Source organism: Raphanus sativus, chromosome 8, assembly GCF_000801105.2.
Source record: "Raphanus sativus cultivar WK10039 chromosome 8, ASM80110v3, whole genome shotgun sequence".
Classification (NCBI taxonomy): Eukaryota; Viridiplantae; Streptophyta; class Magnoliopsida; order Brassicales; family Brassicaceae; genus Raphanus; species Raphanus sativus.
The window spans coordinates 3,293,789-3,564,781 of NC_079518.1; the positions used below are offsets into that span (position 1 = coordinate 3,293,789).

A 270,993-nucleotide genomic window follows, 5' to 3' on the forward strand; every position below is an offset into this window, starting at 1 on the left:
TCCACAGCGTCACAGATCTCCGTGAATTTTAGGTCGCGGTGCTGTTAGCGTCTATTCTATAAACACTGAAAAGGAGGATTCATTCACAATAAAAGTCGTGTCCTTTGTATTTTCTTCGACGTCGGAAGCTGCGGCAGCGTCGACCAAAAGAACACGGCTACTAGCTAATGCTATATCACCTTGTTATTTTTTTTTCTTTCATTTCTTATTTATGTTTGTTGCAATAATATAATAAGTAGCAACAAAAATAAGAGGTTTCTTCACTAAATCAAACTTCAGTCCTAACATCTAAACGTTTAATAATTAGTGTGAATACACTTACATATTTGCATGTACATTTTAAATTTCTAGTTTTCCATATCTAAAAATAATTAAAATTTTGTGTGTACAAATTGATGTTGTTTGAGTTATTAGTATGATAATATATAGTTATAATATTTTTTCCAAAAATTGTTCATTTGTATGCACATTTTAAATTTCAGATTATATCCCATTAACTGTTGCTTTTTAATGTTTATACAAAAATGATAGATAAGATAATCCTATTTACCCTAATTAACAAAACATAAGGTCTTCCACAAGTACAATTTATAATTATTAATAATATTTAACAAATCATGTGTATCTCATGAAAATAAAACAAATATTATTTAACTTTTGTAAATACATCAATGAAAATATATCCACATTCGGGTCAACGTTTAGTGTCAAATTCATTTCAAATCTTTGCATCCCTAATGTCAATGTAATTGCATGTTGTTTATCCAAGTCTAATCATGTCAAAAGAGTTCAACTAGAAGTCCATGATGGAGATTATCTCAGTATTTGATCTACCAAAAAAAATGTATATCAGTTTCTACATAAATCAGATTTAAATGAGCTGTAATGGTAAAATAATAAAGAATTCTTAGAATTAAAATAAATGGAATGATAAGAATATTATACAGTAAAAAATGAATAAAGCTAAGTTGATGAATGTTTCCATTAACTTTTATTTTTAAATTTTAGATTTTGGTTTCAAATTTAAATTTTTAAATTTTTGTTTTTGATTTTCAACTTTTGGTCTGGCTTTATAGTTTTTAGATTTTGGTTTTGCTGTATTTTAAGTTATTTTATAAAATAATCAATATATTATTTTAACATAATAAAATAATTAGCATATAAAATATTTTAAAATTGCCGTTAAAATCATCGCCTAAATGTAACTACTAACGCACGTTCTCCAGTTCGAGTGGAATAAACCAGTAATTAAAAACTAAACACGTCTAATGAAATCTCCACTAATATCTCCCCCACTCCTCAAAAATCAACCGTCCCCTCTAAAACGTTACAAAACAAAGTCATCAAATTCGAAATCCCAAACCTCTCTTCTCTCTATCTCTTTGATATCCGAGTCCATTCGTTAGACAGAAAAAAAACACAAAATGTTTCGAGTAAGCAACTTCGTTGTGGGTCTAGCCAACACGTTGGTAATGCTAGTGGGCGCATCAGCCATTGGTTACTCCATTTACATGTTCGTTCATCAAGACGTGACTGACTGTGAATCAGCCATTCGTGCACCACTCCTCACTACAGGGATCATCCTCTTAGTGGTGTCTTTAATCGGAGTGATAGGATCTTGCTTCAAGGAGAATGTCGCAATGGTCTCGTACTTGGTCATACTCTTTGCGGGCATTGCTGCGTTAATGGCTTTCTCTATATTTCTCTTCTTTGTTACGAATAAAGGAGCCGGTCATGTGGTCTCTGGTCGAGGCTATAGAGAGTACCATACGGTGGATTTCTCCACTTGGCTTAACGGTTTTGTTGGTGGGAAGAGATGGGTTGGTATAAGGTCTTGTCTGGCTGAGGCTAGCGTTTGCGATGAACTGAGTGATGGTCGTGTTAGTCAGATCGCTGACGCGTTTTATCACAAGAACTTGTCTCCAATCCAGGTATTTTCATTCCTTGCATATAATTGATAGACTTAAGATAATATTATCTCCTGTATATTCTCTAATGTTGTTTAGATCAGTTAGCATTGTTGAGGGAGATCCCTGATATTTCGTATTATATATTTGAAGTGCATACAACTACTAAATATAACCAAGTTCTAAACCGGTCACAAGCAAAAATTATTTTTCTAAAATGATTTTTAAAATAGACAGCACCTAAGCGCAAGTTTATTCAGCAATACTTTAAAAAATAATTAATTACTATGATTTATTTTTTTGTAAAATGCGTCCAAAGTATTTGTTTTTATCGTTTTATTTTTAAGTTTATTTTAATTTTGTATTTTATTTATCGGTTTTTTTTTTTTTGCAAATAAATTTATCGGTTTATTGTGAGATAATTTTATATTTTTGTATTATGTTGAGCAGTCAGGTTGTTGTAAGCCCCCGTCGGACTGCAACTTCCAGTTCAAAAACGCGACGTTTTGGATGCCGCCGGGGAAAAATGCAACGAAGGTTACGACGGAGAACGGCGATTGCGACGCGTGGAGTAACGTGCAAACGGAGTTATGTTTTAACTGCAACGCATGCAAAGCGGGTGTGTTAGCCAACATAAGAGAGAAGTGGAGGCATCTTCTTGTTTTCAACATATGTCTCCTCATACTGATCATCGCCGTCTGTTCCTGCGGTTGCCGTGCTCGTCGTAACAATCTCACGGCTACGGAAAGTGACCGTGCCTGATCACACTAATGTTTTAAGTTGTGTCTTTTTTTTTCCTTTGTTGGTTTAGTTTCTAGTTAATTATCTTTTGTTTTCTTAGGATTGTCATGTTTGTTTCGAACCAATCATAACTCCTTTTATTGTATAATTATCCAAACATTTTAGTGACTTGTCAGTTACAAGTGATCATGCACGATCATTTGTTAGTTGGTTTCGTTTTAATGATTTTTAGTTGTCACATTTCTAATCATACTTACGTTCGCTTCGTTTTTTTTTTGGACAACGTCATGTTTGCTACACAAGTAACATAACAATCGTTATGTCGTACCACGTACAATACGTATACAATCTGATTATCTTATCTTGTTTATAACAAACGGTAATGGTGTTATAAGCCTTGGTGAATCTGCTTCAATTATGGCTAAATCTGCTTGTTGATTAATGCGGTTTGAAAATCAATCGATGACTAAGATTCATTGTCTCATTGATAGAACGTTGATATATAAATCAGAGAAAATAGTGTATTTTTTTAAGATCCAGGGACAAAAACTCTCAGGGGAAAACAGATGTTGTTGAAACATGAAGGGAAACAAAACGATAAGATGATGAAATCTAGAAGACAAGCTCATGTGGTTTCATTCCTTGTGACAGAGAGAACCTGGCGCCGAGGTAAGTCTTGAGCTCTGGGACTGCTTCAATGGATTTGATCAGAGCTGCGTCTACGGTTTTCTGGTCTTCCTTCTTCTCTTGAGGGATCTCTTTCTTCACCTAAAGGCACCAAGAATATGAAATGATTCAGTAATGATAATCAGATGATTATGTTATATAGATAAAGGGTATGTATGTATGTACCTCTTTGTCAGCTTCAAAGAACTCGCCTTCTCCTTTCTTCGTCTTCTTCTCAGCAACCTTTCCGAAGTACTTGTCATCGAATTTCTCAGTGTTGACTCCAGAAATGTCAACCTTCGTGGAGGTTCCAATCACGTACGACTGGTTAACACGTCTCAACGGAACACCGTTGATCTTGAATGGTCCTGAAACAAAACACAAGAACGTATTAACACAACAAACAAAACACTTATTAACGAGGTGTGAAGAGAGCAGAGACGACAATAACTCACCAGTTATCAAAAGCAAACCAGAAGTGAGTTGCTTGAGAAAGACAACTCTCTTGCCCTTGAATCTACCAGCAAGGATGATCAACACAGTTCCTGGAGTAATGCTTGCTCTACAATACACACATAATAACAGACACAAACATAAACTCATCTTCCTGTAATAATAAACATGCAAATCTCTAATGAATCTAGCATTTCAGACACAAAAACACTACTGATTCCAACAACTTATCTAAAACCTATTATGTTACGTAACCTACACGCACAAATCTATTTTCAGCTTAAAATTAAATTAAATTAAACACCAATAGAAGAAAATGGATTTACTTAAGCTTGGTAGGCTTAGGCTTGCGCCTGTTGGCGAGCGGCTTCTTAACGTCTTCCGCCGGGTAGAACTTGGCCGGCTTCTCAACCGGAGCTTCGACCTTGGACTTAGCGTCGTGACGGGGGAAAACGCCGCCGTTTTTGGCCTTGATTGCCCACAACCCCCTCTTGTGGTACATTTGGGAGCGAGAGTATTTTCCGACGCCCCTGATCAGATCGGGGTTCCGGCTTACTTTAGGGGTCCTCTGCTTAGCCGCCGGCATTTTCTCTGTTCTCTCTGTGTTCTCTGCGATGAACTTCTCAGTGGCGTGCGTAAACCCTAGATTGGAGTTAGCCGCGTTTAAATATAAGGATGATAAGCAGCGGATAAAAAACCTAATGGGCCCTAACATGTGTTTAATGTCATGAGGCTTATATAAGGCCCATATTATCCAAACATGACAAATGGTCCAAGTAAGAGGGCCTTTGTCTCTCTGTAGTTTACTTCTATGGTTTTCAATTGGGAAGGAACAAGTCTTATCTTTGGTTTGTTGAATGAGTACACAAAGCTGGGTCATAGCAAAATGTTCAACACACATCTCTATTATATTAATTGAAAAGGTTGGCTTTTTCTTTTAACATGTTCCATTTACAGAGTTCATCTAGACTTTGATCGGTAATCTTACGGATGACGGAATCGCAAATATTTTACCAATCAAAAAAAGTTATAGAATGATAAAAAACGTAAAAACATAAAAATACATGTTTGCGTTTTTGATAACAGAAATATAAAAAAAATCATTAAGTGGAAAAGTGAGTGTTAATAGATTACGGTGGAAAAAACTATAAATTCAACATTTTCGTATTACTAAATTATATGCTAATATCATTTAAAATTTTTGAGTAGATTAGCAATATGTTTATGATAAATAGTTATGTTAAAAATAAAATTATATTATAGTTCATTAGTTTGTTTTATAATATTTTGAAATGTCAATCTATTATTAAATCATATTAAAAGATAAACTAAATATTTATAACAAGAGCTAAAGTAATTCTAATAAATATTAGTTATTTTCATATTGTGTAATAATTAATTTTATTATTGAAATTTATTTTTATTATAAAAAGTGAATACCATATAAAATATTTTGATCAATTAAACATTATTCTATCATTCCATAAATTTTATATTTTTCTTCATTTTAATTAATATTTACCACAATTTAATTTTTTTTTCACAATTCCACGATTAAATGATGATTACCAATGAGAGCTTTAGTAAATTAAAATTGTGACTTTTAAGGTTTAGACAAGATCGACATAAAATAAAGTATGATTTTTGTCGTCTTCTTTTAGCACGAATTGTTATGTAACAAAAAAAAGAGCTGTTCCGATTAGGTTTCAATGTTCTATAATCTGGTTAATTAGAATAAAAATAAAAATATGGACAGATTAAAGACAGGATGTAGCCACCATTATGATTAATGAAAATTCACCAGATTGGTGGTGACACTAGGCCAACTCTTTTACAAATGCTCATGGATAAGACCATAAGGTAGCCGTCGATCTTAACTTAATTAATCGCGCATCTAAAGTCGCTGGAAGACAAAAACACAAAGCTAAGTGTTGACTAGTCGAAATAAAAAGAGTGGAAACTAATTGTACGAAATCTAAAAGCCATCATCTTTCTTCGGTCCCTAAGTAGTTTTTCTTGGTATGATCGATTTCGATATGTCCAAGTCCAGTGTTTGAGTGACCAAGTTGTTGCTTAGTTTATCGAATTCAAACCTGACCACTTCCGTATACTTACCTTCCTCGAATTTTCAATTATGTGTTTCGTTTGCCTATTGTTTTTTTTTTCTTGTCGACGCCTATTGTTTATTTAATAGCTTGTCGTCTGATGTTCTTTCTAAAAAAAATATATATTTTGAAATTTAACAAAAAAAAATGTGAAGATTTCAGTCATACTTAGAAAAGTCCGCACTCCATCGTTTACGATTGAATACGTTCTGACAAAGACCATGTTTTTCTTTATATGTGTTATTTCAGTCATATTAGAATTGAACATATTATTCCAAAGTTCTATGGTTCCTCTATTCCATAAAGTTTGTGATATGTATCTTTATCTCCGTTGTTTTGAAGTTTACCATATTTCCAATTTCTATACAAATTTAGATGTATTAGTTTCGCTATAATAATATAATATAATGAACATTTATTATTTTTCTTTGTTTTTCAATTTGGTAAAGTTTTTTTTCTTTTGGTAAGGTTGATTTTTTCCACTAAATTTAAAATAATTTATATTGGGTAAAAATGTATTGTTTAGTACTTGGACCGACCTAATTAGTCAACACAAATATCTTCCAAAAATCTGAAAGAATATTCAACATACTGTAATTTAAGAGTAATTTAATTGGTGTTCCAAATGCTGCGGCGCTATATTGTATTTGAAAAAGATGTCTTGCATAATTTGAAGAAATGTGATTTTGGCATGAACATAATATTAATAACTATAAGCAATTCGATTTCGATTTTGCAAATAATTGGGTAGCTTTCATTCTTCTAATGTTAATATTACTTTCATATATTCTTCTTTTTTGCTTACTTCAAATTCACTATATATATCCCTTCAATTAATAAAAAATTGAAGAAAAATTAATAGAAATGTTATTTCATCCTTTTAGAAATTTTCACACCTTTGAATTACTTGCTTGTAATCTCGTTCTATAAGCTAAAAAACGAAAGTACTATTTTTTGTAAAACAGAAAAACGGTCTTTAAAATCTAACTAAAAAGGAGGACACATGATACCTCAGGTGGCGGTCTTATGCATGAGATATTACTTTATTTGTTTTAAAATATTTTAAGTTTTAGGCTAGGGGACTTAAAATTAAAATTATTTAAATGTTTACAAAATAAACAACAAAATATCATTAGTTACATAATTTTGATAATTTATAAATTAGGAATTATATTATAATATAAAACATCATCTATTTTGAAACATCAATTTTTTAAAAAATATTATTTATTTTTAAACAGGTGTACCAAAGAAGAAAAATATATAAAATGAATCATTAATGTTATGGGAACAATCAGACGTTCATCTCGAAATTCCACTTTAAAAGTTAGCATGATTTTTTAATAAATACAAAAGAAAATCTTGAGTAAGGAATCAAAACGTACCACGTGTCAATATCGTGCAAAAACGACGCTGTTGGGGAATCCACACGTACAGCTTCAAGCAGCATAAATAAAGATGGTGCCTCATCCTCAAAGTTGCTCACTTCGCAAGTGAACCCAACAACTCGTAGAAAAAAATAAACTAAAGCTTCTCTCTCTCTCTCTCTCTCTCTCTCTCTCTCTCTCTCTCTCTCTCTCTCTCTCTCTCTATTTGTGGTAAGAAAACAGAACAAGTGAAGATCTCTTCCTCTCCATCGCTCTTTGTGTTCTTCTTAGTATCACAAAAGAGCAAACAAGATGTCTATAAGAAGAATCTACCGATGTCTGAACTCTTTAATTAAAAGATCATGTGCTCAGTCTTTATGATCACACGTCCCGTTTCACACTTTGTTTCAAACTCTTAGGTTTTTTTCAGTTTTGTTCTCTTTCACTTGAGAGCAACCCCTTCGACCGTTTGTCAAAAAAAAAACAACCCCTTCGACCTCGATCAAGATAATCACTGAACAAGAAAGCTGATATTCTTTGAAGAATCAAGAAATCAAGAACTCCAGAATGGTGCGTACACCATGTTGCAAAGCTGAACTAGGGTTAAAGAAAGGAGCATGGACTCCCGAGGAAGATCAGAAGCTTGTCTCCTACGTCAACCGTCACGGTGAAGGTGGATGGCGAACTCTCCCCGAAAAAGCTGGTATTTATTTTTCTTTTTTTTTATTCCGCCATATTTGAATATTCAGTGTTTGGTCTTTTTGGTCATTAATCAATGATTTTTAATATAAAACAATTCTTTAAATGATATAGGACTCAAGAGATGTGGCAAAAGCTGCAGACTGAGATGGGCTAATTATCTGAGACCTGACATCAAAAGAGGAGAGTTCACTGAAGATGAAGAACGTTCTATCATCTCTCTTCACGCCCTTCATGGCAACAAGTTAGTGTTTCTATCTCTGTCTACTTTTTCTTTTGTATATTTGTCCCATTGTTTTGTCCATTTTGTCTGCAATATTACTTAATGGCTGTATTTTAACCACAAAAGAACACATTTTAGAATTATCCAATATTTTTATAAAATTTGTAAGTAAGGGGAGGAAAATCTTTGTTTGTGTTTATAATTTTTTTGTAGTATGTACCAAAAAGAAAGAAACTATGAGTGTTCTTTTTTCAATAAAACAACATATTTCAACTATCCAGCAAAGAAAAATGATCAAAAAGAAAAAATATTGGGTTTGAAAATTCATATGTTATATATATATAGCTTTTAGAACAATTCATATGTTATATTTTTGCATATGACTTGATCATCATGACTAATATATGTTATAATCTTATGGTGTTTTATCAGATGGGCTGCGATAGCTCGTGGATTACCAGGAAGGACCGATAACGAAATCAAGAACCACTGGAACACTCATATCAAAAAACGTTTGATCAAGAAAGGTGTCGATCCGGTTACACACAAATCAGTAAACCTCCCGGAGATTCCAGAGAAACAAAACGTTATTCCGACAATTATAACGAGCGATGTTGATCTTGATAACGAGAAAATGAAGAATAACAACAAGAAGCCTGGTTTATCATCGGCTAAGTTCTTGAACAGAGTAGCTAATAGGTTCGGAAAAAGAATCAATCAAAGTGTTCTGTCTGACATTATCGGAAGCGGTGGCCCAGTTACTACTATTACTACAAGTCACACTGCTGCTACTACTACAAGTGTCACCGTCAATTCCGAATCAGATAAGTCAACTAGCTCTTCCTTTACACCAGCTTCAAGTCTTCCATGCCAGATGACCGTTAATGGTAACGCTACATCATCTCCGTCCACATTCTCTGATGCATCCGTTAATGATCATTTAATGCACTGTGATAACGAGGATAATATTGAGTTCTCAAGATTTCTGAATGATGAAGATTTCATGATGTTTGAAGAGTCTTGTGTTGACAACACTGAATTCATGAAAGAACTTACGAGGTTTCTTGAGGAGGATGTGAACGACGACCTCGAGGTGATGCCCGTCTATGAACATCAAGAAAAGTTTGAAGAGATTGATAACTATTTTGCATAAGGGAATCTTCTGGTGAATCATACATGATCATTTCAATATGATCATGTTTATATCCCGTCAATCGATATGTTAAGCTGATGATAATAATGAATAATTATAATTATAATGACGATGCCGAACTATGCTTGTACGTAGCTTGAATTGTCATATCAGTGTTTTTTCTTTCTACTCTTTTGTATGTTTCCCCTCAAGTGTGTTTCATATTAAGTGAATAAATTTACGGTGATGTAGTAATAAGTTAACGAGTGTATTAATAGTATATTCATAAGTCGCGAACAGGCAAAACAAGTACTAGTAATCGTAGAATGTCGATTTGTAACGATCCGAAAGTGTTTAACCCTTTTTAAAAAATGTTTTAACCTTATTTTGGAATCAAACCAAAAAAGTGAAAATCTATCCGAACACGAGCATTATGAGGCTAGGCACGAATACTCGTTAATTGCTTTAGACACGTTACTTTTTTTTTTTTTACTCTAAATTTCCGTTTTATTCCAAAGAGAAAAATACAAACTAAAGTTTATTGCAAAAAAGAAACAGGGAGAGGATTTGGTCACAACCGACCATTCAAGAGAGTAAACAGTATGAATCAAGGGAAGAGATTAAACCAAGTTGTCAAAAGCGAGACTGTGGAAGGGAGGTTCCTTTGCTGTCTGGCTAGAATAGAGAGCTTGCCTCTAATAACCAGTTTGATCTCAGTCACTAATGAGGAAACTGGGCGAGTAACATTTGAGTGAATTCTAGCGTTCCTCTTCTTTCATATGGTATAGATGGAGGCTTGGTAGGCCAGCTTGGTAATGAGATTGACATTCTTATCTCGAGTAGGAGCTTTCAACCAACGATAAGCGTCATCCAGAGAAGTGGGAGAGACCAAATGAAGCTTGATCTGCGTTCGTCTCCATTTTTAAAATTATTGTCAAGTCAAATATCAAATCATTACATTTTGTTACTTGCAAATATAATATAAATATCAAGTATTGTAAAAAAGTCATAGACTTGGTTTGATATTATTCATTACTTTTTTTTTTTGCTAAAAGATTTATTCATTACTTTTTCTACAACCGAAAAAAATGATAATTAGACAAAAACGAAAGCTTAAAAAAATATTTATTTGTCGTAAGAATAAGCTTGCATACGAAATGATATGTTTTTGTTCCTTCTTCTTTATGATAAGTGTAATATTTTATTTGAAATAATTTTCATGTTTTTTCAAACGAGTAAACAAAAAAAACTTATATCATCTTCTCTGATATATATAATTTAGTAAATATATAATTCTTTCAAACTTCGAAATTTATCCAAATAATTTATAAATACTTACGAGCAGTAAATAATCGAATGAGATAAATACATTGTAATTACATATTTTGGATAAGTATTTGAAATAAAAAATATCCATTTTCGACTAAAGCCAAAAATTATTAACCGTTAAGATAAATAAAATGTTATTCAAATGTGAATTTTTTAAAATATTTTAAAATCTAATGTTATCTAATTTGTCATTCCATAAAACACTTATTGTTCCGGAACAAAATTCAAGTTATTAAGTTTAGAGTGCGTTAATTGTTTTTAGAGTATTTAAAGTGTTTGAAAACAATTTTTTAGTTATAAAAATAAAAATAAAAAATCTCATTGTTTTAATGAAATTTTAGATTTGTTTAAACAAAACCTCCAATTCTCAGATATCTAAAATCATTTAAAAACTCATTATACAATATCTATAATTAAATTTGTTTCAAGGACACAAATATGTCATATCTCTAATCAGATATGTGACCAACAGAAAGCAAGTGGACATTCTTTGAACATTCCTTGGACTAAAGAGGAGAAGAATTGCATTATCGTTACATCCTTTTCAAAGCACTATGCATAAACAAAAGTAAAAGCTGAGATTTGTTTCAATAATATTGTTTTTTGCTTAACTGTTTCAATAATATTGTTTGAAAAAGTTGAATGATTTTGTTTTCCAAAGTGTCTTCTCTATATATGAAGTGATATGAGAAATTATTAACACTAAAATATATCTCCAGAAACAGGATATGTTAATAAAATAATAGCAATTTATCATTAAAATATCCATTATAATCAGTACCTGTTACAAGTTTGTTAAGACCAGAAGCTGGAAAGAAAGAAAAAAAGAAAAAATGGAAGACTAATCTGGAACATTTAACCAATGTGCTTTTGCCACAAGACTAAATAAAATTTGCAATTTGAAGATCGGTTTTGTTTGATAATATTAACGACCAAAGACCATGTTTCCCTGGCTTTCTATTAGGGTCGGCCTGATTATTAATTACTTTTCATGCCAGAAGAAACATATTTGCTTAAGCTTGTTAGATAAAAATCAGTCTTTCTTAAGCGGTTCAATCACTGTTAGTTTTGTATAAGTGCAATAATTATAAGAGGGTTTAACCCTTTCCAGTTTCAAAAAAACAATAATTATAAGAGCAATTTTAGTGTTTTGAACGGGCCTTGCGGTTAAGTGGCAGTGGACGGGCCTGGGACGCTAACACGTTTCAGGTTTGATCCTCCTGCTATGCGAAACTAAGTCACATTGTTCTGTTCACCTAACGCGGATATGGGTCCATGCTTTAGGACCCATTTGAATGCCCAGGAGAAGGAGTCCATCCGCGGGCTTGCGACTCCCCCGGGGGTTAGGTCTGGTTCCAATAGTGACCCGGGTTTAATCCTTTCCAGTTTCAAAAAAAAGCAATAATTATAAGAGCAATTTTAGTGTTATTATACTTTTTCTCTAAAACAGTAAAGAACAAAATATTTAATTTTATTATACTTTAAAATATGATAAGAATATTTTTTAAAAAAATTATATATGTGTATATATATATATATATATTTATTATTCTACTTTAAGTCGTCATTCATTTGAAAAGACATACAAATTAAAAATTAAATTTTTTACTATAATACTTTTCTATTTTTTGATAAAAAATTAGAGATCTTATACCTAATTACATAAAATTTGGTCCCAGTTTTCCACTAGTCAACTCCTAAGTGGAAACTATAAGGATAAATTTTTAAAATGAGGTTTGCTGGTTTAAATGTTAAATTTATTATAAAATTTAGGTCTATGAACGATAAATCTGTGTAGTTCAAAAAATCTAAAAGTATAATGAGGGCAGCTTCCGCGAATGGACGACATAAATCTGTTCAACAAGTTGTATTTTATGATCAACAAGTTGTATTATTATTATCAAAAAAAAAAGTTGTACTTTATGATCATGTACACTACGTAATCAACCGGGCCATCTAATTTTTTTTTCTTTTGCTCCTTAAAAAAGAAAATCGCTTTTTCATTAAAAATCACAAGGCATGCAGTGACTTGTGAGGGCCATCTAATTTCTTTTGCTCCTTTAATTCTCAACTTCTTATCTGATTCGCTTTTTTATTAAAAATCGCTACTACTATGAAAAATGCAAGAGCATGTGGTGGGTCGTCACAAGTCACTGCATGCCACTCGTGGCAGTTGGCACTCTATGGCAGTGCCAGATTCTTGCACCCGACTCTTGACATTTCAAAGGACCATATGAGGTAACACTAATATTGCCACCAAACAAACTATAACAAAATACCAGTGAAGTAACCATGCATGTTAGTATTATTTTATTTATCAAATTATAGTTTTTCAAGCCTGGCTCCTTTTCACTTGACATTAATTATTTCTTGTTCAAACTTCAACGTACATAGGAAAAAGAAACAATAATTAAATAAAATATGCTCGATACTACAGAATAATGCTCCCAAGATGCTCGTGATGTTTCCGTGGACTTAGTGACCAGCTTGAACATATTTACATAACCATATAACCAAAATTCTTTATCCCAAGATATAAACCTATATGTGGATTTAATGGAAACTGTCTTCAATGTTTTATTCTCTTTTATTTGGCAATCGCTTGAAGTTTATAGTTTTCTATTTTCCTTTGATTTAGCGCACTTCCATCCCCAAATATGTAAGACTTCTAAGTCATTCAAAAAGAAAGAAAAGTTGTGAGAAAAGTTCAAAAAAATTGAGAGTTAGGAGAGAAGCACAAAAATTTGTGGAAGTTTTGTTCTATGGGTTCACTCCACGTTAAAAAAGGATTAAGCATCCGGTTTTTGTCTCTTGCTTCGGATAAGTCAGGGTTTTATGGTCCAAATGAATGTGATCAGAATCATCAACAAAAAAAAAGAAACTTCATTTTAGATATTGCATGAGAAGGCTCTTATATATCTAATCATAATTTTATTAAGTTAACTATGTCATTTTTTCTTTGAAACCGAACTTTATTTGTTTTTAACTCTGCAAGAGATCATAGCCATGCTGTGAATTCCAAGAGGAAGTTGTGTTTGCCTGTTCTCTTATGAGTCAGGGTTCCTTCCTTATCATGAGTGACGTTATTTTATTGTGTTAGGATTAGGAAAACATCTAACGTCCAAATAATCTGTTTGGCTGATTCATAGAAAACATAACATATACATGATAGTAGGTAGTATGTATTATAATAACTTTTCTATTCGATTACCCTTTCCCTGATTGCACTGAAAAGTCGCTTAATTGATTGGTGCTGCCTGCATGTTACCTAAATAATTTTGTTAGGCATATAGAAGAATATGCGATTTGATGAAAAGGTGCAATCACCATCTTGTTTTAAAAAAGTTTCCTGCTTCTATTCTTTTGATAGTAACACGCATTATCCGAATAGAGTTAACAACGTTACTTTTTGTTTCCATGATGATGACTTCTGTATTGAGTTTTGCTTGACTGCTGGTAGTTGTAACACGAATCATGTTGCCACTTGTCAAGCAAAACGTTAAGTTTTTCTCCACATGGGCCATTTTGATTCCATATATGGAAAGAAAAGCCCAAAGTTCGAGTTGCGAGTTCATGAGAAGAAAAGGGGACAACGAGATGGGACAACTGGCCCATTTTTTTACCTTCAGACAGAACGACAGCGTTTAGAAACGATGAAAGAGCTGGGAAAGAAAGACACGTAACAACACACCGACTGTCTGAGTGAAGGGGGTGGTAATAGACAAATCTATCAAGTTCCGGTCTAATTTGGAAACAGAATATTTAAAAGACAGGTCATTCATTTTAGTAGCCAATTAAATTAAATAAAAATCAGATCTGGAAATAAATTACATATTTATTTTTCTTTCGGGACAGCGAAGAAAAATCATTCGAAAGCAAAGCGAAAGGCAGATCACACAATCACAAAAACTCACTTCTTCTTCACTCTCTTGCAGATCACTTCCTCTGTCGGCACGAATTCATTAGGGCTCAAGCTCGAATCTGGGTTTAGTGTAATAAAATCGATTTCAGTAAGAAGAATCTGGTGAGAGGCCGTGGAGGATTGGTAGGGGAGAGATGAGGAGGCGGAGGGTAGCTAGAAGGAGATTATTGAGTTGGATATGGCTTCTCCTTGCTTCTTTCTCTGTTGCTGGATTGGTTCTCTTCATCGTTCAGCATCATCATCAACAACAACAAGATCCATCTCAGCTAACTCTTGTATGTCTTTCTCTCTTTGATTTCAAAGCTTTGTTTTTTTATTAAGAAGCAAATGTATTGATTGCTGAGATTTGGTTTTTTTTTTCTGGCTCCAATGATCATCCTCTCATTAATAAAGTGTGGATCTTTCTTGTTTGTAGCTGAGAATAATGGTTATTAGGTTGGTCTCTGTATCTATGGAATCAGTGCAAAGTTGAACTCTTTTCAAAACGGGCATGACCAAATCTTAGTGTAGTTTCTTATTCACATTTTTTTGTTGGTTTTATTTGTGTTACTTAGTCTATGAGTGCAAAAAACTTCATAAAAACAGAGCATTTCTCTATTCATGACTTGATAATGTTTTTTTTGTCTTTGGAGAATTTACTCTGATCTTTTTTTTTTTGTTCTTTGATAGGAAAGAGACACAAGAACCGAGGAGTACGTATCTCCTCCTCGTTTAAACTTCACCGAAGAGGTGACGAGTGCTTCCTCGTTCGCTAGGCAGCTAGCCGAGCAAATGACCCTCGCCAAGGCCTATGTTTTCATAGCCAAAGAGCACAACAATCTCCATCTAGCTTGGGAGCTGAGCTCCAAGATCAGAACCTGCCAGCTTCTCCTCTCGAAATCAGCGATGAGAGGCCAGCCCATTTCCTTAGACGAGGCCAAACCGGTCGTTACCGGCTTATCAGCTCTTATCTACAAGGCGCAAGACGCGCATTACGACATAGCCACGACGATGATGACTATGAAGTCTCACATCCAAGCCCTCGAAGAGCGCGCAAACGCAGCCACCGTTCAAACCACGGTGTTCGGGCAATCTGTTGCCGAGGCGGTTCCTAAGAGCCTCCACTGTTTGATGATCAAGCTAACATCAGACTGGTTAACCGAGCAGCCGTCACGCCGTGAAGCAGCGGCGGCAGATGAGAACAGGAACTCGCCTAGACTCGTTGACAACAACCTCTACCATTTTTGTATCTTCACTGACAACGTGGTAGCTGCTTCTGTTGTTGTGAACTCATCAGTCTCCAACGCTGATCACCCGAAGCAGCTTGTTTTCCACATAGTGACGAACCGAGTGAGCTACAAAGCTATGCAGGCTTGGTTTCTTGGTAATGACTTCAAGGGGTCAGCGATAGAGATCCAGAGCGTTGAAGAGTTCTCTTGGCTGAATGCTTCGTACTCTCCTGTCGTTAAGCAACTGCTGGATGATGCAGATTCGAGAGCTTACTACTTCGGTGACCAAGAGACAAACTCTGAGCCAAAAGTCAGGAACCCGAAGTACTTGTCGTTACTGAACCATCTCAGATTCTACATCCCCGAGATCTATCCTCAGCTAGAAAAGATCGTTTTCCTAGACGACGACGTTGTTGTTCAGAAAGATCTGACTCCGCTCTTCTCGTTAGACCTTCACGGAAACGTCAACGGAGCTGTGGAGACGTGTCTTGAAGCCTTTCACCGTTATTACAAGTACCTAAACTTTTCTGACCCGCTCATCAGCTCGAAGTTTGATCCGCAAGCGTGCGGATGGGCCTTTGGTATGAACGTTTTCGATCTCATCGCTTGGAGGAAAGCGAACGTGACTGGTAGGTACCATTACTGGCAAGAGAAGAACAGAGAGAGAACTCTCTGGAAGCTAGGGACGCTTCCTCCGGGGCTGTTGGCTTTCTATGGTCTCACTGAGCCGCTAGACAGAAGATGGCATGTCTTAGGGTTAGGTTACGATGTGAACATTGATAACCGTCTGATAGAAACCGCGGCTGTGGTTCACTATAACGGCAACATGAAGCCTTGGCTAAAGATTGGTATTGGTAGGTATAAACCGTTTTGGTTGAAGTTCTTGAACTCGAGCCATCCTTATTTACAAGATTGTGTCACAGCTTAGAAGCAAAAGACTTTTTTTTTGGAGGGGAGTTGAGACTGGTCCCATATCGGAAGATTCTTGATTTCTTATACACTTTGAAGATTTTTTTTGTCGTTTTTTTTTTTTGGAATGTTTTGTAGAGTTTGTCAGATTTCAGATATTCTCTGAAGACTATTGTTCTCTTCTTATGGTCTGAAGAGCAATTTATAATCACACATTAGAATGATGTACTTATGGTTTAATAGATTACAGGATACTTATTTTTTGTTTGTTATATTTATTTTTATCTCTAAAGGATGGATGGATAATTTATTCCTTTTGTTTTCAAGCTGTAGTCTATGTATTTAAAATGATTTTTTTTTCAAATAAAAACAACAATCTTTCTCATACCTTGAAATTTTTGATTCTTGAGTTATATTTTCCCAAGTCAACTCTCGACCCCTTCATTGGTTCTATTTCAACATGAATTTGACACAAGAACAAGTTAATAACATGGTAACATGGTATTTGTTGGATACACGTGAGAATAACTTGAAAAGGGTACGATTTGTTGGAGCAGTGAATGCTATACATGTTCATGAACCCAACAGCTACTCTAATACTTTAAAATTTCTTTTTGCTAAACTTTAAATATCATAAATGATGAGAAGAGTTTACAAAGTAACATCTTTGGTTTGATCCATCAAGGCAAAAAGAAAGTAAAAAACAAGATGGTTCACAAGAGTTTGATTGAAGACTAGTGACCTATGATAGCCACATAGCCATAAGCCTGTTGAAGTTCTTCTTCTTCCTCCTGGAAGATATGACATTCTTCAGCTCTTTGTCGATCATTCTGAAAACAGTTAACGCCGGTAGTGAAACCTGGTTATGAAGCAAATTATTCCTCTGTTTCCATATATGAAAAACTACAGTTTGTGTCGCCAGCTTCCTGAGCAGAGAAAGTCTTTTAGAGCTAGGGGATCGCATCCAAGAAAGTAGCTCTGCCAAAGCAGTGCAGGTGGCCTACACCGAGTGAAGACCTTCTTCCAAACCTCGCATGTGTAGCTGCAGGAAAGAAACAAATGCTCCCTGATTTCTACTGCGTTTGAGCAAAAAGAACAGAGAGGCGAAAGTTTGAAGCACACTCTGTCTCAGTCATCATGTCATATCATCTCAAAGCCAAACGAAACTCGCTCTCGCTCCTCTTCATCTTTAAGGGAATCTTCTTCATAGTTGACTGAAGACTTTTTAAAAGGATAAACATATAATAATGTATTACACACGTATCTTCAGAGGCCGAGATGTGGTTTAAATCGTTTATACAAACGCAAGGCACCAAAAGAAAAGGACCGGTTTATGCTTTTAAACAGAACCATGCACGATTTGGTTTAGTTCGTAATGAAAGCCCTAGATAGGTCTCAAAACACTAATATTAATATTACAGATTACCTACAATGATTTGCATTCACCTCTCTCTCTCAGAGTCTATTCATATGATGAATTCAATCCCTCTTGAACTTTTTCACGAGATATTCTCTAGATTGCCTGGCAAGTCAATAGCGACGTGTCGTTGCGTGTCGGAGCAATGGAGGTCCGTACTTTGCAGTGCAGATTTTACCGAGCTGTTCTTAACCAAGTCTTCCACTCGTCCTAGTCTCTTACTCGCCATGGAAAAATCTACAGACAACGAGTTTCTCTTCTTTTCGTCTCCTCCTCGGCTCGATAGTGATCAGAATGAGGAGTCGTCGTCCTTAGCCGCCTATGTTCAGTTGAAGTTATCTAAAGACATGGCGCTGGAACTTTGTGGTCACGCCTCTGGCTTGTTCTGTTTACGTCGTATGCCAACAATCTCAACGGAGGAGAAGGATAAGAAGGAGGAGTATACGGATCATGTGGTATGTCACCCTAGCACAGGACAGTATGGGTTCTTGCCTACCGTGAAGACGGGCAGTAAGAGCTTTTTAGGGTTTGATCCGATCGACAAGATATTCAAGGTAGTCTCATCCAGTTCTATCTATTCATCTCGGACCAATGTTGTTAATGTTTTTACATTAAGACCCGGAGAAGAATTTAAATGGAGGAAGATCAAATCTCCCTTAGCCCATCATCCTTTTCCTAGTTCCAAGGGGATATGCATCAATGGAGCTTTATATTACGTGGCTCGAGGAAACAACATTACAAATTACTACATAGTTTGCTTTGATGTTCGGTCTGAGAAATTCAAGTTTGTGCCCGCAAGACTCGAACATGTTTTTTCTACAAGAATGGTTAACTACGAAGGTAAATTAGGTATGATTACTCGGAAATTTCGTGAAAGCGTGATCATGTGGGTTCTAGAGGATATCGAGAAACATGAGTGGTCGGAACATCTATTCACCGTTCCTGGTGATAAATTCAGTGGCCTTCGCTATGTTAACGTAGTTGGAGTAACCGCTACAGGTGAAATTGTTTTGATGGAGGACACCAACCCGTTTTACGTTTTCTACTTCCATCCCCAAAGGAACACTGTCAAACGCCTTGAAGTCCAAGGTTTCGAGAACCGTGGTAATACGAGAGTTTACGCCTTTTTAGACCATGTAGACGATCTCACGTTTGATATGAAATCCTGGCAGCTGCCTGCATCATGATGACGATCTCACGTTTGATAGTCTTTTAGATGATGCATGGATTTTACAGGTGCGAAAAAACTGATCCTTCTCCCAGTTGGCTAAATTGCTTTGTTTTTTTTATAATAAAAAGGTGTATTCAGTATGATACTGAACCGTTTGACCTGACCTTGCTCGGTTCTGGTCATCTTAGAGAAGAGATCTTTCTTCAAATGATTTACAAACTTTGAGATTTTACTGAGGCTCACAAGTAGTAACAGATATCCAGACAAACATGGTCTGTCTTTTGTGTTGCTGAACCTAACCGTAGTCTAACCTTAAGACTACTGATCCACTTTTGGTAGGCCGCAAATCTCAGCTTCAAAATTATGTGTGTTTTAATTGGAGTAGTTGAAAATGCATGATATATAGGAAAGTAATTTTCAATATCATGTCAAATACATAAAAAATACAAAATAAAACATGTAGTGATTACATATCTATTAAACTTTTTTTTTGAACCTCTAAAGCTACTGCATAAACCATCAGATATTAGTAATCACAAACAGAAAAATCAGCGCACAATCGATGCTAGAAATTCGTAGGCACTGATTGTTAAAGCATATCTAATAGAGTAACTTCCCCGTTTTCCTAGACGACGATGTTGTTGTTCAGAAAGATTTGACTCCACTCTTCTCCTTGGACCTCCACGGAAACGTCAACGGCGCTGTGGAGACGTGTCTTGAAGCCTTTCACCGTTATTACAAGTATCTAAACTTCTCTGACCCGCCCATCAGCTCCAAGTTTGATCCGCAAGCGTGCGGATGGGCCTTTGGTATGAACGTTTTCGAACTTATAGCGTGGAGGAAAGCGAACGTGACTGGTAGGTACCATTACTGGCAAGAGAAGAATAGAGAGAGGACGCTTTGGAAGCTAGGGACTCTTCCTCCGGGGCTGTTGGCTTTCTACGGTCTCACCGAGCCGCTAGACAGAAGATGGCATGTCTTAGGGTTAGGTTACGATGTGAACATTGATAACCGTCTGATCGAAACGGCGGCTGTGGTTCATTACAGTGGCAACAAGAAGCCTTGGCTAAAGATTGGTATTGGTAGGTATAAACCGTTTTGGTTGAAGTTTTTGAACTCCAGCCATCCTTATTTACAAGATTGTGTCACAGCTTAGAAGCAAAAGACTTTTTTTTGGGAGAGTTGAGACTGATCCCCTATCCGAAAATTCTTGATTTCTTATACACTCTGAAGATTCTTTTTGTCTTTTGTTTTTGTCTTGGATTATTGTAGAGCTCAGAAAAGTTTGTCAGATTTCAGATATTCTCTGAAGACTGTTAATGGTCTCTTCCTATGGTCTGAAGAGCAATTTATAATTCACACATTAGAGGGTCCATGATGTACTTATGGTTTGATAGATTACAGGGATACTTATTTATTTTTTGTGAGTTTTTGTTATATTTATTTTTCTCAAAGGAGATGGATAATTTATTTATCTCCTTTTGTTTTCAAGCTGTAATGTTCTCTGTATTTAGTGGTTTTTTTCATCCAGATAATCAACAATCTCTCCCAAGTTAACTCGCGACCCCTTAATGTAACAAGTTAACATGTATTTTGACACAACAAGAAGTTAGCATGTTTTTGTATTATCCTTTAATAATCAAACAATTTTTTTGACGTAACAACAAGTTAACATGTATTTGTTGGAGCAGTGAATGCCATCATGGTGCTAGACATATTCAAGCACCCAACAGCTACTCTAAATACTTATAAATTTATTATTCCAGCTCCTAGCAATGTTGCTAATTGTAAGTTTGAAGCACACTGACTCAATCATCATGTCAGCTTTAAACTTCTCATCTCAAGCCAACTAAACTCGCTCCCTCTTCATATTTAAGAGAATGTTCCTCATAGGCAAAAGACTTTTAAAGGATAAAAGAGGTATATTACACGTCTCTTCAGAGGCCGAGATGGAAAGTGGAAACACCAGGCCAATTGTTATCAAAGGTAAGGCATCGACCGGTTTATGCCTTTAAACCGAAATCGAACTAAATTAACCGAACCACGCACGATTTGGCTTGGTTCGTAATGAAACCCTAGGTCTCGAACACTAGTATTAATATTAAAGATTACCTACAATGATTTGCACTCACCTCTCCCTCTTATCTTTCTCTCTCTTTCTTTCAGTGTTTGATCATGATGAATTCAATCCCTCTTGAACTTCTGCACGAGATATTCTCTAGATTGCCTGTCAAGTCAATAGCGAGATGTCGTTGCGTGTCGGAGCAATGGAGGTCCATACTTTGCAGTGCAGAATTTACCGAGCTCTTCTTAACCAAGTCTTCCACTCGTCCTAGTCTCTTTTTCGTCATGAGAAGATCTAGAAACAACGAGTTTCTCTTCTTTTCGTTTCCTCAGCTTGATAGTACTGAAGATGACAAGTCGTCCGTAGCCGCCTGCGTTCAGTTCGAGTTCTGGAAAGACTTCCCGGTTGAACTTTGTGGTTATGCCTCTGGTTTGTTCTTGTTACGTCGAGTGCCAATCTCGAAGGAGGAGAAGTATACGGAGCATCTGATATGTAACCCTAGCACAGGACAGTATGAGTTCTTACCTACAGTGAAGACGGGTTGTGTGAGCTCCTTAGGGTTTGATCCCATTGACAAGGTGTTCAAGGTAGTGTCATCCAATGCAAGTTATACATCTTGTGCCGATGTTTATAATATTTTTACACTAGGAACCAGAGAAAAAAAATGGAGGAAGGTAAAATCTCCCTTACCCCATAGACCTTGGTCCGCTGGGATATGCATCAATGGAGCTTTATATTACTTGGCTCCAGGGTCCTATGCAACTCGGTATATAGTTTGCTTTGATGTTCGGTCTGAGAAATTCAATTTTGTGCACCCAGGACTCCCTCGTGTTTATACTACAACATTTGTCAACTACAAGGGTAAATTAGGTGTGATAAGATGGACATGTCGTGAAAGTATGACTATTTGGGTTCTAGAGGATGCCGAGAAAAATGATTGGTCGGAACATCGATTCACTCTTCCTGGTGATATATTCAGTGGCACTGGCTCTGTTAACGCAGTTAGAGTAACCGCTACAGGTGAAATTGTTTTGATGGAGAACTATTATCAGTCCAAGCCGTTTAATGTTTTCTACTTCCATCCCGAAAGGAACACTGTCAAACGCCATGAAGTCCAAGGTTTCGAGAACCGTGGATTAATTCACCCCTTTGTAGACCATGTAGATGATCTCACGTTAAATATGAAATCTTGGCAGCTGCATCAAGATGTAGCTAGGTTTGAAAACTTTAACAAATTTAGTGCTCTTTGTTTTTCTCCCAGTTGGCTAAAAGCCAGGGCTGTCTTCGTTTATTTATGGACTCTGTTCAAAAAAATATTAATGGTATAATTAATAATGTAGTAAAATAGTTTTAAAAGTTTATAGTTTTATTTATATATATTTGGCATCTTCTTTTGAAATTATCAGCTATAAATTTAGTATTATGTTTAAAAGTTTAAAGTTTTATATCATAACTTATATATTTATCTCAAAAATTCTTAACATTTTTTAATTTTTTAATTTGGACCCTGTTCGACCGCTCCACTTGCACATGCCGTTAGACGGCCCTGCTAAAAGCTCTCTGTTTTTAATAAAAGGTGTATTCAGTATGATATTTGAACCATTTGACCTAACCTTGCTCGGTACTACTGGTCATCTTAGAGAAGATATATTTCTTCAAATGATTTAGCAACTTTGAGATTTTACTGTGGCACACAATATTAATAGATTCCAGACAAACTTGGTTCCAGTTCCCAGCAATGTTGCTTGTAAGTTTGAAGCACGCTGACTCGATCATCATGTCAGCTTTAAGCTTCTCATCTCAAGCCAACTAAACTCGCTCCCTCTTCGTCTTTAAGGAAATCCTCACAGGCAAAAGACTTTTGAAGGATAAAAGAGGTATATAAACACGTCTCTTCGGAGGCCGAGATGGTTTAAATGGTTTAAATCGTTTATACAAAAAACTTTTAAAGGATAAAAGAGGTATATTAACAAGTTTCGTGCTCTTAGTCTTTTAGATGATGTATGAATTTTACAGGTGCGAAAAACCTATGTGTTTAGTAAAATGTGTATTCAATATGATACTGGACCTTTTGCCCTGACGACCTTGCTTGGTTCTGGTCATCTCAGAGAAAGAGATATCTTACTTCAAATGATTTAGCAACTTTGATATTTTACTGTGTCTCACAATATTAATAGATTCCGGACAAATTTGGTCTGTCTTTTGTGTTGCTGGAACCTAACCTCAAGACTGATCTACTTTTGGAACAGCAAATCGTAGCTTCAAAACTAACTGTGTTTTAACTTTTAACTGGAGTAATTAAAGTTGAATTATATACCGGAAAGTAATTTTTAATAACAACGTGAAATACACAAAAATACAAAGAAGAAACATGTGGTGATTACAGAACTAATAAACACATTTTTGAACCTCTAAAATTAATACATCAACCGACCATCAGACAAATAGAAAAATCAGCGCACGAGAATAGATTGTAGAATTTGCTAGCAGTAAGAATTAAAACGTTACAAAAAATTTGTGATTAACCAAAAGTAAGTTGAAAATCAATTATAACACTCTTATCATATATTGACCAAATCAATTATATTATTACTAATTTTTAAACATTTTAAAAAATAATTAATCGTAAATATCATCCGTAAGTATATAATGTATAGATTTATTTTAAAGCTAACTACGTATTTTGTCTGCACATGCATACATAAACGTTTTATAGCTACTTATTAATACATGCATCTAAAAAAATATTATGATAAATTATTCTTTATATTTTTTTTTTGAAATTTCTTTACATATTATAATTTTTTGAAAATTTATTTATACACTATATATGTTCATTATATAAAAATAAATCTTAAAAATCACTTAATATTTGTTTGATCATAAAAATTAAGAATCTTATTTGATTAATGTTTAGTCATGTGTTTTTCTGTTTAATTATCGTTTTATTTAAAATATAGATTACACAAAACTGTTTAAAAATAACAAAGAAGATCCTTGTAACGTATATCCTTGAGCCTCGGGGACCCATATTTGACTATTTTAGGAGACTATAACCAACCAATAGTTCATTGACACGTCACAAACACATGCCATGTAAATACGAAAAAAACTAAAGAAGCTTGCGGTTTGTCACTAATCTTTTTTTTTATTTAACTTTTTCCGATAACCTAAAGCAAAAAAAAGGAAGCACCTTTATCATTCTGTTCTGTAAATGTAATCGCCAGAAGAAATTATTTTTTGATTTCGGATTCCTCCTCTTCATTCTTCTCCTTTAACAACAAAAACTCTTTTTCATTTTCCCGCACTTTCTCATCCAAAAGGAAAGGAAGTAGCTTTCTCCCTCCCCCGGAGAATGAGGTGGGAAAGGGTCCGACAACAACAATTGGGTCTCGGTGAGTCTTCTTCTTCTTCCGGGCCCGGGAAGAGGTGGGGACATACTTGTAACGCCGTTAAAGGAGGTACCTTTCTCTACGTTTTCGGTGGCTACGGCTCGGATAATCGCCAAACCAATCAAGTCCATGTCTTCGACGCTGGTTAGTCTCTCTTCTTGTCGGAACCTATCTATGTTGTTTTGTTCTGTCAATAAGAGGGAACTTTGTTCAGCCCTGCCTGCATGTTGTTCTTCATTGTATGCACAAAATAATCTACAGTAGAAAGTTTTGTCCTTTTTAATCCATTACATTGTATCTTACTTGATTGATTACAGTCTGACCCTTTTGGTATTAATATGATTTAGAGTTGGTCTATTGTGTTTTATTTATTTGATCTCACTGTGTTGATGCAGCAAAGCAGATATGGACTCAGCCGATGGTCAGTGGCACGCCTCCTCCTCCTAGGGACAGTCACAGCTGTACAACAGTCGGCGACAACCTTATTGTGTTTGGTGGTACTGATGGAATCAAATCTCTCAATGATTTGTACATTCTTGACACTTGTAAGCTTCTTTTTATGTGTGATAATTTCTTAGTTTCTACTTCTTCCTGTTTTAAGAAGTTAATTCTGAATTGGGTTTGTTTGTTTCCATTTGTGGTTAATAGCTTCACATACTTGGAAGTGTCAGAGTGTTAGGGGTGAAGGACCTGCGCCAAGAGAAGGTCATAGCGCAACACTCGTTGGTAAAAGGCTTTTTGTTTTTGGTGGCTGTGGGAAATCTCCTCATGTTAATGACGAAATCTATTATAATGACCTTTACATACTTAACACAGGTAATCTATATTCCATAGCGTCATCATCTCCAATGCGTTGATTATACATCTTTAGTAGTAAGTAAAGGGGGCTTTACGCTTGTGTAGAGACTTATGTGTGGAAACGTGCTGCTACGATTGGATGTCCACCATCTGCGCGAGATAGCCACACTTGCTCATCGTGGAAGAACAAAATCCTTGTCATAGGTGGTGAAGATGGTCACGACTATTATCTGTCTGATGTTCATATCCTTGATACAGGTTCCTAAAATTCCATCTTCTTTTTCAACCTTACGAGTCTAGTATGTATGTCTTCTATCTGAAAAGGTTAATGTGAGTTTCATTTTGACTTGTTAGATACATTCATATGGAAGGAGCTGGATACTTCGGGGCAGTTACTGACACCTCGAGCTGGTCATGTTACTGTTTCACTTGGGAGGAACTTGTATGTGTTTGGAGGGTTTACGGATGCTCAGAATCTTTACGATGATCTCTATGTGCTTGATCTTGGTACGTTTAAAACTGAGACGATCATTTGATACCAGTCTTTGTGAGGCAGATTGGCTTCTGTGTCTTGGAGCTCGATAGCATAATCACATTGTTTTTTTTTGTGCTCACGTGTAGATACGTGTGTATGGTCAAAGGTTCTCACCATAGGAGAAGGTCCGTCTGCGAGGTTCTCTTCTGCAGGGGCTTGTTTAGATCCTCACAAATCCGGATTTCTTGTCTTTCTTGGTGGCTGCAATAAAAATCTTGAGGCACTGGATGATATGTTCTACTTACACACAGGTCTCCACTGATCTCTCTTCTCTCTCTCTTCAAAATTGCTAGTTGGTCATTTCCTTTCTAATCGTTTTTTAACATTTTTTGTTTAAATAGGACTTGGATATGATGCAAGGCTTGATCAAAATGTAGGGAGCATGTCTCTAAAGAAGCAACTGAAGTTGAAATGCCAAGAACAAACTCACGCTAGTTCCTTTGGAATCAATATGGATCATCAAGGTGTCTTTAATAAGCAAACTAGTCAATGTTAGATTGAAAAATTTATGTCTGTAGCAGGATATCACCATCCGGATTATGATTTGCTTTTATTGCAGGAAGAGGGAGTTTTGGGTTGAACAATGGCCAATTTGATCAGGGAAAAATGATGTTCCAAGCCAAGGTAACCGAGAGGTTCCCTGTTGGTTACAGTATAGAAACAATGATAGGTGGGAAAGTGCTTCGTGGCGTTTTGTTTTCAACCAAGCAGAGCTCCGCTCTGGCGACTGATCATCAAAGCCTGAGTAGGCGAGTGCTTACATTAGTTTCTTATTTTCGGATTTTTTCTCTTCTGCTGGTTGCATTGTTTTGTGAACAATTTTTGTTTGTTGTTGTACAGAAAGAGGCCAGCTATGTCCAACGGTGACCATGATAACAGTTTAAAGATACCAAAAAGTTTGAGCAAGGATCAAACTGATGCTACCGAATCCAAAGATTCTCCATCAATGGGAATGGAGGGTGGTGGTGGTAGTGGTCTCATCAGCAACCCTCTGGATGTTAACATAAACACAGTGGAAGTGGCAGTGGCACCTCAGCTTGATGTGGTAATTTTAATAATAATATATCCGCAAAAACGCTTCTTTATGCAATTTCCTTATGGGAAAAAATCTGTTGTGTGTTGTAGGGGGGCAATGTGAATACAGCAGCAGCTCAATCTTCATCAGTTCCTGAGACAGAGGAAGCTTCTTTAGAATCTAGAAATGCGGTGTCGATTGATGTTGGAGCTACTAATAAGACCGGACCTGGAGAGTCATCATCATAGCTAACAGAAAAACAAAGGTGATTGAACCACTAGATGACACAACAAGAGGTGAAGCATTTGTGTCTAACTCTGTTCTCTTGAACAACTGATTTGAACAAACTTTTTTTTTGCAGATGAGAGATTCAGCAAGATAGGATGAAGAGAAGGATATGTTTAGTTTTAGAATCTTAAGTTAGGTTTTTGTTGGTGACTTGATGAGGATGATATCAAAAGCTAACTCTGATTAGGTTTTTATTTTTTCTTTTCTTCTGCTTTAATTATTCAACTTTGCAAAGCAATGTAATGCTTCTTCCTCTCACTCACAGTTCAGAACAAAAGAATATTCAAAAGAAATGGGTTACTAATCTGATTAACAGAAGTTTAAGGGGGTTAATACGTAATTCCATAATCGGTTCACAGAAATTGGATACTTTTCTGTAAACCGGTTTGGTTATTGATAATGTTATGGTTTACAAATAAAACCGAAACCAAGTAGTTAAGACAACAGACGCAACTACATCGTTAGGTTTTTCTTTTCCTCTCTTCCTCTCGATTTCCGCCGCGCCGATCGCGCTTCTCTGGAGGGGAACGTTCAGTCTTTTCTCAGAGACACACTCTTTGCCGTTTGAGTTGCCCTAAAACCAATCTCCTTGGAGAACACAAAGGTTGATAATTCACCTTAAATTTCTGAATGTAGTGTTTTTACATCTCTGTTTATTTATTGTGTCAGTATCTTTGGCTTCATTGAATTGGGTATTGCTCGAATCTGAGTTACTTTATGGTTAGTGGGTTTTGCTAAAGTCATTGTCTTTTGGTGTTATAAGGGATTAACGACACTGTCCATCATGTTTTTCAAAGTAGAATGGTATTAGAATGTCCGTGTTTCGTATATGATAACTTGCTTCTCTTGTTTGTCAAGTATTTGGTTTGGGTTGTCTGTTGAGACAGCTTAGTTACATTGTTTTTTTTTTGTCTTCTCATAGATTTTTCTTTTTAGTGTGAATTATAATTACTTATACTAATCTTTAAGTAACGTTTTCCTGGGGCAGTTTTGTGTCTGCAGATTATTTTGAAGGCAATATCTGAGTAAAAAAACAAAGGAATCATGGATACTACTGTTTCATTGGTAGCAGTTCCAGAAACTGGTGTTACACTTCATATAGACCCAACAGAAGAAGAAGAAGATTCACCACCACATGAAAATATGAGTGGTTCCAGTAGAAAAAAATCAAAAAGAAGAAAGAAGAAGAAGAAGAAGAAGAAGATAGAGGAAGCTTTGTGTGAAGAAGAGAAGACGTTGGATGTTTCAGTAAAAAACACCGAGGAAGATCAACTGCATCTACCCAAGAATCCTTTGTCCAACATTACAATGCAAGAAGATTCGTGCCAACAAGCCAAAGATTCATGTGAAAAGCCTGAAGATTCACAGTCAGGTGCTGTTGATATGACTTCTTCTGAGAGAAAGAAGAAACGAAGAAAGAGAAAAAAAGACACTGATATAAATGCGCCGAGGGAAAATGGTGTTGATACCGATTCGGAGGTTGCTACTAAACGCGATGCCAGGCACAGTTCTGAAGCTCAAGGATCGACATTGAATACAGAAGAAAAAATTGTTGAGAGTACTGTGGTAAACGGCTGTCTGAAATCCAAGGATGATACAGTGGATCAACAAGAGGGCGCAGATGCCAAAGCTGATGATACTGTGTCCGAAACTCAGAATCCTAGAGCCAAGAAAAAGAAGAGGAGAAAAACCAAAACAACGGAGGTCTGCGACGCATTAGAAAAGACTCTAGCAACCACCATGGAAAGTGGGCCAGTGGAGTGTATGGAAACTTCTGCTGGTGTACGTGAAGTAAAGACTAAAAAACGGAAGAGAAAGAAGAAGAAAACGTCACATGAAGATATGGAGGTCTGTGATCCATCAGACAATACTTTACTAGCCACCATAGAGAGTGAACCAGTAGAGTGTTCGTTGGATCATCCAAACAAAGAAGGTTTGGAAAATTGTGATAAGAATGCTGGAACAGTTGAAGAAAAGACAGAAGATGAAAATGGTGAACCCAAACAAAAGAGGAGGAAGAAGAAGAAGAAAAAGTCTTGTGAAGATCATGATACTGATGCGAAGAAAGATGATGTTTCTGTACCTAGGAGTGAGGGAGAACTAGAATGTAAGGGGGGAAAGCCTGATACGCATTTGTCAAGTTATGGGGGAAAGATTGATACGCATTTGTCAAGTTCTGTCTTAATACACGATAATATCATGACTCAAGGAGTTGCCTCACAGGAAACTGGAGATCTACCTAGATGCTCATGCAAAGGTCAAAGTACCAGAAAGCTTGTTGTGTTTGATTTGAATGGAATCCTTGCAGATATTGCTCGTGGGCATACAGGTGAATTCGTTCCAGATGGTAAAATATCTTTCAGATCAGGTAAGAAAGAATCAATCTCAATGTGTGGACATTTGTGAGTTCTTACATACTTCTTGACTCTTGAGTAATTTTTCTGTGTTATTCTGTACAGTTTTCAAGAGACCCTTTGTTGATACCTTTCTTGACTTCTGCTTTGAAAGATTTGATGTTGGGATATGGTCTTCTAGACGCATGTAAATATCTTCACCTGATCCAATATTCAAAATGCGTTTTTCTTAATACATGTTAGATTAATCCTTCTACTAACTCTCTCTTTCCGTATACTCTTACAGTGGATTGAATTATATGACAGACATCGTCATGGGAAATCATGCGAAAAATTTACTATTTAGTTTCGTAAGTGATCTCTAAAACATCTATGAGAACTCTTATTGTGGATTGGATTATATGACAAGACATTCTTTCTTCTGTATGTACGTAAACAGGATCAAAATATATGCATTACAACAGACTTCAAAACTCTGGAGAATACTACTAAACCTCTGTTCCTTAAAGATCTAAGAACAGTCTGGGATCGTTTTGGGACATGTCTTAGTTGTGGAAAACGAAAGTACGATGAGTCAAACACTTTGCTTGTCGACGATTCACCGGACAAGGCCTTGTGTAATCCTGTAAGTACTCCAACACTTGCAATCAGAGGCATATGTATTCATTTTCTGCAATCTCACGTTTTTTTGAAACCTTAACATTGGTTTGGTTATTGTTCTTACTCTATTTCAGCCACACACTGGAATCTTTCCTTTCCCGTACCAGTACACAGACCGTGAAGATTGTGCATTGGGTAAGTCTTTTCTCATTTTAAACCTTAGCAGCATCCAAGTTTTGCAACATCAAGCAGAAAGTATTAATGGAGATGCATATTGTTCGTTGACATTATTTCTTATCTTGAGAACAGGACCTGATGGTGAGCTAAGAAAGTACATGGAAAGGTTAGTGGATGCGGAGAACGTTCAGAAGTTTGTGGAGGAGAATCCTATTGGTCAATCTGCAATAACGGAGACGCATGAATCATGGAGTTTCTACTCTAGGGTCATCAAGGCTCATAAAAACTAAAATCAATCCAGGGGATTTTTAACTGAGTAACTCCTCACTGTTTATTTGCTTCTTGAGAGCTCACAACAAGTAAGTGTTTCAAGGTTCATGCAGAGATAGATTTAAGTTAGTTCTGGTGAAATGTTATCTTTAGAAATGTACTTTTAGCTCATCAGACTCTTACTATTCCTGTTAATCTCTGTATTTTTCAACAAAGACTAAGAATCTCTTCAGTTAATGGTTATGCATAATTATTTTCTCCTAATAGTAAGAAACAAAAGAAGCTAATCATGCATAATGGCAGTGGAGCTAGAAAAACTGTCTGATACAAAATTAGATGTGGGGGGAGATAACGTAGAAGAAAAGTCAAACTCTTCCTAGTTGGTGACCTAACCACTAAAGCATGCTTTTCCATTTACAACCATTTTCTTTGTTTATTTAGCATGTGATTCTGTTCTAAAACTTAAATCTTATATTTAATGTCTACCTAAACCAATTTGATTACTGAAATGATAAAAAAAATACATAACTTTAATAATTTTCATTTAATTCACTGAGATAGATTAAATATAAGAAAATCGTTATAGGAAAAAGAAGAAGATAATAATGTGGATATGTGAAGTCTCAAGGAGAGGACAGAAGTCACATGCAGAGGGAGACATCTGAAGAACAGAGTTTTAACAAATCATATCCACTTGCCACAATCTCTCTCTCTCTCTCATCTAACATCATTTATAATTCTATTATTCATCAGAGAAATGTTTTGTATTGTTCTCTGAGCAGAAACAGAGAGGTAAAAAAAACCAGAGTAGCACTTGTCAGAGATTCCTTTGTTCCCTCTGCCTCTTCGTCTTCTTCTTGGCTTCATCAGTTTCTCAGTATCTAAATACTTTCCGTCTTGTTTTCTTGGGTGTTTCTGAGATTCTTTAAAGTACATTTTCTAAATCTTCTTCTACTGTTGGTGGATTCTTACACAAAGACCCTCCTTTGTTCTGTAATAGCCAGAGCTTTTTAGTGTCAATTAGATAGTTCACGACAATACGTTTTGAGTTTCTTTTTTTATTTGTCGTTGATCTGGAACTTAAGCTGGAGAGCAATGGCGTTCACATTGAGTTTTTTTCTGTGCCAATTTTATTGGGATCTAAACTGATAAAAGAAGCTAAATATTTTTTTTTGGAATTATATGAAAATATAGAAGAATGCGTCACTTTCGTTATGGTTACAAAGGTGGTTGCTGTTGATGGAGAAATAACAAAAGAAGTTAAGTACAACACACACACACACACTGTCAAGTTCAGATTCTCTTCCTCACTAAACTTGTTCAACTAATCACATGGCTGCAAAGCTTCTCCATACATTGGCAGATGAAAACTCTGATCTGCAGAAGAAGATTGGATGTATGAATGGGATTTTCCAACTCTTTGATCGCCACCATGTTCGTAAAAGTCTTACTTTAGGTAAATATCATAATAACTCTTTTTAACAAATAATACTTGTGCCCTTCTTAGATCGTGTCTCTTAGTCGTTGACCTGTACGTGGTCATATGCTATAAGCTGTATGTTTCTTTTTCTGCATGTTCTTATCTTCTTAATGCTCCTGTTTCTTCATGAAGAAACTTTCTTTGTGCTTTCTCTGCTGAATTGCTCTAGTTTATGTGTTTGATCTTATGTGCCGTTATTGTTGCAGGTAATGCACATGTCAATAGTATCACCTTTGGACGAGACTCTGCGTTTCAGTTTCAAGACTCCAACGTTATTAATGCTACGAGCGAGAAACTAACAGAATCTTCTTCAAGGGTTTCTTTCTCATCCTCGTCGTGTTCATCATCTTCCCTGTTGTCATCAGAGCTCAACAGAGAAGAAACTCAACCAGAAATATCACCCTATGACCGGGTCATTTACTCAGAATCTCCCACTACTGATCCAGTGATGACCCGAGGAAAAGGTTTTGCTGCGCATATGGGACTTGATCTTAGAGATGTTGTTAGAGACTCTATGTACAGAGAAGTCAGAGGAGGGCTTTCTGAAGTTTGTAGACACAAGAGAAGAGAGGAGGATTCTCCAAGACCTTGTGGTTTCAATGATTCATGCAAGGCTCTAGCCCAACTCAGGACAACATCTCACCGTTGTTACTACAACGAGGTTGACATTAAAGATTCATCTCACAATAAGTTGAAATCCGGGAAGAAGGATGTGAAGGAGTCTCCTAGGCTTTCGCTGGAGAGTATAGACCACGTTGATCTCAAATCAGGTAATGGTAATAAGCTTTCTTCTGAGAGTTTCAGTAGAAGCACTAGCATGAACAAACAGCCACCTAGTGTTGTTGCAAAGCTAATGGGTTTGGAGACATTACCTGGTTCTCCATTGGGGAGAGACAAGATCAAAAACATGTTTGATGGTAACATTGATCCATTCTCAAGGTCACCAAGATGGAGAAGCTCTGAGTTTGTTATGAAACCCTTGTCAAGTTTGAGATTCCCCACTGAGCCAGCTCCATGGAAGCAAACTGATAGAAGAAGAAGCCTTATCAAGCACAAGCCTCTTCTGTCGCAGTCATTGGAGAGAAGGTTTAAAGGTGTTGAGTTTAAGCATTCAGGAAAGGAGGATCTCAGAGCTCTTAATGTGATGATGTTAGAGGCAACGCAGAGAAAAAGTGTGTTTGGTTCTCGAAAGCAACCACAATGCTCAAACTCAAGAGGTCTAGAGAACCAGGTGATGAGGCCACACGCTATGAGAGGACCGATTGTGATTATAAAACCTGCAAGACTTGTTGAGAGATCTGGTATCCCTTCATCATCTCTGATTCCCATTCACAGTCTAAATAGAGAAGAAGGATCTGTGCATGTTAAAAGAAACTCAACTAGTAAGAAGGTGGCAAAAGAACTTAGTACCAGTTCTGTTGATAGCAATTCTAGTAGAAGAAACGTACTGTCTTCTCAGGTTTCCAAAGGAAGCACTCTAAAGAATTCAGAATCTGCAAGTCCAAGATTGCGTCAGGTGAAGAATCATGAGGATGAAAAGTGTTCTCGGCCACCAACCACTTCATCTGATTCAAGCAAGTCAAGAAAGCAAACAAACAGACTACTGGAAGGTTCTACTACTTCTCCTGGTGGTAGGCGTAGACCCAGAGCTCAGATGAGCTTGCAGCAAAATAATGACCAACAATGTAGCACTGAAACAGAAGCCACCATGATAACCAGACAAGCTACTGAAGCAGGTGATGGAAAGAGTCCAACTGTAATAGAGGCAACCAAAGAAAACCAGTGGAATCCAGCTTACAGCTTCTCAGAGACCGCAACTAGCTTTTCACCAGAGATAAACTGGAAGAAGCTTCGGAACGTTGAGCACTTGGTTCAAAAGCTGAAAAGACTAAACTCTAACCACGACGAAACCAGCCAGGACTACATTGCATCGCTATGCGAGAACAACGACCCCACCAACACCGATCAAAGATACATATCCGAGATTCTGTTAGCCTCAGGTCTTCTCCTCAGAGACCTAGGCTCAGAGTTAACAACGTTTCAGCTCCACGCTTCAGGCCATCCTATCAACCCTGAGCTATTCCTGGTTCTCGAGCAAACTAAAGGAAGCAGCAGCAGCAGCAGGAGTAATGAGAAGCTCAACCGCAAACTTGTGTTTGATGCAGTTAATGAAACGCTCTTGAAGAAGTTAGTTTTTGAAGATCCTTGGACGAAGCTATGTAAAGCGATGAAGAGGAAGGTGTTAAGCGCGCAACAGCTATTGAAAGAAGTATGTTCAGAGATAGAAACAGTGAAAAAGCAAGCCGAGAAACGATCAGAGATAGAAGAAGAAGACTTCTTGAAATGTATACTGGATGAAGATGTAGCGACTCGATCTGAGAAATGGACAGACTTTGATGATGATGATGTAGTACCGTGTTTAGTGCTGGACTTAGAGAGGCTTCTCTTCAAGGACTTGGTGAGCGAAGTTGTGCATGGTGAGATTGATTCGGCTGCAGCTGCAAGCAACTTCATGCAGACGACTAGTTAGTGATTTATAAGCTCTGTATTCAAAAGCCATATATATAAATAATACAAAGTCAAATGTCATGAAAACATTACAACTTTGAATATAAAGGATCCGCTTCTAGTTTTGCTGTGTATCTTTAGCATAAAATTTTAACATTTACACCATTTAACCAAAAGAAAAAACTTCAATATAAAGGCTATATACAACTTCGTCGCCGATCAGCTAAATCAACGGTCACGATTAACGCAATTACTAATCAACGGACGTGATCGTCCCGTGACGAATCGGAGTGTACAATAAAAGTGAGGGTTTTTCTCAATCGTTAAGCTGAAACTGAAAGACGTTGGAGTTAGCGACCGCTTGTAGAGATTATCATCTTCCACAGAGAAACCCCAAAAGGTTTGTGAAGTCATTTGCTATCTTTCTCTCGAATCCTCGTTTTGTGTTCTATCTTTGAATTGATTTGGAGCCGACATGTGTTCTGTCTGTGTTTCGTTTCCCTGTCCTGAGTGATGCAGTAATATGGATTCGTTAGGAAATGGGTTATTGAGTTAAAGTTGTGAACTTTGACTTGATTCTTGTAGATACTGACTGCCCCTTGTGGTTCTAGCCGGAACTCAAAAATGTTGGCAACTTCAGATCTATACATGAGTTTTTTGACCTTGTGAACTGATGATCACCAATCTATCTACATTCTGATGTTTTTTTCTCTTTTGATCTTTGTTTGTCTGGAAATTTTGCTAACAGATTGAAGGAAGATGCATTACATGGGTTTGTTTAGTAAAGCTGGAAACATCTTCAGGCAGCCTAGAGCAATGCAGGCCGCCAACGCAATGTTACAGGGCAATCTTTCTTTGACTCCATCCAAACTCTTTGTTGGAGGTTAGACACACAAAAACTTTTATAATAATAATCAAAACTCACTCTTTGATTGTCTTACTATTAATCACATTCCTGTTATTATATTCTCTGGTTCTTTTGCAGGTCTCTCACCAACTACTGATGTAGATATCTTGAAACAAGTTTTTGGCAAATTTGGCAAAATCGTTGATGGTATAGTAGCTATCTTTTCATTTTTGCAGCTGATTCGTTTCTCCATTGGTTTGTTTGTCTTCCTCTTTGCTGACAAGTATGTACTTTTTGTTTGTCACAGTGGTAGTGGTTTCAGACCGTGAAACTGGTGTATCGAAGGGGTTTGGTTTCGTAACATATGATTCCATCGATGCTGCTAATAAGGCAATGCAACAGATGAATGATCAGGTGACACCAGTTTTTTCCAGTTTCTGTTGGTTACTAAATATCAATGTCTTGAATCTAAATTTCTTTCTCGCGTTGTGAAGCTACATAAGTTTCTTGTACACTAGTTTGTGTCTTATGTTTAGTATAGTGCCTTGGTGTGCTTCAGACACTGATGCGTTTGTTCATTCTTTGCTTTGGTTGACAAAAAAACTTGACATTTTATAGAGTTTCTTGCTTGAACAGGAACTTGATGGGCGAATAATTGGAGTGAACCCGGCTGATTCAGGAGGCGGTGGAGGTGGTTTTGGAAGAAGGGGAGGCTATGGTGGTGGCCGTGGTGGATTCGGTCGAGGTGGGTTTGGACGTGGTGGATTCGGACGTGGTGGCTATAACTTTGTTCGTTAACTTGGTGGTATCTAGGAATGCATTCCACCGAGATTGATTAGTCTGCTTGTTTGAATTTTCTCTTTCACAGAGAAGAGACCAATATTTTTGTTATAACGTTCACTGAAGCTTTGAATAAACAGATGAAACAACAGCTATAGTTGCCAAACAAATGTATCGGTTCAGTGGAATTTCACACTTCAAAGGAGAATACAAAATTTGAGATATGAATAATGAGTTAAGATCAATGGAACTGATCAGTTTTGGTCCAACAAGTTTATGAGAGGTTCTAAATATGTCTGGTTCAACCATCAAGTACTATTTATTTGTTCTTTTCTAAAATAAAACTTGTCACAATTCTTTCATTTTCATAAAAGCAATTAACTTCATAAGCGAGTTTCCATTTCGAGCATTTATTTGCTAAAATAAAAAGGAAGACAGAATATTCATATATTCTTTTTTCTCATTCGTCAAACTAACTGGAAAAGCATACGGAAGGAGATTCATATAACAGGACAAAATCTTTTTATGAAATAAAATAAAATCTTAACGAGAGTATACATATTTTTGGAAAAAGAGAGTACAAACTCGAATGTTTATGTTTTAAAATACAGAAAGGTAAGATTTAGATATTAGATAACTATAGACATTCTAAATTGGATATTGTAGTCAAGGCCTGATTTTCAAAATATAAGTATATGTATCTAAATTTCCCCTTCTTTTAATGTCTTGAAAAAAGAAAAAAAAGTTGATATAATCTTCAAAAGTAAAATTGAAGGATCATAGATTGTGTACAGCACTTTGCATGTATCCAAATCAAGGTGAGTCGATTCCTATGCGACATATGCGACTCTGTTTAATCGTAGTAAGATTCACCTGTGTATAGTAGTATACCAATAACAATGAGAATTACTATTAATTTTATTCAGGTATGTCGTAGTAAGTAAGATCTTGTACCTTGTGTCCAAACAGCTCACGGATGTTGCCAATTTCGTATAAAATCATTGTTGGTCTGTTTAGGAAGCAAAACCAGAGAGAATCATCAACGGAAGATACACGTTTGAGAGACTCTGACCGCTCCTACCTGCCACCAGCTTACGACATGTTTTGTCAAAGAATATACTCAAGTTATAGTTATTCTTATATTCGTATTTATCCGGAAGAGTTCCTTGGATAAACAAAGTTCAACCTACGCTCGCTAAGGAACAATTCGCTACCTACTCTTTCATCGACCAGGATGGATGGCTCTCTAATATCCCAAAATGGGTTCTTAGTCAATATTTAAATATTAAAATTAAGTTCATGTCAAAAAAACACCTAATTTTAGTCTCCAATGGTAGTTTCTTAGATTAAGGGTTCTTAAAAAAATTTATTAAACATTGTGTTGTTGAAGATAAAATTTATAACTAATCATATATGAATAATGAGTTAAGCTGAATGGAACTAATCAGTGTAGAGAGGTTTTTTAGTCCAAGGAGTTTATGAGAGGTTCAAAACTGAAGATAAGCCAATCTGCTTGTGCTGCAACAGCTTCACGAAGCTGAACTCCAGCATAGCATATGAACAAGTCCGCCCCACCAGGTTGACGTGCCTGCAAGTGAGTGAATAGTTTAGTTTGTTTGCTCATCTGAGATCGATCTCTTTGTTATATGTTAAAAAAAAAAAAAAAGCTTACTTCGAGATCAGTAGCTCCGTCTCCAATCATGGCCATAGTCTTGTAGAGACGACCCTGAAAAGAACCAAAAGTCTCATATTGATATTCAACAGGAGATATTGAGTTTACAAAGTTTGATGAACCTTTCGTATTTGCTGCACTGCCTTGGCTTTGCCTCCACTTCTTGAAGTAGGTTCCTTGTCATCAAAGCCCACAAACTCACCGGATTTTCCAAATAGAAGATTGTTGGCAAAGATGTTCTCCCGAGGGATGCCAAGAATCGACGCTACAGGCTACAGACAGAAAAGATACTTTATCACCACTATTCTAGTAGTCTCTGCCCATAATAAAGAAGACAGAAGAAACAAGTGAAATGGATAGAGAGTACATTGATCATCTGTCGAAAGCCTCCAGATATCAAATAGACATCAATTTTATTGGCTCTGAGCTTCTTGACCAACTCTTCAATGCCAGGGGATAGCCTACACAAACCACACTAAAATGAAACATTCCAGAAAGTAACGTGAACATGGATTGTTCCCACTAAGCAGAGAATCAAGCAAATTGGTTGTTAACCTCTGCTTGGTCAGTGGATCAGTACTAAAAGACCCATTCTATCAACAAATGCAAGGAGGTAGACAAAATCAGAGTACCTCGGGGGTGTCTTTTGGAGATATTCATCAACTTTGGAAAGACAAGGCTTGAACAAAGAAAGTCTTGCGGCTAAAGCTTCTTCAAATGGAACAGATCCACCCATTGCTCTAAGATAGCAATCAGTACTGAGTAAGTAGTATGGACAAAGGTCAAAAAATATCAAGAGCGCTCTATCTAGTATTATAAATTATTTCCACAAACCTGGCAGTCCATTCAGCAACAGCCTTTCCAGCTCCACAGAACTCAGCAAGTTCATCAATACCTTCATCCACACAAACCGTGCTATCCACATCGAAGCACACAGCTTCAACATTTCTCCAAATATCGAGAACCTCTAAGCAATCCATAACAAGAAAATTCAAAAGCTTTAAACAATTGCACAACTATGTAACCAGATGTTGTTACTCTCTAAACCCAAAGTAAAAAGTAGTAACCTTTAGAAGGAAAAGTGTTGCCTTCACGCCCCAAAGCTGATAGCTCCTGCGGCTGAACAGAAGCAGTCACTGGACGGAGCAATCTGGAATGATGGTTCATGATCGAGACACTGCCTCTTCTACAAGGATATCTCCTTAACGATAAATCAGCAGAAAAAGATGAGAGCTTTCTACAGGGAAGTTGAACAGGAATAATCCTTGAAGTAATGAACGCTTCCATTAAACTTGAAGCTGCAAACCACCAAAAAAAAAAAAAAACACAACAGTTCAATTGTCTAAGATCAGAAACCAAGAAGACATTTTTTTCTGATTCAGCACGAAAAGACCAGGTGGAAATCTAACAGAACATCACACTCTAACTCATTATACACCAAACTCATAGAGATCTTCATCAACAAAAGCGAGACGTAGAAGAGCTAAAATGTGTGCAGATTTTAACATGATTCCATGTGCGATCTACAGTAGAGATTGAGGATGAGATCAGAGATCTTCACCGAAAGGAGGAGGAAGAAGAAGAGACAAGAAAAGCTGCCAAACCGGAAAAATCGCCGGCGGTAGTAGTAGATTGGTTAAAAAAAGTAACTGAGAAAGAGTGTTTTGGTTGGTGTAATAAGAACCGACAGAATGACAATTTTACCCCTAAATTAATTAAGAGTGAACTTTTTAAATGACACTTTTATCCTCTATTATATAAATACTTTTTTGGATGGCAAGTAACTAATTCCGGTGAAAGATATATAGCCTTGAATATTTGTCGTCTCCTTTCCTTGAAAAGATCAAAATGTACAATTCTTCTTTTTTTTTTCTGAAAGCGAAGTGGATAACAGCTAGGGAAAATAACAGACAAGGATTGAACAAAACAAGTCTATCTCACAAAAGATTCCATTAGTGAGAGAGAGAGACCCACATTGGCACATTCACATGATCCGCAACAGTCCAACTTAGTTGTCGTTCACTACTAGATCAACAAGTAGAAGAGCATGAAGAATCCAGATAAAAAATAAAGTTGGGTTTTGGAGTTTGAGTCCAAAGGAATAGGATGGATCTGTGTAGTCTGGATTGAAACCACCGGCTGGAATCCCCAAACCTCCTCCTGTTGGGGGTGTGACTGTGTAGGGTCTTGTATTAGTTGTCGTAGGGACTCTTGTCGATGGTGTTGTCGTCACTGGTGTCATTGTCCCACTTCCACTACATCAACAACAACAAAAGAGAAAGTCTATTAAGCCCATATCCTCAAGATCAAAGCCAGTTCTTGTTCCAAAACACTAAAACATAAGTGGTGAAGAAAGATAAGTTGTGTGTTTACCTGGCACTTGCAGGAAAAGCACAAGAAGTGTAGCCTATATATAATCATAAAGACCACAAGAAACAAGAGTTACTAATAAAATATATATCTTCTAAAATCTGTGTAGAGAATCTCGAGTTGTTATTATAATATATAGTTTTTATCTCGACCATCATTCACATTGAAACATGTGAAGTTTAGATTTGGTAAATACTATCCTCTCTGATTTGCTTTTCAAGTTGAGTTTCATTTTTTTACTCATAACTAAATAAATACTCTTCTGAACTGTTTGGTTTTGAAAGATGGTGTCCACACATTGTTTTGTACTTAATATAATGAATGAAAGTAGAGAGGTAGGTAAAGGTTGGTGGGGGGAGAGATACTCACTGGGATCAGAGGCTGAGACTGTGGCTGTGCCGGCAAAATCACAAGTTCCCTGAGACTGACCTTTCTTCTGAAAGAAGCTGTTGACGGCGTAGGAGCAGTGAGACTTGACGGTGTTTGGGTTGAAGCAAGGTCCGTTCTGGTGAATAGGTCCACAGTCAGCTCCTGCGCCACATGCGTAGTCTAGTGTCTTCTGCAGCATTGCTTCGCTTAGTCCTTCTCTGCATACACACCATGTCCCACCTACACACACACACACACACTTTCATGACCATTGACTACACATAGTTCTTCAACTTTCATTCACCAACTTATGTGTGAGATGAAACCTAAATGTGTAAATTCAAGAAGGAACAAGGTTGTGGTTCTCACACATATTAAAAAAGGCAACACCTTTTTACGAAAAAAAGTATGAGCTAATCAAGAAAGGGTCCTTCTTTTTAGGAAATTTCATTCAAACTATGAAAAGCTAAGAAATTTGAGACTGTGTTCTGTACTAAAACAGAGTTGGTTAAAGGGAGCATTTGAGTTAAAAAAAAGGTTTTAAATAAATAAAGAAAATATTTCTCCCAACAAAAGAAGAAAATCCATGTGACGTGAGACAGAGAAGCGTTATTTTTATTTAAACTTTGCAGGATTTAATCAGAGAAGAGTGTCTTACTTGAGTGACCAACCATAGCCAACAAAATCACAGCAAGAACAACAACAGCCATGGTTTTGCACTAGAACTAGGCACAGGATTTAGATGCAGCTTATAGAGAGAGAGAATGGAAGAGAGAAGAGAAGGTTTTGAAGCTAACAAAGAGTTGTGGGTAAAGAGAGAGAGAGAAATAGAGTCACTGCATTGAAGACAGTGAAAATAGAGAGGGCTTTTTGCTTAGATCCTGCAGAACAATGATATTACACACACTCTCTCTCTACTCCTAAATATAGTAGTAGTATAATATTAGTATATATAATAATATATATCACAGGGAAAATGAGAACAGAAATGGGCTAGGACTCAACTATTAATATGAGAGAAATGGATTATTTATCTTTATTTTGAAAATAGCTTTACATTGTTATTAGTAGTTCCATAGCCACAAAAACCTGTTTTTGGAGACATTTTTCATCTACAGAAAAGAAAAATAAATAATGTTTTAATTGATGTTTATATGGAAACTAAAAATTTTATGATGCCAACTACCCAATTCCTATATTGCCATTGGATGATTACTACACATATAGTACCAAAGCTTTTAAAAATGAGGCTTAACACAACTTTGAATCTCATCAATTATATTTTTCCTCATTTTTGCATTTTATGGAAAGAAGCTGAAGCTTGTAGCTCAAGTTATCAATCTCTTTCCGCACCTACAGAACAGCAACAAAAACAAAAAGCTCGTAACTAAACTTACACCAATAGGAAAAAAAACATCTACATGCAGACTTAGACAATGTAGAAAGAACATAAAAGCGAATAAGGAAGTGCTAAGTAAATTAGCTCCACCAAGACGAACGTCAATTTGCTTTATGCTTCTTCTTTTGGACGGCATGAGAAGTTCTATCTCTAGCTGCATTCTCTTCTTTTAAGGTTATATTCTTCAGGTTGACTATGAAGCTAGCTAGAGTCTTACATTTTCACAAGCCTCATCAACCAAATTGATTGCCTTATCTTTGGTAAACGTCGACCTAAACACGTACACTCATGTCCAAGGCAATGAGTCATATCATGTAATTGTATCTTGCCCAGTTATGGATTACAAATATTATACTGAAGTAATTGTATATTTGCAGTGACACTGAATACTATTAGTATACACAAAATAACTTTCCAGAGGAGTATGCTGAAAGGAAATTAGAGCAAGACACTTTGCAATGAAAGCATGCCTCTTTTTTTTGTCGTGGATGTGTTCATCCCCTGTCAGAAGTTATCTCTTCACATATCTGAACCAATATATTGACTAACGGTGAGTTAATTTCATTTCTGTTTTACGGTTCTATACAGTTTTAGGACTTAGGTGTAAAACTTGGTTTCTGGCTTGCTTTCGCAAAATTTGTAAATGAGCTTATTATGTAAAAGTTGTTGTGAAGTCTTCCTAAATACCAATGAAGACTCTAGGGAAAGAAGTAACCCAAGAAACTTAGATGTGGACAAGACTAAGGGGGTCTCTACATAAGCGCCGCTAATAGATTGAAACTTATACAATCACTCTAGCTTGCAGCAGTATTGTTATTTGTATTTAGGTAAAGCTTTCTCGTAGTGTTCTGATCGTTTCCAAATCTTTATTCTTCCTGTTTTTTTTCTTTACATAGTCTCTGTATTCGTGTTAGAGTGTGATATATACATGTTCCTACATCGCATATCTTCATTTTTTTCGACATGTCACATGTGTGAAAATCAAATATTAGATCCGCATGCAAACATGGTTTGATGGTTGTTTAGTATCTTACACATGCCGCTTAGTATCTTACATATGTAAAGCCTGAACCTGAAGAGAACATAGTCACATACGTTCACTTACGTGTATTAAAAGTGTGAATCATATGATTCAGGGACCAAGAGAGAGACTCCAAATTAAACTTAATAAGTGGTGGGATGAGCCGAGCCATGCAGTAGTGCATCACATGGACGACTCATGAAAATCCAGATAGCAAGCTATCTTAATGGATCTTCTCTCTTAAAAAATAGAATTAATATCGTGTGACCCGATGGGCCACATATCAGATATTAAACTGATAAGAACAGATACTACACTTGATCTTAGCCAAAAGGCCGAGAAAGGTATGAATTGCTAAATTGCTTGGCCTCATCTTTTATACTGCTTCTCATGCCTCCCATATTTGTTTAGTTACCGATGTGGGACGTTTAAAAGAGTTAGACAAAACAAAACACTCTCTTGTTTTAGCTGGCTTGTAACCGACGATAGTCTTAAACCAGGAAAAGATATGAAACACTTCTAATTGTTGAGACTATGATACCTACACCTGAAGATCCCGAGCGCTTCAGTTTCTGGGTAATGTTGTTCATTTTGCAAAGCGCTCTCTAAAGGTGGGACACACAACTCTTGCCGTATATATTTGTTTTAAATTGCTGCTCAGTTTGTTTTGGGCGTCAGCTTGAGGCATTGAGAGATCGGAGACCTTCAGAGAGATTAGAACTACTTTGGCTTCAAGATACTGGAGAGGGGTACTTGAATATCGACTAGTCTAGATTGCTCACTGTGAGATTTTATCGGTCTATTAGTAGAACGTGGATGCAGAATGCAATGAACAGTCACCATATACCTGATCACAATTGCAAGAGATAAAAAAACAAAACAATGTAAGAGATCGTTGTAGGATCATTATCATCCTTGGTCGAGACATTGTTTTAGAGTTTGCTTGTAAGAATATATTGTAACCAAATTACCATAACGATGATGAATGATGCAACTGCAGAAAACTATAGGATACCTCTGTGGATGCTTTTTTTTTGTTTATTTGGCGGAATGGGATAACGTCACATCCTGATGACACACTATCATAATACAACATGCCTCACAGGCTCAAATACACCATGTCACGAGATATCATTAAAATCCACAATGTCACGAGATATCATTAAAATCCCCATAACACATCACCATCACCGTCTTGAAATGAGAGGGTCCCAATATTGGAATATATAAAATATTTTTTTTTTGACAAATATCCACAAGAATTTTCTATATATTTAAATGTTATGATGATATGGAACTGCGATAACTCTATACGTATGATGGAAAATCATAAATTCCGCAGAGATATTAAGTTACATCAACAACAAAAAAGCTTCATGGCTTTGATCTTGCTATCATTGTGTCTCTTAGACCATCAGTAGTCTTTTGAGTTCTTGGAGATCTCTCGATAATCCACTTGGGAAGCTTTTGACACACACAAATTTATACAATTCATTTCCCTTGTTTTTTACCTGCAATTCAAAAATCCATACACTTGTTGTAGCTCATTACTTTTTAAGATCTTTAGTTTCATAGCATACAACGTATAAAAAAAATACAAAAGGATGAGTCAGATGTTTCTTGTTATTTAGTAGCATAATGTTTTACCTTTCTGGAACAAAGATTTTCGAACTAACTGGCGAATCTTGCGTTCTTGACGTTCCAATAGCTCATCAACTCCATAAGATTGAGATAACAGGGGGCCTGAGAATTCTATTTTGCCATCATCGTCTTCGTAACCCTGTCCAAAGTCTTAGCTCATTAGCATCATTGAATATGTTTTTCAACATGTCCTAAAAGAAAGACAAGCAAATCATGCTTGTTCTGCTTTTTCCTCTCAAGATTTGGAGTGAATATAAAACAATGGGAAAGAGACAAAAGAACTTTAAGCAATAAAGCTACTACACTCGGTCAAAAATAGCAATCTGGAATCTCTTTCTACTCATTTTCATGATCTCACATATCAATATCAAGCTTTGAAAATCAATAGCTTTACTAGTGCATGAGAAAACATAACTTTGAATTTTATATAAGTTGAGGTTGGCATAAGCCACTTGGTGTGTACTATATCAACTAGAATTTGGATACTATGGACAAAACAAGTAGATGCTATTGCTAGCTTTCTGTAATCTACTGACATACCAAGTGATTCAGTTTTGTTGCCTTCTCTTCTCTCTGATAAAGTGCCAACGATAGTTCCTGCGAATGATACTCATCTGAAGCATCAAAAGAATCAGGACGTTCAAGTTGTCTCCACTTCTTCAGCATCGAAAGCTTCAACATTTCATATGCCTCACGGTCTTGGGAATCTTTTTCTTCCTTTTCATTCTCATTGATCTTAGACTCAACGTCAGTGCTCTCACTAAAAGCAGGAGAAGGTCCCAACAGGTTAGGAATGTGAACTCTTGAGAGAGATCTATTATGTGATCTTCTACGTTTTGCCCATGCAAAACCGCTTGATACAGAGACTTGCAAAGGCCCTGAGAAAGGTACATCTCCTTGTGATGCGTGCTTCACATGACAAGCTTCTTCTTCTTCTTCTTTCTCATGTTCTGATGGGTTTTGGAGTTTCCCATATAAACTGGCGTCGCTGTCGATTGAGTTGTGAACTGAATGACCATAACGTTTCTGAAACGTCTGTGAAGGGCGTCGTGCGTCCTGCACGCAGTTAGGTGGTGGAAGTTTAGCAAATGCAGGTGGCTTTCTTGTTGGCTTCCTCAGTTCTGTACCATGTCTGCCATTACCACTAATCTTTTTCCTGAAATTTCCAAAATAGCATATTGAGGATAATGAACTTCAAGACCTGGGCACTTGAGAGTTAAGACCAAAGAATGATAGTGGGAAGACTCTCACCTTGTTGCATGTTCACGATGCTTTGCATCAATCTCTTTGCTAGGAGAGTATACAGGCAAGCTTGAGGGATCACAAGCAAAAGGCTCTGAAGTAAAATACTGTAAAAAAAAAAAACTAAGGTAAAGTCTATTGAAAAGATGTGACAAGACAAACTAAACAACTGTCTTTATTCAAACTTGATGTTGTCATAGTGTGGTTACCTGAGAAACAAGAGCAGTAGACGCAGTCCCACGTTTGTGTGGCTCTACAGAAAGAAGAGTTTCTATAAGAGCGATGTCAGCTTCAGACAAATCTTTCAAGGTCTCTCGGAGACAACCATCATAATGCTGCTGTGGTTTAAAAAGCATTGCATGAGGAAGTTTGGATTTTTTCCAGTAATCAGCAGGTGGAGATCCACATAGTTTGAATATCTTGTGCAACTGTTCAACCTGTATAGCATACATACAATTTCAAGAAACAACACACTTTTTGAGTTATATATCAAGACAGCAGTTTGGTTTTACCTCAGTTCTTCCTTGCAGAACAGGTTTCTTGAGAAGAAGCTCGGCGAAAACACAGCCAACACTCCACAAATCAACAGAAGCTCCGTACTCAGTTGCACCAAGCAAAAGCTCAGGTGGTCGGTACCATAGAGTCACAACTCTACTTGTAAGAGGTTGCTGCTGCTTATCCGCAGAAGCATTGCAAAAGTTTGCTAGCCCAAAGTCAGCCACCTTTAAGACTCCTTCGTTATTCACCAGAAGATTCGAACCCTTGATGTCACGGTGCATCACACCTCGTGCGTGACAGTGATCAAGTCCAGACAACAGTTGTTTCATATAACACTTAATCTGCAAAAGGCCAAAAGCAACAGTCATTCTTTGTAGTACAAAAAAAAAATCTCAGTACAAGAGAATGTAATCAAAACTGACCTGTGGAGTTGTGAAGTTGACGTCAGGGCTAGAGAGAAGACCAGTGAGGTCATGCTCCATGTACTCGAAGACGAGATGTATGTTGCAAGAGAGTTTAGAAGTAACCAAGCCTTGTAGTTTGATAACGTTGGGATGATTGAGTCTCCTGAGTATCAGAATCTCTCTTGCCATGAACCTAACACTCTCTGGCTCAAAATTGTCGAACTTTACCTTCTTTAAAGCCACTATCCTCCCTGTTTCAGTCTCTCGTGCTCGGAACACGCTACTGTACGTTCCTTGACCAATCTTTAAAAATCACCAGAAACAAATAAAAACCAGAGCAATTTTTTTATAAGGAAAAACAGAGCAAAGCAGAGTAAAACAGAGCAAAGCAGAGTAAAACAGAGTAAAACAGAGGAATGTGAAAGTGTTAACCTTTTCAAGCTTTTCAAAGGCGTCGGATCGGAACGGGACCCAGCCGTGAATAGCTTCGCCGGCGACGTTGCTCAGCCAGGAAGGCCAGCCGGCGGCGACCTGCTCGGCTTCCAAGTACTTGCTCAAGTTACCGAGACGGAAACTCAAAGACTCGCTCCTGCAATTCGAACTGGCTCGGCGGCCAGACTCGGTCCCCAGCTCGCTGCCGCCGCCGCTCTTCTTGCTGCTGCTCTTCTTGCCGCTCTTGCTCCTCCAAGAAACGAGCTTCTTCTCCGCCACCGCCGGAGAAGTTTCCTCGGCGTCAATTCGACCCGACCCGGAACAAGCATTGTTGTTGTCCCTGAACACTCCCGAGTGATCGACGGCTGGCGTTACGGAGACGGTCTGCTTCGAGCTGACACAACCCATACCAAGAATCTTGGCTCCTCCCTCCGCGTTGCGTCACCACATGTATTATGTGCTCTCTCTCTCTCTCTCTCTCTCTCCGGATCCGGTATTTGAATGAATCTCAAGAACAAAAAGTAGTGAGTGAGAAACTATAACAGTTTCATTGCTGTTATACAGAGAGAAAAGAGAATGTTTTTTTTTCTCTGCCTATTTTTTTCACTTTCTTTAATTTCTGGCGTGAATTACGGAAGTCGACGTTTCTTTTCTCTATTTAATTTAGCAAATTATAAAGAGAAATTAGGATAGATATACACATTTCAAACTAATATTAAGAAACTACCCCATCCATGTTTTGTCACTGTGCAATTTTTGTTAATACCATTTTACCCCTATCCACTAGTGAAGCTACAAAATCCTATCAAAAGATACGATTTTATCTCAAGTACCTGTATACTGAAAAAAAAAATAGTAAAAGAGAAAAATATGGGAGACAGTGAAGAGAGAGATACGAGAGAAAAAACAAATGAAAGAAGGAAGAAAGAAAGAAGAAGTAGATAAGAAAGAAGATGGTATGAGCGGAGGTGAGGTGAGGGTGGGCGCGGCGGTGACAGTATACTCGGACGCGATGGTAAGCGCCACAGGCGGCAGAGCAATACGCTTCCAACGGTGACTCCTTCACTTCCTTTACAATCACCATCTCTGGCAACATGAACCCAAGATAACTTCATCAAGTTCCCGCACTGCATCAGATACATTTCTTGTCTTCTTCACGTTTGATGCAACCGTCACCGGAAGGTAAAGAACCCTGGCCTTTTGATTCAAATTACTTATTTAATGATTAATATCTTTGTGACTCATATCCTGCATTGTATTCAATGTTGATATCTTTTTCAAACGGGTGTTAACTGCTAATCATAGATTATGTATGTTAAGAAAATACTCTCGGCGTTAACAGTTTTTATTAGATGGCAAGTTGTATTGTAACAGTTAAAATTGTTACTAGGTGGCAACTGGTATTGTAACATGTTAACTTGTTTTATTATCTGGGAAGTTGTACTTTAACAGCTACGATTTCTACTTAGAGTTTAACCATGATATATATATATATATATATATATATACTGTTACATGTCCTATCGTGAAGGTGATGTAGAAATAAGTTTAGTAGAAATCATCACTTTGTCACTCTTCATCCTGCCTTTGTCACATGCATTCCTTGGTTTTATCAAAGTGAAGCTTCAAAGGTAAAAATCTCTCCGCCTGAAAATAGTCATCTATATGAACCCACGTGAATTATGTTTGTGTTATGTTATGTCCATGGAAGTATGTATTTTTGTGGACTTGTGCAGGAGGAAGAATAAAGAGAATGTGGGTGGACAAAATCACAACTATGCACGCATTTCCTAGTTAATAAAGAGGAAGAATATAAGTTATCGTTTATGACTGATGCTGGGATCATACTCGCTGGCGGAAAGAATGATTTGTTGAAAGCTACATCGGAAGAACATGGATGTCTCGCTAAGACACTAGATATACATGTGATTATCTGCTAAGTTTTATATTAGACACATTACTTATTTGTTATCCTTTAACATGTAATCATTTATAAAATACATTTCTCTAACACATATCTTAATGATTACTGTAACACTTAGTGGTGCTACAAAATGTTAACTACGAAATAAACTATTTGTTAAATTGTATATTTAGTCCCCATCAGTCATACGTAACTTCAGAAGAATAACTCCCAACAATACACAGACTCTAATGTTTGATGATATAATCAATGTTAGTGGTCTAAATATACTAGTAACCGTTAACAATATAAGTAAGCATATATTATCTTTTATTTGATATATTCTTATGTATGACCAAAGGCAACTGATATACCATATGTTAAATGATATATTTTCAGGTTAACACTTTGTAGTGTTTACTAAGTGATGTAGTAGTCACTAAAAAATGTGTTAGGAACAATTATTTTGTAAGGGAATCACATGTAAAGGAAATAACAAATAAATAGTGTGTACAATATAACTTAGCAAATAATAACATGAATAAGTTTACAAAAAAAAATAATAATAATAACATGAATACATGATTAACTCTAAGGTTACCCAGATGCTTGCAGTCCACTTATGTTCTTAACATTCTAGTACATGTACCCCGTAAAATTTTAAGTTGCATTTTATCATATAGAGTTACTTTGCTACATGAAATGTGTAACTCCTTTCATATAATACACCTTAAGGAATCATGTTATCAGTTACATCCCGCCATATATACTATAACAAGCGGATATTCTTGTAGATTTTGACATCATATTATTGCCAGATTTCTCTCTGCTGACTAGCGCGAAATCCAATACAAATATGTGGAGGAGAAAACCTATGCACAGAGCTAGAAAAATAGTAGTCTGTGATAGTACAAGCAATCTTTTGGTGAATCTGAAATTGATCGAAAATGATCATACGTGTAACTAAATGAAGGGCAAACATGGTAGGACAGTATAAATTATCTACAGTATTTTTAAGTTTTAGAGCGTGTGGGGTATTTTGCCAATTTTGCATTCGATTTGGTATTTCCAACTAATTGTCTCAATTATAAATGTCATAAAAAAATCAAAATGGAGAAATAGTATATTTAAGCGACATCCACGGGAAAGACTTTTTTTTTTGGATCGACAATGAATTATGACTGATGATGAGGTTTTTGATCTAGTATCACTCTTTGTTATTTTTGCTCTTTTTCTTTTGTTATCTCCTTTTTAGGATTTCGTAAATTTTATTAGTATTATCCAATTTTTCTCGATACAAAACATTTTTTTCTTTATGTTTTTGCTTTTTCTAACTGAAAATACTTGATACTAGTATGAACCTCTTTTACACATTATTTTTTGTTTTTGTACATTTTATTTGGTTTCACATTGTTTAGTTCGTTATTTCTATGGATAGTGCATAGCCGATATACTATTATTATGCAAATGGAACTAGTTTGACTAGTGTTCAGTGTGTTAGATTGAGCTAATACGGCCAAAAACGGTGGTGGGTCGTTGTTGACTTGTTTTGCCATTTTTATACTATTTTCAAGCCGCATAGTTTTTGTATACATTTAACACTGCGCTTGTCGACGACTTGATAATCAATCACGCGGTAACACATTTTGTAGTCTTTTTGTATTTGTATTCGTTTATTAGTCGTAAACACATGCGGATCATTTAAGAATCCTTTTTCTCTAGTAACCTCCCTTGTGTTATTAAAACGCGTATTGAGATTTAAATGCTACTGATTTTTAAGTAAGATATCTCCTCGGCATTTGAGCTTCGGTAATCAATATACTTCCATTTCTCATTAAATTTTTGAACTATTGTTGGACCATGTGAGGTTAGGTTACAAAACCTTCAACCATCCTAAGCAATTTAAAACCTCCAGAGATAAATTAATTGCGTTTCATACGTGTATGTGGGAGCAGCATTAATGGTACAGAGCCGAAATTCGAATCCACCACACTTTTTGAAATATTGTGTAGGTTCTTATTTAGTGAAAGCTTCTTGGTTGAAAATTGAATTCCACTATACTACTTATATTAAAAAAATGTATGATCTTTTGATCAAAATCACACAAAGAAAATAAAAAAATTATATCTAAAAATATGATTATAACGTGAAATTAAAACAAGTTAACGAATTAATATATAATTAATCACATTTTTAATAAAATATAAAAATATTAATCATCTAAGCACTTAAATAAAGAGAGTAAAAAAAAAACCAAATAAAAAAAGTAAAAGGGCTATCTAATCTATTAATTTAGGGATTATCTACTATTTGAAATTCTCGTTTAAATTTTGGACTCTTTCATAGTTGGTGCTACAATATATCATGCCTCCTATACAATGCAACCTACCAACTTAAATTAAACCAAATCTTAACCAACATAGATTAGTTAAACCTAACCAGTAACACTTTTATAATATTTTTGGTTAATCTCTTAATATAATTAGATCATATAAAACTGAACCACTCTTAAATAACGAGTTCCATATCATTCCAAACATAAGAGAAAAAATATATGATTTATTTACAACGTAAGCATACAAAGACCGTCTATGCTTATGCTCATTGATCTTTCAAAACTAAATAATTGTGGCATAGACCAACATAGGCTCATGTTCGTATCACTAACTTTACTTCCATATATTTACTTTTTACCTACATCATATCACAACATACACAGTTATGCAAGAACATGATTTTTTTTTGTTCAAACAACCAAATAATGGTGGCATATAGTCAGTAGATTTTTTAAATATGTTTTTTATATATTACATTTTACGAGACTATGTGTATAAGTTTTTTTTTTGAAAAAGAGCATAACTATGTGTATAAGTTAAAAGGTAAAAAATGTGAGAAGGCAAATTATTATACTAAAAATGAAAGAAGATTAAATACAAACTAATAACAAGTACAACACAAATTATAGCACTATTAAATTCTATATATATTTAATAAAATATTATATATGTCTAATATGTATATATATATATATATATATATATAAATATTACACAAAATATATATAATATTATATACACATATTATATATACCATATATTATTAATTGAAATTTGACAAATCAATTTCCGCAATTTCCGACCTTTAGGGCGGGTCCTAATCTAGTTTGTGTTCACTTTAACTTTTCGGCTGACATCTTTCACTAGCTCACATAATTGCGCACCTTTCCCGTTTTTTGATATTTCATGTCTCCATGACCCAACCATAAAATCTATTGTAACAGTCACTATTAGTACTCCGAAATTAGGTGGTCGATATATACTAACAATCACTACTGCATAGGACTTGGCAAAATATCCGTTACATTTGATCTGATTTGTTATTCGTTTTGATTTTTGATCCGAAAATTTTGGATATCTATAAAGTTTTGAATCAAAACAAGTAGCAAAATACGATATCCGTAAAAATCGAAATAAATCACAAATATTATTTTTTGAAAAATTAAATATCCGATCCCATTATATATATTTATAGATAGTTATTTTTATTTTATGTTTTTTTCAAATTTTTGTTTTGGTTATTGCATATCCATTTTAATTTTTATATTGAATCAGATGTTAACATATGAGTTTTCATATTAGACTTTTTAATATTGAATTGTACTTTACAATTTCTGGTAAAAATGTTAGTTTGATAGAATGATATTATTGTTTTATATTAAATTGATAAAAAAAATAATTTAGTGTTATATATTATTTTTTATTTTTATATTTTTAATATAATTTACTGATCGAGTCGAATAATCCGTAAATATTTAAAAAAAAATCTGGATTGAAGCAAATTATATATATAAATATTCGTATGAGATGAAATGGATCACTGATACTACAAAAATTTTAGATATCCACTCTGTGCCCCGGCTTACCACTACCCTCAGAAGAGAATGGTTTGGACTGTGGGTTTCCCAATGAGTAAAAGATTTCAGATGGATCCAAAGTCTAAGCATAAGAGTTGAATAAAAGCATTAACTACAGAGACATATATGGTACGTAGATTCAATTTTTTATGATGGTAAAACGCATTCTTTTCCAGGTCGTAACACGTCTCCTAAACCGCCATTTCGATCACATCGAGCTCCTTGACTGTATGTTTACATCAAAAGAAATCTCAAGAAAGTGAAACCAAATAGGCAGAAAAACTAACAATTCATGTCACTGCTTTTGCGTTTAAAGAAGATTCCAAGTAGCTCAAGTACAATTCTTGATATGGCAAAGAAATAAAGATCTAAAGCAAAAGCAGCTCCCACTTGTATATGAGATTGGCATAAATTCTATTAAACATGCTATTCAATAGAGAATACAACACTTTATGAAGACAAGGATTGAAAAGCCATTGCGCAAGTGATGTTATCTAGTAGAACATACTGTAAAATATACCCTTCATGATTGTACAATCTACCTTGATTTCAAGTATGAAAATCACATTCAATCTCTGCCCCATGTATGATTCATCACATCCACATGTGAACATACCCATTGTAGAGTTTTAACCTAGGATTACTTAAGGTTCAAGGTATCCTTTACCTAGATCTAAAACTTGAAAGTAAATGCACAATTAAGAGAATCAAACAACTTAGCTGCAAGAGAATACAGCAACCTTCTTATGATCAAATAGACTTAGGCATAAGCTATTTATCTTTGTTGATGTCTCCATTCTTTTGCCCTTTAACGTGATCTGATTGCTTGCCAAATACCTTGTGCTTGTTTCCTTATGTTTCTTAACCTAATCATACATACTAATCTCCTTATATATGCATGCATGACGAGGTACTCCATCTTGGATGGGCTTAGGGTTGACTTTGGCCCAAACAGCACCAAGAGGAGAAGGCCCTACGGGGTTGGGCTCAGACAAAACCATTCAGACCCGTGAATTGCAGGGCGCATGAGTAAACCTTAAGCGTGGTTTGCATCCACGTTTTCTTGAGATGACTTTAACCTGTTCACGAGACCTCACCTGTTCACTCTAGTTTGAAGAATCTGACAATTTTCCGGGCGTCGGCTCTCCACCTATGCCAAAGAAAACTAAGAGAATCTAACCTTTGAAGCAAGGAACAATGTGACAGCCGCTGCAATTTCCGAACCGTTTGCAGACGATCTTGATGAGGCTTATTTGTTTAAATGTTAACTTGAAGGCTTTCATTGAATTAGATAAAACGTTAAGAGGGTTATTTTAGATATTCCGGCTAAAAGAAATTAATGCGTTTACTTAAACGTGAAACACACTTCGGCAAAAGAAATTAAGATGCGTTTACTTTAACGTGAGACACACTTCGGCAAAAACAAATTAACCGCGTAGCGACGCAGTCAAGAGGTGCTTCAAGAGCATGGAGATTCGGAGAGGGCTTCAGTATTGAAGATAATCAAGTGCTCGAGCTGTATGGTACTAGCCACAGGGGATTGTTGAGCCCCAAAGATTAAGAGAACTAGAAACGAGACAGTTTCTCCGTTGTAAACAAGTTTGATATCTGGAGAACCAAACCATAGAGCTAGGAAAACCAAGGAGTGAATCATACACAGCTTGATGACTAGATTTGAGGAAAGGTATATGTAACAAAACAACAGTCACTAACGCAAAAACAAATATGCTAAGTTGTTGTTTGTTTGTTTGTTCTTAGTTATGAGTTGCTGTTTATTTGTTCTTACTCGTGGGCAATGTACCAAAGATAATTTAGTAAAAAACTTTAGTAAATCCTTTTTTCTGTTACCAATTTGGAGGCTTGTCTATGTATACTAAATCTTAAGCAGTTGGGACATCAAAGCTATAATGTTTCATTCGGACATCAAAGCCGTCTTAATTTTTTTTTGCCTTAGGCGAAATATAAAATATTTTTTTTTATAAGAAAATTTCAACTATTATTTATTGTATTTCTTTAAATTAAAGCAAAAAGTCGTAGTGTTCAAAGAAAAAATTGAAAAATGAGTTTTTGTGTGTAAATTAGATTTTGTTAATGAAAAATTGAGAATAATAAAAGATATTTTTTTTGTTTTTATAGTATTTTAATTAGGTTTAGTTAATCATATAATTTTTATTATAATTTCATCAACTAATTGATAATTTAACAAACAAAATAGATTTTTTAATTAATAAAGTAATACTAGAAAAAAATTGGATCCATGGATCCGCGGCAATTGTCTATGTTGCCATGGGTTAGACTAGCCCTGCGATCAATTTAAGTATGCAATTGATTTTTCAGAACCAACATGTATTCCCGACTGTGGTAGTAGAATTACAATGAGACTTGATTACTAACTGCTAGCGCAAAAGCTTCTTCTAGCTTTACTTTTCTCAGTCACCAAGCATTTGCAATATGCTAATGATAGAGGGAATTCTCTTTGGCAGCCAAAGTTTGGCCTCATTTCTAAAACAATTCAGCTTACTGTTAGTTCATGTAGGCTAGCGTATTCGCATCTTCTGGTTTTATTCGTTATCTAGCTTTCGTTTTGTATCCGATTTAGTTACTATTTCGCATTTTCGTTAAAACCTTTTTAACCATGCCTAATTCATGATTGTTTGTTAAATTTGGTTGTACCAGATAAATCAAACCATACACAAAAAATTACAATGAAAATTAAGTCCATATATATATATATGTATATATATATTGCGAGCTTTCATTTGTAATACTTTGAATTCTCAATTTAATAAACGAGAAGTTAGCCCTTTCTCAAAAAAAAAAAATTAACCAGAAGTTTTAAGGAAATCTTATTGGATCAAGTATCTGAATTCTTGTTACAATAAACTATAAACTCTGAACCATCAATTTTTTTTTTTGAAAAAAAAACTGAACTGTCCATTTTACATTTATCAAAACTCTCATTCGAAATTTCGGATATAATAACAGTCTCGTGCAAGCTAAATCTTGTTAATTTTTCGTATATTAAAGATTAACCTTACTCTTCCAAAGTTGTTTTGCCATTTTCACTTCGCCGCATGCATATACGTTAATGATCTGTTTTTACACTGATCAAGTGTATTTTTCCCTAACTAATCAAACTTAGAATTTTTATTTCTAAAGTGAAACTAACAAATCAAATATATTCAAAATAATATTTAAGAAATGATTTTATTTTAAGAATCAATTATATTTTAAAATATTTGAATATATGTGAGTCTTAATCTAATAAATTATACCACTTTTACTTTTAAAAAATTCTTTTTGAAAAAGTCCTTTTCAAGACCCATTCTAAAAAAGAAAATGTTTTCCAAGTTTTTATCCAAAAATGTCATCATATTCTTCTCTGTTGATAAGAAAGTTTTAATCTTTGCATCTTTTTTGTTTGCCACTACCCGACTAGAGCACAACTTATTATTATGAAAAAGGTTTGCAGAAACTTGAAAAGAGCTGCAGATTAAGGTGGCTTAATTAAATAAGGCCTGGGATTAGATAGGTTGACAATGTGATGTGCATTCTCATTTACCAGATTACTCTGTATACCTGTTTATTTCTATCAAAATCAAAATGAATTTGGATTAGAGATTAGTCCCGTCTGAAGTATTTTTGTTGGTTGGGTCATTGTATTGATTTTTTAATAAAATATCAACCAGACAAAACTGGAACGGGAACAAGACCTCCGGTTTGGTCATCGTTAGTAATCCATTAAATCTTTAATTAGTTAAATAAAAATTAATTAAATTTGATATTGAATCACAATCCAACATATATATAATTTGATCTATCTAACCGTCCAAAACCTAAAGCCAATCAATTATCACGAGATTTTTTCAGTGTGAGCGGTTCAGCAAAGTTATTATCACAGAAGTGTCAAGACCTAACAAATATATAAGAGCCAACATACTATTCATTAACTTTGCTAAATGTTTCTAAACTAGAACCCAAAATTTTTAATTTATAAACATAAATTTGGCTCGTCTAAAGTTGGATTTTTTTTTTAATTCTGCATGGTAATTTTTTTCTTTTTGATAAAAGTAGGTAATTATTTTTATTGTTGTGCACGCATGGATTTGGTAGTTTATTCGAACTATTTGATCTTCGCTTTCCGTCCATATTCTATACTCCCTCTGTTTTTTAAAGATCCATGTTCTAGGAAAAAAATTTGTTTTAAAAAGATATACTTTTTACTTTTTCAATGTATTATTTAATGAAAATCTGTTAACTTCAAGAAAATTAATTGTGTTTATTGGATTTTTATTAGTTAAAGATTATGGAAAATTATTATTCACAAAAATCAATGTATTTTTAATGTGATTTCTTAATATATGTGAAAAGTCTAGAATATGTATCTTTAAAAAACAGAGGGAGTACAAATAAACTTACGCACCTCATAATTACTCAGACTGACAGGCACCCCAAAGCACGAGTCGCAAACAATGTAGTCACCAATCCACCACTGATTTTAGAAAAAAACTTGGTGATACACAAACAATGTGTATTTTAATATTTTGATAGCTAAAATAATTGTATTATAAACAAAGATATTGTGGTAATAAATTACAAAACTTTTCTAACTCAATGATTTGATTTTTTGAAGGTGTTACGTAATTGATGTTTTATTGTTCCCCTAAAAACTTTACTCTTGATTTTGTACGCATACGTTTTCGCAGGATTTGGTACCTTTGTAGAAAATTTGTACTTCTACAAAAACTTTTCAAAAATGTTATAAAATCGTTAAATCTAGCGGCAAGGTTAAAAATCCCACGATGGAAATATAGTAAAACCAAAAATATAGGTGTTATATATAACTGTATATCCCTTATACACAATCCCACTGCTCACCCTCTCTAGACCATTTCACTTTAACTAAAAAAGAAGAGAGAGAGACTCACTTCCAAATACACTATATCTATCTTATTCTAATACTGTCTTATCTGTGAATGTGGCATCTATAGGATTGCTCGGCCTGAGAAAAAATGGGGAGGAAGACGTGGTTTGACGACGACGGGATGAAGAAAGGAGAGTGGACAGCGGAGGAAGACGAAAAGCTCATCGCTTACATCAATGAGCATGGCATGTGTGATTGGCGTTCAATCCCCAAAAGAGCTGGTATATATATCGGATACACATATACTTTCACCATGTCCATATATATACCAAAAATTCATAAACATTTTTATGATATAGATATTTCATTAACATATAATATTTTATGCGTCTCTTTTTCCTGCTTTTGTTCAACTAAATTATTGGAACAAGGGGTTTATAAAGTAAGTCTAGCTAGATCAGTTCTAGATTTTTCTTATGAACTAAATTATTATTATTGTTATTATTATTTTGTAACTTACGAACTAAAGTATTCCTTTGTTTAAATCAAACAACCAAATTTTCCTCTTGTTTTAGTTTCTTTCTGGCATAGAATAACTCTAGAGCTGGTTCTTTTTCTTGTTATTAATTACAATTCCTCTTCATCTAAATGAAATAGAAAATCATATGTAGTGAAATACTTGGATTTCAATACTTCACATCTTCCTGAATTAAAACTATTCTTAGAAATTACTTGCCTATAGTTTTTACATTTCCCCATTTGTTGTTGTCTTGCTGAAATTTCTCATAATTAGTATTACAATAGTTTTTTGGGATATGAATTTTGGTTTATACTGTATGTAGAAGAGTATCTTCTACATTCGGAAGTAATAGCAGAATCCATGTTCTTTGGAGGGGGCAAACTCAATTATAAAATCTTCATGAAATCCTAGCTAGCGAAATCATTTTTGTAACCAAACCAGTAATAGAAAGTGAAAGTGCATTTTGACCGATCAAAGAAAAGAAAGTGAAAGTACATACACATGTCATATTGTATATTATAATGTTGTAGCGAGAGTACATGAATGATTGCTAAATTTCAATATAATATACTGTATAATGATTTTGTTCCGGAATCTATATAATTCAAACTTATATCCATATGATATTATAAAAACCGATTGCAATTTATTAACGGACCCTATATGCTTTGCTCACATTTATACACAATTGTATGTTTGAAAATCCTCAATCTTTAATCGTTACCTTTTAATCTGGTTCAAAAATCTTTTTATTTGCAAACGCCGCAAGCCGCAAGCCAGCAGGATTTTCACACCCCTCGTCCGCCTCTTCCTTAGTCGTTGTGAGCTGGAACTGCTGTGATATTGGGAACCCACAGACAGTCCAAAGGCTCATGGATCTGAACTCTAAGTGTTCCCCTGATATCATTTTCCTCTCAGAAACAAGAAACATCGACTCCACGGTTCTGACAGAAGTGCAACCGCTCCATATGGACTCCCATTTTCTGGTCTCCCCATCACCAACTAATGGAGGTGGCCTTGCAATCCTCTGGAAACAGGGAATCGACATTCAGATTCTAGCATCATCTCAAAACTTCATCGACACCTTGATTACCTTCAAGAACGTCTCCTTCAATAGTACATTCGTGTATGGAGCTCCTGAGATACCTAACAGACAAGCAGTATGGGATCAACTATCTGGTATTGCAACATCACGCGATAGTCCCTGGTTTCTAACAGGGGATTTTAATGAAATTACCAATAGTGATGAGAAATCAGGGGGTAAGATGAGACCGGAGAGCTCTTTCACGGCCTTCAGAACCTTCCTTTCATCTTGCGACTTGTTTGATCTGAAGCACTCCGGGAACTTTCTGTCCTGGAGGGGGAAGCGGCACAACCACCTGGTGCACTGTCGCCTGGATCGAGCTATGGCAAATAGCACTTGGATGGATTTATTCCCAAACGGTCGATCTCATTATCTTCCTTTCGAGGGCTCGGACCATAGACCAATCCTCTCCACCTTTGACAGCAAAAAAAAGAAACCGCAGAAATTATTCAGGTATGATCGGAGATTGCGTGATAATGAAGAAATAAAGGAGATCGTTGACCGAACCTGGAATGAGAATCCAAACCTCTCGGTAGCGCAGAGGATCAGCAACTGCAGAGGAGAAATAGCGGCGTGGAGTAAGAAAAATTATTTAAACAGCAGAAAAGAGATAGAGGAATTGCGCAAAAAGCTAGATAAGGCCATGTCTGACATGATAGCAGATGATCTCCTGATTTCTCAAATCAATCAGAGACTCCTCCACTCCTATAAGGCGGAGGAGGAATTCTGGAAGCAACGGAGCCGACAGTTGTGGCTCACCCTTGGGGACAAAAACACGGGGTTTTTCCATGCCTCCACCAAGAGTAGACGTGCTCGTAACAAGCTCACCGTCATAGAAGACCCCTCGGGCACACCTGTCTTCGAGGAGGAGCAGATAGTAAAGGTGATCTCAGACTACTTTCAACATATCTTCGATTCCACATCTCCTTCAGCTACGGTGGTAGTGAACAGAGCCTTAACTCCGTGTATTAGCACGTCGACAAATGAGGCGTTGATAGCTATACCTTCCTCAGCCGAAATAAAAACTGCACTCTTTGGAATCCATCCAGATAAAGCTCCGGGGCCCGATGGTTTCTCTGCCAGTTTTTTCCAATCCAATTGGAATGCTATAGGACCTGCAGTGACAAAAGAGATTCAGTACTTCTTTTCTACGGGCTCTCTACCTTGCACTATCAACAATACACATATCAGACTGATCCCTAAGATCCAGAGCCCAAAGCAAGTCTCAGATTACAGGCCTATAGCTCTATGCAACGTCTACTACAAAATAATCTCTAAGCTTCTATCTCTCCGGTTAAAGCCAGTTTTACAGGATATTGTTTCAGAGAACCAGTCTGCCTTTATACCTGATCGTGCTATCTCTGACAATGTCCTCATCACGCATGAGATGCTGCACTATCTTAAAAACTCAGCTGCTACCGTCCACTGCTCCATGGCTGTGAAAACAGACATTAGTAAAGCCTATGATAGGCTTGAGTGGTCCTTTATACAAGCAGTTATGAAACGTTTGGGATTTGATCATACCTGGATTCAACTGATCATGCAGTGTATCACCACGGTCTCCTATTCCTTCCTGATCAATAACACAGTGGCAGGATGTGTTACACCTCAACGAGGGATCCGCCAGGGAGACCCCTTGTCCCCCTACATCTTCATTTTGTGCGGAGAAGTCCTCTCCGGTCTCTGCAAGAAAGCACAAATCAATGGAACGATGGCGGGACTGAGAGTTGCAAGAAAGAGTCCAAGACTAAACCACCTTCTTTTTGCCGACGATACCATGTTCTTCACGAAGACGGATCCACAGAGCTGCTCCACTCTCATGGAAATTCTAAATGGATATGAGTCTGCCTCAGGACAAATGATAAATGTGGCGAAGTCATCTATCTCTTTCTCTGCAAAAACACCACCGGAGGTAAAAATGAGGGTTAAACTACACCTTAAAATCGAAAAGGAAGGTGGAGTGGGTAAGTACCTGGGTCTGCCGGAGCATTTTGGTAGAAAGAAGAAGGATCTCTTCTCGTCAATCGTCGATAGGATGCTGCAGAGAGCTCTAAACTACTCTTCTCGCTTCCTCTCCAAGGCAGGAAAAGCTACCATGCTCCAAGCGGTCCTCTCCGCTATCCCAACCTTTGCAATGACCTGCTTTGAGATCCCTATTAGTCTGTGTAAACGTATTCAATCCGTCCTCACCAGATTTTGGTGGGATTCTGAGCATGGAGTAAATAAAATAGCTTGGGTTGCTTGGGATACGTTAACTTTACCTAAAGGGTTGGGAGGTCTCGGCTTCCGTGACATCCAAGCTTTTAACCTTGCGCTCTTGGGGAAGATCGCGTGAAGACTCATCACAAAGCAAGACTGTCTCCTCTCACGCATCTTGATAGGCAAGTACTACACTACCACCTCTTTTCTCAAAGTTGAGGCCGCCAAAGCTTCTTCACATGGTTGGAAGGGGATCCTGAAGGGCAGAGATCTTCTCCTAACCCACTTGGGTAAAGTAATTGGAGATGGAGAGACTACAAGCGTCTGGAAAGATGCTTGGATAAGCCCCACTTCTGCTCTGAAACCTGCGGGACCTGTTTTAGAAGGCGACCAAGATTTGTTAGTATCCGATTTGCTATCACGAGAGACAAAAGAATGGAACAAAGCCAGAGTAAACAATCTTCTCCCGGAACTAACCTCTCAAATCTTAGCCATACGACCTAGCACTCATGGAGCTCCTGATACACATGTATGGACCTTCCATGCGTCTGGTGAGTACTCCGCTAAGTCCGGTTACCTATCTCTCCAATCTGCAAAGGTTCAGTCGACATCAATACTCTTGAACGCTGTAAACAACTATTGGAACTGGAACAAGCTTATTTGGTCAGTACAAATGCTACCTAAAATCAAGTTCTTCCTATGGCAAGTTTGTCAAAGAGCCTTACCTACAGGGGAAAACCTCCAAAAGCGGGGCCTTCTGGTCCCCCCTCTCTGCTGCAGATGCGGTGAACAGGAGACTACTCTGCACCTTCTGTTCCACTGCCCCTTCGCCAAGGAGGTGTGGAGTTTAGGCCCCTGGAATCACTCTTTCGATTCCTCACAGATTTCTTCAATCAAAGAAGCTCTCATCCTGTCGAACTCTTGGATCACGTTACCTCCTTTTGGTTTCTCTATCAACATAGTGCCGTGGATATGCTGGTTCTTATGGATCTCTAGAAACAAACTCACTTTTGAGAAGAAACCTTCAACTGCGGTAGAAGTCATCACAACCTCAATCGTCGCCACCAGGGAATGGGAGAGAGCTCAACCTCTGAAAACAAAGCGAACAGCGAGTCAACCGACCTCCCGACAGCCTACTATCCACCAACCGTCTCCACCGAGCACGCTCTTCTGTAATACCGATGCAGCGTGGAGAGCCGATACAGGGAAAGCGGGATTGGCTTGGATCTTCACCACCCTCCAAGGACAAGAATTGAATCGGGGTTCTCTCTTTCAGGATCATGTCTCCTCGGCTTGCATGGCGGAAGCTCTGGCGATTAAAAACGCACTCCTCCACGCGATCGACCTCAACTACAATCACATCTGGTTAAGATCAGATTCTCAAGTGCTCATCGGAGCAATCTCAACAGGACGCCATCCGACCGAGCTCTACGGAGTACTCTCGGACATCGCCTCGCTCTCCTCTTCTTTCTCGTTTTGTCGTTTCTCTTTCATCAAAAGAGAGCTTAATGGGTCTGCGGACTTACATGCTAAGGCCCGCTTACATTCTGGCCCAGACCCAAGCCTTTCTTCCTATTGTAGCATCTGAAAACCTTATTTGATAATCTAAATTTTACAAAAAAAAAAAAAAAAAAAAAAAATCTTTTTATATGGTCGAAATGTTTAAAAAAAATTGCAACTAATATATTATGTTTTTTAGTCCTCCATAATTGAGGAAAAGTTTAATTCTACACAGCTTCTTTTGTTTGCCACTACAAAAGTATAATTAAACTGCTTTTGACTACTAAAATTGGCATTTCAATAATTTATCATGAAAAAGTAGGTTTGCGGAGGTGTGGAAAGAGCTGCAGATTAAGGTGGCTTAATTACCTAAGGCCTGGGATTAAAAGAGGCAAATTCACTCCTCAGGAAGAAGAAAAGATCATCAAACTTCATGCTGTTCTCGGAAACCGGTTGGTTTCTTCTCTTGATTAATAACTATTGCTCTGTCTTTTATTTAAGAAAAAAACTACTGCTCTGTCAGAAGTCAAAACCTACAATTCGGATTAACATGAGATAGGGATGTTAACTATGTATAATGTAATATTTGGTTTAAACAATTTTGAATGGTAAGAATATCCGATCGACTTCTATGACTTTGAGATTAGTTAGTCTTGGTTTTGAGCAGGATATAATTATATTTTGAAAAAATATACTAAATTTGTTAAAATTGAAGGTGGGCATCCATTGCGAAGCACATGGAGAATCGAACCGACAACGACATCAAGAACCACTGGAACTCCTGTCTCAAGAAAAAACTGTCGAGGAACGGAATTGACCCGATGACCCATGAGCCCATCAACAATAACCTCACCGTCACGACCACTTACGTAGAATGTGGTAGCTCTTCTACGACTACGGGGCCAACAACGGAAAGCAGTCCCGTCTTAAATTTTTTTTTTGCCTTAGGCAAAATATAAAATAAAGACCCTTTTATAAAAAAAATTCAACTTTTATTTATTGTATTTCTTTTAATTAAAACAAAAAAATTGTGGTGTTCAAATATTTTTTGAAAAATGAGTTTTTGTGTGTAAATTAGGTTTTGTTAATGAAAAAAATGAGAAAAGTGAAAGGTAATTTTTTTTTTGTTTTATTGTATTTCAGTTAGATTTAGTTAATCATGGACCTTTTAATTATAATTTTACCAACTCATAGATAATTTAACAAACAAAATAGACCTAGTAAAATAATACAAAAAAAATTTGGACCCATGGACCCATGGCAATTGCCCATATTGCCATGGGGTAGAGCCGGGCCTGACGGAAAGCCATTGTTCCTCCGCACCTTCCGGCTCGGCTTGTCTCCTGAACAAGCTCGCCGCAGGTATCTCATCTAGACAATACGATCTCAACATGATTAAGAACATCTTGTTTGACCCGAGAACCACAAGCAATTATCAAGGTGATAAAGAAGAGGCAAAGAGGGATCAGAAGATTGGTGGTTGTGAAGAAGAAGGCGATTTTCTGATATGGGACGACGAAGAAGTTAGGCGTCAGGGCCGTCTTTTAGCACGTGCAAGTGGAGCGGTCGAATAGGGTCCAAAATTTTAGAGGGTCCATAATTTTTTTTATTTTTTTACTAATAGTTATAAATTTAAAATCATATTTTTATAAAATCAGAATGACTATTTTTATTTAGTTTTCGTATTTATAACCAATAAATATAAACTACAATTTTTTTTTTATATAACCAACTAAAAATGCAATAAATTATGAAGTAATTATTATTTATATCAATTATATATTATGGAAAGTAATAAATAGTTGGTGTGTGTTAGAATATTCAGTGGTAGTATTAAAAGTCAATATTCTAATTGATTATGATTAGGAAACAATGATCAATTAGTGACTATAAATACGGAGAACAAAATATATTTCCTTCACCATTTTTAATTAAAAATAGCAAACACGAAGAAAATAAAGCTAGCTTGACAAGAAAAAAAAGTGACTTGTTCAATCAAGAGTATATAGCTTACTATTCTGATTTTTTACTTTATTATATTTATAGATTATGATTTCTGATCGTGAATATAATAAACGTAAAAAACTGAAAAAGTTAGAAAAATGATCAAATTTGATGATTTGATCGATGATTTTGCATTAAAAATGCTAAATAATCAAATTTAGTGATTTGATCAATGATTTTGCATTAATAACAAAAAAATTAGTGTTATTTAGATTATAAATAATTAAATTAATTAGTGTTATTTAGATTAAAAATAATTAAATTAATGTATTTATTTTATATTATAATAGTATTTTGTAAAAAAACAAAATTATTTCAGATTATTAAAAGAGGTCTTATTTTCTTTTTGAACAGGGTCTGTGAAAAGTTTGAGACGGCCCTGTTAGGCGTTATATGGAGACTGACGAAATGGAGTACGAGACGACGCCGTACGTGTCCCTCTTGTACTAGAGTACTCGCATCTTCTGACTCGGTCCTCTTGTACGCCGTACGTGTGTTGTATGTATTGTTGCAACGAAGAAAAATAATGTGGACCACTTTAACCAAAGAGAATGACAGTGAAACGAAAAATGCAAAATAGCAGTACAAAATGAATTTACGAAAATAAGTCGACGCCAATGAAGATTGTTTAGTTTGGGTAATTAACATGAAATTTTCATGTTGCTGTTGATTCAAAAGTCACACTACCAAACTTTTTCCCATTTTCGGAATTTCTACTCTTAACCATATAACTACTACTTCGTCAGAATCCAAATAATCACAATATATAATCTCTATAAATATATGTCTGCGCTATTTTATAGAATTAAAAATACAAGTGAAAAAGAAGAATTCATTAAATATATTTGCCATGAATACATATATTTTGTTATTCTTTCTGTTTCTTTATTAACTGATTAAAAAATTATTTGTTTCAATTTTTTTCCAAATTTTGATGTAAGATTTATTAAGTTTTTATATTTATGATTGTTCATATTCTATAATTTATTTTACTACTGAATAAAATATTAAATAATTAATAATTATTTGCTTCGAAAAAGCAAATATTTTTCATCTCCGTGTCTAATCATAAAACAACAAATAATAAAAATAGAAAACAATATAATTAGTAATTTTATGTGAATTTCCCTTCAAGTAAGAGGACCGTGATATTGTCTCCGTCAGGGCAGGTCGTAGTGTCTACCACAACTCAAACTGATATCCATATGGGCTCTTAAAATGACGTTAATGGGGGTTTGCTTAAACAGTGAAAACACTTAATCTTGGTCAGGGAGGTTATCATCATGTCATGCGTGTGCCTGTGTCTAGCTTTGACTCTTAAAGCCCACCTTGCCCGAAACTTTTTTTTTTTTTTTTTTTTTTTTTTTTTTTTTTTTTTTGATAACCGTGGGGGTCCCAGGCTTCGCCCAGACTAATCCCACGAGGCCGACGGCAACCCACGTATTCTTGCGATTTAACGCTAGCCCCGGTGGCCACCGCATGTCGAACCCAGGGCGCTTACCACTGGTCCCACCTTGCCCGAAACTTGATGATCTATTTTGAATCCAAAACCAAGTTGGACTTTGTTATGATCTAGATACAGTTGAGTTTATCATTTATTACAACCCAAACTAAACTGCAATTTCGTACTATACCGAACCTACTTTCTTGGGTTCTATGACATTGTGTCACCGTTGAGTTTGATTCTTTCATATACTGTATGGTTAGGTTAGGTCAAGTTCACTTCACGTGAACTTTTCCTTATTCTTCGTTTATCTCATAGAATATTGTTCAATTTGATTCATACATGCGATATTTTGTTTGTTCGTTAAAGAAAATTGGTATCAGTTGTTTTTTATTGACAAACGTTTAGTTAGATTTTAGATTTATAAGATTTTGTTCGTTTTATACGTTCATCTCTTTTTTTTCTATAAAAAAATATGCGATGACAAAAAAAAATCCGAACACATGTAAAAGAGAAATTTGAAAGTCCACAAAAATACAATCGGCGCTCTGTTTTTCATCATGTTTAGGATGAAAATTACATTTAAGAAAATAACTGTTTGCTAAACAACAAAATTGCCTATTTGTTCAAGAAAATGAACTTATATTACATTTCGGTCCCATCATGCTTCTCCACATGTGACAATCTCCTTCTAATTGGTCTACGAGGTTAAGGTCTCTAGAGGCTGACAACAACAACAACCTTATCATCTTGTTTTTTACTTTGTTTTTCAATCACAACCACATACCTAAAGAAGGGCTTCTTTGCTAAATAACTAGAAAAAAGTAATTAGATTTGGGAGAGAGAGTAAAGAGAGATAGGAAAAGAAAGTAGGAGAGAATGTGAGTTTTTGATAGTTAGTGAATTATAGTTTTTTTTTATTATTACACTTAATTTCCCTAAAGAAAACTTTCTGGCGATTTTTTTTTAAGTTGGCGGAATATATATAAAGTACATTATATTATCGACGCAAATCTTATTGCTTCTCTCTCGATTCACATAATTAAATAAACGAAAACAACAATTAATTTGCATTGCATGGATTCTACATACGTGCGAAATGTTAATCTCAGTTTTTCTATAAGTGGGGCAGATTATATTCTTTTTTTTTTTGCTAAAATGTAAATATCATAGATGAAATGAGACTTATACAAAGATCTAGAGTCTGAAACCAACTTGGCAAAAAAGAAAATAAAAAACAAGTTGGATCAAGTGAGAGAACATAAACAAGAAACACACAACTCAGCTCAGCCACATAACCATAAGGGAGCCGAATCCCTTTATATGTTTCCTAGCGGAGATGATATTCTTCATTTCTTTTGCAATACCATGGAACACAACTGCAGCAGATATAGAAGTCTGATTGTGAATCAGATTATTTCTTTGCTTCCAGAGGTGAAAAATGGTAGTGTAAACAGCAAGCTTCCTAAGCAAAGAAAGCTTCTTTGAAGGCGATGCTCGGATCCATGAGAGCAGCTCCTGCCAAGATGAAAACATCGAGATCGGGGGACTGCAGCGAGCTACAACCAGCTTCCAAACCTCCCTGCTGTAGTCGCAGGCGAGCAGAAGATGATCTCTATCCTCATCATGTGACGAGCAAAAAGGGCAAAGCGGAGAGATTTGAAGCCCCCATGACGCCAGTCTTGACCTCGTCGGGAGCCTGTCATAATTCGCAATCCACATGGTGAAAGAATGCTTCGGGATTCCACCTTTGAACCAGACGACGTCTGTCCAATCTTTGATTTCCTCTTTCGGTCGCAGCACTTCCCATGTAATTGCAGACCTGAAAACACGCAAAGGAGAATCACCAGCAACCCATTCATATATATCTATCTCATCTAAAGGTAAAGGCAAAGGAATAGTGGTGAGGTAAGCGTGGAGGTCCACTTCCTTTTGCGATCTCGGATGAGGCAGTATCCATGTTGAGCCTCTAATAACATCCGCCACCTTCGCTGATCTCGACGTTCGAAGAGCTCTTGGACCAGCTTCGCCAATGTGTTTGATTAGTTGGCCCAAAGGTGACCAGACATCGTACCAGAAGCTGGCGCTTAAGCCGTTGCCAAGCTGGAGTTTACAGAACTGAAGCGCAAGGGGTCTTAGGTCAAGAAGCTTCCTCCATGCCCAAGAGTCCGCAGCCGATGCTTCTATTGTCCAAAAGGACTCCTCATTAAGATGCACGCTCTGATGCCAATCCACCCAAAGCGATGGGGATTTTGATAAGATCAGCCATATGAATTTTAAGCAGAGAACATGATTCCAGGTCGTAAAGTTTCTAAGCCCAAGTCCGCCTTCTTCCTTAGGAAGACAGACCGTATTCCAATCCACCTTTGCAATGCCCTTCTTCTCAATGTTGCCAGACCATAGGAATCTAGAACACAAAGATTCGATGCTTTTAATACAGCCTTTGGGGAGGATGAACGCTGACAGCCAGAAAGAGACGGTGCCGAAGATGACAGTCTTGAGCAGTTGAAGCCTTCCCGCGAAAGAAAGCAATTTAACCGACCAAGACTTGAAAATTGCAGTGAGCTTAGACAGAAGGGCCGAGTATTCCGAGATCTTGAGTTTTCTGCTCATGAGAGGGAGGCCTAGATATCTGATAGGGAACTGACCAGTAGGGAAACCATAGCTGATGATGGCTTCGGTTTCACAATGGTCCAATCCTGCAGTGAATATCTCAGTTTTAGACGGGTTCGTATGCAGACCTGACCATGAGGCAAAATCATCTAGACACTCCGCGATCCCGTGGAGGCTGTTGCTAGAGCCGTCAAAAAATACCATTACATCATCTGCAAACATAAGATGAGAGATCCTGAGATGCTCGGTTCGAGGATGGTACCCTATGAGACCAGCATCATAACGGGCTGTGAGAAGTCGGGAGAGCCCTTCCATTGCCAAAACAAACAAGTACGGGAGAGCGGGTCTCCTTGGCGGATTCCTTTGGAGCTTTTAAAAAAACCTCCTGTGACCCCATTGATGCAAACGGAGAAGGAGGCCGTGGAGATGCATTCTGAAATCAGTGTAATGAATCCTACTGGGACGCCGATGGCTCGTAGTGTAGCAGCTATGAAATCCCAGCGGACACAGTCGAAAGCTTTCCTCAAATCAACCTTAAGCATTCCTCTTGGAGATAGCGTCTCCCTATTATACCCATTCACGAGATCTGTCGCGAGAAGCACATTTTCTGCTAAGAGTCGACCCGGTAAGAAGGCAGACTGCGATTTTGAAACCATGAGGGGGAGAATTTCCTGCAGCCTTGTCGCCAGCAGCTTCGAGATAACTTTATAGACCGTATTGAGGCAGGAGATGGGACGAAATTCCGAGGGGTGAGACGCGTTTGGCTTCTTGGGGATGAGAACAAGATTTGCAGCGTTCCATTGCTTTAGCAGTTTTCCTGATCTGAAGAATTCTAGGATGGCGTCTGTTACTTCCGGACCAATGATTGACCAGCATGCCGTGAAGAATTCTGCCGAATATCCATCAGGCCCACCTGATTTATTTTTTTGGCAGAGAGAAGAAGGCTTTCTTTACATCTGCAGGAGAGAACTCCTTGCCAAAGCTGGTAATCTGATCCTCTGAGCATTTCCATTCAAATAGGAGGTCAAGATCAGACTGGGTAAACATAGGTGGAGAAACAGGGCTGCCAAACAGGTCAGTAAAATAATCAATGCACATCTCCTGGATACCAGCCTGAGAGTCTATCCTTTCACCTGAGCAGGAGATCAGAAAATGAATGTGGTTTATAGCCTGGCGTGTAGCTGCGTATCTGTGAAATAATCTCGAGTTTCCATCACCACACGAGAGCCAATTTATGTGCGATCTCTGGTAGAAAAAAGAAGTTTCAGCTGCAAAGAGCTCCTCCCATTCATGTAGAGCCTGAAGCTCATCCGCTGCATTGGCAGTGTTTGGTGCTGAGAGCATGGCAGTTTGCGCCCTCAGGAGCTTCTCATGAGCCTTCTCCGTCTTGATCTCAATCCCAGAATAGTTCTGCTTACTAAACTCCCTGATGATGTTCTTTAATAACTTTAACTTCCTTGACAACCTGAACATAGCAGACCCCATAACATTAATGGAGTACCAGCTTTCACAAATCAGGACCAGAAACTCCGGGTTTTGCAGCAAGAAATTATAGAATCTGAACGGCTTCTTTGTTCTTTTGATCTCAGGGTCGAGCGTGACTGTGATGACAGCGTGATCCGAGAAGTCTGGATTTCCTACAAACGCCACCGAGGAAGGGTAACACGCTAGCCATTCGTCATTAACCAGGGTGCGATCGAGCTTTTTGGCTATAGGAGCGAGCTTTTGTTTGTTCCACCAAGTGTATGTTGTACCCCTGAAATTTAAGTCATCCAAGTTAGCAGTTAGCAAGCAATCATTGAAATCTCTACACTTTTTATCAATTTTTAAAGTAGGGGGTTTAGAATGCTCAGCTGGATCTCGAGTTTGGTTGAAATCCCCTAGGATCAACCATGGCTTTTTATCCAATCCCAAAGTGGTTGCTAGGGAAGAGATCTCAGACCAGAGAAGAGCTCTTTCAGCGGGATTGTTGGAAGCATATACCAGAGACACATAAAACTTGGGCTGTGTCGAAGTGGGCCAGATGATCTCCACCGTAATCATTTGAAGAGATTTTGATATTACCGTAACAAGAAGAGAAGGGTGCCAAATTAGCCAGATTTTACCAAGAGGAGAGAAGCTGTAGTTATCTTCAGCTGACCACCCCGGGAATATCTGAGGCACGAATTTATTCATCTTGAGTTGCTTTACATGAGTCTCAAGGATACCTCCAAAAAGTGGTGAGTTTTTCTTAAACCATTTCCTTAAAGATTATATTCTTTCAAGCGTTTGTTTTTTTCTCGACTAATAAGAAGGCATGAAGCAATTTAATCACGTGTATACATAGACGATAGAGGACTGAAAACGATTAATAACCTGACCAATAAACCTAAAACCCAAACAGAATAAAATATAATAATAAAAACCAAACGAAGATAATTATTGCAATACTTGACAATTTTCTATGTAGTTTTATTATTTTCCTTGATGACTTTAAATACATAGCGTGGAGATAATGATATCCTTAGTTTTCATTGATTTACTATATATTCTTTTTTTTTTACAACCATTGATTTACTATTAAAATGGGTATAGTGCAAATAAATTATATTCGAAATCTAACTGTAAATCTGATTCGTCTACTGGTGACTTTTTCTTTGTTCACTGGGGTACTGTTTCCTATCTAGTTGTTGTATTTCAAGGGCTAACTAGTCAATCATTGAACTGTATCTAGAGTATTCTGCTTTAAAATTAATTATGAGATAAATTAGTACTTATTTGAAACTTTGCTTATTACTCCACTTTTATTCATTGGTCCATCTTCGATTTTAAAACATTACATGCTGATGGGTTCTAGTGTTATTCTCGAGTCCAAACGGTTGAATTTAAGTCATAGGAAACAGAGACATGGTTTCTAGCTAGTATCATATGGAGGTCTTCATCCAGCCATATTAATATGGCCAAGACAATCACCAAAGGAAAGGATTTTTTTTTGCTCTCCCAAAAATTATTTGATCAAAATGAATCAATGTGACGAAAAAGTGGGTGTCATGAATCTGGATCTGAGCGATAATGGATTGGGACCCAGTTTTTTATTTGGTGGAATCTAATCTAATATTATTATTTACGAACTGATTTTTCGCCATTGAATTCTCGCGATAAAAATTAGAGTGATTAATATCATTTATATCCTTAATGAATAAATTATATAAATTAGTCAATAAATAAAATGTATATTTTAAAATTAAAAAGATAATTCTATACATATATTATGTTGTTATCCGAAAAATATATTTTAATAAGAAAGTTAAAAATTCAAAAACAGAAAACATATAACTAAATATTAATCAAGTAAAAAAATATTTTGTATAATTAAAAAGAGAATACTGACTGATTTTGAAGATTTATCTATCCTTAATGAATAAATTATATAAATTAGTCAAAAATAAAAATGAATTTAAAATCTATTTGATAGATAAGTGATTAAAATTAATAATAATAAGAATTATCCAAAATCTAAAATATATAAAACAAAAGGATAATTTTTATATATTTGTTATTCGAAAAGTATATTTTAATAAGAAAGTTAAAAATTCAAAAACAGAAAATACATAACAAATATTAATCAAGTAAATAAATTATTTTTATAATTAAAAAGAGAATACTAAGTGATTTTGAAGATTTATTTATTAACGGTTGAACATAATGTACAAATAAATTTCAAAGGATATAATATTTAAAAATTTCCAATGAAAACATTAATAAGAACTATAATTTTTTCTTAGTAATATAAATATTAATAAGTAATTATAAAATGTTTATACCCGTATATGCGGGCAAAACACCTAATTGTAGGAAAAAGAAAAGTATCATAGGGTAGATTACAAAAAAAAAATATTGCAAAAATACCACAAGAAGAAGAATCACAAAAATAAATTTTATTAAAATGCAGAAAATATATATATTCCCTAGAGTAAAAATATTTGGAATTATAGTTAGATTTGGGGTGTACAATTTAGGGTTTAAGATATACAATTTAGAGTAGTAATATTTATTCAATTTAATAAATATTTTAAAATTATAATATGTGCTGAAAAATTATTCATGAAAATAGATTATTCTTTAGTAAATGTTATTTTGCTCATTTTTCTTCTGCGATAATTATTTTATTATTACAAATGTTTTTTCTTTTTTTAGAACTAGCTAGAGAGATTGGGACCGAATCCGGTAATCTTTCAAGGTCCGAAACCATAATATATATCAATTTGTTAAACCGAGGACCTCTGACTTGATAATTATGATCCTTTTTAGTTAAGTAATGACTTCTAGTAAACATTACAAATCTTTGTTTGCGAGATGATGACACAAAAGCATGGTTTCGTCCCCCTTTTTATCATCCATTTATTTTCCTGATCGTCTCTATTTTTACAAGATTGACTTATATAATAGGGATATATAATATTCGTATTTGTTTAGATTTCTTTAATTGTCTCGGTTTATAGATTAGATTAAATGTTTTCTTTTAAGTGTAAGAGAAATTAACTAAGCACACAAATGTGGTACGAGTGGTAAGATAGATTTGGAAAGTATTAACTATTAAGCATCTGGAATTGCATACTTACCATCTCATATTTATTCGATTATCTGAACCGAAAATATAAAATATATAATTCGCACTACAAGCAACTAAAATTACAAAATTTATCTGGAACCGGTGGATATATCTCTAGAGGATTAGTATATCGGGCTACGAACAACCTGGATTATAAAAAAGGTATAAAAGAAATTCATCATTGTGCTATGATGAAATTTTGATGACTTTATTGCATGTTCGTTATGCAAACAACAGTTATGTCAAGATTTAACACGGTATAAAAGTGCCATACTGATAACCGGTGGTGGTTGCCTAATGACGATTGAGAGAATTAAAAAACCCAATAAGGTGAATCCGGGTTCAAACCTCACTGACCACACGAATATGAGCTATTGTTTTCGGTTCATTTGATCCGGGTTTAACCCTTTTAGTTTACAGAAGAAAAAAAAGTGCCATACTGGTTTGGTATTTTTGCCACGATAAAGCTCATCAGTCAGAATTGTTTACATGATAATTAGTGTAGAGAACCGTTGTTCTTTAAGAAATCTCCAACTTATTATTTTAAACTCAATAGTTTACAAAAAAAAAAAATTTAACTCAAAATTACATTATTTCAATGTAGTTTCAACACTAAATTTTTTTTATTCTTTAATTAACATCAAATTTCACACTAAAAATTATTCTTTTATTATTATATTACTTAACTATACATTTTGTTATTCTTTAGATAATAATTATTGTATAGGTATATTACATAACAGGTGCAAGTGGATTACAATATATTTGGAATAAAATGATATGGAATGGCTGATTCCATTAATTCCACAGTTTTTTTACCATTGCTTTGAATGAAATGGAATATTTATTCCACCAATTCCAAAAATAATTAGACAAAATACAGAAAAACTATTCCATAAAAAATTATTCATAAATAAATGGAATGAATTCAATTCCATTTTGCTATATTCCATTCATATAATTCCATTTATTTTTATTCCATTAGTTCCATGTTAATTTACCAGTTATTGACAACATACATTATCTCAGTATATAATTAATTTTAAATAACATATTTAAATAAATTATTTCAATAATATTAATATTTTTCCTATTAATATTTAATTTATTATTTATGTGTATTTATTTTATCATTTATTGATGAAATTAATAGTGTTTAGTGTATGAATAGTATCACACCGAATTTGATATAAAACTTTAAAGTTATATTAAAATAGTATAAATTTCAGTATTGGGTTTAAATTAGTTTTTATGTGAATATTGTACTAAAATAGAACCTTATTGTTGGATTAGAGATAGTCTTAAGTCTGGGGATATTTTCTAATGTTATGTTTATATGCCATTATTAGATTGGAATATACAAAATCTATTAGATTGATGTATAGTAATATTTATGTTTGTTAACTTGACTCTGCTATCATAACAAATTTTTAACAGAATAAAAAAAGAATCTTAACATTAAGAAAATGGTTATTTATAAAAGTGTATATACAGTGCCATGCAAAATTTTGAGAGGCTTGAAGCAAAACTTAAAATATATTTTATAGTGTCATTAAAACTTATTAAGAAAACACAAACAAATATTTATTTAAGTATCTAAATTGGTTTTGAACTTAGGATTGCAAACTCAGAAAACAAATTTCAAATTTACTTTAACCACTACACTATAGTAGAATTTAGAAAATATTTTTATACAAATGTTTTGCTTGATTAATATTTAATTATTAACGGTTTTGTATCTTAGTTTTAAAATTTTAATGATATTATTTCAAGATAACAAGGGAAATTGTCAAAACTACCACATTCATAATATCACTTTTCATGTTTACTTTAACCATATTTACTCTCATTTTTAAAGAGGTAAATATATACTTATAACCTTAGGGTTTACTAATCTAGATTTAGGGTTTTGGAATGTGAAGTTTAAGATTTTAATAAATATATAAATAATACATATTTTAATCATAAAATAGATTCAAAAAGAATTTTCAAAATTCGAAAAGAAAATTTGTAAAAAGCAAATCGAAAAATTCAAAAATAAAACTATATGAATTTGAAAAGTTATAATTCAAAAACTATAAAAAAATTTTTTTTTATATTTTGTTTTTCAAATGATTATTTATTTATATATAGTAATAGTTTAAGATTCTTTTGAATTTTAATGAATAATCTAATTTTAGTAAAGTTAAACATGATTAATAGTACCTATAATGTGGTCAAAGTTATTTTTTTCCTAAATAACAACGCAATATATAAAAATTATCTTATTTTAAAAAATCTAATATTGCTAAATTAAATTAGTTTTAATTATACAATAAATTTTATATATAATTTTAGTAAGAGTGTTATTGACTTTTACAGATCTAGTCGAATGCGAAAAGTCACTTTGAAATAATAGTGTAGATATTGTTTACACATCTTTTACACAATAAATAAATTTATGTCAATAGATAAATTTGATAAAATATTTTTCATTAACAGCATTTTAGTTTTCCCTTTGAAAATATAATACAACTAAGAAAAATATAGAGAAGTTTCAAAAGATAAATTCAGAGAAAAAAAGATTGTGTGGTCATGAAAGTTTCCTTGATCAAGATTCTTTTTATTACTTCTTCTTGCACGCTTTATCCATATGTGATATGTGCATCATCAATCTCTATTAACTAAGTAAGTAGTTTTAGCTTAGTGGTAAAATGCTCACAATTGTGAGTGCCTTCCTAGATTTAATTCTTCTTGACCGTCACAGTTCTATGAAGCTGACATAATTCAGTCTAAAGTTAAGTCGATATTTTCTTAGACTTCTACTCTTTCTCCATATTTCAATAAATGTCTCCTCGTATACCTCTGGATGCTCCCGACTTAACAAAAAAAGGTATTGTCAAGTCATAATCAGAAAGTTTAACTTTTAATTTTCCAAATATCTGAGAATTACGAGGAGAAAGAAAAAGAACAAGAAATTATACCTCTTATATATGTTCAAATACTTCATAATAAGGAGCGAAATCATCACCATCATGACTCATGTAAATGCTTGATTCTTGTTGAAAAACTGTTCTTAATCAAAAAACCCGGCAGCCCATAACTGAAGAAGTTAAAGAAATAGAAAGTAAGAAAGGAATATGAAGATCTTAACAAAAAAAAAAGAGATGGTGCCGATAAAGCAGGTGTTCCCTATGGGAGTGATCTTTATCTCTGCAGTTTATTCTTTTTGTTTAAGGTTCAAGTGGCTTGCGATAGTGGTTCCTTATGTCGGGGATTGTAACTGATCAATTTGAATACATATATAGTTTAACTGTTATATTGATCTAAATTAATTTTATATCGATTTAGATATTTAAATGATGCAGATTAAATTAAAACAACATCATTTTATTAAACGTATGTTAAAATATAATTATATAATTAGCATCAAAATTAAGTAGATAATAAATACATCAGTTTTTTTTGAAAGAATAAATACATCAGTTATATAAATGATAAATTTATATTATAATATCATTTTTGGTGAAGTTAAAAATTAAATCATCTTATTGAATTGATGTTAAATTATTAATAATAACATCAATTATCATAATTGATTTAAAACTATATATATTTGTCTCATTTATAAATAAGTAATTTGAAATAGTATCCTCGGTTTCAAAAAAGAGAAATTGCCAAAAATACCATTTTCATAGTACCACTTTTCATGTTTACACTAACCACTTTTACCACTACTTTTAATGAAGGGTCTAGATTTAAAGGTTTAGGATTTAGGGTTTAGATTTGATGTTTTAGGGTTTAAGGTATATAGTTTAGGGTTTAGAGTTTAAGATTTAGGGTTTAGAGTTAAGGATTTAGGGTTTATAGTTTAGACTTTAAGGTTTAGGGTTTAGGATATTGAATTTAGGGTATACAGTTTAGGGTTTAGGGTTTAAAGTTGAAGATTTTGGGTTTAGGGTTTAGAATTGGAGGTTTAGGAATTAGAATTGGAGGTTTAGGAATTAGAATTTGGGATTAGAATTTTGAAAAACATATAAAAACAAAGATATAAGAGTCTTTACCCTTTTAATAAATAAGGTATTATTGAAAATGTGTCTTTAGTGGTGGTAAAGATAAATAATGGTGTCTTGAAAGTGGTATTTTTGAAAATTCCCCTTCAAAAATACATGTTTTGAAAAAATTCAAAAAAAATATATTTTATATTTTAATGCATATTTTATTTATTCATTAGTAACAATTAATTTTATACTTAAAAGATTAATTGCATTTACTGAATTTTTATCTGTTTAAAATTATGATAAATGGATAATTACAAAAAAAAATTATGTATTTATTACTAAAATATAATATTTTTTTTTAAAATATCATATATTTTATTAGTATGTATGAAAAATGTAAAACATGCATCATTTTTAATCAGATGAGTCGTATAACTTATTTTATGATACAGTTCATTTTTTTTTTGTAATGATGGTTTTAGGCTTTTGGCAAATAAGTAATAGAAGTGTGAAACTTGAAAACTACATTTTAGTTTTACTGTTCAAAACAAGGAGATGTCTATTTATATAAATTTTAGTTGGTCCTCTTTCCCATACAAGATACCATTCTAAAATAAGTGAAAATTGTGCGAATTAAATCATCCCTCAAACTTCCATTTTAAATTATTTTTTTTCACTTACAATCATTGTAGCTCTTCTTCTCCTATCATAAGGTGAAGAACACGTGGCGATATCGGATTGTGGACGGAGATAAATTATGGGGAGGGCGACGTGGTTCGAACAGTGCCGTGCCAGCCCTTCTAGAGGCCTGAGGCAAGTTTTAAAATTATATTTTATACTTTCTCTCAGAAATAAACATAATGTAGTTTTAAACTATATAAAATATCAAAGAAAACAATAATGAAACTGTCTAAAACAGCAAGGATAATCAAATTTTCAAAAAACAACAGCAAGAATTCATTTTTTTATATTTTGTTTATAAACATATCTATATATATTTACGAAAATAATTTTAAATCCTCTATAAATATTAAAAAATAACTAATACTTGTATAGTAAGAAATAAAAGGCTAAAATAAATATCCGAGCTTTTATGTTTTACAAAAAAATAAAATCTAGCATTTAAAGAAATAATTATAAAATGAAAGTACACAAATATTTGGTAGGAACAAATTTGAGAAACAAAAATAATAAAAATCTTGACAATTTGAATATACAGAAGCCTTTTTATATCTTTTTAATTTTATTGACAGAAGCATTTTTGTTGATATCGGCTTGGTTTTGTGCTAAAATATTTTTTGAACAATTACACTAATTTTTTTGAAGATTTGGGGCTCCAAATTCTATAAATTATATGGGGGCCTGAGGCTAATGCCTCTCTCCTAACACTATGTGCACGGCTCTGGGTTCGAAGCTGATGGGACGAAGAGAGGAGAATGGACGGAGGAGGAAGACCGGAAACTCGTCGCTTACATCGACGTATACGGCATCGGCGACTGGCGTTTTCTCCCTCCCAAAGCTGGTAGTTATATATTTATAACACTATATTTTATATAATTTTGCGTGCAATGGTGACGTGAACCAAACAAGTTTTGTGCGAGCAGCATAATTGTAGTGTCGCTTTTAATAAACTCCACTACAAACATGATATGCTTTGTAAATAGTGACAAAATAAAGTTTGCAGAGATGGTGCCGATAAAGCAGGTGTTCCATGTGTTTTTATATACATAGGAAAGTCATATAAGCATACATTTCCAGACTCTTATATCTTTACAGTTTTTCTATTTGCATCCCATACTATATATGTATACAACGAAATAACAATGGTTTACTTGCTAAAAAATTCATATTTTAATCTTATATAAAGGTTTGCAGCGATGTGGAAAGAGCTGCAGATTAAGGTGGCTAAACTATCTAAGGCCTGGGGTCAAGAAAGGCAAATTCACCCCTCAAGAAGAGGAAACCATCATCAGTTTTCATTCTATTCTCGGCAACAGGTATAACAATCAATAATTAAATATATTACCGATTTGTCAAAACTCAACACTTCATATATCATGTATCCTAGATATGCCACTACTACAATGATTAATTATACGTGGTACGTACGGCCATAAGCAGTTTTTAGCGAACTCCTTGTGTTCAGATCCAATCACATTGGCAACAATTGTAAACCACTGTTTGTTGTGAGAAGCTATATATATACACTACTTATATTTTAACACTGGTAAAAGAGATAATACGAGATAATAATGCAATTTTGATCACGTAGCTTGTTTTAATAGCATATAATTTAATTTTAAATATTTAATATTCATTTAGCAACAGTAAACAATTGGAACTATAAATACATGTTTGAAATGATTTGATTCTTTTGTATTTTTTTATTTATCAAGATCCGAATAGATTTGTGAAATGCTATAACTGAAAAGTACTAAAACTAAATAAAAACTATTTATAATTAGATTATCCTTTATACATTTTTGTTATATTCAACTAAATTTTTCTGTTGTAGGTGGGCAACCATAGCGCAGCAAATGCCGGGTCGATCAGACAACGACATCAAGAACCATTGGAACTCTTGCCTTAAGAAAAGACTCGAGAGAAACGGAATCGACCCAATGACCCACCAGCCAATGATCAACCTCGCCGTCAAAACACAGTCGTTTAACACAGATTGCGGTAGCTCTTCCTGCTCGACGGCGAGTCCATTCTCTTCTTCCTTCTCCTCCGGCTCGGCCCGTCTTCTTAACAAGATCGCCACTGGTATCTCATCTAGACAACACGGTGTCGACAGGATCAAGAACATCTTGTCAGATCCGTCAATCACAAGCATTAATGGTCAAGAGGAAGGATTCGAGCAGCTGAAGATAGATCATGGGAAGATGTTAGCTAGTGATGATCAAACAGATGATTTTCTGATGTGGGACGAGGAGAAAACGAGACATTTCATGGAGGAGATTGGTGTAATGGATTTCCAAACGAATGGAGTCTATAACCCTAGTTCATCAGCACAGTATGGTGTTTATGAGAGTGGCCTACTTGATGATCATCTCATTTGATGAATCGATGGTTTACTGTGTGAAATTATCGTTTGTGTATTACATATTACACATTATTCTTTTTGTACGTTGTTATAACAAATTAAGAATAATATTCATCGAAAAGAATAATATTCTCTCTGGAACAAAAGAAAAAAAAAGAAAAAAAATTCATAAATATTGTACCGACCAAGAGAATAATTTCAAAAAAAGTCAGGTCTCTATATTATATATAGAACATGGGTGCAGTGAAACAAAACATGAAACTTCATGAGTTTGTCATGTTCCACTAATAGTGCAAAGAATGATATGGATGATCATGAATAAAGTCTTATGTACTCTATTTTTTACTCTTCGTTATGAGTTATCATGCATCTCCTCCCTGGATCAGTTGTGAAAAAAGGAACAAATAGTAACCGTAATTTTTATATATTACTCCAGTATATATGTTGACAAATTGTTTCTCATGCTTACGAATATATTTTACAAATTTAAAGCAAAAAAAGAAAGAAAAAAGACAGCATTGTGACTTCTTCTTCTTCCTTTGTTCTGGTCCACACTACTTTGGATTTTTATTATATTTTGTAATTTTATGTACTCGGTTCACAAAGTTGATGTTTTTGTTTTTTATTAATAAATTATTTTGATATTATCCTTTTAAAGTATTGGTTGTTATCTGTATCGTATATTTCTTGGTAAACTGTTTCGGAGGTCGAAGGGAAAAAATATCAAGAAATATCGGCATCGCCGTGAGTTATCTTACGTCATGTATGTGCTGAAATGTCAATATCCACTGAGTGAAGTCTCAAACGACATCCTCAGGACCACATGTAAAACATTGTCTAACAGCCACGTGGAAAACGCACCTCGTTATCAGCTTTCGCATTTAGTCACGTGATAATTATGCGCTCAGTTGATAATGTGTAATTGAGATTGAAAGCTTTTCTTTTGGATTTTGTTGATTATTGGCAGATTGAAGTTCATAGGAACAAAAACTTGACTATAATATGAACACTAGAGAAAAATTGAATTAGTTTTTCTTCTAAACTAAAGTTATATATAGTTACTAATTAAGATTACATATATAGTAGTATATTCATAAAAGGACAATTCTCCAAAATAGACTATTGTCAACTTTTTGTCACAAAATATCATGTGGAAAAAATGACCAAAATGTTTCATTTAATAGAAAAAATATCATTATACTCTAGAAATATGAATACAAATAAATAAATAGATAAATAATAAAAAGTAAAATAAAAATAATTTTTATAGTTTCAGATTATATGTTTTCAAATTCAATTTTTTGTCTTTTTTTAATTTATTTTTTTCAAAGTTTTTTTGAAATTCAAAAATACTTTTTGAAATTATTTTTAAAATTTTTATTTCAAAATTTAAATATTTATTTTTTATTTTATAAATTTTTATCTCTCAAATCTTTATTCCTTAACTCTAAACTCTAAATTTTAGATTAGTTAACCCAAGAGATATAAATGTATATTTATCTCTTTAATGAAACATTTTGATTTTTAGAATCTATATCTGTGACAATAAATCTTTTTAATTCTATCCTAGAGTATTTATCCTCTGAAAAACTAATTACTCTATTTATCCTATATTAATGCCGGCTTACTTAAAAATATATATTTTATTATACATATCATTTTATATTTTCAATCATTTTACTTTTTTCAATGCAAATATTTGATATTTTTTACTTATACCATAATTCATTAATTAACATAATCAAATAAAATATATATCTATATCATTAAAACTGAAATACAAATTAGTTTTGTATGGAAACATGGATAACAATTTTAAAAAGATGTTTGTTTGTAAACTTGGATAGCAGTTTAAAAAAATAGGTTTGTTTGAAAACATAAATAGCAGTTTAGAAAAAAAAGTTTGTTTGGAAACATGAAAAACAATATAAAAATATAATGTTGTTTGGAAACATAGATAACATCATTTTAAGAAAAGAATGAATTTGTATTATTAAAAAAACAGAAATATATTATATTATGAAAAATAATCTATTTGTGCAAATTTTAAAATATACAAAAATGAAGTAATCTAATTATCTAAAAAATATCATTTGTCTAAAATAATCATAGAACAAAATCTAAGCTTTATATATATATTTCAAATCAAAATAATAATTTAAAGTTGATTTATATCCAAAATTGATTCAAAATATACATATATTCAAAATTTTATTTTTACTAAAATAACCATTATTAAAAAATGTTTTCAATATATATAAGAAAAATACAATACAAAGTAAAATTTCATATACTAACTTAAATTATGATCTATATATTTCACATTAAATTTTAAAATATAATATATGTGATTCTTTATATGATAATATGTATAAAATAATATTGATTATATAACCATTATTAAAGAAAAATTCAATATATATATAAGAAAAATACAACGCAAAGTCAAATTTTATATACCAACTTAAATTATGATTTATATATTTCACATTAAACTTTAAAAATATAATATAGGTGAATCTTTATATGATAATACGTATAAAATACTTTTGATTATATGTTTGCTCTATTTTTATAGGAAAAAATGTATTGTGAATTAGGGGTGGTGTTCGGGTATCCATTCAGATTTGGTTCGGGTCTCTTTGGGTTACAGGTTTCTGGGAACAAATATTCAGTCACATTCGGATATTCCTGGATTCTGGTTCGGATTCGATTCAGATCTTTGCGGATTCGTTTGAATTTGGATAACTCATTTAAATTATTTTTAAAATTCACTATATAATTTAATTTTTTAAAAATATATAAACAAAATAATATATCACATATAAATTTGAATAAGATTTGTAAGAATACCTAAACTTAACAAATAAATTGGTTTGATTTAAATATTTAGATAGAGAATCAATAATTATTTTAAGTATTTTTGGTGGTATAAGTATACTTTATTTACATTTAACTATTTATATATATTTTTAATTATTTAAACCAATCTAAAAGTATCATAAATATTCTGGATGTTTTTATATACATTAAATCTAAAAAATAATATATATAAGTATATAAGTCTTTTTTAAATACATTCAGGTATTCAAAATATTTCGGTTCAGATCGAATTCGGTTTCAGTTATCTAAATACCAAAATTTTGAATAATTTAGATATTTAATCAATTTCAGTTCGAGTTTGATACTTCTTTATGGATCCTGATCAGTTTGATATTTTGGATTTGGATTTTTTACAACTCTAATATTGACATAAAAAAATATATTTTACAAAAAATATACTCGCACGGACGTGCATCTCAAAATCTAGTTAACTAAATAAAATAGATCTTTTATATATGTGAAAAAAACTTAGACCACACCTTTGCGAAACGTATTGTCTATTTCCAAGAGGCAACAGGAAAAACGCACAAGTATGAACCATTGCATGTCTCCCTCTGTGGGAATCGGTCCATTCATTCTAATATATTGACATTATTATGAAATCAAATTATTGATTAAGATTTAAGGGTGGCCATGTATTCAAAGAATCTCACACAGTAGCAGACATACATATCTATGGGCTATAGCAGTAAGTGAACATACCATTAATCAATTATTATTTGACGACACAGCAGTACGGTTTGGGATTTTTATCTTATCCCAACATTTGCCAAAAGCGTGGTGAAACTGGTGATGACTTGAAAGAAAAAATCAAACCAATGAACGTGCCATTATTATTGTTTATAAACCGATCTAAAACTAGTTTCTAGTCAAATCAATCTAAGATCACTGATATCTTCTTTTTACTTTTATGTCGCGAAACCGCAAGCAAACTGGAACCAAACCTCAAGTTTTGTTGCACCAAATCGAATCAAATTATTTGTGGTCCCGATATGAAGACATCCGACCGAGTAAACCCAAGAACCAAAACTTCTAAAAGCGGAGGATGAGGTTTAGAACATTAATCGGATTGTTATGGTGAACACTGGAGGCCAATTACATCTCGAGATCGAGCAGCAAGACTGCCTACAGCAATTTGAAAAGGCATCAGCCTTGGGAGTTGGGGCCCAAGTATTACAGAAATTTCAGGGCCCTCTACTACCAAAATCATTTTTATATAGTGGTTAGCTTATTCTTTTAGTTAGATTTTCATTTGAATTTGAGTTTTACTTGTGTTTAAAATAATTAGGGGAATTAGTTTGTGATAAAATTTGTTGTGTTTTAAAGAATCTAAAGTCTGAAAAACTGCAAACGTTTGACTCATATTTTCCTTATTTATTTTTTTCATGCTATGAATTAGGCTTATTTTCAAATTTATGAGACTGTTAAAATATTATATAAATTTTTTGTTGTTGTTTTACTATATTTAATCAAACCTCTAATTTTTTTTTAACTCGCCTCAGGCCCTCTAGAAGTCGGCACTGTCGACCAACATGTGCGTCCTTCAAAATATTGTTCATCTTTTTGTGTTCAACTTTGAAGTTCCGTTCAACATATTGAATTGAAACGCAGTTTTTTTTTGTCAACTATATTGAAACATAGTTATACACAAACCCATCAATCAATGGTGGTCTTATTATTACGTGGGGTTTTAATGTAATAAACATGACAATGGGTTTTAGGGTCTTCAGTTATATTAATCCAAAGCTTATGTGAGCTTATTATTCTTCATCTGCTTCTTTTCTCTCCATTCCTTTATGCTACTTTCTACCTTGGCATTGACACGAGCTTGAAAACCTGGATATGGCTCGTACCCGAAAACCATTTGAAGAATCTGTATTCATTCACAGAATTCCACATTAGCTTTTTCATGTTTTCAGGCTATAAGAACAGTAGAAAGAATTTAGCTGGAGAGAAAGAAAAAAAAAAGCACAAAGAGCTTCTTCACCTCAAGCAACACAAAGAAAGGAGCCATGAGAAAAGCTTGGGCTAGATTGTCTAAAAGCGCAGGTGCTCGTTTCTGTAAAGAGTAGACAAAAAAAAATCAACAAGACCTGTTTTAGGCCTCATGAAAAACTGATATTGCGGCACAAAAAAAAATGATTGATTGATTTCTAAAGGGCCGAAGGGGGCTAACCTCGAACAATCCATGGCCAAGAAACTGCCCGGTCCAACATAACAGCTGAGATGCTAACCCAACCTGAGGAAAAAAAAAAACTGAAAAATTGTTACAGTGTCTACATAACAGATGCATATCAACTAGGGAATCCATAACAGACTAATCAAATGATCCAAAACACTTGAGATACACATATTTGAACAAGTGATGTAGTCTCTGAAATACCATAGACCCAAACATCACTAATGTTGGTGGTGAAGAACAACAACTGTAACCAAAAATGCACATTGGTAGTAACACTAATACCAATTAGAAGTCTTGGAACCAAAACAATGACCTAGCTGCAGAACAAAACTGCAATGACTAATCATGAATGTTCAAAGCCAGAGACATGAAACTCGAATTCTACTTCCTGAACATAAACTATATAAAACTAATCGTACCAATCAAAACATGGAAGACAATGAGTAATAAATGCATGAAGCGCACACACACATGGATGAACATGCTCTCATAAATACACTCCTTTTCCTCCAAAAAAAAGACAAGACTTCTTAAGATTCAGACGAGAGACAAAAAGATCAAAAATCAAACCTTTACGGCAAGAGAAGGTCCTAACCGAACAGCGAGGACACTGGACCCAACCCAGCAAGCGAAACACATGAGAGCCGCGACGAACCCGGATTTCTTATCCAAACAGATGTAGAACAGAGCATAAGCCACCGTGACGGCAAACCCGACGTCTAACCTCAGAACGCCGTCGAGGGTTATCGTCCGAGGAAACCCTAATTGAGAAAGGTCGTAAATTGGGGACGCGGGGTAGAGGAGAAGCAAGGCTGTGAAGACGATGGGCCATACGAAGATGATGTGGATCGCGATGTTGATTGGGTTGCTGTGGTATGCGCCGTAGAAGGCGAAGTGCTTCTCCAGATCGAGCAATCCCATCTTTAAGAGAGAGAGAGAGAGAGGGAGAGAGAGGATGATAATGTGTTCAGGGAAGGGTTGGTGGGGGGGGGGGGTTGAAATAGTATCGTCACCTTCGCTTAAACAGGAAGATTACAGAGAGACTCAGAGACACGCACGGGAAGAAGACGATAAAGGTAAAGATTTGATGCTAACGTGCGCCTTTTTTAAACTGAACATTTGCGGGCGTTGCTATCATGCGCTTTTTAAAGGAGTATGTTCTGGCATTGCTAATCTGCGCATATAGATGGTTGATTATCCATCCACACGGGGAAAAGACCAAACCGGGAAGTTTGATTTTGACTGGACGAACGTTGTTCTGTCATTTTCTGTCCTTGCTAACCTGCGCAGATGGGATGTATACAAAAGTGGATTGGTTGATTAGGTGGAGATTTCTTACTAATTTAAGGCAATACTCGTTACTTGTTACTAATTTAAGGCTTTTATTATAGATGCTTCTTTGCATTTAATAGTATGATTTATTTATTTCATTTTCCGGAAACTTTTGCATTTAAAACGCGCTTTTATATGGTGTGATTGCTAACACGCGCTTTTATATTGTTCTATCAATGTATCACACTAGTCAAGAGTGGACAATACTGATTGCTTTTATATCCACACATATTCTACATCCAAAATTCTAATCTTGAAGTTGAAATGATAGAATGAACAATAAAGTACAATGCTGCAGATGTATCTTACGATTTTCCTAAATGAAACACTTGGGAGGAAGCCAGGAAGTGAAGAAGCATATATTATAAGTTGCTTGTGCCACAAGATGATGGATGTGAAGTCACGTGGTTAATATTATACCATTGGGATCTTAAGTGAAAAGATCCAATAAGAGGGAAAAGTCACGTGTGTTTAGAAGAAATAACACATGGACTTTATTTGGAAGAGAAGCCCAATTTCATTAGAGTGTTGAAGATGATATGGGCTTCGTGAGATTAGGATTTTGACTCTATCGAAGTATAAAGGGATCAAGACGGTGATTACGCGTCTAGGATTTATTGAAGATGCACATGGATGTGTGTGACGTCGTCCTATCAGACAGTTGAGAGATCTGTTGGTAGTTTTGTTATAGAGAACTATACTTGTCGGAGAAGACAATAAGTAGTAGTTGCTCTCATCATTGTAATTCTAGATAAGACTGGTCAGTACGGATGTGTGCTGGTACCGTATAGCAATTGTAGTTGCGATCTTTTCTAGTGAATGAGTTCTGGACGTAGTCCTGGGGATGTAGGAAACGAACCTCGTTAACAAATTTCTATGTGTCTTTTCTTTATGCACTAACATACTTGCGATCTAACATATTTGCATAAAAATACATAGACTAGTCACAAATCCGTTCTTACAATTGGTATCAGAGCGGGTGCTCGTAGAGATTCGTCTTATTTCGGGTATGATTCTGGATTTGTGGCTAGTATGAAGAAGATCATGAGACAAGAATGAAAGATGCGTTCTCACAAAGTTTGTTGCTAGCAGAGAAAATTCTGACTCATCATGGAGTATGTGGGTTGCGTTTGTGTTCTGAGCTACGGGAATCTTGGTGATATCAGAAGATACAACTACGATATAAGTAATGTCACTGGGAAAGACAATGGCTTTTGTATCAACAGATTTTCAGAAGCAGGATGAGTTATTCAAGATGGTTCTCGTCAAAGCCCACTAGTTGAAAAGACAGAAACAACTGATGGTGTAGTAGTTTAGTCAGATACGCAGACCAGAAAAACAGAGTGTTTATAATTGTTATGGCAGGTGTGATACATCATAAGCTCGTAATGCATTAGCTTCACTGGTGGCAGCAACAGAAAAGGAGTTAAAAATTATAAAAGTAAATGAAGCAGTCACAAGAAATCATGGATTTGTGGTTAGGATGAGACACGTATCTGAGCTTAATAGATAAGTCGAATTGGTGACGCAACCAAGTAGTATGGAGTTTCATGGCTACAATCCTGATAAACGACATGAAGTGTTGTTCTCAGTAACTATACGATCAGGAGAACATCAAAGAGGAATGGTTCCGAAGCTTCTGCATACATTGTTCGCTGTAAAAGAGGAGGAGAATATCTCTTGTATTTTGTTCACATAGTGAAAATGCCGAATCTGCATAATATTGTGGCAGCTGATACTAAGAAGTTGTGATGGCATGAGGCAAGGTTTTCCAAGCAAGAAATGGGTCGTAGTTGAAGCTTATAAAAAAAGGGGAAGGTTTTTGGTGGTTACAAGTGTGTAACTTGGAGATCAAGGAACATATAAAAATGTGTTGGCTTGAGTCTTAACGATAGTTAGAAATTGGTCAGTCGAGATACACAGGTGTTTGTAGTCTCATAAACCTGATTGAATGACTTGAAGAGAGTGTTCAAATGATTTCTAATACAAGTTCATACTCCGATCTACCAAAGACCATTGAAACGTCTCGTAGGAAATTATCAAATTTGGTTGGGAACTTCATGGTGCTAGCTTCTTCTACCTTCTCGAGAATCACTCTAGACAGGTGGAGCTGCATTCTCATAAGACAGAAATGAGTTGATTCTGAATTATAAAAGCCAAGAAGAGTTAGAGCTGCATCCGTTGCAAATCAAAAGATCAGAATGTAGTGATAAACATAAAAGAAGTTTCTAGAAACAGAACAACTAAGAGAAAACCTGGAAAATGGCAGCAAAGCAGATTTGGGTTCAGTGCTCATGTGTCAGATGGTAGATGGACATCAAGGGTTTATGCAGCTATCAGGGTTTGTGATGCAAGAGATCAGTTTGAGCTTATGTGGTTGAGTATCAAATTAAAGAAAGGGCGTTAATCTGAGAGTAAGCCTTCAAAAGCTGGTCAATTTGTGGAGAATTAAGGTCTTGTTTCTGTTGAAAGAAAAAGGAAATGAGAAAGAGAGAACACTGTCTGTGTTGAACTTTTTCGACACCTTAGATGCAGAAAATGAGAAGCTGCAGTTGAAGAGAAACTGGTTTTCGAAGCATCAGTTACTAAAAGGAGAGCAGTTCATGTTTGTTTCAAGAGGCTCTAGGAATATTTACAATGGCGGAGCTTGCGAACATTGATAGACCATGGCCGTGAAGAAGATCCTTTGGAAATATGATCTCCTATTGAACAAGAGATTCAGAAAAGAAGTTAAGACACTTGGAAGGATCAAACTAGGCGTCATGTGAAGATGATGTGTTACTGCAGTGGCAAGTTTAAAAGATTAAATCTGTTGATCTATGAGATTTTGAGAACCGAAGCTTATGGTAATGGATTCATGATGAGATACACTAGCTTGAGATGTACTGCGACATAGAAAATTCGTTAGAAGAAAGATTTGAGAGAACAGCAGAGAGTGTTAGGAAATATACGGTCAAATTTTGCGGGAAACCGAAATTTATGGGAACGGGAAAACACACACACAATTTGTTAACGGAGTTCGGCCAACTTTTGCCTACGTCTCCGGACCTGCTACAGATCTTTTATTATCAATTTGGGAAATTTTTACAAGCTCTCAACTCACACCCGATCCCAAATACACTCAAGAAATTACTATTAATTTCTTAAAGAATTTTTTTTGTGAAAAAAAAAAATTATTTTCTTTTCTTCTCCACGAACTCTTTTCTTCTCTTGTTCTCTCTTTGTTTTTGTTTTGGGATGAAGAGCAATAACAAGATGCATCACGTATTTATAGGAAGAGCTTGACAGGTTGGTGAGAAGTAGTTGTTGACAAAATCACCAAGCCTTTCTTTTTGACTTTGTTTTCACCATGTCTCCATTTAACCACTTTCTTTTCACCGTCCAATAATGAAAACGTGATTTTTAACTTACAATCTCCCACTTGAAGACTGATTTCAATCTGTCTTCACACCTTGATCAATGTAGCAGGTCTTCCCAGCTTGTTACTCCAACAAGCCAACTGAGGTTGCACACAACCTCAGCTTATCATACGGCACAGTCTTCGTCAGCATGTCTGCCGGATTCTTACTTCCTGGGATCTTCTCAAGCACCAATATTTCATCTTCTAACGCTGATCTGATGAAATGATATCGACGATGTATGTGCTTCGTCCGAGCGTGGTAAACCGGATTCTTTGCCAAATCGATTGCACTTTTACTATCACAGTACAACACACCTTTTTCTTGACCATGTCCTAGCTCTTCTAGAAATGATTGTAGCCACATCATCTCTTTTGTTGCCTCTGTTACCGCAACATACTCAGCTTCACAGCTTGATAGAGCTACGATTCTCTGCAACTTTGAAACCCAACAAATTGCAGTACCGCCAAAAGTGTAGACATATCCGGTTGTGCTCTTCGTGCTGTCAACGTCACCTCCGTTGTCAGCATCAACATATCCCTGCAATCCCGCCGCAGACTTCGTGAAACATAGCGATAAACTTGGATTTCCTTTCAGATATCTGAAAATCCACTTAACGGCTTCCCAATGTTCCTTTCCTGGATTGCTCATAAATCTGCTGACGACTCCCACTGCATGTGCGATGTCTGGTCTTGTACAAATCATCGCGTACATCAGGCTGCCTATAGCAGAAGCATATGGAACCTTATCCATATGTGCCATCTCGTCTTCCGTCTTTGGAGACTGTTCTCTGGATAACCGAAAATGACTTGCCAGTGGAGTATTGACTGGCTTTGCGTCATCCATGTTAAACCTCTTGAGGACTTTCTTCACATACTCCTCTTGTGATAGCTTAAGACCTTCCTTGCTTCTACTGATTCTCATCCCTAGAATCTGTCTTGCTTCTCCAAGGTCTTTCATCGCAAACTCTTCTGAGAGTTTCGCCTTCAAGCTATTAATCTCATGCAAGTCTGCTCCAACTATCAGCATGTCATCCACGTATAGGAGCAATATCAAGTAGGATTCTTCAAACTTCTTGAAGTAACAACAGTGGTCAGCTTCACACCTCAAGAAACCGACACCTTTAATAAAGCTGTCAAACCTTTTATACCACTGTCTTGGAGCTTGTTTCAAGCCATACAAACTCCTTTTAAGCTTGCAAACAAGGCTTTCTTTTCCTTTGACCTCAAAGCCTTCGGGTTGCTTCATATAAATTTCTTCATCCAAATCACCGTGAAGAAATGCCGTCTTTACATCCATCTGCTGAAGATGCAAATCTTCTTGTGCTACCAGTCCAAGAACCGTTCTAATGGTCACCAGCTTGACTACAGGAGAAAAGATTTCAGTGTAGTCAATGCCTTCTTTTTGTTGGAATCCCTTCACAACAAGCCTCGCTTTATAGCGTTTACTTCCATCAGGTTCTTCTTTTATTCGGTAGACCCACTTGTTATGCAATGCCTTTTTATTCTTAGGCAAATCTGCTAACTCCCATGTGTGATTGGATAACAACGAGTCCATCTCGTCGTTCATTGCAAGCTCCCACTTGATCGACTCATCAACTTGCATAGCCTCTTCATAACATTCAGGCTCGCCTCGGTCTGTGAGCAGAATGTAGTTGAGCGATGGAGAAAATCTTACAGGCTTTCTGATGATTCTACTTGACCGTCGTAACTCCGTGACTGGTGTATATGGGACCACTTCAGAATCATCACTCTCTTCAGCCTCACCACTCTCTTCTTGAGAGATTTCTTCTTCTGTTGTTGCGGTATCCTGTTGCAACTCCGGTGTCAGGATATCATCTAAGTCAACAACTCCAGGCTCTTTTCTCTCCGAGCATTCTCTTAGCTTATCCTTGTACAACACTTCTTCGTTGAACACAACATTCTTGCTGCGGATGATCTTCCGATTTTCATCATCCCAAAACCGGTAACCAAACTCCTCGTTACCATAACCGATGAAGTAACACTTCTTAGACTTGGAGTCAAGTTTACTTCTTGCAGCATCGTCAACATGAACATAAGCTAAGCATCCAAACACCTTTAGGTAAGAAAGGTTTACTTTCTTTCCGCTCCAAACTTCTTCAGGGATCTTAAATCCCAACGGTACAGACGGTCCTCTGTTAATTAAGAAGCTTGCGGTACTAATCGCATCTGCCCAAAACATCTTAGGCAATCCACAATGCAATCTCATGCTCCTTGCACGCTCATTCAAGGTTCGGTTCATCCTTTCCGCTATTCCATTTTGTTGGGGCGTTCCAGGAATAGTCTTCTCCATCTTGATTCCACTATCAGCGCAATGTCTCTTGAACTCCTCGCTGATATATTCACCACCATTATCAGACCTTAGGCACTTCAACTTGAGATTCGTCTCTGTCTCAACCATGGCTTTCCATCTTTTGAAAACCGAAAACACTTCATGCTTGTTCTTCATGAAGTAAACCCACACCTTCCTTGTGGAGTCGTCAATAAAGGTCACATAGTAGTACGAACCTCCCAGCGATGCAACAGGAGCGGGTCCCCACACGTCAGTGTGCACCAGCTCTAACTTCTCAGATTTTGGCTTTCTTCCTCCTTTAGAGAAACTAACCCGTTTCTGCTTTCCAAGGATACAACTTTCACACATCTGATGATCCACCGTCTTCAGATCCGGAAGAGTGCCATTTTCCACCATGAGTTTCATCCCTTTCTCACTCATGTGCCCCAACCTACAATGCCACAACTTGGTTTGTTTGGCATTCTCGACAACAGCAAGAGTGTCTTGATAACTCGTCGTCATATAAAGAGTGCCTCTTTTATGACCTCTAGCCACCACCATGGAACCTTTCTTGACCCTCCAGGCTCCACCACCAAAGTTGACATTGTGCCCCGTATCATCAAGTTGACCTACTGAGATCAGATTTCGCATCAACTTTGGCACATGTCTGACCTTCGTAATCTTCCATACACGTCCGTCTGACATCTTTAGGTTGATATCTCCAATACCAACTATGTCCAAAGGTAATCCATCAGCAAGATATACCTTTCCGTAATTTCCCGCAACATAATTCTCCATAATGTTGTGGTGCGGCGTGGTATGGAATGATGCTCCAGAGTCAAGAACCCATGAATCGACTGGGCTATCAACATAGGAGATTGACGCTTTGGTGGTACTTGTAGCTGCATCACGAGCTTCACCTTTTATCGGGGAATCAACAGACACTACCAATGCATCAGCAATTTCACGTGTCACTGCATTGGCTACGCCTCCCTTGTTGTCTTCTTTCTTCGGTGGTGCCCGGCAATTCTTTTTAATGTGGCCCGTCTTTCCACAATTCCAGCACTGTGCAGGCTGTCTGAATTTGGACTGACCATTTCCATTCCTTGACCTCGATCTGCCATTTCTCCGGTTACTTCTATCATGGTCTCTACCTCTGTTTTCAACATTAAAAGCAGAGCTTGATGATGTCTCGCCAGAGTCTATCCTACGCACTTCCTCAGCAAGGATACGATCTCTCACATCATTGAACTTAAGCTTCTGAGTACCGACAGAATTACTAACCGCTGCCCTCATTGGCTCCCAACTATTTGGCAGAGATGCCAACAAAATCAGTGCTCGCACTTCATCATCAAACTCGATCTCAACCGAAGACAGTTGGTTGACAATCGTGTTGAATTCATTCACATGTGCGGCAACCATGCCACCTTCTTCCATCTTCAAATGAAAGAGTTTTTTCATGAGAAACACCTTATTATTCGCCGAAGGTTTCTCATACATATCCGAGAGAACTTTCATGAGCCCTTCCGTGGTCTTCTCCTTCGCAACGTTGTGAGCAACGTTTTTCGACAGTGTTAACCTTATAACACCCAGAACTTGTCTGTCAAGGAGCTCCCACTCATCCTGATCCATCTTCTCAGGCTTCTTGCTCAGTGGTTGATGAAGCTTCTTTCCGTAAAGATAATCTTCGATTTGCATTCTCCAAAATGCATAATCTGTACCGTCAAACTTCCCGATACTGTGCGTCGAACCGTCTTCGCCTCCCATCGTTTCTGGAACCACCGTGTATTAAAACACCTCCGTCGACAAACCGATGTTACCGACAAAATTCACTATTCACGAATTTACTGTTCACGTGAATAGTAATTCTGCAAAAATTTGACCGATCACCGTAACTCAGGCTCTGATACCAGTTGTTAGGAAATATACGGTCAAATTTTGCGGGAAACCGAAATTTATGGGAACGGGAAAACACACACACAATTTGTTAACGGAGTTCGGCCAACTTTTGCCTACGTCTCCGGACCTGCTACAGATCTTTTATTATCAATTTGGGAAATTTTTACAAGCTCTCAACTCACACCCGATCCCAAATACACTCAAGAAATTACTATTAATTTCTTAAAGAATTTTTTTTGTGAAAAAAAAAAATTATTTTCTTTTCTTCTCCACGAACTCTTTTCTTCTCTTGTTCTCTCTTTGTTTTTGTTTTGGGATGAAGAGCAATAACAAGATGCATCACGTATTTATAGGAAGAGCTTGACAGGTTGGTGAGAAGTAGTTGTTGACAAAATCACCAAGCCTTTCTTTTTGACTTTGTTTTCACCATGTCTCCATTTAACCACTTTCTTTTCACCGTCCAATAATGAAAACGTGATTTTTAACTTACAGAGAGCACGTCTGGTCAGATTTTGGTTTAGTCAAGAATGCAACTAAGACGTCTTCGGAAGGTGTCTGCTTCGATGTACGGTCAGCCTCGAGCTCCGGAAGTGTCTGCGAAATGGATATGGTGAAAAATTTAGCCTTACAAAGTTCTCTTGTGTGTCTGCGACTTGATTATATCAAGACATCTGCTAAGCTTGAATCTGAGCTCAGTGCAAAAGAAATATGCAGAAATATGTTCTGAGATGGGTCTTTCAAGGCAACGTGTTGAGATTCAAAAGTAATCCGATTGAGCTGAAACTTCGTGACTATCTTAATTATGCTACTGTCTTGAATTTCAACGGTGGGATTGTGACTACAACGGTTAGTTTGTGTTTTATTTGAGGCGCTTCAACCTGGGCTGGGAACAGTTCTAGAGCTTCAAAATTTCAGTGTGAGATCTGTTTCAGAGGAGTTGAAGAAATTTCTGGGTTCTACAGTTCTCAAGAGATTTGGTTTGTATGTGTCTAAGGAGAGCTAGAGCCTTGTGTATTTTGTAGATCACCAGATCAGAGTGAGTTGTCGGTTGTGAATTGAAAAGTAAAGAATACGATGCAGTTACAAGAGGAGTTAGATAAGTGATCCATTGCTCTGATTCTTGTTTTACTGTTTGATTGAATCACAAGACTTTTAATAAGTTCAAGTCAATTCGTATGGGCAGAGAAATATGACTAAAGGTGGAGAAGTCATTGTCAAAGACGTTCAGCAGATTGAGCAGTTGATCATTATTATTACTTTGGAGTCAAGGTCTCACAGAGGATTACAATAAGTTATTTCTCAAAGAAGAGTTCCACGATGGAGAAGCTTATTGGAAAAGGATTTCATCCTAATCTTTGGAAGTGACAGATGTATAATTGATTTGCATCAGCCGAGCAGCATCTTTGACTATGTTTGATCTTGCATTTGGGTTGACATTCTTAAATTCTTTTCAACAAGAGACTTTTGCTTAAGTTTCATAGCTGAGTAAGTTGCGATTGGTACTCTTGTGTACGTTCGATGGAATAGCTACAAATGAAACTGCTAGAAGTTGAGTCAGAAAATTATGTCTACTATGTTCATGTCTAAAAGAGAAATTCAGAGAGAGACATAAAGCCGGGGAGATTAATACAAGAGAAAAGTATTTTTTTTCAAAGATAAAGATATGGCTTCTGGTGTTAGTTCAGAGTTGACTCAACAATCTAATTATGCAAAGTCGCCAATGTTTTTGGATTCATCTTATAGAAAGATGTGGAGATTCTTTGTAGTGCATGTGGGTATTTCAGAGGCCAGAGATAATGTTGACCGGAAAATGCAGAGATGTCGTCAAATATTGATTAGAGAGAGAAAGACAATCTAGCTGGAGCTTGGGGTCAATTTAAAAGCCTAGAAAGAGAAGGAGAGATCCAGATATGTGTGAAGTTGTTCAGGCTTCACTGAGATAGTACTACTGCATGAATGAGAGATAGTTGCAAGAATCAGAATCAAGTAATGTGTTTTCCGCTGCTAGTGTGGTTCAGTATCCTCACACAAGTCTGTTTTGGTGATACAAGTATCTGTTTCCTTTTTACTGCAAGTGGAATCTTTGTTTTGATTTGCTGCCGAGATATGGAGTCTCAAGTTGAGAAAATTGTTTTTAATCAAGGGAAAGTTGAAAAAAAAAGGGGGGATGTTGCTTGTTGCTTAAGCAACTCGTGCAGCTTAGTACGTAAAGTGGAAGAGGTTTGTGAAACAGCGTTCTCACGTGAAACGTCCACATATAGGCTGTTTCTCAGAGGAGCTAGATGACTACGTAGTTGAGACTGATGGGTTAAAAGAAGATGCTGTTGTTCTTGATGGGAGAAGAGAGATGTTTTCTTTGTTGTTGGTTGGAAAACCTGAAAAAACCGAAGGGATTCTTAAAGATGTGAAAGGTTTTGCAGAGACAATGGCTGAAAATTTCTGAGATCAAAGTGAGAAACGAGTAAAACACAGGCTCTGAAGAAATCAAGGGAATCAGTAAGTGAGAGACAAAAAAAAAAAGGGCAGAGAAGGAAGAATCTTGTCTGATTCAGTTTTGGTAGCATCAAAGACAAGACAGAGTTTTGATTTATTTCCTTGGAGACAAACATTTATTAATTAATATCAATCTTGTGAAGCTGTGTTGAGCGGATGGGATCCGTCGAAGCCGTCAGCGTGAAAGGATGCATCTCTGGGTATGATGCTGAAGATTAAAGAAGAAAAAGTTATCTCGTTTTCAATTTGGCTAGAGCACTAAGCAAAAAGAAGAACTTGTGAGAAAGCAAAACAGAGAACTAGAGAAAGAAAACTGCACGTTGTGGAAAAGCATATTTGTTCTATCAACTCCAACATTTTTTTTTTTTCTGATCACATCACTGAGTCTGTTACCTATGGGGATGCACAAGGTCTTGTGTCTAACTCACTTGGAGTTTCATGGTCGTTCTTGATACTTGCACTTGAGGCAGTATCATGTCAATGTGCAATGTTCAATATATGGCAATGACATAAGTTAGAGAGCACACACAGGAGCCAGATTGGAAGTTGATAAGAGAGAGATTGAGACTTAAGAATCTATTTCTGCTCTAGTTTGTGAAATCTTAAGTCTACTGTTTGGAATGGAATATGCTGTGTGAAGACTCCGGCAGAAAGCAGCTTAATTACAGAGAAAGGTTTGACAAATTTGAGAAGAGAATGGTTGCAGGTTTTTGCAGAGTTGGATTAAAAGAGCACGAAAGGGTTATGCGGTAACATGGAAAGCTGATTACTGCAGTATGTGAGTCATGTCAAGACTCAAGAGCGAGTGTAACAGCCTGCAAATTTCACAGAGATGAAGAATTCAAGAATAAAACTCTAATATGGTCACTGGAAATCTCTAAAATCCAGATGCTTGTGTGTTCCTGAAATCAAGATTGATTGTACGAGAGAATCAAATCAAAGCTTATAGGTGGCTTCAATGGAGTAAAGACTTCTCGTCATTCTCAACACTGCAAACCTTGGTGAAAGAATCAGATGGCTTATTGTAATTCAAGGTGTAATGGTATGGCGAAGACTTGTGGCGTATAAAATGGAGGATTTTCATGAGCTAGGAATGTAAAGCGACAACAAGGGGATGCAAAAGGAGACAATCAGAAGCTAAATCAACATGGCGTGTGTGAATTCTCAAGGGAGATGCCAAGCGAATGGGGTTGTCTTGTGAAAATTTATCTGCAGCTTCTGAGTTGTGCTGATTACTCATAGGAATCATGAGGTCTGGAGGTATCCTTAAACGTTCACCAGAAAACCATGAGAAATTGGCTGAAATAAATGGAATCACTGGAGAATTGTGGTATCAGTTAGAAGAGAGCTTGCAACCATCTCGAGATGCATGAATTTTTTAATGACAGAGGAAACTCTAGGAGTGATCATGAAATATGAAAGGGAAGATGGGTGTAAAGAAAAATTGAGAGGATTCAGTTGCAGTAGTTCGGATCTAAGCTTCAGTGTGTGATTTGTAAGTTTTTGTATCTCCAGGAGTAACAACAACATCACCTACGCTAAAAACTGCAGAGATGTATAATTCAGTGAAGTCTTTAGATCAGAATCTCTCAAACGTTCCAAGTCTCCATAGTTTCAGGTCAAAGAAGCCAGTTGTTACGTTTTGTGAGCTCATAGAAAAGAGTTTCGCTTTGGAAAGCTCATCACTAACGCTAGGCAAGCAGAAGTTTTAGAGAACAAGTGCAGCATGGGAAAGATCTTACTCAGAATTGCTACTGCATCGGAAAGAGACTGTTCTGTGCGTACGTCAGGCTCAGATCCTGTTCTATTGGCGACAGCTGTTTCTAACTGATGTTGGGAAAGCAGTTTCTAAGTGATCATCAGTTTTACGCAGAATTTATTGGAAAGTGACGTTGTGACAAAGTGGAAGAACGAAAAAGATGCTTCAAGAATTGTGTGGTTTTTATATGAGTGTGCAGTCAAGCAGGGGGAGAATGGGGGAGCGATGATACATGAGATGCAATGCAGTGATGCAGGGGGAGCGTCATTTATAATCTGAGGTGATCTACATGTGTTGCTTGGTGAGCTTGAATGCACACACTCAAATAAAAAGGGGGAGAATGAAGAAGCATATATTATAAGTTGCTTGTGCCACAAGATGATGGATGTGAAGTCACGTGGTTAATATTATACCATTGGGATCTTAAGTGAAAAGATCCAATAAGAGGGAAAAGTCACGTGTGTTTAGAAGAAATAACACATGGACTTTATTTGGAAGAGAAGCCCAATTTCATTAGAGTGTTGAAGATGATATGGGCTTCGTGAGATTAGGATTTTGACTCTATCGAAGTATAAAGGGATCAAGACGGTGATTACGCGTCTAGGGTTTATTGAAGATGCACATGGATGTGTATGAGGTCGTCCTATCAGACAGTTGAGAGATCTATTAGTAGTTTTGTTATAGAGAACTATACTTGTCGGAGAAGACAATAAGTAGTAGTTGCTCTCATCATTGTAATTCTAGATAAGACTGGTCAGCACGGATGTGTGCTGGTACCGTATAGCAATTGTAGTTGCGATCTTTTCTAGTGAATGAGTTCTGGACGTGGTCCTGGGGATGTAGGAAACGAACCTCGTTAACAAATTTCTATGTGTCTTTTCTTTATGCACTAACATACTTGCGATCTAACATATTTGCATAAAAATACATAGACTAGTCACAAATCCGTTCTTACAGGAAGGACTACGAAGGTTTGTCTTAAACTCTTGTGCCTCTTTGGCCTGCGTTTTATTGGAAGTTTTATCTCTCTTGGTTCTACTGATATATAGATTTGTTATACTGGGTGAAGTTAAATCTTTTTGTAGCACTAGAATGGGCCTTTGTAACCTTAGTAGGCCTTCTTTCCTCTTTAAATATAATACGAAAGTCCAGTAAAGAAAAAATCATGGATATTGGCTGCAAGTAATTTTTTTTTTTTTTTTTTTTGAAACACACAAGTAATTATTTCTAAATACGTTTTTAGTTATGAATCTCCTTATTCTTGTTCTTAACTTTACGTTTTAGAGTTTAATAAAAACTAGATGAAACCGAGTTTTTTCAACGGGTTGTTTTAAGTAGAACCGAGTTTACATAATAATGTTGTTGTCTAGAACATGTCTAAAATGCGATAATATTCATATTCGGACTTTTTGTTTGATGGCCAATAGTTAAGCACTTTGTGTAGTTAATGATATTGAACTATCGATTATATTCAAAGAGAACAAATGTTCTGCAATATGTGATTACAATTCAATATGAAATACATAGCCATGGAATAATATCTCTCAACATACAAAAAAAACTTAAATCCCCTTCAGAATCTTGTTACTAGATAGCTGTCAGCTTCATTTGTCACGTGAAGTTTCCTGCAAGAGGGGTTGCAAGAAGAGCTAGAACAGAACAAACCTTCAATGCAAATAAGCAGACACAACTCATGTCTTTAACAATTTACTGTTAGCGTAAGACATTGGTGATACTCGGCTCGGTGATAATCATCAATAAAAATCTGATAATAAGTGAACCGTAGAAAATATCATTAACAAAATAAAACAGTCAAGCAAAATTTATTAATCATTTAAAATTGAATGAACAAAAAGACGAGGAAAAACAAATTGAAGATGATTAATAATGTGCATCAGAGAGATTCCCATTTAGACATTAATCATCATTCTCATCTCCTATCAAAGGAGACTCTGATGTCCCTGTCTTTTCATCGTCACTTGCACTAAATCCTCTAAAAATACCAAAGGCAACCAAATCAAAACTACGCAAAGTAATACCTCAGATTCGATTTCTTTTTCCTAGAGATTAATCTCTCAAAGTATATTTAACACCATCACAGGCATCAAGAATAAACAAAGACAAGCACAAAACACGTAAAGCACAGCTAGACCATCGAGCCTAAAACACAAAACATTATGCAATGCTTATGTTCTAGAGAAGTCTTATATATACAAGAAAACAGAGGCGGTGTTAAATTAGGGCAGAGACAAGTCAAAAGGTGTTAATGGGCTTTTTAACTACTTTGGCCCAAATACTATACAAAATCAAATTTGAGGCAAATAACCGGTTTATATCAAAGAAAACCGGTTCTCTCTCTCTCACACAATTCCGTTGGTGTACGTTCAAGTTTCCCGCGAAAACCAAGCTTGTCCCATCGTCTGCTTCTGTGAGCTTTCTCTCTGTTCCACCATTAAACTTCCCTTTTTTCTCTTATTCAACTTTTTTTTTATTCTTCTTTTTTCTTGGGACAATATCTTTTGGTGCCTTTTTTTAATTTTCTTTCGTCCTCCATGATCTGTAACTTCGCTTCCTCTGTTCTCCTTTTTCATGAATTTCTTCTCTTGTTTCCACGCAAAGAATTGTCTTTAAATCTTCCGTTACAGTGAATTTTGTTCTCTGGAGAGAGAGAGAGAGAGACGTTGTCCGAATTTAGACGTCCTCATCTTCAAAGCTTTGGATGTTTTCTTTCTTGTGTTTGATCATTTGCTAAATCATTCTCCACAAGCAATTTTTCTTTTTTTGAAGAGTTGGGTCACATAGACAAGAAAGTGAGTACTATTCGAGATATAAAAAATCATTTGTTTGTATTGTTGTTTTTTTTTTGTTCCAGTGGTTTAGAAGGTGTTATGTTTTTCTTTTTTGAACAGGATGGGTCGGGTTAAGTTGAAGATTAAACGACTTGAGAGCACAGGCAACCGGCAAGTTACATACTCGAAGAGAAAAAGTGGGATATTAAAGAAAGCCAAAGAGTTATCCATTTTGTGTGACATTGACATTGTCCTTCTTATGTTTTCTCCTACCGGAAAGCCTACCGTTTTCCATGGAGAGCACAGGTAAAATGATATCAAAAACATTCTCAATCTTTGTTTCTGTTTTGATCATGTTTAACTTTTTTTGTTCAATGCATCACATCTCCATCTTTGGATGCATTATTTTTATCTTTTCATTGGCTGGGCCTGGCTCTTCTACCCAAAGAAAGTCTTGTGACTTCTCACAGGTTTTGGTTTAGGAACGCTTAAAGTTGTTGTAAGGATTTAGCTGGAATTTGAGAGTTATTAGAAACCAGAATATGGTGGTTGGGATAATTAGTAGTTTCTATTAACAGATGGATTGAGGATCCAGTTTCCTGTAATTAATTGATTTGACATGGTTTCTTACAGTTGCATTGAAGAGGTTATTTCTAAGTTTGCACAATTAACTCCACAAGAAAGGACAAAAAGGTATGGTAAGCATTATGATTATAAAAAAAAAGAATGGATTGATGTAACTTGTTGTTATGATACTAAAATAAATCTGTCTTGTTTTTTTTTTTGACATATCAGGAAATTGGAGAGCCTTGAAGTAAAGAAAAAAACTCACTGCATTTCTTCCTCTATTTCTCACCAACTTTTTTATTTTTTTTGGTTTTGTTTTGAAACACAAAACTGAGCTTATTTGTTTTGCTCATTTACAGGCATTGAAGAAGACTTTTAAGAAGCTCGATCATGATGTAAATATACATGAGTTTTTAGGAGCGAGGTAATTGCAATGAATTCTTATAGTTTAAATAATAACCATATTGTTGTCATTTATAAGCCTCTGAGATATTTGTCTTCTCTCTATCCTGCAGGAATCAAACTATTGAGGTTATGTATCAACCATCATTGATTCTTGAATTTATTAGATACTATTTTAAAGCTCTCTGTGTCAGATTGCTAAAGTTTTTGCTAACCTTGACCACATGACAGGGTCTAAGTAACCAAGTAGCAATTTCCCAAGCTCAGCTTATGGAGTGTCATAGGAGGCTAAGGTGTGAATTTTTTTTTCAGTTTCTTGAGTTTTCAAAAGAAATATATTAAAATATTTTAGGGTCTTATGAACTATATTTTTATATCTTAAAATATAGTTTCATTCATATTTTGAATCTTCCTGTTCTTGTGGCTGCTTTCAGTTGTTGGACGAACATTGATAGAATAGAAAACACTGAGCACCTTAATTTATTGGAAGAATCATTAAGGAAATCTATTGAAAGAATCCAGTTTCACAAGGTGTGTGTTATTTTTTATTTTCTTTTTTCAACTCAATCATATAGACACAAGACTCATGATTTCATCTCGACCAGTTCCTGAGCCTCATATGGAACTTTAGTTTACCAAAGACGGTTTTTGCTTCAATGCAGGAACATTGCAGAAAGAACCAACTTTTGCCATTAGAATGTACAACAACACAGGTTAAAACCATTTGTCTTCTTTCCCATCTATGTCTTCGTCAGAACAATTCCTAACAAGTGCCAAAAGCCTTAAACTGCAGTTTCACAGCGGGATACAGTTGCCTTTGCCAATGGAAGGTAATACCAGCATGCAAGAAGCTCACTCGATGTCTTGGCTTCCTAATAACGATAACCAGGAAACAATATTACCTGGTGATCCCAGCTTTCTTCCTCATAGGTAAGCAGAGTCTATGTCACAATTATAATGAAACGAAAACTCTCTCTCAAGTCAAGCTATACTAATTTGAAAACCAGAGAGATGGATGGTTTGAATCCTGTTTATTCAAACGGCTTCTTTGAGTCTGTGAAACAAGAAGATCAGATGTGTAGCAACCAAGGGCAGCAGTTTGAGCAGTTGGAACAACAACAAGGGAACGGTTGTTTGGGCTTACAACAAATTGGGGAGGAATTTTCATATCCTACACCATTTGGTACTACTCTTGGAATGGAAGAAGACCAGGAGAAGAAGATAAAATCTGAAATGGAGTTGAACAACATGCAACAACAACAACAGCAGCAGCAGCAGCAGCAAGATCCTTCATCAATGTATAATCCAACAGCTAATAATGGTGGCTGCTTTCAAAACCCTCATGATCAGTCCATGTTTGGCACTGATCATCATCATTATCATTACCAGCATCATCAAAATTGGGTTCCAGGTTCGGTGTTTGGTCAAGCATCTTACAACCAGGTTTGTGTGTTTCTCACCTTTCATTAGAACTATCTGCCTATGTGATCCACCAAACTAAATATGTCTGAATATTTTTTTATTGCAGCAACCAAACTAATTACTAAGGAGAATGGCTCATCATGTATGTAACCTATACTATGGATGATGACTTTACGTATGACTAAGGACGAGTTTGAGCCATTGTTGTTATATACAATTATATATATATATATAGAGAGAGAGTGTGTGTGTATGTGTGTTTGTATGTATGAGAGCTTGTGTCATATACTCAGAGGAGTTTTAGACATTTTGTATATAAAGAGATCATATACTATTTTGTAAGAATGATAAAATATAATCAATTTGTATAGTTTCTTTTATAGATGTTGTTTGAGTGTTTGAGACAACAAAAGATGGTAATCATGATACACAATATAAGTCCGAAGTGACAAAAACAAAAGGATCGAATTCAAAAAAAAATATTAAACAAAACTTCATTACAATAATATAAGAAGTAACTCTTAAGTCAGTCAAATCTATAATCTTGTAGAATTTTTAGTAACCGATGGAGCACTTAGTTCATTGATCTTCACATTTAACTCAAGATAATCCGGAACAAGATCCAGCCGAACTTTCAAAGCACATCCAGGAGAATACTCATTACTTGTGGGACAAGTTACTTCATCAACATACAAAATTAGCTTTATTATCGCATCAAAGATAAGATCGTCGTTGATTCCGGCGTCCATCAAGAAGTAATTCAAGTCTTCTTTGCTTTTACACTCGTCGTTCTCCTCATCTATGAAGTCTTTGGCAAGCGACAGAGTCGTGAACGTCGAGTTATCATCATCTTCGCCAAAGATCGTGGTCGTGACTCTGATGGTGCCAGCATCTTCTGGTTCAGGATTGTTATCGATCTCGTGGGATAATTTGATACTCATGGCTAGAGTTACGCAATTACTCTCAGTCAAATCTGAAGAAAGATGGTTCTACGAAAAAAATTTATTGTTGTTCGTAGTCGCTCTTTCGATGATCTTTATTTTGCCTTTGAGTGAGTTATATTTATAGACTACTGCAGTGTTTATTTAGTCGGTGATCTAATTTCCTTTTCTTTAAGACGAGAGTGCAATTTCCTTTTTAAGACGAGCGTACAGTTTTCCTTTTTTCAGACGAGTGTAACGATTTCCTTTTTTATTTTTTTTTCTTACTTTGTCCTTTCCTCTTTAGTGTCTTTATTTTTTTTATTTTTGGTTTTGGATTACGTTCTATATTTTCTAAGAATTTACATGTTTGACGACCATTATGGCACTATCTAAGAACATTTTCAATAGCTCAAGTATCTCGAATAGATTTCTAGATTTAGTAATCATGATCGACAAAATTCCTTAGAACCGCACTTTACAATGATTAAGACTCAATCAAATGAATCTTGAATTAGAGTACAATAATACTAGATACATAGAACCATAAAAAAATTTACATAGAAATAAACCATGATTTTGAACAAATCACAGCTGTAATCAATTCCGCAATCTAGTTCTCAATCTCATTCAACATTCATCAATATATTCATATGCCAATTCAAAACGACACAATATAATGGACAAACATGACTGCTTATAAAAGATCTGTAACAGAATAATCGTCAACTTAAGTCTAGACTTAGTCCAAAAAAAAAAAACTTAAGTCTAGAGGGTACAGTTAAATTCTTCAAAACAAATCGGTGCACTTAGTCAATCTAGTCTTGTTGTGTATTTTACTGATCAAAGAGAAGATGATGTCATGTGGTCGACTTAGACATGACAAGTCTTCTCTTTCTCTTATGGTTAGCCTTGAAACAAGCCTGTCTCAATCTCTTTGTCTTATCCTCAAACTGCAAATCTGGAAACTCCTCAGTCATTTTCAACTCCTTCTCGAGCTTTTCCAAATTGTTGCTTATCTCATCTGCGTTCCCTTCCCCTTTTTCCAACTTCTCCTGTTTCAGTTACAAAAATAGTCAAATCAAAATACTTTCATCTTTGACTGGTGGCACCTACATTGTATACGTAGAAGTCTAATAGTGGAAATATGTAGCTGGTGAGATTCGAACCCGGACCTCGACCGCTTTTATTCAACTACTGAACTACAACCACTTGGTTACAAGTTACAACATCAAAAGTCCACTAAAATCACAAAACTTGAACTATGAAAAACAAAAACCATACAATATATGATTCCTACTGAGTACTGACACACTACAGAAATTTCACATGTTTTAACTTAATCGTAGTATGTCTATGCATGGTTGGTTCATACCTTATAGTATTTGATGAGATTTCGTAGGCTCATGCGCTTACGATGAGGCCAACGTTGAATGCCAACGTCGCGACATTTCTTCTTCAAAAGAGTTAAACCAATGTTAAGCTCCTTAGCGGCTTGAGCTATTGGCATGTCATAGTACAATGAGATGATTTCCTTCGACAATGGCTTTGCAACAGAGCTACTATAAGCACATTCTTCTCTGCCTCTTTTCGTGACAGTTTCAGTCGATTTCACCAAATCGAAATCTTCTCTTTTATGTTCATCAAACATTGACTCTCTTTCAGTCAATGAAACAGAACCGTACTCGTTAAGTAAATCTGCATAAACCAAACGATTATAAGAGTTAGAAATGCTTACATGAATACATGAGAGTCTAAATACAATATAAGCAGTGCATCTATACGTACCTTCATGAGAGACGATGGAGATGGGTTCAAGATCAGGTAAAGCCAGAAAGCTTGAGGCAGATGGAAGGTAATAATCGTAGTTGCCAGAGGAAATAATTTCATCGTCTAATCCAAAGAAATTATTGGTAAACTCGCTGCATTAACGAGCACATAACAATTAAAACATGGATCAACAACAAAATAGTACAAACATGTTAAAAAATAGAGCACATGATCAATACTTTTACCTTTGATAAGAGAAATACTCTAGAAACGAGAATGACTTATCTTCTTTGCCAAATACCTCATCACACTCCAAATTGCTAAACGAGTTCATCATCATTAAAACAATCACTAATCAAAGTAAGAAAGAAAGAGATGTAGATAAATATATACTGGTAGATATGGAAAGAGAAGGTATATTATAATTTTTTTTGTTGTTAAGTGGTATAATATAACTACATAAGTGAAGTTATAAAAATCTACGGGAAAAGTGGGCATTGACGGCTAATTGATTGCCCTGTAAAATTTGGAGTTACGAGAGATAGAAATGATTAATGCTAATTAATGCCAATAAGAGGGACGTTTTTGATTAATTCCAAAAAATAGACTTCCCTTTTAAAATCTCTGCATGCAGCAATATAGATTATTGAGTTGATAAGATCTCTTCTCCTTTTTCCCACGTTCCAAAAAAATTGCCTAAATATCTATAAATCAGTTTTTACACACAAGTCGTTGAACCATGTCTACTCGCGTTGTGAGACAATGATAATTTGTTGTCTGTACGTTTAGTACTAGACTACTAGTATTAGATTTCCCACGCTATTAGTAATGATTATTTATATCTGACCGATATCTAATTAATCTTAGTTCATTTGATCCTCTGAGAGGCTTCATATTATGACATCATTCAAGTTCAGAAAACTATTCGCATTTAAAAGGAGTATAGTTAACGGCCTTTTATAAGAATTTCATATGAAAATAAACCTAGAATTGAGTCTAGTTGTAAACATATTAGATAAACATACTGTAAGTTGTATTGTAACCATTTTATGCTACAGTTGTAACGTACGGTGCCAATCAAATAACTGATGTTACAATAATCTCTCTTGCGGCTTAGGAGTAACCGATAATATTAATTTTTCATTTATAATTACCAAGGAAAACGGTTTAAAATTATGGCTGCGAAATAGTTAACTATTTTCAGGTGATTTCCTGTAGTTAAATGCCCACTGAGAAATGAGAAACTGATTTTGTTGCTATTTATTTTTTACAGTAATTTTGTTGTTGTACTTAGTTGTAAAGTTGTGTTTACATAGATTCTTATTCCCTTTTTTGTTATACCACTTTTAAAAATAGAATTAAAATAGCATTTCTATGATCAGTTTGGTATTCTCAAGCAAAAAAAAAAATTAATATAAACTGAAGATCCAATGGATTTCTTCAAGATCTTGGTAATAGAAAACAGAGCTACGTTTAGCTTTGTGATCTTTTCTCACTAAAAACGAATGTTTTTCAGAGTGAAGTTCCGCAAACAGAAAAAAAAACAGAGATTATTATAGAAGCTCACAGGATACTAAAATACAGAGAGAAGAGAGAGAGGAGATACTATATATAAGAACAGTAGAAGACAATAAAAAACATTTTAAGCAGGACTCTGCAACAAAAGACTGAAAATGGTACTCCTAGAAACAAAAGATTATAATAGCTAAAAATGTATTTTTCTCGAAGCATATGAAAAAGCTAAGTCTTGTATGTTATTGTCATGAGCCATTTTAATTAAAATTAAAACCCTTTCAACACACTCTGTTATAGAAGAAAGACATGTAAGCAAATGTGGTTTCCGGGGAAAGCCTCTCCCATCATTCCTCACCATCTTCGCCTTCTCCTTCATCGTCTTCATCAGAATCACCTTCCCCCTAGAGTTTTGGAATGAAAACACATCAGGTAAAAGCTAACAGTGGAATTGTTTGGATACATTACAATAAACAATGCTCTGTCTCAAGACATGTCTAACTAAAAACTTTCATCTCATCATAACATATCATAGATACAGTAGAGGAATTTAGATGTTTTTACCTCATCATCTTCATCATCAAAATCCTCTTCATCAGCCTCCTACAAAGTTGCATTTCATAATTTACCAAAAAACTTTTTAGTAACTTATATTGCTCTACCAAATGTTAAAATTAGAAAGAAAAAAAAGGTGAATAGCTTACATTGTTGAAGTAGGTGAGAGGGTTGGCCCATAAATCTTCCTTGATGATATCCGCAACCTGCAACAAGATGAAACTCTGAGTTCAAATTGGACTAAGACATGATGATGTTACTCTAACAAACAAGTCAATACCTCGTCGTGAATCTCAACTTCAACGTCTTCTTCCTTGTGTTGACCATCGCTAAACCAGGTAAAGAAACTGAAAAACGATAGTTAAAACATAAAGAGTCATTAGACATGTAACTTTGCTAATCAGAAAGGCTTCCAAGTTATTTAACGAGGAGGTGACTTTATACCTCTCTTCAGGCAATGCACGTTTGTTTCCATTCTTCTCGTGGTCCACACCATTTGGCAAGCCCTTCATAATCGAGAAGCATATAGTTCAGAACAGTGAGAAACAATTCACAGAAATAGGCATATGTTGTGCAATATAGATATCTAAAATTACCTTGCCCTCTTTCCACTTGATAGGTGTGGCTGAGATTTTGGTTGTCCCTTCGTCGAGGAAGGTAAAGGTCTTGGTTAGTTTCCCATCCTCAAAATAAGGGTTGGCATTGAAGTTCTGTATAGTCCACAAATTAACAACAATCAGTATACTAACAAACAAACTAAAAACTTACCCTTTGGCTTTCTAAAAATCAATCAGAGATATGAAAAAAAAAATGATACAAAAATAAAGAGAATAAACTTACAAAAGTGATAGAGTATCCAGACTTCACATCTTTGGCATCCTCAACATCCAGAGAGCTTAGATATTTGAATATCTATCCCCATCCAAAGAAAAAAAAAACAAATGAATCAAGAGGTGACTATGATGTGAATCAATCAAAAAGGGAAAGGGTTTAATATAAAAAAAAAAAGACACAAACCTTCTGGTCTTCTTCAGTCAAAAGATCACCAAGAGCAGGGTGGCTCAAGAACTGCCCCAAAAGGAAACACATTACCAATTCCAATCAGCGACAACAACAATTAAGTTTTTTTAAAAAACTCTGCAATTGTAAAAAAAAAAAAAAAAACAGAACAGAGAAGAATCTCATCTTACAGCAGTGAGCCAGAAATCAGGGATGGCTTTGATGATATCGGCACGCTTGTCATAGACAGGCTTTCTTATACCGTTGTACTTCTGCTCCACTTCCAACACTTCATCGCTAGCCTTCTCGTTTATCTAACCAAACAAAAAGGATAGTGATTCAACAGAGAACCGACTTTAAAGTAAGTTAAACCGAATCGAGAGAAGAGCAAATCCAATTCAGACACAACAACAAACACAAAGGCTTTGACTTTAGAGCATGTTAAACCACCGAATCTAGAGAAGAGCAAATCCAAATTCAGACACAACAGCATACACAAAGACACAGACTTTGGAACATATTCAAACCAATTCAGACCCAAAAAAAAAGAAAAAGAGTGTTCCTTTTTTTCACAAATTGTACCTTCTCGAGGTCGTCTTGAATGGACTGAAGCTTTTCGATAGAAAGGAGAAGCTCTCCGTCGATTTGCTCGGCGTTCTCCTCATCGGTCTTCGCCTTCTTGCTCTTGTTGTCCGCCACCATTCTCACTTTTTTTACCCTAATTTGCAAATCTCTCAGAGAGTTTCGACTCCTCCTTTGCTCTCTCTCTTGCTTTTTAGTTCCGTCACACGAGCAACTGCTAAAACCCTAAATCTCGTTGATCTATAAAAAGCCTGAAGTTAGGGTTTTGGGGAGGGTTTTTGTTGACCAGTAAAACGGCGCCACGTTACGTGATGAAGGGTACTTTTGTATATTCGCATAAAACCTGGGTAGTTTAGAGATTTCTTTATATATAGTTTTTTTTCATTATATATAGTTTTTAACTTTTTATCAATTAAAATCTACTGAAGTTTAAAAAAAAAAAAAGAATCTACTACATTTACTGATCATTGATTAACAATATGATGTGTAAGTTTTTTTAATAAAATATTAAAGAAAGACATGTAATAAGGGTAAAACTTAGGTAACAAATCGAACATTAGTACAATATTATGATGATCATATGATATTTATAGATTTTAATATAAGTTCTGTAGTGGATTGATAAGTACCATATTCTTGTCAAATGCTTGCCAATCACTAACTTACATTTGGAAAGTTTAAAGTGGAGTTGCAGCAACTTGTTAATATTTTATATATATGGGCTTATAAATGGCTTTCTAAGGAGCCTTACGGGCTTGTGAAATAATGTACACCTCTCATAGAAGTAAACATGGGCCAGCAGACGGCAAATGAAGAGTATACCACTCATATATCTCTTTTTGTATAAGAACTAATTATTCTAACCATTCCACTTTCATATATTATTTAAGAGGATCACATTTTAGGGAAAAAGTATCACATTATTCTTTTTTTTTTTGAAACCCACATTATTCATATTCTACGTTCGATTTATTGGATTTTTAAAAAAATATAATAGAGCTGACATGGACGATTTATTGGAGTTGTTTGGCTCTAGTTGGGAATTTATGTGCATTATATAAAAACATAATAACAGGTATACCTCTTTTTCTTATTAAATATTGAATGGAATTGGGTAAGGTGGTCACAAAATTATTAATATTGTTGAAAACATTCTTCAGAGCTGATGGTACCACAATACTTATTTTAACATATAGAAGAGATTGGCATAGACATTTTTGGAGTTATTGATTGGTACGTTTGAGAACATTCCCTTCACATTTACTACTAGCCAACCCTAAGTTTTCAATTGCATGGCTAGTGGCTACAAACACATCAAATGTTAATGCCAATTTTGTATAATACACAGACTAATTAATACTTCGTTGTCCTCGATGTCAAGTTAGCATCGTTCTTATTGGTTATTATCCACATGCATAATTTGTGGGGTCAAGACTCAAGACTCGCGAGATTGAGATATTTAATCACGACGTTTTAATTATCTAACCCATTCCAATCAATGCGTATAGCATGCAACTGTGTAAGTGATATAGTGGAACATGTGGTGTAGACTGTAGAAATGATAATCCTTATATGTTAATGTCACCTCTTAACCTTACAGTTAGATACGTCATAACAGAAGAAAACACACAGTTAAACTTAAGTCTCTCTAACGAATGTTTTTTTTATCATACCTAATATTTATTACAACCACAAGAATATTAGATGATACAATCGCTCTAAAGAACATAGTAACTTTTTTTTATCAGAAAAAAACCATAGTAATATAATCCTACCAAAACTCAAAAAAATTAAGTTTTTTCCATTTAATTATTTTCTTAAAACCACACTAGTATAGGGTTTCACAATATAAACCACGAAATCAAAATCATTAACATGCACACGAACAAATATACTACAAAAACATTTGAAAATAGCTATAATATATAAAGACACAACACATACATTGTTTCTTATAGAAAGCTCAAGTCTTGAATCCTAATCTCAGTTTTAAATTTCTTATGCTGAGATATCTCGTGATGATTAACCTTGGCTGCTTCTTTAACATTTCTAGTACTATCAACAACCGAGACAGCTTTGTGACTCTTACAACCCGACAAAAACCCACCCGACCGGACTTTCTCAGCAACCACCGGTTTGGTTTTAACAACCGAACCACCTCTCATGCCCCTCTTCAGTGTATCAAAATCCGAAATTACCGATTGTTCTGCCATACTTCCGGTTACCACACTCCATCCAATGCTAACCTCACTAGGCTCATAGACACTGCTCGTTATATTCTCAATCTCGAACAAATCGGAACTCGCTTCACTTGCTGCCTCCTCCTCCTCTAATTGTGTCTTGCTGCTCACCGAAGAGTTGTTACCATTTTTGTGAATGTTGTTCTTGTGGTTTGGTATCGCGTCCCACGTAAGCATAGAGAGCTTTCTCTCGAGGTTCATGGCGATATCTGACCTTTGGATAGGTATTGGAATGATGGGTTTTGCTTTGTCCATGTGCTTTCTTGCGTCGTAAGCAAGGAAATCTCGATCATAATTTCTACCTCTACCAGATATCTTTCTGTCGGTATTGATGGTTTTAACCCCGGAGCATGGACCGTTGCATCTAAACCCACCAAAAGAGACACTTGCATCGTTTGTTTTCCGCTGCTTATTGTCATTGTTGGTGTTAAGCCTCATGAGAAAGGTCTGACTGTTGTAACTTGACTCGGATCTTACACTTGGCGTCCCATGTCGGCTTGTTCTTGATCTAGATGACGTCGTTTTCGTCAACTGAGTATGAGTATGAGGATAAGGATGATGATGATACTCTTTGTTTTCCTTCTCGGGTTGCTTATTGATATCCACCATGGAGTCAACATGATCTAGTTTCATGCTGAAGTACTTTTCTGCACCGAATACTCCAATCTCGGAGTCTACATCAGCAACAGAAGCTTTTATTGTGGGCTTATCTGAGATCTTTGAAGAAGGTTGCTCTTGGATCGAGGAGAGGACAAGTAGCTGTGGTTTATGAGTTGAGATCTGGCGAAAATGGGTACTCTTCTTTTCATCACCCATCTCTATTTTGTATGTGTGTGTATTTGTTGTTTAGTTAGTGACTAGTTTATGAAGTGATAAAATACAAAAGATCAAGCAAAAAGGATTCAAAGGGAAATGACAAGAGGAAGCAATCTATGGAAATGATGGGAGATTTTGCAGAGAGAAAAAGCTTTGGTTGATGGATGTGTTCATGAAGAGGCATCTTCACTATTATATAGAGAAAACATAATTTATTGGAGGAAATGGTTCGGCCAGGTCATAGTTAGTAATCAGACAGTTTGCAAACACGAATTTAATTATGGCCTTTTTCAAGATTTGTCATATAAAATAAGTACATTTTTCATAAAGTATTTTGTACATTAGAACGTTAGAGTAAGAAAACAAAAAGGTATTTTAGATGTGGTTTTAATATGATTTAAAGAGTTATCGTATAAAAAAACTATTTCCGTTCGACAAAAGTAGGAGCTTTTCACATTTTTATACAACTATTTTTGTATCATTCATTTTTTGAATATATATTTTGTTATAAAGATGGAAGCCGGTTTATGAACATTATTTTAGCCATAAGCTATATATTATATATAAAGTAATATTGAATACCTTTTTAAAAAATTCGACAACGTTATTGAATTAAATAATGGGACAATCAGGAGAACTCAAATTTGTATCCAACGTTTAGATAAAAGCCAAATGAGCACTATGAGTTTAGACCTTTCAACTTTGTACATTTCTTCTTCCTCAACGAGGAATGATTCGAATTATCACAATCACCAAGTAGTTGTTTCTCTATATAGGAATTATACATTTTGTGTATTAATCCATGAGAATAAGATGTGGACAATGTTATGACAACTGGTATTTGCAGTGCAAAGAAAAAAGAAAGGACCAAAGGAATAGATTGGTATTTATTGTTATGGTCACTGTTCAGTAGTAATAAATAGGTTGAAAGTTTGGTTTTAGATGGATTTTCAATTCTAACGTATATGTATCACACATTCAGTTATACATTGCCTAGACGTCTGCTGGAAAGTTTGGCAGTGGCAACATCAAAGATCTTTTCAATATCATATCATTTGTCCTTTTGGTAACAATCCAAAACTAACTTTGGAATTTGTCAAGAGAAACAAATGTTTGTTTTTCACATTTTCTTCATAGTACTAGTCTTAAAGGAAAACGCAAGTTAACAGACAAGCACAATGGACATATTTAACTACTTGTCTAACTATATATATATATAGGATATGGTGGAAGCACCGTAGTCTAGTGGTTATGGTTTAAAGGTTTCTACACTCAGGTCTGGAATTTGAACTCCAAACTATGCAATTTCTTGCAGATAAATCCAGGTTTCAAGTCCCGGAGAAAGCGGTTTATTGAACAATTATGCAGATTACGGAAGAAAGTCTTACAAGAGATCTACAACATGGTGCAAGTTAATCTGGTCAGGCGTGGATCTTCATAGGACGGCTCAGGAGATGCAGTTAGGCATAGATCTCATAAGGCAGATAGTATTGTCGGTTGTCGAATCGTTTATGTAATCTTTCTCATATCATAATTGTAATATCATAATGAATCAGCGTCAAAAAAAAATATATATATAGGATATACGGAAAAAATATTATTTATACACATGATTTGTGATGAGAAAATCATTATGTAATGTGAACATAATTTGAAATCGTCAATTTAGTTTGGTAGTGAAATTCATACAAAATTCAAGACCTGAAGGGAATTAACAGAGGTAATTTCAAAAAAAAAAGTATCAACAGAGGTCAAAGACTAACACACTTTAGATTTAGGGATAATTAGCAAAATCCATATCTAAGTTTTAAAATTTGGAAAATACAATGCTTTTAACTTTAAAGAAAAAAACTACGCTTAGTTATGTAAATTTGAACTTAGCAATATTATTTTTGGAATAAACACACACATATATATATATATTATTTTTTTTTAAATGATTATACAACCAACAATTTTCGGATGATACACTGTGCATAAAGATTTTTTATAATTATTTTTCTCCTGAACTTCTGGTGTAGAAGTATTAACGAACATTTAGTTAAATTGCTAGACTAGGAGGCTTTCACGATATTTAATACTTAGTGAATAAAATTTACTATAGGATAAGTTTTGAAAAAAATGAAATGATCTCTAACAATAATACAGTTTTACTAATAAAATCAATAGACATAGTGAGTTATTAAAATAGCCTAGTTTTCCAAATAGAATCTCATTTTAAAGTATTTTTCTAAATTTCTCTTCCCATTCTTGACAAATGTAATTTTATTCGACATTTTAAAATATATTTCTCTTTCTCCAATCTCGTAAAATGAAACAAGGCTCTAAGGCCTTTGTTCAATATATTGGGCCGGGAGAGTTTTCTAATCGAATACATGATGGTCCACAACCAGAATTATATTACAGCTTTGTACGACCTGTTGTCCAGGCAAGCTATATTTGTCTGGGGTGTTTCTGTCTTTTCCACGAAAATATAGACAGCATAAGTGACGTGTCATGTTCTAAATGGTTGTGTTTGCGTAACACCAAGTAAGAACGTTCCGATATTACCCCTTACCCGTTTACTATATAAACCATCATCGAACAAATCAAATCCCCTCTCATAATCTCCCAGTCCCTTCCTTGTTCTTCTCTCTAGCTACTGTATCGCTGACTCTGTTTCCGCTAGACTCAGCTTTTCGTCACTGTTACAATGTCTTGCATAAAAAGAGTTGATAGATCCGCTTACGTTGCCATGGCACCAGAAGCCCCGTTCATGGCTGCCGGAACGATGGCCGGAGCCGTTGATCTGTCTTTCAGCTCATCCTCCAAACTAGAGATCTTTGAACTAGATTTTAACTCCGGAGACCATGAGATGAAACTATTAGGTCAGTGCTCAAGCTCCGAGAGATTTACTCGACTCAGATGGGGAAGTTATGGATCCGGATCCGAGGAATCTCCCTATGGTCTCATCGCCGGTGGCCTCGTCGACGGGAGTATCGGTTTATGGAATCCAGTTTCTCTGATTCGGTTAATTTTTTCTCTTTCTCTAAAACCCTAATTGTTAGGGTTTTTTATATGAAAAAGTGTTTCCGTAGCTGTCAAGTAAAGTATTTGATTTATTTATTTTTGTTTGTTTGTTGCAGTTCCGAGTCTAATGATAGTGCGGACGTTAGACATCTTTCAAAGCATAAAGGACCTGTGAGTTGTAGTAATTAATCTCTTTTGCAGAATCTCATGTTGAGGTGCTTTTCTATGATTACATGCATTCTCTTGTATGTTAGGTTCGTGCTCTTGAGTTTAATGTTATCTCCCCAAACCAACTTGCATCCGGGGATGATGATGGCACGATTTGCATTTGGGATTTAGCAAATCCTTCAGAGCCTTCTCATGTCTTAAAGGTATATATATTTAGACCAACATGTCAGGATCTTGCTTTATTGATCTTAAGTACCATTGAAATTGAATGGTTACAATTTCATATCTTGTTTACAGGGTAGTGGCTCTTATACGCAAGGTGAAATCTCCTCTGTTTCATGGAATAGAGAGTTTAAACATGTTTTAGCATCGACCTCATACAATGGGACTACTGGTGAGATTTAGGTTTCTCCTTCTTTCTATATAATCTGATTACACTTTTCTGCTGATTATTACTCGTTCTTGTGTGTTTCCTAGTGATATGGGACGTGAATAACAAGAAGGCTATAACAGGGTAAGTGTTGAGATCTTCTTTACCATGCATGGTTTATCTGATGATCTTAATAGACGACATTCTTTAATTAGTGAATCTCTTATATCATAATCTGATATGTCCACTAATTATCAATCAACAGATTCAAAAATTCTGAATCAAGCGACAGATTTAAAGGTCTCATTAGCTGCTCAGTTTTGCAATGGGACCCTGATAATTGTAATCAGATAATGATTGCATCAGATGAAGACAGTTCACCTACTGTGAAGGTAATCAATCGTTTAACGTATTTGCTGTACAAGTTTGAATAATTTTGGCTCTTTACTTGTCCCTAAAGATATTTTTTTTTTGTTATTAGCTTTTGGACATAAGGTATCCACAGTCACCTGTTAGCACATTTGTTGGCCACCACAGAGGTATGCCTTTTGTTATATTTTAGCTGAATCTATGTATGTGATTTTGTGTTCCTGTAGCTATATAGTGTTTATATGATTGGTGAAACATAAGTGGTGATACTTGTTATATATCAGGTGTGATTGCAATGGAGTGGTGTCCAAGTGACAGCTTGTATCTACTTACCTGCGCTAAAGACAACCGAACTATTTGCTGGAACACAAAGACAGGACAGGTAAAGAGAACAATAAATTTTGATACATAGCTTTGTTAGCTATATAGTAATTTTATGTGTACTAATGGAATTTTTTTGTTCCAAATTATTTCAGATTGTGGCTGAGTTACCTACTATAAACAATTCGAATTTTGATGTTCATTGGTCTCCAAAGATACCAGGAGTTGTATCAGCATCTTCAGCTGATGGGAAAATCAGCATCTATAACCTTGAGGTACCTCTTGGACATATATTCTCTTTGGTGATTGAAGTGTGTGTACTAGACCAAACTGAATAATACAGGAGATACAATAGTACTGAACCTTGTGAAGCCAGTGGTCATTTTCCTTCATGATGGTTTGCTTTAGAAGATCAAAACGTTTAGTTTCATTCTCTTTTGTGTTCTGAAGAATGTATGTATTGTATAGGGTTGCAGCCGGAATGGTAGTGGAGAGAACAATCTTCTTGATGCAGCTCCTTTAACAGCACCAAAATGGTGGAAGCGCCCGGTTAGTGCATCTTTTGGATTTGGAGGAAAGCTTGTGTCATCTAACTCAAAGCTCCCTGAGGCCTCTGTGGTAGGGATTATTTTTTTACCATTTTTTTTTTCATTTTTTCATTCTATTTGACTCTTATGTCATGTGTCAGGTGTTCTTGCATAGCCTTGCCACAGAACAAAGTCTAGTGAATCAAATAACTAAATTTGAAGCTGCACTAGAAAATGGAGAGAAGACTTCACTAAGGAGTTTGTGCAGGAAGAAATCTGAAGAGACGGTGTAAGTCCATTTTTTAGTGATTGAAAAATTAATCATCCCTAACAGAAACTTAGAACTGTCCTCTTTGTTTTCTGAAGATCCGAGGAGGAGAAAGAAACATGGAGCTTGCTGAAAATCATGCTTGAAGAGGATGGGAACGCAAAGACAAAGTTGCGTACCCATCTTGGCTTTAGTTTACCTTCTGAGGATCAAAAAGATCAAGATGTTAATGAGCCTCATGCTACATATTCTTCTGAAAACGTTGAAGAGACTCAACAAGAAAGCTCTGATCTATCATTTGATGATGCCATCCAACGTTCATTGGTTGTGGGAGATTACAAGGAAGCAGTAGCTCATTGTTTATCTGCAAACAAGATGGCTGATGCTTTAGTTATTGCTCACGTCGGTGGTACAACTTTGTGGGAGAGTACTCTTGATAAATATCTTAAGATGAGCAATGCACCTTACATGAAGGTACATATAGTTTGTATTCAACTTAACGTTTGATATGTTGGTTATTTAATTTCCATCTTATACTTTGATATTCTTGTTTCAGGTTGTTTCTGCAATGGTGAACAATGATTTAATGAGCCTTGTTCATACAAGGCCAGCTAAATTCTGGAAAGAAACTCTTGCTCTCATTTGCACTGTAAGCTGTTTTATTGATGATATTAAAATGTTTTCTCCTAGACGATTTTGATGTCACTAACTACTTGTTCATGGATATTGCTTTTTGAAACACAGTTTGCAGAAGGAGATGAATGGACAAGCCTCTGTGATGCTCTTGCCTCACATTTGTTGTCTTCTGGTTTTACTTTGGCTGCAACTCTGTGCTACATTTGCGCAGGCAATGTCGACAAAACAGTAGACATCTGGTCGAGGAGCCTTGAAAAAGACAATGCTAGAGAATCTTATTCTGAGCGTGTTCAAGTAAGCACTGTTGAGTTCTATATATCTTAACATAAACATTTTATTTGGAGTTCTCTGCTCAAACATTCTTTTCTCTTTGAAATAGGATCTTATGGAGAAGACTATTGTCCTTGCTTTGGCAACCAAGAACAAGAGATTCAATGCCTCTTTACACAAACTCTTTGAGAGTTATGCTGAGATACTGGCCAGCCAAGGACTTGTTGCAACGGCTATAAAGTTCTTAGAACTTCTTGAGCCTGGTGATTTCTCTCCTGAACTTTCAGTATTGAGGGAACAGATTTCTCAAAGTGTTTATCAGGAGCCAACTCAGGCGCAGACAAACGTTCTTACCAGTCCATATAACCAAGCTCAGCCACTTCTCCAGGTTCTTGAAACATTCTGGCTTTCTGTAACAATAAAATTTCCCTTTCTATGTATGACTGTATCAAGAGTTATAGACTTATAGTATGCATCACTTTAATGGACCAACCTTGATTACAATTATTAACTTTTGTTTCTGCAGCCATCTTTTACTACAGCTCCAGTAGCCAATGCTCAGCCATCAAGAACTACTTTAATTTCTCTAAATCCTCTTCCTCCTCAACAGAGAACATTGGATTCTCATTCACCTACTGTATGATTACTCACTTCCATCTCCATTATATTTAGTCTATTAATTTTATGACTAACCTAAAAACTAATGTTCCCAGCCATTGGCATACTCAACATACAATCCACCACCTGGTCCTGGCTCACATCAACCCAATGGTCTATATCTTATCTCTAAGATTCATCAAACTGTTGTTCCACAAGTGGAACTCATGGTTCCAACACAGCGGGTAGTTGTGCAACCACCCCCTGCACCTGTAGCTCCACCACCAACTATTCTGACAGTGGATACTTCCAATGTACCAGGTATCGACATTATTTACAACGTTAAAACAACTATTTAAAAAACATACACTTCGTTCAGCTCCATTGATCTGCTTCTGTTCTGTATAAATTGTTTCAACTAAAGTCAGTTTGTTTTGTTTATGTTCTTATGGAATGTTCCAGTCCACCATAAACCTATCGTGGCTACATTGACAAGGCTTTTTAAAGAGACATCCGACACATTAGGTCTTGCCAAGAAGCGTGACATAGAAGGTATCTCAAGAAAAGTAGGAGCTCTATTTTCGAAACTCAATAGGGAGGACATCTCAAAGCAGGCTGCAGAAAAACTCTCTCTGCTATGTCAAGCTCTGGACAAACATGACTTTGGTGCAGCTTTACAAATACAGGTACAATTTGTTTTTTTCTTTTTTTTTTTGTTTTTTCTATCATTTAGTAATCTTTTAATTTATGTATTATGGAAATGTTGAAGAAACACAACTTTGTTAAAGCTCAGAAAAAAAAACACAACTTTGTCTGTTGTTTTGTGGAAAACAGGCGCGTATGGCGTCCACCGATTGGGATGAATGCAACTTCTGGCTCCTACCAATTAAACAAATGATAAAAGGAAGGCAAAATGCTCGATAAAAAAGGTGAGATTATGTGGGATTTTTAGATATAAAATCACAGGAGTTTTAGGTAGACTGGTAGAGTTAAAGCATCACTATGCTTGGGTGATGCTTTATGCACTTAGTGCTTTGAGTCGGTAAGCTATAAAGCAAAAATAGTGTATTCTCATTCACTGTCTTTGTGTGTTCCTTTTTTTTGGGGTCTTTGAATAATCAGGAGTATCAGCAGTTGCTTAGAAAGCTTCAGAGACAAGCAATCTTTGGGGAAGCCTGAGTTCATGACTCATGAGACTGGTGTTAAAAGTTGAATACAACATACTGTATGTGCCTTTCAATAGAGCCTTACTATTGGTTAAATATATAGATAATAAATATAATATTAATATTTTATCAGTTAAATACTTTTAACACTGTACATGTGCCGTGAGACCTAAGTTATCACTTACCACAAGATTTACAAAGCTCACTTGTATGGTAAAATAAATGTCAAGAAATTCACAAAAGCAGAGTGTGTTTTGTCCAAAATAATATTTTGAAATAAATTTAGTTATTTTCATATTATAATAAAATAATTAAATAAACAAACTACAATGGTCTTTTCCAACATAGTCGAGTGGCCACTTAGATGAGAGCAGAATCAGCCGATGTGTTTTTTTTGGTAACAAACATTGCTTTATGTTTGTAATGGTTTCGAGTTAACTTTAGTTAACCTAAACGATTTGATAGCATGATATGAAATGTGGGCCGCTATGTTATTACATAAACATCAAAATACTGAAATATCATGATTCACACGCTACTAATATATATACTCACACATATATATATAAAACTTTTTTAACTGTTTAATTTTTAAAAATTAACTGACATCCAAATAGTTGAATAGGCCAGTGGCCCAGTGGCAATGAAAATAAAAAAATTCATTGGGTACAAAAAGCTTCTAATCTATTAATTTAGGGATTATCTACTATTTGAAGTTCTCATTTAAATTTTGGACTCTTTCATAATTGTTGCTAGAATATATGATGTCTCCTATACAATGCAACCTACCAACTTAAATTAAACCAAATCTTAACCAACATAGATTAGTTAAACCTAACCAATAACACTTTTATAATATTTTTGGTTAATTTCTTAATATAATTAGATCTAGGACTGGGCGTTCGGGTACCCATTCGGGTTTCGGTTCAGTCCATTCGGGTTTCGGGTTTTCGGGGTCAAAGATTTCAGCCCCATTCGGATATTTTTAAATTTCGGTTCGGGTTTGGTTCGGATTTTTACGGGTTCGGTTCGGGTTCAGATAACCCATTTAAAATGTTTTTAAATTTTCAAAATTTATTATATACTTTTGAATTCTATATATATTTAATAAAATATTATATATATGTCTAATATGTATATATATAAATATTACACAAAATATATATAATATTATATACACATATTATATATACCATATATTATTAATTGAAATTTGACAAATCAATTTCCGCCCTTTAGGGATTATCTACTATTTGAAGTTCTCATTTAAATTTTGGACTCTTTCAAAGTTGTTGCTAGAATATATTATGCCTCCTATACAATGCAACCTACCAACTTAAATTAAACCAAATCTTAACCAACATAGATTAGTTAAACCTAACCAGTAACACTTTTATAATAGTTTTGGTTAATCTCTTAATATAATTAGATCATATAAAACTGAACCACTCTTAAATCAACGAGTTCCATATCATTCCAGACATAAGAGAAAAAATATCCGACTCATTTACAACGTAAGCATACAAAGACCATGTATGCTTATGCTCATTGATCTTCCAAAAACCAAATAATTGTGACAAGACAAATTATTATACTAAAAATGAAAGAAGATTAAATACAAACTAATAACAAGTACAACACAAATGATAATACTATTAAACTCTATATATATTTAATAAAATATTATATATATGTCTAATATGTATATATATAAAGGTTACACAAAATATATATAATATTATATACACATATTATATATACCATATATTATTAATTGAAATTTGATAAATCAATTTCCGCCCTTTAGGGCGGGTCCTAATCTAGTTAAAAATGAAAACTAACTTTAAATGTCTAGAATATTTTTGGAAGCTTTTTGTATGTGTGGTGGTGGTCGAATATTCAAGAGAAAAAGAAAAGGGAAGAGCAATATGATTATTGGTACTTATATACATTAATTTCATATTTTGAATTTTTTTTGTTTGATAAAGTTAAAAGCTAAGACTCCATTTTTATTTATAATAAAATGATCTTATCAACTATTTTTGGTAAAATCTTATCAACTTCTTACTCGCTTATTAATTTCGGTTCCATTTAAAAATCTGCATAAGCCCATTAAAACATAACGAAAATAAGTATTGAAAGAGATTGCCAGTGCTCCTAAGGATTCATCTCTTTCAACGCAAGTGCTCTTATCTTATAAGGATTGATCATCTCCTTCAGATAAGAAAATTATTTTTTATGCATCCACTTACAACATTGACATACAAATATAGATTATAATATCCGAATGCTATTAGCTCAATCAAGATGAGTGTAGACTGGAGACTCTTACGTTGAGAGAATGTTAATGGTTTTAGTTTATGTACGTCTTCTACTAAAGTTATCTACAGCTCATTATATTGTAGTAGACTGCTACTTAGAAATCTTCTAACACTTTTTGGCTACTAGAAACAAAACAAAGACCCGATAAAATGATGATTGATGAAGTATATATAACACTCCAACACATCAAGACTGAAGAATCATTAATTTTATAGATCGGCGTTAATGCAAGCATTTGATTACTATACATCAATAACCATATACATACATTAATGCATTTCTTATATATATATTACTCAATAAATCAACTCCAAAGCAGCTTTTTCTTATAACCAAAGTCACCAATAAGTTTTCTTGGATTGTCTTCCTTTTTTTTTACATCTTTGCTAATTAGTTGATTCAGTTCGGAGGAGAATACTCGCAAACAACCTCCGTTTCAACTTCCCTCCTATGAAAATTCCGGTGACAGCCACAAGCAGCGCACGTCAAAGCATCGTCGGTTCCTTCGCCGCCGCTTGCCATAAACTCACGGCAACCATCAACGGCGTAGCCACCGATATTAGCGGCGTGATTCTTCTGGCACTCAACGTAACGGACGTTGCTCGAAGAAGAAGTCGTAGTGTATGAGCTTTTTCTTTGTTTTATCACGACTTGCCTCTTCTTCATCTTCGTAAACTGATCTCAAAATAAAAACAATATATTTTTTTCGTTTTAGAGGGAGATGATCAAAGATTCTTTTCGGATATGAAGTAAAAGGGTACTTGCAAATGCTCCTTTGTACCCCTTATTTATAAATAGGGTTGTTGAGTGTTGACTGTATCACTGTAGACATGATTTAAAAATAGTCGCTTCAAAAGGAAATCATTGTTAAATTATCTATATTTGGTACGTAAAAGACTTCGACATAACTTACATTTATAACGGTAAATGTATCGTAACATGAAGAAGTACAATAAATAATGGAGATTAGTATTACTAGCTAATGATACAATGTAGTGTATGTTTACATGTAAACCATATTTCTATTAGTTGGAATTGAATAATACACCTTTGAAACCTATGCAGATATTAATTAACAAGTATTAAAAATAAACATGCTTATTTATTTCTATAGTTTCGTTACGTGAATCTACTCCTTATCAGACTACTATTTAGATTTTGCACCCAAAAAAAAAAAAGACTACTATTTAGATTAAAATTTTAAACTTTATAACGACGTTCATTTCATTTCCAAATATGATAAAAATAGAAAACATACTAAATTCAAAGTTGACCAAAAAACAAGAAGAAACTCAGCGACAAGCCTAATTTTGTGCGTTATTTTCAGATTTTCACGTGCATCGTTTTCCATAAAGAGTATTAGTTCATCGAAAATATATTTTATTACAAACGCAGTTGAATGGTGTAGCCACTAGCCGGATCACGAAATGAATAAATAATCGCATAAACATATTAAATGCGGATCCGAGTCACTCCAAGGGACATGCTCCCACAATCGATAGACACTGATCGATTGTTCGAGTACAATCGCATTATCAGGGGCGGGGGCAATTGAGAAGGGGTGAGAATATTTTTGTTAAAGAAAAATTGTATTGACCCCACTATTTTAGAAAAAATATTTATTTTATTTAAAAGAAATTATAAAATATTTTTTTTTATTTTTGCAAGTTTGTAGTGTTTTTATGTTAAGAAAGGTATTCTTATCGGTGTTTTTAGTTTAACGGTGGCGGATCTCATCAATCCAATTGACAGGTCTTGGAATGAAAACCTGCTCAATGCATACATACATCCGGACGATGTTAAAATCATCAGAGGTATGGCACTTAGCCGAAATCAACGGCCAGATACATATGGCTGGGCGTTTACAGAATCGGGGAAATATTCGGTGAAATCAGGATTTCGAACAGAAACCATATACCCGGATAGGGAGCCTAGGACTAAACCTTTCGGACCAAATATAAAACCTTTACTGGCTTTCTCCTGGAAACTAAATTGCTCGCCAAAATTGCGGCATTTTATTTGGCAAGTATTATCTGGAACATTACCAGTGTTCAAAAATTTAAAGACACGTGGTATTGAATGTGATCTTCGATGCAACATTTGTGGAGCTGAGGAAGAAACAGTGCACCATGTACTCTTTGAGTGCCCACCAGCCTTACAAACATGGGCTTTATCAAGGATCCCGTCTCCCCCGGGAGTTTTTCCCTCAACATCAATTTTTACAAGTCTGGATTACTTATTTTGGAGGCTACCGAAAGAGGTGAATTCAAACTATTTTCCTTGGATTCTGTGGTATATTTGGAAGAACAGGAATGATAAGATCTATACAAATAGGAATGGGAATCCCCAGGAGATACTGCGGATAGCGGATCAAGAGGAAACACTATGGACGGAGGCACAATTATTGGTATCGGCTCCTAATGGAAATGTTCAGTCACTCACCGATTGGCAAACTTTGGGATCAACCAGGGTATGCTTTGTCGATGGATCTTGGAAGGAACAAGATGTGTTTACTGGACAAGGGTGGTACTGCCGACAGATAGATTCAGAGGACAAGATGATGGGGGCAATGAATCTCCGACGTAGCCTATCTCATTTACATGCAGAATGTGAAGCGCTGATTTGGGCAATGGAGTGCATGAAGACCCTACAGTTCTCAGATGTGGTTTTTGCTACGGATTGTTCTCAATTGGTGACGATGGTGTCCTCATCCGAAGAATGGCCAGCATTTATTACGCACATGGAGGAATTTCGCCGAAGTAAGACTTTCTTCCCTAATTTCAAGATCCGACATATTCCAAGGGCGCAAAATACAATGGCGGACAAGCTTGCTCATGGGGCAAGGAGTTCACCATCAGCTATGTTATATGTCGATTCGATACCTCCGGTCTGGCTTTCCGAATCGGTGGAATCACGTTAGAGTAATTCATTGTTGTAAAAAAAAAAAAAGAAAGGTATCCTTATAATCATAATGATTTAAAAGCCAAAAATTACGGGAGATTGTCAAGAAGTTTTGATATGTCAACTGTCAAGTAGAAAGCCGTTGCAGATGCCCTTATTAAGCAAATGTAGCTTGCGTAGCGATATATTAACAAATGGAAAATGACGTAGAAATATATTATAACCATGACGACAATCCTATAATATAATGTGTTATTTTTTTTTTTGGTGAACATGTTAAAATTCATACCAAAGGCTTTTCAGTTTTACAAGAGTTGTGGATGACCACTTATTTGAAGAAGATTACAGAGGAAACAAGAGGAAACAAGGGAAACAACAGAAAGAGCAAAAACAGAGAGCAACAAAGCAAACAATTACAAATTACAAACCGGAGGGTAACAGCGAGAGAAACACCTGCAGCAGAGACGAAGTAGGAGTCGGTGGCTGAATGGTAGCAGTGCGGTCTCGGACAAGACAGATGGACTTGAGCTCTGACGCCAGCTTCAGTCGAAGGAGTCTGCTGGAAGATACGCAAGTTCCGTTCCCTCCAAGAGCAGTAGATGATAGCCTGCAAAAGGATCTTTAGGACTACCTTGAGGCCTGGAATTTCACAAACCCGAGGAAGAGCCAAAAGAGAAGCAACCGCATCGAGTGAGGATGGAACAGAGAGACCATAGTTCCCACAGTACGGAGCCCAAATTCGAGACACGAATGGACACTGGAAGAAAAGATGCTGATGTGACTCATGACCCGAAGGGCATAGCACACACAGCGCCGGGACATTCATTCCCCAAGCAATCAATCTATCTCTCGTTGGCAACCTTGAGAGGGCAACCATCCAGGAAACAAATGAGCATCTAGGGATCCCTTCCTTGAACCAAATCAGAGACTGCCAGGAAACCAAAGGAGCACGCTCCCTGACCAAGTTCCAAGTAGCTTTCACAGAAAACTTATGCACGTAATGGCCCGCCTCATTACGCCATAAGAAAGTGTCTGCTCCTCGTTCCTGTGTCGGAGGAGGCATCGTTGTGAGAACAATCTAAAGTGTCTCAGCTACATCAGACCGGGCATGAGGTAGCGACCAGGACCCATTATGAGTGGCATCACAAACATGGGATTGCAGGTTCAAGCGCAGAGCTCTCGGGCCTGTTTGACCAAATGCTGAAATCAGGGGACCTAAATCTGTCCAGAAATCATACCAAAAAGATGCTGTTTTACCATCACCTATATGACACCTCAAGAACTCCTCGAGCAAGTCCTTCTGCTGTAGCATGCTTCTTACTGTAGGAGAGAATCACCTATATGACACCTCAATATAATGTGTTATTATAAAGTGAAAATGTAGAATTTGCCTGAGATAGAAGCTGTTTATTTTTGTGAAATAAAACATGCTTCTAAAAGTTGAGGATTTTTGGCAAATGGTTCTCTTATTTGGTCTGCTTCTTTGGCATATAGCTAGAGTGCGACTTCAGACATTCTTTAAAAGCGGTAAACATGTAAAGATTTAGGATTCATACGAAAAATGCATCTCGGATATTAACAAACAAGTTTTTCCCTGAATCTAAAATTTTACATATCAAGTAAATTATATATATATATATATATATATATATATAAAGTAGTTTATATATTATACGATCTTCAAAAATCCGAGTAAGCCCTATAATGTTTCTTGTTTTCCATGTTTCTTTAATTCCTGTGTTTAATGGGTTTAAAGCCCAGCTAAATCGACAACTATTCTAGGCTGGCTCTGAGCTGTTTGGATTTGGGCTCAAGAACCAAAATTCTTCAAGAATTTTTTTTCATCGAAAGAATCTCAGAAAACCTGATGTTTGTACTGATAATAATCGGAATAATCAAGTCTTGTATAGGCCTCCACATTCGGATGGGTACCCCTTCGAATTGGATATCGGCTTTATCAAATTTTGGAAAATGATCTCACTCGAATATTACAAAAAAATCGCATTTGGAAGGTTCGAGTTTTATTAGAAATAACCAAATTACTCGATTCAATTCGAATGTTTTATATATAAATATTCAAATTTATCTAAAATAATTTAAATCTCCCGTCGACCAAAATACTCAATTTATATAGTTAGAATTGATTACTCTTTTATTCGAAAATAACCATATATATAATGCTATTTGAGTTTTTTTATCTAAAACATTTATTTTATTTATAAATACCTAAAATAATCAATATATTTGATTTATAATTTAATCTAGATATTAATACTATTATAAATATAATTTTAAATAATATTTCATAAATATATTTATATGTTTGAATATATCTGGATACTCATTTAATTTTTGGTATGGATTCTGTTTTGTTTTTCGGATTTGTAATAAATGGTCACATTCAGATATTTAGACAAGATCCGACCATGTCAGGTATCCTTTGGATAAATACTTCGTGTATGGATATTATGGCCGGCCCTAGTCTTGTATATTCAAATATATAATTCATCAAACAAATGATATATAATGCAATTATGCAAGACATGTTCTAAAAAAAATGACAGAGATTCAATATAAGCTTAAACCCTTAAAGGATTAAGAGACAAGTGATAAACTTTTTTAAAAACATAGCAACTGAGACCGCAGAAACAGAGTATAGACAAGCTATTACTGTCTGAAACAAAACCTTGTTTCTTCCTTCTAGAATAATGTTAGCACTTGTTATGAATAGGATCGGATCCTCTTCCAATAATTCTTTTTACTGATTGATTTGTATCAGACATAACAGAAGGAGAAGGTGCCACTTCTCGATTTGTATCTGTACTTCCATCCTTTGATGATGATGACTCTTCAAGAACACGCAAAGGATGAACAGACAGAAGCTGCAGCCTCATGTCTCTCTCCCATCTTAGACTTGAGACCATATCCGTTTGAAGAAGAACAAAAGCTGAGATGACAAGAAGAAGAACAATTCCTCTCTGAAGAATCAAAACACCCATTTTTTTAAAAAAACTACAGTGTGTGTAGATATTAGCTACTAGCTTGTATATAAAAATGTTGAGAGATTATATAAATGGGAAAATGTTAAAGAAGAAGAGAGAAGTTTGTCTCTCTTTTCTCTCTCTCTTTCGAATGGAGAGAGGATTGGTAAGGAGGAAGCATATATAAAGACTGGTTGTAGAAAAACTCTCTTCTGACAAGTTTGAACAAAAAAAAAGGTTTACATTTGAAACTCTCTCCCTGGGAAGCTAAGCATATGCTTCTCTCTATCTTTTTTTTTCCACTTTTTTTTTTATTTTTGACATACACACTCATATACATACATTTAAATTTTCTGTTTACTAGATAAGGTGAAATTGTGAATGGTGTGATAGATACATACAAATATGGCTGCAAAGAGTGCAGTCTTCTGTTGCTTTTTGGGGGATTGTCCTTCACACCAAATGTCCCTATCAAATGGAATCACCAAAGAGCATTAAGATATCTTTGGAACATTCCCTTTTTACCTGACATGGACAGCCTCTACATATAATATAATGTGAACATACATACATGTGTGTGTGTTTTTGATGTTCATAGGCAGCATAAACTCACTATCAGTCTATCACAAAATAAATAAATATTAATTTCACAAAAAATATATTTTGTTAAAATGGAGAGGTGGGTTACCTTCTTGTTTTAATATATAGATGATCAAACATTATGCTAAGATAAGTAAAACTAAGTCCAATAAAGAATAACAAAATATGCAAAGTGTTTCAATGCCAACTTTTATAATTCCAAAGCTCTTTACTCCATGCAATAAGATCCAGTCTTGCTTCTTTGAGCTCAATGAATTATCTACTTTATGCTTTTCTTCTTTGTTTTTTCCCCTACTTTAATTACTTAGCCACCCCTCCTTAGTTATACATTCAAACTTTGGAGTATAATACGACTATGAATCTATTTCATGAATTCAAAACAATTATTCAGGTGGTTTTATAAACACTATGATACGTCTTTGATTTAAAAAGTTTAACTTCATAGATATCTATCTTATTAAAACAGAAACATTATAACTTCTTCTAGGTGGATTTTTAAGTTGGACATCACAACCTTTCATTTAAATATTTCCTTAAAGAGTTAGATATCAACCATCCATTAATTAACTCCACAATAAGATCTATGTCTTACATTATATACATCTATTAAACAAAATATCTATTCTTTTCGTTAGAATATACTCACATTATCATATTTATATTATATCATAGTACAAATATAACAATCCCTCTCTTTTATTATAGTTAAATGAATACAATAAACCTCTCTTTTATTATAGTCAAATGAATACGATAAATGTCTCTAATATTTTACACGAGTCTGAGTTATTAAAAATAAAAATATAAATAGATAGAAATAAAAATAAATATTACACATGTTATTAAAAATATAAATATTATTACACGAGTAGGTTGACAAAAAATTACAAAAATTACGCGAATTTTTAGCCAGTCATTATACAACTAAACCAATTGATTCAATTAACCAAATAACTCTCAACCTACAATATCGGATTTAAAAAACAATTATTTGGCATCAAATACTGATGAATCTTTAAATTTTTAAATAGCTTGATACATAACTTTTAAAAGTCAATACTAAAGATATCAGAATATATTTTTTTGATTCTCAAATAATCGAGGTTTACTTTGAATATACACAGAATAGAATATACTAACGTATATTCTTATTTCAAAAACATCAATTTATACTTTTAAAAAAAATCGATTATTGAAAAACCTCTTCACCAAGTTGAGTCTACTATACCTAAAATCTCGGTTACAATCAAATATTCACAATCAAATTGCCGGATTTGAAAAATCATGAATATGGAAAATCCTCTTCTCCAAGTTTATTCTACTATACCTAAAATCTCGGTGTCAATAGATTTTGTATTTATTATATCTAACTTAATAGGTTAGAAAATATTCAATTCCTCCCACTTAAAATGTGTGTACAAGTACTTGCCTTCGTATTTATCATTGGACATTCACAAAACATTCAGAAAAAAACTCCCAAAAAGCACAATGTCAAAACCAAATCGTATTGTTTGATATTATGTTAGTGTTTTCACCATACAGTTATATCTCTAATACACCAATGAAAAACTATTAATAGAAAAAACAGTTTTAACATTTTTCTTAAACAATGAGAAAACTCGAAATTAAATAAAACCATATTATGTGAAAAGGACAAACTTCAAATTATATTAACTATTATAGAATATATGTTATGTGTTAAAAATAAAAAATAAATCCACGCGGTCGCGGATCATGATCTAGTATTATTTATTTTAAGAGTTGAGAATACATGATATCATAACCAAAGTTGATTTTTCAAGGTAATAACAGAAGGAATGTAGCATGAAAACAGAAAATAAACTTGCCACTCACACACAAAAAACAAACCGATGATGTACATTCTCAACACAAACACAAACAGAAATTACATACTCTAACTATATAGATAGATGGTAACATATCTGTAGAGTGGGAAACATTAGAGACCTCTTTGAATACCAGATGAATATCATCTCTTCCACTCTACCTGAGCTGTCTTCCCTGCAAAACCCAAAACAGAATCACTACATAGATTTTTCTTGTGAGAAAGATATATTGTTTGGTTTGTTTAGAACACTAACCATTGCCTTCTCGGGCCGAAGGTTTCTCGGTCTTCTTCCCGGTTTTGCCACCAGAGTTTGAGACTCTTGTTGTCTTAGGAGAATCAGAAGTGACTCTTGCGTTATTACCTGAAGATGGCAGTGAGTAACGTCTAGTGGCTTTCTCAGCCCCTTGTTGCTTAGGAGAAGAAGAGCCTTGTTGTAGTCTCAGCTTTGCTTTTGCGGATTTAGTCGCTTGCATATAGCTTGGTAGCCCCGGGGTACTACTCTGATTCACATCACTACTCTCTTGACACTCAGCAGCTTGAGTAGTAGTAGTAGTAGTAGTAGTAGTAGTAACCGGAGAATCCTTCTTCCTTGATTTTTTATTCTCCTTCCCAGCTGAGTTCTTTTGTTTGGGAGTTCTCTCTTCTTTCACATCCTCCTCCTTCTCCTCAGCCATAACATTTTCTTGGCTCTCTATCACCAACGGAGAATCAGGTGCTTCATTGGTCTCCAACGGTCCATGAGTGTGAACTATCTCCACCACAGTCTCAGCCGTTTCATCCTTTTCTTCTTCAGCAAAGACACTCACAGGTTGTTCTAAAGCTAGAGCTGGCTTCTCAATCTCCAGCTTCTCTGGAGATGGTTGAGGTTGGATAGAGCTCTCAACTACAGGGTTATGCACTTTCCTCAAGCCACGTTTCACCTTCTCTAGATCAACTTGAGGAGGCTCTTCTAGTGGTGGTAGTTCTACAGATTGGCTTGTTGAAAATTTGCGGAAGCTGCTGCGTTTTGGTTTCTCAAACTCAAAGGACGTCTGTGCAGAAGCAGCAGCAGAGGGGTTGTCCTGATTGGGAGCAGGGACTTTGCGAACACTCTTCTTTTGTTTAGCAAAGTCCCCTTCGAACTTCTTCTGAGTTTTCCTGACGGATGTTTTCTTCGGTTGAGGACCTGGTTTCCAGAAGCAAGAGGCTGACCATTTCTCTAACCAGATTGAATTGGAATAGCCATTGTCTAAGTGCACAGGCATCACGTTTGGTGATGAAGCTAGAAGCTGATAAGAAAGAGAAACATCATCATTATCCCACCAAAGATCTTCTCCTAAACTCCTAGTTACAATAATAGTAATAGCATACCTTCTGAGCAAAAGCATTTGCAGTTAGCTTCTTGATTCCAAGATAAGTATGTGTTTCAACAACAGAGTCTTCAGGGAGTTTATTCTCCTGCTGATAAGCAAAGACAGTTAACAGAACTAAAGTTAAAAAGCTAAGCACAGAGTTAAAAGTGTTGAGCATTATTACCAAATGCTGATGATGATTCAACCGGCATCTCCTATGAACTTCAACACCAATGTCAGAACGTCTGATCTCACTTCCTCGAGCAAGTGCTTGCAATCTGACAATTCCCATAACACAGCACAGAGTCGCAACAGCTTGCCTCCTAACCATGTGGCCGCGGATAACTGCCTGTAGCCTTATTATGCCTTTTAATGCCCAGAAGGCACGTCGAGCCTTTCACACAGAGAAGAACTCAAGTTCAGTATAAAAACAAAAGACACACCAAGAAATGCAAATCAAGAGATTATTACCAAGTAGCCTCTAAAGGCAGCCTGCAGAGTTGTTGCTGCAACCTCTTGCTGAATTTTTTCTGAATCTGATAGAGAATCATCAGGTACTACAACAGAAGCAGCGGTTGGAGAATCTGTTGGTTGAGCTTGGCTCTCAGGAATCTGTATCTCGTCGTCTGAAACCACCTCATGTTCTTCTATCTTCTGTGCCTCTACCGCAGCACTGGTGGAAACTGTTGCAGTTCCAAAGGATGGAAGATCCGAAACCACATCGGATTCTTCAATCTTTGAAACAACCACTACCTCTTTTCCATTCACAGCTCTCTGGGAGTTATAACCATTAAGAAACAGACAAAACAAAGAAGAAAGAACATCAGAGAGTGACACACACTGTAGACAAAGAAATTTAGTTGTAAAAACAATCACATTGAAGAATCCTTAATCCATGTTTTGTATAAGCGTTAGTTACCTCCTTGTCTTTAGAACCACTAGATTTAGATGATTTCTTTCCAAGTAATACACTTTTTAACCACCTTGCAGGCTTTCCCATTATGTCCACAACCCAAAACTCAAAACCGCTTTCCTGCAATTGTCCGACCGACCAATCACAAAAGATTATATTCTTAAGCAATAACAAAAAGACCACACACAAAACACTTCTATAACCAAAGATTGCAACTTTGGATATTGAAGACCAATCATGATAAGATCAATGGATCAGCCATTTGTTTATAAAGAAGACTAAGTATAGAGTCAAATTCAGAATCATTATAATGAGCTAAAGTTTTGAACTTTTTGTTATATATAATCTCACTCTAATGATAATGTTTAATTATAGATCACACAATCATTAAGCAAAGGAATCAAACAAGAAAGAGAGAGAGAGAAAAACTATGAGTATACCCTAAAAAGGAAACTAAGTAACCAGATCTGGAACTCACCTTGCAAAAGTAAATGAAACTGATCTCAAATCCACCACAGTACCTGATCTCAGAATCAACAACAAACAACAAACAACACAATGATTCCTAGATTTCTTTTATAAAAAAGAAAAGAAAACTCCTCAGCAGTTCATTAAAACTATTACGAGAAATGTCGGTCTCAAACCGAAGCACATGTCGGATCTCCTGTCTGAATCAGACAACAAACTAAGAAGAAGACAACATTTACCTGTGACAAGGATTTAGCTAAAAGCTGCTTTCCATTTTGCAATCTCTCTAGAGAGAGTTAAGAGAGCATCGGTGAGGAGGCTTTAGTTCAGTGACCACGAAGAAAAAGAGAGAGATATAATTTATTAATTTTACACCCATTTTACAACTACTAAAAGAAAAAAATAGAAATAATTGATAGTAATAATAAATAAAAATAATTGTGAGAAGGTGAGAAAGTTAGGGAGGAGGTGGGTAGTCCCCAGATTGTAGCTTGCTTCGGGAACAAGTGTAGTAAACTCAGCTGCGTGTTTACAAAGCATCTTGCAGACAACTACCATCATCCTTACCCCTCCTGAGGCGCGTGGTGATCCTCTAGCCGTTGGATCGTGCGGCAAGTTCTCGTGGAGCGATGAAACGAAGGCACAACCAACTTCAAAATATCAACAGCGAAGGGGTTTGCCATTGGAGTCTGCAAAAGACCTCTCATTTCAAAGTCCATAGCTTTCAAAATGCACTTTCTAAGAGATTTTTTTTTGCCAATTCGTTTTTCTTTTCTAGTCCAGTATGGTAAAGTCTTGTGCTTTATGCTCCTATTGTCTTGAATGATTAACAAAACACCATAAACTTGCTACTGAACTCGCTCTCACTGTAGATACTAACGACCGAAATTATATCTTATAAAAATAAATTAACTGAAGCTAGTGAATAACAATTAGAAAGTAAAACAGGGTTGCATTAAACGCCATCCATCTAGACTGAGAGAAGTGCGAAGTCAAGCTTGGGGCAGCTCCAAGTTTCAAACTTTCAGCCACAAAACAGTAGAGTTTTTATTTTGAAGCTTAACCCATCTGTTACTCTTATCAATAGACTTCAGCTCTTCATGCAAATCCTTGTGCAGAACCAGAGTAGAGAAGTTTTCAAACCTAGCGTGGAGGCAGCTTTAGAGCATGGACCAGCTTGAGAGAACCTCTCGTTCCATCGGATGAAGCTACTCATGTCATTGCCACTTTACTTACTGACTCCAGATGCAAACATGACTCCCATCAACATCACGCGAAGCGAACAAGTAATGAAGGCAAAAAGCTCAGAGGGTGAGAGAACCCGTCGTGAGCAAATAATCAGCAAAGCCACTTCAGCAACTTAAAGACTTCTCTGTGTTGCTCACCTTTTCGATAGCCAACAAACTCGCCTTTGTCAAACCTGTTAGCATCCTTGAGCTTCCTTTTCAGCTTAGATGATCTCAGCATCGCTTCCCAAGATTATAGCTTTCAAGCTTCGAGTCGACTCGCTCCTGACTCGCTAACAGCGTTGGAGATAACTTGGAGCAGCGAACGAAAAGGATCAAATTTTACCTCAATTCTGTAACAACAAAGACAAACCCATGAATCCAAAAAACCATAACTTTCGTAGATTTACGCAGCTAACAAAGATCTAAAATCTAACAACACAAAAAAAAAACAAAACATGGAGATCACTCACTCGCAAACAACAATCAGTTAGCGATCTTAGACCGATTTAAGTTTTACCTTCTGGATGAGTTTGCCAAAGCAAAACCTTTCGGGTTGTGTAGAGACGATAGAATCGAAGATGTAGAAGGCGAGCGATTAAGGTTTAAGGTTTTGCAACTGAAACACTTCTTTCAGATTTTTATCTGTTTCCAAATATACCCCTGAACCAGCTTACGTATTATTACTCTTTCTGTTTGTGAAAAATGGTCATTTAACTTCTACCTTTTTTTTCTCCTTACATAAAAATATCATTTTAGAATTTCAACAGGACAAATCTCTAAAATAATATTTTTTAAGTTTTTGTCACAAAATAGCATTCGAAAAATAAAAAAGACCAAAATAATATTTTTTTTATTTTGAAAACTTTAGTTTTAATTTTTTATTTTTAAATATTTGAACATATTACTAAAATCTCATCCTTTAACTCTAAACTCTAAGTCGTAAATTAACTAACCCAGGGGTTATAAATGCATATTTATCCTTCAATAAAACTTATTTTGATTATTTTCTTCCTTGTGATGCTATTTTTATGACAAAAACTTGGTTTGGTGCTATTTTTGTCTTTTTCTCATTTCAATATGTAATTTTATAATTTAATATTAATTGCAAATGCAGTGATTTATAAATATTTTAATTTATTTAAAATATTTTTGATTAAATAGATGCAACTAATAAAAATTTAAATGCATTTTAATTACTTATTAATCTGTATGAAAAATATTTTTTTTAAAAAAATCTTTTCTTTTTCCTTTTTTTTTGTCAGCCATTTTTTTTCTTTGATCACAAGTTAAGCTTCTATGTAACTGAAGGGAGTACTGTCTTTTATCCAATTGTAGAAAAATGCAATTAAGACAGGAAATGAACTTAAATTTTTATTGGTCAATATGTTGACTAATCATTGTAAAATGTCAATGGCAGCATATGCATATCTATACGCAACCAGCAAAAAAAAAGTCCTTAGATCGTGGTCCACTGACCAAAATATGTAGTTGTAAATATTAATCACATGTCCATGAAACATTATCCATCAACATGATGTATACAGCTCTAGATTTATATATGACTAATACAATCCAAGTCTACCAAGTACCAACCATTTGGAGATATTCTAAAAAGACTTCGTTAAACAAAGAGACAAATTGCTAAACTTAATTATTTATGCAATTTGAAATTGATTAAACTATTTTCTTGGAGTTTTTTGTGACAGTGTCATTTGTATGATTATAAGATTGCAAGATGGTTAATTAGATATATACATATTACATAGTCATTTATTTATTGGTCTGGACTTACAGCTTTGTAAGTGCTTTTTTTTGTGTTAATGATCATAGTTGTACATTACAGATCCATCTGTTACTGTGATGTTTACGAACATGTTATTTTGTATTAGAATTCAGATGCAACAACATTTACGTGATAATATACATGTGTTTTTGTTGATAAAATAAGTTTCATGTAAAAGTACAAGTTATACATCCAATAAATTAGTTCGTTTGCAATAAACTTGTAACATGTTTTTTTCAAAAAAAAAAAAAACTTGTAACATGTTACATGTATACAAGAAATTTCAACGTTGTTCTTTAGCAGCAGCGTCGGCCGGTGGGTCCACGATTTCGGCTCCAAACCTAAATAGTGTTTATTTGTTGAGACATTGATGTATATACCTAAACATAGGCGTTGAAGTTGAATATTTCTTTCTTTTCTAATTACTCGACACATTTATTCTTTCTTTTTTCCCTAATAAATCGGATGCACGATTAATTGTTTTAAGTATGTGTGTTGGTATCTACTTAATAGAAAAAGAATCACTCAAATATTTAAGATCCCACTTCAGTTTGGTCATACTTTGTTAATTTAACTTGTTTTATGTTTGCTTAGTTCTATTGGATTGGCTGTTGACCTTTCAAGATTTCAGAGTTGCGTGCTTGTGTTTTCTGATGGTTTGGAGTATTGCAACCAAAAATGTGTACATATAAATTGTAAAAATATTTAGTCTAGTGCATTTATCTACAATGCTTCTTTACTCTTGGTCTACAAACTGATGTTTTTATATGATTTTAAGTTATAATTTTGGAATAGATCGCTAAATCAAACAGGAGACTATTTCATTTGGATTTTAGTTTAGCTTTGTATTGTTTATATGATATATGTTGAAGATAAAAATTTCGGCAAGTTATTAATAATATATAGACTATATTTCTGAATATTAATCTAAGAAACTTGCAGGTTTTGTAAATTATTTAATTGGTATAGTCAAAGGATGCATAGCTTTTTTTTGTCAAAGGATGTATAGGTTGCTTATATAAAATCAAACAGTTCCCAAAATAAATTATGAGAGCTTTCGAAAAGAATATCAAAGGAGAATAATGGAGAAGGAAGATTTCTTGAGGAGTGGCCATGGAAAAGAAGAAAGAACCGAGGAGATGAGAGAACTTGATTCTCATCAAGAATACGACCATATTATCAGATCTAAGGTATCATAAATTCATAATTGATCTGTTATTCAATATTGAGCTAATTATATGTCATACATATATGCATAAATCAATCCTGAAGTTACATACGCATGTTTCATATGTAGTTTTACTCATGAATTGCTTGGTTAACGGTTTTGGTTCTTTATTCGAAACTATTAATCACTGGTTTATCTTAATCTTCTTTTTGTTTTTGACGGCATCACTGATTTATTTTAGTCAATGAAGTAATTATATTTGAGATCTTAATTTTTATTTAGCTAGATCTCTGAACTCTTAATTGTTAGGTGTCTTCTTTTCTGGTTTAATGATAAGTTTAATTTTTTGAATCGACGTTCATATCTATTTTGAAATTACACCAGAGAAGAATTCTCACGTGTGTCACAACTATGCATAGGATTTATAAGGCATAAATATCAAATCAATGAACGATTAACCAATCAATCACTAAATGTTTGTATATGTTACATATTTTGACTCATCATATATTATAAATGTATGATGGGATCAGTTGGACTCAATTAAAGTCGAAATGGAGGAGGCTAAAGAGGAAAACCGAAGGTTAAAGGCATCATTGAGTAGAACAAAAAAGGAGTTTGAGATCCTTCAAACAAAATACAACCAATTAATGGTACAACATGAAGACCCGAATAAGTTCTCACCAAAAGGCCATCATCAACATAAAGAAGAAGATGAAGCCAAAGAAAGAACTAGTGAGCGTGAAGAACTTGTCTTGTTGAGCCTAGGTAGACGGTCAAAATCACCGGTTCCAAGTGGCTCGGTGACGAGTAAAGAAAAGAAAATGAAAGACTCCATGGAGGAAACCGATGATGACAAAAAAATTGATGAACAAAGGTTAAGTATGGGATTTGAATACAGAGATTTGAGTAATCCTAGTGAGAAGTTAGAGTTTGACCATAGGGAGGTTAGTAACAGTAATAAAATCCCATCAGAGAATAGTTTTGGGTTTAAGAATGATGGAGATGAGCATGAAGATGAAGAAGAGCCTTTGCCTCAAAACATTGCTAAGAAAACTAGGGTTTCTGTGAGAGCAAGATGTGAGACACCGACGGTTAGTACGTTTACTTCACATCTTTAATTTAGTATATACATATGAATACTAACATGTATAGTATAATTCTTGGTTCTCAAAGTTTTTGATTGGATATATATCATCACTGAACTAAATGTAAGTATTTATTTGATTAGTTGGAGAGTAAAACCTAATTATCGTTTGTAGTCTTTAAGCTTAAAGTTATTTTACACAGGAAAACTGTTAAATAGTTCATATCTCTTTCTTTCTTTTTGTGCACGAAATAGTTCATATCTTGAATACTAAAAACAACCTTTTTTCTTAAAAGAACCATGCAAAAAGGTATTCATAACATTTGACTTTTAAGTAAAAGTATTCTTATCTTCTTGGGTTTGTGTTTGATATCTTTTAGATGAACGATGGATGTCAGTGGAGGAAGTATGGCCAGAAAATAGCTAAAGGGAATCCCTGTCCTCGAGCTTACTATCGTTGTACCATTGCACCTTCTTGTCCCGTTAGAAAACAAGTAAATTAATCTAGTTTAAACCATTCCAAAATCATATAGATATTAATATATTAATATTATCAAAAATAACCAACCATAACAATCACATGATCTCTTGTTAAGGTACAAAGATGTTCAGAAGATATGTCTATACTTATCTCAACTTACGAAGGAACACACAGCCATCCACTTCCCATGTCAGCAACCGCCATGGCCTCTGCCACTTCCGCCGCAGCCTCCATGCTCCTCTCCGGAGCCTCCTCCTCCTCCTCCGCAGCCGATCTTCATGGCATTAACTTCTCTCTCTCCAGCACTCCAAAACCACTTCTCCAAACTTCTTCAGGCCATCCCACCGTCACTCTCGACCTCACAACCTCCTCCTCGTCCCAGCAACCATTCTTATCATTGCTCAATAAGTTCACTGCTCCTCCTCCGAGTAATGTCTCAAGAGCTAATAGTTACCCTTCGACCAATCTCAACTTCTCAAACAATACCAACACATTGATGAACTGGGGTAACCGCAACGAGCAATACCGTGCACCTTACGGAAACATTAGCACCCATCAACAATCACCTTACCAACATATGATTCAAACCCGAGCCGCTGGGTTATCTTTTGACCAATTTGGAAGATCGTCTTCATCTTCTCCACATCCCACACCAAACAGTCTTGATATCAAGAATATCACTCATCAAGTGCAATCTTTACCGGCGGAAACAATCAAAGCGATCACAACAGATCCACGTTTCCAATCGGCTTTGGCGACTGCTCTATCTTCCATCATAGGCGGCGACTTAAAGATGGATAATATGACTAGAAATGAAGACGAGAAGAGCCCTTAAAGAAAGTGTTCTATATATGTTCTCATACATTGGTATATGGGATTCGTTTTACAAGTTTCCTAGACTCCTAGTTGATTTATACTTTCGTTTTTAATCATAATTTTAAACTTTTTTATTGGAGTTTATGGAAGTAATGTGTACATATATATTTGTATGTTAAAGGTGTACATCTATTTGACCAAAAAAAAAAGAAAAAGGTGTACAATGTCAAACATGAACATATGTGTCCCATTTAACGACATAGTTGATTAGTTTATCTATTACGTGAGGATCATGGCATCTATATATATCAGGTCAGACAAAGACGTGGATTCCATGATGAGAAACATCTATACCTAATTAATTATCCTCTCTAGTCTAAACAATATATATGGCGTCGCTTCATTGTTCATCTTATCTCCTGGGCACAAACCATAAAAACATAACTCCATTCCGATCTTCTAAAGCTATTCTCCAGCCTCATCCACCGAATCGTATCCCTCGAAAGTTTTTTTTTTGCGTTACGTGTCTATTTGTATACCACCAGTAACCTTTTGCGTCAGACAGAGACTCCTACTCTGTTCGCTGACCATGAACGGGTGTGAGGCTGACCATGAAGCGCCACTTGGTACGGTAGAGACGAGATCTCTATCAACGGTTAAGTCACTAGCGGCAGCAACCGAGAGGTTGATAACCGCCGTCTCTAACCTCAAGTCGGAACCGCCTCCGTTCTCCTCTGGCATCGTCCGATTCCAGGTACGTTATAACATCGAGCTTGTGCCACGTGGAGACTTTGCATTGGTACATGGGATATTGGTGTCCATCTGCTTGCTCATAAATCCTTATCCCCTCAACTAACTCTTATCTCTTCAAATTTTTAAGACTTTTCAAAATGCCATTTACTTTTATTCTTTATAATTTATATAATCACATTTTGATATCTTTTTATTATATTTTACTACTTATCACTATATTTCTCATAAGTTTTTGATTAAATATGTTTTTTTTTTTTGAAAATTTCATACTATTTGTAATCATATTTTAATACTGATTATTATAATTTAATATTTTATTAAAATATAAAAATTTAATAATTACAGTTTATTATTAAAGACTAAAATGCAAAACTGTCCCGCGCAAAATCAAAACAAAAACACAAGTGTTCTAGACCTTTCAAGGCTTTACTCATGGTGTCGTTGTAGGTGCCCATTGACCAGCAAATCGGGGCACTAGATTGGCTTCATGCACAGAATGATGTTATTCCTCGCTGTTTCTTCTCCCCTCGCAGCGACACTGGCCGTCCAGAGCTTCTCCAGGACTTGGCAATGGCTAGCGAGAGTGTGAACGGATCATCTGATTGTAATCCGGTCAGTGTTGCTGGACTCGGATCTGCTGTATATTTCCGTGATCATGTTCCTTTCTCTCATGATCACTGGAGGTCTATCCGAAGGTAACATTCACATTTTTCTTTTCCAGAACCAAAAGCTATATGAAAGTTTTTTTGGGTCACTTTGCTCTATTTTCTTGAAAAGGTTTCTGTCTTTGAACTCTCCTCTGATTCGTGCCTATGGTGGACTTCGGTTTGATCCCAACGGAGAAGTTGGTGTTGAATGGGAACAGTTTGGCGCCTTTTACTTTGCAGTACCACAGGTATGAGAGTTTTAGTTTCGTTTTTTAAGAGAGTTTTGTAACTATTATGACTTGCGTTTGATTGGTTCATTCATAGGTGGAGTTTGTTGAGTTTGAGAGAAGCTCAATGCTTGCTGCAACTGTTGCTTGGGAGGATGAGCTCTCATGGACGCTGCAAGATGCCATTGAATCACTTGAGGAGACTATGCTTCAGGTTTCTTCTGTAATTGTGAGATTAAAGAGAGAATCTCTAGGAGTTTCTGTTGTTAGCAAGAACCATGTTCCTAGTGAAGGAGACTATCACCCTTCTGTAGATACTGCTCTGGAGATTATTAAGGCAGAAGATTCACCACTAAGCAAGGTAACTTAGTTAATAAACCATATCTTCTTCCTTTCATGAACCTGATGGTTTTGGTTTTTGGTAATCAGGTTGTGCTTGCACGCAGCAGCAGAATCATTACTGATACCGATATTGATCCTATTGCTTGGTTAGCACGGTTGCAGGTGAGTTTCTTTCCTCCCACATATCTTTACTCTTAAAGCAACATTTAGGTGTTAATATCTCAGTAACATTTATTAATACGACAGTGTGAAGGGCAAGACGCGTACCAGTTCTGTCTTCAACCACCAGGTGCACCAGCATTCATAGGGAACACGGTACGTTACTTATTCTAGCTATTTCGTTAGCACTCGCTGGTTTTTAGAAATGATGTTGGTTCTTGTGGAGCAGCCTGAGAGACTCTTCTATAGGAAACATCTAGGCGTCTGGAGTGAGGCTTTGGCTGCAACCAGACCTAGAGGTGATTCAGAGGATTCTGATCTGGAGCTAGAGCGTGACTTACTAACCAGGTCAACTGTTTTGTTTTGTGCTGTAAACACTTACGGTATGCTTGTTTACGAACCTCCAGATATTATGCATACTGATATTATTTTGCAAAATACATTTGCAGTCCCAAAGACGATCTTGAATTCTCCATTGTGCGAGAGAATATAAGAGAAAAACTTAGTGTAAGCTCACTCCATCAACCACAGTTTCAAGTAGAAGTGGATAGTGACTGCATGTTTAGGCTCTTTTAACAATATATAACGTCGCTAAGTTCCATATAATAATCAGCTTTCTATAGCAGAATCATATATAATCGTCTGCTTTTTGCAGGCCATATGTGAGAGCGTAGTTGTAAAGCCCCCCAAAACAGTGAGAAAGCTTGCAAGAGTACAGCATTTATATTCTCAGTTGGCAGGGCAGCTAAGAAGAGAAGATGACGAGGTTAGATTTACGGTTCTTCAGTGGTTTATTTGAACTCAATTTTTGTTATATGAATCTCTTACAGTCATCATGGTACTGAGTGAAGCAAGCTGCAACTTTCTTCTCTTACCCCAAAAATATGTTTTTTTTTGTCTATTTTCAGTTTGACATCTTAACTACTCTGCATCCAACGCCAGCTGTTTGCGGATGCCCAGTAGAAGAAGCAAGACTTTTGATTAAGCAAATTGGTAGAATGATTTTTTCTGCCTTAGTAGATGCGTAACTATACTTGATTAGATTATGATAAGTATGTTTTATATACTGAAACTTGTTACATGTTATACTTGTCCTTTTTTTTTGTCCAGAGACATTTGATAGGGGAATGTATGCTGGACCTGTCGGATTCTTTGGTGGTGGCGAGAGTGAATTTTCTGTCGGCATAAGATCAGCTTTAGTCGAAAACGTAAGCTGTCCTCAGTGTAACACATCTACTGTTATGTCACTGCATCTATCTGATCTCCTTTTCTTCTTCTTTTTTTGTATTCCCTAGGGTCTTGGAGCATTGGTCTATGCAGGAACAGGAATAGTTTCAGGAAGCGATCCATCCTCAGAGTGGAACGAGCTTGAGCTTAAGATCTCTCAGGTACGAAACATTGTTCTTAAGACAGCAATGCAATTTTTATGTCTCTATGAAACTTGAAAACATAATTCTATGTGTGTTTCTGCAGTTCACTAAAACACTTGAACATGAGCCAGCTTTGCAGCCGATCAACTAAATGATGCTGCATCAATTTTTCTTTTTTTGTTGTTCTTGGCTAATAGTGTTGTCCAATGCCTGACCGAAGGTCATCTGTAACCTGACAATAAGGTCCATAACGCACTTACGCACGTTATGATCCAAAGCTGACGTATATTTCCACCAGCTCCATGAGAAAACGACAAGTTATTTTTGTAATAATATATAGTACGATTGAACGGCATCTGATTATCAGTAAGTGCTAGTGGATAAACACTCAACATATATTGTTTTCAGAACGTAATTGGTTTATGTTTAATTAAGTTTGCGTTAATCCAACAAAAAAAGTTTTAGTTTATAAAAGAGAACTAGATTTTGACCCGCGCTTCGAAAGCGCGGATATTATTTTTCATTTTTGTGAAATATATTATTTGTTTGTAATTATTAAATTTATTTATTTTAATAAAATTTTCTTTATAATAAATTCGACACATAGACTGTTTCTGGTAAACTATGTATTTCTCTAGTTTTGTTTTATTCTATCTTCAATCAACATATTTATTTGGTTTGTTGTTAAAATAAATGATTATAGACTTTGATCTCTGCACCTCCGCAGATGTATATTTTAAAAAATATGATGATATTTGTTTTTCATATAATTATTAGGGTTTGGCAAAATGAATTCGAGGAACATAACTGATACCAATCCGTAAATATAGTACCAAACCTGAACATAAATTGATTAAATATTCGAATTATTCAAAATTTTGTTAGTTAGAGAACCGAATCGGATCCGAACCAAAGTATTCGTGTACCTGAATTTATCTAAAAATAGATTTATATACTTATACATTAATTATTTTATATTTAATGTATATAAAACATCAAGAATGATATTTTTAAATTGGTTTAAAATACTTGAAAATATATATAGATAGTCAAAAACAAATATTTTAAATACTTAAAGTATACTCAAATCACCAAAAATACTTAAAATAATTATTGATTTCGTATCCAAAGTTTTAAATCAAATCAATTGATATGTTAAGCTTAGGTATTCTGATATATGTTATTTAAATAGGTTATACAAACTCAAACCAAACCCGCAAAATCCGAATCAAACTCAAACAAAAATTTAGAAACATCCTAATAGGACTGAAATCTTTGACCTCGAAAACCCGAAACGCAAACCGATCAGAACCAAACCCGTATGGATGTCTGAAAACTCATCCTTAGTCATTATTATATATCGTATAATTTCATCATATAATTAATTGTATTTTATATGTACCATCATATAAGTAATCATATAATTAATAGTATTTAATATGTATCATCATATAAATAATTATATATATTATTTAAAAAACTTAATATGAAATATAAAAACCATAATTTGAGTTGTTATTTCAAATTGTGCTTTGTATTGTATTTTTCTTATATATATTGACAACATTCTTTTATAATGGACTTAATAATTTAAGTCCATTACTTTTTTCTGTTTAATACTACTATCTTTGTTTCCAAACAAAATTAATTTTGTTAAAATGACTACAATCCATGTTTCCAAACACACCAAAAAATTTTAATACTTTTATCCAAGTATCCAAACACACCGAAATTGTACTTCAGCTTTAATAAGATAGATGATGGGTCTAAACTGTGACCGAAAAGTTAATCTGACCTTCCCATCAGTCATATTCTCTTCAAGTTGTTCTTACAATCATATCTCACTATAAAATTAGAATGCTTTATTCGGATACCAATAATATAAACGACACCTTTTTATTATGAAATCAATATAAATATTCTTTTACCCCCTCACTTGAGAAAGTAAATGCTCAAATTTCAGATGAGACTTATTAACTTCAAAATATACAAATGAGTTTGCATTTCCGGCAGTTAGAGAAAAGTTCAAGATAAATCTCTAATTCGTTCTATCTTAAAACATAGAGATATCTATATGACATGAACCTGTACGTTGAGGCTCACATTTACCATAGGAAAAAGAAGCATCTGCGCGTGCAAAAATGAGGAGTAAAGAGACGATCATTGCGATCAAAAATGATTTCTCTATAAAAATGCATGATTGAAGTATGAATGCTTTGTTTAAAAAAAAGGAGTATGAATGTTTTTGTTAAAGTAACGTTTAACGAGGAGATTATTGCCTTTACACGATGTATTTTATTTTTTTAAAACCTGTCAGCTTTATTACATTCAACTAAAAAAACAAACGACAATAAATCGACAACTACATGTGTCAAACAAATTTTCATGAATGGTAAATCAACGACGGTATCGTCAATTCCGTAATAAATTTTACAAGGACCCTGTCTCCATTCACTGCCTAAATTTAATGTCGATGTGGTCGATGTAGGTTTATCAAACAACTTGTTATTTTCGTTTCTTCATGTCATTTAGTAGTACCTACTAGATAAAAAAAAGTAAAGGATATATTCGTTGCCCATGTTACAGATATATAGTGAAGGATAAATTCTTGATTGCTACTTAGTGTTGAAACAGAAGAGCTTAGAATACTTCATAAGTCACTAACCATGATAACAAAAAAAAATTAATAAGATATCTAAAGTTCCAAACTTTTCTGTTACAAGAAATAAAAATGGAATGTGCGTTTGTTTGGTGGCCTCTCATTACCTTTTTCCCAATTTTAAGGGGCCACATTTTGCTATACATAATATAAGAAAGTTACATAATATAGGTAAAATAAATGACATTTTGCTATACATAATAGGTAAAATAGGCAAACTAAATGACATTTTGCTATAAATAATATAAGAAGTTACATAGTTATGTATATTGTAAATAACAATTTTGTAGAAAATTTCATAATGGTAGGATAAATTAAAGGTAAAGATTAAGAAAACAAAATTAAATAAAATGAAAATCATATTATTTTGTAATCACCCTTTGGCCTCTGTATATAAGGCTGGGCAAGGCATTGCGGTTGTTGACAAATAAGTAAGGAATACCAACTCCTGTCCTCTCCTTTTGATAAAGTGGAGTCTTCTTTTTAGTCAAATTAATATCTAATCAAACACTTTGGTTTGGTATAATGTCCAATTAACTTTTTGGTTCTTCACTCTACCCACTATATAAATATTTACGAGATACATACACACGTTTATTGAGAGTAGAGCAGAGAGAGAGAGAAACGGAGAGCAATGGAGGTTGAGAAGACACAGGAGAACATTACAGGGAAAGAGAATGATGAGCCTAAGATCGTCTACAGAGGGTGGAAAGTCATGCCCTTCATCATTGGTACTAAGTTCTAACTGATCCATATCATTTCTTAACTCTTTTTGGTTTGCATGAAAACTCTGATCCTGAAACGGACAAAACACCTATCAAAGTCCAGTCTAATCTCTACAAACTACTATTTGAAATCAATAAATTGATGAGTTAATTTTCTTTTAAAACAAAAATTTTACCTTAATAACATTTTACTTTGATTTGTCAACCATCTTTTAGATTCCTCTTGGTTTTAAAACAATTTTCTAATTTTTATTTATTTTTTTACCAAAATATCTGTTTAATTTTAGATTTCTTCTTAAATTTCATTTTGCTTTATTGTTCCTATATAAATAAATTTATGTTTTTATGCAAAACAATAAATTCCCCTATTAAAAAATACAGAGATAAATTCAAACAGACTTCAATTTTAAGAAAATAAAAGTATCTTTTGTCAATAAAGAAAGTAGTATTTAAAATATATTTATTGGAAGCAGATATTTATTCAAGACTTTTTAAATACATATATAAATCTATCAACATTTGTTAACTTTATAATCTTAAAAAAAAAAAGTTAACTTTTGGATACAGTCTATGTTAGGATCATACAAAAATATTACCGAAAACTATTTATAATTTAGCAAGAGTATTAATTTTAAATTTGTTATATTGTAGGTTTATGCTATATTTCTCTGTAGCTAGGAATACTTTTTTTTCTTTGTAACTTATGTAGCTAGGAATATTTAGATTCATAATACAAAGGATTCCATGAACCTGTTTTGTAAATGTAACATTTGATCTTGAAAGGAACATGAAACTGAAGGAAAATAAAAACAAGATGAGTTTTATAAACATGGTAGCTTGATGCTCTGTTTCTTTAACTTGTTAGGAAACGAGACATTTGAGAAGCTTGGAATAGTTGGGAGCTCATCAAATCTTGTCATATACTTAACGACGGTTTTCAACATGAAGAGCATCACGGCGGCGACCGTCGTCAACATCTACGGTGGCACAAGCAACTTCGGCACCATCGTGGCCGCTTTCCTCTGCGACTCTTACTTCGGCCGCTACAAAACCCTATCTTTCGCCATGATCGCTTGCTTCCTCGTAACCACTTCGTCACACAAGTTTTTTGAAAACACTCACTGATCTTGCTGTTCCTGTCTGAACGTATGAATCTTTTGTTTTGTATTTAATTCAAAGGGTTCGGTGGCGATGGATCTAACGGCTGTGATTAACCAGCTGCATCCAGATAAATGCGCCAAGGAAATAGGAAGCGTGTGCAAGGGGCCATCTATAGGACAGATAATGTTTCTCGCCGGAGCAATGGTTTTGCTGGTGATCGGAGCCGGTGGGATTAGGCCTTGCAATCTCCCCTTTGGTGCTGATCAATTTGATCCCAAGACCAAAGAAGGCAAACGAGGGATAGAGAGTTTCTTTAATTGGTATTTCTTCACGTTCACGTTTGCTCAGATGGTATCGTTAACGCTCATCGTCTATGTTCAGTCAAACGTGAGCTGGAGCATTGGTTTAGCCATCCCAGCTATCTTGATGTTACTTGGCTGCATCATCTTCTTCGCTGGCTCTAAGCTTTACGTCAAGGTTAAAGCCAGTGGCAGTCCCATTCATAGCATAACACGTGTCATCGTTGTCGCGATCAAGAAAAGGAGGTTAAAGCTAGTTGGTTCGTCTTCTGATGGTCTTTACAACTACATAGCGAAGGACTCCAAGAACTCGAAACTTAGCCATACAAAGCAGTTTAGGTACTAAAAACGTTAATCCCTCTGTTACACAAATAGTATAGTTCTAAAATTTAAATACATTTAATAATTACTTTAATCTTTATATTAATTACAAAATACATTGATCTTATAAAATTTAATTCATCTCAAATACTATTGGTTAAATATGTATTATTTTTTTTTATGTATGGTTAATAGAAACATAGTTAAACGTTTTAGGGTTTTTACCGAGTTTTCTTGTGGAACAAACGTAAACGTTTTAGGGTTTTTCTCAATTTGCAGGTGCCTTGACAAAGCGGCAATCCAAACACCAGACGACAAGCTGAACATAGATGGATCACCAGCGAACCCATGGAACTTTTGCAGTATCCAGCAAGTGGAGGAAGTGAAGTGCGTGATCCGTGTGCTTCCGGTTTGGCTCTCAGCCGCCCTGTTCTACCTAGCTTACATTCAACAAACAACCTACACAATCTTCCAGTCTCTTCAATCCGACAGACGCCTCGGCTCGGGAACTTTCCAGATCCCAGCCGCGACTTATACGGTCTTCTTGATGCTTGGAATGACAATCTTCATACCCATCTACGACCGCGTCCTTGTACCTTTCCTTAGAAAGTACACAGGGAGAGACGGCGGTATCACACAGCTTCAGAGAGTTGGAGCGGGACTGTTTCTATGCATCGCAAGCATGATGGTGTCCGCAGGTGTAGAGCAACACAGAAGAAATGTAGCTTTGACAAGACCGACGCTAGGTTTTGCACCGAGAAAAGGAGCGATCTCTTCAATGTCCGGTATGTGTCTTATCCCTCAGCTAGTGTTAATGGGCATCGGAGACGCCTTAGCTGGAGTTGGTCAGATGGAGTTTTACTACAAACAGTTTCCAGAGAACATGAGAAGCTTTGCGGGTTCTCTGTATTATTGTGGGATTGGGTTGGCGAGTTACCTAAGCAGCTTTTTGTTATCGGCGGTGCATGATGTCACGGAGGGATCTAGGGGTGGGAACTGGCTTCCTGAAGATCTGAACAAAGGGAGATTGGAGTATTTTTACTACTTTGTTGCTGGTGTGATGACACTCAACTTTGCTTATTTCTTGTTGGTCTCACATTGGTACCGTTACAAAGATGTCGTGGACAAGGACAAGTCTTGTGATGAGTTTGATAAGGTTTCAGTGTAATAAAGATTTTTACTAAGAAAAGTTGTGCGTCTAAACATCTTTGTGCGTCTAAACTCTTGTGTTTAAGAGTTTTGAGTTGGCTTTGAGATAATAAAGGTAAAACCTTTGAACAAAACATTACCTACAAATTATATCTTTTAGCAGAAAAAAAATCATTACACACAGTTACAAATACAATCCATCTTTCAACAAGGTAATGCGTACTTAAAGCTTATACTCCAGTAGTGTACTTTATTTTGTAATTAATAGTCAAACACATAAAACAAAATCTCTTGGAGTAGTGAAGTAACAACAGAACAGTCATGAAAGCAAGGCCACGTACATGGAAGACTTGCGAAACTTGAGGAGGACAAAGCTTCTACGTTGCAAATAAGAAAAAGTCAGAAGGGGAAAAGGTAAAAGAAGATGATAATAATAACTCAGCTTGTGAGTCAAGGCCAATATTCTTTCATAATGACCATACACCATACTTTATTTTCAGAATTGACAAATTTGACTAACGTTTTTGATTTTTTTAAATAAAATACGACTTTTATAACTTAATAGATCAATTAAAATTAAATTAAGATGTTAAAAATAGCCATTTCATCACTATACTGGTTAGCTGTGAGAAATAATTTAAGGGGGAAAAAGTAAACATCTTATTTACAATTGATAGATTTCAGTAAAGAATAATACTATTGCATCTTATTAGAAAACAGATGAAAGTTTAGGGGTATATGTGAAAGTTGAGCTGAAAATTTATTAAAAGAAAAAAAATATATATATAAATAAACAGAGAGCTCTGTGACCTTGAATTCGCAGCCACCGTCGTGTCGTGTGATCATCAATCAATATGCTTGGAGAGTAGAAGAAAGAACGCTTCTCTCAATTTTGACGAGAAGACCATCTTTTGTGCCTCCACCGTTCTTCAGGTGAATTTTGTTCTCTATCTTCTTCCTCACTGGAATTAAGAAACTTTTTGTGAGATTCGAGTCATATGATTTTCAGCATCGTGTTAGACTTGAATGTTATGCAGAACAACAAAGTATAGACCTTTATTTTTTTTGTATTTATTCTAGCGTTGGATTTTGCATTGAATTTTGACTATTTCGAAGTGGGTTTATGGTTATAACTTCTTTTTTTTTGCTTGAAATTATGGTTATAACTTGTGAGTAAACAATAAAGTTGGAGACTTTGAATTGTTTGGGACGAAGCTAGTTGTTGTAGTAATATACAAAGTATAGACCTAGACCTTTTTTTGCATTGAATTTTCACTATTTAGAAGTGGGCTTATGGTTAAGTTGTGAGTAGACAATAAAGTTGGAGACTTTGAGTTGTTTCAGACGAAGCTAGTTGTTGTAGTAATGTACAAAGTCTGGTGAAGAGCTCTAAACTATCTTTTTTTTTCTTTTCAAAATATGCTTTGATAATCATTCTCCTCCTGTGAGGTCTATTTGAATCTGTAAAAACTTTCATTTTGTTGCAGAGAAAATGACACCCGCGAAGCAAATTAGTAAACTTTCAAGCTCAGCAAGATCCTTTATTCTTAGTGGATCCAGATCAGTTGCAGCTGCTGGGGCTTCTCGTGCATACAAAGACGATGAACCTTGCGTCTCCAGACGCCAGCAGCTTAGGAATCAAGCTGCACAGAGCGGAAAAGCACAGTCATCTCTAGTTGCAAGTGTATTATTACCAGGAGAGACAAGTAGTAACCATGATGTTGTTCCTAATAAGGTTGATGTTTCTGGTCGGCCATCTCTATTGCCACAGTCACCACATTCGGTTAGTTATGCATCGGCAGTCGCTAGAGAGGAGGAGGAAGCTTCTTCAGCAGCACCTATTGGGGACCAGATTCTCAGGGCCGGTGTTAAAGCGGTAAACATTCTGTCTGATTTAGCAAACGGTAAGATTCCTTCGTTTGATGGAGGAAGTGAAGTGTTTGGGTTACCTAAAAGCTTTATGGTGGATCCAGCTCGGCCTATCACAAGTATCAAGTCTTCCAATGTGAAAGCTATAGGTAGAAATCATAATCGCAGCTTCCAAGGGGCTAAGGAAGCTGCGCGAGCTGGAATCGTCAAACAAGGTTCAGTACCGTCAACATCTGGCAAGAGGACAACAAGCAGCATGCTGCAGAGAACCAATATTGTTTCAAACGGTTTCAGCAAATCTTCAACCCCTTCAGGATCTGCTCTGCCAAGAAAGCAGCAGCAGCATTGTAATAATACCAAACAACAACACGTCGTTGAGAATGTTTGCAGCGTTTTGAAAAGCTTCAGGTGGGGCCCTGCTGCCGAAGAGGCCCTAGAAAAACTCCACGTTGTGATGAGTCCACGCCAAGCAAACCAAGTCCTTATGAAGATGAACGACTACGGAAACGCTCTCGGTTTCTTCTACTGGTTGAAAAGGCAACCTGACTTTAAGCACGACGACTACACTTACACCACCATGCTGGGTAACCTCGGCCGTGCTAAACAGTTTGGCGCAATAAACAAGCTCCTCGATGAGATGGTTAGAGAAGGATGTCTGCCGACCACAGTCACGTATAACCGTCTTATCCACAGCTACGGCCGCGCCAATTACCTGAAGGAAGCTATGAATGTGTTCAATCAAATGCAAAAGGCTGGATGCAGACCTGACCGTGTGACGTACTGTACGCTTATAGACATTCATGCTAAAGCTGGATTTCTAGACGTTGCCATGGATATGCATCATAGAATGAACGCTGCGGGGATCGAAACCGACACTTTTACTTACAGTCTCATCATAAACTGTCTTGGAAAAGCTGGGCGGTTACCCGCTGCGCACAAGCTCTTCTGTGAGATGGTTGACCAGGGTTGTAAACCCAACTTGGTCACCTACAACATCATGATTGACTTGCACGCCAAGGCGAGAAACTATCAGAGCGCTTTGAAGCTTTACCGCGATATGCAGAGCGCCGGGTTTAAGCCTGACAAGGTGACGTATAGCATTGTGATGGTGGTGCTTGGACACTGCGGATATCTGGAGGAAGCAGAAGCTGTTTTCAATAAGATGGAGGAGGAGAGGTGGGTTCCTGACGAGCCGGTTTATGGTCTTCTGGTGGATCTGTGGGGGAAAGCTGGTAACGTGGAGAAGGCGTGGCGATGGTATCAGGCGATGCTTCGTGCTGGTCTTCTGCCTAACGTTCCTACGTTCAATTCACTTCTCAGCACTTTCCTTAGGGTTAACAAGATAAGCGAAGCTTCTGAGTTGTTACAGAACATGCTGGCGCTTGGCCTACGCCCTTCTTTGCAGACGTACACGTTGCTGTTGAGCTGTTGCACGGACGGTAGGTCGAAACTCGACGTGGGTTTCTGCGGTCAGCTGATGGCTAGCACTGGTCATCCGGCGCACATGTTTCTCCTCGAGATGCCGTCTGCTGGTCCTGACGGCGAAAACGTGCGTAGCCATGTGAAGAGGTTCTTGGATCTCATGCACAGCGAGGACAGGGAGAGCAAGAGGGGACTTGTGGACGCGGTGGTTGACTTTCTGCACAAGTCAGGGCTGAAAGAAGAGGCGGGGTCGGTTTGGGAAGTCGCGGCGGAGAAGAACGTTTTCCCCGACGCGTTGAGGGAGAAGAGCAGCAGTTACTGGCTTATCAATCTCCATGTGATGTCGGAGGGAACCGCGGTGACGGCTCTGTCTAGGACGCTCGCTTGGTTCCGTAAGCAGATGTTAGTCTCGGGACGTGGCCCTGCTCGGATAGATATAGTAACTGGTTGGGGAAGACGTAGTAGAGTCACTGGTACGTCGATGGTGAGACAAGCGGTTGAGGAGCTGCTCAACGTGTTCGGTTCACCGTTTTTCACGGAGAGTGGGAACTCGGGTTGTTTCGTGGGGTGTGGTGAGTCTCTCAACAGGTGGTTGCTTCAGTCTTATGTTGAGAGGATGCATTTGTTGTGAGCTTGTTTGTAAGTCATATATAAGTTAAAGGGTTTTAGGATTATAGATTTGAAACTGTTCTCTCTCTTTAGTCTTTTGGCCTCTGCTTTTTCAGTTGTATCTTCCTCTTGCAATAAACTGTTGAATGAGGTAACAAACTCCTAGATTATCTAAGATGTAGGATCATTATTTGATATAAAACATTTGCTTCCAAAAAGAAAAGTAAGAAAAGAAGTTGTAGACTTGCTGATGTACAATTTAAAAGAGAACAGAAAAATAGACAAGTTTGGTATTATAGGAGGCACTTGTGGTAGAGCCAATGGTAAGGAGCCAGGGAAGTCTGATTATATTATTATTGTGAGTTTTTTTTTTGTTTTTTTCTAACACAAAAATTGTAGATTAGTTAAACTAATAAGCATAAGGGACAATTTGAAAAAAGCCCTATTTATAGTTTAAATTTTGAATAATGCTTTTATTTTTTAAGTTTTTGAAAACTACACTTTATTTGCTGTTAAAAGACTTTTTTCTCCAAGTTAGATAGATTAATAAAGAGACGGTGTCAAGAGGTAGAGACAATTCAAATTCATTATGAGTTACTTGAAACTGTATGAAGGTGACATTGACAAACAAAGTACCATCATCTCCTTTTAGAAGTCACCTGTAGTAGAGGTTTTTGCGTGGATACCCTTGACGCCTTGAACACTCATGGATGGATTCACATTAATCCGTCGATAATCTTTGTTGTGACGCTTAACAAAAGTTCAGTTAACAAAAAGTAACAAGAATGCACCTATTAAATCAAATTTTGAAACTTGCGTCAGATGAGCGTTTTGGTTTGTTCCTTTCCATCTATACATAAGAGAATAAGAGCTAATTCCTGAGTCAAGAACCAAGGCCGAGAGAATAACTACCATAACAGAAACCTGAGCTACAATGTCGGGAATAAGCTGTTATGCAATTGAACTCCTCAGGAACTTCTATATTATTCATTTGCAACAGAGCAAAACCCAACAGCACCATGATTAACTTCAAGCCTTCCACATCATGTGAAGGATACCAAAAGCACGTAGAAGTGCTTAACTTCAACTACATTCATTCTTTGTCTACGTAAGAAATTTTACAACCTTCAAGACACTCTTAGAATCCAAAGAAATCTTTCTAAGCTCCTCACAATTTCCTAATATGTAAAGATCTGAAACTATATATAAAGATCTGTCCAACGTTGAAAAGGCAGAGCATCTCAGTATATGCTGTTCAGCTCAGGCAAACAATTTAATAGACCGACTTGTAGTTTCTGGAAAGGAACAATGTATGATTACATGTCTCCTCTAAGACACTCGCTTTCTCTTTGCTTAGTATTTCTTAAAAAAACACAAAAGATCTTCAGAACAAAACAACAAGCATAATTAGTAAAGGTAAAACTAATTTTAAGACCATGAGAGAACGCAATTGATATTTTATAATCATAAGAGAGCGAAATTAAATTTGAGATTAGGAAATCTCAGAGAATTAGTGCAAGTTTTTCTGAATTTTGAAAAACATAGTTGTTAATAGTGTTATTTAAATATTTATATTGGATAATTTGGTCAATTTACATATACAAAAGTGTAGTTTTCAAAATTAATAAATCAAGGTGTATTTTTCAAATTATAATCTTATATAAATGTATTTTTCCAAATTTTCCCTAAGCATAACTCCTTCTGTAGAAGTCCTAATTCCTCAACTAATAAAGTAGTTTATGAAGTTTTAATAATTTAGTTGTGAGATATAAATGAAGTATCAATGTAAGAACCAAATGTCAGCATCTTAATTATATCTCCCTGGACCCAATTAATAAGAGAAAGATCTTTTGTGATCATCCTTACCATTTAGAGATCATTTGCTTTACATAATCATGTAGTCTCATCTATGTTTATATTTTCCCAAATCATTTTCTTAGTTATTTATGTAAGTTGAATAAATCAAAAGTAACATTTTTAACTTCAAAGCAATATTCAAATCACTGTATTATTTACAAAATTGACAATTGTACCAAATATTATATCCGTGACTTTTATACAACACTTCCAAAATTTTCAATTTGTGTTTATTCATAAATTCATAAGGATTATTTATTTATTTTTATTGAGGTGGTCTCATTTAAGACCTATTTGACCATTTATTCACCATTTTTTTTATCCTTCTCCTCCCAGATCCACAAAACGACAACGTTTAAGCCAAAACCAGTCGACGCTTTTGGACCTTCGTCTTCCTTTTCTCCGTCCTCTTGTTACAATGCCCTAAAAAATCTGAAATCAACAAAACTTTTTTTAAGAAAAAAATATAAAAAAACCCTAATTTCGATCTTTGATCTCTCCACCCTCTAAAATGGGATCCTCCTCCGACATCATCCCTGACCAATCTCCCCTCAACCACGACGTCTCCGGCATCCCCGCCGGCGATCTTTCTCCGGTCGCCGATACCAAAACTCCCGCGGAGGACACCACCACGCCGCTCAGGAGAACGAGGCCTTCGCGCGCTTGCACTGTTCGGACGCAGCAGCGGCTCCAGGAGCAGCGAGCGGCGGAGAGGAAGCTCAAACCGGCTAAGAAGGAGTGTAAACGGAAGGAAGAGGTGGTTGTGGTGGTAGACAACGACGATCAAGATGAGGATGAGGAGGAAGATGATGATGGTGATGAGAGTCAGATGCAGCAATGCGTTGGAGGAAGAAGCTCAGCGAAAAGCAAGATCGTTACTTCGCTTGTCCCGCCACCGGAGCCTTCGCAGATGCCGCGGTGGAATCTTAGGTCTATGTGGGAGCTTGCTTCCGTCCTCAACTTCTTGCATGTTGAGCTCTCTCTCTCTCTCTTAATCTTCAAATTGTTTGTTATTAGCTGCTGCCAATGAGTAGCTCACTCACTCTCTCAAAGTTCTCTTCTTTTTTTTTGTTGGTGAAGGTTTTTAGACCACTTTTGAAAATCAATGTGGAGTTTTCAGCGGAGGAGTTTGAGACGGCTTTGCTGAATCCTAACGATACTTTAAGTGATATTCATATTCCTCTCTTAAAGGTTGGTGCTTTCTTTGGCTGTCTATCCTTTGTTTGTGTTCTGTACTTATATATCTCCAAATTGCCTAGCAGTTTACCATTTTGTATTCTTTTTCAACCTGCAGGCCATTCCTCCTGTAACTCGAATGGCTCTCACACGTGATACCTGGGTTACTGTCTTGTGCAGAAAAATTAGAGATTGCTGGCATTGGGTAATACTTGCTAACCATCTTTATTGGAAGCACACTTTTTTCATTTTATCATGTTCTGACATTACATTACCTGCTTGTTTAGGTCGCAGAAGGGGACCTTCCTATTGTTGCCTCGCAAGGGTGAGTCGTTATGATTTTCTGAATCTCATAGCAACTGATTAGAAATCGTTTATGAGACTCTTGTCTTAATCTTGTAGGCGGGAGACGGAAGTGTACAAATCTTTTGATCCAGCTGTTCGTGTGGTGATTTTGAAAGCTTTATGTGATATTCGTGTTGAGGTATTGTTGCTGCTGTATGTCAATCTGTTTTCAGTTAAAAATGAATTATCGTTATTTTTTGCTCTATATGTGTTCACTTTATGATGTCCATTGGTGCTCGCTGATGCGAGGCTAATGATTGACTTGAAAACAAGATCGTTATAACATTTACGGTTTCTATGTGTTTTCTGAATTTCAACAGCAAGAGGATATCAGGAGCTACATTGACCACTCTCTTAAAACTGGTGTTCATCTGTCAGCTTTTCGCAAAGATCGCGTTGGGGGTGATTCACATGGAGTTAATTTTTGGTCTGTGGCAATTACAAAAAAGACCTAACCAGGACTCCCATGTCTGCATATCTCTGATAGCATCTGTCTGTTTTTGTTATTGAAGGTATGAGGATGATCCCTTAGTTGGTCACCGTTTATATCGGGAAATAAGGAAGGCAGAGGTGGTTAAGGCCAAAACTAAGGGTTCCAAGATTCCTCCTAACGTAACTTTCCAATGGGAAGCTGTTGCCACTAATTTCGACGAATTCCAGGATGTTTCTGTAAGTCTCTACTACAATCAATGAGTTTTCAGATAAATTGCTTAGAATAATTTCATATGGCTGTCTAATTTATTCTCGCAATGAAATATGGGTGCTTGGCTATGATGTGATTCTAGTGTTATCTATGCTGTCAATTGATGTTTGCTTCTCTAAAGGACTACACTATTATAATAGACAATAGGTATAAGTTTTTATGTATTTACTGCTAATTGTGATGCCGTGTCCCGTTGTTTTGCAGGAAAAGCTTAATTCAAGTAGTAGTAGAATTGAAAATTTTCTAGGGAAGAAGTTAACGAGAGATATGCTTCCCGAGATTGAAAAAGAACACAAGGTTCCAGTTTGCTCTCTGCGTTGTTGTTTTCTTCTGTTTCACGTTGGTTACAGTAGTATACAACTCCACTACTGAACTAAGTTTGCGGCTTAATAGTCCTTATCATTTACATTTTTTGCCTTTCTTCTGTCAGAGGAAAGAAAAATTGTTGAAAAAGCAACATAGACAGGCTCTCCTCCTCGATAACTGTTTGGTTGTTGATGGTCTTGGTGCTGGCCGTTCTCTCCGTGATAGGAAGCCAGTTAGATACACTTTTGGTAAGGTTATCGAACTTGTTGGAAATTTATGATGCCCCGTTAGATATTATTTTAATGTTTTTACCTGATTAAATATCCAGCTTGATTCTACTGGGGTGCAGAGCTTTACTAATCGTTTAATGTTGTTGCAGATGATTATGATCAGTCGATAAATGAAGCTATCAAGATAACAAAGTACGCTCTTAGTGAATCGTTTCTACTGTTGATATCCTTGACACTGTTATTTGGTGACTATTGTTTATTGCCTCTTACATTCCGCTTTGTTTTGGTAAATACTATCTCAGGATGAAACATCCATCACCAGAATCTATTCTTCACAGAAGAGAATCAGCCAGATTGGACGCTCTTGAGAATGGCAGATCGACAAGCTCAATCCACCCTACTGAGCCTGTGAACGATACAGCATGTGCCAGATCTTCTGATTTTGCTGACAATGATGCGCTCGATGAGCAGAGAGATGAGTCCTTGGACAGAAGGCAAGACCCAGTGCATTTTTTTCTTTTCACGTTCAATTATTCCCGGAGGGAACTTAGTTCGAACTAACTGAGTATAATTTCGTGACAGTAACAGGCGCAGACAACGGTCCCAGCGGTATTCAGCAACAGACTTCGTTGAAACTGTTTCAGACAATGAAGTAGAATTTGAAAGCGATGATGACATTGTTGGGGAAGCAGTTTATGATGAAGAATATATGAGGAAGCGTAAACAGAGGAAGTTTTCTAGTGGTTCTGAGGGAGAGGAAGGGGGAGATAAAGGAGATAAAGGAGATGAAGAGTACAAATGGGATGAAGACAATGCTGAGTACGAGGAAGAAGAAGAAGAGGAGGAAGAAGATTCTCTAAGTGATAGCGAAGAAGATAGTGATGAACCCCGAAGGGTTAAGAAAATGCCACGGCGAGAAACTAAGTCAAGATCAAGGTCAAAGGATTTCCGACCTGGCCTGAGACGTAGCAAAAGAGCCACAAGAATCGATTACCAACAATATGAGCTCTCAGAATCAGACAAAGAAGCAACTGGAGCGGCTAAAAGTAAGCGATTGGTTGAGCCAGATGAACATTCGGATGAAACAGGGAACGGGAATTTCACTATGGAAAGCGAAGACTCTGAAGAAAATGCAAATGACCCTGAAACAAAGTCTTCTGAAGAAGAAAAGCCCAGAGAGGTCAATGACTATGCCGAGACGGCAAATGGTACCGAGAATAATCAACTTAGCAAATCAAACGGCACAGACCAAGAAGAAGTTGAGGGTGTAGTAGGTAAAAGGCGTTTCCTCGACCTAAACGAGCTTGCTCCAGTATCTGGTTTTGATGATGGTCCAAGTGCAGTATTGAAGGAAGATGGTAAGGCAGACAATTCATAAGCAAGACATGGAGACTTCTCTTTAGCGTCTGAAAGCTCCATCTGGCCAAACCACCATTGTATGATATAAGCAAGATTTTCACGAGTTATTTCTGGTCAAACCCCTCTTCCAGAGAAGTTAAACGGTAAGATGTACTTCATTGGCTTGTTCTGCATTCAAGCATCTCTGCTCTGTTGTTTTCAACTTATTTCGGTGGGTAAGTGAAAGTAGAGAATGTTGCAGGGAGGCCTAAAGATGAAGTATTTGTAGATTAGGTTAGTCATATTTTTTTCTTACCTTGAAAAAGAAACAATGAAGAGGGTGAATCAGAGATTCCTAAGAGCTGTTTAATGTTGTGGAATTATAATGTGTACAATCCACCTTTTTCTAACTTTTGTAAGAACCATATGAACACGTTCATGGTCTCTTAGATTTTGGTAAAACTACGCAGCTTTGGAACTTTTCTAAATGTGATATCTATGGTCCATGGATGATGGAACAATCCTTTTGATGTGAATTTCTTTTTGCCTTGTCACATATGGCATATCACATTCATGAGCTTAAAGACCATGATTCCATGAGTCAAATTTCAATCACTGAAAGATTGATTATTCTCTTTGTAAGATTGAGAAAGATGGCTTCACCAGAAGAACAATATCTCTAGCTTTAAATTAATTCTATTACGAAACATTTAAAATAATATAATGGATTGGTGATATAAAGAAGTTGGAACCAAAGATGTGGTAAAATAAATAAAAGTGGAATAATATTTCTAGATACAATTAAAGAATCATGCATATGTAATTTTTAAGAAAGATGAAGAATATTCATGCCTTTCTTGCCACACACGCTTCTTATACCTTCAAACGCATTTCTCCTAATCCCTTCCTTCTTCACAACACTCCCTTTGTATTACTACATGCCCCATTCTTCATCTTTGTCAAGAAAAGCTTTAAATAACAAATACTAATAACTGCCTTTATAAAAAGTTTTCTTTAAAGGAAAATGGTAAAATCTTGCTCTTCCAAATCAAAGAATCCTTGGACTGATGAAGACAACGCCCCCCAGAAGTTTACATTTGCATCTGCGTCCAAGAACGGATCCACTCCTAAGAAAATAGGTTGCAGAAACATTTCTCTATTTTATGATGTTGACATGATGTATATACATGTGTGTGTGAACATTTATAGGACTTCGGAGATGTGGGAAGAGTTGCAGAGTGAGAAAGACTGAGAATGCAGGAGCTAAGCATGAGAGCTTCACTCCTGAAGAAGAAGATCTTATCATCAAGATGCATGCGGCAATGGGAAGCAGGTTGTGTTATTACTCAGAAAAATAACTCTAGATTTAACAGATTCTGATGATCTATTTGTGTGGATTTAGATGGCCACTCATTGCACAACATTTACCAGGAAAGACAGAAGAAGAAGTGAAGATGGTTTGGAACACAAAACTAAAAAAGAAACTGTCTCAAATGGGAATAGATCATGTCACTCACCGTCCTTTTTCTCATGTTCTTGCTGAATACGGCAACATCAACGGTGGTGGTACCCTAAACCCTAATCCCATGAACCAAACCGGTTCCCTTGGACCTAATCCCTCCCTCAACGAAGATTCTCATAACCAACAACAACAACCTGATGATTCAGGAGATCTCATGTTTCATCTACAAGCAATCAAGCTTATGACTGAGTCATCAAACCAAGTCAAGCCAGAGTCCACGTTTATGTACGCCTCTTCCTCTTCTTCTAACTCGTCTCCTCCATTGTTCTCTTCAACTTGTTCTACCATAGCTCAGGAGAGCTCAGAGGTTAACTTCACCTGGTCTGACTTTCTTCTTGACCAAGAAACCTTCAGTGAAAACCAACAGCAGAACTATCCTGATCAAGAACTAGACAACTTGTTTGGGAATGAGTTCTCTGAGGCAGAAGCTGTAGCTACGATGGCTAATACAGCAACTGCAGCTTCTCAAATGGAAGAAGAATCTCTAAGCAATGGGTTCGTTGAGTCGATTATAGCTAAAGAAAAAGAGTTGTTCTTGGGATTTCCAAGCTATTTGGAGCAGCCTTTCCGATTCTAGTTTATCTTTCTTCTTCTTCTCAAGTCTCAACTACTAAATAAAGAGACAATATAATAAAAGAGACAGTTGATTTATTATAATAGAGAAGAAAAATATATAGAGAAAGAGATGAGTCTTATTAATGTTACTTTGGGGTTCAAGAAATCTTTGTTGATTTTTTCATTACCTATTTATCCACAGATTAAGTGTATATGATTATTGCTATAAAATGGAAGTGAGAAAGATCATTTCACGATAACATAAATCAAAACATTCAAAGAGCAAATTTGGACTTGAGATTGTTCACAGTTGCATCATCAGTCCCAACTCCTAATGATAAAACAGAGTATCCTCTGTTTTGTAAAAATATTGTGGTTCATCCTGGTCTTTGGCAGAACCTATTTTGACTCTTTCACTACTTTACTCTGTTTTCTTAAGACATTAGATGTAATGTTTAATAGCTGACTGATCTATTATGATCCTATTCCTATACAATCTAACCTGTCTCTTTAAGCGATGAAGTTATCGAATCTCCATCCAACACTTCACTCTCTCAGCCACTATGATCAGTCAGAGACTTCATTCATAAATCGAACAGACCATCTTGGACTATTCTGAGCTGAGTCAGAAAGTGGAATCCCAAAGAATCTTTTGCTTAACCTCCTTTTGCAAGACTCGGTGTTCTATCATCAACCGAGTCCCCCGAGGGGACTTTCGTGTTAAAAAACTTCTTTCTCTGGCAATTTTGAGTACTAAGATATAAGACAAGTCCAAGGTTCTTTGACTGAATGAGACTCTAGGAGAAGAGACTAGGAGCACCAAAGAAAGAGTGGTTATAATTTTTGAGGTCGAAAAACTTAGCGAACTGGTAAGAGACAAAGTGAGGAGTTTGTCCATGAAGAGGATGGTCCCATTCAAGGATTAGAATAATGTGGGAATATTCCAAGTTCTTGTTCTATGAAGTTCTTGAAAGAACGGTTAATTATTGTGATTGCAAAAAGGTTATCATGAAGATTGAAGCAACCATAGTGGCTATTGGCACGAGCAAGAATTGATAAAATGATCTGAAAAGGTGACATGAAGGTTTGAGACGGTGGCAGAGAAGGAAAGCAGAGATTATGTTATGACCATTTTCTATTTTTGGAATGGAAAAAATTGAACCAAGGTTGGAACCCAAAACTGGCAAATCTAGAATCTAATTATATAAAGTAGAGTGCTACTCTCTCTTTGAGAGGCCACGTCACTAATTCGTTCACCCTTAAGGCGACACGTATCCTCTTTTTACAAAACTCACCGTATCATTTTCTGTGTCTTGGATTTTTTTCAATTGTCTTTGGGCTTATTCACACAACATGGCCCGTCGAGAACTACATTTACTATCAAACTTTAAAGGTCGCGTTTTGTATTAGGGTTAGCCGTGTCTCCGTCTCGCGTCTCCAGCGTTTCCCCATCGATTGCTCTTTCGACTTCTTCATCCGGTGTGAGATGAAGCAGTAACGATTCGCCCTCATAAAGCTCTCCTTAATCAATCATACACGATCTCCATATTCAATGCGATCTTGGAGAGTGAACGGTGGTGAAGGCTCTACTATAAAAAGGTGTGTTTTCATGCTTTCGAAATCATTCTTCAATCGTTCAGAACATGGCTAACAATATTTTCTTCCTCTCCGATCTCCAGACTGGCCGTTCTTCCTCCTCCGTTCAAGTTCGCCTGCTCCGATTTTGGGAGGCCAGTAACGTCCGGCGTGGTGGAGAGCTTATGGGAGTCGACATGCTCCTTCTTGCTTCTCAGGTAATCCATTTCACCGCTATTTTTGTTCATAGTTTTAATCAGATCTCCGTTTAGAGTCTGTACAGAATCGTATTGATTCCAGAATTAAAATTCATTGTGTTTTGGAGTTCCTGTTGTATATTTATTGTAAAGCCATTTATCATGTTTTGATGTTTTTTATATTTTTTTGGCGCTCGACTAAACGCAGTATGTGTACAGGCTGGCATGTTTGCTCTTCTTCGCGATGCCACAGAGGTAAGAATACACATGGTTTTACATTTCTTTATGATTCAAAGTTTTGTCTGGTTTATAAACAAGAGTTCTCTGTTGTTGTATGTGTTCTCAGGTGCAAACTTCACCAGCTTATAAAGGATCGTATCAACAATAGTTTCATGGCTTATTGAATAAGTTAATACATTCTTTTTCGACCATTTTTTCCTCATAACATGCCTTTATTAAGTTTGTAGTTCCCATCACTCCTTACTCTTCATATTTCTATTACACTAGCAGCAACTTTTATTGAAGAATTTCAGTGGAAACATCAAATGGGAGTCCACAACATCTTAATAAACCTCATGGTTGAGGAACCTGTTTACATGGCACCACAAGGAGAAAGGAAAAGTAGAGGCTGACATGGACATAGAGAAATCGACAAGGAAGATTTTGAGACAAAGCTGAACATAACAAGCACTACGCTCAACGTCACACAAGAAGTTGTATTCTTTTGAAGTAGACCTTGAAAAGGCAACATTTATGGTGCAGATCACTTCAGCTTCAGTTAGAAAGGTAACCAAAACCTTAATCATCACATCTAAAGACTCAACAATACTTTCTTTTGGTATAGAAATTTCGTCACTTTCGTATGAGCTTTTGCACTGTTGAAACGACCAAACCAATGCAAGTCTAAAAATGTGAGTAGAGAGATCCAAAATACACATTCTAGGATGTTCATGGGTGTTTGATTATGATTTAATTTTTTTGATTGTAGGGAGGGGATATTGTAATGGCTTCTGCAAAATTATCAATGTCGAAAGCAGATACCGACTTACAGAAGCAACTAGAAGCGTACAAGCAACACAGTGAAATTTCCAGGTGTTCTCTCCATGAAAGTATAGAAATTATGCATTGATTGTGTGCGAACAAGTGAAATCCAAATCTGAGAAGATGGAGATTTTTCCAAAATAGAAACAAAGATTATGCTTCGGAAGAAGCTGCCTGCTGCTGTTCAATATAAAAAAAGAGTGAGCATTAAGAATGTTTACTATGTAATGAATACAAACAAAGATATGAATGTTTGTTTAAGAACCTTTGTTTGTGTGTCTATAGCAAGATTGGGAAAAAAACCGTGATCCTTATATGATCTCTTAATTTTTTATATTTTCGCCAACTTTGATAAAAAGTTACGTTGATCGATTTATTTAAAATTATAAAATATATTGAATGACTTTTGTTCTGGTTACTATTTCATTATAATTTATTATTGAATGACTTTTGTTTAGGTTACCATTTCATTATAATTTATAAACTAGGTGAAGACTCGCACCTTGTGCGGGATGAAAATATAGAGCGAACATTTATGTATATAATTTACTTTTACATATTATTATTTACTGTATATTCATTTACGTATTATGAAATAATAATTGAGAATCAAGTAATTAAATTTGATAAAACACATAAATCAAAACAATCCCACTTATTTAATATTGGTAAATAAATAAAACCATCATTTAATTGATTGAATATGTTATATAATTATTTGAGTTATATTTACATAGATATATAGTATATTTTAATATGCATAATAAAGTAAGGCTTCATACTCACCAAAAATTTCAATGTGAGATTATAATAATTTTAATAATTTATAATATTTTAAAAAATTCAATACAAATTTAAAAATTAACATATTTATGTATTTTTACAGTATATATAGTTTAATTTTAATATTAATAAACATATATATACTTTTAATCTGAATATCTATTAAACGATAATTCATATTCATATGAATTTATGATTATTTGTATCTTATTATAACAAAAAATATTAAATTATTGATCACAAATTTTTTAATATGATATATTTAACCATTTTAATAATTTATAGTCATTTAAAGAAAAATCAAAATATAACATATAAGAAAAATCTATTTTCTTTGATTAATATGATAGTTTAGTTTCTTTTAAAATATAAGATTAAGCAAAAATGAATAATGATACAAAAATTGTTATCAAATATTTATTCTTCCGTAACATCAATTTTCATATAGATGTTAATCATATTAGGTATTTATGTAGTTTTTTTAAGAAAATAAAAGATATTATTTTGTGAAAAAAGAATATTCTTTTATATATTACTAATTAATTTGATATGTAATTTAATAAAATTATAATAGTATGATATCTAGATGGACCAATTAATTTATTTAAGGATTGTACAGATCAACATAGTGTTAACACGTAATTACAAATCAATGTTGTAATGCATCTCAATTAATATATAAGATTAGTGTTACAGTACAATTAAAATTGTTGATACACAACGAAGAGAACAAAAGGTGAGCAAATAAAACCCAGTTACAATCGGTAAATTTATATGGTCATAAGACTCAACGCGAGTGAAGTGACCACTACTATAATTAAGCTCCACAACAATTTGTTTTTAATTAACATATGTGTGTTGGGTATTATAATTCATTATCTAGATTTTTGGCAGTCATAGTTAAATATTTTGGTAATGAATCATGTGTATATTTAACATGTATACATAACGAACATTTATATGTAATGATAGTTTCATATATATTATCTATTTATTTTGTTAATAATATACTAAGATTCTAATAAACATCTAAACGTAACAATAGTTTCATATTAGTAATATATAAAATTCATAAACATGTATATGTAATGATAGTTTCATATTCTATTTATCTGTTTTAAAATAGTTTTAGTTATAATGAAAAACATTTTTAATGTGACATAAATCAATAGTTATAAAAGAAAATGTGGAAGTAAACAATTTAATACATAAAATTGATAATTTATAAAATTAAGAATAAAATATATAGATAAAACTACTGTAAAACAGTTATGAATCTTAATTCTATTTTAAGTTAAAATTAAAATAAAATTTAAAATAAATTTATACAATTAATTTTATTTGTCCGCCCGCCCGTAGGGCGGGTTTACCCTAGTGGTTTTATAAAGTTTTATGTTCTGCTTTCTTGATTATTCAGAGATATATCCATTGGATCACAGATAGACTTAACTACACCTAATTATCATCTATAATAGAACAAAAATCCATCAAAAAGTCGAAGTGGCAACATTACATTATTATGGTATATTAAAGGTGATCCTGATAAGATATTCGATGAACCACATACATACATTTTAGCTTATCCCCAAAAGATAAGATATATCAAAAGCCCCATAATTCACCAACCATTGATTGAGATGGGCCACATGAGAGGGTCACAGCTTCTTTTAACTTACATACCACAAAACAAACCACACATACGGAGAGAGCAACGTTTTACAAACAATACAAACAATACAAAACATAGATGATGAAGAACCCCTAAACAACAGTTCGTCCATCTCTAAAGCCCTTTCCTCTGTTGTTTCCCCTGATTGTTCTTTTTTTCCAAGACAAAAGTAAGGCCTAAAGAAATATAAAAAGGACTTGACTTTAAACCTAATATGTACTACTAGAACAGAGAAAACAAAGAAAGAAGCAAGGTCTTGTAGATTCACCTTGGCTATTAGGTCTAAGCAACTCTGATGCTATTGCTATCTCCATCACTGAAGCTTGGCATCATGGTGAAAGCCGAATGTCTTGAGTTGGACTGTTCGTTGAGGTTATTAAAAGACAGAGAAAGGTTGAGAGAAAGCGGAGCAGGAACCTCCGCAGCATCTGTGTTTAGATTGAACGGAGGATTTGCTTGGAAGGTTACTGGGACAATCTGTGGTGCGTTCTCAGTTCTTGTCGGCACCACCGCAACTTGAGTAAAAACTTGCATAGCTTGTTGTCCAGAGCAGATGTTAGTTTCAGGTAGTGATGAGACGTCCTGAGGATGATGCCCCTGATCTTGCTCCATGTGCATTCCTGTGACCTGATAAAAACCAATCACACCTAACTGTTACACACTCTTTGTTTGGTACTTCTAGCACAGTTTAAAACATATTTTCCCAATTTGACCAAAACCAATATGATAACTTCATTTGACCTTTTAGTTCTAAAGAAGAAATACTAAAAAGAAACATCTTTAGAGAACAAATTGATAAAAAAAAAAAAGAAACTTTTCGTAATTAATATTGAGTAAGAAAGGAAATAACTTTCAGAAAGCAGAGTCTCTAATCTAACTAAACTAAAGTAGGAACTATACACACATTAGCTTAATTAAATTGAATTAGGATTAAGATTAGAGGTATTACGGTCTCGGTTGTGATGTCGAAAAGGCTAGATCTTCTCCGGCGACGGTTGAGGTTAGTCCGGCGGAGGAAGTATTTCTGAGCGTGACTAGCTACCTGAGTAGGCGTCCTGCTCTTGACAAAGTTTCTAGAGATCCCTTTCCAATCTCCTTTGCCTACTTTTTTCAGACCAAGCAAGAACCTCTTGTGCTCATCTTCAGTCCATGCTATTCCTGTTTTCTCCAAACAAACAAATCAATCAAACCATAGATTAGCTTCCTAACAACAAATCAATTAGCGAACTTTTATTACAGATGATCCTTCAAACATGCATAGATTCAATCGATTTAATCATCTGAATCTGAGGCTTAAATCAGAACAGAGTACCTCGTTTCCTCTCGCGGTTTCCGGACGACGGAATCTGGACGGCGTCATTGGCGGAGGCGTATCCGGCGGCGGCGGCTGTCACATCAGCTTCTCCATCTCCGATCTTGGGGATCTCCTCATCGGGTGAAGACTTCTCGTAATCAGAGAGATTGTTCAAACTCACACACTTCCTCATCGGATCGACAACGACTCTGACTCCGAACAGCATGATCTCTCCCTTCTCCGCGGTGCCGGTGCCACCACCACCGCCTCCTGTCTCCGACGAGCTACTCACGGCGGCCATTTGAATGCTTCTTTCCGATTTTACCCCTTGCGTCTGTTTTGGTTTTTTATTACAACAACCACTTTCAATCTCTTTAGAACCGTACAAATAAGGGGACGAGGTGTGAGTGGATCTGGAGCTTCCCTTCTGTTTATTTTTATAAACGTGTCCAGAAGCCACGTGGCTCGTTTCTGAACAAAATTATTACACTGTTGTACGTGTCTGTTTTTTATTTGTTTGTCACTTGTTTCCTGAGTGACGTTCTTGTCTCTCTATATTTATCTTCCTTGCTTTCGGATTTATTTATTTTTATTTGGATATATTCTGATAATGTCTCCTTTTTTTTGTTTAATCAAATTGAATGAGTATCGGTCATTAGTCGCTCTCGACTTAACAAAAGTACTGTTTGGTAGTGAAAAATCTTTCATTTTCGAATTAATTTCAATATAAAAGGTGGATATAAAAAAAATCAATATAAAAGGGGAAAAGTTGGTAAATGACATATGCCGTAATGCGCATGAAACTATGTGTTAGAGATTAATTATGATTTTCAATGGTACATCTTAAATATTTTCAATGTATGAACAGTATGAACGTGTTTAATACTGTAAAGTATCCAGAAAATAACACCAGTTATCCTTTCTCTTATTTGTAGGCTGTAGCCATTAGTTTTATGATATATGGTTTGTCTGAATGAAAATTTGTCTATATTTCACTGTTTCGTATATAATATTCCAACTCTTTAAGTACTCTTTTATAATGTGATGTTAGTATTAAACGAATCTGGTCAACTCAGTGCGATTCCCAATTACATCCAACGTGATTTACCTTTTAAAATAATTTCTTGTTTAAGTTAACCTTTTGTTGCTTGTGTGATTTGTTGCCTTGAAAAACTCAGTCCATTAGAAGAATACTTCGCCTTAATCTCATCCTCATATGATATATCCAATCTAGTTAAAGCCTCCAATCTCTTTGATTTTAACATGTGTCCTGATGTATATTGAAATTTACGCAACAATTTACTTCTGGTTAGCTTACAAAATAAAACAATTTAGTTCTGGTTAGAGTATTGCCCAAAAAAAAAAAAGTTCTGGTTAGAGTTAAATGAATGATAAACTGATGAGAAGAATATTCCAATTTGTGGCATCAAAATATTTTGATGACAAGATGGGGCTACTGGACGCACATGATTTCTTCATCTACTTTAATATGTATCCATTCTTTTCTTGTTTGCCCATCAATTGTCTTTTTTAAATTGTAACTTATCTTGTAAGTTGTTTACTTAAACTAAATGTAATGATGGATTAGAGGAATAATTAAAATAGGAATCTCCTCACATCGCAAACTAAACTATGGATTCACACGTTAAAATTAATAATGTATTAAATCGACTAATAAATTAAATTTTAACAGGTTTTCTTGAGAACCGAATTTATGAATTTTACCTTGTAAAAAGATTATACAAATTGTAGTTTAGCCACACTCTTTCTATTGAAATGAAGAACTGGACTCACAACTTCGGGAGACTGGGGATGCTGAATAGGTGTTGACTTTTCAATGGAACAAAATATAAAATTTCTTACGAACTGTTGCACTCATAAATCATAATCGATGTTGATCAATTGATTTTATTCTAAATCTATACACTGAACCAAATTTCTATACAGTTTTAGATTCATAAGACTTAACAATGTTGGAGTCCTAATGATGTAAGTGCTATTTTCAGTCTATTAACTACTAAACATGAAATGCGTTAACACTATGTAAGAAAAAGGAAACAGTAACATACTTTTTTTTAATAAGTCGGAAATATCAAGAAAACATTATGTAACTGTTTTTCATAAAGAGTAAAATAATACTATGTTCTTAACTCAGGTTATCAATGAGTTACTAAATCGTTTTTCTTTTGTTCTGTTTCGCACCAATTAGTGTTCTATACCAAATAGGATCATTTATATAAAGAGTTTTACTTTTATTCTAGTGGCTTTTACTTCAAAACGTGGTGTCATGATCATCCCATTCAAGATTAAACATGGGGTTCAACAACATGGATGTTAAAAATATATATAAACAAATCTCCTAATTGATTATTAATCAAATATTTTTTCATGAAAAAGGAAAAAGAAAAGGAAAAGCACAAATATTGGCCAGGAATGAAAGCCACCACCATTACCTTTTCTTGGTTGCACACAAAGATGAAGTTAAAAAGTTGTTTAAAGCCACTTAAAAGAAGACTTTTCTCCTTTTGGTTTTGCTTTAGCCAATTTGCATGAGTTTGTGAGTTTCCTAAATCAGAATTTTAGAAGAGCGTGGATCATGAGTGAGAACATATATTGAGTTAAACAGAAATAATTTTTGTTCAAACGGGATCCCTATTTTAAAGTGATGATGTTGCACTCTACCCATTTGACAAGCCCAAGGCCTTTTATGAGTTTCAGAGGACATCATAAGAACGTAGGTTGTTCCACCACACTCACACACAACAATAAGACAACAATGACTCATACCAAGTTGTAGGATATATTTACACTTATCAAACACTTGTCAGAAGATTATGAAACCATTTTCTATATGTTCACAACATGTCACCATATTATAAAACGAATGAGCTATAGCAGAAGAAGGTAAGAGTGGCTTATTCGCAAAACTCAAAAGTATCATAAATATCTAAAGATAAGACGGTTGTTATGCGGATTGGCAGTCGTTGGTATAGTCTTTACCTCTCAAGGTAGCCTAAATACTCATCAACAAGTGTTTTTCGGACCGATGTAGTGTGGTCATGCTAACTAGCGCTCAGAAAAACATAAACATAAGTTGGTTTTACCTATCAAAATTTTGCACTCTTTTTTTTTTCGTGATAACAAGTTTAACCATATATAGAGCTGGTCCAAAGAACTAAACAATGAAATAGTTGACATGTCTAAATAATTTATATATATGACTTGTCTAATTTAGCTCAGGAATTAATCTTGTGGGTGTTTGATTTATTTTTTAGTTAATGCTTTCTAGCGTAAGTACATAAGAAAAATAGTAAATCCTTTACAGAATTTTGTTTGGTTTTGTGTTAATTTTTTTCTTTCTACGGTGGAAAATATAGCGAGGGGAAAAACGGGAAACCGCATCGTCGTTTTATACAAAAAAAAAAGGACGAGAGAAGTGGGGTTCCCGTAAAAAAGAATCTGGAAAAGGGTAAGAGAGTAATTATGATCTCTTTCAGTTCCTAACAGACAGATTCTGAAAAGCAAAAGGCAAAAAAACACACACAAGCGGAGGAGCAGAAACAGATTGAAAAAAAAAACCAAACCACCTTCCTTCACTCTTTTTTTTTTCATCCGTTCCTTTCTTCTTCGCGACTTCTATCGGAGGCAAAAAATTAAAAAAAAAATTAGCCTCTCCGGTAAACCGCAGTCTCAGAAGACCTAATGACTGACCCAGAGGTAAAAAAATCCAATCTTTAAACCCTAATTCTCGCCGTTTTGGAAAAATCTTACCGAATTGAAAAAAAAAACACGAAAGTTAGCTTCTTTTCTGTTTCTCTTAGGTTTCGTTTATGGATTCATATGTTTTGATCTGAATCAGTGTTTCGGATGTGTGGTTTTTTGTCCTGTCTTTTTTTTTTTTCTGGGGGTTTGCAAAATGTTTTTTTTTTTTTTTGTTTTTAGCAGAGATTAACCGCATTGAAGAAGGCTTATGCCGATACGATACTGAACACGGCCAAGGAAGCTGCGGCACGTGTGATGGTTTCCGAGAGGAGAGCGCGTGGGTTTCAGCAAGAGCTTGTTGCTGTTAGAGACGAGGCTCTCCGTACCTGTCTTAGGCTTAAACAGATGTATGATTCCAAGGTAAATTAAATAGTTACCAATATGCTTTTGATTCTTCAGATTTTGTTACTCTTATTAGTTGTTTTAATGAGTTCTTGCATTGAAAGTGTCACATGAGAGCGGTTCTTGTGGAATGGTGTCTCTCATGTACTTAAACTCAATTGATTATGTTAGAAGCTGTTCTTTGAATATAGCTGTCGTTGATATTAGTTCCACTTATTGTAGTAACTCACCTATTGATCAAAGCTGAAGATGGACTTCTCAAATTTACTTGTGATGATTGATTATACAGGTTAAAGAGGCGGAAATGATGTCTTTAAGCAAGCAGCAAAAGATTGAAGAGCTCGAAGCTCAACTCGGAGAAGCTGAAGATATAGTTGGAGAGCTAAGGATGGAGCTGCGAGAGTCTCGTTACCAGCTCGAGAGATTGGCAAATAGTCGTCAAAGTCAAAGCGACGAGGAAAACAAGCCGAGCGAAGTGGTTTCTTTAGCGTGTGAGGACTCTAGTAACCGCGAGAGAACAGTAGCGGCTAGTGGGGTCAAACCACGTTTGGGTGACAGAGACAACAGTATCAACAGGTGTTCTTCTTATAAAGAGAATAAAGATCCTTGCCACCATGCTCTTCCGTCCATACTAAGTAGACGCAGAGACGGTGGAGATTGTCTTGATTTGGAATCGTTGACGTCATCCAAAACAGAAGCAAGAAAAGAGGAAGAAGAGAAGGAGAATGATATGGAGCTATTCAGTGCATCTGTGACGCCTTCTGAGAAACAGTGTGCCCAGTTCACAGTCAAGAGAAAGCGTAAGAATGATGCAAGAAGCGGAAGCAGTAGCCCTGAAGGAGGAGGAGGAAGCTCCTCCTCCTCCTCGGAAGAAGATGAGAGCAGAAACAGAAGACAAAAGACTGGAGAGAAAGACACCGGGTACTTGGACTCCTTCAACACTGAATCATCATCTCGTGATAGTCGTCGTGTTGCTCAGGTCGCTCGTCAGGTTAGTTCTGAATCTAAACATTTAAGTATATATCCATTGTTTGTTTGTTTCTTCTAGGCTGTGACAGCAATATTCTGACAATCTTTTCTTATTTGTTGGCGCAGCTTTTACCATTCACAGAGAAGAAGGTGTTGCAGGAGAACCAAAGTGATGATGTTTCTTGAGTCACAAGTAGTCTCGGAAGGTCCTATCATCAGTTGTGTTTGAACTCTCTGTTGATTAGAGAAGTTAGCTGAAGTAGTAAGATTGTTAACATCGATACACATTGTCAGAGCTTATAGACTAATGGAAAAGGCTAATTTTGAGTCGTTTATTTAGATGATTCCTTTACGCATTCGTTTGTCTCGGTTGGTTTCTCTTGCTTGGGGAGAACTTCTCAATGTTGACCAAAAAAAAGAAGAAGCTTCCTCAATAAACGGAACATTCTAATGTTCCTATAATGTTTAACCTTCCAGCGAAGCTTCCAAAAGATGGTTGATGATTAGAAAAATAAAATAAAAAATCAAATCAAAAGAAGTTAATGTTGTTCACCAACACAAAGAAGGTTTGACCCCAGAAACATGTTTTAGAGTAGGGATGGGCAAAAAATCCGAACCCGAAATATCGAACTGAACCCGATCCGAAAAAGCAGCACCGAACCCGAATCGAAATTGATTAAATATTCGAACGGGTTCAAAATTTCGGTATTTAAAGAACCGAAACCGAATCCGATCCGAACCGAAATATTTTGGGTACCCGAATGTATCCGAAATAAATTTATATACTTAAATATATACATTATTTTTATATATAATGTATATTAAAAATATTAAAAATATATAAGATACCTTTAAACTTTCTAAAATACTCGGAAAAATGTAAATAGTCAAAAGTAAATGTTTAAAATAGCTAAAGTATACTGAAAACACCAAAATAGTTAAATATCTATTGATTCTTTATCCAAATATTCAAAGAAAACCAATTTATATATTAAATTAAGGTATATAATGAATTTTGGAAATTGAAAAACATTTTAAATGGGTTATCCGAACCCGAACCGAACCCGCAAAGATCCGAACCGAACCCGAACCAAAATTTAGAAATATCCGAATGGGGCTGAAAATCCGAAACCCGAATGAATTGACCGAAACCCGAATGGGTACCCGAAAGCCCAACCCTATTTTAGAGTATGAAAAGTTTGTGCATAATTAACACAAAAGAGAAATTGTGTAGCTTATTTTTTGGTTAAATACAGTTTTTTTTGGTAGTATATGGTCCAAAGAAACCAATATGTTGGATGTGTAAATATGGGCCAAGTAAACAAATATGTGGAAACTAAATACGTATATTTTTTTTAAATAGATAAATATGTGGTCAGTAATAAAAGAAAATGTGAGAAACTAAATAAATACATTTCGGTCAAAATTTGTTTGAGATAAGTTTGTCAAAAATAAGTAAATATGTGATAAAAAAGAAACAAATATGTGGACGGCTAAATAAGTATGTCAAAATAAGTCAATATGTTGGTTAAAAGAAATAAATCTATGAAAAAAAGAAAAAAAAATGTCTGTAAAGAATAAGGCAATATGTGATTAAAAGAAAGAAATATTTGGGACACTAAATACATTATATTTTTAAAAGCTTGGTCACCTATATATTCTATAACTTTTTATAGTCTCTTTATTTCGAGATCTACCAATATTCAATATACTAGTAACACAAAAAATAATAGATAAAAAACAAAGATGGCTAAAACGACTTCTGCATTTGTTGTTCCCATCATCTTCATTGTGATGTTTCTCTCAGGTATACATTTATCTAAAGTTTTATTCAAAAGAATATATTCAACATTTTCTGTCGCAAAACTTAATTTATTTTCAGTTCAAATTGTTGGTACATGCCTCGAATGTTGTAGACGTGTAATTTATTGTTATAAACTTATAATAGCCTTAACTATATTTACTACTAAGGGTTTGCTCCGCGCGAAGCATAGAGTTTTTAACTTTTTAATTGTTTAAATTGGTATTTATTTTTAATTTCAAAAGTTTCATTACACAATTTTATAAATCACTATTTTTGTGAAAGTTTTTTGTTTATATAAAAATTAAAAATATTAAAAGTCACGGCTGACTAAATTACATGACGTCATATACATAATTTAAAGAGATCTTGATTTATTTTTGTTCATGAGATTTAGTTAATTATTTTTTATTTTCTTTGAAGTCATCCACCGTTATTTATATTTTTATGTGGTTTTGTCGGTTTATTGTGTATTGTGTTGCTCGTCCTGGTTTTGCAAGTATTCACTTGAACTTCTTCTGTTGCGGTGAGATTATGCTAGTTTTTAATATGCATTATTTTTTAGAATTTACATAATTAATTGGACATAGTAATCTTACATAGATCAAATTATGAAAACAAACTTTTTATATGTTTACAGAATTAGTAGGTGCTATTTTTGATATCGTTGTAGCGACTGATATTGTTACACTGTCATGTAATTGTTAATTTTGTCTTATACTTTTTTCAAGTAAAGTGGTAGTCTGGTTACTCTAACCTCATGAATGGACTTTTTAATACATTTCCAGCATAGGTTTGTTTTAGTTTTTTTTTTTGTTTCCATGTAAACGTGTCCAAATATATTTTACTGATCTTGAATCTCTTCTTCATAACATCATTTTGATGTATAGGTAAATGTCATTGTCGTGTGAACCTTTTGTTATTATGTGGAAATATTTTCGTCCTATATTCATATTTTTTTAACAAAAAAATCTTATGATATTTGCCGCATCTTCCAAATTACCATTTGAGAGACTTCATGTCATTCGGTCATTATATATGTGCAAGGATTCTAATGGATTCAATGATCATGGTATGTAGGTTGACAGACATGGTTGTCTTGTGCGACATTTGGTAGAATTAGTGTTGATTCCTTAATTATTCAAAAAATAGTTTTACGCGTGAAATTTCTTTAAGGTGTTTTTCAAAATGTGAGAGATGATGTTGTAATTACCATTTTTATTATCTTTTGTCATTGCCTTAATGATGGTAATATATGTGTTATTTTTCTTTTTACTTTAAAAAATGTTTATATTATGTATGAGACATTAGTTATGCGTTTCCATCGTTATCATGTTAATTTCTATAATCTTAATATTTTGCCACAAAGAAAAAAGAAGAAACAAATGTGAGATTTTCTTCTTGTGGTCTAGGTATGATGGAATGTGAAAATAGTATCGTAAATAGATTTTTATCTTATGTGCTTTTATGTATTTTTCAATTATTATTCAGTGTCTTACATATTTTTATTAGATTATGTATTTTAATAAATTATTATTTGTTGATTAATTTTTAACCAATCTAAAATTTATTATTTATTTCGTTATATTGTTATTGTTTTATTTGTTATATTTTATCATTTTCAATTTTCAAACTAATTATTGTAAAAATAGCTTTGATTATGTATTATCATTGTTTATGACCTTATGATTTTATGTTAATTTTTTTTGAGTTCGAGCTTAGTGATATGAAAGAAAGAAAACAAATTTCATTAGATCCATTCAAGTTTGAAGTGGCCTAATTTCGATGAAACATGATGAAAAATATTGTAACCGTATTTTTTATTTTATTGTCATTATTATTTTTTCTAGTTACTTTTTAATATTATGCATGTTTAATTATATTATATCTTTTCTTCAGATATTATTTGTTGACTAACTTCCACCAAACTTAAGTTACATTATTTTTTCAATAATTTTTATTTTATTTTTGACTAATTTTCTAAATCATTATTTTGATTATGTATTAATTTTGGGTGTGGTTTTCATCATTTTTTGTATAAGCTTAAATTTGGTGGTCAAAAAAGGAGAAAATTTATTCATGAGATCAATTTCTGGTATTTTTGTAGGCATGTGTATGATAAAACGTGAAGATAATAATGTAATGTTTTTAAAAAAAAATTAATTCTGAATTATCTATATTATGCTTTTAGGTTCACTATATTATTTTATATTAAAAATATATTGATGTCAATATTTTGATGGGTTAAAAAACAAATATTTATCAAAAAAAATATTGATGTCAATATTTTGATGGGTTAAAAAAAGAAATATTGATTTAAAATAGATTTATGGATTATTATATGTTTGTTGATTAATTGGGTAAAACTAAAATGATAAGAAAATGAAAAATCTAGGGAAATATTTAAATTTTGAAAAACTAAAATGACGTTTTTATTTTTATGGGTGAAAATGAAATATTGATGAAAATAGAGTTATGGGTTATTATAGTTTTGTTAATTGATTTGGTTTAAATATTAAGAAAATGAAAACTTTATAACAATTAACTAAATATTAATGAATTATGCTTATGAGTCCAATTTTAAGATAATCTCTTGATGATGTGGCTTAAAGAGAAGAAAACTTCTTCTCCTTTATATATATATAGATTATGACTTACTCATAGAAACATTCGAAAATGATTTACTGTAATTTTTTCTTCATTAGTAAATATACGATCTATGTTTATTTCCGGGTTTTGAATAAACATAGACATAAACATGTGAGTTTATAAAAAAAAAGTCTGAACAACTTTTATTTAAGTTAAAATCTTTGCATGGTATAGTTTCGCAGAATATGGGAGGATCATGTGTGACGGTTATTGGCATCTCGTGCGACAAATGCAGATTAGAGTGCTACAACAATTTTGGAAATCTTGCAACTGCCTATTGTGATCGCGGTCCTGATTATCAAAGATGTCAATGTACCTTTCCTTGTGTGCCTGATCCTCTTATCAATATGGACCAGAGAAAAACTAATTTAAAATGATATCATCTTCAAAATGTATAAGCATGGATCCTAATTTAAATATCACAATTTTAGTTGCTACAGTTGTCATTATACAATAATTTTATTTCTGATTGGACCCTTTTAGTGTCAATAAAATATATTGAACATAAAGCTAAAGATTCGTTGTAGTTGGATGTTATTGTGGGTGGTTTATATTCATTCTGGAATTTAAAGTAATTTTATAAAATAATAAATCACTATTATTTAAACATAAATTTATCACTAAATAAAATTTGTTTTTGTAATCCTCTAGACTATATTTGAGAAATGATTTTGACATATGTCGTCACCACATTCATTCCTAATAAATAAATATAACATGACACGAAAAATAGATGACATGCCTCTTAGAAAAAATGACATGGCGTAAGACTATTTTTAAAATGTATAATTTCCTTGTAAAAATTTATATATTTTTGGTAAAAATTTTAAATATGGTGATGACTAATAACTCATATATCGTCATTAATATAAATTTTCATATAAATACTTATTTGATAAAACTATTAAATTTATTAATAACTTAAATATCACTATTGAAGTAATATATATATATATATATATATATATATATATATATATTTACCAAAATTAATTATAAATGTGCCTCAACAAATACAAAAATAAAATAGCACTAATCAATTTTTTTGATAGTTAAATGATTAAAAGTTTATTTAATTTTCTCTTTTCATCAGGTTAATTAATAAATAGATTTCTAAGTTTAACATATTTTAACCAAGACAAACAAAATTTCAAAGTTATTAGAATTTATATTTATATTTATGCATATATTTAAAACTAGATGATAAGATATATATTTAAAAATAAGTAATCATTAAATATAATATACTTAAAAATATTTTTATAAAATGTAACTTAACTTTATTAAAATTTAAATAAAATCAAATTGAAACAGTTAAACCAAATCAAGAGGAGTAAGACTACAAAAATAAGTTTATGATTTTGTTCAAACCATCGAAATAAAAATATGTAAATAGTAATGTTAAAATATAAATTATATATTTGAAAATAAAATAAAATATTATATTTAAAATTATTAATTCTGCGTTTGGCGCAGAAAAACTCCTAGTATAAGGTAAAGAAATAACAAATATGTTGGATTTGTACATACGGGGTCAAAAGTAAACAAATATGTGAAACTAAATACGTCTTTTGAAAATAAATAAATATATGGTAAAAAGGAAAAAGAAGTGAGAAACCAAATAAATCTCTCATAAATAAATAAATTTTTGGTTAAAATGTTTTTGGGATAAATGTTTCAAAAATAATAGATACTAGAGTTATACATGCGCACTTGCACGGGTAAAATTGTATTTTTAAAAATAATATTTAAAATACAAAAAATTTATAAAGATATATGTTGTATACGAATTTCAATTTTTTATAATAGTATAATTTTGAAAGTTTTATATTTAGTGATGGAATTTATTTTTGATGAAATTTTATTATTCATATATTATGATCCACTTGCTATAGGAATTAATATTCATTTATCAGAAGTTTTGTTTGAAAATTTGTATTTTTGAAATGTTGATATATGACTAAAATTTTTTTTTTCGAAATGTTGATATATAACTAAATTAAATTAGTTAATACTAGTATATTTTAGTCTTGTACTTTTATTATTACCATAAAATTGTACATAAAATCATACACAAAATAAATCAATTTTTATTTTGTTTTATATAAAAAGTTAATATTATAATTTTTTATAGTTTTGGGCTATATTATTTCATTCCAAAACTAATACCCAAAACATACATAAAATCTGTTAGGATTTAGATAGAAATCTTTGCTTGGTCTTTTATTTAGATATTAATCTTATATACATTAATTCAAAAATTAATATATGAATATATTTAGGTTAATTTGTTAAGTTATTAATTAAATATGGTCCAACTATGATTCTTATATAGTATCCTTTTAGAGTAACTCTATTTTAAAAGATTAGATGTGATCAAAAGAAACAAATATGTGGAGTAAGTATGTGGTTAAGTGAAACAAATCTTTGAGAAAAGAAAAATATGTCTATAAAAAAGAAAATCAATATGTGATTAGAAAAAGATGAATTTTCAATTCTATCACAAGTTTGATACTACTTTTCATATTTACCATTAAATATTTGGGGCATTAAATACATTGTATTTTAAAATTTTGGTCACCTATATATTATAACTTTTCACTCTTTTCATTTCAAAGATCTATCAGTATTCTATTCAATATACTAGTAACAAAAATTAATAGAGAAAAAACAAAGATGTCTAAAGCGACTTGTTCACTTGTTGTCCCCATCATATTCCTTGTGATGTTTCTTTCAGGTATACATTTATCTAAAGTAATATTCGAAAATATATATTCAACATTTTCTATCACAAAAATATTTTATTCTCAGTTCAAATTGTTGGTACATACTTCAAATGTTGTAGATTTGTAATTTATTGTTATATTAGCCTTAACTATATTTTTTATTTTTCTTCATTAGTAAATATATGATCTATGTAATAGTTCCTGATTTTTATATCTCTCAAGTCTGAACAACTTATTAAGAGGTTGATTGTTTTGGGTTTTTAGATTAGTTTTTGGTTTTTGTTTTTCCAAAAATTATTTTGCATCCAATCAATATTTTGAAAAAAATGGATTTCCTAAAATATAATAAAACTAACTTTTGGAAATAACTGATTTCTTACCATAAAAATAAAATTTCATGGTTTTTTCTAAACTCACGTTAGTTTTTCAGTTAAAAATAATAATAATTATATTTATGCTTTTTTATAAAAAACAAAGAAGATAATTACTATACAAAAATGTTTAGTAACAATCATTTGCTTACTATTGGTACTTTCTACAAAAATTCGGGTTATATTTTTTTAGTAATTTTTTATTTTGTTTTAAAAATGAGAAATTAACTTATAAGTTAATTTTAAAAAATAACAGATCAAAAATCATTAATTAAATTTTTGAAAACCCAAAAAGATAATACAATTTTAAATTTTAAATTCAGAATTCAAAATATATTTATAATTTTATTCAGTTTCCCAAACTCTAAAAATATACTTAAATTTTATTTAGTATGTTAAAATAATAAACTAAATGTCAATTGTATACTGTTTGGTATTTGTCAAATTATATATTAATTTGAAAATCTAACTATTGATATTTTCTTATAATATTTGAATTATAGAAGAATTTAAAATATAAGTATTTTAATTTTGTTTAACATTAAATAATGTATTGTCTTTTTGAACTGCATAATTATGTATTGTGATATATATGAATTGTGGTTCATCTATTTAGTTTGCATTATTTTCTTTTAAATTAATTTATTAAATAAATAAATGTATTTTAAGTGGTAATATTTTGTGTTATTTCTTAATTCACAGTAAGTAATATTTTCGTATTAATAAAAGTATATTTTATTATTAATTTTTATTTCAACTTCAAAAAAATATATGAAAATTAAAAGCTAAAAATAATCATATGAAGCTTTTTAGAAACTAAAACAACAGCAAAATTAAAAAATTAAAACAAATATTTTAATAATTTTTAAAACAAAAACCAAAAGCTAAAAACCAAAATCACCATTTATGTTTTCCAAAAACTAAAATCTACTACAAAATCAAAAGCCAAAAATTAAAAATCAAAATTTAAAAACTAAAAACCAGAAGCCCAAAACCCAAAAAAAAGTCTTATTTACTAACCGACCTTGCATGATATAGTTTCGCAGAACATGGGAGGAACATGTGTGGCGGTTATTGGAATGAATTGCGTCAATTGCAGAATAAAGTGCTACAACAATTATGGAAATCTTGCAACTGCGTACTGTGATCGCTCGGGAGGAAGTCCTATATACTATAGATGTCAATGTACATTTCCTTGTGGGCCTCCAAAGCATTTGAACCAAAAAAAAGTATTTTGAAAAGATATCTTCTTCAAAATGTATAAACATGAATGCTAATTTCCCAAAATATCACGATTTATAGTTGCTACAGTTGTCATTATATAATAATTTTATATCAGATTGGACCCAAAGCTAAAATCCGTTGTAGTATTCAATCTGAATTTTAAAGAAATTTTATAAAATAATAAATCATCTATTTTAAACATAAAATTTACAATGCTCTTTCAAATCCAGTTTAATCAACTTGTAATTTAAAATATAGAAGATTCCCACCCACGCAAAGATAGAAAATATTTTTTAATAAAATTATAGTTTAAAGGGAAATAAAACTTAACTGATACAGTTACTATAATAAAATTTACAACGAAACTCAATATATTAAGTTGAAGATAGAAATATTTTTGATAGCATACAGAAAAGATGATATGTACCCACTTTTATTTTATTTGCTTTTCCTGAGTTCTTGTAACCGAGTGCTCGCTAAATCGCGTAAAGAACTACATCTTAAAAAACACTCAATATTCTCCTAAACATCTTTTTTATTTGGTCTTTTGTCGGCAAAGCTTTTACCATTGAGATAAGATAGTGTTGCAGTTGATTTCTTTTGCTTCGGGATAATTTGAAGAAGCTTCCTCAATAGGTACCTGATTCTATAAAATAACCATTTAACCTTGCAACGAAGATTCCAAAAGATTGTTGACTATTAAAAAAAAAAGAAAAAAGAAGCAAATCAAAAAGTTCTTATTGTTCACGAACACAAGGTTTGACTTTGACCACAGAAACACGTTTTAGAGTATGAATGTTCGCGTATATAAACACAACATAGGAAACTAGAAACAACCACAAACACAAACTTGAAATCAATTCTCACTTTGAGTACATACAAAAAAAATCGTTTCTGATTCAAAGCTTTTTAAAAGGATACATTTATAATGAACGGGGCATCGTGGGCTGACCAGTGGGACAACAGCGGCACCACCGTCGTCAGAAGCGGTGGAGGTGGAACTGTGTCGAACTCAAACACGGCTAAGTACAAGGAGAAATTTGGACATGGAGTAGACAAGACAAAAGCTGTGGCTTCTTCGGGTTTTAAAAAGCTCAAGGCTGGTTCTGCCGTTGGTTTTCGTTGGGTCAAGGACAAGTATCACAAAACCACAAACAAACATTGAAACATTAAACATTTTCAGTCTCCTTGTATATTTTGAAATTATTCACTTGGTTTTCTTCTGATCAAATATTTTGTTTGATGTATTTTATTTTAGCTTGTTTGATTTGAATGTTTTGAGTTATGTGGTAGATTGTATAATTTTTTTTGTATTCATTTGATTAAATTGATATTTTTTTGTTCTTGTTTTTTTTTGTAATTTGAATTTCTCACCTTTCAATTCGTTTTGTAACTGATATAGACTATCGTAAACGAATTAGCTTTTGAAGTCTGAACATTTGTCCTCCCGGCCATTTATGTAGATTCAACTACACTGTAAATCAATCGGAGAACATAAAACCTAATAACTAATTGTCCTAATTATCGACAACATCCGTCGCTGCTAGAGGAATTTGATGGAGAGTAGGAGGAGAAATGCAATGACATATTTTCTACCTGCTAAGTCCACTTCTATATTTTTATCTATTTTTTAGATAAATTTTATTTTTACTTTTTGACATAGCTGAGTTTTATTACGAAAATGAGAGTTGCTCTAATGTATATTCATACGATAGTTTTTCAATTTTAAGAAAAAAATATAGAATAATTATATTTATTTCTCTAAATTGAGAATTATAATATAAAGGTATACAGTAAATCAAAATTATCTCTATAATAAAATTTATTATCTTACAGAAAATATAGTTATGAATTAGAAATTTTTAAACAAATATGCTTTGACACAAATGAGAAACTTGTAGTGGATCGATGCATTGGCTCAACTGCACAAAGGTGACACAAGAAAAAGAACAGAATGAGGACTAAGTTTTAGAGTAACCAATAGTTTAACTTGATTTCTAAAAGGAGAATACTTTGTGAAAAAACTATAGTTTAAGGGCTACAACAAATCTAAAATAAGTCATTGTTGTTCACCAACAGAAGGCTAATCAGACCACTGAAAAAAATAAGTATCTTAAAGAATATGTAAACTTCAAAAAAAAAAAAAATGACAGTGTGTACTACACCACCTTAGTTTGCATATAACCTACTTTGGTCTTGATGGCAGTGTGTTGAAAAGAACCCTATAGGTCACAAAAGAAAAATAAATACTCTCATTCAAATTGAATCAGAATATGACTACCTATGTTTGTTTTAGATAGCCTCATTGTCTACAATGTTGCTAATTTTCACATTGATCCTCCATTGTTTCTTCTTGACACTCAATGATAAAAGTAGATTTCTTTCTTCACGCCTAGATCATGTCTTCCTCACAAAGTAGTAACATTCATGCTCCTTGTAAAAAGCAGATCTTTCAAGTGGTTCCACAGCCTTTTGTGACCAATAAGGTTCTTTTCTAGAAAATAATACCATTCGCGTTCATCAAAACACAGATCTCTCTCACATGAGGAAGTGTCCACAAGTCATTGTCGAACACATCCATCATTTTGATGAAACATCTGAAGTCTGGAGAACTTTTCTTCCGCATAAGGTAGTCTCTCACCAGTTCTTCAACGGCTAGATGAAACTGAAACCTATTCGATAACATGCCTAACATTGTTGATTATGGAACTCTAACCGCATGTCCTCCAAAAAAAATATTTGGTAAGTAATACTTCTATCAAAGATACATATTGTATACTTTTTGCATATATTAAAAAAACACATTAAAATTTGACTGTAAATGTATTGTTTTGGTGAGTAATAATTTTCCATAACTTTTAGCCAATAGAAATCCAATAAACATTATTTATTTTTTTGAAGTTTACATTTTTTCGTTAAATAATACAATGAAAAAGTAAAAAATGTATTTTTTTGAAACGATTTTTTTTTAGAATATGGATCTTTCTGAACGGATGGATTATTAATTAATTCGAGACTTACCCACTTTTCCATCTAATGAAATTTTGTTTGTAAGTCCCACTTTTCCATTTAATGAAACTTTGTTTGTATTTTATTGCAATCTCTTGCTTATGAATCAGATCATCAATTTTATATGGAACCACACAGATTCACCAGTTGTCTATCTTGCATAGTTGCATATGATATGTCGGCCTAATAGGATATTTTGTCACAAGTTTTCAAAACGTTTGGCTCCAAGATTTATGTAGATAAAGCTACAAACTTGGATTTTTTTTTTTTTTTTTGCTAAATACAAGCTTGGAATGTTTCAGATCGTCAAATGGTTTTAGTTCCTGAAATCGTCTCTGACGATCCTTTATCCTGGTTTCACATATTAGAGTGAACCTCTTATCATTCTCCCGTCGGCTCAGTGGTATGTATGTATGTGATGATGAAGGTTATTCCGAAAGTGGAATCTTGAATAGCATAAAGAAGCAGCTTCTGAGTCTATCCCTGAAAAGAATCTCCCTGCAACTCTGTTGCGAGAGCAAGGCTAAGTTCCAGGTATCTCACAAACTACATGAGAGAAACGCCATACACATACACCAACACCTCTGGAGGAATTATAAATGTTGAATCTGGAGGAAGTAGTTTAGTGAGTCCTTACAAGATAACAAACAGGAAACACTGTCTTCGTATTGCCACAAAACAAAAACGCCTGAACAAAAACTTAGATGTGGAATATTAACAGACAATGCTAGCTAAGGTCTTGGCTCTATGTATTTCAAAGGAAAGAAGAAAATTGCTCAGATTCTAATTTCATCCGTTTTGAAGATGGAAAGTCCTTGACATAAGAATCATCACCACTTGATGATGATGATGATGATGATGATGATGATGATGATGTATCAGCATCTTCTCCAAGGTTTCTCTTGTTAGAATGGGTCAAGGTTTTGCAGTCCTCTGCTTCATTTTTCATTATAAGTTGTTTTATTCGCTTGACATCTGAGAGCTTCACCGGTTTTAACAGGAACTCCTCAGCTCCTTCCTTCAAACATCTGAAAAAAAAATAGAGAGGATAAGCCACTTAGTTTAGATCACAACGGAGACAAAAAAAAATATGATCTACTTTGTATTGTTACACATTTACAGAATCACTTACTGTTCTATACGAGTTAAGATGTTCTCAGATGACATGATCACTACAGGTACTTCTCTGAATGTAGAAGATTCCTGCACATTATCAATATACTTGTATCAGCATTGGATAAAACTTATTCAAGTTTTTTTCTCATATTGAGAAAATCAAAATCTGTTACTAATTAATTATTACCTTAATCTTCTTGAGAAGATCATATCCTGTTAGTCCTGGCATTGAGTAATCCGTCACTATTAAATTCACCTTCAAATCCTGTTACAACAAAAGATCACACATAACTTTTAATAAAGCACTTCAACAACAAAAAAATATCAGACTTAATACTACCAAAACAAACTAATATATAAATACTTTTTTTTTCTCAGTAAGACAGTAACCAAACAGATTTGTACCTTAAGATCAGAAGCTCCTGTGTTTCCATCTAAGCCAAGATACTGCAAAGCCCTAGTCCCACTCTCTACAGTTGTCACTGAAATAAACAGATTATTAGGCAAACAGAACGAAACCCTAAAAAACAGAGTGACAGAAAAATTCTATGGTGCCGTGTATAGTATACCTTTGCAAGAAGAGATTCTTAGCAATCTCTCGATGACTTTACGGTCCACAACACTATCGTCGACAGCTAGAACATGTAGTTCAGGCAAACTAACAGTCAGATCTCCACCGGTGGGAACGTCCATCCTCATGACCTCACCAACAGCCATTTCTCTATAACTCAGAGAAAAGAATGTAAGATTGGTTTTAAAGAAAACGAAGAAGAAGCTTTGGATTAAAGAGAAAGAAAGAAAACTCCAGAAATCAATGTGAATGTGATGGAGGAAGAAGGGAAAAGAAGTGACATAGATATAAGAGGTGGGGTTTCAGTATAGAGATACGGAAGATCAGATGTTGCTGGTGAGATCTTTGAAGAGGAAACAAAATCTTAAGTTGGGTCAAGTGTCAGAAAAAAAACACATGTAGTAAATAAGTAAATCTTCTGTGTCTTGAATGTCAAAATCTTTGGGCACCGAATCTTTTTTAAGATTTCAAAGATCTTTGTTTGGTGTGTTTCTTTCAATCCGACAGCGACCACTCTCTCTTGACCTGGAATTTTCCTCCTTCTTTTAGTAATTACTCCTCACAAGATTATCTTATTTTTAATCGTTTTCCATTTTATTGCTAATATTAAGATGTTACTGCTTACTATTATATATTATTCAGTCCCCTAAGTTAGACAAATTAATTTAATCCTTTTTAAAATAATCACTTAGAGAGGTAATAATCCTTCTTTGATAAGAAAAGAGAGGTAATCTCTTCACTTAAATATAGATATATCATTGATGCTCTAGTAAATTTCAATCCACTTAGTGACGCGATAACTTCAAACTATGCTCAAGTTATAAGTATTACTAGATTTTGATCCGCGCTTTCAAAGCGCGGATTTATTTTCCTTTATTTTTTTTTAAATTGACAAATATTTAGTAAATGTCATATTTTTATATATTTGTTTTTTTATAAAAGACTTAAGCTTTTTTATTTTTCTTTATCGTGTTTCATTTTAAAAGAGTATAGGCCAGAACACAATATTCGGACCCGAAGAACCAACCCGAAACCGACCCGAAAATCAGGGTCCCGAATCCGATCAGACCCGGGGTAAATATCCGAATGAGTTCTAAATTGCTATATCCGAAGAACCGGTCCCGAATCCAACCCGAACCGAGAACCAAATGAGTACCCGAAGATATCCGAAATATATCTAAAAATATATGTTATAATTATATTTATAATTATTTTAATTTTTTAATTAATTTTATAAGTTAACTATAGTAGTTATTTTCGGTAATTTGAGTATTTTTGGATAAAATATGATAGTTTGGATAAAAATTTACCCAAAAAACTGTATAAAATGTATATTTTTGGTTACTATTGAATAATTTGGATACAAAAATTTGAACCGAATCAGATATTTTGGTTACTTTAAGTACAAATAACCGAACCCGTTAGATACTTTGGTTATTTGGTTATTTTGCAGGTTCTTATGCATGAGAACCGAACCCATCCGGACCCGGAAAGACCCGACTCGAACCCAACCCGAAATTTTATAATACCCGAATGAGGTTTAATTTCAAAACCCGAATGGGGTTTAATTTTAAAACCCGAAAAACTCGATATCCGAAAGAACCAATCCGTACCAGAATGGGTATCCGAACGTCCAGGTCTAATGAGTATTTATGTTTAGAAAATTAAACTTTATTTTTAATGAATTAAGTTGGTATAACTCTGATATATTAATTTTATTATGTGGTTAATTTTTTAATAAAAAATATATACTTTTAATAAAGATTTATACTTTTCAATGAAAAAATTCAAATTTTTTTATGAATGCTTAAATTATATTAAAAATAAAAAACATAATAATTAAGTTATTAATTTTTGTTCACTACACAAAATATTAAGAATGGTTGAAAATAAATTATTTGAATTAGGGAGAAAAATAAGAATTGGATCTGATTTCTTAATCAGCCCAAATGGCCCAAAAGAGATGATGTGGGCAGTGGGCTGGATCAAAAAAAAAATGATCCAATAAAAATGTGTTATTAATATTACTTGATTGCCCTTAATGAAATAAGCAATGTGAGTTAAAGAAAGGGCATGTTTAGTAAAAAAATTCAAATGTGCTTGTACTTTAATAGTATAGATGTTGATATATTCTGGTAATTTTGTTGATTTGTTTATTTGGATGCATTATTACTAAATGTCAAGTTTCTCTGAATAAATAAATTGTTCGACAAAATGGTCAATTTATTATTTGTTGTCATCGTTTTCAGTTGAGTTCCTTTATTAAATTGATTTTATGTAGTAAATGCACTCTGTTTAGTGGACCATTGTGTGATTTGTGAATCTCATTTGCTTTTGGACACAATCTTTGAGATAAATTACAAATATGGACAAATTATTGGAGTGGAAGAAGATCCTTTATGTCTCTATTTCAACATCTTCTACCAATTGCGAGAGGATAGGCAGTACAACACAAGATTTGGTTTCCAATTAACTAGAATCATGCAATGCAATATTGATTTTGTCGATACGAATAGCAATTAGCAAATACTCCCTATGTTCCATATTACTTGATGTTTTACCTCAATGCACAAATATTAAGGAAAACTATTTTTTATTTAAAATATTACTAAAGTACAATTTAAAACTAATTTATTTAATTATAAATAGAAATAATAAAAATTCAATTGGTTACACAGTTTTTGATAAAGTTAAAGTTACATAGATTTGTGCAAATATCATCTATTATGAAACAACAAAACTTCTCTAAAACATCAAGTATATTGAAACGGATGGAGTATATACTCCCTCCGTTCCAAATTAGATGATGTTTTGGAGAGTTTTGGATGTTTCAAAATAGATGATGTTTTGATATTTTTATATTAGTTATAGCTTTATTGAAAACTGTGTGACCAATAGAATCTTATAATCTTTTTGATTATTGGTTGGATTAGTTTTAATTTTTCTTTTCAATGCTAATTTTTAAGATAAAAATATATTCCTTAATTCTTGTGCCATCATCCATAACATCAAGTATTTAGGAACAGAGGGAGTATATTGTAAATAAATAACATATATAAACGTATACTCCTATAGATTCTTAAATAAGCGCCTAGCATAAAACCCTATAAACTAGAAATACGACTTGGACAACCCACGTTGTATGATTCTTTCGGTACCGATTTCCCCCTTTTAATGTACCGATAAGTCGATAACCATCGTTTTATGTCAGTTTAGGGTGCTATACTTCTAAAAACATATTAAAAATAGATTGCGATCTAAACTAGAGCATGTTAATTTTTTGGAATAAAACTAAATGTTTCTTTAAAGGTCTCTTTATCATGCAACAAAAGTAATATAGAAAAGTTCAAAATAAAGTGATATATTTCTTCCTTAGTTTTTTGCACTTTAATTATTATTATTATTTTTTCAGATTGGCCGTGATTTGTGAAGCCTTTTTGGACCATATCTATAAAGTAAAATCTTTAAAAGTTGTGGATTAGGCGATCCTTCAAATTTCTTAACATCTTCTAGCCAGTCGCGAGAAGACTTAGACAACATAAAATAAAAAGATTTGGTGTCTAAAATTAAGAATCATGCAATTTCGTGGATATCGATTTGATAGGTATCTAATCTGAAAAAGAAATCCCAAAACGATGGCCTTCACGTTTTTGTTGTTAATAAATAGTTAAATACGATGGCCTTCACACGTAACAGCTCCGAAATACATGGAATTGCATACAGAAACGAGTCAATCAAAAATTTGAGCAAAAAGAAAAGTAAAATATTGTGATGTTTTCCACATGTTAATTATTAATTTATTTTTTGTTACTGTTGGTGTAAGAACATCACTGAAAAAGTGAAAAGAAAAGAAGAAAAAAACATCAATATGTTTCACATTTTCTTACTTTAAAAAAGTTGGCTCAGTTTCTGAATAAATTATCATTGCAATTTCATACGGACAGATCTTACTTTCCAAAAGGTTGTTTTATTTTCTGTAGATGTTGATGTCTTATTACGTAAAATATTATCACTGCAGTTTCTAGGAACAAGTCTAACTCGTCAAGCTCTCTTTTACGGTGACACTGACAGACAGAGCAAAGAAAACAACAACCGAGAATCACTTTTCTATCTCAACAATTAAAGTGAAAGAACATAACTAAATGATACAAATCATCGGTTTCCTCCATACCATAGTATTAATAGCTAGCGGATGGTTGATATATGATAATCTATCACTGAGCCTAAGATTTGTACCATCCCCATGCATGCAGTACCGGCCCTGGACAGAAGTGGCAGAAGCATGTGCTTCCAGCCAATTTTCAGATATGTAATTCAGATATGTAATTTTTCGGCCTTATATTAGTTGGTAAATGATAAATCATGATATATTCATTCAGTTCAAGTAGTGCTGGGTTTGCGGGTCGACCCGCCCCGACCCGCCCTGCCCCGCTGCGGGTCGACTCATTTTTTCGATTCAAAAATTCGACCCGCTTGACCCGCATCTAAAAAATATAAGACCCGCCCCGCATAAATTAGCGGGTAACCCGCGGGACCCGCGGGTAATATAAAAAATAATAAAAAAATTATTTTAATTAATATTTTTTAAAAAAATAATATAAATAATATATTTTAATTAAATTTTAAAAAATATTCGTATTTTTTATTATTTTTATTATAAAAAACATAATTTTTACTAAAAAAATCATATTTTAAAAAGAATTTTTTTTTTTTTTTTTGCGGGTTGGCGGGTACCCGCAGTTTAAATTCGGTCGACCCGCACCCGCCCCGCGTTAAAATCACTCGACCCGCACCCGCACCCGCGAACAATTTTTTTCAAATCACTCGACCCGCACCCGCCCCGCGGCGGATCAAACGGGGCGGGGCCCGCGGATAATGAATCAAATTCCCAGCACTAAGTTCAAGGTAGGTGAGAGGCTCGAACCTCGTGTACTGATTTTTATTTTATGTGTGTGATATTTTAATATACAGGCCTTTTACAAGTGTAGAGAGACACTTTCTTCGTCTTCAACTAATCACCAAGTCCCATAGACACGAAGATCAACATTGTCAAAACCATCAAAGAAGTTGTCAAAATCACTCTTCGTGAAATCCGTAAGTACAAAAGATATGCCGACTCATATGGCTCATTTCACAATTTTAATCTTAAAATTCTTTGGAACTTCAAAACATACTTGACATTTGTTTCTGATCTCTATACAATCCACCTCATAACGGCCACTATCATGCCTAGCTAGATAAAGACTGTAGAGGAAGCTAGAACCAAACTAGAGGATTGAATTACCAAACTTACGATACAAGAATCATTCACTAGTAAATACCTTATTATTTCTGTTATTGGTATGTAAATCACAAAATAGTAAACCGGGCATTGATTAATCATATCTTCATGTTAACTATTTCTATCATTGTACTTCCTGTTCGGAATCGCGCTACGCGCTATCCGTGCGGCAATCTCATGTCTAGCGAGTTATCGAAAAATTGGAATAAACTCGAGGTATACGCGGGGAATAATTTTTAATATATTTTTAGTTTAAAATATATAAAATTGGAATAATCTCAAGCTGTATCGACTTGTTGGCTGTGTAAATCAACAATGGAGACAAGGGATCATATTTTTTTTTACTGCAGTTATTCTAAAGAAGTGTGGTATGGAGTAGTGAAGAACATGGCAGGTTCAAGGAGAGTTCATCAATGGAATGATGTAGTTCAGGTGGTGATTAAGGGGCTGCAAAACAGAGACTTATCAATCCTGTTCAGATATTGCTTTCAAGCTGTGATATATTATGCACTTTGGCACAAGCGGAATATAAGGAGAGTGGGAGATCCTTCTATTCTTGTTTCGTGCCTAGTGAATCGCCTTGATAAGCAAATCAGAAATAGGATTACTACTCTTAGAAGGAAGGGGAAGAAGTATGGAAAGATTATGGAAGTGTGGTTTGGAAGAAGTTGAGTTTCAAAATGGTTTCTTTCTAAAAAATTATTGTCCCCTAGCTATGAATTTTTCTATTCTTTTTCCCACATTAGAGTTTTGTCCCAATTGAGTTTTCTCTAATGGGAGTTTTAGTGAGGGAAATTTCATAGCATTTCCAAATTTTGACTTGTTCCATATAGTCAAATTTGAGGGGGATTTAAGTTTTTCTTTGATGGTTTGGTCTTAAGAAATTTTTTAGCTTCTTGTTAATTTGAGTCTTATGTTTCTTTTAGATTCAATTCTGTTGCACTTGGTTGTAAAAATGTTTTTTTTTGTTTGAATAAAATTTAACATTCTTTCAAAAAAAAAAAAAATTATAAAAAATTCATTAAACACCAAAGTATATCATAAATCATAATTATTATTATTTAGTTACATTAATACAGAAAAAGATCTACTTAATTACAAGAATGACCAAAATATATAGTTTTGATAACGAGAAGAAACAAAAATACAAAAATTGTTATTAGTACATGCAAATTAAAAGTATAAAGAACTATTATTACAACTAAAGGACTAGGCTTATGAATATTATAACTACCTGGCCTTTTAAAAAGTAATTGAAAATCGTGAAGTCAAATTGAAAATATCATCTTCTTCGTTTGGCAACCACCAGACATGACAGAAACCACCACCCGTTTCAGTCAGCAACGATATCATGTTTACAACTTCGAATCATATGTTTATACAACACTTCCAGTCTCATTTTTTGAGAATCACGCTATTTTAGTGATTTCAAGTGAACTTTGAGATTCCGAGTTTTTACTTTTTATACGCCGCGTTATGCAATTTTACAGTCCAAGCGGACATAACTCGCCTCACCGTATAATGATACCGATCACCCCTAACTCGCCACTCTACAGCTTCCATCACCGTATTCTCAGCCGCAAAATCGGTGACTCGGCCGAGTTTTGGAACAGGGATTGTACTTGTACTCCCGCTATTTATTCATCTTGTAAAGTCTTAGTCTGTTTAGACCATTCTACCAAAATTTTATATCAGGAAAATCATCCAGCCAAAAAGTAAGTGTATGCGATACGTCAGTTGATTCCACCAACCCAATAACCGCATAGAAAGCCCATGAGCCAACGGCTCGTCATGTGAGACCGCACAAGCATCCACGAGACTTTACCGGTGGAGAACGTTAAAGTCTAAAATCCTATGCTTCAACCACATTCATCCTACAGTGGGTCCACCATGCTCTCTGCCACGTGTATAAAAATGATTCGTTCTCACGCATATGTATTTTGTCGGCAAACTTCTCTCAACCGTTGATCTCGATCGCGCCAAAAAAGAAAAGGGTCATTTTCGTAATTATAAGTAAATTAAAAAAAAATTAAAGTGAAAAATATGCGCTGGAAAAGACAGAACTCCGAAGTGATTTGTTTCCCTCGCTGTCTGAAGAAAGCAACATCGTCCTCCTCAGATTATTTTCCCGAAGAAAATTTAGGAAAAGAAAGAGAAGAGAAGAGAGAACCAAACCCCGAGACAAAAAGATCTCTTCGCCGTCGCCGCCGGCAAAGATGGCGGAGGATTTCGCAAGGGCGGTGGAAGACGGTCTTAAACTCTCGAAACGTATTTACTTCGGAAACGATCGCGCCGTCGCGGCGCCTACGCTAGCGTCGCCGATGGAGAGATCCTCCCCGTCGCAGGCCTACCTTCCTTCTTCCCCCATGGTCTACGCGGTCATACCCGACCCGGGGATCGTGGATAACCCGGACCTGCCTAGCTACCAGCCCCACGTGCACGGCAGGTGCGACCCACCGGCTCTGATCCCTCTCCAGATGAACGCTATCGAGCTCGACGTGGACTGTTACCTCGACACGGCTCTCGTCACCGTCACGGGAACGTGGCGTGTCCACTGCGTCATGGGAAGCAAGAGATGCGATTGCCGTATCGCTATTCCTATGGGAGAACACGGTTCGATTCTTGGTGTTGAGGTCGAGGTTCCTAGAAAATCTTACACGACGCAACTGATCACGGCTCAAGATGGTAACCAGTTGGAGAAGACGACGCAGACTCAAAGTGGAGGGTTTTTGAAACCAAACATATTCACTCTTACTGTACCACAGGTTATCCACTTAAAATGTTTTTTTTGTTTTTTACCTCTTGTGTCTTGTTTATTTCTCTTTTCTGATTATTATGTCCTATTGTTACTTCACAGGTTGATGGAGGTACCAATCTCTCTATAAAGATGTCTTGGTCTCAGAAGCTGACGTATAACGAAGGAGAGTTTTTCCTAGACGTTCCTTTCAACTTTCCTGAGTATGTGACTCCTGCTGTAAAGAAAATCTCCAAGAGGGAGAAGATTTACTTGAGTGTTGACGCCGGAACCGGAACAGAAGTTCTTTGCAAAGGATGCAGTCATCAACTTAAGGTGTGGTTCCATAATACTCTTAACTTAAAATTAATTGGCAGGTTGACACAAATCTCTTATATAATTACTTAGTTAATGTTTAATTTTCTGATTATGTTCATGTTTTACAGGAGAAAATGAGGAACGCAGGGACGTTGAGGTTTTCAAATGAAGCAGATGTTTTGAAATGGTCAAATACAGATTTTAGCTTTTCTTATACGGTACTAAACTCTCTCTCCCTGGTGCTTTCAATCTCTGTTCCTGCTCCAATGCTGTAAAAATTGATTATCCCTTTATGTTCTTGTGGTAGGCCTCTTCAAGTAATATAGTTGGTGGACTTTTTCTTCAATCTGCACCTGTCCAAGATGTGGATCAGAGAGATGTATTCTCATTCTATCTTTTTCCAGGAAAGCAGCAAAAAACTAAGGTTTGAATCTTGTACTCTCTTATGAAACGAATGCTATTTGCATTACATCTTAAGTTTCTTTTACTCTACTTTCAGGCATTCAAGAGGGAGGTTGTGTTTGTTGTTGATGTAAGTAAAAGCATGGCTGGAAAACCTCTCGAGGATGTAAACAATGCGATATCCACAGCTCTATCCAAGCTTAGTCCTGGAGATTCCTTTAACATTATCACTTTCAGTGATGATACTTCTCTGTTTTCAACCTCACTGGAGTTGGTTACTCCAGATGCTGTTGAAAGAGGCGTTGAGTGGATGAACAAGAACTTTGTTGTCGCAGATGGTACTAACATGCTCCCTCCCTTAGAGAAGGTCTTATTTTCCCTACGCTCACTTGTAGCTTAATAATAAGCTTAAACACCTTTAGTTGTGAAAATAGCCAAGTTTGTTTCAATATTTTTTCAGGCTGTGGAAATGCTTTCGAATACACGTGGCTCCCTTCCTATGATCTTCTTCGTAACAGATGGGTCTGTTGAAGATGAGAGACACATTTGTAATGTAATGAAGAAACGTCTTGCTAGTGGTGGATCAGTGTCTCCACGGATACACACTTTTGGGTTAGGTAAATCTTTCCCTCCAAGGCTTTGATTATTATCATTATTTTTGATTTACATCTTCATATGTGAACTACTCTTTGCAATATCTTCAGGTGTATTCTGTAATCACTACTTCTTACAAACGCTTGCAAATCTATCTAGGGGCCAGCATGAATCGGTTTATAATACAGGTAAAACTTTGAGTCCAAATAGTATAATGTAATATAGTTTCATAGAATTTTTTATTTTTTTTCTGATGTACAGATCACATCGAAGAACGGTTAGACAAATTGTTTACAAGGGCTTTATCCACTGTTCTTCTGAATATAGCAATAGAGCCTCTGCAGGATCTTGATGAAGTTGAGGTGTGCCTCTATGCTAAGATTGTTTGCTTATTTTTTTTTTTTTTTGAAACTGAAAATGTTACCTGTGACTACTAATAGGTATACCCTTCGAATATTCCTGATCTGACGTCTTCAAGTCCATTGATGATATATGGGAGATACAGAGGAAAGTTCCCTGAGAATGTGAAAGCCAATGGTCTGCTAGGAGATTTTAGCAGCTTCTCTGTAGAGCTGACTGTACAAAGTGCAAAAGATATGCCTCTTGATAAAGTAACTTCATCATCTTCCTTCTTATTATCTTTCTTTCTAAAAGACATGTGTTTTTAAACAAACACTGTCATTCCCTAAATATGTATCTTAGGTGTTTGCAAAGAATGTGATTGACTTGCTTACTGCTGAGGCATGGTTCTTGGAAGACAAACAGCTCAAAGAAAAGGTTTGTTTACTATTCAAGATTGTCCTCTTCATGATTATCTTCTTCAATTCTCCTATGTTTCTTCTTCTCAGATTAGTAAACTAAGCATCCAAACCGGCGTACCATCTGAGTATACTAGAATGATCCAACTAGACAACACAGAAGAAGCATCAAAAGCCAATGACACTGGCGTAAAGAAAAAGGTATGTATTCATATCTATAGAAGTTATGAACTAACTTCTCAAACATTAGACCATAACTTCTCAAACATTAGACCAAAACATAGTGATTTGTTTTGCTATATGGACCAAATCAGATTCGTTTTAACTCATATGTACACCAAATATTTTTCAACAGACAGCGAGCAGCAACGGCGAGAAACAGAAGATGATATCAAGAACAATCCCACTGCAAAACTTTGGGATAGGCTTTGGTGATATAACGGCTACCAGAGAGAATGTTCCACCAGGATATGGAGAACAGAGAGAGCCTGATGCTGCTGAGAAGTTCGTGAAGGCTGCTTCGAGCTGTTGCGTCTCCTTGTGCAACAAATGTTGCTGCATGTGCTGTGTCCAATGCTGCACCAAGCTCAATGATCAATGTGTCCTTGTCTTCACGCAGCTCTTCACAGCGCTTGCTTGCATCGCTTGCTTTGAGTGTTGCTCAAATGTTTGCTGTGCATGTGGTGGAGAGGACTAGTCATATCAAAAAAATTGGTTTTGAATTCTGAGTGTAGAGTTTTAAAAAAGCTTCAAAGTAAGTTTGTATAGTTACGTTACACACACTACATGTAATTTATGTACGGCCTGGTCATATATAAAAAAGCTTCTTCAGGGGGAGAAAGTGTAAACGAACAGACAAATCCATGTGCTTTCCTTCAACTGGTTGCTTGATTTTTGATCTCATAAGTCATAAATTGGAAGCTCTTGTAAATCATCAGATGATTCAGCTCTGTTTTTTAGAATAAAGCTTGATTCGAAACTAAAGCTTTTCTCTTTGCTGAACATGATTTGATCAATCCACAACTTGAAAAAACACAAAGAAAGATAGTTCAAAAGTAAAATCAAAAGAGTACAATTACAACCTCGCATGGTTCATAAGTAAGGTGTTGAAAGAAACAAAACAACATAGTGAACTGAGTTGTCATTCTTTTTATTATCATTAACCTCCTTCACTCAGGATAAGAGAGCATTGTGATAAGCGACTCGTGCTGAGGAAACAGCGATAAGAGGTGAGAGCGTTTCGCAAGCTCAAAGTCCTCAAACTGGAAACCAGGAGCGCAGGTGCATCCAACAAGAGAGAAATGGTTCTCGGAGTCTCTAGGCTCAGTTCTAAGCAGATTCCCATCGTGAGGGAAATGAAAATCCTTTGTCGGAAACGAACCAAACCAGATGTTTGGAGGGACAGTGTACTGAGGCTTCTGGTCGCCTTCAATCAAGTCAGGACCAAGACACGTGAATTTCAACTTCCCATCGTCGTGGATCTCCACTACCTGAGATCAAAGACAAGAACAGAGGTGTATTAAAACAAGAACCAAAAGACATTTAAAAAAAAAAAAAAATCGTTCCTTTTTGCTTCAAACTTACAGTGAGGGGTTCACCCAAATAGAAGTGCCAGGTTTCAGCCATTGGAATGCGATGAAGACGTGAAACGTTACCAGAAGGAAGCAAGAAGTAGATGCTTGTGCTCACAGCTCTGTCCACCTTGACTACACAGATTCAGACAAAACAAAAAGGATCAAACTTTGGTGATGATCTGTAATAACAAAAATCAGGCAATACTAATTTCTAATATCAGCGATCCAAATTCGGATCTAATGACTACATTACACCAGTAAGATTGCAAATCAAGATGGATGCCAATAAACAAGTGTAATATAGAGAGAGAGGGAGTTACAGGTGGGTGGGAGATGAGAGGTGGAGAGGATGACAGAAGAATCTCTGAACGTTTCATAGAAGAAACCACCTTCTTGGTGAGACCTGAGATTGAGCTTCTTCACGATCTCTGAAGACTTCACCATCTTCCCCCCGATATTCACCGACAGACTCTCTCTCAGGCTTTGTCTAAACTCCACAACCAAATCAGTTCTAGCTTGCCACGAGTTCAGCTATCCAAAACTGACTTTTCTAAAACTTTCCGGGGTCAATTTAGAATATTTAAAAGATTTCTCTACAACGACCCTCAATTTAATTAATTACAAAGAAGCCCCAATATTTTTGTGTTCGAATGGTATACAACCTTCCTAATTAAGCTGCACCCAACTTTATTACAGACAAAAAAAACTTAGCTATAGCAGTTGATCAAAAAAAAAAAAAAAAAAACTTAGCTATAGCACAATACTTCATCGCCATTCACAAACTCATTGGTTTTTTACTCGACAAAAAAAAGTTTATACACTTCTCAAGTCATACATAGTGATACAATTTTATTATAAGCATATCTCAAACTCAAAATATTGTGATTATCTCTATAAGGATGAAGCAAATTAATTTTTTTCTAAAGGTGTGCATCTTCTCAAAACGTAGAGCTACTACCACCACCACCACGACGTGTGGACATGGTGTGCATAACTCCATTCATCAGACCTTCAAACGATTTCCCTACTCCAGCTCCAATGTCTTGTGCAAAATACTTGGCCTGCCACACAATATGTCAATTTGTCTCCAATGAGAACACTCTCCTTCCAAATATGTAAATAGTAGCAAGAATAAAACATATCAATAAAGGTTTGACTTTTGACCTCTTGTATGCTTTTCTTGAGATCAAAAGCATCTTTGACTCTGTCATCAAGGAATGCCCATGTATCCCTATACTCTACTCAACATGAAATGATGATGATGATAATCAAACTTCAAAACTTGTGTTATTTTTCTTCCACACAATGAAATTTGAGGGAGGGAGGAGAGGAGTTTTAAGACCTGGGGAGTCATCTGTAAGCATGTAAATCTCGGTGGTTGAGTAAACACCTCCAAGAACAGTGCGTTTCACATACCAATCTAAATCCGAGGCTCCATCTCCAACACTGTGCCATATCTCATCAACCAGCATTGCCCTCTGCTTAAAACTCGTTGGTACGTTCACTGGATGCGCCTGGAGATTTATTCAAAAAAAAAAAACATCAGAATATATATATCACAAAACAGAGAGAACCAGCCCAAAAAAAACTCACTTGGATGCTGAGAGCTTGAGGCCATTTTGACATGTAAGGAACCTGCATTTCTAACCGGATTCTGACGAGCTTGGAGATGCGTTCACTTGGAATCATGTTTTGCAAATCCAATCCAGAGTCAACTCTGTCGATAAGCAGTTGTAGGCATTCATCCATGAAGTACTGAACAAAGAGTACAAACAGAGAAGAACAGAACCATCAACACTCCAAAGTTTGAAGCTTTTATGGTAACCTCAAAGTGTGTTGTGGAAGACATTAACCTCGACAAGAGCAGTTTCTTTCCTGGAGAAAGACCCAACAATGGAAGGAGACACACCGACATCTCTTGAACCAGCCATCATCGCTTCCTCCGTCCAACCTAACCTCGGCTACATAAAACTAATCGCTTAAAAATGGAAACTTTACGGCGTAAAGAGAGAGAGAGAGAGAGAGACCCACCACGTGACGGAGAGACGCTGAGAGAACACGAGCTTGCTCTTCCTGAATCTCGGGTCTTGGTTTCCTACGAGTTCCTTCCCCTGTAGCCGTGGAAGCCGCCGTGGGACCCGACTGATTGCTAATCGGTGATTCAGTGTTAACCATCGATTGAGTGCAGAGATTGGAAGTGTGAGAGGAAGGGATGATGGTGGACGTGAGCTTGGGAGATCGGATTCGGAGGAGGCGGTTGGTTATTAAACCAGCGCCGAGAAGACGCTTCGCCGCCGTTCTGTACATTGTCGCCGGAGTGGAGGGTTGTCAGTTCTTCGACACGTGGATGAGTTCGTTGCCAAGAGAAATATGTTAAGACAGCTTCCTCTGTTTCTACTTTCTACTTACATTGTTTTGCCCCATATTTATAGTTATTTACATAAATGACGAAATCAATAAGAAAATGCTAAATAAATAACCCCGTTTCTTAATTCAAAACCAGCTTTTAATTTTTATTGCTTGTTATATATAGTCCAAGTCCAAGATAAAGAATTGAGATAACTTATACTACAATTTTGTATGGTTTCACCAATCATGGTATATAATTTAGATACTACATGATCCGTTCAAAAACTTATCATCCATATCGAGCCGTACACGTGTCACGTAACACTGGCTTCACAAAATTTTCTGGATAACAAAGCCCATAACATGCGAGTGTCCATATACACTCAACAGCAGCAACAAGAAGAAAAAAAGAGTGCCACAAGAAAATTTACAAAAGATGGCTTTTGCCATTGCTTCTGCTCTCGCTTCCACACTCTCTTTATCCACGAGCAGAGTACAAAATGCACCAGGAGCGTTCTCATCACGCGTCGATGGAAGAACGAGCGAGCGTTTGGTGGTGGTTCGTGCCGGCAAAGAAGTTTCTAGTGTCTGTGAACCACTTCCTCCGGACCGTCCTATGTGGTTCCCTGGTACTTCTCCTCCTGAATGGCTAGATGGCAGTCTTCCTGGTGATTTCGGTTTCGATCCTCTTGGTCTAGGTAAGCATGAAACCTCATTTCGGTTTACCAAAACTAACCGGAATTTTACTAAACCGGTTTCGTTTTATAGGGTCTGATCCGGAAACTCTTAGATGGTTTGCGCAAGCTGAGCTCATACATAGCCGGTGGGCCATGCTGGCAGTAACCGGTATCTTAATACCGGAATGTCTGGAGCGGTTAGGTTTCATCGAGAATTATTCGTGGTATGACGCAGGGTCACGCGAGTATTTCGCGGATTCCACTACCTTATTTGTGGTCCAGTTAGTGTTAATGGGGTGGGCTGAAGGTAGACGATGGGCTGATTTTATCAAACCGGGTTCGGTTGACATAGAGCCTCAGTATCCGCACAAGGTGAATCCTAAACCGGATGTTGGTTACCCGGGAGGTTTGTGGTTCGACCCGATGATGTGGGGGAGAGGTTCTCCTGATCCGGTCATGGTTATGAGAACTAAAGAGATTAAAAACGGACGGTTAGCGATGCTTGCTTTCGTTGGTTTCTGTTTCCAAGCTAACTACAGTGCTAGTCAAGATCCAATTGAGAATCTCATGGCTCATCTCGCTGATCCTGGTCACTGCAATGTCTTCTCAGTAAGTTTAATATGTCAAATGATGACGATCGTGGTACTGATGATTTTGTCTATTAAGTATTCACTGACCTTCACTGGTACTTGTAACTTGTGTTTGCAGGCATTTACATCACAGTGATCACATTGATGGAGATTAGTTGCGGCGAATACAATTTTCTTATGGCTGTTTAAGCAACCAATGATGTTATAACTTTGGTGTATAGTATCAGTTACGTTACTGTTATGAATTAAATTATTTGTATATTGTTGTTTTATAAAGAGACGAAATTCAAAAACTGTTAGTCAAGTCACTGCACTTCTGATCTATGAAGATTCATAGTACCTGTTTTCTTCTTTTTTTTATTGGAACAAAAAACACTTCAATTAGATGCACAAAAGTCTAGTACAAGATAGAGTGATTACACAATGCTGCCTTTCCCAGAGAATTAGCACTGGTATTAAACTCTCTAGAGATAAATTAACTAGAAGAAGATAAAATGGAAATATAAGGATAGACACTATATCTACAAGAACCTCGAAGAACTCCATCGGATAAGCTTTCGAGTTGATAGCTCTAGTAATCATTTGCCAGTCCGAATGAATACAAATTTATGAAATCTGTTGGTTGATGATGTGTATATAACTCTTTTAGCTTAGCTGTTAAAATAACTAAATGCAGTGTAAATATATATCTGATTTAAACTATAAAAATATATGAACAATTTTTTTACGTATTTTAATATTGTATAATATTTAAATTTAGTTTGAATTCGAACGTATATAAGAATTTAAATACACAAGATTTGAAGATTTGAATTAATATTTAAAGTAAATATTTGAAACTTAAATAGTTATCTATGATATTCAAAAAAATTGTTCCATATTTATTCTTATCCAACCATGAAAGTATTCGAATTCGAAATACGTTTGGATTTAAAATTAAAATGATTCAAAAAATGTTAGAAAGTTGACAAAAAAATGTTAGAAACAATTATAAAGTTCATATGAATATATGAAATCTTAACTATAGAAGATTTGACATCAAAATCCTAAAAAGAAAAGAACTGAAAACTTCGACTCAAACCCAAATAACCTGGCAGAATGTGAACTTTGACAAGCTTAGCTTAAAATTAAAATCAACTAAACGGTTTCTATAGTATAAGGTTAATTTGGAATGTCAAATAGATTTATTCCCACTAAAATTGAACCAAAAACAAACCGGTATGGTTTTCAATCCAATCGAATCACAAACACACTGACACACACCAAACTCACCAGCTTCGGATACAGACTCTTCAACCATCGAAAGATTCCCTCACCGATCCTCTTTGCGTTAAGCTCACTATATCTCGCCTTAGATCTCATCACAACCTCCATGTAACCGTGAATCAAAACCATGGTGGAGACTCTCCTTCCCTCTCGCTTCCACTCCCATCTCCAAAAACTCGACCCTAAGCGCCGCCTCCTCGCTTCCACCATCGCCTCCCACAAGACGCTCATCTTCACCTTCCTCTGGATCGCCGCCTTCGCCTCCGTCTTCCTCTGGCAGCGAACGTCCTACATCGGCGGCTACGTCGTCGGTCCCGTCTCCGGAGGGAGGTTCACGGTCTTCGGCAGGGCTAAACCGTTGCAGCCGGTGCCTCGCTTGAGGCCTGCGGTGTTCGATCTGAAGGAGTTCGGAGGTGTCGGCGATGGGGTCGCGGTTAATACTGAGGCGTTCGAGAGAGCGGTGGTGGAGATCTCGAAGCTTGGAGGAAGCGGCGGCGGGCAGCTGAATGTGCCGCCTGGACGGTGGTTAACGGCGCCGTTTAATCTCACTAGTCATATGACTCTGTTTTTGGCGGAGGATAGTGAGATTCTTGGAGTTGAGGTTTGTGAGGAAATGATTTGTGTTTTGTATGATTGATTGGTGATTTTGAGCTTTGTTTAGGTCAGTATTGAAGCTCTCAGCTACGACTAAGCTTAATAGCATGAGATGTATAGATTACAGAGAGTGTATATAGACTGTGTTTGATTTGTTCTGTTGATTGGAGGTAACGTGAGTGTTTGAGATCTTTAGGTAACGGAATCAAGTGGATAACAAATGAGTTTAGGATGAGTCTTGGAGATGTTGGTGATAGATTCTAGAAGCTGAGACTGATATAGGGCTTGAAGCTGAATGTGTTTGCTTGGTTTTGTTGAATGGTAGTTTTATAACCAAAGGATTCTCAATGAGACAATGAGAATGCTGAGACTAATGGTGCTTACGTTTTCAAGACTTTTATGTGGTTTTTGTGTGAACTTTTGTTTACTGAATGTGTCGCTATTTTAATTACTAGGACGAGAAGTTTTGGCCTTTAATGCCACCATTACCTTCATATGGTTACGGTAGAGAGCGTCCTGGACCTCGTTATGGAAGCTTAATCCATGGTCAAAACCTCAGAGACGTCGTTATAACCGGTTGGTGATTCCGTTTTTGGACTTGATGTGTGTGGAATTTATGATAAGGGGGACAGTGGTTTATGAATGTGTAAACGTGTAGGTCATAATGGGACTATAAATGGACAAGGGCAATCGTGGTGGAAGAAGCATCAAAGAAGGCTTCTCAACAATACAAGGGGACCTCTAGTTCAGATAATGTGGTCGAGTGACATAGTTATCGCTAACGTAACGCTGCGTGACTCACCGTTTTGGACTCTACATCCGTATGACTGCAAAAACGTTACGATAAGGAGTGTCACCATCTTGGCTCCTGTGACCGGAGCACCAAACACCGATGGAATTGATCCAGGTATGTTTGTTTGCACCTCTTTAGTATCTATTCTTCGGTTATCCTGTGCTCTGTAAAGTTAAACCCTTTTTGCGCCGTTTTAATAGATTCCTGTGAGGATATGGTGATTGAGGATTGTTACATTAGCACCGGGGATGATGCTATTGCCATTAAGAGTGGTTGGGATCAGTTTGGGATTGCTTATGGACGACCTTCTACAAACATTCTTATCCGTAATCTCATTGTCCGCTCTGTTATCAGGTAAATGAGTTCTTCTCTTATCTCACGTTTCACTTTGGTTTCATTTTTATACAAATAAGTAAATCTTTTCTGCATGTTTTTGGTGATTGTCACAATGTCATTTCAACATTGATTAGTGTCGTGTGTGAATGAATACGTTTGTTTTCGGTTTGTAGATATAAGAACTTAAGACCTTGTTTAGAAACAGAGGTGTGTTGATAGTTTGATCTTATGTTTTTGTCAGTGCTGGTATATCTATCGGAAGTGAAATGTCCGGTGGAATATCAAACGTGACGATCGAGAATCTCCTCATCTGGAACTCACGCCGCGGAGTCAGAATCAAAACGGCACAAGGACGAGGCGGCTACATCAAAAACATAACCTACAAGAACGTAACGCTAGACAACGTACGAGTTGGAATCGTGATCAAAACGGACTACAACGAGCACGCGGACGATAACTACGACCGGAAAGCGTATCCGATACTCTCTGGATTCAGTTTTGCGGGAATACACGGACAAGGAGTGAGAGTGCCGGTCCGAATCCATGGGAGCGAGCAGATTCCTGTGAGGAATATAACGTTTCGGGACATGTCGGTGGGGTTAACATACAAGAAGAAACATATATTTCAGTGTTCGTTCGTGAAAGGACGAGTCTTCGGGTCGATTTTCCCACGGCCATGTGAGAACTTTGATGTTTACGACGAGGAAGGTCGTCTCGTTAAGCCTGCGGCTGAGTCCAATGTGCCGGATATCGATTACGACATTTGAATGTTTCTAAAATTCATGGTCATTTGTGTACATAATTACGTAAATTTTGGGACAAAAAGTGAAAATTATTTGTTTTTCTTTGGGCTTCATTGGTATTCATTCACTCTGATAGATACTATGTAATTTTAATACATGATTATGTACGAAAAAATAATCTTCGTTTACTTTAATGTCACGAGAAGCATGTTCCACTACTAAAGCTAATTTGCTCAGTTTCAAAATATTTATATTCTGCGAAACACCACCGACCCTAATAATGGCCAGCACGCATGTGGCGCCTCATCAACATGTGTCTTTGTTTTGCTATATTATGATAATTTCTTCTACCTTTCGCATCTTTATATTTTCATTGGAAGTTTAACAAACGCATGCCGAATGCGTTACTTTATTCATGTAACAAAACCAAACTGCAGAACAATTGTTTGACAATTTCAAGAAATTCCATGTGCGTATTGTTTTTCAAAGCTTGTACTGCCATCATTGTATTGTATGTTAATCCAGTATTTTCTTAACTATATACAACGTGGCTACGTGTGAAGCTACAGTTATCAAAAGTTTTCCCTTACCCTAAAACAAAATCTTCAACATTAAATATATTAGACATTAAATTGCATATCATCAACAAGTACTACAACACCAGAATATAATATGAGTACTGAGTACAAATAAATAAGAGTCGCGGATTAGTTTAATTAAAGCCAAAGGTAAGCTAAAGTGGGTGCCTGAATAGATGTCAAATAAACAAAGAGATATGGACACGTTACTCAACTTGTCTCGCCGACTGTATTCCTTCCCACAACCACTACACGCATTTCCCACGAGTTTTACGATCCTTTCCGTTTAATCAAATCATATCTAGTTTTATAGCCCATAGTCCACATTTCATATATGTATTTTCTTTGATAAATCACAATTCATATAAGTTCTAACCATTAAACTTAAATATAAGCCTTTTTCAAAAAAAAAAACTTAAATATTATATAAGTTTACGTTTACCAACAAGAGTAGGACACGCATCACGTCAGGTCGGTACAGACAACGTGCACTTGCTGCGCCTACTTTCAGGTTTTCTCCTTGTTTTGTAATAGTTTCTTTGCTTTTCTTTTTCTTTAAATATCATTCTAACTTTATTACTATTTCTATTAACAAAACGTGGTCGACAGAACATGTGGGTGGTGTGGTTGTCTTCAACTGGGATCCACTCAACAGTTTTTAACGCCGTGAAGGTTTGATTCGTTTACGTTTCATCAGTTAGACAATAGTACCCTTGAAATATGGATTAGTCGCACCCTTGACATATGGATTAGTCGCATCCTTGACATATGGATTAGTCGCAGTTGCCGCATATGGATTAGTCGCACCCTTGACATATGGATTAGTCGCAGTTGCCGCATAATACTATATGGTCCATTTCTTATATATGATCAGGTCTTATTATTCGATTCAATTATCATAATGGTTCATGGCTTTAATCAATTGTGACGGCCGACATGTGGATTGACTTCAATTCTTTAGCTTCTGCCGCATTTAATTACTAATAGACGACTCGTAGACTTTAGTTGTTTGTATTATAAGAAACAAACACTAGTTCTAGTCTGACCCCAAACAAACACCAGTTTGTATATCTGCATGAATCACGCATTAGTAAACTCTATAGTAATTTTTGTTGAAAATGGTTTGAGTTTATTCAAATTATGTTTATATAATCTAATAATTTATTGTGAATAGCAAGTTGCAAATATACGCCAAAGAGGGTTGACTATTGGCTTGTAACGTTTTTGTTTTTCTCTATCTTATTCACTAGTTATATTAAAAATTCCACATTTGAGAAAAATTTTTTGGATGTGCTTGGATGACTTCTTGTTAGTATTAGATACCAAAAAATTGACCACCTAAACCATGAGGAAAAGATATGCTTACCACAAGAGAAAAAAAAGATTTAATATCTCTGTTACATGCATCACCCGTAGCCATTATTATTTAAATACTTCGTTAGAATAATTTAAAACCAGTTAATATTAACATGCATGCACCCATCAGATCTCACTTACTTAAACCTGTAAAAAATTGGAACCTTTATTATTTAAAACACTTATAATGATCAACCATGATTAGCTTGTAGCGGAGGACAGTGCCGTGCGAAGGAACTTTGAGGCCTAAGGCAAATTTGTTTTTTTTTTTACAAATTCTAAATAGTAGTTATAATTTTTTTACAGGGAAATTTGGATGCATATACATAGTAGGATTTAAATGAAGTCACTAACCATAGTATTCATTAGGCTATGATATTTGTGTATTAATTTCTATATTGTCCTTTTTTATTTTCTCCATTTTCTTTCAATTAACTTTATAAATATAAAAAATATTTATTTGAATTTCTTAGGTACTCTACAATAAACATAGATTTTTTTCTGTTTATGAAATGTTTTGAATTTTATAATACCAACATATATTTATAAGTTGTGTATGTATAGTTATAAGAAATGTTTGTCTATTCTATTTACGAGAATAGAATAGCTTTGAAATTATGCAATCTGTATATGCTGTATATTTCCATCTGTTTATTTTTCCAATCTTCATCTCTATCCCTCTCCATCTTTCATTCTTTATATGTATCTCTATCCCTCTCCATCTCTATCCCTCTCCAATCTCCATCTCTATCCATCTTCCATCTCTATCCCTCTCCATCTTTCATTCTTTATATTTTTCCAATCTCCATCTCCATCCCTCTCCATTTTTCATATCTTTCACGAAAATATGAAAAAACTGTTTTTTCATATTTTCGTGAAAATCATCAAAATATGATTAAAAAAGATTTTAAAATTTTTTTTGATGATTTTGTATAGAACTTAAATATTTTCCCGTGGATTCACTGATCCATAGGGAAGGGGGTTAGGGTTTAGTTTTGATGATAGGGGAGGATTTAATTTAAGATTTTGGGTTTTGATCAAAAATAGAATTGTAGAAAATGACCATAGGAGATCAAATAAGCTCGTTGGAGATTGACTTACCACGGAAAAAGTTGGCTCATTCCTCCTTCCCTCCTTTCCCCCTCCCTCTTTCCCTCCTTCCTCCCGCCCTCCCTCTCTCTCCCCGTCCTCCCTCTCTCTCTTTTCCACATACTAATATACTATACTATAATGACCATCACATATAGAATAACAAATTATTTTAATTTGTACTATATCAATCAAATATATTTTTTCATATGTTATATCATACTAAACTATATGTATTATGAACAAATATGCTCTTTTATATTAAACATTGTGTTATATTCCATTGAACACTACAAATAAATAATAGAAAGAAAATTAAATTATTTTCTATTGTTGCATTCTTGTTTGAGACATCTATTCTATATCAACAACATAAATAGAATGGTATATGTTGTTGTGCGTGGCTTACAAACGCATGACGCGCTACGGAAGATTACATTGTCTATTAGTGGACTAAAAAGACACAACTCCCAAGCCATGGCTATATTCTTAATTGATTGGCTTCCTATGAATATACAGCAAAATCACCATTTTTTTAATTATACATAGTTTGTAAAAGAATTACAGAGAAAAGTTAAAATATTTAAAAGATTTCTTGTATAAATGTTATATTTTCCTTACAAACAACTAAATTTTTGTGGTATAAGAAACGAATATAGTTACATTTAAAAACAAAAATTTAAATTATTAGAACATTTGTTAAGATAAGAAAAATAATTAAGAAAATATGAGTGGAAAAGAGGATTGAACTCATGTGAAAATACATCTACAAAGACACTAGAACCATTATGCCATGAGTGATTTAGTATCATAAAGAACCCTAAAAATTCATAATCTTTAGGGAGCCTAAGGCAAATGCCTTTTCAGTAACACTACAAGCACGGCTCTGGTGGAGGACATGAACTCAGAGTCACTCATGTAACATGGCGCACCTTTCATGCATGATTTAGTTACACAATTCATTATTAATAACCATAAGCTAGATTTTTATCAATTAGCTTTATTGAGTATTCTATAGATTTAGTTTATACATTTTTATACATTTTAAACGATTTTCTCTAATTGTGAATAAATATTATAGACCAAGGACATTTAATTGATGAGTTACAACAGAATTTAGTGTACAGTGTGCGTATTCGAGTTTAACCCAACATTTGTTTCAAAATGTTTCAAGTATGTGATATCTTAGGCAAATACAGAATTTGCAACAATTAATTTTTCATATCTATACAAACTTGGTCATTTGTTCTGCTAACAACATTTCTCCTTATATCAAAAAGTTACGATGTTTTTAAACATACACTGACATCTGTAAAAATAGAATATCTAATCGACTTAAAAGAACCACCACTACATGAAAATAAAACTAGAATAAAAAGCATAATAGACCATCTGCGAAAATCAATTTCAAATCCTACACTTGATTTGATATGAGAAAACACTAATTACGTGATCAATAATTACTGTACCAAAAAACGGTTCATGAGAAAAACAGATACAACAAGAGCAACGTCTATTTTCCACTTGCAAGTTGCACAATACCACCACATGGGTAAAATAGTTAACCGTAGCAAGTGTCAGTGTCTGCGGCCTTGTTTGACTTCGTCCAACCAGCAAACAAACAACCCTAAATAAGTAACTAGCGTCGTGAAGAGGGGATAAATTAGTAAATTAAACTAAACGGCGGGAAAGCGTTAAAGAGAACACTGCACCCAGACATAATTTCCGGATTATTATTCAAATAAATAGTAAAAGTACAACACGTGTTTTCTAAGGACTCACGAATTTATTAATAAATAAAACATCATTTAATACTAATAGTATTTATTTATATATTGGTATTGGAGGTAGGAGGAGGACTCAGCAACCAACCCAACATTTCTCCCTCGTGACAAATCTCAATTTTGCAAGAGAAAAAAGAAGAAGACAGAAACTGAAACTTAGTTTTCTTATCAATGATGTCAAGTTCTATGGAGTGCTCTGATTCCGCCGCTACTCGGAGATTCTCCAGAAAGCCGGGCTTCTCCCTTACGTGTAGTCGGCTGAGTCAGTACCTGAAAGAGAACGGTAGCTTTGGAGATCTGAGCTTAGGGATGTCATGCAAGCCTCAGGTCAACGGTAAGGCTCCCCCTGGCCCTTATCCTTCTTTTTAGACTAGAAGAGAGATCTAACAACTTATTTGGATCATGTTATTTGCAGGCAACTCACGTCAGCCCACAACAACAATGAGTTTATTCCCTTGTGAAGCTCCTTCCATGACGATTGGTCAAGATATTAAACCGGAGAATCTGTTTACTCGGCAACCAAGCTTCTCTTCCTCATCTTCCTCTCTCCCCAAGGAAGAAGATGTCCTCAAAACGACGCAAACCATTTCTACTACTAGGTATGTTCTGTTAAAAGTTAAAACATATAAAAGCTATATTTTATTTTATTTTTATCTCTTTTGACTTAACTTATGGTGTTATCTTGGAACTACAGATCTGTGAAACCAGAGCCACAAACTGCACCGTTGACTATATTCTACAACGGGGAGGTGATTGTGTTCAACGACTTTTCTGCTGAGAAAGCCAAAGAAGTGATGAACTTGGCTAGCAAAAGAACCGCTAATAGCTTCACCGGTTTCACATCTACTCTTAACTTAGCCAAGAATCAAACCGAGGTCAGAGCTCCTACCTCTAACCAAGCTCCACATCTCATGAAAACCGCAGCACAACAAGAACCAATCATATCCTCCTCAACTGCAATGGCATGCGGTAATCTAATCTCAAACCTCTTTTTTTGTTTACATCTCTTCTTAACGTTATTTTCTAGACAGCTTCTAACAAAGTCATTATCCCTTTTTTTTACAGAACTTCCTATTGCTAGAAGAGCTTCACTCCATCGGTTCTTGGCCAAGAGAAAGGATAGAGTTACGTCAAAGGCACCATACCAACTAAGCGATCCAGCCAAAGCGTCTTCAAACAACAACAACACCGTCTCTTGGCTCGGTTTAGCAGCTCAAATATGACTGAACCACCACCACAAACCTTACCGAGGCCTATTCTTTCTGACGTTGCATCAATGAACAAGATTATATATAAAAGCTCATGCGTCCATGATTCTCAACAACTATTCCAATTATTAGGAAACTTCATATATATATTTTGTATGTATTTGATTAATTCTTGTTAGTGTCTTGTCTTTTAGAAGGTGTTGTCTTATGTCTTTCTAAACACCCACTCTCTGGGTAAATCTCATAATTAGTAGATCTCGTATGTTACTGGTTTTGTAAGAACAACAATTTTTGTTGAGGACTATACTAGTTTTATTTTTAATCATCTTTCTTGGTCGTACTCTGTTTAACCTCAGAAAAGACATTATAGTTCTACTTCTAAAGTTCTAATATTGGTGTGACATGGTCAAAAGATAAGATGATCCTAGGGGCCGCCCTGGCTGGTGGTAAGAGACAAAGATGGGAAAGTGTTATTACATAGCTGATAAGATGATCCTAGGGGCCGCCCTGACATGTCTTTTTGTAAGTTTCTGGTGGTTTATCGTTGTCTGGTTTGTTGTGTGAATAAGCTTCAAGCTTCATGATTAAGCTTTACCCGTATCCTTAATTTCTTGTTTTCTTATTACGTCCGTGATGTGTCTTGAATGATTGCCGGTAAATTAAACTTATAAAACTCGTTAAAACTTTTGATTTGTTCTAATGTGTAAGTTTCCAACCTACTTACGACTCTAATTGATTTAATCACATTTTTAAAAAAAAATATTGAAACAATTATTTGAGATTATTAGGTAGTAGGTAGGTGTAACAAATCCACAATAAACAATGTTGGCTCAAACAACCTCTATAGCTTCATTTTTATAAGAAAGGCATATCCCATATTATGTAACTCAACTATCCATTAACGTTGTCTATCAAACAAAACAAGCAATGGATTCAGATCAAGAACTCGCATACGACTATTCTCCCAGGTTCCGTGTCTACAAGAACGGCACAATCCAACGCCTCGCCACCGAAACCTTCGTCCCACCTTCACTACTAACCCCTCAAAACGGCGTCGTTTCCAAAGACGCCGTCTACTCACCGGAGAAAAACCTCTCTCTCCGTATCTACCTCCCTCACCAAGCCCTCGAGTCAGTTGACGAGAACATAAACAAGAAGCTCCCACTCCTCATCTACTTCCACGGTGGAGCCTTCATCATGGAAACCCCCTTCTCTCCTGCTTACAACACTTTCCTCACGTCAACCGTTTCAGCCGCCGGCTGCATCGCCGTCTCGGTTGATTACCGCCGTGCGCCCGAGCATCCCATCCCCATCCCGTACGAAGACTCCTGGGACGCGGTCAGATGGGTGTTCACTCATATCGCCGGCTCTGGTCCGGATGATTGGGTGAACGCTCACGCCGACTTCGGGAGAGTGTTCTTCGCCGGAGACAGCGCCGGAGCAAACATCGCTCATCATACGGTGACCAGAGCCGGTAAAAAAGAGAACGGGAGTTTCGGAGTCTCGGGGATGGCTCTGTTTCATCCGTTTTTCTTGTCGGAAGCCATCCTCGAGGAGCAGGAAGACGGGGTGAGGAGATATATGGAAGGGATATGGGAGATCGCGTGTCCGGATAGCGAGAAGGGAGTGGAGGATCCGTGGATCAACGTGGTCGGGTCGGATCTATCTGGATTGGGGTGCGGGCGGGTTTTGGTGATGTTGGCGGGAAAGGATGTACTTGGTAGGGAAGGTAGGGTTTACGTGGAGAAGCTTGAGGAGAGTGGATGGGGAGGTGGAGTTGAAGTGGTGGAGACTAAGGACGAAGATCATGTCTTCCATATAAGGAATCCTGATTCTGTTAATGCTCGTTTGCTTGTTCAGAGATTTGCAGAGTTTTTGAGATACGTTTGAAAAAAGATAACGAGTATAGTTGTTGCTTGTAAAGCAAGCATAGTTCAAATGGGTTTTTGTTGTTACAATGGTAATCTACTCTCAGATTACAGCTTGCAAAATTTAAAAAGTGTATGAAATGTGAACATGTGTAGTGTTCAAGAAGAAATTCAAGAGAACTAACCATTATCAAATGAACATTGACTATATATAATCAACCGTTCCAACATAAAACAAGTTTGTAAACATATCTGATTCCGGATTTATCGGCATAATTTTTTTTATAAAAAAGAAAAACAGTTCCAACACAAAAGACTAGTGAACTTATGATTCTTTTTAGTGAGTTTGTGATATGATATTGGATCTGTAATAATAAGATGCTGGTTAAGAAATTCAAGGAACATCAACACAGTTTTGCCTTATTGGTTTTGTAATGGGCCTCAAATAATACTAGTGGGTTGAGTGTTATGATTATGATGGATAAGCTTAGACTCAATAAAAGCCCAGAACTGATAATTTCATTTAATAAAAAGAACTGATATTTAAAAAAGTTTTTGATGTTTGAAAAGTGATGTGTTTTAATATTTAAATATAGATTTTAACTTTATAAAAGTTTTTGTAATTAGAGATATTTTATAGTCTATTTTATATTCGGTAAACAATTTTAAATTTACATTTAATTATATTTTTAGATTAAAAAATAAGTTTTTTAATAGTTGTGCACCACTCTAAAACTGATTAAGTAAATATATTTTCACTTGAATAAGCAAACATTTTATTTTATTTTCTTCAATTTAAAAGCAAACAAATATTTGAGGGAGGATAACGAATCATTATCGAAATAATCTCCAAAAAGGTGGGGGGGAAATTACAAAAAGATAATAAAAAAATAAACATATCCAAACTAAAGTTATGGATACAAATAAAAACAAATTTGATGGGCCCGTGTCAATCTTGCCAAAAATTATTTAAAAAGAAATCGCAGATTCTCTGCCAAGACGAACGCATGAAGTTCAAAAATTCCAAAGAGACACAGAGCCATCATCATAACACTCATCCCCTTGATAATAACCACCATTCCACGTAGGCGAAACCTGTTCTACAAACCGATCCCCGGTATATTCGCCCGAGAAATCATCATCGAACCCGGGAAACAACCCGAAATCCGAAGCAAAATTACCCGAACCAACCGTCGGAAGCACACTCAAAAACTCCGAATCAATCTCCATCATCGTCGACTCCTCTTGCTGCTGCTCCTGCTGTACCATCTCATCTCTCGCGACATTCTCTTCCGAATTAGCGAACCTCGCAGCGGCTTCTCGGATCTCCGATCGCGACATGTTTCCTCCGCCGCTGATCGCCGGAGGATTATCGGGGAAGTTGAACTTGGCGGCGCTGCCTCGGAGGCAGAAAAGAGCAGCGTCGAAGGCACGCGCCGCCTTCTCGGGAGAGTCGTAGGAGCCGAGCCAGATACGTTCTCTGCTGTTGGGAAGTCTGATCTCCGAAACCCATTTCCCCCACTTCCTCTTCCTCACGCCTTTGTACTTTGACGACGACGGTCCCTCCATCACTAAACCAACCCGGTTTAATTCAATCCAGTATGGTACGGTACGGTTCTGTTTTTGGTTTAGCTCTGTTCTTCACTCTTTTGAGTTTGCTTTGAATTGAATAATAGAATTTGCCGCGGTTTATATATATAATAACAGAACAAGAGAGAGAGTGAAGAGTGAGTTTTTGACTTTGTGCGGCGCGTGGAGAAGAAACAAGGGTCAAAGCGCGTTTGCGCTTAGTGCTCAACTAAAACGCCGCAAAGTCTCAGGCGGATTTGACACGTGGCATTTGCGGGAACCAGGCTGTCTCATTGTGTGGTCACGCGCGTAAGCTCAGCAGAACTTATAGACTGTTTGGTTTTCTTTTGATGTCCTTGTCCTCCTCCCTTGTTTTCCACGTGATTTTAATCTGTCATTTTTTAAATCCTTTTTTTATGTCTTCAATTTTGAAGCTGACTACTTTGCTGATGAGTTTAGTGTTTTTATGAGAATCTGAAACTATCAATTTTCGTAACAAGGATATTACTGAATAGGATTGATTGATTTGGTTAACATTACATCAAAATTACATTGTAGTATCTGTATAGAGACACTCTTAAGACTTTGTCCTCTTTTTTGGTTGTTCAAAGGTTATATAAACTATGGAAACACAACAACATCAAGTTAGAATGAAAATTCAAATGACTGTCCTATAAATATGTATATACCTTTTGCAGCTGTAGGATTCTTCTTCTTGTTTGCAGTACACGCACAAAAAAAGCTGTACTTTTAAGTTGATTTTGATGTATATTTTGCATCACTTTGGTTTTCTATCTGTTGAATGAAGCTGCAGCGGAAGTGTCATCATAATGCACTTTCCAAGCATTTCCACTGTCTGTTTCGCTGCAGACTTGGTTTGTGGTTGGGATAGCTGCAAGGTCTCCGTCTAAGCTCATTTGCTGCACCTCTACTGATGATAGGATCTTTATCTTCTGCACGCAGTTCACAAACTCCCTAAAGGAAAAGCAAACAAACAAACAGACCAAAGGATGATGAGAAAAATGTTGACACAGAGGAGATTATTAAGAGCATGTTGTTGTTGTCTGGAACTTACTCCCATGGATCATCACCAACGAGCAATATATCGTTTTCGTGATCTGTGTAGACGAGTTTCCAATCAGAGGGTCTTGGATCCTCCAGCTGTCCTTGGATTCCGAACATTCTTGCTAAGTCATTCCTGAGCTCTTCGTAGCCGCTATAACGGGTAACATCTATTGATCTCCCTACCGATCCTCGTTTTTGAACCTTTTTAAGGAGTTTATAAAACACACACGGTGAAAAATTAAGTTGCAATAAGATTAAAAGCTTTGTCTCTGAGGGAGAGAAAGATCTCTAACCTTTGTATACGTTCGCACTCGTTGAGCCTGATTAGGCCAGAGTCCACCACCATTCATGATACCTGAATCATTGATCCCACCGATCTCATTTGAACCTCCGGACTTGAAGGGGATGCTGGGAATACCAAATGACTGAGAACTTATTGCAGCACTCGATAGCTCGGTTTCAATGTCTCTTGGTGCGTTAACCAAGTTCTGGAAGTCCTTTTGAGAATAGAGAGCTTCAGGAGTCACGGCTTCAAGATTACCTAAGTTGTTTCTTGTATGTTGAGGTTGGCAATCTCCATCAGAACCGAATGATGGTAGTGGGAAAGTCTGTTGCTGCTGTGCAGGGCCAGCAGCATCAGGACAATACGTTGTTCCTGTTGTGGATACATTGATTTGATCTGTTACTGAGCCTTTAAACTTGTACTCAGAAAAACTCTTCAAATTCACCAGGCTCTCGGTTTTTGTATAAAGCTCTTGGACTTGACTGCTTGCACGGTCAAAGACTGAATCAGATGCAGGTACAGATGCTGCTTGCCCTTGCTGTTGATTTCTACTCAGAAAATTTGTTGGTGAAACATTATTATGTCCGGTGTTATTAGTGGAAGGCGAGGTCGAACAAGAAGGAGCTTCTCTATCTGTGTGACCAGAATGTGATCTTCCAGCGGTTACAAGAGGCTTGTTGTTCATATGTCCTTGTTGCTGATGACTCACCTGAACCTGTGGAGGCTGCACGAATGTTGAAGCTGAGAAGGGCTGTTGATTCTGAGAGGAAAGCAGTTGTTGCAATTGATGGCTTTGTGTCTGCTGCAACGCCACGGATAACTGTGGCTGTAAGGACGAGCTTACTTGAGGGATTGACTGTTGCTGTTGCTGTTGCTGCAATTTCTGCAGTAGCTGCAACTGAAGCTGCTGTGAGGGACTTGGTTGTGATGATTGTTGTAGTGAATGCGTAGAGGACTGTTCTTGCTGGTTTCTCGGTAATTGGCTACTGTTATGCAATTCCATTTGCTGCTGAAACTGCAATTCTTGCGCAAACGATGTCATTTGAGATAAACCCTGTTTCCGAACAATGTTCTGGTGGTTCATTTTAGCACTACCATTAGAGAGCATTGACTGCTGCTGAAGCTGAGACTGAGAAAAACCAGTAGACTGATCCTGACAAGAGACTTGGTTAGAAACAACACTCACGCCATTGTTTACAGAACCTCCGACGTTATAAACCCCTTGCTGCAGCTGTTGGTGTGACATCTGTCGCTCTTGTTGTTGAGATTTCACCACGGCTGGTTGTGCTTGCATCTGTTGACTTATATGGCTAACCATGTTCGGTTTGTTGAACTGGGAGTTCACGGGAGAGAGGTTAGGAGAATGGAAGTTCAACAGCTTTGAAGGGTCGTTGGGAGCAAAACTGTTTGGCAGGTTATAAGACGAGAGCGCAGATGGCAGCTGAGTAGCAGTAGCTGACAATGTGTTGTTGTTGTTCTGCTGCATGCTCATCCACTGAACCAGGCTTAAACCAGGAAACATGGAACTCTGCGCGTCTTTCATCCCAAACTCTTCTCCCATCCAAGGCATTCCTCTTTTGAATGCGTTTTCCATGTCCAGCTCATCATCTGGCATCCCTGGTTGCCTTGGGTACTTTGGTCTGAAAAATGGAGGAGGGCATATGTAAAAAGGAGTTATAACAGGTTCAATCTCCCATATAGATACTCTGCTTGGTCTATCTCCAGCTGTTGATTCATCCCATCCTACCTGTTATGAGCAAAAAAAAAAAAAAAGCTATTCAGCAAAAGCTTCAGAAGAAATGATCAGTTTACTAACATTACCTGAAGATTACGCCATTGGGAGCCTTTCCATCTAACAGGGTCAAGATCACTAATACCGGTGACTGTGCCCATATACCTACGAACCCCACAATCCTCAGTCTCAAACACCATCCGGAATCTCATTCCAAGAGATACTTGAGCGTACAACGCCTTGTTGTATTTGGCTAGAGGAACCACAAACTCTGAAGGACTTGCTCTTGGATTAAAGAAGATTGTGAAAGGGCTGCTATTGGCATTGGCGTGAGCTGCAGCTGCAAATATCCCAATGTGCATACTGTCGCTGGATATGACCGATGAGGAAAGAGTCGGTGTTTGTCTGTTTGCACGTCTTATACCCAACATGAGCTGTGATTTCTCATCACTGCAAAAACGGTATTCATTTTTAAACCCCAAAAGTCCATTTCTGATCTTATTATATGACTTCATACCTTACAAACAAAACTGAATCACCAGCGAATAGTCTCTTTGTGCTAACGAAAACGCTCCAACCAGAGGTGAGCAAGTGTCGTTTTGGTTGGCCTGAGATCAGACAACAAACCAGATTTGAGTTTTTTTTTTTCTTTCAGTCTTATAAACCAGTTCTTGATATGGACTCATACCTCGATAGATATGTCTGAAGGTCCATGTAGTGTCGTGTAAATCTTTAGCTACAATCTCTTGAGCAGGCGGTTGCATTGAGAAATCCTGTTTCAAGCATCCTCAGAACTTCATTAAAGTATATAAGAGACAAAAAACGATTTTAAGAGTGGGTTTTGGTGAGAGACGTACAAGAGGAGGGAAGATTTTCTCAGCTGCACGACGTGGTACAGAGAACCCACCGTGTGTGCTTGTGTCACTCGCTGTAAGTGTCTTGCAGAAAAACTCAGTAGGTTGTCTGTTTAGCTTCAGACCCATATCAGATGCTAGCAATGCTTCTCTGTCGTACTGATACACATTTTTAGATGATCAATCTCAAAGTTAAACCAAGAAACCATAATGTAAGATGGTGGAGACTGAGGATTCACTTCAGACCTTATTCACAGGTTGAAGAGTCATTTGTGCATAGACTTCATCGGTCTCCGTATCAGCCTGGTTCAGATTTTTCACAAGTTATGATTAGTTCTTCTTTTTCTTCTCTCTGATTTTGATTGAAAAGTTGGAGGGGGCAGAAGAGGATTACATGTAGTGTAACACTGTGAAGCAAGCAAATGAGCTTAGAAGGAAGGTTTGGGTAATTTGGTATAAACTCAGTTTGTTTCTGCATAGATGCTGCAACCTGAAAAGAGTCCCATTGACCATATCATTACTTTGAACTGATGATTGCAGTTAAAAAGGGTCCAAATGTCTTTTTGTTTGCGTTTGGAACATACTTGCTCGCTATGTCCTTGAGGGAAGTAAACAACAAGACTTCCCACAGGAGGCAGTGAAACAAGAGGGCCTGCACAAGCGTGCCATAGCTGAGAATTGATTGGTTTCTTCTCCTCTCCTGTTCATCACAACCAAAAATATATTTTCATGTAAAGAATGAAAGTTTATATTAAAAATTGCTTCATTTTATGTGTGACAACCACTATATTAAATACACTGAAACGAAACTAGATTTGTGGCTTTCTGCTGACTCCATGTTGTAATAGAATAATACAAAACCAAGAAAATCATAAACATATGAAATGCAGAAACTGTGATGAACTCCAAATCCAGAAAGAAAGCTTGAGAAATGAAGAACATAAAAAGAAAAGGGATCATACCTTCGATTGAGTTGGGATAAAATCCATTTGATGGAGCTTTCATGGTTTCTAGAAGGGAAAAGAACAAAAAAAAAGTTTTGTTTTTTTGTTGTTTCAAGAAACAGAGTTTTTTTAACAAAAACAAAGAATCTGTACTCTACTCTCTAAATGTGATTTTGGAACGAAAGATCATTCTGCTTAAGAGAAAATAAAAAAACTTTTTTCCTTAGTTCATACGAAAAACTTTAGAGCATCTGTGCAAAAATTAAGCTCTTAAAAGCTTTGAATTTTTTTTTTCTTTTGGTGTTTCTGCAGATTCTCAAGTGTCTTTTTTTTTTTTGAGATTTTAAGCCGGGTGGGATGGGATACATGCGGAAACATGAAATCCTTTCTTATGCCGTATGACGTGGCACCCCACTTGATGTCTTCTTCTTGTCGGCCCCACCTTTTTATTTTACTAATCTGCTTGTAAAGTAATCTATCTCGGTTTTAAAAATCTGTTAATTTGATGTCAAAAAAAAGATTCTGTTAATTTAACAAATGTAGTTTTATTTTACGATGATGATATGGAATTTCTTTTGAAGGTTTTTCATTTAATTTCGGGTTCGGAGAAAACATGAAAAGCTTTCATGCAGTTAGAAACGTTCTCGTAAAATTGATTAGTAGAATAACAGAATTTGTTAAGAAAACTATGTATCAAGAGCAGCAGGGTACAAAAAAAAAGAGCAGCAGGGTTAACACTGTTATAGGCTCTAGGACAAATTTATTTTATCCTTTAAGTTTTACATTCATATAATTTTTAAAATGTATATTTCGTGAAAATAAAATTATATACATATCAAATATTTTTGGACCCTTTTCATTTTTTTGTATAAAAAATAAACGTACAAAAATTGTTTTTGGAACTGTAATGATCATTCTATTTATATCAAATGGTTAAAAAAAATCTGTGAAATTAATGGAGTCAACCATTCCACATGATTCCATTCCAAATATTGTAATTCAGTTGCACTTTCTATTTTTATTTCTTAATTGTAATTATTGTAATACTACTTAATCGTTTTTCTGCAAATGTTAAAAGAATTACTTGATTGTAATTATAATAGTATTCCTTTTGATACGCAATGGAGCACCCACTCGCCGCAAAAGGAGGAGAACTCCACATGTTTACAGAGCTACGGACATCGTTATATTCCAATTAAAAGCTAAGCTTCATGTGTAATAATAATTTTTTTCGGGGAAATCATTTTAAGCTTCTTGTATTTTTTTTTTGTTGGGTCAATCTTGTATTTTCTTGTAATAAAGTAGGGTTTCTATATTACGTTTGAGGTGCTTTACGATTAATCTGGTCAGGAGTAGAGGATAGTTCTGTACTTTCAGCTCTCTAATTGTGGTAGAGCTTTTTGCTTTCGACGCCATTTTCTTATTGATTTAAAATTAACACAGTCACATGATTGAACTTTTGTTTCTAAAAATGTAGTTTAAGTTATCCCAAAAAGAATCAGGTACTTAAAAATTTCCTCTTTTTGAGCTTTATTTTAGCTGTTCTCAGTGTATATGTATGTATATAGTGGGAGAGATTTTGACCTAACGATTACCTGTTTAATTATCTATCTATATGCAGCGGCTTTTAAGTTATTCTAGAAAGCGAAAATAACTTCTTTTTTGAGAGTTCGAAAACGAAAATAAGTTACTCGATGTTATAAAAAAGGAATAAGATTTAAATGTGTTTCGTGGAAAAATCTGTCTCTTTCTAAATTATATATTTTTAACGATTTTACGTCAATACTTTCAAGATTATTGCTCATTATATGCTGTTATAAGTAAAGGAAGTGCCGTTTTCAAAATAAATAGTTATGAACTTAATTAGCTGTTATATCATACTATAATATAGTATCCATCTGGTAGTCTTTAGTTTTACACATAGTTTTCTTTTCAAAGTATAAGGTATATGTTAGATTAATGAGTCAAACATCCATATTTTTGCAAACGAAGAACTAACACTATGTTGTTTACAAGTTCTTAGATAGGACATCCAAGAACCTTACATTTTGATGAAAATAATTTCCAAGAAATGGAATGTAAATACGTAGGCTCAAAATCTCAAAAGATATCATGGCACCAAAAAGTAAATCCCAATAAGGATGAAAGCAGACATGCTTTAGTTTGTTTCTGCTGGGTCAATATTTGCTGCGCGTGGAGGTATATGTACGTATAACAATTGATGTGTTTATCACTCATCAAAACGATTACACTCGATCATTGTTTTGAATAAATTTTCAATATATCATCTTTGTACTTCTGTAAAAATATTAATAATATATAAATAAGCATTTTGCAAACTTAATCTCACATCAGAAATAAATTGACATGCACATATTTTTTCATACTCATGCACCGTATAAAATAAAACTTGATTTTTCTGTGAGATATTCCCAATTTTCCCTGTATTAATAAAACACTAAAAATGCATGTACACGTGAGTGTGGGTGAGCATGCACGTGAGGTGTGGCAGACGATGTCGGAAGAGACAGGCTCTAGACTCCGACCGAGTCTTTCGGTCTAAACAAAATGGTTTGCTTTTGAGTGAGTGTGTGTGCCTCTGTGTCCCTTCTCCTCTTCGCAACCACACATACACAATCTCTCTCTCTCGTTTGTTCTAATATTTGCCAGCAACACTATTCTATGTTTTTGTAAACCAGGTTGTAGACGATCTTAAAATTCGTGTTCGCACACTAGTTTACTGTTTCAGTAGTACAACAGCAAAAAAAGACTATGTTCTTGTGTTACGACTTTTTATTTTTTAATAGTAATCTCCTGAACCAATGCTAAGACTAATCCACGGAATATGTATGTTTTCCTTTCAAAATCCACAAAATTAAAAGGTCGTCAAAACAAATCCACAATATATGTTGAAAGACTCAAACTCCATTCTTAAACCACTATACAATAATACAATATGTTATGAATCTTTATTGTCATAATATTAATTTAGCGACCACTTTTTTCTTTTGACCAACGACATTATTTCTCTCAGCACATTTCGTTTCTACAATTCCCTTTACAATCATATATATACTCATTAATTGCTGATTTTGATTAATATAATCCCAGAAATTTTATCAAAATCGATAGCCTAGGTATCCATTTTATACCATTCTCACATGTGATTAAGTTTATGATCAAGTATTTTTGTTACAATAAAATTAAGCGCGCAAGACATATCTTGTCAAAACACTATACACCACACAATGAAAATCATCGTCGATACACATTTCCCATTCAGCGTTGTCAAGTGAAAAAGTTTCGGCCACAAAAGCTAAAAATTTTAGTCAATTTCATATAAGTGATCATATGGGTATGTAGGCTGTCACTGTTGAATTATTTGAACAATTATCTTGTGTGATATTCGAGAATATTCTGTGTGATATTGTTAAACAAAAAAACATGTGGTTTCTGGTAATGAGTATTACATGATGAGGGATAAAAATTATAGATGGATTGATCAAACCTAGACAGCTTCTATATATCTAGAGACAGCTGCACATGTGTGTCACTTTTTTCTTTGATAAAGGGTTTAAATGTATGTTTTAAATGTATGTCACTTCAGTTACAAAAAAAATGTATGTCACTTATTGATGCATGTACATTCACCTATAGACACATGACCGACCTTGAGATTTTGGAGATTTTAGACAACTTAAAAAAGTTTTTATAGTTCGGAGGTTAAAATTTTTTTTTCAAATTTGAAGATCTATTTATATATAATTTTTTCAAAAATTTTGGAGATCTCACATGACCGGTCCTACAGGTATATAACTATATATATATAATAAACTACTCTTAGAGTAAATTCCAAAAACCTATAACACCTTGAGCATGTTTTTTTTTTTTGAAAGAACAACTTGAGCATGTTGTAACTTCTTAATTTGTAAACAATAATATTTTTCAGTTAAGAATCTCAGATGTTCCTGGCCGCTTAAGATTTTGTTCTGCATGCCACCATGATTCTTTCGGCGTAAGGAAGAAGCCTCATGCCAATATTTTTCTTTTTATAATGTAACCTTTTGGATTGATGAAACTTTTATCTTCCGACCATGATGATGATAATACTCTCAAAGTCATACATATATATATGAATACCTTTTAATGGATTCTACAAAATAAAAAGATCTTCTGATTGAACATGTGCACTTTTTCGTTTGAAAGACTAGCCACTAGCCAGTTCCAATATTATGACAAGGCTAATAGCTTAGTGTTGACATTTTCCGGGAGTTCGTATAATTATCTATTATATGTTTTGGGTATTTGTAGTAGAAAACTTTAGAATGGATTAATATACACATGTGACATGGCATTAAAAGACGCATAGAAGTTATATAGATAATTTGGCATATTTCCAATAGGTTTACTTTTTTTTTTACATCTTTCCAATAGGTTTACTTATATTAGTAAAATCATAAATCTTACATAAAATTACGACTTAAGAGTCCAAGCTGAATTTTCGCTTCATTTGAAAATGTAAAACTTATACATTACATTTGATAACTACGTCATGATAACTAATGTATATACATCCTGACTACAGATATCAAGACTAACTTTTATCATCTCAATATATCTGATTATAGCAAAACAAAGAAGCTATACACTACGAAACAGATGCATCATAATAGCATGTAAATTCATACGATTAGTATGATCTTTAATTACAAGAATGACACGTATTCACAAATAGCAACCACCACTGTGGACAACCCAACCAATAGAAAGAAGGTTTAGAGTCTGTGGGAAACCAACGTTAATAAAAGCCAAAATTATACGTAAATGCGACAAGACTCAACTACTTCACCCTTTCTCAGTCTTTTTTTTTTTTTTTTTTTGACAACAATGAATTACTCTAACGTGATTCCACCGATTCAGAAAGCCAAACCGGAGGTATCGAATCGACATATAACATAGCTGATGGTGAACTCCTTGCCCCATGAGCAAGCTTGTCCGTCATTGTGTTTTGCGCCCTTGGAATATGTCTGATCTTGAAATTAGGAAAGAAAGTCTTACTTCGTTGAAATTTCTCCATATGCGTAGTAAATGCTGGCCATTCTTCGGGTGAGGACACCATCTTCACCAATTGAGAACAATCCGTAGCAAAAACCACATCTGAGAACTGCAGGGTCTTCATGCACTCCATTGCCCAAATCAGCGCTTCACATTCTGCGTGTAAAGGAGATAGGCTACGTCGGAGATTCATTGCCCCCATCATCTTGTCTTCTGAATCTATCTTTCGGCAATACCACTCTTGTCCAGTAAATACATCTTGTTCTTTCCAAGATCCGTCGACAAAACATACTCTGGTTGTACCCAAAGTGTGCCAATCAGTGGGAGACTGAACATTTCCATGAGGAGCCGGTATCAATAGTTGTGCCTCTGTCCATAGTGTTTCCTCGAGATCCGCTATCCGTAGTATCTCCTGGGGATCCCCATTCCTATTTGTGTATATCTTACTATTCCTGTTCTTCCAGATATACCACATAATCCAAGGAAAATAGTTTGAATCCACCTCTTTCGGTAACCTCCAAAATAAATAATCTAAACTTGTAAAAACTGATGATGAGGGAAAGACTCCCTGGAAAGACGGGATCCTTGATAAGTCCCATGTTTGTAGTGCTGGTGGGCATTCAAAAAGAACATGATGTACTGTTTCTTCCTCAGCTCCACAAATATTACATCTAAGATCACACTCAATACCACGTGTCCTTAAATTTTTGAACACTGGTAATGTTCCGGATAGTATTTGCCAAATAAAATACCGCAATTTAGGTGAGCAGTTTAGTTTCCAGGAGAAAGCCAGCAAAGGTTTTATATTTGGTCCAAAAGGTGTTATCCTTGGTTCCCTCTCCGGATATAAGGTTTCCGTTTGAAATCCTGATTTCACCGTATATTTTCCAGATTCTGTAAATGCCCAGCCATAAGTATCAGGCCGGTGATTCCGACTAAGTGCCATACCTTGAATGATCTTAACATCGTCCGGATGTATGTATGCATTGAGCAGGTTTACATTCCAGGACTTGTCGAGTGGATTGATGAGATCCGCCACCGTTAAAGATGGGTTCAAAAATTGAACAGGATTTTTTTGTTGTGCTGATCTCGGGCGAGGAGCTGGGATCCAGGGGTCATTCCAAACAGAAATTGATTGCCCGGTTCCAACTCTTTTGATTAGCCCTTTTTTAACCAGAGATCTAGCTGAACAGATACTTCTCCACCCATAAGATGAAGAATAAGATCTGTGTTCATCCAATGGATGAGAATTTCGGAAATACCTTCCTTTAAACACTTTTGAAAATAAACAATCTGGTTTCTCAGTCATCAAGCAACAATACATTACTATCAACATTACATGTTTTTCCTTTCTTCTCCATGTTTTTCTTGCTTTTCATTTCCTGTCTTGTCATTGCACCCATCCCCCATGTATAATAGAAAAATCAATCAATACAAATAATAATAAATAAGAATACATACTCGTATACATTTTTCACGATAACCAAAAAACTTATGGATGTATAAGTACAGCAGAATTAGCATGGTACGCAAATTTAAAACGGAAAACAACAAGAAGAATTGAATGGAGAAAATATCTAACAGTTTTTTATATAGTTGAGCGGAATCACCATGACGATGGATCGGTTACATTGGTGTCTATCCTTGATTAGTAGAGTACTACTACTGCATATTCACATGGCATGTGATTCGCAGATTCGGTGCAATGTACTTCAAAGTATAAGACATGACTACATATATTAAAGAAATCAAGCTTTCTTTTTGGAACTGTGACGCTAACGAAGCTAGTCAGCTTTTCAGCGAGAGAGGATGATGGTGGGATTGTCAGTGAGTTGGCCCATGATGTTCTTCTTAAGGTTTGTACAGATCCTTGTAATGGTTTGGTGCCAGATGCAGAGAGAAACTTGAAAGGCAATCCAGGGAGGATACTAATGGTCATGAGGATGTTGAGAGCAACAGAAGTTGTATGCCACATGGATTTGCTTCTGGCTATTGTTAGGTGTACTCCGTCTTTAGCTTCATCTTTCTTTGAAAATTTTCCGCACAATGTGGAAGATTTCACATCACCATCCTGGTTTTCGTCTATCTCCTTGGCAGCAAATTTGGTATCTTCAGTAGGAAACTCATGTTCCTTTGGTTCAGAAGATGTTCAGACTAGGATGAAATGCATCTTCCCCCGACCATTTAGCCGGTCATTGATCACTAAAGGGATGCTTCATTCCGATTTTCTTGTGAAACATGGGACCTTGAGATTTCTCTTCGAGTCGCTCAGGCTGTTGGACTCTTTTCTTACTTCTTGGAAACTTTGCTCGTCTCATGCCTCCGATCAAGTTCAGGCTTCTTTTGAGCAGGATGTCATGAGCGAGGTGAGAAGCTTCTTTCCAGACTCCCAGGTGTTGTTGACTGTACTGATCAAGTCTCTGGACGGAACTCAAAAGTTGTCTTTGAAGAGAAAAGCAGTGTTGGATAGTGAGCTAAATGAGTGCATCAGTGGTATACCAACTTACCAAATTGAGAGAGTTACTACGAAAACTCCACCACTTATGTTCAAGCATCTGCATGTATTGATGAATTTGTTAATGTTTTCATCGCACGAAGAAGTGAAGGATCTAGCGTACGATTTAGCACTGGAAGCTATGAGAAGCACCGGTGCATTTGCAAAAAATCCAAGTGAAATTGGTGCATGGTTCAAGTTTCTACCAGGTTTTGACAAGATTAAACGACCTCTTAAGGTTCAGGAGGCTGTACTGAGCATGTCATCAGTTGTCATCTCCTTTTTATGTGAAGCTGTTTCCACTGTTGGAAATAATTTATTCAAGCAATGGGACATTGTCAGAAGCATCTTGTCCCATTTAAAAGGTATATGTCTTTGTGCCCTCAAGAGATGTTGTATTTTTTGGCATCACGTACTATTCCACTATTCTCATGCAAGTTTCTTAACATTTAGACTTGGGATAAGCCTAGAAAAAATTATTAACTGGCGTATCTTCTATGTGTTTGTTGCAGGTGCATCAATTGGTTTCAGCCCCCTAACGGTTTGTATTCTGCAGAAGTGTGTGAGGCTACTAAACTCTGAATCTAAAAGATATTCTTTACCAGAGAAGTCAGAAATATCTCTGTACATCTGCAGCACATTGAAATATCTTTTGCAAACTGAGGTAAATATACATCTGCATATATATACATTATTAACTTTTACCATGCAATATTATTATATTCTAGTACACATGACAAATATTGTAGGTAGATTCCAGATCACTCTCATGTTTGGTCCAGTCAGTTCTGTGTGAGGTGGTTGAAGGATCTAAGGATTCTTTATGTGAATGGAGGCCATTGAGAAGGTTACTTCGTTTCTCACAATCTTTGTCAGACAATGAACCATTCATCTTACATTCCAGAATGACAATTGGTGTAGTTGCTGACACTTCTTTTGCAAACACTCTTGATGAGATAACAGAAAAGGTGAAAAGTATTTGTCCGGATCAAGATGAATTTGCAGGGATCGTTAAAAAGTTCTCTTCTGCATTGATTTGTGAAACAACTGAATCGATTTTGAAGAACTTTGCTTCTGTGATGGCTATTTCTTGTGATCTCTATGAAACATCATCCTCGCTTTTACAGTCCATCTCCTTTCTAGATGAAAACTTCCTCGGAGACCTTTTAAAGCTATCACCTGACTTGTTTGCGCGAGGTTCAGAAGTTACTGAGTCCAGGAATCTCTGTGAAGGAACAACAGATAGTGAGATTGATTTTGCTGACCACTCATCAGAAGAATCTGAAGAAATCAAAAGTAAGACTGCTTTGTTTGTAGAGCAGATGCCTTTTCATGCATTACTTAATGCAGTTATGAGGATAGATATGTCTTGCCTACTAGAGTTTCCAAGAATATCAGAGCTACTGCTGCTAAAAGTTTCACAACCAGATATCCAATTAATACTAAACTGGCTGTTTCAGATACGATCATTTTACGATGTTCAACCAGCTCCAGTACTCTGTCAACTCTCTGAGATGTGTTTACGTCTCATGAAGCAATTGCTCACTCAAACATCAGAACAGGACCTTGTTTCTGGGCCATGTTCAGACAAGTTGGTTGTTCCTTCTGCAAAGAGGAAGCATCAAGTGGCCCAGACACTTATCTGCCACCCTGTTATGATGGCACTGCTGGAGAGTCCCTTGGATTGTGACACATTACCTCGAGAGCAGAATGTTCTCAGTGGAATAGATCAACATATACTTGATCTATTGGTTTATACCTGTGAGCAGTTTTTATTCGATGGGAGAAGCATTGTGATTATTAAGGACTTGGTTGAAAGGCTTCTCTTGGTATTCAGAGGGAAGTTTGAGCTTTGTGTTGGCTCTCAAAGCTTCGCTCCGCTTCTCCAACATTCCCATTTAATTCATGCTTTGTTGAGATTCATATCACCTGTCAAACTTCTATATCTTTCACGTTCCATGCTGAGTAAAACTGAGGAGGAAGATTTAGCTAGCCCATATTCGAGTATGATACTCAGTTTGGGATTGGATATTGCTGGTGGAGCTTTTGAAATGCTTATGTTGTATTCACACCAGCCGGCTGCTAAGAGAGGGGTATACGATTTGCTGTGGGAGTTAGAAGACTATAATTATGACACTAACCTCATTGAGGAAGTATATAGCTTAGCATGCAAATTTTCTACCTCTATGGGTTTGGTCTCAGCAGATACTTGTTTGCTTAAAGTTGTGAGTGGCCTTTTTAGGGGGAAACAGAGTGTTCATCCGTTGACCATGACAGTATCAAAGATTGTTGGGAGAACTCCTAAGGATTTGATTATCCATTGCATAAATCAGGCAAACAGGACCAGAGCCAAGATGTTGTGCTATCTAGTGGAGTCTAGTCCCTTGCATCTGTCAGTCTTTGGACACATTTTTTGTAGTCTTCTAAGTAAGCAGCAAGATGACTTTAACCTTACAGATGATCACTTTATTATGCTTCTTTCTGCTGTCCTATCATATCTGACATCAGTTATTGCAAAACTCAAGAAGCCGGGTCGTAGATGTGTGGATATAACTTCAGCTTATTCAAGTGTACTAATAAATTGTTTTCTACAGTGGCCGAAGTTTGTCTCCGAGTGCATCTTTGAAGAGAAGTATGAAGAGATTGTTCTGATCATGATTTGGGATATGGACACTATATTTAATGCAAGTCTTATTGGGAAGGCAGTGTGTATGTTTCAGCATCACTTTGCTTTGACAGAAAGCCCAACTAAAACAGACGATCTCTTGAAGATATTCTGTTCCATGTTTCCTCACACTAGCGAAGATGACATGTTGAGTTACGAGATAAAAGAAGTGGACGTTGAGTCAGTAGACGATCTTCTTAATGCTTCTATCCGTGTAGTTGCAAAAGTAGAACTTTCAAGGATTTGTTTGAAGGAAAGTTCTCCAGAAATGGGATCGAACAGAGAGAGGTTACTAAATGCTTTAGTTAACTGCTGTATATGTATTGTCAAGAGATGTGATGGTTCTACTAAAGGGAAAGAAGACAAATGTTGGCTCTTGTGCAAAAGCCTTGAAGACTTTATATTGAGAAGTATTCTAAAAGTCTTGGAAGACATGTGTGAGAAGCTTGCACACTTAGATTCCGTTCCTTTCCTGGAGAGACTAATGAAATCAGTTCTTCTGTATAGATTTGAGGACACAAAGACATGGAAGATGTTGAGGGAAATCTTCTGCTTATTGTCTAGAGGGAAGTACTCGTATGCACCATATCTCCAACTCCTAATATCTCACTCTCAGTTTATACCGACCATCAGTTCTATATCCATATCATCCTCACATACTGGTGTCTTATCCACGCCTGTCTCCAGCATTCTAAAACATCTTATCATCCCAAGTCCAAGTTCTGTCCGAGTTAAAAGTTGTTGTCTCGAAGCACCTGACTATGCGAAGCAGTTAGAAATTGTCAAAACCCTCAGAGTGCTGCTCCTCAAAAGTGGCAAAGATTCAGGAATCAATCTGAAAGAACTGCATTTTCTTCTTTTGTCTTCTTATGGTGCAACCATGAGCGAAATCGACTTAGAGCTCAACAAGTTGATGCAACCTATCGAGTTGATTGATGAGCTGAATGTTTCTGAAACTGATTATTTGTGGGGTAAGGCTTCTTTGAAAATAAGAGAGGGGCTGCGTTTCTCTCATGATGCATCAGACTGTGGTGAAGCTGATTACTTGCAGAGCCTTGTCAAAGAGAATCTTTGTATCGATCCCAAAATATGTGCTCTAACCGTTTTGTATTTTCCTTATCAACATACTGCAAAGGTATCAGACAACTCTCACTTATTATACAAGGTACCCCTTCCTTAATTTTAATATTTTAGTTCATAGTTCTTGTACTTGCATTTTCAAACATCTCCTCCTACCTTTGTAGAAATGCTCACGATATGATCCAGCTTTCATCCTGCGATTCTCAGAACACTCTTTGTACACGGGATACATTGAACCAGTGGAGTTCGCCAGTTTAGGCTTGCTTGCAGTTGCGTTTGTGAGCCTGTCTTCAGCAGATCTTGAGATGAGAAAATTGGGATATAAAACTCTTGGGAGATTTGTGGAAGCCCTAAAGGTAATAATAATATTCATTTTATCTTCTTTATATATGCATAACCTGTTTTTGACTGTCTACTGCAAGTTGGTAAATGTGGTAATTTTTCCTATGTAGGGTTGTGAGAGGAATATGCATGAAAAAAACAGGCTTATGCTTCTGCTGTTGTTTGTGCAAAATGGAGTTGATAAACAATGGCAAAGAATCTCAACTGTTTCTGCTGGTTTTGCCGCTGAGACATCTCTGATATTGTTGGAGCCTTCTCATGAACATTATGGTCCCATACTTGATTTTTTGAAGAGATCAAATAGACTGAGGCTAAGGGTACTTCTTAAATACTCTGAAAAACTGTAAACTCTTTGTCTTTATCCTTTGCTATCACTCAGACTGTTTTTTTTTCTCATTTTTGCCAGGGAATACCTTTGTTTCGTCATTTTTTCTTGGACAGCTCTGTTAGATCACAGAGGCTATGGGAACTTCGTCTACTGTGTGTGGGGTTGAAGTCAGAAGATGATGCTCAAATTTATAAGGAAAACTCAGTCCTGGAGAAACTGATGAGTTTCTTCTCGGATCCTTCTGCTGATGATGAAACTAAAGGACTAATCCTTCAGGTGATACCTTTCTTTCCTTAATTGTCACTTAAATACGCAGTTGAGAATATATATTTTATTTGGTCTTTCTGTATTATGTCACCTTTGAGACAAAACTTTCTTTCATTTCTCAGGTTGTGAGAGAGTCAGTCAAATTCCATACGATGGCCGAACATCTAGATGAAAACTGTGGTCTCTTGTCATGGTGTTCATCATGCATCTCATTTTTTACTACCAAGCCCATTGGAGATGAAGATTCACGCTTTGTACTAGTCTTGGAGGTGTGTACAACAGGATACATTCTTGGAAATGAGATTTTTATAACTATATGATCTTGTCTGGTTTTGCATCAAGAGTCGTGTGTTTTTGTATTCGTTAAATTGAATTTGCTTTTTGTGATATTTTGTTGTATCAGGTCATAGCTGATGCACTCGCCTCCAGAAAAGTTACAGAGCGGTTGCAAAAAGATGGCCTCGAAGAGCTAATGGAAACCTCATCGCGTTTATACAGAGTGTTAGGTGGTGGATTGGTCTCAGTACAAGAAAATGGTACTTGCGTTGATTTGATTTTGCAGATACTATCTGATACACTAAAGATATCACAGAAACGAGAAAGGGTCCAGCCACATTTCACCATCACATACGAGGTGATATTCCAGCTGTTTGAGGCTGTTGGTAATTGTGATTCTCCTCGAGTCGAAGCTAGTGCAGAGCGTGGGCTTGATACTATATTAATGACCACCCCACCAGTTGACATTATATACATGGTATCTCTCTCTTTCTATCTCTCTCTCTGTCGTCCAAATATTTGTTTTGAACAGTTTATAAAGGTTTCTGAATCATAATAATATGTTTTTTTCAGGACGTGGAGAAACTGAGAAGGTTTCTTTTGTGGGGAACCTCCACAGCCTTGAAGAGTGACCTTAAAAATAGATCTAATCCCATTGAGTCTGATAAAGAACAAGGACAAGAAGAGACTATGGTGGCAAAGTTTCTACGCTGGCTGATGGGTTCACTGATTCTTGGAAAGCTTTATTCTGAAGCTAACCATTTGGATCCAAAGACAGAAATATTATTTGTATTCTTGAAGAAAAGGAATCTCGGAGGTAGCATGACAAAGTCAGAGCACGTACTAGGGAAAGTAATCTTACATCTCCAAAAGCTTGTGCGTACAAACGACAACGTTGTTCTTCTTCCCTCGGTTGTATTTGCACTTTCTCTTATGCTCCTTGGCAATGGCCTTGGGACTTCAGGTATGCTCTGCTTGTTCTTAGGTGTTAAGCTGCATATTTCTCCCAATCTAAAGCTTCTCATTCTGTAGGTACTGAGTCTGAAGGTGGTGATGATTACAAGCTCATCAGATCTTTATGCTCTAGAATTAATAGTCCTCCAGAGGCTGTTCCGGATTGGAGATGGTATACCATTCATTCCACAACTTTTATTGTTTTATGCACACTTAAAACCCTAACTTGAGAGTCCTTCTCCGTAGGTCATATTATCCGTCCTCGTCCGAACCAGGCAAGATGGATGTACTACATGCGTGCCAACACCTTTTGATGATATTATCTGATATGCTTGGAGAGACGCCACGTGAATATCAACTTCGTGAATGCTTTGACATGTCCAGTGTATTTGAATGGGAAAGAGGTTTAGTTGAGACTTCATCTATGTAACTATTACAGCCAAATCAATCCGTTTTGTTAACTTCACTTACGTGCCAAGCTTGGCCATTACAAAGAGGTATCTTTTCCTTCATAATCTAAAGAGATCTCTCAACCACTTAAATCGAAATATGCCTCCCCCCCCCTCCCCTACCAAAAAACACCATGTGGGCCTAATATATTCAAACAATTAGAAGAGTATTAAAATTATATTTTTATAAAATACCATGTAGTCGAACATATACATGATTATTCAACGACTCACCAACAGAGTTTTATTATTTTACAAGATGTGAACTCGTTATTCTTCTTTGACTCATACTATAGATATTCAACTATTTTCAATCTTCTTGATTGAGTCGATAATCTTGGGAACCATAAGAACTAAAGGCTTCGAGGAACAAGTTGGATTTACGCCGAGGATTGAGTCCCATGTCATTACACAAATCATCGGCATGTTGGATGCTGAAAGTAGATATGCATTGACGTTTATAGAATCTGCTCGATCTTCTCATCACGTCCATTTCCTTGAAGAATTGATCCAACATTTTCTCTTTGCTCGGCAATTTGAATTTCCCATCTACGAGCCGGCTTAACCACAGCGAACGTAGCTCTGATGTGTGTAGGTTTGAGTTGCTCTGAACGTATCCCACGAAACCCATGTTTGGTATCAATGGATGGATTGTTCCCCTGAAATTTGGTTTTAAGCAACAATATTGACTTGAACTAGTACTTAATTAATTAGCCTTTAACTTATAATATCGATTTTATTTATTTTGTTTATTTAATTTACACAAAATTATTTTCTGTCTTGTGATGGAGATTTTAAGTACCTGTATAGAGGCATAACACCGCATGGAAACTCAAGCCAACTTCGAAAAGGTTCAGGAACGATGGCTTTGAGCTTCTTCTTACCATCATAACCAGTCGCAAATATCACAACATCAGCTTCTTGGGTAGTCCCATCCTCAAACTCAATCCCTTGATCATAAAAGCACCATTTTGATGTTTTCTTAAACCGGATCATCCCCTTATCAGCTTCCTCAAAAAAATTCTCCGGCATGATGGCCATTTGGCAAGAAGCGTAGTCTTCCTCAAAAGAATGGTCAGGTTTAAGACCATATTTCTCTAGAGGAAGCTTCCACTTAACATATGATTCGATGAATTTGGAAACCACTGCACGCTGTATTGTCATATATATGTTTACAAACTTAGAAAATCCACATAAAATCGAGAAATTCATAGAGACCAAAGTAATATATAGGTTTCAAGTTCACAAACCAGAAGAGAGAATAGGAGGCAAAAGAAAGTTCTTATGAAGCCTTGATTAGGCCTATCATGGAGATACTGAGAAGCTCTGGTAGAGTAGAACAAGAAGAAGGGTAGGCCCCACACCCAATAATGCGGGACCACCCAATGTGTTGTTCTCACCACCATTGTGCATGCTTGTCCACCTTCTCCTGCAAAATTTATACATTTTATTTATTTATTGGAATCATACTGAATTACTGATCATATACTTAATGATCCGAATGGGTCGTATCGGAATATTTAATGTGTCGGTTCGTTACCAAACTTGTGAGCAGCTGTTTGATTGTGTCAATCAGAATAATGGTCCAAGTCCACCGAAAATATAATATGTTTTATATAAGAATATGGTTGCTATATACATATATTATATTTTGACTTGAGAAAATTGTTAGAGTGAAGTTATAATTAAGTGTTAATTAATAAAGACTTTTGTGAAAGAGAGAATATAATTTTTATATATATACCTTGATTTGCTAGAGCAGACTCTAAAGCCAAATCAATGGCTGATTTCTTGAAGCCAATGACGGCAACTTTCTTGCCACGGAGGAGATGAGAAGCTTCTTCTTTCTCTAATTTGCAGTAATCCATTGAATGCATCACTTTCCCTTTGAATATCTCCGGCCCTTTCTTCTCCGGGAACGTCGGTAGTCTTGGTACGTCGCCGTATTTTCCGGTGCACACTACCACGAACTCAAATGCATACCACTGCAAACACATGTAGAAAAAATGTCATGCAATGATGGTTCACAAATAGACATTAACTCGAGTGTGCATGGAATAGTTTATAAAAGCTACGTACTTGGAAGTTCTTTGCAAGTTTTAGATTAAAAATACAGCTAAGTCGTAACTACAACAAAAACTCCTGTTCATATACATAATTATAAAATCTTTTTAGCCACAACAGAAGATACATGTATGGCAGTTAAAAAAATCTTAAGAGATTAATATTTGTTGTCACAATTGATATAGATTTAAGCTTAATTAGGACTGGTTTGATCAGATACAATGTTCCTACAGAAATATCGTAAGAAAACATAATTTTAATGAAAAATTATACAAAAATGTGGAGGGATCTGCATGCAAGAATACCTAAGCAAATTAATATATGAGATGTATTGATGTAAAAACGATTAAGACAAACCTGAATATCTCCAGCATCTCCGTTCTGAACAGCAAGTTCCCATACAGGTTTTCCGGGCAACAAGTTGCTGTAAGCACCGAGGTCGACCATCTGTGGAGTTCCGTCATTACCGGTGTACCTAACTTCGATGACCTTAGAGCCAAACTTCATGAACTTGAGGAGATCAAAATGTTTAGCATAAGATTCCAAGTAATCTAATATTTCAACGTAAGATGGGAAGGAAGTAGTGTCATCTCTATTGGTCCATGGAAAGTCAGAGAACTCGTAGTCGACTCGTGTTGATTGTAACTTAGTGGTCTCGTAAGTGCAGCTCTTCCAAACACCTCCGATCGAATCCGAGGCTTCGAAAACAATCGGGTTGTGATGGGCTAAGTGCTTAGCGGCTGCTAAACCGCTAACACCAGTACCGATGATCGCCACTCTGGAAGAAGTAAGCTTATCGTTAGAAGCCATTGGGAGGGAGATAGTGAGAGAAAATTGGTTTTGATGAAGAGTGTTTTGAGTTGTTTGTGAGTTTGCATGGGACATATTTATAAGGTTTTTCTGGTTGGGTCACGCCTTGCACTCAAGGCAGCAAGTATGAATTTTATCTGGGAGCACGTGGTTTTGAATATCGGTTTGGTTTTCGAGGTGGTTTGAAAGATCTAAAGTATACTTAATTATGTTCTTTCTTTGAGAAATTTGGAGGTTATTGTAAGGAAATTTCTGCAAGCGCGCGTTGTGAGATACAAATATACAATTCCCCTTTTTGTATTTGTTCGTGCTAAATTTCTTTTTTCTTAAAAAAAAAAAATCAAGTTCTTTCAAGAAGTCTAATGGAATATTTCTTTTAAATTATTTGTTTAACATGCTTAATTGATTTGTCTTCGTATATTTGATTAAGAGCTTATTATTTAGTCCATGGGTCGAGTATAGCTTTATTATATATAAACTAGGAATAGACAAAAACTCCGTTCTGCTCTCGTTTCGTTCTCGAGATCTCCTCACGTAGATATGTATTTCAATGGATACACATATATCTTCGAATTTTGAATACACCATCTCTAGCATGGTAGATCTTCATTTTCCATATCGACAAATTTAAAGTTTTGTTACGTTTCTGGCGTATTTTTCCTCGCTTTCAATGAAAGCCAGTTTATAAAACGAAAACAGATTTAAACAGAATTACCATACATCCTAGATAACAACTATATAAAATATGTGGAACCACAGTGGTCTAGTGGTCAAGATTTAAAGGCTTCTACACCAAGTTTGGGGTTTGAATCCCACGCGACGCAGTTTCTACACCAGGAGGTCTGGGTTTTAATTCCCGGAGAAGGCGAATTATGCAGAATATTAGAAACAAATTTTACAAGGGATTTTCAGCATGGCGCAAGAAATACCGCCAGGAATGGATCTCATAGAGCGGCTCAGGGTGATGCAGTCAGACATGAATTCTCATAAGGCAGGTAGAATGGTCAGCTGTAATATCGTCTATATAATATTTCTCATTGTTTCTAATAGCATAATAAACCCGACAAAAAAAACAACTATATAAAATATAAAAAATGGATACTAACTTTTATCTACTTTTACATATATAGATATTATTAATCAGATAAATATATTTAGAAATATATCTTTAGAAAAAATGCTATCAAATAGATCTCCTTAACAGTTTATAGTCACATAGGTCATTTCAAATTTGAGTAATAAAATTATTTTTTTAATGTAACTAAAATGTTTTGTTTATTGCCATATAATCTTGGAAAAAAGTTTCCTAACTACACGATGTTTACACTAATATGGTGGAAACCATCCGATGTATTAGAATGTGTTAGTAACTACACTAAGTTTATGTTAATACATGCCACATGTATGAAGTTTATGTTAATATGTTGCCAACATCACAGTCGGGTTTAATTGATTTAAATTTAAGTTATGGGGTCAATCCGTAATTTATTAAGTTTAATAAATTTAATAATTTTTTTCAAAAAACTGATTTATTAAAATTAATAAACCTAATTGATTTTATTAATGAATTTAATAAACCTAAGGAATTCCTAAAATTAATGATTTATTAAAATTAATAAATTAATTAAAATTAATAATTTACTAAACTTAACAAATTTAATAAATTTATAAATCCTACTAAAATTATTAAATTTATTACACCTATTAATAAAATTAATAAACTTTATAATTTACGAAAATTAAATATATGAATTTAATTATTAAAACGATTAAACTTATTAAACATATTAATAAAATTATTAAACTTATTACACCTATTAATAAGATTAATAAACTTTATAATTTACAAAAATTAAATATATGAATTTAATTATTAAAATGATTAAACTTATTAAACATATTAATAAAATTATTAAACTTATTACATCTATTAATAAAATTAATAAACTTTATAATCTACGAAAATTAAATATATGAATTTAATTATTAAAATGATTAAACTTATTAAACCTATAATAAAATTATTAAACTTAAATAAATTAATAAAATTAATAATTTATTAAATAAAATAAAATTAATAAACATAATAATTTAAAAAATTAATAAAATTAATAATTTATAAAAATTAATAAAATTAATAATCTTAATAAACTTAATTATTTATTAAAATTAATAAAATTACTAAACTTATTAAACTTAATAAATTTATTAAACTTAATAAATTAATAAACTTAATAATTTATTAAACATGATAAATTAATTAAACTTCATTAATTTATTAAAATTAATAAATTTGGAAACATAATAAACTTGATGATTTATTGAACTTAATAAAGTTTTAAAACTTAACTTAATAAACTTAATAACTTATCAAAACATATAAATATATTGGTTTTATTAATTTTAAGTTTAATAAGTGTAATAAGTTTAATAAGTTTAACAAATTTATAAAATTTATAAAATTAGTAAATTATTAATTTTAATTAATTTATTAAATTCAATAAATTATTAAGTTTATTAAGTTCATTAATAAAATCAATTAGGTTTATTAATCTTAATAAATCATTTTTTGAAAAATCATTAAATTTATTAAGTTTGATAAATTACGGATTGACCCCATTAACTTAAATTTGAATCAATTAAACCCGACTGTGATGTGCAACATATTAATATAAACTTCGTACATGTGGCATGTATTAACATAAACTTCGTGTAGTTATTGACACAATCTAATACATCGGATGGTTTCCACCATATTAGTGTAAACATCGTGTAGTTAGGAAATTTTTTCCTATAATCTTGTAGACTAATAAGTACATATGAGTTTAAAATATAATTAATCAATTTTTTAAACCCAAACTTCTTATGTTCACACTCGTGAACGGAAATGTAGCAACCAGAGGTACTTCGATAATATGAAGATGTAGTCGAACTATTCCAATACAATATAAGATCTTAAGTTTTGATCAGCGAGAAAAATAACCACAAAATAGTACGTTGCATCATTTATATATATATATATATATATATATATATATATGGTTTTTGGTAGATAGACTTTAGAAAATTATTTGAATCGTTTATTGGTCTGTTCTTTGATCTGTTATTTTGCCTGGTTCTTGAACTGTGACTGCTATCTTATTTTCTTCTTGTGTCTACTAATATTATACTAAATCTCTATTCCTAAAGTTTAGTATAAAATAATAAGCCCATGCAAGTTTTGAATTTTTAAACAGCAGACAAAAAGTCTAGCATTATAATTTATATTTGACTCTCATATATAATTATGAACGCACGACAACAATTTGGTTTATTTATTTAATGGCTTATCTAAAATAGTCCCGGCAACAAAAGTATAATAATACTCTTTGATTGAAGTCGCACAAATTCACTATACTTTGTCATCAGATTTAAATAAGATAATGAAATTTGTGTCCGAAATTTATAACACTATATATGGCTGCAATTTTTTTAATATCATAGTAAATATTAAAATTGAATAAATGAAACTAATAGCACAATGCAAAATAATTTGATTCAGTTAAGATCTTAGATATAATAAATTTATACTATTATAGTTTATATATTCGATAAAGATAGAAATACATGGGAAAAATAATAATAATATATATTATTTAGAAAAATAAATATGAAGATATATATATTAATGAAATAGACTTACAGAGCTTGGAAGTAAATCATTGTCCTATCAAATTTATAGAGTGTTGATTTTTTTGTTTGTTTTTGACCTGAAATTTTCTTGAATCGAATTAATACACATATACATTACAAACAAAAGCAAAAACAAAAAACAAGTCTTCTGAAATAAGATTAGCCTTTTTTGTGTTGACCATTCTTCTGTTCGGTGTCATTTGCGATGGCTTTTGATTGGCGTTACTTTATATATTTCGCCTGTACGAAAGAAAACAAAATTTACTACCCGTACATATCTTCAATATATTTTATATATCCAATTCATGCATGTCAAAGAGAACCACCCCTAACTATTTAGTTAATATTAACACGTGTACCAAGTAAACCAACTTTTCAGTTTTGAATGTGGAAAATCTTCAAGTCAAACGTAAAAGAGAAAGCATACAAAAACATTAAGTTGATAAAGTATAGTTGTCCATAAAAAATTAAGTCAGAAATTATAAGTATAGTTTAACCTGGTAGATGGTCAATTATTCAGTGAATATACAATCATATTCTTGGAAATAAATTAAATTAATTTCGAATTCTACAATTAATATTATTGACGTTTTCATTTGGCTAATTAACGGAGTCGAATTGGTCTTGAAGACTACCCAGAGCATTTAAAATCCAATGGAGTGGAGCATGGTTACTTATATAAATATAGAATACTTATGCATTTTTCTGAAACACAGAATACTTATGTATATAGTCATACTTTTTTTTGAACATCATGTATGTAATCATACAAATATGATACTTGAAAGAAGAGGAAGCAACAAAGGAAATGAGGAGTTTGAAGGATACTCAAATAGAAGAGAGAATGTTAGGAATGTGGTTCGAGAAAATTATGAAAGCGAGAGAGTAAATACATTGTATCATTTTAATTGTTTGGTACGAATCAATTTTCTTATGATCGATTGATACTTTGTAATATTCTTAGCTTTGTTAAATGCATACAGCACATATATACCTTCTTGTGGTCCTTACATTTTTCAGAGAGAGAGAGTGGTGAAAACTTACGAAAGGTGATTAATATGTTAATATTACGTACAATCTAGCTAGGGTTAGATTTTAAATTAGAAATACGACAAAAGTCTTTTTGTTTTTGATTTTATTTTTGGGATGTTCATGTAGTCCTAAACGAATTCTCATAACTAAATATATATATATATATATATATATATGAAATCTAGCAAAAAGAAGTATTTACAGTGAAATTTCTATAAATTAATAATGTTGAAATTATACCAAAACTATAATTTTTATTAATTTATCAATATATTAATTAAACCAAAAACTCAATTTGAGATTATAAAATTATATTAATTTATAGAGATTTTTAGTTTATATTAATTTATCGAGTATTAATTTAAAAAGTTGTATTGTATATAAATCGAACATTAAAAGGTTTTCTTTTAAAACTAAGAGCATCCTCAATAGAAAACTTCTAGTTCCGAAATTCTAAAAGTATATATATGTATATTTATATATTATATATGTATGTAATTGTAGGTTTGAAATTTTATATGAAATCTAATTCAAAATATTTGATTCGAGATACTTTAAATTGATTTTTCTGTAAAATTTAGAATCCTACAATTAAATACACGTATATAATATATACATATTAGTATTTTTTTAGACTGAACATGTGGGATAGTAGTTTAGTATGCATTCCTTAATTGTTGGGTCCATAACCATAACACTTAACATGAGTAAAAAATATATAAAGGGGATGTATTCAATTTAGCATTTGATGTGATTTGTTTTTTAATGGAGTTTCAGATGATTTTAATAAGTTGCGGAGATTTAGGTGATTTTTGTTAAACTACTCTAGAATATCACCTAAAACAATGAGATTTGAGTTTTATTTTTTTTAACTAAGAAACTCCGCCCAAACACTATAAAATCACTTCAAAACTTTAAAATCTCACAACTTAAAATATTTTCAATAACAGTGGATTTCAGAGTACTTTACGAAATGTCAAGTTTAATAACAGTGGATTTTAAATGAGTTTTTAAAATTCATATTTAAATAATATTAGATTTGTCATTTTAATATAAATCACCTGAAACTCTCGGTTCAATACACCCCCCCCCAAACTATTGTCAAGCATCAACTGGATCAGGCGCGTATGTATGGGCTCGTAATGGTATAGGCCTATAAAAGCCCACTAAAAACATCAGATACGGTCTTCCTTGGTCAGTAGGTCACCATAACTTCAGCGAATGTATAAAGAAAAATGCAACGGTGACGTCAAGTATCTGATTACCAGATTATTGTTGATAGTTGACACGTATTTGTATATATTAAACGGTTTATCTTATACTTATTAATTTGACAAAAAATATGTTTTCTTGCATCTTCATTGCCGCGTAGTTTCACATTCACGTATACTTATTCACATTCACATTTACGTAGCGGCTTGTGACGCGTGTGTCAGGTGACGTGATTGTTATCTAAGAAATAAACACATGATTAGCTCATTTGAAAAGTAAAATACTCTTCCCCATTTCATGAGACGGCCGTCCGATTAAAGTCTAATTATAATTAAGAAGATTGGGTTAAGTTATGTCATTATCTAGAATATTTTCACATATTGCGTTTTGATTCTCTTCCTTATCAGCGTCGGAAAAAAAAAACGTTTTTCCTGTAAGGAGAAAGAGATACAACGACCAAACTTCCAAGGCATTAGACTTTTTTTTTTTCCTTTAATTATTTTTGGGGGTTTTAGCGTTTGCACAAAAGTTTTGACTTTGACTTCGGGGGCTGTAATCAAAAAGCACATTCTGGGTTGATTCGTTTTATTACAAGACATTGATTTTGTCAAAGCTACCTTCTTATTTTTAAATTAATTATATTAACTCTTTTTTTTTCTAGCCAATTGTATACGATTCTTAGATTCTCCACCCAAAATCTTGAAGAGAAGGAGAAGGAGAAGGAGAAGTAGATAGATTCTTACGTTGCTGCAATTTCGTTGATTAGATTGTTTTCGTCTATCATAAAAAAAAATAGTTTATAAGATCTTACCAGATTTCTCCTAAGGTTAGTTAATCTCTATCTACACAGCTTCTCTCGAGCTCTCATTCTCTGAATTAGTTTCATGTTTGGAAGTGAACTAGTGAAAACAATTCTTTCTGGATTAATTATAGTTTGAATTTAAGTTTTTTGTTTTTGTTTTTGCTGAATCAGAATAGTCTAGGATTGTGTGCCAGCATTGAGTATAGATGAGCAGATAGTTTAATTAGGAAGGCAAACACTATGGGTTGGTTTAACAAGATCTTCAAAGGCTCTAACCAAAGGGGGAATGATCACTATCATAATGGCTATTACGAGAACTACCCTAATGCGCATTCTGAGCCTAGTGCTGATGATACAGATGCTGATCACACGCAGGAACCATCTACATCTGAGGTTAGTATGATGACTAGTCTATGGCTCTATTGTTTAACTTTGTATTTTTATAAAATTAACTTTTTTTTGATAGGAGACATGGAATGGCCAGGAAAGTGAAGAAGTAGACCGTGCAATTGCATTGTCTATTTTAGAAGAAGAGAACCAAGGACCAAAGACAAATACAGGTGCCAATAGTTTTTTTTCTAATCAAAATCAGTTTGTTACATTTGAAAAAATAAAATAAAAAATGAAAAGCAGGGAAGTATGGAATGGTGGATGAAGATGAGCAGCTTGCTAGAGTCATACAAGAAAGTCTGATGGATAGGAATGGAACTAGTTATGACACTGGGGCTGGTGATTTCTACGGTAATGGACCTATGCATGGTGGAGGAAATGGTTATGCCAATGGGGATATTTACTATCCAAGATCTGCTGCTTTCTCAATGGACTTCAGGTACTTTAATTTTTTGGTTGATGTGTTATAGTTTCTTTTTTTTTAGCTTTTATCAAACAACACTTGTTTCACTGCATAGGATTTGTGCTGGCTGCAATATGGAGATTGGCCATGGAAGATATCTGAATTGCCTCAATACATCATGGCATCCACAATGTTTTCGTTGTTATGGATGTAATCACCCGATCTCTGAGTACGAGGTGAAGTCAAAATTCTCATTCTTTCTGTTTGTAGTTTAACCTTCCAATCATTGTAATAACATGTTTTCCTTTTCTTTTTTTTTGCTTTATTTTTGTCTTAATAGTTCTCAACGTTTGGGAACTACCCTTTTCACAAAGCTTGTTACAGGGAGAGATATCATCCAAAATGTGATGTCTGCAGCCACTTTGTATGTATATATATCTTTAAAGCCTTTTCCATCTCGTTTAGTGCGTTTTTGTTTTTCTTTCGGATCTTGCTACTTATCTTCTCTTTTCTTGTGACAGATTCCAACAAACTATACTGGTCTTATCGAATATAGGGCACATCCTTTTTGGGTCCAGAAGTATTGCCCTTCTCACGAACACGACGCTACTCCAAGATGTTGCAGCTGTGAAAGAATGGAGGTTAGTTTCCCTTCCTTCCTACAATGTCCTAAACCAAACATCTGATCAAAGCCAAGTTAACAAGTTTTTTTTGGTTTGCAGCCACGGAATACAGCATATGTTGAACTCAACGATGGACGGAAGCTTTGCCTTGAGTGTCTAGACTCAGCGGTGATGGACACTTATCAATGCCAGCCTCTATACTTGCAGATACAAGGATTCTACGAAGGACTTAACATGAAGGTAGAGCAGGAAGTCCCACTTCTCTTAGTTGAGAGGCAAGCGCTTAACGAAGCCAGAGAAGGTGAAAAGAATGTGAGTTGAAAAAAAGAAAAGAAAAACAATTTTTCTAAAGTGTTTCTAGGTTTTAAATCATTTGTGTGGTTTCTTAGGGTCACTATCACATGCCAGAGACAAGAGGACTCTGCTTGTCAGAAGAACAAACTGTTAGAACTGTAAGAAAGAGATCGAAGACAAGAAACTGGGCTGAGAGTATGGTTACAGAGCCTTTCAAGCTAACTCGTCGATGCGAGGTTACTGCCATTCTCATCTTATTTGGTCTCCCTAGGCTACTCACTGGTTCGATTCTAGCTCATGAGATGATGCACGCGTGGATGCGGCTCAACGGTGAGTTTCTTACTTTATTTGACTCTTCTTCTTTTTGTTTTCACATGTGTATGTGTTGAACCGTTCACTACCAATGTGGTCTTGAAAAGGGTTCCGGACAGTGAGCCAAGACGTTGAAGAGGGGATATGTCAAGTGATGGCTCATAAGTGGTTAGAAGAAGAGTTAGGTGCTGGTGGTTCAAGAAACAGCAATGCTGCATCCTCATCTTCTAGAGGAGTGAAGAAGGGACCAGGGTCGCCGTACGAGAGGAAGCTTGGTGAGTTTTTCAAGCACCAGATCGAGACTGATGCTTCTCCGGTTTATGGAGATGGGTTCAGGGCTGGGAGGTTAGCGGTTCAAAAGTATGGTTTGAGACAAACACTTGAGCATATACAAATGACTGGGAGATTCCCGGTTTAATAACTCAAAAAAGTCTTTTGTTTTGTTTTTATAGGATTCCTTGCTAGATTGTTATTATATGCTCTCATTCTTTTGGTGAAAATATGAAATTTCTCTGCCATACTCTCATGTGATTGATTTTATAGTGTAATTCATTGGTTTTTTCTTTTGTATTTTCTTTACTTGATTTTTTTTCCTGTTTATGTGCATCCATTCGAATTGGATATCTTAATCTGGTTTTAATATTATAGATAAGTCCGGAGTGATGACAACAATATTTCAAATTCGGATAAATTTTAAATTTTATGAATTTATCTAAATCTAAATTTAATACGGTTTCTATTAATATTTTTTTGGTTTTGAATATTTTTATACATTTTTCCAAAATAAAAATAAAATCGAGTATTTGAGTCACTCTAAATACTCACTTTAGATAAAAATTCATATTTTCGATTTTTTTTCTTGGATATTTATTCAAATATTAAATTGGGTTATAATAATATTCAAATACTTATTCACATAATCTATTCAGATATTTTTTACATATCAGATAAGATTCTGGTTTTTCAATTCAGGTTCAAGTCAAATATCTGGTTCAGTAAACAAACCAAAGATACCTTTGTAAATGTTCTCAAATTCCAAAACTATCACCCACACAAAATCAAACCGTATTAAACCAAACCAAACCAAAGTAAAGGTTTCTCCTTTACACTCTCTCTCTCTCTCTCTCTCTTTCCGTCGCCGACGAAGGAAGTGAAGAACCCTGAGGTCCCAAGTTTTAATGGGCTCCTCCAAGGTTTAATCATCAAACCCACAAACGATCTAACTTCCTCCTGATGCTCCTACGTTCGCCGGCACGCCATGTCGCCTTTCAGATGCTTCTTCTCCACTCTCCTCGCAGATTCTCCGACGCCTCTAGATCCTTACGCCGCCATCTCCGAGCAGGACAACACGCCCGAATCCCACCCGAACTAATCGAACGTGTCTCCCGTCTCCTCGTCCTCGGAAGGTACGATGCTCTCCACGACCTCTCCCTCGACTTCTCCGACCGCCTCCTCAACTCCCTCCTCCGCGCCTCCCGCCTCCACCCTGAAGCCTGCCTCGAGGTCTTCTCTCTAGCCTCAAAGCAGCAGACTTTCCGACCCGATTACAAGTCCTACTGCAAAATCGTCCACATCTTGTCCAGAGCCAGGATGCACGACCGGACTCGAGCTTACCTACGCGAGCTCGTGGGACTCAACCACTCGTGCTACCTCGTCTGGGACGAGCTCGTCCGCGTCTTCAAGAGCTTCCGCTTCTCTCCCACCGTCTTCGACATGGTGCTGAAGGTTTACGCGGAGAAGGGTCTGGTGAAGGAAGCTCTCCACGTGTTTGATAACATGGGTGGGAGAGGACTTGGGAGAGTGCCTAGCTTGCTGTCTTGTAACAGTCTGTTGAGTTGTTTGGTTAGGAAAGGTGAGAGCTTTGTGGCGCTGCGGGTCTACGATCAGATGAGGAGTCTTGGTGTTTCTCCGGATGTGTTTACTTGCAGCATCGTTGTGAATGCGTACTGTAGAGAGGGAGAAGTGGAGAGAGCGATGGAGTTTGCTGAAGAGATGGAGATGAATGTGGTGACTTTTAATAGTTTGGTTAATGGTTATGCTGTGAGTGGGGATTTGGAGGGAGTGGCGAGAGTGTTGGGGTTGATGTCTGAGAGAGGGGTTTCTAGGAACGTTGTTACTTATACTTCGTTGATCAAGTGTTATTGTAAAAAAGGTTTGATGGAAGAAGCTGAGAAGGTGTTTGAATCTGTGGAGGAAGCGGATCAGCCTGTGTACGGTGTGTTGATTGATGGATATTGCCGCAGTGGTAAAGTCAGTGATGCTGTTAGAGTTCATGATGAGATGTTGAGGAAGGGAGTGAGAACGAATGAGACCATTTGCAACTCCTTGATCAATGGTTATTGCAAAGCTGGTCGATTAGTTGCAGCGGAGAGAATGTTGATGCGGATGAAAGAGTGGAGCTTGAAACCGGATCATTATACTTACAACACCCTTGTGGACGGGTACTGCCGGGCTGGTCACGTCGACGAGGCTTTAAAGCTCTGTGATCGAATGTGCGAGAAAGAAGTTGTGCCAACGGTTATGACTTACAATACTCTTCTAAAAGGCTTTAGCCGAGTCGGTGCTTATCACGAAGTTTTAAACCTTTGGAAGACGATGACGAAAAGAGGTGTGAGCGGCGATGAGGTTAGCTGTAGCACTCTTCTCGAAGCGTTGTTCAAGCTCGGCGATTTTGATGAAGCCATGAAGCTTTGGGAGAACGTCTTAGCGAGAGGTCTTTTGACAGATACGGTAACCTTGAACGTGATGATAAGCGGGCTATGTAAAATGGAGAAGGTCAACGAAGCAAGAGAGATTCTAGACAGTGTTAAAACGTTCAGATGTAAACCTGATGTGCAAACGTATCAAGCTTTGAGCCACGGTTACTACAAAGCCGGAAAATTAAAAGAAGCTTTTGAGGTTAAAGATTATATGGAGAGTAAAGGAATGTTCCCCACAATAGAGATGTACAGCACTCTGATATCTGCTGCCTTCAAGTGTAGACATTTGAATAAAGTAACGGATCTTGTAACGGAGCTACGTGCAAGAGGGTTAACTCCTACTGTTGCTACGTACGGAGCTCTCATCACGGGCTGGTGCAATACCGGAGCGATGGATAAAGCCTACGCCACGTGTTTAGAGATGATAGAGGAAGGTGGGATTGAAGTGAATGTGAATATCTGCAGCAAGATTGCGACAAGTTTGTTTCGGCTTGGCAAGATCGACGAGGCTTGTTTGCTGTTGCGTAAGCTTGTGGATTTTGATCTTCTTCTCCCTGGTTACCAGAGCTTCAAAGAGTTTCTTAGTCCCGGTGCTGCTACTACTACGTGTGTTAAAACACAGAAGATCGCTGATTCTGTTGCGAATAGTACTACTACTCCTAAGAAGGTCTTAGTCCCCAACAACGTTGTGTACAACGTTGCTCTAGCAGGTCTGTGTAAAGCTGGGAAACTCAAGGAAGCTCGAAAACTCTTCTCGGAGTTGATACTGCGCGAGGGGTTTAGTCCTGACGAATACACGTACACGATCTTGATTCATGGATGTGCTGTCGATGGTGATGTTAACGAAGCGTTCAACCTTAGGGATGAGATGTCTGTGAAAGGTATTACTCCTAACGTTGTTACGTACAATGCGTTGATAAAAGGCTTGTGCAAGTCAGGGAATCTAGATCGAGCTCAGAGGCTTTTGCGTAAGCTTCCACATAAAGGGATAACTCCTAATGCGATTACCTATAACACAATTATTGATGGACTGATGAGAAGTGGTTGTTCGGATGAAGCCATGCGTTTAAAAGACAAAATGGTTGAAAAAGGATTGGTTAGAGGAGGAGTATCTTATAAACAAGGTGATGGTGATGAGAAGGTTAACCAGGTTTTGGATCCGGTAATCAAATCAGGGATTAGTAGTAGACAGATGGAAGAGGATTCAGATGAGGTTTATGATGTTAGGATAGTTTCCAGAGTATAAGTATGGTGTCGAAACTTGTGAGAATCTTTCAAACCATCACTTCAATGTTGCCATGAGTGATGATGTGAAACAGGAATGGACGCTACTACGAATATCATTTGGATGTGCGCTTGTATACTTGAAGGAAACAGTCTAAGATCATTGAAGTTGAGTCATATTCATGAAGACTGAAGTGTCAAGCAGCTCCCTGAACCCTAACACAAGGCTTCAGGTACGCATGGACTACACTTGTTCAAGAATCCAAATAGTGAATATGAAACTGTTCATTAGAAGTCTTTTAGACTGTGACAAGACTGAAGAACTGACAATTGTAAGTCGCCGGTTTTGATAAGATAAGATAAGATGATCAACAGATCAAACCAGTGAGCTCTCTGTTTCACAGTTGTTCCTTCCGAAAGACTTTGTGGGGTCATGTACGATTGTAATGGTTAATGTAACAACTGTAATAAACGTGATTGATTAATAACTAAGTTGCTTCATACCAACTCAAGCTTACTGTGATTAAATTGACGCGCCACCTCTTTTCTTCCTTTGTTGGATGTGAACAAAACCTCAGACCTACCTTCGATTTGTATTTCTTATCTGCCAAACCCGGATAGCTTGTTCCGGTTTGATTTTGAATGGTATTGTTTGGGACATGGTGGGTCCCTTGTCATGTGTTGTTTCAGAAAGCTCAGAAATCTCTCAACTTATTCACAAAAAAAAGATAGTGTATTGTGTGACTTAAAGAAAAAATCCACTTAATCTAACATTTTGATGTAAAAGTATCTTTTTGATATACATTGTGTACGAATGAAATTTAAAAATGAATCACAGTAGCTCCGTATGTGTGGAATGTGGATACTGGATATTAGAATGAAATTTAAAAGTGAATCTAACATTTTAATGTACTTTTTTTTTGTTCAACTAACATTTTAATGTACCAAATATCTTTTTGAAATACATTCTGCAGAGTAAAGAAAGAAAGAAAGATGATGGAAGTAGGCTCAAAGGTCAAAGAACTTTTACATTAATGTATGATGGGACTTTGCTCGTGCTTTATCACCTTCTCTCGCTCACATCACCGACACTTTTTGTCTTCAATTATTTTCTTTGAACGTAACATTATGTATATCTGCATTATAGTGTCTCTCCCTAGTTACAAGCTTCAAACGACCATGTCCAGGTTACGATTTACTTGTATTAATCTTATCTAGTATTTTCCCTTCGAAGAACATTTCTTACTCAAAATACTTAGTGACATTACTGTTTTCTAGTATAAGGAGCTCATGGAAGTTTACGTGGAAAAGACAAAACTTAAGACACGTGCTTTTGTTTTAAAGACAGACAATAGAACTTGCAAAACGTGGCAACACATGTGCCCCCTCGACCTATGAAGCATCTACACATAGAATCGGTCCATCGGGCATCATGTTCCTTCTTCCATTTACAACAATATTGCAGTTTTTGTATGGTTGGGCAGAGATGAATTTCTGTTTTCTATAATGTTCCAATTACTCTCTCATATTCATTGTCCCATATAATGCAAACGCAAACGTAGACTTTTGCAGCTAATAAACATCCAATAATTCAATCATCATTTGATTATTTCACTTCTATACTTTGACACAATATTAAATGTCGTTTTTCTATCAATAAAATGCCACTTTGAACTTTTAATACAAACCATTAAAATCTATTTCAATCTTGAAATTGATTATTTTTTTGTCAGAATCTTGAAACGCAATCGTTATTTCAAAAAAGTATGTATGTTCTTTACTTCCGTATTCCAACATGCAAACGCTAACACAGCGTTTTGCCGCCTCTAAACTCGCGTAATATTTTCAATCGCCTTAACGAACAAAACATCAAACCAAAATGTTTCTTTTTTGTTTGTTTGCCACGATTTATGAATAGATTTACATTATACCAAAAAAAATCACAAGTATATTTCGACGTATGTAGTATGTATGTACCGGTATAATAAGTAAACCAAAATGGTCAAGAATCCAAAGCGAATGGCGTTTGAAGTAGATCGTACGGAGACCAAAGCGCGTCTAACGGACAAGGCCGACCTGCGTCGAGTCTAGCCCATGGCTTACCTTTCCCACTCCAATGCAACAGACTCACCGGACCAGGATGCAGATCCCTACACAGTCCTCGAAAATTGTCTCCCCCTAAACCGTGCTGGTTCCACCTATGATTAACCGGTTTAATCAAACCGGCGAATACCAATAAAAACGGCGGCAACGAACCCAGCTGGTAAATCCTTATTCTCTTTTGCATCGCCATCCACTCCTCGATGCGTGCGGTGTACGCGCCTTCCCGCCACCGCGAGAGATCGATCACCATGACTCCGGTGTTGAAGTAGCACGCCTTGCGATCGGCGAACGTCAAGGAGAGCGTCGGGTTCGACCAGAAAGCCGAGGTGAAGTAGGAGGTGAAATTGGCGTTGCAGTACTCCGGCGCGGCGAGGACGGAGTCTCGGCCGAGATCCGTGGCGGCGAGTTTGGCGATGTCGTCGACGAGGATCAGGTCGGAGTCTAGGTAGACGACGCGGCGGACGCACGGCGGGAGGAGGTCGGCGAGGTAGCTCCGGGCGTAGTTTAGCGGACAGTCTAAGGCGGAGCGGATGGAGGAGGAGATGAGGCGGGAGACGGAGGAGACGTTGAAGACGTAGACGGCGAAGTCGAGGTAAGGGAACGAGGCGGAGACGGTGGAGCGTAGAGACGACGCGTCGGCGGAAGCGGAGGCGACGAAGTGGAAGACGATGTTCTCCGGGCAAGAGGAGTGCTGGAGGACGGAGAGGACGGCGGCGACCGAGCCGCGAATGTAGGCGGAGTCGAGTGTCATCGCCACGTGGACGGCTCGACGGGAGCAGAAGATTGGCTTCTTCGCCGCCACGTCATTGTCATCGTCTCCGGGATCGAGTACGGGGCAATCAGCAGAGTTGTAAAACTGTGGGGCTTCTTTGAATTTTTGGATAATTGGAGAGGCGGAAATGGGATTAAGAAGAATGAAGAGAAGCGAGAGGAGAATGAGAAGCAGATGTTGGGACATGTTTGCTCAGACACTCTGATGGTGTTCGAAGGTTTCTCTCAGCTGAGAGGAGCTGTCTCCGAGACTTTTTATCATGTGCTTGAGAGAGAGAGAGAGAGAGAGAGAGAGAGAGAGAGAGAGAGAGAGAGAGAGAGAGAGAGAGAGAGAGAGAGAGAGAGAGAGAGAGAGAGAGAGAGAGAGAGAGAGAGAGAGAGAGAGAGAGAGAGAGAGAGAGAGAGAGAGAGAGAGAGAGAGAGAGAGAGAGAGGAGGGTTTTGCTTAGATTTTGGGTTTCTCTCATAAATTTTATATATTGATTAGATTCCAAGCCATTTTCATCATTTCATTATTTTAATATTTTTATTAATTATGATTAGTTGATCTAAAGCTCTGAAACCCATATTATTGTGTCAGTGAAACCAATTTTTTTTTGGTCAAATACCATTTACAGATTTTTTGAACTTTGGAACTGTTAAATGTTTTTTTATATTGATTGAAGAAGTGTGGCAATTTATTACTTCCACATGTTAACCGAAAATCATTGAGATCGACATTATATCATGGAGTATAATGTATACTGGTATTAATTGATGACCAAGTGATTTAGGAATTAGGAATAAGGTTCTAGTCTTTGTAATAATTTTTTTGTCCTTTCTTATAAATTACAAAATGCATGGAAGTTAATGTATGAAAATGATAAGTACTTTTCAAAATCAAATTCACACACGTAATATACATATATTTGTCTGCATGTAATACAAACGAATACTCTTGGAATTCAAATTTTGTATTGGATTTATATAATATACTGGTTGGCTATTTCTTAGTACTTATTAAGATTCAAAACTAGTACACAAAAATTAGGGGACGATAAAAACGTGAAATGAATGTTTTTAGAATTTAGCAAACTTAAAAAAAAAAAATTTTATAGATGACTTGGTCAATAATTCTAATGGTTGGGATGTAATGTCTAGCTTCAAGCTTTATAGTAAATCTATTCGTTTTTATATAGGCTTTGTTAGATTTTCTTTGAAGGTTCTATTTTAATTTGGTCATTTTCCACTTGCCATGACTACATAATTTGTAGGTGAAATGACATTTTACAATGTATATACAAATTGAATCCATTTTCAATTCTTTTATAACGACTATCATTTTACAATACTGCTCCCACTTTTTTTTGTGGCTTATTGGTCTTTTATTTTTCAATTATTGAAATTTATTTTATATCTCTTTATTTTCTGAATGGTCTTCTAAATTTTAGTTCATGAGGATGGGCACATGGTCAGGGAGTGGGTTTCCCTTTTTCTTTCCATTTCCAGTTTCATATTATCTAATTATTGTCACACACAAAAACGAAACTATACTTGAAGAATAACCGGTAACTAGATTTTGATCCGCGCTTTCAAAGCGCGGGTTTATGTTTGGTGAAAATTTTATATAATCACATTTATATAATCCATCTTATATATGTATTTATATAATCCGTCTCATATATGTATTTTATATCCAGATTTATGTTCGGTAAAATTATATTATACATGTATTTTTAGGTTTTTAATTTTGAATTAGATATTTTAAATATAAATCAATATAACAGTTTTATAGTTTTGATCGGTGTTTTAAAATTCGATTGAGACCTGCGGTTGAACGGATTACCGGTTGATCAAAGATAAATTCAGTTCGGGTTTAAAAAAAAAAAAAAAATTAAAAATCCAATAATACTACTAAAATCGAAATCCAGTTACCGGTTGAACCAATAAACAATTTTTATTTTTTATAAATAATTTTTGTTAGATAGTTGGGATTATATTTAGGAAAAAGCGGTTTAAAACCAAACCATTAAATAGTTTGAGAAAAAACGATGCAGTTTCAAACATGTCCGGTTGGAAAAATATTAAAATGATACAGTATCAAACACGGAATAATCACATACCAAAATTGAATTAGGAAACCGGTGGTTAATGACAAACCAAAAACAATTAAAAAAGAAATCAATGCAAAATGTCCAAAATGTCATTAATGAATACAAAAGAAAGCCTATTTAATAGGGATAAATAGAGTAAAAATCTAAATGTGCTTGTACTTTAATAGTATAGATATTAAGCACATATATAAGCTCTTTTATTTAGTACTGATAGTTTTTCATGAATTTCATCACATAATGAAAGTTTTTCAAATAAATAAAATATCATATCATAAAGTTTTTCATTTTAATAAACATTTATCACTCATGATCATAAAAATAAATGCAGGAAAAGCAAGACGCGTGGGCCAAACGTGAAGTGGAATAATATCTCAAATCCGAAGGGCACGACTTTTCTTTCATCAGCAAATGTGAAATCGCGAGTGCTTTATTTTTTGTTCTAGTCTTTATAGAGTTTAGACATGTCTTTTTTTTCTTTCTGTAGTCCTTTTTGCTTTTCTAAGATCATTTTATTTCAAATGAATTCCATTCATATTGTAAACACTCGCGATTAAGACACCTCATTGCTGCTGTTAAAGAGAAAAAGACCCCTCATTGCAATGCACCATAAAAGATCAAATGCATTGTGTAAGAACCGATCTCGAATCTCAGCCCTACACAACCACTACTTACTCCACATGTTAAAACGTCCAAGTAAACACGAGAAAAATATTACTAAGAAGGCAAAATTGATCTGTTGGGCCATCGTTTTTTCTTGAAAACCGCTTCACTTATTTCTTAAGGGAACTGGGGTGCTAAAACTCTAAGCATTGCGAGAATGCGAGGTTCCTTCTTCTATTTACTTTCATCTATTTTAAACAAAACTCTTTTCATTTCATCATTATGATTCTTATATATAGTATTAATATGAATAATCATTCAGCGACAGCCATAGCTAACTTTATTCCGCAGTTTGAAATCATGAAACTCAAAACTATGATTACTCTTCTTCAATGTTGAATTCTAATTCTGCTTTAAACTATTGTTTTAATCTTTGTATTATAAACACCATCGTATGATATAGAAACAATACACATGTATAACAAACGTAAGGTTATGACAATGTATAAAAATGAAAATAATAACAAACGTTAAGTCTTATTATTATTTTTTTAAGGTAATAGTATATAGATGTTACTGAATAAATAATTCGATCATCTTAATCCAAGCCACGCACATATTAAGTCTTAATTCTCTCTATTGTGCCTTCGTGTTATATGATCAATGAAGGTATATGGCACACTAGATAGACCATACAGACGATATAAATAATAAATACGCATGTGTCCTGACTCCTGAGTGCAAGGGAAGGCAACACACGATCATGTATGTATGCACTATACACATGTATCATATTTTAAAAAAAATAAAAGAATATAGTAGTATCTGGTTAGAAACATCTTTGTAATGAAGGTTGTGCATGTATGTGTGAGCTCTCTGACAGGAAATATAAAATCTATAATGGGTCTCAAAGGTAGATTTCGAGTAAGCAATTATAGTATACATTCACTTCCATGAGTCCATAAGCCATAACTTCCATAGGTACATATCCTACTTCCAAATAGTTAAGAACAACTTGGATGCATTGACTTCATGTTACTTAAATGTCTGTATATATACCAAATCGGTCCCATACTTATTTTATAATCCAATTTTTAAGGATGTAAACAAATATAGTTATGATAATAAATTCACGTAACCAGAATTTTTCTATTCCAGGGCAGACAATCCTTGTGGTTGCTAGCTAGTGCTAAGTAATAGAGAGAATCTTATGTCTTGTCTTGCAATTTACAAAGCTATCATACTGGAGAATAATTTACTGCAAAATGGGAAGAGGACAGAGTAAACTGACAATGTGCAGACAATAATGTAGATTGAAACATCGCTTAGATTCATCGTAGTCTCTCGCTAATTCAAGACTTTTCAATAATAATAAGAAGCACAAAGAACGTGTTTGCTGAAGCCAACCAATAATTCCACTGAAGGTAACCCCATGATATGAGTCATATCATATGACAGTGAGTATAATGATCGATTTTTGACATTACGAAGAATAACCTAAACAACATAAGTCTTGAAGACTCGCAAAGCAAATCCTTGAAGAAACATCAGTATATTATTAACATATGAACAGTTTTGTTAAGCAGAGGATTACAAGCCAAATCACAGCATATTTTTCACGGGTTTATGAAATCAGATCTAATCTATCTCCTCACTAGCTTAAGATGAGGGAAGACACAACGAAGATGAAAACAAATAACGTTTTCATGTAATAGTCTTGTTGTCCTTGTCCCCCCGTGTGCCGGTGATAACTATGCCTATGCGAGTGTCCTTCATTGAGAACCCGTGAGGGAAGCAACCAGAAGAGCAGCAGCAGGTCCATACATATCTGCTACAGGGAGTCCATGGAAATGGAGGTTGAATAACCATGGTATCACACCACTAAAGGCTGTCAACAATGTAACATTCCCAAATCGAATTGACTGATCAATCGCATTCGCTAGGAGAAACGTTCCGTTAAGGGCTAAGTAAGAGTTGCCGGAGACAAGCAGGATCATTGATTTACGTGGCACATTCTTTTTAAAAAGTTATATATTAATTTATCAACCCTCAAAAGGGCATCGACGGTTTACAAAATTCCGGTACACCGGGAAACAGAAATCACTAGATTACAGGCAAGACACAGTAAATCGAAACAAACTAGATAGCTACAGAGAAGAGGCACGGATCGCAGGTGAAAAGGCAGAGGACTCAGAGATCCTCCTCCGGTGTACACCGGTAGGCCACATTTTTTTTCTTTTTGAACACAATATGTGTGCACATCTATTACATATTGATCTTTCATAGATTAGCTCTAGATTCTAGATAGTGTTTCTGTATAAGAAACTCATTGCGGTCATGTCTGTGCCAGCTAGGATATTATTATTACCGTCAACTCGAGGCGGCTTAGTAAGAATACTAGTAGAATAATAGGCTTTGAAGTCAATTTCACAGTGTTGGTTTGACTTTTAACATCTCTGTGTTCCCTGCACTTCACCGTATCTGATCATTAATAACTGTTTATTTCGGGCCGGTATTTGAATTTCCTAAATCAAATAGATTACTTATGCAGCCCTAAACTATGTTACGGTCTAAAATACATTGTATTCGAATACATTGTCAAGTCTTCTTTGATCTATTTGATTTATTAAAGTGGTCTATATATCCTTTTCAATTTCTCATTTTGTAATATTAATCACCAAGTGGGAAATCAATTAAACTAAGTAAATGTAAATGTAGATAACAATCAGAAACTTGAAAAGAAAAATAGTGTTTCGATTTTGGAAAACAATATTTATAAACTTTTACTTAAAATTCTATATTCTAACATCCATTTAGGTTGTTTTTGCATTTGATTGAATATGAGAGATACTTTTAGAGTTACAATAAATATTTTTTTTACCCTTTTACCTATAAGAATTAATATGTATACATATAAATTGTTAGTAAATTAGGATCAAAATCCAACCTTCATAAAATTAATATTTGCAATTTGCCTTATTTTTTGTAGGGATGTTACGTCAATAGATAACTTGTGCAGCCCTAAAAACTGTGTTGCGGACTGGAATACATTATATTCAAACACATTACGTCAATAGTCTCTCTAACCTAATTGAATTTCTACCACGTGGATAATAAATTTTCCCTGTACCTCGGCCGAACAGTTTAGTTCAGGCGGTACCAGCAACTGACCACAGAAAAAACTATAAGTAGAGGCATTTGAGACACAAACTTTCACTCATCGATAAACATTACTAATCAGATCGAAACTTGAGATTAAAAATGGCTAATTTCTCAGGCTTACACATTCTCTTCTTCTCCTTCATCATAGCTACAGGTATACATGCATACATACATTTATCTCTTCTCTGCAAACATTTCAAATACAGATCATTTTTCTTACGATTAAAAAGTGCACTCATGAACTTTAGTTTGTTCCATGCAGAGAAAAAAACATAAATAACCTAATTAACTTTTTTTAACTAGCCTAATTACCTAATTTACTATTTTCGATTGTTTATCTTGCAAGGTGCAATTTCCGTGGTCTCCGGTACAGTGTTTACCATAGTGAACCGCTGCAGCTTCCCCGTTTGGCCTGGAATCCTCACCGGAGACAACGGTGTACAGCTCAACGGTGGCGGATTCGGCTTAACTCCAGGAGCTTCTACCGACGTAGTCGCTCCTGCGGGCTGGTCCGGCAGAATCTGGGGTCGAACCGGCTGCAATTTCGATGCTTTTGGCACCGGAAGATGTCTCACCGGAGACTGTGGTAACAAATTACAATGCTCCGGTGCAGGAGGAGTTCCACCGGCTACGCTAGCCGAATTCACAATCGGTCATGGCGGTGCGATGGACTTCTACGACGTAAGCCTTGTCGATGGTTACAACGTCCAGATGGAAATCAAGACGCAAGGAGGCTCAGGCGATTGCCAAAACGTGGGATGCGTTTCAGACCTGAACAAGATATGTCCCAACGAGCTAAGCGTTACTAACGGTGGGAATGTTGCGGCGTGTAAGAGCGCTTGCGAGGCATTTAAAACACCGCAGTATTGTTGCACAGGTGCATTCAATAAGCCGGAGACTTGTCCGCCCACGGATTACTCGAGGATCTTTAAAACAGCTTGCCCCAAGGCGTATAGCTACGCATACGATGATGCTACAAGCACTTTTACTTGTGCCAATGCTAATTACTCCATCATTTTCTGTCCCATCATTTAGTTTCCATTATCATTATATCAATGATGATTGGTAATTAATAATAGTCTGTAATCGCTGAAACAAATAAAAAAGGTTTGCGGAATGAGATGAATCCCGCAAACTATAATGAATAAATTACTAGTGTTTTTACTCACTCAATAAAATCAAAATATTTTTATATACACAGAAAGCATAACTACCTTTTAAAAAAAAACTTTGTTACTTTTCATTATACATAACCAACTGGATTAGTCGATTAGATGGAGTTATTGTGCTGAGGCAAAACAAAATGTTATTTAGCACGAATCAATCCGATGTAATTGTGCATGCATTTAAAAAAAGAACTTCTCTGTGATGTGTAAAAATGCAAAAACAAGCTTTCAAGGGATATTAATGAATGAACAGTTGAGACAATTATTCTTGTTAATATCTTTTTTTCTTCATTCCAAATTCACCATTACATACATCCTCCCGTGGCTAATGTCCTCATCGTCATCTATATAAACGGGTATTCTTGTTTGCATACGCTATTAAAACTCAACTGCAGTGTCTCATAGACATAGTCAAGTGGAATTTGTCTTGAATTCCCTAAATTTTAAATGGTTATATATATATGTAAGCATAGCTGATCTTAACTAAAAAAAAATTATTGTGGTTTTCAGAATGAGCTCGTAAATCTCAGGCTCGAGACTGCTCACCCGAAGAAAGAAAACAAAATGGTTAATAGTAGTTTAAACGTTTATAAATATATGAGAGTTAGTGTATGAATTAGTTAATGGCTCGAGTTTGGATCTGATTATAGCAAAAGAAAGTTTGAAAATCTTGTGTTTTGTTTATTACGCAATAAAGATGAATTGCTCTGAGCCTCCTGAGGAATAGGAGTTTGGATCACCTATAGGGGAACCCCTTATCATCAGAGTTGCTCTGAGCTAACTTAGAGGAGCTGGATTCTTCATGTCCTGTTGCTTGTCCAGTTTTAGAGATCTCTCATGTGCATCGTCTTTCAATTTTGGCTTTGTAATATTAATTTTTTTTGAATGAATATTAAATTTCTTCGATTCAAATACATTTTTACAATAAATGCAGCTTTAGTTCAAAAAAAAATCTACTAGGCTGAAAACTACAGATTACATGTGCAAAGATCATCAACCCGTTTGACACGCAAACCATACGGTCATTGCTGTCTCGTATCCCTTCCTTCCCATTGTTTGAATCGTTGAGATTCTATTGCGAATCAGCTTATCTATCAGGTGTTGAAGTTGAATAGCAGGCTGGTGAGTCTCCCCCGTGCTTCCTGCCATATAAAACATATTTACATTCTAACATTACCAATATCTCACTACAAGAAAAATGCGTTTTAATAGCAGACGAAGATAGCGTTTTTTCGCTTTCTGCTATGGTTGATATATCCGTTAGTTTTAGATAGCGTTTGTATTTTTAGAAACACTATGATATAATTGTATATTTAAAAATGCTATGATAGATCTTTTAATAGCACATTATTAAAAACGTTCTCTTTGACTTTTTAAATCTTTAAACCCTAAACAAGTTTTTAAACTCTAAACTTTAAACATAACTTCAAAATCTAACTATTTTAATATCAAATCTTAAATTTAACCTCAAATATTATACATAAACTCAATACTATTTCTTTCAATAATTAATCTTAAATTCCAATACCCTAAACTTTTAACCCTCAAACCCTATATTCAAACATTTATTCCAAATTTATAACTTTAAATCTTAAATCAAAATACAAAATTTTTAAACCATATACTCAAACATCTAAATTTAAACTAATTTCATTTACTATACTCTTTTACTTTAAACCTTTAAACTAACTTCATGTCACAATTTGAAAATTTTTGGACTTGGACTAGTGTTATATACGAACCACATAATCTTCTTTTGGATCTAAAGATAGTGATTTATTAACTGTTTTCTGATTGGTCAATAATGTGGCTGACAAAGATCGCTACTTTCAGCCTTTGATAAATGTTGATCCAATGGCCACAGTTAATTAACCAATTTTTCTATCTGTCTCCAAACTTTTTCTTTCCTTTTTATTTTGTTATTCTTCTCTACGCCATAACTTCTTTCTCTTCTTCTTTTCCCTGTCTCTGCACATCTCTCTTTCTTGTTCTCTAAACCACGACCACCACCGTCTCTTCTTATTCCTCTTGTTCAAATGGCGGTGAACTTCGAGGAAGGACGGAAGAGAAGACAACATGGACACATGGTCGAGATCTGGAAATCCAAGTGTAAGTGAGCTTGCTCCAAAAGTGTCGCTAACGTCTTCAATCCACACAGAAAGTTCAATACGTTGCTTATCCATTGCTTCTGCTTCATCGATCCAGAAACAGGTAGAAATCAATATAGATCTGAAATCGATTTCTAGGGTTTATAACTGATTAAATCGTTTTATTTTTTATTAGTTGGAGAGCTTGCTTTCTATGAAACTTGATGCTTGAGACAAAGGTGCGCGGAGAGGATAGATAAGCAGTGGTGAGCCGAAGACGAGCTCGACGACAGTGAGTGGGAAGAGCCGTGGTGATTCCGTCGCCGTCTCCGACGTCAAAGGAAAGAAGAGAGAGATGCAAGGGCTTGGTCTTCACAGCGAATGGTGGTTGACGGCGGCTGAGTTGAGAAGCTTGAAAGCGGCGTGTTTCGTTATTAGGTTTAGTTAGCAAATAGGTTTAGGGTTAAGCTTGGTTTAGGTTTGGTTTATTTGGTTTATTTTTTTCATGTAAACCATTTGTAATTTTTAATTCAATCTAATTTATAAATTATAATTTTAATATATTACATTTTTTAAAAAGAATATTTATAAATATTGAAAATGAAATATTTATATTTTTTTCATTTTAATAATATAAATAATAACAGAAAATAAATGTAATCAAAGACTATTTAATTGCATATAAAAAAACGCTATAATATATGACAATAAGATAGCAGTGCAAAAAACCGCTATCTAAAGTGCTTGACCTATTATGACGGGCGATGACACAACGCTTCATAAACCGCTATCGTATTGATAGATAGCGTTTTTCGTCCGCTAATAAAAGCCATTTTTCTTGTAGTGTCTAGGTCTGATCAGAACATGTTGTATCAATTGTAGAGACTCATTGGTTTCAGGGTCATTAGGTTTCTTGATGGGGTAATTACATAGCTAAACAATAGAAGCAAAAGATTAAACAACACTCAACAATATTCTTTATTTTTAACGGATACAATTTTTTTTTCATTTTTTTTTGTTGTACTTTGATTTCTAGTAGATATCTGAAACTCTTGAATCAAATAGTGTCTAGCCCTTAGTCAAAAAAAAAAATAGATAACGTCTGCAGCCCATGTTTCGGAAAAAAAAAACGTGTGCAGCCCTTAAGTATGCTACGGACTAGAATACATTATTTTCATAAACATTGACAAGTCTGTAATCTTATAAAAGTCGTCTGTCCTTTTCAGTTTCTAAGTTTACGATATAAATCATCAAGTGGGAAGATAAATGAATTTAACTAAGTTTTTTTTATAACCGTGGGAATCCGGCGAACGAGGCCAACTGATTAGTCCACGAAACCCACAACACAAAATAACAGGTAATTCGGATGACCACACAAAATTTCAAAATCAGGGTTCATATTTTGGGTTCATATTGAAGCCAAACTCCCTCAAAATCACAAATCCACCACCGTGTGGTTGAATTTAACTAAGTTTTTCCAATATAATAAATAATTTATATATAAAAATAAAATAAAACTGAAACAAAAGATTGTGTGTATATTTAAAAAACTAATATTTGTGAAATTTTACATAAAATATTAATTATAATAAATTTATCCTTTATTAGAATATATTTTTTTGTAGTCACTATAGATTTTATATGCATTTAATGCATATTTTTGTTCTTTAACTTGCACCCATTTATTATGAAAATAAAATAATTTATAATACAATATGCACATGTATACATATAATTTGTTAGTAAATCAGGATGAAACTCCAACTTTCATAAAACTAATATTTGCAATTTGCCTTATCTTTTGTAGGGATGTTACGTCAAATAGATAACTTGTGCAGCCCTAAACTGTGTTGCGGACTGGAATACATTATATTCAAACACATTGTCAAGTCTCCCACTACAAGAAAAGTCTACATTAATAGCATATTGTTATAGCACATTTTACAGAACTGCTATCGTAGATGGCTTAAAATTTGACGTATTATATAACAGCGTTAAATAGACACTATAATAGATGAAAACCTAAAATAGCACTTAATCAATGCTATTCCCGATACCGCCAATACTTAGCGGGTAATTAGATGTAAGCGCTCAAAATATTATTTGAGCGGCTTCGGAAATATTATCAAAGACATATAATAGCATTTTTATAATGCTAAAAAAACTATTTGAACCCCTAAACCTCAAATATTGTTTTCAACCCTAAACTCTAAATACAACCCTTAAAACTTTATTTTTCATATTTTAACTTCAAATCTTAAAATTAAACTCAAAATTTCATCTTTTTAATCTTGAACTATAATTTACTAAACACATATCTTTTATCTTCAATGAAACTCTTTATTCTAAACCACTCATTACTTCAAACATAAACTATACATCTGATACTCTAAGTATACACTTCAAATCTAAATTATTAAAAATTTAATTACAAATCTTATATCTAGTCTTCAGATCTATTATTTTCCAACTTTAATCCAAAATACTAAACTTTAACCCTAAACCTCATATTCCAACATCCAAACCTTAAAACACAAAACCAACTTTTACTCTTAATCATAATTTCTTTTAAACCATTAAATCTAAGTTTAAACTCTTTGACTTTAAAATCAATCATACAATTTTATAAACGAATTACAAATCAGATTGAACTATAAATCAGATTTCAGTATAAACATACAAATTTTTAAAATGATGACCAAAATCATAATCTTGATATCAATCTAATATTTTCAAATTTAAACATCAGTTCTTAAAATCAATATCAATTTATCATGTTCAAAAAATCAAACTTTAAATTTAAATTATAAAATACAAAATATAACGTTTTATATAAAATATAACTAAGAAAAATTACTTACAAAACAAATTATCAAATAGTGAAGAACAAAACAAAAAGAAAGATAAAATTTTCTGACCAATAAAATTCAGATGCATAGATCACACTTTTTAGCCACTAGATTAACTTAGATCTAAAGGTTGAGATTTATTAATTTTTTTTCCTATCTCTCTCTCTTTCTCTCCACGACAGATCTCATCTCATTCTCTTCTTTTTTTTTTTCGATTCACTCTTCAACTTCTTCATCTTCTCCTTCACTCTCATATCTCTAATTTCTCCCATCTCTGTCCCACCACGTCTCCTCCTCGTCTCACCACCACCACGTCTACTCCTCTGCTCATCACCGGTACTCCCTATCTCTTTGTCTCTCTCTGTTTCCTCTGTCTCGCTCTCTCTTCTCTGTTTGCTATCTCTATCTCTCTCTCTTTATCTCTTTTTTTGTTCTCTGAGAACACGCCGGAGCTGAGCATGACGACCTGGACAGAACAAAACGACGCGGAAATAAGTTGCAAACTTGTGCTCGGGGTTGAATCCGCGAGGAAGAAGGAGTCAGAGTTCTCGAGTAGGTTTGCAGCGGCTCACGGTGGTGACATATTGACGTAGATGGGAGTGGTGAAGGAAGATGAAGAAGATTCAGGTGGTGAAGGAAGATGAAGAGGCTTAATGGACGTGGTTGAAAGCGGCTGTGAGTTAGAAAGATAGGGATTCTTTTTTTTTTAGGTTTAGTTCTTTTGTTTGGTTTAGTGTAAACAGAGTTAGTGGTTTGACTTTATTTTTGGTTTCTGGTTTAGTTTTGTAAACCTGAATATATTTGTAAACCAGTTTTAGTTATAAATAAAATTTATTATATTTTAAATTATAAAAAAAATTTGATTTAGTTTCCAATTATTTTATTTTTATTTTTATTATAATTATTTTTTTATTATATAATGACCTATCAATAACACGAAAGTACTGCTATAGTTAAGTTAAATAATATCATCCAAATATTGCTATCGTATCTGTATATTTTGTAGCGTTCAAAAAATGCTATCATAAAGGAGTACCTACGATAGCTGTTGATAACATAGCATTTATGAATTCGCTATGAAACCTCTCCTATAGCATATTTCTCGTGCTAAGAATATACATATTTCTTGTAGTGTCCCTAACCTACTTGAGTTTGTAACACGTGGAAAATAAAATTTCCCTGTACCTCGGCCGAACAGTTTAGTTCAGGCGGTACCAGCAACTGACCACAGAAAAACTATAAATAGAGGCATTTGAGACACAAACTTTCATTCATCGATAAACATTACTTATCAGATCGAAACTTGAGAATAAATTTTAGCAAAAAAAAAAAAAGAAAAACTTGAGAATAAAAATGGCTAATTTCTCAGGCTTACACATTCTCTTCTTCTCCTTCATCATAGCTACAGGTATACATGCATACATACATTTATCTCTTCTCTGCAAACATTTCAAATATAGATCACTTTTCTTACGATTAAAATTGCACTCATGAACTTTAGTCTGTTCCATGCAGAGAAAAAAGTAATTAACTTTTTTTTAACTGGCCTAAGTACCTAATTTAGTTATTTTCGATTGTTTATCTTGCAAGGTGCAATTTCCGTGGTCTCGGGTACAGTATTTACCATAGTGAACCGCTGCAGCTTCCCCGTTTGGCCTGGAATCCTCACCGGAGACAACGGTGTACAGCTCAACGGTGGCGGATTCGGCTTAACTCCAGGAGCTTCTATCGACGTAGTCGCTCCTGCGGGCTGGTCCGGCAGAATCTGGGGTCGAACCGGCTGCAATTTCGATGCTTTTGGCACCGGAAGATGTCTCACCGGAGACTGTGGTAACAAATTACAATGCTCCGGTGCAGGAGGAGTTCCACCGGCTACGCTAGCCGAATTCACAATCGGTCATGGCGGTGCGATGGACTTCTACGACGTAAGCCTTGTCGATGGTTACAACGTCCAGATGGAAATCAAGACGCAAGGAGGCTCAGGCGATTGCCAAAACGTGGGATGCGTTTCAGACCTGAACAAGATATGTCCCAACGAGCTAAGCGTTACTAACGGTGGGAATGTTGCGGCGTGTAAGAGCGCTTGCGAGGCATTTAAAACACCGCAGTATTGTTGCACAGGTGCATTCAATAAGCCGGAGACTTGTCCGCCCACGGATTACTCGAGGATCTTTAAAACAGCTTGCCCCAAGGCGTATAGCTACGCATACGATGATGCTACAAGCACTTTTACTTGTGCCAATGCTAATTACTCCATCATTTTCTGTCCTACCATTTAGTTTCCATTATCATTATATCAACGACGATTGGTAATTAATAATAATCTGTAATCGCTGAAAGAAAATAAAAAAGATTTGCGGAATGAGGTAAATTCCGCAAATTATGATGAATAAACTATTAATGTTTTTTTTACTCAATAAAAATCAAATTTTTCTTTTTGAAATTTGTTAATACTATGGTATATTGTGCTGAGAAGAAACGGAATATTATTGTGCACGAACCAAATAGGATGTAAATTGTTTCTGTTGTGAAAACTCTGATCTTATTATTGAATCAAAGTGTTCCTTATATAGGAAATACATGGCGACATGGGCCTAAATACAATGGGCCATAAACGGGCCAAGATTACAAGTAAATATCTAATGGGCTGGACATCCATAAACATAATATTCATAACACTCCCCCTTGGATGCCAGAACCATATAGAGCTTGTAGTGTGCTTAATGTTGCCTCATTAAAATCTTACTCGGAAAACCCAGTGGGACAAAACCGAAGTGAAGGAAAAAGAGTACAACACACACTACTCCCCCTGTTCTGGACCTCCGTTCTTCAAGTCTGGCGCATGGACACTTTGATGGTTTAGCTTCATGGGCGCCAAGTCTTGAACTGGTCCTTCTGTTGCCATGTCCCAAACGGATAGGTAGACTTCATAGATGTGTAGTTGGTGTAGACATGATGAAGAAGTCGGCTAACATTTCTCATGACTGAACTTGTAGTACTTTGTGCTTCTTCATCATTCTCCAAATGTGTATAACCTGTTTGAGACCTTGTATAAACCTGTAACATTTATTAAAACCAAACAATCCCTTTTCTTTTGGGTTTGGTTAGTATAAATCAATCTCAAACTTTTAATTCATTAGAAGGTAACTTAGGATATATTGATCATGTCCCATATTGTCTCATGTTCCGACATGCCAAACTTGTCTAAGTAAAGGTGTCAATGACACTTATAGCAGGGGGACGTGTATGGCTTTAGTATCAATGTCTTATGGTCTGAACATATCCATAAAACTTATCCGACCTAGTATGGCTTTTCCACATCAAGGCGCCAATCATACCAATACATTGCACTTTGGTCGGATGTGCATAAGCCTTAAAAGTACTTACATAAAGTCTTTCCTGGACCAAGGACACATGCCTTGTCCATAGCCATACCACGATCTGAATATAGTGGTTACTGGAACCAGTTTAGTCGGAACAAGATCGAACTAGGTCGAACGTGATCCTAGTTGATATGGATCTTTGGTCGTTAATCTGATGGATTCATCCTCTTATTCTCTTTTGACCATATCACATTCTATTCTCGGTACTTTGGATCATAGATCTCAATACATATTCATGGCTATCATCTCCACTATAGATCATTGTATTCTTATCATAGCCTGTCCAAGAATCAGTCGATCTAATCATCATTTCTTTAAGTATGAACACAAGGAATTTCCTTCATAATATATGCATGGACTGTTCAGGGACGTTCTTGTAGAACTCCTTTCACTAAGTATTACTTAGTCTTATCCTTTACATGCATTATATGCTTTATATGCATCTGCCTTTCGTTTCAGTCCATGAATAGCTTAGGAACAAAACTATTCTATGAGAATTTCTTTTCTCATCTTTCTGATACTTTTATCATTTCTTTATCCAGTGATCAATCATGCTGCTTACTACATTTCTCTTTTCTTATATCCAGACCTTTATCACTTTCGGATTTGTAGTAGCATCCACCACATAGGAGTATATCTCCTTATAATCTGTTCCTTGGTCTTTGTGAGTATCCTTGTGTAATCAAGCCATTCCTTGAATGCTTTAAATAGGAATATGAACACCTTAGTCCATGTCTCACGATTTCTTTTCCTTTCCCACACAGGACCCATTTTTCACTGGTTTTATCTTATCAGATGGTGTTTCTATATATGGCCAATACACCCATCTCTTTTATAGATTCTTTGAATCTTTCTTAAACCCCCACAATTTCTTTTATTCTATGAATGCATTCTTGTATTCTCGTGGGTTCTGATCCTCGCTTATATCTTTTAAACTCAAGTGCTATTTTCTTATGCATCTTTATCTTTTGTGTATGTATGTGTCGACACTTCTTTTATAGTGTTCCATTGTGTTCCAGACATGAACTAATCGATTAGAGATTTCATTCTTACTAAGAACCTTTATTACCTTGCAGTTTGGCGTCCCAAACTACATGGTCTGGTATCTTAGATGTTCAGCTGCGCAGCCTTATCTAAATGTCTGGTATGGTTTCCCTTATGACCTCGGATATGTCATTTATTTGCACCTTTCTTTTTATTTCCGAGGTTCCTTATCTTATGGAACATATTGGTCTATCTTTAGACTCTATAGCAACTTGATTATGTCTCTTCTAGGACATTAATTTCGTGGTGCTTAAGCTGGTATGACTTAGTCATTTTTTTTCTTTTCTTTTCGGGTCTAATCTGTCTGGCATTCTTTTAGCTAGCTTTGTATGATCTTTCTTTGGACGTCTTAAATCATATTCTCTGGTCCGAGGATCTTGCCAAGACAAGGATGGTTAATACCATTCCATTTCTCTTTATACTTGTACCAGCTTATTTCTTTCTCCCCCTGATGTTGGATAGTTGGATTCATCATGTAATCCGTAAACCTGGCCTTAATCTGATCACCCATATTTTGGCTCAAGGTCTCTTATAAAATCGTGGGAGGAAGACATTCTCATATCCAACATATATTCCCAATCTTATTTCATCTTCTTATGAGGTTCCATCCTAGACGGCACATATTATTGTGGTGGTCTATACATAATCTCTTAGGATG

General features: G+C 35.3%; 51 protein-coding genes, 4 long non-coding RNA genes and 3 other non-coding genes across 78 annotated transcripts; 32 read left to right on the top strand and 26 right to left on the bottom strand.

Annotated features, from left to right (window-relative positions):
- The first annotated feature begins 1,218 nt into the window (after positions 1-1,218).
- LOC108821396 (tetraspanin-11-like) lies at positions 1,219-2,870 on the top strand. The gene is made up of 2 exons (XM_018594436.2): positions 1,219-1,931; positions 2,358-2,870. Exons 1-2 carry the CDS (start codon positions 1,425-1,427, stop codon positions 2,667-2,669), a joined length of 819 nt encoding a protein of 272 aa, XP_018449938.1. The 5' UTR covers positions 1,219-1,424; the 3' UTR covers positions 2,670-2,870.
- A 262-nt stretch (positions 2,871-3,132) lies between these two features.
- Positions 3,133-4,415, bottom strand: LOC108818908 (60S ribosomal protein L6-1). Its single transcript, XM_018591861.2, has 4 exons — positions 4,094-4,415; positions 3,770-3,876; positions 3,501-3,682; positions 3,133-3,416 (listed from the first exon to the last, which is right to left on the bottom strand). The coding sequence occupies exons 1-4, from the start codon at positions 4,351-4,353 to the stop codon at positions 3,261-3,263; spliced, it is 705 nt and encodes a 234-aa protein (XP_018447363.1). The 5' UTR covers positions 4,354-4,415; the 3' UTR covers positions 3,133-3,260.
- Positions 4,416-7,355: 2,940 nt separating this feature from the next.
- On the top strand, positions 7,356-9,556 carry LOC108819209 (transcription factor MYB51). The gene is made up of 3 exons (XM_018592206.2): positions 7,356-7,942; positions 8,053-8,182; positions 8,594-9,556. Exons 1-3 carry the CDS (start codon positions 7,807-7,809, stop codon positions 9,312-9,314), a joined length of 987 nt encoding a protein of 328 aa, XP_018447708.1. The 5' UTR covers positions 7,356-7,806; the 3' UTR covers positions 9,315-9,556.
- Positions 9,557-14,448: 4,892 nt separating this feature from the next.
- Positions 14,449-16,933, top strand: LOC108820666 (hexosyltransferase GAUT11-like). The gene is made up of 2 exons (XM_018593663.2): positions 14,449-14,819; positions 15,214-16,933. The coding sequence occupies exons 1-2, from the start codon at positions 14,679-14,681 to the stop codon at positions 16,678-16,680; spliced, it is 1,608 nt and encodes a 535-aa protein (XP_018449165.1). The 5' UTR covers positions 14,449-14,678; the 3' UTR covers positions 16,681-16,933.
- Positions 16,934-21,427: 4,494 nt separating this feature from the next.
- Positions 21,428-22,583, top strand: LOC108819702 (putative F-box protein At1g30925). Its single transcript, XM_056992379.1, has 3 exons — positions 21,428-21,920; positions 22,134-22,433; positions 22,576-22,583. The coding sequence occupies exons 1-3, from the start codon at positions 21,428-21,430 to the stop codon at positions 22,581-22,583; spliced, it is 801 nt and encodes a 266-aa protein (XP_056848359.1).
- Positions 22,584-24,460: 1,877 nt separating this feature from the next.
- LOC108820662 (tip elongation aberrant protein 1-like) lies at positions 24,461-27,660 on the top strand. 2 transcript variants are annotated; one of them, XM_018593656.2, is made up of 11 exons: positions 24,461-24,850; positions 25,102-25,251; positions 25,355-25,522; positions 25,610-25,762; positions 25,859-26,011; positions 26,126-26,290; positions 26,381-26,503; positions 26,599-26,788; positions 26,880-27,084; positions 27,165-27,350; positions 27,416-27,660. In XM_018593656.2, exons 1-10 carry the CDS (start codon positions 24,670-24,672, stop codon positions 27,300-27,302), a joined length of 1,626 nt encoding a protein of 541 aa, XP_018449158.1. In that variant the 5' UTR covers positions 24,461-24,669; the 3' UTR covers positions 27,303-27,350; positions 27,416-27,660. The 2 variants fall into 2 exon arrangements, with proteins under 2 accessions (XP_018449158.1, XP_018449159.1); XM_018593657.2 differs by having other exon boundaries at positions 27,165-27,319.
- Positions 27,661-27,792: 132 nt separating this feature from the next.
- On the top strand, positions 27,793-31,857 carry LOC108820661 (uncharacterized). 3 transcript variants are annotated; one of them, XR_008937937.1, is made up of 8 exons: positions 27,793-27,946; positions 28,331-29,710; positions 29,802-29,883; positions 29,983-30,046; positions 30,136-30,321; positions 30,431-30,491; positions 30,606-30,832; positions 31,330-31,857. XR_008937937.1 is itself a non-coding variant. In XM_018593654.2 (7 exons), the coding sequence occupies exons 2-7, from the start codon at positions 28,387-28,389 to the stop codon at positions 30,761-30,763; spliced, it is 1,875 nt and encodes a 624-aa protein (XP_018449156.1). In that variant the 5' UTR covers positions 27,793-27,946; positions 28,331-28,386; the 3' UTR covers positions 30,764-31,007. The 3 variants fall into 3 exon arrangements, 2 of the variants coding, with proteins under 2 accessions (XP_018449156.1, XP_018449157.1); XM_018593654.2 differs by lacking the exon at positions 31,330-31,857 and having other exon boundaries at positions 30,606-31,007; XM_018593655.2 differs by lacking the exon at positions 31,330-31,857 and having other exon boundaries at positions 27,811-27,946; positions 28,345-29,710; positions 30,606-31,007.
- Positions 31,858-31,937: 80 nt separating this feature from the next.
- Positions 31,938-34,855, top strand: LOC108820658 (protein LONGIFOLIA 1-like). The gene is made up of 2 exons (XM_018593649.2): positions 31,938-32,199; positions 32,430-34,855. Exons 1-2 carry the CDS (start codon positions 32,076-32,078, stop codon positions 34,751-34,753), a joined length of 2,448 nt encoding a protein of 815 aa, XP_018449151.1. The 5' UTR covers positions 31,938-32,075; the 3' UTR covers positions 34,754-34,855.
- Positions 34,856-34,978: 123 nt separating this feature from the next.
- Positions 34,979-36,582, top strand: LOC108820795 (glycine-rich RNA-binding protein 6, mitochondrial-like). Of its 2 annotated transcripts, none has more exons than XM_018593799.2 (5): positions 34,979-35,131; positions 35,480-35,614; positions 35,717-35,785; positions 35,886-35,992; positions 36,215-36,582. In XM_018593799.2, the coding sequence occupies exons 2-5, from the start codon at positions 35,491-35,493 to the stop codon at positions 36,374-36,376; spliced, it is 462 nt and encodes a 153-aa protein (XP_018449301.1). In that variant the 5' UTR covers positions 34,979-35,131; positions 35,480-35,490; the 3' UTR covers positions 36,377-36,582. The 2 variants fall into 2 exon arrangements, with proteins under 2 accessions (XP_018449301.1, XP_056848703.1); XM_056992723.1 differs by lacking the exon at positions 34,979-35,131 and adding an exon at positions 35,334-35,357.
- Positions 36,583-37,676: 1,094 nt separating this feature from the next.
- LOC108820667 (phosphoserine phosphatase, chloroplastic-like) lies at positions 37,677-39,751 on the bottom strand. 3 transcript variants are annotated; one of them, XM_018593664.2, is made up of 8 exons: positions 39,592-39,751; positions 39,098-39,328; positions 38,865-38,997; positions 38,663-38,788; positions 38,398-38,491; positions 38,153-38,302; positions 38,031-38,084; positions 37,677-37,946 (listed from the first exon to the last, which is right to left on the bottom strand). In XM_018593664.2, exons 2-8 carry the CDS (start codon positions 39,315-39,317, stop codon positions 37,821-37,823), a joined length of 903 nt encoding a protein of 300 aa, XP_018449166.1. In that variant the 5' UTR covers positions 39,318-39,328; positions 39,592-39,751; the 3' UTR covers positions 37,677-37,820. The 3 variants fall into 3 exon arrangements, with proteins under 3 accessions (XP_018449166.1, XP_056849034.1, XP_056849035.1); XM_056993054.1 differs by lacking the exon at positions 39,592-39,751 and adding an exon at positions 39,440-39,553; XM_056993055.1 differs by lacking the exon at positions 39,592-39,751 and adding an exon at positions 39,440-39,461 and having other exon boundaries at positions 38,663-38,770.
- Positions 39,752-39,929: 178 nt separating this feature from the next.
- On the bottom strand, positions 39,930-41,687 carry LOC108818685 (PLASMODESMATA CALLOSE-BINDING PROTEIN 3-like). The gene is made up of 4 exons (XM_018591605.2): positions 41,428-41,687; positions 40,770-41,009; positions 40,404-40,437; positions 39,930-40,285 (listed from the first exon to the last, which is right to left on the bottom strand). Exons 1-4 carry the CDS (start codon positions 41,477-41,479, stop codon positions 40,039-40,041), a joined length of 573 nt encoding a protein of 190 aa, XP_018447107.1. The 5' UTR covers positions 41,480-41,687; the 3' UTR covers positions 39,930-40,038.
- A 1,655-nt stretch (positions 41,688-43,342) lies between these two features.
- LOC130499344 (U2 spliceosomal RNA) lies at positions 43,343-43,537 on the bottom strand. Its single transcript, XR_008938223.1, has one exon. It is a non-coding gene; the product is annotated as a U2 spliceosomal RNA (small nuclear RNA).
- Positions 43,538-44,395: 858 nt separating this feature from the next.
- LOC108823055 (protein IMPAIRED IN BABA-INDUCED STERILITY 1-like) lies at positions 44,396-47,954 on the bottom strand. The gene is made up of 8 exons (XM_018596283.2): positions 47,407-47,954; positions 46,993-47,277; positions 46,585-46,911; positions 46,282-46,509; positions 46,082-46,179; positions 45,371-45,986; positions 44,837-44,969; positions 44,396-44,700 (listed from the first exon to the last, which is right to left on the bottom strand). The coding sequence occupies exons 1-8, from the start codon at positions 47,812-47,814 to the stop codon at positions 44,681-44,683; spliced, it is 2,115 nt and encodes a 704-aa protein (XP_018451785.1). The 5' UTR covers positions 47,815-47,954; the 3' UTR covers positions 44,396-44,680.
- A 5,181-nt stretch (positions 47,955-53,135) lies between these two features.
- Positions 53,136-54,835, bottom strand: LOC130498472 (uncharacterized). The gene is made up of 2 exons (XR_008937364.1): positions 53,963-54,835; positions 53,136-53,448 (listed from the first exon to the last, which is right to left on the bottom strand). It is a non-coding gene; the product is annotated as an uncharacterized LOC130498472 (long non-coding RNA).
- Positions 54,836-57,500: 2,665 nt separating this feature from the next.
- On the top strand, positions 57,501-66,037 carry LOC108822119 (transcription factor MYB106-like). 4 transcript variants are annotated; one of them, XM_056992184.1, is made up of 5 exons: positions 57,501-58,367; positions 63,709-63,841; positions 64,105-64,297; positions 64,688-64,981; positions 65,748-66,037. In XM_056992184.1, exons 1-4 carry the CDS (start codon positions 58,235-58,237, stop codon positions 64,961-64,963), a joined length of 735 nt encoding a protein of 244 aa, XP_056848164.1. In that variant the 5' UTR covers positions 57,501-58,234; the 3' UTR covers positions 64,964-64,981; positions 65,748-66,037. The 4 variants fall into 4 exon arrangements, with proteins under 4 accessions (XP_056848164.1, XP_018450642.1, XP_018450643.1 ...); XM_018595141.2 differs by having other exon boundaries at positions 57,502-58,367; positions 63,712-63,841; XM_056992185.1 differs by having other exon boundaries at positions 57,504-58,367; positions 64,688-64,751; positions 65,748-66,036.
- A 2,081-nt stretch (positions 66,038-68,118) lies between these two features.
- LOC130498784 (uncharacterized) lies at positions 68,119-71,625 on the bottom strand. The gene is made up of 3 exons (XM_056992380.1): positions 70,560-71,625; positions 69,833-70,363; positions 68,119-69,758 (listed from the first exon to the last, which is right to left on the bottom strand). The coding sequence occupies exons 1-3, from the start codon at positions 71,623-71,625 to the stop codon at positions 68,119-68,121; spliced, it is 3,237 nt and encodes a 1,078-aa protein (XP_056848360.1).
- A 7,785-nt stretch (positions 71,626-79,410) lies between these two features.
- Positions 79,411-81,182, top strand: LOC130498785 (transcription factor MYB34-like; the record flags this gene model as incomplete). The annotated part of the gene is made up of 3 exons (XM_056992381.1): positions 79,411-79,543; positions 79,889-80,018; positions 80,537-81,182. Coding segments are annotated over 3 exons (810 nt in total), but the record flags the coding sequence as incomplete, so codon positions are not given.
- Positions 81,183-85,545: 4,363 nt separating this feature from the next.
- Positions 85,546-87,182, bottom strand: LOC108819089 (2-hydroxy-palmitic acid dioxygenase mpo1). Its single transcript, XM_018592079.2, has 4 exons — positions 86,703-87,182; positions 86,127-86,189; positions 85,938-86,009; positions 85,546-85,823 (listed from the first exon to the last, which is right to left on the bottom strand). The coding sequence occupies exons 1-4, from the start codon at positions 87,051-87,053 to the stop codon at positions 85,698-85,700; spliced, it is 612 nt and encodes a 203-aa protein (XP_018447581.1). The 5' UTR covers positions 87,054-87,182; the 3' UTR covers positions 85,546-85,697.
- A 13,567-nt stretch (positions 87,183-100,749) lies between these two features.
- Positions 100,750-101,478, bottom strand: LOC130498405 (uncharacterized). Its single transcript, XR_008937303.1, has 2 exons — positions 101,345-101,478; positions 100,750-101,070 (listed from the first exon to the last, which is right to left on the bottom strand). It is a non-coding gene; the product is annotated as an uncharacterized LOC130498405 (long non-coding RNA).
- LOC130499292 (small nucleolar RNA R44/J54/Z268 family) lies at positions 101,194-101,291 on the bottom strand. The gene has a single exon (XR_008938171.1). It is a non-coding gene; the product is annotated as a small nucleolar RNA R44/J54/Z268 family (small nucleolar RNA).
- LOC130499287 (small nucleolar RNA Z267) lies at positions 101,338-101,413 on the bottom strand. The gene has a single exon (XR_008938166.1). It is a non-coding gene; the product is annotated as a small nucleolar RNA Z267 (small nucleolar RNA).
- Positions 101,479-101,833: 355 nt separating the features above from the next.
- On the top strand, positions 101,834-104,752 carry LOC108819703 (agamous-like MADS-box protein AGL65). The gene is made up of 12 exons (XM_018592752.2): positions 101,834-102,115; positions 102,215-102,400; positions 102,728-102,787; positions 102,890-102,908; positions 103,021-103,085; positions 103,177-103,192; positions 103,295-103,356; positions 103,498-103,594; positions 103,726-103,776; positions 103,857-103,993; positions 104,071-104,506; positions 104,592-104,752. The coding sequence occupies exons 2-12, from the start codon at positions 102,216-102,218 to the stop codon at positions 104,601-104,603; spliced, it is 1,140 nt and encodes a 379-aa protein (XP_018448254.2). The 5' UTR covers positions 101,834-102,115; position 102,215; the 3' UTR covers positions 104,604-104,752.
- A 269-nt stretch (positions 104,753-105,021) lies between these two features.
- LOC108819704 (uncharacterized) lies at positions 105,022-105,426 on the bottom strand. Its single transcript, XM_018592753.2, has one exon. It carries the CDS (start codon positions 105,424-105,426, stop codon positions 105,022-105,024), a length of 405 nt encoding a protein of 134 aa, XP_018448255.1.
- Positions 105,427-106,265: 839 nt separating this feature from the next.
- Positions 106,266-107,512, bottom strand: LOC108819705 (protein RKD1). Its single transcript, XM_018592754.2, has 4 exons — positions 107,421-107,512; positions 107,194-107,327; positions 106,781-107,103; positions 106,266-106,457 (listed from the first exon to the last, which is right to left on the bottom strand). Exons 1-4 carry the CDS (start codon positions 107,510-107,512, stop codon positions 106,266-106,268), a joined length of 741 nt encoding a protein of 246 aa, XP_018448256.2.
- Positions 107,513-108,765: 1,253 nt separating this feature from the next.
- Positions 108,766-111,052, bottom strand: LOC108819234 (NAP1-related protein 2). Its single transcript, XM_018592235.2, has 10 exons — positions 110,824-111,052; positions 110,433-110,555; positions 110,260-110,310; positions 110,083-110,154; positions 109,839-109,952; positions 109,687-109,748; positions 109,523-109,589; positions 109,392-109,448; positions 109,252-109,290; positions 108,766-109,091 (listed from the first exon to the last, which is right to left on the bottom strand). Exons 1-10 carry the CDS (start codon positions 110,941-110,943, stop codon positions 109,035-109,037), a joined length of 762 nt encoding a protein of 253 aa, XP_018447737.1. The 5' UTR covers positions 110,944-111,052; the 3' UTR covers positions 108,766-109,034.
- Positions 111,053-112,604: 1,552 nt separating this feature from the next.
- On the bottom strand, positions 112,605-114,116 carry LOC108820962 (protein PHYTOCHROME KINASE SUBSTRATE 3). The gene has a single exon (XM_018594008.2). The coding sequence runs from the start codon at positions 113,877-113,879 to the stop codon at positions 112,776-112,778; it is 1,104 nt and encodes a 367-aa protein (XP_018449510.1). The 5' UTR covers positions 113,880-114,116; the 3' UTR covers positions 112,605-112,775.
- A 2,377-nt stretch (positions 114,117-116,493) lies between these two features.
- On the top strand, positions 116,494-124,313 carry LOC108820961 (protein transport protein SEC31 homolog A). 2 transcript variants are annotated; one of them, XR_008937523.1, is made up of 21 exons: positions 116,494-116,888; positions 117,005-117,059; positions 117,143-117,259; positions 117,354-117,450; positions 117,534-117,570; positions 117,692-117,818; positions 117,908-117,965; positions 118,080-118,177; positions 118,272-118,391; positions 118,585-118,734; positions 118,805-118,932; positions 119,010-119,385; positions 119,468-119,560; positions 119,656-119,841; positions 119,927-120,205; positions 120,344-120,454; positions 120,531-120,735; positions 120,877-121,100; positions 121,249-121,343; positions 121,537-121,639; positions 124,297-124,313. XR_008937523.1 is itself a non-coding variant. In XM_018594007.2 (20 exons), exons 1-19 carry the CDS (start codon positions 116,572-116,574, stop codon positions 121,336-121,338), a joined length of 2,868 nt encoding a protein of 955 aa, XP_018449509.1. In that variant the 5' UTR covers positions 116,494-116,571; the 3' UTR covers positions 121,339-121,343; positions 121,537-121,822. The 2 variants fall into 2 exon arrangements, 1 of the variants encoding a protein (XP_018449509.1); XM_018594007.2 differs by lacking the exon at positions 124,297-124,313 and having other exon boundaries at positions 121,537-121,822.
- LOC108821425 (mini zinc finger protein 3) lies at positions 123,614-124,672 on the bottom strand. The gene has a single exon (XM_056992130.1). The coding sequence runs from the start codon at positions 124,566-124,568 to the stop codon at positions 124,302-124,304; it is 267 nt and encodes an 88-aa protein (XP_056848110.1). The 5' UTR covers positions 124,569-124,672; the 3' UTR covers positions 123,614-124,301.
- A 2,220-nt stretch (positions 124,673-126,892) lies between these two features.
- Positions 126,893-127,866, bottom strand: LOC108819707 (uncharacterized). Its single transcript, XM_018592756.2, has 2 exons — positions 127,232-127,866; positions 126,893-126,974 (listed from the first exon to the last, which is right to left on the bottom strand). The coding sequence occupies exons 1-2, from the start codon at positions 127,864-127,866 to the stop codon at positions 126,893-126,895; spliced, it is 717 nt and encodes a 238-aa protein (XP_018448258.2).
- Positions 127,867-132,089: 4,223 nt separating this feature from the next.
- Positions 132,090-135,652, bottom strand: LOC108822627 (protein IQ-DOMAIN 30-like). 2 transcript variants are annotated; one of them, XM_018595754.2, is made up of 8 exons: positions 135,185-135,652; positions 134,956-134,998; positions 134,484-134,597; positions 134,036-134,338; positions 133,749-133,958; positions 133,584-133,673; positions 132,487-133,501; positions 132,090-132,406 (listed from the first exon to the last, which is right to left on the bottom strand). In XM_018595754.2, exons 3-8 carry the CDS (start codon positions 134,562-134,564, stop codon positions 132,375-132,377), a joined length of 1,731 nt encoding a protein of 576 aa, XP_018451256.1. In that variant the 5' UTR covers positions 134,565-134,597; positions 134,956-134,998; positions 135,185-135,652; the 3' UTR covers positions 132,090-132,374. The 2 variants fall into 2 exon arrangements, with proteins under 2 accessions (XP_018451256.1, XP_018451257.1); XM_018595755.2 differs by having other exon boundaries at positions 133,584-133,670; positions 135,185-135,645.
- A 2,743-nt stretch (positions 135,653-138,395) lies between these two features.
- Positions 138,396-141,826, top strand: LOC108819167 (probable WRKY transcription factor 61). Its single transcript, XM_018592157.2, has 4 exons — positions 138,396-139,147; positions 139,659-140,219; positions 140,593-140,706; positions 140,809-141,826. Exons 1-4 carry the CDS (start codon positions 139,040-139,042, stop codon positions 141,526-141,528), a joined length of 1,503 nt encoding a protein of 500 aa, XP_018447659.1. The 5' UTR covers positions 138,396-139,039; the 3' UTR covers positions 141,529-141,826.
- A 30-nt stretch (positions 141,827-141,856) lies between these two features.
- On the top strand, positions 141,857-145,362 carry LOC108819352 (isochorismate synthase 2, chloroplastic). Its single transcript, XM_018592366.2, has 13 exons — positions 141,857-142,263; positions 142,710-142,957; positions 143,040-143,157; positions 143,234-143,497; positions 143,566-143,640; positions 143,725-143,793; positions 143,867-143,985; positions 144,087-144,144; positions 144,293-144,403; positions 144,546-144,630; positions 144,748-144,845; positions 144,933-145,025; positions 145,111-145,362. The coding sequence occupies exons 1-13, from the start codon at positions 142,099-142,101 to the stop codon at positions 145,156-145,158; spliced, it is 1,551 nt and encodes a 516-aa protein (XP_018447868.1). The 5' UTR covers positions 141,857-142,098; the 3' UTR covers positions 145,159-145,362.
- A 2,752-nt stretch (positions 145,363-148,114) lies between these two features.
- On the top strand, positions 148,115-151,411 carry LOC108818880 (protein NRT1/ PTR FAMILY 2.9). Its single transcript, XM_018591829.2, has 4 exons — positions 148,115-148,397; positions 149,257-149,474; positions 149,571-150,130; positions 150,392-151,411. The coding sequence occupies exons 1-4, from the start codon at positions 148,301-148,303 to the stop codon at positions 151,278-151,280; spliced, it is 1,764 nt and encodes a 587-aa protein (XP_018447331.1). The 5' UTR covers positions 148,115-148,300; the 3' UTR covers positions 151,281-151,411.
- A 644-nt stretch (positions 151,412-152,055) lies between these two features.
- On the top strand, positions 152,056-155,404 carry LOC108823029 (pentatricopeptide repeat-containing protein At1g18900). Its single transcript, XM_018596256.2, has 2 exons — positions 152,056-152,194; positions 152,749-155,404. Exon 2 carries the CDS (start codon positions 152,754-152,756, stop codon positions 155,181-155,183), a length of 2,430 nt encoding a protein of 809 aa, XP_018451758.1. The 5' UTR covers positions 152,056-152,194; positions 152,749-152,753; the 3' UTR covers positions 155,184-155,404.
- A 1,948-nt stretch (positions 155,405-157,352) lies between these two features.
- On the top strand, positions 157,353-161,560 carry LOC108822844 (DDT domain-containing protein DDR4). 2 transcript variants are annotated; one of them, XM_018596028.2, is made up of 12 exons: positions 157,353-157,988; positions 158,099-158,209; positions 158,313-158,399; positions 158,482-158,519; positions 158,597-158,678; positions 158,860-158,966; positions 159,052-159,208; positions 159,447-159,539; positions 159,673-159,796; positions 159,928-159,970; positions 160,081-160,272; positions 160,367-161,560. In XM_018596028.2, the coding sequence occupies exons 1-12, from the start codon at positions 157,530-157,532 to the stop codon at positions 161,154-161,156; spliced, it is 2,283 nt and encodes a 760-aa protein (XP_018451530.1). In that variant the 5' UTR covers positions 157,353-157,529; the 3' UTR covers positions 161,157-161,560. The 2 variants fall into 2 exon arrangements, with proteins under 2 accessions (XP_018451530.1, XP_018451529.1); XM_018596027.2 differs by having other exon boundaries at positions 157,354-157,988; positions 160,361-161,560.
- A 470-nt stretch (positions 161,561-162,030) lies between these two features.
- On the top strand, positions 162,031-163,380 carry LOC108821110 (transcription factor MYB35). The gene is made up of 3 exons (XM_018594161.2): positions 162,031-162,255; positions 162,326-162,449; positions 162,519-163,380. Exons 1-3 carry the CDS (start codon positions 162,141-162,143, stop codon positions 163,213-163,215), a joined length of 936 nt encoding a protein of 311 aa, XP_018449663.1. The 5' UTR covers positions 162,031-162,140; the 3' UTR covers positions 163,216-163,380.
- A 1,186-nt stretch (positions 163,381-164,566) lies between these two features.
- Positions 164,567-166,272, top strand: LOC108819284 (uncharacterized). 4 transcript variants are annotated; one of them, XR_008937215.1, is made up of 6 exons: positions 164,575-164,792; positions 164,873-164,986; positions 165,174-165,220; positions 165,312-165,751; positions 165,810-165,876; positions 165,954-166,272. It is a non-coding gene; the product is annotated as an uncharacterized LOC108819284 (long non-coding RNA). The 4 variants fall into 4 exon arrangements; XR_008937216.1 differs by lacking the exon at positions 165,810-165,876 and having other exon boundaries at positions 164,579-164,792; positions 165,312-165,373; positions 165,476-165,751; XR_001944220.2 differs by lacking the exon at positions 165,810-165,876 and having other exon boundaries at positions 164,567-164,792; positions 165,185-165,220.
- A 2,009-nt stretch (positions 166,273-168,281) lies between these two features.
- LOC108823010 (transcription factor MYB1R1) lies at positions 168,282-170,172 on the bottom strand. Of its 2 annotated transcripts, none has more exons than XM_018596238.2 (4): positions 169,771-170,172; positions 169,408-169,616; positions 168,727-169,085; positions 168,282-168,608 (listed from the first exon to the last, which is right to left on the bottom strand). In XM_018596238.2, exons 1-3 carry the CDS (start codon positions 170,051-170,053, stop codon positions 168,741-168,743), a joined length of 837 nt encoding a protein of 278 aa, XP_018451740.1. In that variant the 5' UTR covers positions 170,054-170,172; the 3' UTR covers positions 168,282-168,608; positions 168,727-168,740. The 2 variants fall into 2 exon arrangements, with proteins under 2 accessions (XP_018451740.1, XP_018451739.1); XM_018596237.2 differs by having other exon boundaries at positions 168,282-168,634; positions 169,771-170,171.
- A 3,114-nt stretch (positions 170,173-173,286) lies between these two features.
- Positions 173,287-175,160, top strand: LOC108820812 (uncharacterized). 2 transcript variants are annotated; one of them, XM_018593819.2, is made up of 4 exons: positions 173,287-173,469; positions 173,695-173,874; positions 174,146-174,847; positions 174,952-175,160. In XM_018593819.2, the coding sequence occupies exons 1-4, from the start codon at positions 173,455-173,457 to the stop codon at positions 175,009-175,011; spliced, it is 957 nt and encodes a 318-aa protein (XP_018449321.1). In that variant the 5' UTR covers positions 173,287-173,454; the 3' UTR covers positions 175,012-175,160. The 2 variants fall into 2 exon arrangements, with proteins under 2 accessions (XP_018449321.1, XP_018449322.1); XM_018593820.2 differs by having other exon boundaries at positions 173,288-173,469; positions 173,698-173,874.
- Positions 175,161-184,419: 9,259 nt separating this feature from the next.
- Positions 184,420-184,945, top strand: LOC108819085 (uncharacterized). The gene has a single exon (XM_018592075.2). It carries the CDS (start codon positions 184,525-184,527, stop codon positions 184,759-184,761), a length of 237 nt encoding a protein of 78 aa, XP_018447577.1. The 5' UTR covers positions 184,420-184,524; the 3' UTR covers positions 184,762-184,945.
- Positions 184,946-187,194: 2,249 nt separating this feature from the next.
- On the bottom strand, positions 187,195-188,801 carry LOC108819084 (two-component response regulator ARR7). The gene is made up of 5 exons (XM_018592074.2): positions 188,291-188,801; positions 188,127-188,203; positions 187,909-187,986; positions 187,738-187,808; positions 187,195-187,633 (listed from the first exon to the last, which is right to left on the bottom strand). The coding sequence occupies exons 1-5, from the start codon at positions 188,436-188,438 to the stop codon at positions 187,360-187,362; spliced, it is 648 nt and encodes a 215-aa protein (XP_018447576.1). The 5' UTR covers positions 188,439-188,801; the 3' UTR covers positions 187,195-187,359.
- Positions 188,802-195,641: 6,840 nt separating this feature from the next.
- On the top strand, positions 195,642-199,210 carry LOC108822554 (uncharacterized). The gene is made up of 12 exons (XM_056991970.1): positions 195,642-196,338; positions 196,431-196,643; positions 196,754-196,843; positions 196,933-197,049; positions 197,125-197,394; positions 197,488-197,644; positions 197,732-197,809; positions 197,883-197,983; positions 198,062-198,232; positions 198,324-198,398; positions 198,470-198,580; positions 198,735-199,210. Exons 1-12 carry the CDS (start codon positions 195,790-195,792, stop codon positions 199,074-199,076), a joined length of 2,274 nt encoding a protein of 757 aa, XP_056847950.1. The 5' UTR covers positions 195,642-195,789; the 3' UTR covers positions 199,077-199,210.
- Positions 199,211-199,422: 212 nt separating this feature from the next.
- On the bottom strand, positions 199,423-200,500 carry LOC108822880 (uncharacterized). The gene is made up of 3 exons (XM_018596074.2): positions 200,274-200,500; positions 199,964-200,085; positions 199,423-199,869 (listed from the first exon to the last, which is right to left on the bottom strand). The coding sequence occupies exons 1-3, from the start codon at positions 200,395-200,397 to the stop codon at positions 199,549-199,551; spliced, it is 567 nt and encodes a 188-aa protein (XP_018451576.1). The 5' UTR covers positions 200,398-200,500; the 3' UTR covers positions 199,423-199,548.
- A 227-nt stretch (positions 200,501-200,727) lies between these two features.
- On the bottom strand, positions 200,728-202,363 carry LOC108819552 (uncharacterized). The gene is made up of 6 exons (XM_018592610.2): positions 201,985-202,363; positions 201,807-201,914; positions 201,547-201,708; positions 201,296-201,467; positions 201,118-201,191; positions 200,728-201,014 (listed from the first exon to the last, which is right to left on the bottom strand). Exons 1-6 carry the CDS (start codon positions 202,258-202,260, stop codon positions 200,892-200,894), a joined length of 915 nt encoding a protein of 304 aa, XP_018448112.1. The 5' UTR covers positions 202,261-202,363; the 3' UTR covers positions 200,728-200,891.
- Positions 202,364-202,679: 316 nt separating this feature from the next.
- Positions 202,680-203,877, top strand: LOC108819489 (photosystem I chlorophyll a/b-binding protein 6, chloroplastic). The gene is made up of 3 exons (XM_018592533.2): positions 202,680-203,000; positions 203,071-203,588; positions 203,688-203,877. The coding sequence occupies exons 1-3, from the start codon at positions 202,739-202,741 to the stop codon at positions 203,703-203,705; spliced, it is 798 nt and encodes a 265-aa protein (XP_018448035.1). The 5' UTR covers positions 202,680-202,738; the 3' UTR covers positions 203,706-203,877.
- Positions 203,878-204,819: 942 nt separating this feature from the next.
- LOC108823027 (probable polygalacturonase) lies at positions 204,820-207,489 on the top strand. Its single transcript, XM_018596255.2, has 5 exons — positions 204,820-205,436; positions 205,885-206,005; positions 206,088-206,336; positions 206,423-206,576; positions 206,800-207,489. The coding sequence occupies exons 1-5, from the start codon at positions 204,963-204,965 to the stop codon at positions 207,323-207,325; spliced, it is 1,524 nt and encodes a 507-aa protein (XP_018451757.1). The 5' UTR covers positions 204,820-204,962; the 3' UTR covers positions 207,326-207,489.
- Positions 207,490-212,171: 4,682 nt separating this feature from the next.
- Positions 212,172-213,641, top strand: LOC108819036 (protein TIFY 10A). Its single transcript, XM_018592019.2, has 4 exons — positions 212,172-212,442; positions 212,524-212,707; positions 212,803-213,077; positions 213,174-213,641. The coding sequence occupies exons 1-4, from the start codon at positions 212,280-212,282 to the stop codon at positions 213,329-213,331; spliced, it is 780 nt and encodes a 259-aa protein (XP_018447521.1). The 5' UTR covers positions 212,172-212,279; the 3' UTR covers positions 213,332-213,641.
- Positions 213,642-214,124: 483 nt separating this feature from the next.
- LOC108820846 (probable carboxylesterase 1) lies at positions 214,125-215,297 on the top strand. The gene has a single exon (XM_018593868.2). It carries the CDS (start codon positions 214,244-214,246, stop codon positions 215,204-215,206), a length of 963 nt encoding a protein of 320 aa, XP_018449370.1. The 5' UTR covers positions 214,125-214,243; the 3' UTR covers positions 215,207-215,297.
- Positions 215,298-215,948: 651 nt separating this feature from the next.
- LOC108821191 (ethylene-responsive transcription factor ERF017) lies at positions 215,949-216,848 on the bottom strand. The gene has a single exon (XM_018594238.2). The coding sequence runs from the start codon at positions 216,751-216,753 to the stop codon at positions 216,199-216,201; it is 555 nt and encodes a 184-aa protein (XP_018449740.1). The 5' UTR covers positions 216,754-216,848; the 3' UTR covers positions 215,949-216,198.
- A 394-nt stretch (positions 216,849-217,242) lies between these two features.
- LOC108822879 (auxin response factor 19-like) lies at positions 217,243-222,127 on the bottom strand. The gene is made up of 11 exons (XM_018596073.2): positions 221,650-222,127; positions 221,272-221,387; positions 221,082-221,177; positions 220,934-220,990; positions 220,691-220,846; positions 220,522-220,606; positions 220,351-220,441; positions 219,923-220,283; positions 218,112-219,848; positions 217,829-218,019; positions 217,243-217,728 (listed from the first exon to the last, which is right to left on the bottom strand). Exons 1-11 carry the CDS (start codon positions 221,690-221,692, stop codon positions 217,545-217,547), a joined length of 3,117 nt encoding a protein of 1,038 aa, XP_018451575.1. The 5' UTR covers positions 221,693-222,127; the 3' UTR covers positions 217,243-217,544.
- Positions 222,128-228,617: 6,490 nt separating this feature from the next.
- On the top strand, positions 228,618-235,584 carry LOC108819709 (uncharacterized). Its single transcript, XM_056992385.1, is given in 10 exon segments — positions 228,618-229,545; positions 229,693-229,844; positions 229,930-232,980; positions 233,090-233,584; positions 233,674-233,871; positions 233,985-234,131; positions 234,266-234,616; positions 234,712-235,102; positions 235,171-235,264; positions 235,339-235,584. Coding segments are annotated over 10 exon segments (5,991 nt in total). The 3' UTR covers positions 235,523-235,584.
- Positions 235,585-235,851: 267 nt separating this feature from the next.
- On the bottom strand, positions 235,852-238,415 carry LOC108822069 (probable flavin-containing monooxygenase 1). Its single transcript, XM_018595082.2, has 5 exons — positions 237,963-238,415; positions 237,286-237,526; positions 236,792-236,970; positions 236,344-236,693; positions 235,852-236,200 (listed from the first exon to the last, which is right to left on the bottom strand). The coding sequence occupies exons 1-5, from the start codon at positions 238,413-238,415 to the stop codon at positions 235,852-235,854; spliced, it is 1,572 nt and encodes a 523-aa protein (XP_018450584.1).
- Positions 238,416-244,740: 6,325 nt separating this feature from the next.
- Positions 244,741-247,709, top strand: LOC108822070 (protein DA1). Of its 3 annotated transcripts, none has more exons than XM_056991654.1 (10): positions 244,741-245,157; positions 245,305-245,526; positions 245,603-245,693; positions 245,767-245,962; positions 246,042-246,162; positions 246,267-246,350; positions 246,448-246,567; positions 246,649-246,861; positions 246,939-247,173; positions 247,263-247,709. In XM_056991654.1, the coding sequence occupies exons 2-10, from the start codon at positions 245,374-245,376 to the stop codon at positions 247,571-247,573; spliced, it is 1,524 nt and encodes a 507-aa protein (XP_056847634.1). In that variant the 5' UTR covers positions 244,741-245,157; positions 245,305-245,373; the 3' UTR covers positions 247,574-247,709. The 3 variants fall into 3 exon arrangements, with proteins under 3 accessions (XP_056847634.1, XP_018450588.1, XP_056847633.1); XM_018595086.2 differs by having other exon boundaries at positions 244,743-245,157; positions 245,600-245,693; positions 247,263-247,708; XM_056991653.1 differs by having other exon boundaries at positions 244,743-245,157; positions 245,310-245,526; positions 245,600-245,693; positions 247,263-247,708.
- Positions 247,710-248,276: 567 nt separating this feature from the next.
- On the top strand, positions 248,277-251,585 carry LOC108822071 (putative pentatricopeptide repeat-containing protein At1g19290). The gene has a single exon (XM_018595088.2). It carries the CDS (start codon positions 248,389-248,391, stop codon positions 251,098-251,100), a length of 2,712 nt encoding a protein of 903 aa, XP_018450590.1. The 5' UTR covers positions 248,277-248,388; the 3' UTR covers positions 251,101-251,585.
- Positions 251,586-252,873: 1,288 nt separating this feature from the next.
- LOC108822072 (probable galacturonosyltransferase-like 1) lies at positions 252,874-254,258 on the bottom strand. The gene has a single exon (XM_018595089.2). It carries the CDS (start codon positions 254,137-254,139, stop codon positions 253,081-253,083), a length of 1,059 nt encoding a protein of 352 aa, XP_018450591.1. The 5' UTR covers positions 254,140-254,258; the 3' UTR covers positions 252,874-253,080.
- Positions 254,259-259,859: 5,601 nt separating this feature from the next.
- On the top strand, positions 259,860-260,972 carry LOC108822073 (pathogenesis-related protein 5-like). Its single transcript, XM_018595090.2, has 2 exons — positions 259,860-259,960; positions 260,153-260,972. Exons 1-2 carry the CDS (start codon positions 259,906-259,908, stop codon positions 260,839-260,841), a joined length of 744 nt encoding a protein of 247 aa, XP_018450592.1. The 5' UTR covers positions 259,860-259,905; the 3' UTR covers positions 260,842-260,972.
- A 1,704-nt stretch (positions 260,973-262,676) lies between these two features.
- LOC130498330 (uncharacterized) lies at positions 262,677-263,620 on the top strand. The gene is made up of 2 exons (XR_008937224.1): positions 262,677-263,183; positions 263,256-263,620. It is a non-coding gene; the product is annotated as an uncharacterized LOC130498330 (long non-coding RNA).
- A 2,410-nt stretch (positions 263,621-266,030) lies between these two features.
- Positions 266,031-268,344, top strand: LOC108820977 (pathogenesis-related protein 5-like). Of its 2 annotated transcripts, XM_056991773.1 has the most exons (3): positions 266,031-266,244; positions 266,349-267,316; positions 267,499-268,344. In XM_056991773.1, exons 2-3 carry the CDS (start codon positions 267,262-267,264, stop codon positions 268,185-268,187), a joined length of 744 nt encoding a protein of 247 aa, XP_056847753.1. In that variant the 5' UTR covers positions 266,031-266,244; positions 266,349-267,261; the 3' UTR covers positions 268,188-268,344. The 2 variants fall into 2 exon arrangements, with proteins under 2 accessions (XP_056847753.1, XP_018449524.1); XM_018594022.2 differs by having other exon boundaries at positions 266,031-267,316.
- Positions 268,345-270,993: the final 2,649 nt, after the last annotated feature.

Bases quoted from the DNA above. Each gene is read 5' to 3' on its own strand.
- LOC108819704 (XM_018592753.2), bottom strand. From the start codon at position 105,426: ATGAGTATCAAATTATCCCACGAGATCGATAACAATCCTGAACCAGAA.
- LOC108821425 (XM_056992130.1), bottom strand. From the start codon at position 124,568: ATGAAGAAGAGGCAAGTCGTGATAAAACAAAGAAAAAGCTCATACACT.
- LOC108823027 (XM_018596255.2), top strand. From the start codon at position 204,963: ATGGTGGAGACTCTCCTTCCCTCTCGCTTCCACTCCCATCTCCAAAAA. The intron at 206,006-206,087 runs GTTGGTGATTCC...GTAAACGTGTAG, and splicing joins CAGAGACGTCGTTATAACCG to GTCATAATGGGACTATAAAT. The intron at 206,337-206,422 runs GTATGTTTGTTT...CCGTTTTAATAG, and splicing joins CACCGATGGAATTGATCCAG to ATTCCTGTGAGGATATGGTG.
- LOC108819085 (XM_018592075.2), top strand. From the start codon at position 184,525: ATGAACGGGGCATCGTGGGCTGACCAGTGGGACAACAGCGGCACCACC.
- LOC108819167 (XM_018592157.2), top strand. From the start codon at position 139,040: ATGGAGAAGGAAGATTTCTTGAGGAGTGGCCATGGAAAAGAAGAAAGA. The intron at 139,148-139,658 runs GTATCATAAATT...TGATGGGATCAG, and splicing joins ACCATATTATCAGATCTAAG to TTGGACTCAATTAAAGTCGA. The intron at 140,220-140,592 runs GTTAGTACGTTT...GATATCTTTTAG, and splicing joins CAAGATGTGAGACACCGACG to ATGAACGATGGATGTCAGTG.
- LOC108819707 (XM_018592756.2), bottom strand. From the start codon at position 127,866: ATGCCTCCTCCGACACAGGAACGAGGAGCAGACACTTTCTTATGGCGT. The intron at 126,975-127,231 runs GTTTGTAATTTG...TCGCTACGCAAG, and splicing joins TCTCTCGCTGTTACCCTCCG to CTACATTTGCTTAATAAGGG.
- LOC108818908 (XM_018591861.2), bottom strand. From the start codon at position 4,353: ATGCCGGCGGCTAAGCAGAGGACCCCTAAAGTAAGCCGGAACCCCGAT. The intron at 3,877-4,093 runs GTAAATCCATTT...TGTGTATTGTAG, and splicing joins CCTAAGCCTACCAAGCTTAA to AGCAAGCATTACTCCAGGAA. The intron at 3,683-3,769 runs GTGAGTTATTGT...GTTTTGTTTCAG, and splicing joins TGGTTTGCTTTTGATAACTG to GACCATTCAAGATCAACGGT.
- LOC108819209 (XM_018592206.2), top strand. From the start codon at position 7,807: ATGGTGCGTACACCATGTTGCAAAGCTGAACTAGGGTTAAAGAAAGGA. The intron at 7,943-8,052 runs GTATTTATTTTT...TAAATGATATAG, and splicing joins AACTCTCCCCGAAAAAGCTG to GACTCAAGAGATGTGGCAAA. The intron at 8,183-8,593 runs GTTAGTGTTTCT...GTGTTTTATCAG, and splicing joins CACGCCCTTCATGGCAACAA to ATGGGCTGCGATAGCTCGTG.
- LOC108820662 (XM_018593656.2), top strand. From the start codon at position 24,670: ATGAGGTGGGAAAGGGTCCGACAACAACAATTGGGTCTCGGTGAGTCT. The intron at 25,252-25,354 runs GTAAGCTTCTTT...TGTGGTTAATAG, and splicing joins TTTGTACATTCTTGACACTT to CTTCACATACTTGGAAGTGT. The intron at 26,012-26,125 runs GTACGTTTAAAA...GCTCACGTGTAG, and splicing joins TCTCTATGTGCTTGATCTTG to ATACGTGTGTATGGTCAAAG.
- LOC108819352 (XM_018592366.2), top strand. From the start codon at position 142,099: ATGAACGGGTGTGAGGCTGACCATGAAGCGCCACTTGGTACGGTAGAG. The intron at 143,641-143,724 runs GTGAGTTTCTTT...TTAATACGACAG, and splicing joins CTTGGTTAGCACGGTTGCAG to TGTGAAGGGCAAGACGCGTA. The intron at 145,026-145,110 runs GTACGAAACATT...GTGTTTCTGCAG, and splicing joins TTGAGCTTAAGATCTCTCAG to TTCACTAAAACACTTGAACA.
- LOC108820846 (XM_018593868.2), top strand. From the start codon at position 214,244: ATGGATTCAGATCAAGAACTCGCATACGACTATTCTCCCAGGTTCCGT.
- LOC108823010 (XM_018596238.2), bottom strand. From the start codon at position 170,053: ATGGCCGCCGTGAGTAGCTCGTCGGAGACAGGAGGCGGTGGTGGTGGC. The intron at 169,617-169,770 runs GTACTCTGTTCT...TGGAGAAAACAG, and splicing joins AAACCGCGAGAGGAAACGAG to GAATAGCATGGACTGAAGAT. The intron at 169,086-169,407 runs GTAATACCTCTA...GGTTTTTATCAG, and splicing joins TCGACATCACAACCGAGACC to GTCACAGGAATGCACATGGA.
- LOC108822627 (XM_018595754.2), bottom strand. From the start codon at position 134,564: ATGGGAAAGCCTGCAAGGTGGTTAAAAAGTGTATTACTTGGAAAGAAA. The intron at 133,674-133,748 runs GTAATAATGCTC...TTTGCTTATCAG, and splicing joins TGAATCATCATCAGCATTTG to CAGGAGAATAAACTCCCTGA. The intron at 132,407-132,486 runs GTTAGTGTTCTA...TGGGTTTTGCAG, and splicing joins TTCGGCCCGAGAAGGCAATG to GGAAGACAGCTCAGGTAGAG.
- LOC108819036 (XM_018592019.2), top strand. From the start codon at position 212,280: ATGATGTCAAGTTCTATGGAGTGCTCTGATTCCGCCGCTACTCGGAGA. The intron at 212,443-212,523 runs GTAAGGCTCCCC...TGTTATTTGCAG, and splicing joins ATGCAAGCCTCAGGTCAACG to GCAACTCACGTCAGCCCACA. The intron at 213,078-213,173 runs GTAATCTAATCT...TTTTTTTTACAG, and splicing joins CTCAACTGCAATGGCATGCG to AACTTCCTATTGCTAGAAGA.
- LOC108822071 (XM_018595088.2), top strand. From the start codon at position 248,389: ATGCTCCTACGTTCGCCGGCACGCCATGTCGCCTTTCAGATGCTTCTT.
- LOC108820962 (XM_018594008.2), bottom strand. From the start codon at position 113,879: ATGGGTGATGAAAAGAAGAGTACCCATTTTCGCCAGATCTCAACTCAT.
- LOC108819234 (XM_018592235.2), bottom strand. From the start codon at position 110,943: ATGGTGGCGGACAACAAGAGCAAGAAGGCGAAGACCGATGAGGAGAAC. The intron at 109,590-109,686 runs GTATAAAGTCAC...ATCGTTTTTCAG, and splicing joins CGTGCATTGCCTGAAGAGAG to TTTCTTTACCTGGTTTAGCG. The intron at 109,449-109,522 runs GTATTGACTTGT...ATCTTGTTGCAG, and splicing joins AAGTTGAGATTCACGACGAG to GTTGCGGATATCATCAAGGA.
- LOC108822119 (XM_056992184.1), top strand. From the start codon at position 58,235: ATGGGGAGGAAGACGTGGTTTGACGACGACGGGATGAAGAAAGGAGAG. The intron at 63,842-64,104 runs GTTGGTTTCTTC...TTAAAATTGAAG, and splicing joins CATGCTGTTCTCGGAAACCG to GTGGGCATCCATTGCGAAGC. The intron at 64,298-64,687 runs ACGGAAAGCAGT...GAGCCGGGCCTG, and splicing joins CTACGACTACGGGGCCAACA to ACGGAAAGCCATTGTTCCTC.
- LOC108822880 (XM_018596074.2), bottom strand. From the start codon at position 200,397: ATGGTGAAGTCTTCAGAGATCGTGAAGAAGCTCAATCTCAGGTCTCAC. The intron at 200,086-200,273 runs GTAACTCCCTCT...GAATCTGTGTAG, and splicing joins CTCTCATCTCCCACCCACCT to TCAAGGTGGACAGAGCTGTG. The intron at 199,870-199,963 runs GTAAGTTTGAAG...CTTTGATCTCAG, and splicing joins ATTTGGGTGAACCCCTCACT to GTAGTGGAGATCCACGACGA.
- LOC108820658 (XM_018593649.2), top strand. From the start codon at position 32,076: ATGGCTGCAAAGCTTCTCCATACATTGGCAGATGAAAACTCTGATCTG. The intron at 32,200-32,429 runs GTAAATATCATA...TTATTGTTGCAG, and splicing joins TCGTAAAAGTCTTACTTTAG to GTAATGCACATGTCAATAGT.
- LOC108818685 (XM_018591605.2), bottom strand. From the start codon at position 41,479: ATGGCTGTTGTTGTTCTTGCTGTGATTTTGTTGGCTATGGTTGGTCAC. The intron at 41,010-41,427 runs GTAAGACACTCT...GTGTGTGTGTAG, and splicing joins GGCTATGGTTGGTCACTCAA to GTGGGACATGGTGTGTATGC. The intron at 40,286-40,403 runs GTAAACACACAA...TTGTTGATGTAG, and splicing joins GCTTTTCCTGCAAGTGCCAG to TGGAAGTGGGACAATGACAC.
- LOC108820795 (XM_018593799.2), top strand. From the start codon at position 35,491: ATGCATTACATGGGTTTGTTTAGTAAAGCTGGAAACATCTTCAGGCAG. The intron at 35,615-35,716 runs GTTAGACACACA...GTTCTTTTGCAG, and splicing joins ATCCAAACTCTTTGTTGGAG to GTCTCTCACCAACTACTGAT. The intron at 35,786-35,885 runs GTATAGTAGCTA...TGTTTGTCACAG, and splicing joins ATTTGGCAAAATCGTTGATG to TGGTAGTGGTTTCAGACCGT.
- LOC108822073 (XM_018595090.2), top strand. From the start codon at position 259,906: ATGGCTAATTTCTCAGGCTTACACATTCTCTTCTTCTCCTTCATCATA. The intron at 259,961-260,152 runs GTATACATGCAT...TTATCTTGCAAG, and splicing joins CTCCTTCATCATAGCTACAG to GTGCAATTTCCGTGGTCTCC.
- LOC108819702 (XM_056992379.1), top strand. From the start codon at position 21,428: ATGAATTCAATCCCTCTTGAACTTCTGCACGAGATATTCTCTAGATTG. The intron at 21,921-22,133 runs GTTATACATCTT...TTGTGCACCCAG, and splicing joins GGTAGTGTCATCCAATGCAA to GACTCCCTCGTGTTTATACT.
- LOC108823055 (XM_018596283.2), bottom strand. From the start codon at position 47,814: ATGGGTTGTGTCAGCTCGAAGCAGACCGTCTCCGTAACGCCAGCCGTC. The intron at 46,510-46,584 runs GTAAAACCAAAC...TATGCTATACAG, and splicing joins TTCTGCAAGGAAGAACTGAG to GTTGAACAGTTGCACAAGAT. The intron at 44,970-45,370 runs GTATGTCAGTAG...GACTTTGGACAG, and splicing joins CAACAAAACTGAATCACTTG to GGTTACGAAGACGATGATGG.
- LOC108820667 (XM_056993054.1), bottom strand. The intron at 38,789-38,864 runs GTTTGTGGAAAT...CTACTTACTCAG, and splicing joins GTTGCTGAATGGACTGCCAG to TACTGATTGCTATCTTAGAG. The intron at 38,492-38,662 runs GTACTCTGATTT...TGGTTTGTGTAG, and splicing joins CTCCAAAAGACACCCCCGAG to GCTATCCCCTGGCATTGAAG.
- LOC108822879 (XM_018596073.2), bottom strand. From the start codon at position 221,692: ATGAAAGCTCCATCAAATGGATTTTATCCCAACTCAATCGAAG. The intron at 221,388-221,649 runs GTATGATCCCTT...TGTGATGAACAG, and splicing joins TTATCCCAACTCAATCGAAG to GAGAGGAGAAGAAACCAATC. The intron at 220,991-221,081 runs GTAATCCTCTTC...AATCTGAACCAG, and splicing joins TTCACAGTGTTACACTACAT to GCTGATACGGAGACCGATGA.
- LOC108820961 (XM_018594007.2), top strand. From the start codon at position 116,572: ATGTCTTGCATAAAAAGAGTTGATAGATCCGCTTACGTTGCCATGGCA. The intron at 118,392-118,584 runs GTACCTCTTGGA...TGTATTGTATAG, and splicing joins TCAGCATCTATAACCTTGAG to GGTTGCAGCCGGAATGGTAG. The intron at 118,933-119,009 runs GTAAGTCCATTT...TGTTTTCTGAAG, and splicing joins AAGAAATCTGAAGAGACGGT to ATCCGAGGAGGAGAAAGAAA.
- LOC108821110 (XM_018594161.2), top strand. From the start codon at position 162,141: ATGGTAAAATCTTGCTCTTCCAAATCAAAGAATCCTTGGACTGATGAA. The intron at 162,256-162,325 runs GTTGCAGAAACA...GAACATTTATAG, and splicing joins ATCCACTCCTAAGAAAATAG to GACTTCGGAGATGTGGGAAG. The intron at 162,450-162,518 runs GTTGTGTTATTA...GTGTGGATTTAG, and splicing joins CATGCGGCAATGGGAAGCAG to ATGGCCACTCATTGCACAAC.
- LOC108819084 (XM_018592074.2), bottom strand. From the start codon at position 188,438: ATGGCTGTTGGTGAGGTCATGAGGATGGACGTTCCCACCGGTGGAGAT. The intron at 187,987-188,126 runs GTACAAATCTGT...TTGTTGTAACAG, and splicing joins CAGGAGCTTCTGATCTTAAG to GATTTGAAGGTGAATTTAAT. The intron at 187,634-187,737 runs GTAAGTGATTCT...TTTTTTTTTCAG, and splicing joins ATCTTAACTCGTATAGAACA to ATGTTTGAAGGAAGGAGCTG.
- LOC108819703 (XM_018592752.2), top strand. From the start codon at position 102,216: ATGGGTCGGGTTAAGTTGAAGATTAAACGACTTGAGAGCACAGGCAAC. The intron at 103,777-103,856 runs GTTAAAACCATT...CTTAAACTGCAG, and splicing joins TAGAATGTACAACAACACAG to TTTCACAGCGGGATACAGTT. The intron at 103,994-104,070 runs GTAAGCAGAGTC...TTTGAAAACCAG, and splicing joins CCCAGCTTTCTTCCTCATAG to AGAGATGGATGGTTTGAATC.
- LOC108822554 (XM_056991970.1), top strand. From the start codon at position 195,790: ATGGCGGAGGATTTCGCAAGGGCGGTGGAAGACGGTCTTAAACTCTCG. The intron at 196,339-196,430 runs GTTATCCACTTA...GTTACTTCACAG, and splicing joins TCACTCTTACTGTACCACAG to GTTGATGGAGGTACCAATCT. The intron at 197,645-197,731 runs GTAAATCTTTCC...CAATATCTTCAG, and splicing joins GATACACACTTTTGGGTTAG to GTGTATTCTGTAATCACTAC.
- LOC108820812 (XM_018593819.2), top strand. The intron at 173,875-174,145 runs GTAAATTAAATA...TTGATTATACAG, and splicing joins AACAGATGTATGATTCCAAG to GTTAAAGAGGCGGAAATGAT. The intron at 174,848-174,951 runs GTTAGTTCTGAA...TTGTTGGCGCAG, and splicing joins TTGCTCAGGTCGCTCGTCAG to CTTTTACCATTCACAGAGAA.
- LOC108823029 (XM_018596256.2), top strand. From the start codon at position 152,754: ATGACACCCGCGAAGCAAATTAGTAAACTTTCAAGCTCAGCAAGATCC.
- LOC108820661 (XM_018593654.2), top strand. From the start codon at position 28,387: ATGGATACTACTGTTTCATTGGTAGCAGTTCCAGAAACTGGTGTTACA. The intron at 30,322-30,430 runs GTAAGTACTCCA...ACTCTATTTCAG, and splicing joins ACAAGGCCTTGTGTAATCCT to CCACACACTGGAATCTTTCC. The intron at 30,492-30,605 runs GTAAGTCTTTTC...TCTTGAGAACAG, and splicing joins CCGTGAAGATTGTGCATTGG to GACCTGATGGTGAGCTAAGA.
- LOC108819489 (XM_018592533.2), top strand. From the start codon at position 202,739: ATGGCTTTTGCCATTGCTTCTGCTCTCGCTTCCACACTCTCTTTATCC. The intron at 203,001-203,070 runs GTAAGCATGAAA...TTCGTTTTATAG, and splicing joins TTTCGATCCTCTTGGTCTAG to GGTCTGATCCGGAAACTCTT.
- LOC130498784 (XM_056992380.1), bottom strand. From the start codon at position 71,625: ATGAATAAATTCGTGCCTCAGATATTCCCGGGGTGGTCAGCTGAAGAT. The intron at 70,364-70,559 runs GTATCCAGGAGA...AAAATAAATCAG, and splicing joins AAGGATAGACTCTCAGGCTG to GTGGGCCTGATGGATATTCG. The intron at 69,759-69,832 runs GTTTTTTTAAAA...TGGCAATGGAAG, and splicing joins CATCAATGGGGTCACAGGAG to GGCTCTCCCGACTTCTCACA.
- LOC108820666 (XM_018593663.2), top strand. From the start codon at position 14,679: ATGAGGAGGCGGAGGGTAGCTAGAAGGAGATTATTGAGTTGGATATGG. The intron at 14,820-15,213 runs GTATGTCTTTCT...GTTCTTTGATAG, and splicing joins ATCCATCTCAGCTAACTCTT to GAAAGAGACACAAGAACCGA.
- LOC108819705 (XM_018592754.2), bottom strand. From the start codon at position 107,512: ATGATGAACTCGTTTAGCAATTTGGAGTGTGATGAGGTATTTGGCAAA. The intron at 107,328-107,420 runs GTAAAAGTATTG...TCGTTAATGCAG, and splicing joins GAGTATTTCTCTTATCAAAG to CGAGTTTACCAATAATTTCT. The intron at 107,104-107,193 runs GTACGTATAGAT...TGGTTTATGCAG, and splicing joins CTCCATCGTCTCTCATGAAG to ATTTACTTAACGAGTACGGT.
- LOC108821396 (XM_018594436.2), top strand. From the start codon at position 1,425: ATGTTTCGAGTAAGCAACTTCGTTGTGGGTCTAGCCAACACGTTGGTA. The intron at 1,932-2,357 runs GTATTTTCATTC...TATGTTGAGCAG, and splicing joins AGAACTTGTCTCCAATCCAG to TCAGGTTGTTGTAAGCCCCC.
- LOC108819552 (XM_018592610.2), bottom strand. From the start codon at position 202,260: ATGTACAGAACGGCGGCGAAGCGTCTTCTCGGCGCTGGTTTAATAACC. The intron at 201,709-201,806 runs GTTAATGTCTTC...CTCTTTGTTCAG, and splicing joins AAGAAACTGCTCTTGTCGAG to TACTTCATGGATGAATGCCT. The intron at 201,468-201,546 runs GTGAGTTTTTTT...ATAAATCTCCAG, and splicing joins CTCAAGCTCTCAGCATCCAA to GCGCATCCAGTGAACGTACC.
- LOC108818880 (XM_018591829.2), top strand. From the start codon at position 148,301: ATGGAGGTTGAGAAGACACAGGAGAACATTACAGGGAAAGAGAATGAT. The intron at 148,398-149,256 runs GTACTAAGTTCT...TTAACTTGTTAG, and splicing joins AGTCATGCCCTTCATCATTG to GAAACGAGACATTTGAGAAG. The intron at 150,131-150,391 runs GTACTAAAAACG...CTCAATTTGCAG, and splicing joins AGCCATACAAAGCAGTTTAG to GTGCCTTGACAAAGCGGCAA.
- LOC108821191 (XM_018594238.2), bottom strand. From the start codon at position 216,753: ATGGAGGGACCGTCGTCGTCAAAGTACAAAGGCGTGAGGAAGAGGAAG.
- LOC108822069 (XM_018595082.2), bottom strand. From the start codon at position 238,415: ATGGCTTCTAACGATAAGCTTACTTCTTCCAGAGTGGCGATCATCGGT. The intron at 237,527-237,962 runs GTTTGTCTTAAT...ATGTGTTTGCAG, and splicing joins GAGATGCTGGAGATATTCAG to TGGTATGCATTTGAGTTCGT. The intron at 236,971-237,285 runs GTATATATATAA...TAAATTTTGCAG, and splicing joins GTCTGCTCTAGCAAATCAAG to GAGAAGGTGGACAAGCATGC.
- LOC108822072 (XM_018595089.2), bottom strand. From the start codon at position 254,139: ATGTCCCAACATCTGCTTCTCATTCTCCTCTCGCTTCTCTTCATTCTT.
- LOC108819089 (XM_018592079.2), bottom strand. From the start codon at position 87,053: ATGGGATTGCTCGATCTGGAGAAGCACTTCGCCTTCTACGGCGCATAC. The intron at 86,190-86,702 runs GTTTGATTTTTG...TTTTTTCCTCAG, and splicing joins GACCTTCTCTTGCCGTAAAG to GTTGGGTTAGCATCTCAGCT. The intron at 86,010-86,126 runs GTTAGCCCCCTT...TACTCTTTACAG, and splicing joins TTGGCCATGGATTGTTCGAG to AAACGAGCACCTGCGCTTTT.
- LOC108820977 (XM_018594022.2), top strand. From the start codon at position 267,262: ATGGCTAATTTCTCAGGCTTACACATTCTCTTCTTCTCCTTCATCATA. The intron at 267,317-267,498 runs GTATACATGCAT...TTATCTTGCAAG, and splicing joins CTCCTTCATCATAGCTACAG to GTGCAATTTCCGTGGTCTCG.
- LOC108822844 (XM_018596027.2), top strand. From the start codon at position 157,530: ATGGGATCCTCCTCCGACATCATCCCTGACCAATCTCCCCTCAACCAC. The intron at 158,520-158,596 runs GTGAGTCGTTAT...TTAATCTTGTAG, and splicing joins CCTATTGTTGCCTCGCAAGG to GCGGGAGACGGAAGTGTACA. The intron at 160,273-160,360 runs GCAAGACCCAGT...ATTTCGTGACAG, and splicing joins GATGAGTCCTTGGACAGAAG to TAACAGGCGCAGACAACGGT.
- LOC108822070 (XM_018595086.2), top strand. From the start codon at position 245,374: ATGGGTTGGTTTAACAAGATCTTCAAAGGCTCTAACCAAAGGGGGAAT. The intron at 246,862-246,938 runs GTGAGTTGAAAA...GTGGTTTCTTAG, and splicing joins CCAGAGAAGGTGAAAAGAAT to GGTCACTATCACATGCCAGA. The intron at 247,174-247,262 runs GTGAGTTTCTTA...GGTCTTGAAAAG, and splicing joins CGCGTGGATGCGGCTCAACG to GGTTCCGGACAGTGAGCCAA.